The sequence below is a fragment of the Podarcis raffonei genome, chromosome Z (genome assembly GCF_027172205.1).
Source record: "Podarcis raffonei isolate rPodRaf1 chromosome Z, rPodRaf1.pri, whole genome shotgun sequence".
Lineage (NCBI taxonomy): Eukaryota > Metazoa > Chordata > Lepidosauria > Squamata > Lacertidae > Podarcis > Podarcis raffonei.
In genome coordinates this window covers 22,720,022-22,979,188 of record NC_070621.1, presented here as the reverse complement: position 1 = coordinate 22,979,188, position 259,167 = coordinate 22,720,022, and the positions used below count along the sequence as shown (strand labels likewise).

General features: G+C 42.6%; 1 protein-coding gene and 1 non-coding gene across 5 annotated transcripts; one reads left to right on the top strand and one right to left on the bottom strand.

Moving 5' to 3' along the window:
* The first annotated feature begins 668 nt into the window (after positions 1-668).
* Positions 669-746, top strand: TRNAK-CUU (transfer RNA lysine (anticodon CUU)). The gene has a single exon. It is a non-coding gene; the product is annotated as a tRNA-Lys (tRNA).
* Positions 747-30,836: 30,090 nt separating this feature from the next.
* NEXMIF (neurite extension and migration factor) lies at positions 30,837-237,066 on the bottom strand. 4 transcript variants are annotated; one of them, XM_053373902.1, is made up of 7 exons: positions 236,239-237,066; positions 122,895-123,003; positions 105,772-105,830; positions 81,107-81,263; positions 58,549-58,740; positions 37,173-37,297; positions 30,837-35,820 (listed from the first exon to the last, which is right to left on the bottom strand). In XM_053373902.1, exons 5-7 carry the CDS (start codon positions 58,563-58,565, stop codon positions 31,535-31,537), a joined length of 4,428 nt encoding a protein of 1,475 aa, XP_053229877.1. In that variant the 5' UTR covers positions 58,566-58,740; positions 81,107-81,263; positions 105,772-105,830; positions 122,895-123,003; positions 236,239-237,066; the 3' UTR covers positions 30,837-31,534. The 4 variants fall into 4 exon arrangements, with proteins under 4 accessions (XP_053229877.1, XP_053229878.1, XP_053229879.1 ...); XM_053373903.1 differs by lacking the exon at positions 236,239-237,066 and adding an exon at positions 124,535-124,554; XM_053373904.1 differs by lacking the exon at positions 58,549-58,740 and having other exon boundaries at positions 236,239-237,065.
* Positions 237,067-259,167: the final 22,101 nt, after the last annotated feature.

Sequence of the window (259,167 nt, the reverse complement as noted above, 5' to 3'; positions counted from 1 at the left end):
GTCTTCTCCAGGGAGTCTTCTCTTCTCATGAGGTGGCCAAAGTATTGGAGCCTCAGCTTCAGGATCTGTCCTTCCAGTGAGCACTCAGGGCTGATTTCCTTCAGAATGGAGAGGTTTGATCTTCTTGCAGTCACTACTTCATTTCTAATCAGTGCATGTGCTGTAACTCCTTGGATGAAATCTTATACAGTTGTACCTTGTTTTGCGACTGGGATCCGTTCTGGAGCCCCGGCCGCTAGCTGAAAAGGATGCAAGACAAAGTGCTGTGCCCACGGAACGGTTTGCACTTCTGCGCATACGCGAGCGGCAAACCTGGAAGTAACCCATTCCAGTACTTCCGGGTTTGCTGCGGATGTTCACCGGAATGGACGCTAGATGAGGCGGACGTTCGTGGAGGTATTACTGTACAGTATAATTTTATGCGATAAATGGGTGAGGAAAGAATGTTGCCCTGTTTTTGTGGTGCTATAGTGTAGGAGTGCCCCTCCAGGCAGCAAATTTGTGGTAACATTGTAGAACTAATAATGGAGAATGATGTATGGATGGTCTGGTATAAATCCACCACTAATGTGCTAGTCAATGACTTGTTACTGAATGAATCAGTCTGGAGAGGACCGTGGTGATAATAATTCCTAAAATAAAGGGGAGGAGAAAGGGGATGGACTCAGGCCATACTGGGATAGCTCAGTTGGTAGAGCATGAGATTCTTAATCTCAAGGCTGTGGGTTCAAGTCCCATGTTGGGCAAAATATTCCAAGCATTCCAAGCTGTACAGCACTATGATTCTATGGTTCTCTTGTGAGCTACAGAGGCATTTTTTTTTTAAAAAAATAAACTCTCAAAAAGTCAGAAGCAAGCTACCATACCATAAAAGGAACTTCCAGTGATCCATTTGATGCCTCTCAGAAGCCCTCAAGGAAGGCTGAAAGGCAACAGACTTCTCCTATTTTTTTTATCCTCTGCACCCAACGTGGTATGTATGACTGCTGAAGATAAGTTCCATGAATACAGCTGTGTTAGCTGGGTCTGATGGAAGTTGGAGTCCAAAATCCCTGGAAGACACCAGGCTAGCAAAATCAGCCACAGAAGGAGAAAGTGTTTGAATGGGGAGGTGGTGGGGAGGGACTCATTCAGGGCATTTTTGCCAGGGCCACACAAATTGTAGTGCAGGCATGACCTCAAGAGTTCATGTACGATTATAATTGCGTGCTCTTGGATGTTTGTTTTTTTAATGCAATTTTGTGACTGCCTGTACCCACCCTGATGGCCTAATTCAAACACTGTTGCTGCATGAGGTGTGTTTTGATCTGCTAACACCAGGTTGTATCTTTTGCCAAGCTAACAAAAACTACTTAGCTTTAAAACCAATGGAGCACAGACTCCTACAGTAGTGGAGAAGAGTCTTTGACCATGTGGGGAGGTAGGCACCAATCCTTGGGGTAGCCAGCATGCCTTTATTTCTAGCTGTAAAATGCTGGGTGAGTCTGACAGGGTGGCCAGTTGTATCTCACACAAAAAACCCAAAAAAACCCCAAAATCATAGAGGCCAAGAGGTCATATAACTGGCACATTAATTAATTAATAAGATTTGCATGAAATTGGTTTGTGCTAATTTTATAGGTATATAGATAATTAATTGGAAACAATGGCTCTAATTCAAGTAGAAATACTGTACATCTCACCCTAGAGGGGAAGACACTGACAAGGTGACTCATGTGTCTGATCAGTCTGTTCTCCAATTGCTGCTAACTGTTGATGGGCAACTTTAAAGCCCACTGCCCCCCACCCTCCTCCATTCTTGGACTGTGCAGTTCTTCTGCTACAGAGCTGCCCTTTGCAAATTAAGGTGCATATTGGCCAACTTTGGGCATGGTTATATCGTTCTAACTTTCTACTGTATTTTTATTGGTCTTCTGCTAAGAGCCTTGAATTGAAGTGTATCTTAGGGCAGTCCTCCCCATTGTGGTACTTTCCAGATGTTTTGGGGCTCCAACTCCTGTCAGCCCCAGCATGTATAAGCATTAACCGGGCATTTGGAGAGCACCAGTCTAGGGAAGGCTGGCCTAAATATTTACAACATAAATGCAATGGCTACTTCTTTTTAAAAAACACACATACACTTCCAGGACTGAGAATTCCCTATGCATTCCCCTTGTCTCAAGGATGCTATTATACACGACTCATTTTTAGTGCAGGGTTTGGTGCTTCTGCAAAAATCAGGACTGGATTTTTAGATGGAAGCATTATGGTGGTTATTATATTAATATACATTATGAGCAATAACACTGAAAGATGTGCTGCTATTACAAGTGTGATTCACAAACAACCTGTTAAGCCTGTGATCTTAGCCATAAAGTGATTTAGCCTCAGGGACATAACAACTCTGGCTCAGCTGGTTCAGCTTTAATGCTCTCTAGCAATTCTTCTGCTCAAACCAACAGTCCAAAGCTTTTCAGGCAGTGTCATATTTTGAGCTGGCAGCTTTGGGGGGAGAGAGGGGCGCTGAGGGTGGTCTGTAGAGGAACAGATTATAATTGAAATGTGACTAGATATCTGGGTAAGTACACTAATACCAGGCTGCAAAGTGCTGAGAAGAGAGCCTGCCTCTGCTGTCATCTGCAGCTGTTCCATCAGAAGCTAATGATCTCTCTCTCCATTTTGTTCTTCCTGGGAGCATAAAAATAAGCAGCCTAATGAAGCAGCACCAAGTGTCTAAAGACATAGGAGTGAGATGCTTCTACTCAGCATGCATAGGCATTTTGGGTTGGGTGGCAGCTATCCAAATTAATGCCGAAAGGCATAGCAGCCCAAAAGGAATGGATGCTTAAGAGCTCATGGTTGCTGGAGGAAGCACAAGAACGAGCTCTATTAATTAACTTTGATATTAATGAGTCCCTGTTAAGGAAAACACTCAGCAAACAATCTGTTAATATGTTTAAGTGCACCCCCCTTGTGATTTCTTTAATACATGGAAAGGGTAACTGGATCATCTAGGTCCTTGCAGATTGTCCACTTTTTCACAAACTCTATAGGAATACAAGATACTGTTAATCCCTACCAATCACATGCTCTCACTGAAGCTGAAAGTTTGACCAAACGATGGCTCCAAGGATGGAAGTGTGAGTACAGGTCATGCAAGTCTTTCTGGAACACATTGAGTTTCAATATCATGACAAACTCTGCTTTCTCAGAATAGAAACATACTTCCTTTCTTGTGGATGCAGACAGGAGATTAGAAGCTTCTGCTTCCTATTTCGGTTAACCGCAATTTAGCATTATGCCCAAATCCTATGCTGTAGTTAATTATGCATTGTTGAAACTAACCAGCTTCATAAACCATTGGCTTCCTTCGTGATTCAAACAAATGCAGGATTGCCACCTTGAGCTGTGCATCAGTTGAGGACGCTCCAGCAAGGAGCCCACTGACAGAAGCCACCTGGATCTGCACCTCTTTACCATTGCTGCATGGTTGCTTCTTCACCCGTCTCTTCTTACTCTGGTGCCACTATCTGATTGCCCACTGGCTCTCTGCCAGGCAAGCAAGCAGGTGAGGAAGAGGAGCATTGGCAGCTGGTGATCATGGCAGGGAGGAAGCAGACTCAGGCCACATTCTCACCACACATTTAAAGCACAGTGATACTATTTTAAACAGTCACGGCTTCCCCCAAAGAATTTTGGGAGCTGTGGTTTGTTAGGGGAGCTGTGAATTGTCAGGAGGCTTCTGTTCCCCTCCCAGAGCTATAGCTTCTAGAGCAGGGGTGGCCAACTCCCAAGAGACTGTGATCTACTCATAGAGTTAAAAACTGACAGTGATCTACCCCCTTTTGGGGGGTAAGTTGTTAAACCTTGTTAAGGGAGGCAGAAGGCCCCCTTTTTAGGGATTCACCAGGGCAAAGTTGTTGAGCTTCTTTGGGGTGAGCCAGTGATCTACCGGTGATCTACCACAGACGTCCAGTGATCTACCAGTAGATCATGATCTATCTGTTGGACATGCCTGTTCTAGAGTGTCTAGGAAGATGGAATGATTGTCAAACCACTGTGAGAACTGTAACTCTTTGGGGGAAATAATACAGGGCTCATAACAACTCACAGCACCATTAACAAAACACAGCTACAAGAATTATGGGGGAAGCCATGATTTTTATAAAACTCTGAAGCAATTTAACAATAAAACATCAATACTAAAAATATATATTTTAAAAACAATGCCAAGTCCAATAAAAAATATAGATTTGTTTTCACTATGGAGCAGGATAGCAAGTCAGGCATAGTATAGTTTTCAATTATGAGTGTACTAAATCCAGCTAAGCAAACACACACCCTCACCTGGGAGATTAGTCAAACAGCTGCCTATGAATTTCATATAAATTCCTACATTTTATCTGTTCATTCTTCTAAATAGCCAATATCTAAAATACAAGATTGTACAGATATTACAAGCTTAATACACAATGAATAAAATATATAGTAAATAGGATATAAAAATATATACAAGAACATTTAATATCCTTTTAAAATATTTGCTTGTGTTATAACAGCATCATGTCCACTAGAATCCCTCTTTTTATATATAGCACAGCTGGACTCCAATCACCCAACCTTTCTTTAAAATTTCGGTGTTCCTTTAGCACCATTATCAGTTTAACTATGCCCATCTGCTCCCATAAACATCAAACCAGTTCCATTCATCTCTGCATGTCTCTCCAAATAGAATCCTATCTAATGTTAGTATGTATAGGACCTGAATGCAAAAAGTATTTAGTATCATTTGGTCATTTACATGATTCAGTGAACTTGTAGCAGGTTAGTAATCAAACACAGCTGAAATATTTCATTAATAACTGAAAATACAACCACTTTCAGCATTTCCACCAGATGTGTATAAACATTGGGAAACCAGTGTTTTCAGTTACTATTGTCCCCCTGCCATTTTGCTTTTCCATGGTGAGCAGTGCTACTCTAATGCCGTCTTAATATAATTTTCTCAGTCATTTGTGGCTGAGGTAAAATTTGAGCAGAAAATGAAAGCAAAAAAAGAAACTCCATACTTCTTTTGGAATTTCCATTTGTAAGCCATTTTCCCACATACCTATATTTTTGTGTTCTTGGGTCACATACGATATAATTTGGAGACCCTTTCAACTTGCTTATACCTATGATACTTACAGCAAAGCTTTCCAAACTGTTTTGTAACACATTAGTGCGTCAGCTGCAGTGTGTAGATGTGTCACGCGAACGCTCTCTGCGCTCCTTCCGGGGCTGGAAAGGGGTTAGGTTAACCTCTGGTTTGCTCGTAAAACTGAATTACTGTTTCGTGAAATGATGCATGTCCAGAAAGTGTATCACCAACATGAAAAGTTTAGAAAGCTCTGACTTACAGGGTCTGGTTTAAGCCACAGATGATCGATGCCAACTCCACCCAGTAGAGGGCAGTGTGTGAATGCATAGTAGCAAATATATTACCCCCATATATTGTTTGCCTAATTGCATGGGTCTTTAAAATAGAACACCTCCTTGTGTTGGCCACCACATTAACACTTCATTTGATTCCATTTTTCAGAGCATCTAGCAAGACAATTGGGACTCGTTTTCCATCCAGTTAGGATGGCATTGGATTAGCAACGCCAAATCTTGCACCAGGATAAAGAGCTGGAAATTAACAGCATTTATTTGTGCTGGGCTGATTTGCCCTTTCTTGGGTGCCGTTAAAAATGCTGTCCTCAAGGAATCTGCCATTAATGGTTCAGAAATGGAGGAGATCAAGGAGTTGGTTTTCAATACTTGGCAACTCCAGGTAGGTCTGGAATAGAACCCTCCCTGAAACCCTGTTGCTGCCCGCCAGTGTAGAGAATATTGAGCTAGGTGGACCAATGGTCTAACTTAGTATAAGGCAGTGTTTTATGTCCCTGTGTGTGCCCCTATTGTGCCTAAAACAACATTTCAAAAACAGCTGGCAACATTGTTGAGGGCCCCTATTGTGCCTAAAACAACATTTCAAAAACAGCTGGCAACATTGTTGAGGGCCCCTATTGTGCCTAAAACAACATTTCAAAAACAGCTGGCAACATTGTTGAGGGGGAGATGAGACAAGAATGAACTAGCAGCTAGTTTAAAGCAGGGTTGGGTCAATCTGTGGTCCTGCAGACATTGTTGAACTCCCAGCTCCCTGTCAAACAACATTAATAGGGCCACAGGTTTCATATCACACGGAATGTTCTAGTGCAGATTAAGGCCACAGCTCAGTGGTAAAGCATCTGCTTCGCATACAGAACGTCCCGTGTTCAGCATCTCCAGGTAGAGCTGAGGATGTCTTCTGTCTGAAACTGTGGGGTTTCTGCCAATTATTGTAGGCAACAGTGAGCTAGCTGGACCAATGCTCTGACTCCGTTTAAGGCAGCTTCTCCTGTTCTCATGGCTTTGGAAGGACTGACACCCTGTGGATAAAAGCTGGAACTACATTAAGCATCGGTAAAAACGTGCTGCTTAGACACTCCTGCCTGTGATGTTGTTCCTTCAGTGCCACCCCTCCCCTGTCCTCCTCTCTCATATGATTTCATCCTTTCTCCTTTGCTGCTCTGTGCACTTGGAGCTGTGCCTAAGCCTTAAGACGTGTAGCTGAAACAAATGCATATCCTACAGCCTTTTAAATGTGTCTGTGGGAAGAGGGGCTTATCGTTTTGTTGTTTTGGTTTAATTATTTACTTGCATTTACTTTATTCTGTATTTTATTCTGTGAACCACCCTGAGATCTTTTGATGAAGGGTGTGTATATTATTATTATTATTATTATTATTATTATTATTATTATTATTACTATTACTATTATTATTACTATTATTATTATTATTTCTTTCCAAATTGTCTATGCATCTATTCTCTCTTTGCCTTTGCTGTATCAAAGTTTATATTCTAAGCCCCCTTGATGCATGGACCTGCCCTCTTGTACACTTTATAAAGCATCTTGCACATTCATGGTATTATCTAAATAAACAATATCCCCCCTAATTAAGCAAATGGAAAAAAGTCAGCCTGGGGTAGGAATATCCAATGCGTTGCCTTCCAGGTGTTGCTGGAGTTCCAACTCCCAGAAGTGTGACTGCAGACTGCAGGCTGGGGGAACTTCTAAAGCTATTCTTATAATTCTCACAATTCACTGTGTCTTGCAGAATACAGAAGGATGGGCCTCCTGCCCAAAGGCACTCCCAGGCCAACGTTTGACACAGGGGAACACAGCAGAGGGAAAGGCAAGGAGACCGAGACCTCCTCACTCTGGCTTCACAACACATCTCACCTTCAGAGCTGCTGCAAGTCATCACTTTGGTAGCTGAAAGCATGTGGGTGGGGAACCTCCAGTCTATGGCTGAATCCACTCTGCAAGACACCCCTCTCTCACCAGGCCCTGCCCTTCACCAGCCCCCCTCTGCACCCTCACTGAATGCTTTTGCCTTAGTGGAGTGTGTGCTCTTGAACTGAGATGCTTCTTGCCAGTAGGATGGGAAAATGTGGGAGGGTATGTATGTGTTGTAGGAACCCAAAGTGTGTGGTACTGCCCCCGGGGGGGGGGGGGTTAATCTAGGGAGTACTAAGAGGCAAGGGGGCGCTGGATGTATAAATGTATATCAGCCCTTGAATAGCTGGCATCACTGCATCAATGCCATCTGCTTTGTTGAATTAATTAAATTAAATAGAGCTAATTCGATTTTGAATAAATATGCAGTTGTTGCTCTTTTGAACTCCATTGTGTTATTATCTTCCTTAGTGGGTCATGCTGACAGCTATTCTGAATACAGTGGTACCTCGGGTTAAGAACTTAATTCGTTCTGGAGGTCCGTTCTTAACCTGAGGTACCACTTTAGGTAATGGGGCCTCCTGCTGCTGCCGTGCCGCTGCCACACGATTTCTGTTCTCATCCTGAAACAAAGTTCTTAACCCGAGGGAATATCTCTGGGTTAGTGGAGTCTGTAACCTGAAGCGTCTGTAACCTGAGGTACCACTGTAATGTTTTTTATAAGGTAGAGTAGGGGGCCCTTATGGAACCAAGGGGGCAGTGGCCTGAAAAAGTTTGGGAGTCACTGCTCCAGCATTGGCGTGGCTGCAATGTAGTGCCCTTTATGAAAGAGTTGCAGCTAGTGCTCTGTCCAGTTTTTCTCCTGGCTCTACCCATTCGAGGCCCGGCTCTGGCCCTGTTGGGATGTTCCATTCCACTGTAAGGAACAGACGTGGGACTGTAACTCATACCAGCATTGCACGCTGGGGACTTCCGTTTGTGTTTCTGTTTTGCTTTCTGTTTTGCTTTGGACACGACGGAGATCAGACATGTTTCCTTTTGTCATGATCTACGCTGAATAAAACCTGCTTGTCAATATGCTCACACAGCCTCTTGTCCCACTTCTGTTTGCACAGCGTTTACTCCGCTGAGTAGCGTGCTCAGTCTTCTAAAGCCTGGGTTGCAGATTTATGCTGCACCAAGGACCGGAGTTTGCTTAGCACACCGGCCGGTGGGCTGGAGCCAGCTGGGGACCTGCCAATTGCCCCCGTTTCCTTGGGTGCAGTCTGTCCCCATAAGGTTCCTCAGCCTTGCTTCATTGGATGGTGTATTTTTTTTTTAATCAGTTCATTCTGTAAGCAGCCATGAAATGTCATCAGCAGCATTTCCATAAAACAAAAAAGCCTTATTCTCCTGCTAACACTGCCAGCATGAATGCCCACTGAGGTGTAGTCATGCCCTCTTGCTCAACACCCTTCTTCCTCATATCAAGGTCTGCCAGGCTCTAGCTAGAAACCTGCCTCTCCTCTCCTCTACTGGCTCACATTTTTGCATCTTGCAGATCTGTTCACTTGAGTCCCCACCCCCCCTCAAGCAACTAATACATTACATTACATTAAACCACTGAGTGAAATAAGTGGTGGTGGGAATCTGTCCTTTCCGTAGACAGCTCACAACACAGAACTCCTCAAGGGCAATGACACGGCATGTTAGATTCATTAAAATATGTGGAGAAAGAGGCAGGCACTGATGCACTCACAGGAACCTCAGCTTACTTATTAAGAATGGCATGTGATTTATTGCGACATCTTTTCCAAGCCCACGGCTTAAAGTCTCTGCTCATAAACCCCCAAGGGAAGAATGCAGTGCAAGGAAAGGAAACACATTATGGGCCTTGCTCAGAGGTGCTGCAGCAGACTTCTCCAACCTGGTGCCCTTCTTTATTTATTTATTTATTTATTTATTTATTTATACCCCGCCCATCTGGCTGGGTTTCCCCAGCCACTCTGGGCAGCTTCCAACTGAATATTAAAAACAATACAGCATCAGTCATTAAAAACTTCCCTAAACAGAGCCACCTTCAGTTGTCTTTTAAAGGTAAAATAGTTGTTTATTGCCTTGACATCTGCTGGGAGGGCGTTCCACAGGGCAGGCTCCACTACCGAGAAGGCCCTCTGCCTGGTTCCTGTAACTTCACTTATTGCAGCAAGGTAACTGCCAGAATGCCCTTGGCGCTGGACCTTAGTGTACGGGCTAGATGGTGGGGGTGAAGATTCTCCTTCAGGTATACAGGACAGAGGCCGTTTAGGGCTTTAAAGGTCAGCACCAACACTTGGAATTGTGTTCAGAAACGTACTAGGAGCCAAAGAAGATCTTTCAGGACCGGTGTTATATGGTCTCGGCGGCCACTCCCAGTCACCAGTCTAGCTGCTGCATTCTGGGTTAATTGCAGTTTCTGAGTCACCTTCAAAGGTAGCCCCACGTAGAGCACATTGCAGTAGTCCAAGCGGGAGATAACTAGAGCATGCACCACTCTGGGAAGACAGTCTGCGGGCAGGTAGGGTCTTAGCCTGCGTACCAGGTGGAGCTGGTAGACAGCCGCCCTGGACACAGAATTAACCTGCGCCTCCATGGACAGCTGTGAGTCCAAAATGACTCCCAGGCTGTGCACCTGGTCCTTCAGGGGCAGCTACCCCATTCAGGATCAGGGAGTTCTCCACACCAGCCCGTCCCCTGTTCCCCCAAGAACAGTACTTCTGTCTTGTCAGGATTCAACTTCAATCCATTAGCTGCCATCCGTCCTCCAACCGTCTCCAGACACTTCAGCTCCTTTGGACTGCAGCTCTCATCGTTCTCAGTTCAAAACATCTGGAGGGTGCTAGGCTGGGGGAGGCTGTGCTGGAGAGGCACTGTCCCCACTCTAGGTTTTTGAACCCACGGAATGTGCATGCAGCAAAGAGGATCACATAGAATCACAGAATTTTAGAGTTGGAAGGGACCTCAAGGATCATCTAGTCCAACCCCCTGCTGTACATGAATCACAGTTAAAATTTTGAAAAAACACTGGCTGTCACTATTTAATTACAGTCGTACCTTGGATCTCAAATGTCTTGGCTCCTGAACAAATCAGCTCTCGAACGATTGAAACCTGGAAGTGAGTGTTCTGGTTTTCTAATGATTTTCGGAAGCTGAACATCTGGCGTGGCTTCCACGGCTTCTCATTGGCTGCCGGACATTCCTCCCGCCAATCAGAAGCCACACCTTGGTTTTCAAACAGTTCCCGGAGTCGAAATGACTCCTAGAACACATTCTGTTTGAGAACCAAGGTATGACTGTACCAGGCATATAGCCAATGATTTTATGACACTTGTTCTTCTATTCTGACTTTTGTGGACTTATGTTTGTGGATTTATGTTTTAAAAACATAGATGTGGACACACCCAAAATCTTCTGGCATATTTGTTATCCTTCTGTCCTGAATCACTAAATCTTAGAATATCTCACTTCTAATGTGCATTCTTGTAAATGAATAATAAAATGTCCCCCAACCATCCAGAGAGGCAATGTTGCTAATGGATCAAGCCTATTATGATGGTGGCGAGGAGCGTCTGTGGCAGAGCTGCCATAGTTCCCTAAGCTTGGTGGGACTGCTTTCTCTTACATCCTCAATTTTTCTTCTCAATGGGAGAAGTCAATGGGAGGGAAATGGGGAAATGGTTTCAAAGGAACAATGGGGTTTAGGGACCCACTTGTCCTCTGCCATCCCCGAATGTCCTGTTACCTTGACCAACTATATCACAGGGTGCGTACAAACAATGATCACAGCCACAGATAAGGTGACTAGAGGGCATGGTGGCCTGGAGGGAGCAGGCTATGCAGGGCCACCTCAGTCTGGTTTCAGACCTAGTTTTAGTTCAAAAATAGTTCAAAAATAGTCTTGGTCCTCCTGCTTAATGACCTTTATTCGGGAGGAGACATGGGGCACAATCTTATTAGTTCTATTTGTTCTCTCAACAGTTTTCAACAAAATTTAGCACAATGTCCTTCTGGAATGACTCAAGTGCGCTGGGAGTTGACGAGTCATTTGGTCCCTCCCAGAAGCCACTAATGGACCATTAGACTGCCTGAATATCCTTGGAATATATTAAGAGTTGCACCTTCTAGGAAGCAGTTTCTTCAGAATACAAGACTGAAGTTGGTTACTAGTCACCAGTTACTCATTTGGAGCAACCTTTAAACACATTCAGTAAATAAGAGACAGCGTGGTGTAGTAGTTAGAGTGTTGGACTAGGAACTGGAAGAGACCAGGGTTTGAATCCCCACTCAACCATGAAGCTCACGGGGTGTGACCTTCGAGGCCAGTCACTGCCTTTCATCCCAAACTACTACACAAGGGGGATTGTTGTGGGGATTAAATGAGGACGCGGGGAGAACCAGGAGTGCCACCTTGAAGAAAAGGTGGAATATAAATGCAAATAATCATAATAACAACTTTATAACAAGTTCATTTCATGTATCTTAATGTCTGGGGAACTAGCCTCTTCAGGACGGAGAGCAATTCTCTCCAGTCAAAGCTGTCATTTTTGTGCAATGCTCATTAATGTGCCATACCTACCCTTGAGAACCCCCGGGGGAAAGCATTGCTTGTGCAGGTTCTCTGCTATTCACTTGTGTTTCTTTGGTGGTGAGAGAGGTTGAGGTTGGCCTAGGGTATGGTTGTTTGTTTGTGGTTGGCTGTGGTGGTCTTGTTTACATATGTGACTGGGGAGGGTGGGTGTTTTGAATCAGGTTAGCCATATTGATTTGTATGTTGTTGGTGGATTTTTGTCATTGTCATGTTGGGCTGTGTATGTGATAAAGGGGAGCCATACTGGGGTGAAGACGTCTTCTTCTATTTGTCCCCGTGTCAGTTTCAGTTTATCGGTTAATTTTTCTAGTAAGGTTGTTTCCCATACTATTTGGTACCATTGGTACCATTGGTCCATGCTTACTCCTGACAGGTCTCTCCAGTGTCTGGTTATGATGTTTCTGGCTGCTGAAAGTAGGTGGGTTATGAGTTCTTTGTGGTGTAAATGGGCATTATTGTCTTGGAAGATGTTTAGTAGAGCCAATTCTGGGGTGATTTCTAATATTTGCTTAGTTATTTTACATATTTCTTGTATGGCTGTTGTCCAGAATAGTTGGATTTTGGGACACTCCCACTGCATGTGGAGGTATGTGCCTGTGGAGGTGCACCCTCTCCAGCATTTTGGTGAAGTTCCTGGGCGTATTAGCGCTAGTTTTCTTGGTGTTAGGTACCACTTGTAGGTGAGTTTCAGAGTGAGTTCTTTTCTTTTCGTTGATATGGATTTAAAGGGGGGTTTAGACCACATTCTGGTCCATTGAGTGGGGTTAATCTCATAGCCTATGTCATCCTCCCATTGTTTTTTGATTGCATCTAGGGCGTTCGTGGGATTTTGGAGTAGTATTTTGTATATTGCGGATACCATCCCTTTACTGTGTCCTTTTGTTGTTAGGAGGATGTTTCCGAAGGTGGTCAGGGGCCTAGTTGCTGCTTTTACTGCTGGATTGTTTAAGAGGGCATGTAATTGGTGTTGTGCTAACCAGGGCATTTGGGTATCTTTTAGTTTGTCCTGTATTTCCTGTGTTGACAAAGGTTTGTTATTTTTATAGAAGTCTATTAGGTGATATAAGCCTTTGGTTTGCCAGGTTTTTATCTGGAGGTTTTGTGCTGCATGGTGGAATAATGGGTGATACGCCAGGGGAATTAGTGGGGATGGGGTTGGGGATAGTTTGCCTAGTTCTGTTTTCCATGCTTTGAGCTTGGTCTGTGTGTACCTATTAAGTGTTGTGGGAGTTTTCCTTTGTTTGGGAGGAGTGGGTATGCTGTGGTGCAGGTATTTTCAATTGTATCCCTCTCTAGGTGTATCCATTGTTTTGCCTCATCTTCTAGTATATATGGCGTATTTGGTTGGCAATGTATTATGCTTCTATGTTGGGGATTCCCCATCCTCCCTCTGAGGTGGGGAGGTGCAGGTATTTGGGGCTTATTCTTGTTTTTTTCTGTGAGAAGATAAAAGAGTGTAGTTTTCTCTGCTATCTGCCGTGTTGGGTTGGGGAATCCAGATTGGGAGGGTTTGGAATAGGTAGGTTAGTTTTGGGAGGGTGATCATTTTGATCATGGCTATTTTGTCTGAGAGAGTGAAATTCATGTTGTTCCATCTCTTTAGGTCTTTGTTAATTTGTCACCACAGGGGCTTGTCGTTGTGGAGGTACAATTTCTTGAGGTTTCTGGTTATTAGTACCCCTAGGTATCTGAACTTGGTGTGGCAAAGTTTTATCTTGGTGACATTAGTGAGTTCTTTTTGGGTGTTGAAGCACATAGCTTCTGACTTTGCAAAATTTACCTGTAGGCCCGACACCATTGCAAATGTGTTGAGTTCTCTGATTAGGGAGGTTGCTGTGCTTATGGGGTCTGGTGTTGTGACCATTAGGTCATCTGCAAAGAGCCCAGATTTATAGCTTCTGCCTTTTATTTCCACTCCCTTGATGTCTGTGGCTGCTTGGATTCGGATTGCTAGGGGTTCCAGAGCCAAGATAAATAAGAAGGGAGACAGTGGGCATCCTTGTTTCATGCCTCTTTGGATTGCTATAGTATTAGAGTCCATATTGTTAGTTCTGCATTTTGCTGAGGCTTGGGAGTATATTTGTTTGAGGATTTGTAGGAAGGTGAGTGTATGATTTTGAGTGGCCCAAAGCTTAGTTTGGGGACCATACCTCCAGCTCCTTATTTGTAATTTTCACTTGGAGCCATGCGTTAAAAGAGTTTTGTACAGAAACAATCCTTTCATAAAACTGGAGATAGCAAGGATTGAGTCAGGGGTCTTCTGCATGCAAGGCAGGAAACTTACTTTCTGGGGACATGCTGTGGAGAAGACGGCAGGACGCCAGTGTTTGGGGTTTGGATAAGGACACCCTAGGCATATGTCCCTGCTTAGCCATGAAGGTAACTGGAGGTTACTGAACCAGACCTTCTATGTTCAACCTACCTCACAGAGTTTTTGTAAAGAGAAAATTAGGTAACCCTCTCATCTGTCCACTTTGTCGCACTGGATACAAATTGAACTAAGAAGAACAGCTGGGGCAAAAGAAGGCATACAAATCATCATTTGTACATTCAAAGATATTGCTTCCTTTTTGAATGAGAGTAATCTTAAGAAAGAATGTGAAACTATTTCATTTTGCTGGGGTATGGCAAATATTCATAGTAGATGGGCTCGCTGGGAGATGAAGTGCTCCATTTGAATGCAGAATGGCCTGTTGTCTGTATGGTTCATGAAATTAAAATACCAAGAGAGAAATTGTTCAGTTGTTCTGCATTATATTTGAAGAAGTTGTCCAGAGCCCAAGTGAATTGGAAGAATAAATTTTAATAGGAAATATTGAGAGGCAGAAATTAAGAAATGAACTATTTTAATAGAAACAGAGAAAGCATTTTATTCATTCCCCTCCCCAGCCCCTGCTCCCCCCGCAACCCAATACATTTAAAGTACACTGATTGAACTGTGTTTGCAAGAAAAATAGAACCTCTCCTCTTCCCAAGCAGAGAACTCGCATATGACACAGAGTCTAGCAGCTGCTCCACAAACCTTCCCTAGCTGGGCAATATTGACAGAGACACGAGCTGCAGGAATACATTTGTAGGTGCTTTTGTGGCACTGCCTGAGGGGGTTTACATATAGGAAAATAAACGGTGGAAGATAAGGAAGGGGATATAATTCAATAGCAGGGACCTATTGCCATTACCTGGAGCACAGGCTTCCAAACACCTTGTAGGTTTAGGTGCGTTCTGTGCACCTGTTCATATTCACCATTAAGCATCTGCCATTTCCTTTGATCTAATATTCAGATCACAGGGTCTTATGCCAGTGAGACTGCACATCTTGCTTGCTTCTTTCTTCCTTTTTCCTTGTTCTGAGGACAAGAATATTTCAGCCCTGGTCAGAGAGCAAGAGAAGGAGATTTCACACATCCCATTTGCTAAGCATTTAAATACGTAGATGCATTCTCTTTGGTAGGCAGAGCATGGAAGAAAACCATTTCTCATCTTACAGAGGCTAGGATTATTAGAAAAGGAATTAAGATAGCTTTGAGTAAAGGTACAGCAGAGTAGCCTTTAAGCAGAGGTAATCTCATAATGGGAAAACAGTATGGGGAATAGATGTGAAATTTAATCCTTCCTGGGATATAATGGTGCCAAGATTTAACCTGGAACCATTCAATATTCAGCCACTTGACCTAAGGGAAAAAACTAAATACTGACTAGGAGACGTTGTGTATTTGTTACTTATTAAAAATCTCTCCCCCTCCCCACCCCCCCCACCCCGGTTGCTTACCGCAATAAAGCAAAGCAAACAGGTTTTTTTAAAGATGGAAGCAGAGCATTTAAAAAGAAGCAACAATTAATTATCTAAGGGACCAGCAAAATAACAACAGCTTGGAAGGCCAGGATCATCTTATTATTATATATTGCACTTGTTAGTCACTTTTTAAAAAGATGAAAAGGGACTTAAAGGGACTTACCCCCCAAAAAAGCCTGCCAAAAAAGCAAGGTATTTTCAAGAAAAATGAAACATCTTTATGAAAATAAATCTAATCTTAGTCATTTAGCTGACTGTGAAAACCAACAATTCTGGCACAAGTTCCACCTGTTTTGCTATCTAAGAAAACGTTTTTTAGTTTAGATGTTTTTAAAAAAATAAGATGAAAAATGCGTGTTCTTTGTAATTTTGCAAAATATGCTCATTAACCACATGAAAGGTACTCCCTGATGTTATTTTTTAATTTAACTTCCTAGTTTTCAAATGACTGAAGATTTTGACGGATATTTCTGAGCACTTGGGGTCAAAATTATTATTATTATTTATTAAATTTGTATACTTCCCTATACCGTCAGATCTCAGGGCAGTTCAAAAGATAAAATCTCAATATAAAAACACAAAACACATAATCAAAATAAAAACCAAAACAACCCAATAACACCCCCCCACCCATTTTAAAAGGCCATTGGATGTCAATCAGCTAAAGGCCTGGTTAAAGAAGAACATTTTTGCCTGGCGCCTAAAGGTGTGTAATGAATGCACCAGGCCAACCTCCCTGGGGAGAGCATTCCACAAACGGGGAGCCACTGCAGAGAAGGCCCTGTTCTCGTGTTGCCACCCTCCGGACATCTCGTGGAAGAGGCACATGAAGAAGGGCCTCAGAGGATGATCTCAGGGTCCAGGTAGGTTCATATGGAAAGAAAGCGAAAGAAAGCAATTTAAAACAACCGTTGTCGAGACATTTCATTCCGAATCTGCTAGATAGAGCCAGACAGAGGATAATAACAGGTGGGTGCTTTGCCCTCCCCCCAAACATAAATCCTGGCTATGTTCATGGGCCCAGATAAGCAACAAGCAAACACAGCTGGCACTGGAGCACCAGCCCTGGAGAATGGGAATGGGCAAAGGTGGGAGGGCTTCCTCCTGTCCCCTCAGCAGTTGCTTCTCCACTCCACCTAAAGGGAGGACCAGCTCTGTGGGATTGTTAAATCTGACGTAGCTGATTTTACCAAACACACATTGTTTTGCCTTTCAGTTTATATTTTTATTCAGTTTTATGAAGCAAACACACATATTTTAGCAGGAAATTAATAAAAGGAAAATTGGAAATATCATAGTTTTTAAAAATATCATCTCAAATAAATATTTTGGATCTTAAGATGGTGGGGCTTTTTACACTAATACTCAATAAACATTGCCCAACTTGGCTTAAATGTGTTAAATTTCTGCCTTCCTTTCCCACTTTTGAATAGCTTGTAAACATTGCCATAACGGTGTACTAATATAGTTCTGCTTTATATTTTGTTGGATTTGAGCCTTTATGCCATTATTAACCACTATACAATACAATCTTACTGCCAGTTAGACTGGATATCCGTTCTCTAACAGAACCTGATGTTAAAAGGATTGTTTCCTTTTTGTTAGCAGTTAATAAAAATAAAACAGGCTCTAGGTCAAATTGCACACTCCTTATTCTCTCTAGTCTGTTTCACTGTGGAGATCAACATCCCTTGGCTACTGTAACTTGGCCACTATATGTGGATTTAGCTTGCAGTACTTTTTCTCAGTTAAGTTCCAGTTAGATTAGGAAGTCTTTCAGAGGGCAGATACAATTTGGTCATCATCTTGGTCATCATTTTATTATAATAACATTTGAATATATTTTCCAAATATACTATTGTGTATTAAACACTATTAGAACTCCTAAACGTGACTGCATTGCAACATTTCACTCTTTACTGGTTCTTCCACACAATAAAATGTAAGGAAGGTTTTATAAAGATTTTACATAAGAGGCTTTCTGCAGCTAGAAAGATGTTTTAAAAACTTGTACTGCTTCTTAGATCGAATTATTTACATCTCAGTTGTCTATGACATTATCTCAGCTGCAGATATTCATACCGGAGAGGGAATAATCAGTATTGAGTAATCATGTTATTTATTCAAGTGACTGAAAATACATGTCTGAATAAATCCATATACCCCCCCTCTCTCTCAACAGATAGCAGTTTCCTAACTGAATCTTTACTGAAATCTATGGGTTCAGCTATACAGCTGCAAATAAAACGTTTTACCGGTGTGTTTTAAGTGCAAGATACAATGTGACACTAGATGGCGATGGTGAGCCTTATGTAAAATTCAATGTATTTTTTAAAAACGCTTTAAAAAAACACATGTTCAGAATGGTTTTTATATGTGTATAGATTCCACCTATATCATACATAACTACCGCTACTGGAAATTCAGCAAGGCTAATTCTTCCAGAATTGTCCCAGACCCTGAAAAATTTGCTAAGTACAAAATGCTGTTCTATATATTTTAATTTCTTTACTTTCTACCAAGTTTGCCATATTACAGCAAGGTTCCACAGGTATTCTTTATTTTTGCTCCTCCTCCACCGAATCTGTTATCATCTCCCTTTGTAATGCATTGGCTGACTATGGGTTATCCAGCTTAAAATCTTCCTGTTAAGTGTACTCCACTACGACAGCCAATGGGTTAGTGGGGATGAAGGCTTTTAAGAACACCTGTCTTCTCAGATAGCCCTACCTATCCTTCTAGGGGCAGAACTGCAGAGGAGGTGAGTAGAACCAAGTGTAGCTGTGCATGTGTGGGTGGAATGCCTCCTGTGAATGTAGGAGCCAACTCCCAGGGGCTGGGGTCCCTTTGCCCCCTCCTCCAATAAAATAATTGAAGGGGCCAGCCCACTAAGTTGATGGGCATTGCTATTCAAATGGTGTTCGTGCACAGGATCATGTGATCAATTATGTGGAACGGGGCTTCCCCCCAATCTTTTATTCAAGTTGGCACCCCTGCTTGCAGAGGTGGGAATCTCAGAGGGCACTCCTTGGTGAGAGGAAGGAGGAACAGGGAGAGGGTGCAATTCCACCCATCTCTGAGTGGGCATTGCAACCTGGGTGGAAGTCAAATTGCTGCAAGCAACAATGAATGCTTTCATTCTCTCCTGGTATTGCAGTATCTTTTCAGTAGAGTGATTGATAGTTTGGCAACTGTGAGGGAGATAATGGATTAGGTGGATGGTATGTGAAGTGAAGGAGTAAAACGGAATGAGTTTGCATTGGATGAGTGGCAGCATTGTATGAATTGTGCAGTGTGATGGGGTAGGAGTCAGCAGGCTGAGTGCTGCATATTCCAAGTCTGGATGTGACTAGGCAAGAGGGAGGCTGAAGAGGGAAGAGTTCCCTGACTCTTGAGATGTCTTCAAATGGGCTGCTATGAGCTGGGGGAATCTCCAGATTTAATTACTGAATGGCTAAATTATTCAAACTAAAAATGTAATGGGGTCACTGCTGACAGAGAAAGCCAGCTCTGAAGCTGTACAGGCAGCACAGAATTATCTGATGAGTGTAGTGAAAGACAATTAAAAGAAAAACGCGTTGGCTGCATTTGGGCATGACACCACACCAAGCAAAGCCACTGTGGTACTTTCCAGACACGATTGGACTCTTGACTCCTGACAATGGCTGGACCCAGACCCAGCCAGCATAGCCACTTGTCAAGGAAGATGGGAGCTGTGGTCCAACAATATCTGTAGCATACCATGCTGGCTATATCTGTACTAAAACATAGCTGAATACAACTTGAATGAGCCACAGTGAGGCTTGTGCACTCCTCACTGCCCCAACAGCTACAGGGAATGTGGAAGCTTTGGCTTCCATTTTGGCTTGTTGTGAAGTTCAAAGTTTCAAACTCTGGCTAATATTAACTATGGTTTATTTGAAGCAAGTCAACTTCAAACCACAGTTTGGATGACACTGCAAACTGTGGTTAGGCAGAAATGGAAGGAGAAGCTTCTAAACTCTTCCTTGTGGCTATGCAGGAAGAAGAAGCCAGTCCAAGGCTCACCATAGCCTGCTCTGTTCATGCTGAAGTTTGGTTTTCTAAGGGGACTACATACAACCAAATGTGAGCGATTTTTGTTCTCTCCCCGCCTCCTGCCATGAAAAGGCATTGCTGTTGCTGTTTTAAATTTAGAATTGGGAACATTTCGAACATGACCCCAAGCAAAAGTCTATGAAAAGAATGGATAACTTGAGCCAGAGACCACACCATGGTACCACTCACTTTGCCTTCTGATACTTAATAAATGAGAGTTTGATTTCTTCACATACATCATCTTAAAATGAGATTTTTATTTGTATTTATTCCATAAACAATATAACAAAACTCAGCAAGTTAACAGTATGACGTTTCCACCGTACAGAGTCAGTCACAAATATTTAAAACCTTTGCAACAAGAACAACGAAACCAAAAAAAATCTTACAAGAATAATTTACAAGAGGATCTATAAAACAGCAAAGCGCTCACAATTTTTTTCCAGTTTCCTTTACACAATATCACTACACTCTTTCACGACAATTTCTTTTTTATTACAAAATTCCCAACAAAAAGTTTTAAATTTTTTTTTCTTTGTATTTTGGTTTTTAAAACCAGAAACCTTTTAAGTGTACATCCTTTTATTAGCACCCGGAGGGGGTGCCAAAAAGGGGAAACCTCACACATACAATCACTTCACAGCACTTTTCTAAGAAAAATATACACTTACAAAATATTTTACAAATTGGCACACTTAAAAATATACAAGATTTTGTAGGCGTCTTAGAGTGATCCTTAAGAATTATACTTCAATTGACTCTACAGAATATTTATAAAGCTCATTCTAAAAGAAGAAGAAGAAGAAGAAGAAGAAGAAGAAGAAGAAGAAGAAGAAGAAAGGCAAATTATCCCCAAAACATGTTAAATTTGCAGTGTGTACACTGTTAAAAACAGAAATGGATATGTTACATTCATTTCAAGGGCCATATAGGGCTTCCATAATACTCAAGGGGAATAAAAGTTTTCTTTAGCACCATAAAACAGTAAGCAACTGAATAAAGAGGTGCCTCTGGTTCTATGGAAGTTAAACTTAAGGAGCAGTACATTCAAATCTCTGTAGGCAGCAATTAAAAGTGCCCACAGCCAGGGCTGCGGGTTACGAAACAGAGCATCTCCTTAGATTTCTACCCTGCTTCCTACTGGGAGTAAAAGACAAAAGGGAGTTTTAACTGGGTCTTCCCTTACCTATCTCACAGTTTCTAAATACACCCCCTTTGTGCTTCTGATTCTGTCTCTACAAGGGTAGTGGTAACTAAAAAAAGGCTATTTCTTTCTTCCCTTTCCCCGCACCGTGTTCAACGTCTCAGTAAACTCACCTGCTAACTCTGCTCTCTCTCTCTCTCTCTCTCAAACATCCTTCTGCTTTGCTTCAGCTCCAGTTTATCCCCACCCCCCACCCCCCAATGGCTCTTACTCCATTGTCATTAGTGTCACTTAATTACCTGAGAAACAGATTTTTTTTGTTTTTTTAAGAAAAAGCCTTTGTTCAGCCAAAGATATACATACTTTATTTTAATTCCACCCCCCTTTTTTGCATCTTTTTATTTTAAAAAATGGTTAGCTCATTGAAAAGAAGAGAGGGGCTCATTCTCAAACTGATATTGTGGAGGCTCAAGCCACAGTTCCTCAGAGGTGCTTGGGGGAATTGCATCATGCAGAGCTGAGAATGCAAAGCTTTAAATGCTATAATCTAATGCAACCTATAGTTCATAGACTTGCCTCTTTCTTAAACACTGATCTCAGTAGCCTTGGTTCAGGCATAATGCAAAATGATTTTCCGTAGTTCCACTGGTGCAAGTAATGCTCAGAGGGGCGGGGGCCAAGAAAAGAGAATGGGTGGGTTATATGACCTTTATTCATTTATTTATTTAAATATTATATAAGAAAGTAGTTTTGCCATATGGGTGTGGACCCAAGCTTCTGGTGTGGATACTACTTCCATGTTCCCTTCTGGTAAACAGCTTGGAGTGTGTTTCACTGTTTGACCACAGGTAAATCTGGGTCAAAAGTAATGTGTGCAAGCCACCAGCAGCAAAGTCTCTCTCAAGCCACTCCTATCTCCTAAAACTACCCTCTCTAGCTTTGTTGAGCATTTCACATTTGGCAACCTGCTTCAAAGCTTCCTGGGGATTTGGAGTGTGTGCTAAAATGCCTTGTGGTAGCCACAATAATGACAGTTGTCACATTATAATGTTAAATGTGTCAGAATGCCAAAGTCCCTGCTCTTTAAACAATTCTGCACTCTGGCTCTCTGACATCTGCATTGAAAAAACATGCCACAGGGCAGCAGCTTTGAAGGGTCCACATGTCTACATTTCAGCTTTCCCTTCAAAACACTCACAATGGGTGGCCAGGAGTAGGTTGGGCTCTTATCTGCAAGTATGTAGATGGGAAAGGGCATGGTTTTATATGTATGCTGCAACAGTCAAAATGGAGATGAACCTTGCATTTTTGCACTTGGATCCTAATACCAAAATCTTAAAAAGTGGCTCTAATCTTCACATTTGGAGGTTGAAAACACATGGTAGTTTTGGCACAGAGCTGAAAAAGGGACCACTGTTGGTGGTTTGTACACTTATACCACTTCTGCCTCTGGGAAATAAGTTCAGTAGGTTTTTGTATTCCTTGAAAAAATCTGTTTGAGCAGAGGGAACAGTGGGGAAAAAAGAAATATGTGTACATATCATGGGGAATTCTATTTCTTTTCCAGCCCCTTTGAACCCTTTTGAAAAATACCTGTCCAGCTTCAGTATAAAATTAGGTGGCCTCTCCTGTTTAGAGGCAAACCTCTCCCCAAAAAAGCATGGGAATAAATTCAGATGCTCTGGACTAGGGGGGCTAGGGGCAGCTTGCTTGAAAACAGCATCAATTTGGACTTCCAACAGACAAAAACATTGCATTCTCACCCTCTACCTCATATACTTGTTGGCTTTTAACTCTGTTTAGAACCCTGCTTGACATTTGGTTTGCAAACAGTTTTCAGAAGGGTTGCTGGCCTGATAATCTTTGTATAGACATGCCAGGATTTGCTCTCACTTCATGTATAAATGCCACAGGAGTTTTAAGAGCAAGAACGAAACAAGAGCCAGTGGAAACCCAGGCACCACTTAAGAAGAGTTGTGAAGGAGAGCAAGTTAACCAGTTTATACCAAGAGGTGGGGCAGCCGATACAAAAGGAAAAAAGAAAAGGAGAGGACGTCAAGAAGCAGGAAAGGATGTGTCATCGCAGGAATAAGCCAGAGGGTGGGCATGAGGGCTTCATGGCAAAGCAACAGGGAAGGAAAGGGAGATGTACAATGGCAGCAGACACCATAGCTGCAATGTTCCAGATCTCTAGCTTGGGGGTGGACAATGCAATGAAACAGAAAACACCAAATTGAGCCAAGTGATGGTAGAGATGGGGATGAGGTTTTTGGCAAATGCAGGAATGAGAAAAAAGGTGCTTATGACAATGCTAAATTGAGGTAGCAGTAAGGAAGGTGCACAGCACACAGGTTGGCTGTGCACAAATATGTTTGTTTGTTTGTTTGTTTGTTTGTTTGTTTTTCTAGGGGGGGTTCCAAGGGAAGGGGTGGAGAGTGAGTCTGAGAACTCAAGCAGTGCAAATGAACGTGGGGGTGTGAGAATTGAGTACAAACAACTTTTAACAGGGTGAGTGGTAAGACGACAAAAGGCTGAGAGAAATAGAGTGTGCATGGGAAGGCGGATACACAAGGAGCTAAGCGAGCAGAGGAGGCAGCACCTGTCTGAACTAAAAACAGGGAATGGGAAGAAGTTGCCAAGTGCGGAGGGCGACACCTGTATTAAGAGTGCAGGTTTGTCAATATGCTGCAAAAGAGAGAGCCACTGTGTCCTTACATCCTGTATGCATGTCCTATTGCACATTTAGGAAACACAGTAAATATTGCTGCATGTTTCAGTACAACATACCTTATTATGTGTTGAATATATGGATCATGATACAGGTTTATGTAGGAACATGGGGTGCAATAAACATCGGTTCAGGGTCAGAGTGGAGGGAATCTGCTTTTGGCAAAAGACCTCAGCCATAGCAAGCCAAGCTTTCCACCATGAGGGAATCCTCCCCCCCTCTTTCATCTCAAGATGCCCAACTGGAAGCAGAGCTGAAAAAGCACAGCTGTGTCACATTCACAGGACTGGGCATTTACTTCTCAGAAGGCTCCGCAGGTACATAATGCCAACCTTCCTCAAATCTAGTGCCAGGTTTGTGCAGGCTGGAGAACAACAGTAACCACCTCATATCCCAGGGTTGTCTCTGCAAAAGGTGTAGGGTGGCACCTCTGCTCACCTACACCTGCCTGCCCTGTGCAGGGAGTGGAAGCCAGCATTACTTCCACGCACAGCATACAGGGTCAGTTTACATGTTAAGGCTCAGCTCCCCTGTGAGGTGACCACTTTAAATTAGGCAGAATCCACATATGCAGTGGAATGAGGTGGTAGAACAGATTTACCACTTCAGATTGCCAGCTGGAAATACTGTTTTGGATTGTGGGGGTTAGAGGTGGGTAGGAAGTGCTTCTTTTAATTTAAAAAACAAACCCTAGTGCATGATGTTTAAATTTCTACTATTTCTTATTGTGCTAGTTTTCTACTTGCAGGGAGCTTTTCACATTGGGGAGCGTTAAAAAAAATGTAATCCCTTCCCCACCTGTGGCCTGTAATGGTACCATCCATCCTACCACCTTGTTCCAGGCTTTTATACCTCACTAGCTTCATGTTCACCAGCTCCCCATGCAGTTTGGGCCACACAGTGTTCTTCAGACCAGTGTAAACTTTTAAACTATTTTTAAAAATGAAGCCTGTGCAGAAGCCCCCACCCTGCCCCCTGGTGCCAGCCATGAATGGCAGTGACACAAAGCAGTGTCCACATGCTTACTATATGTGAAGCAGCATCGCAGAGGTGCACTGTGACATGTTAATGGGCATGGGGAGCAGTAAGTATTTCAGGCAAGGGGTTGGACTAGAGGGGCCCTTTGGGTCCCTTCCAACTCTATAATTCTATGATTCTAAGTAGTTTTTTTTTATTTTGCAGATTTGATTTTGTAGAAATCAAACCACAGGGTCTCTCACAGGTACTTGGAATAAAGAGGAGCACCTAGCATGAAAGTCAAGACAGGGTATTGGGTGGGTGTGGGTTTGTGCAAGCTATTTGATCATGCAGCAGCTGCAACAACACATCACAAGCACATCCCAAGACAGGGATTCAACATGGTCTGGCTCAATGGTTTGTTTCAAGTACATAACAAGTCTTGAACTTGCTATGGGCCAATGGTGTGTTTGGAGCATCCACATCACCAGCAGCTATTGGCCCTAAAGAAATCCACTCTGCGATGGCATCAACATTATCTAAATCCCCCCACAGTGGGAGATTGTGCTGTGGAGTAAGACATGGGGCCAAGTATGTGGGCTGTGGTGGCATCTCCTGTCTACCCTGCAGTTAGCAGAGGAAGGAGCCTGATGAGAAAGAATACTCTTTGAGTTTGCTTGTTAACTCTGTATTTTACAGCTGGGAGGAAGGTAATAAACATCAGTGGGGTTAGGCAAAGGGAGAAAGAGATGCGCCTGCAAAATGCAAATTGAGATAGAGGATGTTCTTAAAACAAATAAATTTGCTGGTGGGGGGCACTTCGTATATGCACCAGTGAGATCCTACCAGTGGGAAGGAGGTGAAGGTGGTGGAGGCTTTTAAACAGGTGGGGTGGCCATCTGTCAGGGATTCTTTAGTTGTGATTCCTGCATTGCATGGGGTTAGTTTAGCTCAGGGTTTCCCAAACTTGTGTCTCCAGATGTTTTTGGACTACAATTCCCATTCTTCATGCCTAGCTAGCAGGACCAGTGGTCAGGGATGATGGAAATTGTAGTCCAACAACAGCTGGAGATCCAAGTTAGGGAAACCCTGGTTTAGCTGAAACTTGGGAGTCCCTTCCAACTGTACAGTATCATGATCATAGCATCCTACCAGAGCCAGCCCACCCATTAGGCCATATGAGACGTCCACCTCAGACATCAGGATCTGCCCAATAAACAGGGGCAGCAGATCTACCCCGCCCAACACATAGGTGCCACTTCTGCTTAAAACTACCTTCAGCTGCTGCCTCTCTCCTTCCTTGACCTTGTCTTCTGGCTTGGCTCATGCTTCCTTTTCACCCAGAAGCCCCCCGTGAGGCAACAACTCTGCTGACTTTTCACCAAGGCCAGAGAGGGGCAGTAGTTGAGAGGACCAGGAAGGGGAGGAGGAGGAGAAGAAGAAGTCTAAGCCACTACTTTACCAGTGTTGATCTTCAGCCCTGCTTCTCCCCTGTGTGGATCTCCACTCCCTCCTCAGATCATTAAATGTATAAAAACCAGGTATGATGACCTAACAGCTTGCCCTTGCTACCGGTTGTGCTCGTTTTGGGAGAATCTTTGTATATTTCACCTAGTTTCCATTTGGCTCCAGTGACTTCCCTTCCCCTGATTCCTGAGTCAGTTCAGTTCTGCGGTGGCTGAAAGCAGAGAGAGATTGCCTCTGATACTTGGGCTGCAATTCTGGCCAGGGCTTTGATTCTTATTGAACATCCATGGGGTTTCCTCTTCCTACCCTGCGTGTAATTTGACGGGCCATTTGGATCTCGCCTGTTCAAAAATGGATTGGGCAGATTCCCTCTCCAAATACAGCCAGGCTGGTACAAGACATTTTGACACCTGAGGAGGACTCCCTCTCCTCGCCAGGGAAGAAAGGAGTCAGGGAAGATCTACAGCAGGAACAAGGGAAGGGTCGGGGGATAAAGATCAACCTTGGGAGCTGCTGTCCTAGGTGGATCCTGCCACCTGAGGTCACCTCACCTCACCTTTGCTCATGGACGGCTTGGTCCCACATGCAGCTGCCAAGCAAAGTTGTTTCTCCTGTTAAACTTAACTCTTTGCCCTCTTCCTAAAAAGATTGGTAGTAATGGGCTTCTTTTTCTTTTCTAAACACATATACTAGGGAAAGTGTGGGACTTACAAGTAAACATGCACAAAAGTGGGTTGCACATGCAATCAAAACATTGCCTTTAATGACACTAACACCTTCATGCTTAATTAAGAGTATCATCTCATGTAATTTGATGGGATTTACTTCTGGGCAAGCATGCATAGATTTGAGTAAACCCCATTGATTTCCACAGAATTTATGTTTTTGTTTGTTTGTTTTGTTTATTGCACTTATATCCCATCTTTTTCTCCAAGGAGCTCAAGGTGGTGTACATGGTCCTTATTTAATCTCCTTATTTAATCTCCACAACCACCCTGTGAAGTAGGTTAGGCTGAGAGGCATTGGCTGGCCCAAGGTCACCTAGGGAGCTTCATGGCCGAGCAGGAATTTGAACCCTGGTCTCCCAAGGTTCCAGTCTGGCACTCTAACCACACCACCTTGCTGGCTCTCTACTTCCAAGTATTAATTGTGGGTTAGGCTGTGAATTTAATTTAATTTAATTTAGAGGGGAAATCATAACCATGGCAGAGGCAAATTGGTTTCATTTTTTAAAAAATGTTTTTTGGTTGCTTGATGCTTATTTTAATTTTTCCTTTCTATGGTTGCTCTGCTTAGCAGGCATGTTTTTTTGTTTTTTTAAAAAGAAAACCTCTCATTACTGGGTCACCCTTAAAACCCTTGATTTCTAAACTTGTTGACAGTTCTGCAGACTGTATTCCACAGCTGGAGCTAGCTTGGAGTGGGGAAAGATATCCATTTCCCTTTCAGTTCTTGATAATCATGCAAAAGGTGGAGGCATGTGGATGTAGGAAACATATAGAAAACCATGTCTTGTTCAAATATTAGCATCCATTATAAAATTTACTACATGCTAGCCAGTCTTCAGTACTCACAGCAAAAACCTATTAATCTCAGGATGCATTTGATATCTGTGTGCACATATGTTGATGGGTGTGCACAGCAAGGCACCATGCAATGCAAAGGTGGCCATTTTGGATACTACGGGAAGATTATCTTGTTTTGAACTGTATATTGTATAACAATACCCCCCAACTATACCTATTTTAAATCTATTTCATCCCATTTATCTCTTGAGGGTGTTGTACACAATCCCTTCCCTCACAAATTTCTTATCTCACAACAATCCTGTGAGGTAGGCTAGGCTGAGAGCTGAAGGTGACCATGTCAGCTTTATGAGAAGGTTGGGATTTGAAGTGGATATTTGAGTGTTTTACTGTATGCATTGAGCAGGCAGGGCGGGAGAAATGCAGGGCTCACACAATGATTCTTGGCATCGGAACTGAATGTTAAAAGCAGGTAACGGCTTCAAAGTTCCAGAGAGCACAAAACAACTTGATGTTTGTGTGCATCAGTGGGTGGTGGCTACAGTCATGTGCATTGGAGTTGTGCTTAGAAGTCTGGTTTTGTACTCTACCCCCCCCCCCCATAAAGTAAAATTTATTCCACAGCTAAACTGGCAGGAGAGGCACCATTCTGTGGTTTGCCTCAGGTGCCAAAATGTGCTGGGCCAGCTCACCCATGAGGCAAGATGAGGCATTGTGTAAGGTTGTTTTGATTCTCCCCCTTGTTCCTGATACTGATCTCTATTCCCCTCTTATTCCTAATGTAAATCTTTATTCTCCTCTTGCTCCCAGTGTAGATATTTATCCTTGCCTGCCCCTGTTCCTGATGTAGATATTCACTCACTCCTTCTTCCCTGGTGTGGAAGCACCATTTTGGGGTTCACCTCAAGTGCCAAAATGTATTGGGGCAGCCCTATCAGGCTCCTATGTGATCTTAGAACGAAACCACCAAGTAGCACTAAGACTGACCCAGAGTCAGCAATCTGACACTTCCTTCTTCAGAATGTAAATCAGTTAGGGCTGACATCTCCAACCTGGTGCCCTCCAGATGTTTTGGACCAACACAGCTGGCTGCGGTGATGGGAGTTGTCATCTGGAGGGCACCAGGTTGCAGAAAGCTGTGCCAAGTGTATTGCTTTCAGGGCTGCAGCAAAGCAGTCTAATGGTTAAGGTATCCTTTATCTTCCAATTTACAGGAAGAGGAACTTGGCTAAATATTCAGACAGCCCCAATGAATGTGAAAGAAAGGTCAGGTGCCAACCAGGCCAAAACAAACCTCTGATTACCCATAACTTTCCTGTATAGAACTATTAAATCACCAGGTTTTGTCTTTAATGCCCCTTTCCACCTTTGCTATTAGTTGATCAGATACAATATCTGCCTGAAGGAGAAAGATATTAAAATAGGCACCACTATAGGTGCTTACACATGGCAGCTTGTTGTGCTCATGCATGCAGGCTTTTTTTTGGGGGGGGGCAGAGTCCACATGATGGGACTCAAAAAGCAACCACCACCTTGCCCTTGGAATTTAATTCAGATTTCAATTTCCATGAGGTTTTTATTTTTGTTTTACTTGCTAGATTTGCTGTGGAAATGGTAAATCCCGATTGAAATGTGAAGCAGTATGGGATGGCATCTTGATGAAAACGGTACTGTATAGATCCCATGCAAAATGTGAGCAGCAGCATATCCACAATCAACTGCTGCATGGAAGCATCCTATGAGCCCCAAGGATATAATCTGGAGGAGTGGGAGTCATGGCTGTGCCACACTGAAAGGAACAAAACAGGACTTTGTGGTAAGTAGCTGAAGACCCTTGGTCACTTCAATGCTTTCCTTCCCTCTTTGGAAATGCCCTTAAATCCCTAGTCACTTTATCATTTCCCAGTGCAGCAGGTCCTAATCTTAGCTACATCTGCTTCCGAAAGGCTACCCAGCTGAGAGGCCTTTTCCATTATCAAGTTTTCATAAAAATCAGTAGCAAAATGTACAGGCTCAGGTTCACAAATGTATTTTTTCACCCCTTCGAGGAGACTTGGGGTGGGGGGTAAGATTTGAAATAAGGCCTTTTGATAAAGTACATTGCCATTAAGCAGCCAGCACTTATTACTGTCCCCAGAATGCACTTACCCCCCTATATCTAGTCCCCAACTTGACGGGATCATAAAGAGTTCCACTTCCATATTTGTATGATATGACTTCAACATACAAATTCGTAATTGCATTAGAAATTGTTTTTTTAAAAAACAAAACAACCCTTCAAACAATAATTTCTTTTAATCGTTTAGAAAACACCAAAGCTTGGAGCAGAGAGCTCTTCTAACAGGAGAAGCGTAGAAATGGCTACGAAACAGCTCAAAACAAAATACCAAAACAGTGTATATGAAATGCATTGGTTCCCATTCTCCCCCCATCACTATTTTTTTTTTTTTTAGAATCTATCCCAAGTCGTATTATAAAATATAGAAAACTGAGTTACAAATATGAACAATACAACTTTGCTTTTGAAATAACCTTCAGCTACAGGTTTTGCTTGAAAGAAAACAGGCGACGGTTTAACTGTTGCTCTTCATTTCACTGACTAATGTACACACTTGAGTTTCCAGTAAATTTACCTAGAGTGATTTTGTTTGATGTCTAAAACCCTCCAATCAAACACTCACAGAATGAGGTTTAAGTATTTCATCAATACTTTCCAGAGGGCACTGCAATTTCCCAGTTTCCATTTTAAAGTCCTCCTGGCCTCCCTACTAGAGGGCAAAAATTCATGAAATGAGGTAAGTTAATTTGGCACACACATGTTTAGTCATGCCCATAAAACTTTTGGTACATTACAGTAAAAGTGAACATCATTTTCATAGTGGTTGCTTTTGAAGGGGGTAGCTAATCGTATCAGTGGAATGTTTACAGTAAATCAGAAGGCAAAAGAAAAATCCAAGAAAGAAAGAAAATAGCTCCAGTAAACACTCACAACCCATTGTTGATAAAGAGTTGTAAAAATATGTACAGTACATCAATTCTTCAGAGTTTGGCACAATTTGTGTGGTTGTTGTCAGTAATAGTGCATCAACAACTGTACAACAGTATGACTTCTGAAACACAGGGAATACTATGTTAGATTTGCTGTTAAAGATGAAAAGTCCCACAATTTCAAAGTTTTGATTTCAGCACTTAAACACTTGAACATATTACAAGGCATTGTTATATATATATATATCTTTCTTGAGCAAGGAAGTGGGGGGGGGGACAAAAAAGAAAAAAGGGAGGAACCCAAGCAAGCATCAAATGTCTTTCTAGAAAAAGGTGTCTCTTCTCCAAATACAGGTTTTAAAAAAATGCTCTCTGCTTTAAGAAGAATGTAGTCTGTTTCCCTGCAGAAAAACCAAACGTTTTATGCCATCTTAGTTAGGTCAGGTGGTGTCATGTATGCTCTAACTTGGATAGATGAAGCTTTATGGTGCCAGTTAGGATATAAACAGCAGGGGGCTGGAATGCAAACCCAGAAGCCACATGGTGCACAACTAGGAATGAGTTGTCATTTTGCAAACTAAATGCTGTGTTTGTTTGGCTTTTTTAGGGGGAGGGGGGTGCACCACCTCTCTCTTCTCTTTATTTTTCAAACTGAAAAGTTAAAAAAGTCTTTTCCTTTTTTGAAAGCGTAAGAAAAAGGGAGAGCACAAAACAAGCCCTTAAAAATAAAACAAATGAATACAAACTGAAGAAGCCAAACAGCAAGAAAAAAAGGAGTAGCCTTGTTAATTTGTTTTTAACCCCAGCCAAGCCAGAGGAAAAAAAAGTTTGGTCATTCTTTTAGGTAGCTTGCAAGAAATAAGTATTTTCATGCACTTTCGAGAACATAAAGGAGAACAACCACCAAAAAATATTAGCAGGTAGTAGGGGGAGGGGCATTCCAGCGAGTTTGGTGCAGCATTACCTCAGTTTCTCAAATGAAGCCGTCGCAGACGGGTCCTTACGGACCTGCTCACGCTCCGCTTGCTTTGCTTTACAGTTGTCATCCCTCAGTGACTTAGAAGTGGATTTATGCCGATACAGCTTTTTATGGGTGGGCTCGTTTTTGGCTAAAGTGCTCAGGTTACTATAGCTTTTATCAAAAAAGGGAGAGTGAACGTCTGGGGAGTACCCAGCTGAACAGTTGGGACGTCCAGGATCACAGGAGGCAGCTCGGCCGCTGGCTTTGTTCAAACCCTTGTTCCCTGGCTTGTGACTCTTTGCCGTTGCAGAAGAACCACCATTCACCTTTTTCTTGGACTCTTGTGATGTGCCAGCCAGGATCTTAAGAGTTTTCAATTTCAGGCTGTTTGATTCAGGGGGCTGGAATACATCAGAGGCATTGTTATGAGAAACGGGCCCCCACAGTGGCTCAATGGAGACCTTCATGAATCTCTGAACATCTGCCATTCCAGATGCTATGTTTGACAAAATGTTGGACGGCTCCTCAAATTCCCTTTGATCGTCATTGAGGAGGCTGTTAGCATTACCTAGGCTTACTTCAGACCAGCCTCCGCTGTTGTCCTTCCCCAGGGCCCATTCCCCAGGGAGCCCGTTAGGCTTCCCTATCTGGATGGAGGTCGGGCCACCACGGTGGATGGATTCCACCAACGCTTTTGTTGCTGAGGCTGAGTTGTTCAGTGGAGCTGCTGCTCTCCCACCAACGCACAAAGCCTTTTCGTCATGAGCTCCAGCCACATTCTTCCCTTTCCTTGTTGATTTGGGAGGCTGTCTAGAATTTCTGCTTTGCCCCTTCTCTGTCCCTTTGCTGGCTTTGGGTGCTTTCTTCCGTACGGTTTTCTGTTGAGGGTTTGGGGTTGCACCCATATTTTTATTGGATGAACCTTTCCTCTTCGGCTTTGACACTTTACCGTTGCTGTTAATTTGGCCAGATGGCTCATCAAATGTTGACAGGCACGGGCCCTTTTCAAGAAGGCCGACAGAATCTTCGTCATTAAACATATGGAACTGGAATTGGTGATTATTTAAAGTAAATCCATTATCAGCCTGATCTTGGTGCGTCTGGAGGACCCCACATCCCCACTTGACTTTCTCAGGGTTATTCAGCACAGCCTGCGAGCTCTCGGGAAAACATTTCATTGTTCCCAGTGGTTTGACTTCTGACCCAGTTATCTGTGGGGAAAGGTTAGGGGTATCTGGGGGAGACATTTCTGAAAGAGATGATTGGCGGAACTTGTCAGGAGTGAAGTTGGAGATATCCAAAAGGTCTGTAGACTCCTTCAAAGGTGTTATTTCATCTATGCTTTGCTGAATCACTAGTTTGGGGCTGCAGTGGGCCAAGAAATCATCTGCAATGTCATCTTCACCATCCTTTTCACAGGACTTTAAACTTAGGGAACTGAAGTTGCTGGAACTAACCGACAAAGAGCCCACTGAATCAAAGCTAATCAGCCTCCCGTCGTCTGTGCTTAGCGCACCTTGCTGGAACTGAAAATGTCCCTCTCTATTATTGAAATGACACGACTGGAAAGATTCCTCTGACTGTGACTGCTGGCTATCTGACATGTACTTTTTTTGGTATGGCAGTTTGCTACTATTCAGGTTAACTTGACTGTATCCAGAGGCTGGAGGGCCATCAGCACCTGCACAGCTCCCGAACTCTGCAGCCGACTGTGCAGGAGCCTCCCGCAAATCACTCGGAAATTCCTGGCTGCTGCCACCGGATGCTTTGCTTACCGGCCAGAGGCCTCCGAAGCTGCTGGGCTCCATCTCCAAGTGGCTTGGTGACTGCTGCAGCTCTGACTCTGGCGGGGACAGGACACAGCTCTGGGCGGGTTGCAGAGTGCAGAATGCCTTCTCTGCTTGAAGAAGGCCAGGGAGGGGCTCCTCCTGCTGCTGCTTTGACTGCTGATGACTGAAGTAAGAGATCCCAGTGTTGCTTGACAAATCAGAGGCATCTAACAGTGTCTGCAGATACCCTCCAGGGATGAGGGGCACACTGGCAGCAAGATTAGCAGACGTAAGGGCCTTGTCTGAAGAGCAGGCGGTAGCTAGGTAAGCCGGAGGATTTTTAGCAACCTTATCCTCCTTGTGCTCGGTAAGGCGAGAGCCATCTGCAGGGCAAGGACCACTTTCATCCATTGCAAGAGGCTCCTGGTTCTCCAAGGCTGGAGAGGCCTCTGCCAGGCTGGCCTTAATCTGCTTGCACTTCAGCCTGGCTTCGCTTTTGAACTTGATCCTGCGCAACACTTTCCTCTCGGGCCCTTTGAATTCCTTTGGTGAGGCAAGGCTCGCAATGTCATTCAGCTGCAAGCCGTTTGCACAGCTGGGTGTTGCAACAGCCAGGGTCTGCATCCCTCTCGGGCCTGCATCGCTATCTCCAATTCTGCGGCAAACCTGCCTTGGGTCTGAAGAACAAGAGCCGGGCTTGGCCATGGGTTGCTCAATGGCTTTGATTCTCTGAATCCTGTGCCTATTGGCCAATTTGCCTTTTCGCTTCCGTGGGTGAGGCAAGGAGGAGACCTCAGAGCCATTGAGATATAAACCATGTTTGCTCTGAAGTTCTGATTTCAGTAGGTTCTGCCACTTCTCTTGCCAAAAGCTCTTCAGGGGGGCCATCTTGGCATATTTTTTCAAACGTTCTTCATTCAGGGTCACTGTCATTTCGCTGGGATCCACTTTGGAAAGCTTGACAAGCATTTGTTTCTGCCCTTTAAAACGGTTGGTAATGATGTATTTTATGATGACTGGGGGCTCCTTGCGAGAAACTTTTCTCCTTTTCTTTGGGCACCATTCATCATCATCCTCCTCCTTGGGTCCATCTGGGTGCCCCTCCTTCTTATCCACAATCTTCTCGCTCTCAATGGAATCCACATCATATAGGTAATCATCGCTGTATCTCACTTTCCTCTTTGCTCGCAGGCCATAGTTCTGTTGTATGAAGGAACTGGAGTGGTCTCTGGGCAGGTACTTATTGCAGTCCTTAAGATTTTGGAGAACATCAAAAGAAGATTCAGTACAGGTGCTGTCATCACTGAAGTCCCCGGGATCCTCTGTGGAATTAACAAGTTCCAAGAAGTGGTTTCTTTTGGGAGAAATGTACTGTACCACTTCTGTACTGGTGCAAGATTTGTTTAAGGCAACTTTCTCACTCTCCTCGTCGTCATCCTCCCTTCCTCCATCTGCCTCCTCTTCCCCCCAAATGATGCTCTCCTCAGATTTGAACTGGGAAGTATCAGTGGCCCCTCGAGGCCCCCTCTTCAAGGCCATTCGGCCTTCCTTCTTAGGGCATCCACTGAGCACGTTTGGGAAGAAATTAAGTTGGGCATCGTCCTGCAGAGAACCTGCCTTCTCCTTCACACTGTCTTGGAAGGACTCATACCGAATTTTTAAGGAGCAGACGTCACTTCCCAAGTTTGAGTCATCATCAAACATGTAATTATCCACATCTTCCTCAGAAAACAGGTTCACAGAAAGCTCATTTTTGGAGCAAAGGTCAAGCAGCTCGATTTTGCTTTCACTGATGAAAGATTCAAAATAACCCCACTCCTGGCTGGGATTTGTTAGTAAAGGTTCCTCCCCATTGCACTTGTCTAAGAGTAATCCCTCATAGTAATTTTTCTGAGTGGGGTCCTCTGAATCGCTGTCAGATTTCTCTGCATCTCTCTTGTCTGCTGCCCTTGATTTATGCGCAGGGAAGCTTAAGAGTTGGTCTGAAAGCAGTTGATCCCCATATCTCATGGTTTCCCCTGTGCTCATGCAATGAATCCCTATATCAGAGACTGAACAGGTGTCATAATCCCTATTTATATCACCCACTTTCAGGCTTATTCCTGGCTCTGAATCAATGCCATCCTTTGATTCGATAAAGTAGCCCAGGCAGGTCCGGCTCGGCTGCATCAAGCAGTCACCGGTGAGGGCTGAGATGCTCCCAGGTTCCATAATGTTGAATGGAGCCTTCTCACAGTCTCCGGGCAGGGACCAGGTGCTCATGCCCTTGGAGACGCATGATGTGAGTGAAATGGCGTGTACAGAGGAGGAGTCATCAGAAATGTGGTCAGTTACATCAGCCAGCCTCAGGGGAGAGGGAGGGTTCAGCCAACAGGACTTCTTTGAAGCCGGGGCCTGCTGGGCACGGCTGCCCCCTTGGCTTTCTTTCAGAGCACCTGGGAATGACAGCGGTGGAGATGGAACTGCGGCCTCTGCATCCTGCGAAGCCTTCTCTTCCCCATCCAGGTCTTGTGACTCTGAAAGAATGAGAGGGAAAAGAAGGGGTGGAGAGAAAAGGGAGCAGGAAAAATAAGACCCTCGGAATTTTCAATCTGAATCTTCATCCCTCCATGGAGGGTGGAGCAAATGGTTCCTACGAACCAAATGATGTGAAAAATAGCATTATTATTATTATTATTATTATTATTATTGCTGTCAGTATACCGATGTTTATTCACTTAATTTATTTGATGTTACATTTAAAACACACACGCATATACACTCTCACTCACAAATTAAAAACAACCCTTAAACTAGCATATCGTGGCCATGTACCAATGAAGAACAGCACAGTTAATCCCTGTTTGGTGTTTAAATTTAAAACATGCTCTAAATTAATATTCTCACATCAAGCTGGCCACAGACTAGGTCACTGTACAGAGAAATTTTAATAACAACAACCCAGCTATTAGTTTGAAATTTAATTTCCATGTAGACAGACTCATGAACAATATTAATTATTTAACCTTCCCCTATAATGCTTGTTGATCATGCTCTGCAGCAAAATTTCACTGTGGAGGAGGCTTTTTAATATATATATCTAAAACACCACTTTCAAACTCTCTTTTTTAACTCACTAAGCTTTGATGCATAATATGCAGCTCAGATCATTTCAAAGCAGACAGCTCCATACACAAACACATTGGGGGGGAAAACCCCTTTTCCATCCCATTCTCCAGGGCTCTGGTGCTTTGGCCTATGTTTACCTGATGGTCAGGCTAATTACTAACCAATTGTCAAATGAAATGGAATGGAGTGAAAAAAGTCATAAATAAAATATTATGCATGAGAATTCTGGTATTCCTGTGAGCATCATGGTAAAAAAAAAATATTCGGAGCAAAGAGTACAATGTACTCTTCACAAAAGCTTTTTCACAAGCTGCCTGTTAACCCCAACCACTCTGTTTTTAAATCCTGCCAATTATGAAAATTAAAAATCGAAACATAAGAAAGAAGCCCAAACTTCCAAGCTTCCTAGAGAGTCTAGCATAGCAAAGTGACCGAGAGACATAGTTACAAATGAAAAGGGCTCTGGTTCAAATCTCACCCCTGACAGGAACTCATGAGGGATCCTTAGGAAAACCTCCATATGGTGATACTGATAATAATATTCACCCACCTTACAGGGTTATTATAAGGAATGCAACTGATAATAAATGACTCGTAGATAATGTGTGCACTCAAAAGCATTGCATGAACGTGAAATATTTAATCTTATTAAGAAAATGTTACAAGGAAAGCAGGCTGACGTTCAGGGACAGATCTTGGAGTAAATCAGTTTCCATTAGGAGTTGGCAGTGGGTCCCTTGCTACAAATAGATTTCCTTACCATCCTCTTTCACCCCATTAATTGGGATTGGTTCTGGGTCTTCTGAGGCACGCTTATTATCTTCTTGGTCACCCATCAATTCAGTCATGAGTTCATGAATCCATTCTGAATTGAAGTCGGCCAGCCTACACATGTACAAAAAGAAAATTACAGGACATTAGAACCCCCAAACCAATTTGCAGCCCTGTGAGTGGAAAAAAAGCTCAGTTAAGAAGACTGAAATGTGGAAGCACAATAACTGGCCTATCTTGATGTCTACTGTATTTTTCAATCAGGTCAGAAGCAAACAATGTCTACCACAACCGCACAACACTTCTACAGCCCCAATTGTGTGCAAAGCACTGCCCAGAACCCAGAGGCATATGGGTCACATCCAGGGCAATTATATTCTACACTGGGGATGCCTCCAGACTGGCTTTTATTGCAGGATGTATGTATGCTCATTTTCCATAGCATCCACACAATGCTGTTGGCATCAGAATTTCAGCCTGTATCCTCACCAAACATTTAATCTGGCTTTACCCTTTCCAGAAAAAAAATATTCTAGATTAAACAAATCAGTTGCCTAAGACACATTTGTTATATCTGAACGATGCTTTTACAGTATTCAGCCTCCACCTGGAAGAATACTAGGTGGACGAGACTGAGATGATCAGCATAGACTGGGAACTGACAATGGTTTGGTTTAGATGTCACAGCGAAACCATAGTTTGGCCCTTGAGGTAGGGATAGGCCAATCTGGCAATTTTGGTTTCTCTCAGTTTCTCAATCTCAAGTTCAGCCCTCCAGATTGGTTCACAATTTTCTTTTATGAATAACCACCAGCATTTTTTTGTGTACAATTTCCTCTAATACACAGATTTGTTGCTTATTGTTTCAGAATGTACAAATCACCAGAATTTTAGTGCAAATTATTCATTACATACAAATTTTTGTGTACAATTTCCTCTAATACACAGATTTTTTGCAAAATGGTTTCCCCTAATATAATGCATTTTTTGTATGTTATCGTCACTTAACATATGGATTTTTATGCACACTTTAGCCTAGTATATACATTTTAGTACACATTACTTGGCTGGAGAACCACATTACAAAATTTGGAGACATCCAAATTTTGTGGGATGGCTGAGTTTAGATTTGCTTATTGTTTCAGAATGTATGAGTCAGCTAGGTTTGCCTTTAAACTGAATTGAATTTCTCTTCCATCCCTCCCTTGGGACTGTTCCTTAGACTCCCCCATCCCATCTCTCTTTACAAACTCCAATTCATTTTCTCAGTTATTGGTTCAAGTTGCATATTATTTGCTTCCGCTGTTATCCAAAGTTTGTCTCCAAGCCAGAATCAGAAACCATAGTTTGGACTGGGTTCACGTTCTGGTCTGGAGGGAAGCTGCAGTTTATTTTAAAAATGCTTTATTGCTTCAGTTGTAGCAAACAACAACTACTGCAAACCAGGAAGGAACTGAATCAAAGTATGGTGAAAGAAGCATCAAATGGCAACAACAGCAGGCAGGGTGGTTTTGATTTAAATCAAATCAATTTAAATCATGATTTAAATCACTAGTCAGTAAGACCTGATTTAAATCACTAGTCGGTAAGACTTGATTTAAATCACTAGTCAGTAAGATTTGATTTAAATCATTTTTACAGAAAGGTTCAACCTTGCTGGCATCCTCTTAATATTTACAACCAGAGGAAGGTTTCATTTTCGGAATAATAAATTTTCAGAGTAGTTTTTACAGTTTTATCAAAAATTACTGATTTGGTTATACTATCAGAAATATATAGGCAGATAATTATGAAATTATTGTTTATATTTGGACAACTTTTCTGCTGTAATTTATTGGAAGAATAATCATTTCCTTAGCAACAATTTAAACAATTTATTAAACTAAAACAATAACATTATAGCATATGTATCCATGTTTGTTAACCGATGTGGTTAAATGACTTTCTTTAAAAAAAAAAAAAACTTAGACTGAGCACCCATGAAAAAGTTTAAACAAATCCTTATTTCCCGATGAATAGCCTTTGGACTATAATGTAAATTAAATAGAAAACTATCTTTAGAAAGTTTTTTTTTCTCCAAAAGCATTTTATTTTAAAAATCTGATTTAAATTAAAAAAAACTGATTTTAACAAAAAAAATCCAACTTTTTTGATTTTTTTAAAAAATCATTTATTTTTGTCCACCCCAACAACAGGTGGGGTGAGGCTAAGGTGAGCCAGGGATGCAAGAAGGCATCATATTCCATTCTGCTTCGTATTTTTTTGCATGTAGTACTGTTTGCATTCTGCTAGTTAGTCTTTCACCTATGTTATTCATCTTGCTGTCAGCTTTGGCAAAATTATGTAACTTATTTAACCAAGTTACATGTATTACATTGTCACTACGTTGTTCCACCCCATTCATTTCAATGCAAAGGAAAGAATGCAAATGGAGGCGAGGGGAAGCAATCCATCATGAATTGTTTGTGGTCCCAATCCCTTGCATTGTGCCCAGAAAGCAGTTGCACTGAATTCTACTAGCACAACTTTACAGGGTTCAAATGCTTGGCTACATGTTAATCACTTCATAGCAATTCAATAATAATGAAATTTCAGTTCATAGATACTATACACAAAGCATAAAAGTGCAGGTTATAGTAGCTGAGACATAGCTAGAAACCCAAAAGCAGCTGGAGGAGGAAGAGGAGAGGGCAGAGGATGAAGAAAGAGCTACACATGGAACTGGGTGTGGAGAGTGCAGTTGAATGGGACACAGCTATGGGCAGCCTAAGGAAGTACCATCTACCATAAAAAGCAAGTCTAGCACGAGAAACTAATGTGATGTCTGCTGCTTCCAGAAACTCTTCTTATTGTGAGACTTTTGTGGGTGAGCTGAGAGTTTGTCTGGACCCTGGGTGAGAACCCAGAAGCTGAGAGGGAGGGTGTGTGCCAGATGGAATATGAAGTGACATATATATGTATGTGTATGGCTTTGTATTAATGTAACCTTTTATATGCTACTGTGTATTTTTGTAATATTTTGTTTAAGTTGTCATTGCTTCAGTTTTCTATACACCGCTTAGAGATATTTTAAAAGTTTTAATAATCAATCAATCAATCAATCAATGTATGCGTGGAAAGTATGGAAGAAAGTGATCCTATTTAAAACTATTTTGTGCAATGCCCACTAAGCAGAGTAAAAAGGCAATCATGTCATGAACAAGCAATTCCTCACTAACCACCAGGGAGTGCCAAAGACCTCTTGGAAAAACAACAACTGTCTTATGCAGCCATCTAAAGACACGGAGTGAGGCTGCGTTAAGGAGCTTCTTCTGAGTGAGAGGTCCATAGTCTTGGTGTCACTACAGAGGAGAGCCTGTCGTGGATACAGAAGTCCCCCAGAACTAATGTCCTAGGATTCTCCAACACCATGGCAAAGACCTCCTTTGCCAGCTCAGTCAGGAAGGTGGTTGGGCCACAGGGTAGATAGTCCACCAACGAGATCCCTGTCCTGTCTCTGCCTCCCAGCACCGAGTACAAACCACCAAATCCATCGCCCAAATGGACTGGCCTCCTGGTGAGGAGGACGGAGTTTTTATGAGTTACTGCCATGCCCTCTCCTCATCCATATGCCCTCAGACTTGTGCTCCATGGGATACCCAGTTGGGAAGGCTGGGTAAGAACACACACACACACACACACACACGCCCAAGTCTCTGCAATGCACACCAGATAAACACCTCATCCACAAGCAATTTTTGCTCAGTTTTGATGCAGCATGTTGACAACATCTGAAACCAAATATATCCTCCATTCCCTTTCAGGCATACTGTAAATAATACATCATGCAATTAAGAGTCAGGGACTCTTCTGATTGGCACCAGGTAGCTGCCCCTGTAATCTGTGCTGGATTTTCACCCGTTTTCAATTTCCCACAATGTTCTGGAGCAAAAACTACATTGAGGCTCTGATGCATTCTGGAAAATTTAAGATGGTGGCTCTTCATATCCCACCACATGGTCATGCACCCCCAGGGACAGGTGGGGCCCTGTCAAGTCCTGGAACCCTGGCAGCTAGCCAGGGAATCCAAATGCTAGCACCAGCTGTGCTGGACACAACCGAAGCTGTGTGATGGTACTCAGATCTGACTTCTCTAGGAAGGTTCACAGTGGACGCACCAACTGCAATTGAATACACACAGTCCTGCCCACAGTCACAACCTGCCTCTCTAGGAACTGGGCTGGGTCCAGACACATTGCCACATTGTGAACCTGGTATTTCAGAGTGAGTGCATCATCAACCCAAACAAGGTGAATTTCCAGATGGGCTTTTCCAATGGCCAGAATCACCTCTGTTTTGTCTGCCAACATCCAACCCATCACTGCTTCCAAACCATAGTAATTTCCTAGAATCTGTGACGCAGCGGATTAGCTTGGCATAGGTGGGTTCCATACTCTTATCCCATGCTGGGCAGGTAATATTGAGTGTAAATGGGGACTAGATGTGCAGTTTTCCAGCCTGAACCAACAGCCAGAACTCTATGCATACTAGCCCTTGCAAACAAACAAACAAAAAGCTAGACTCCTGCAGGCCAGCTGCTCAGGAGGCAAATAGCTGAATGTTTGAATTACAGCCTTTTGCTATACACAGGCAGTCTTGGCTGCATCTTTGTATGCAAGCACTTTGTTGGATCAGAGCCACTACCTCCCTTCCATTATTTCCTTGCATGCACAGCCAACCTGCCAAATTTGGCTTGGAGGGCTGATTTAAAAAGAAATAAAATAATTCCCACTCAGCTGTGTGCACAAATTTGCACATTAGCAATTCACCCAATTAGCTGAAGGTGTCATCATTAGACATAAAGATGTATCGTTTAATTGCCTATTTAAAATAAATCAAGTTCAGTCATACTTTAAACTCTGATTTGTAAGGCGCAAAGTTCTGTGCTTGGAAGAGTCACTTGTAAGGCATATTCGGATTTCTTTTTAAACCTGTATCCTGGTAACAATGTTAATGACAAAAGTATTTAAGGAGACCAAAGGCAAAAAGAAAAGAAGACACTATCTGGACATCTTTCCTAACTCCCAGGGAAAGCCATGTTTGCTTAAATCTTGGATAATCACTGACGGGAGATGTCACACTGCGGCTGAAGCATTTTTCTGAGGGCTAAATTATTCACCCATGAAATTCAGCTGTATAAGCCAAGAGCTCCCATTTATCTCTGGCTTCAGAAGTGTCTGACTACATTGTATGGCTCCTGGTCCACCTCCATCCTCTCCAGGAATATCAGTGAATGTTGGTACTGAATCCAAGAGAAATCAGAAACAAGTCATTATATCATAATGAAGGTAACTGCAAAACGCACAGCTGGGCAATAACATTAATGGGACCAACTAAAATGTCCCAAATAATTGACTTGCCAGGGAGTCCTCTGGACAATTTACTCCTTGGAAGGAAAAAGTAAACTGACTGCAGCAAAATGCTTCCAAAATCAGCCCCACTACCTTGCAAAATGTTGTCTTTGCCTTCAACCTTGTTATCAAACACACATACCTGTTTTCCTCTGAAAAGAATGGAGTGAATGTCTCAAACGAAGGTGCCCGTCTGACTATCCTGCCTAGCTTCACTCGGTCAGAAAGCTCCAACACCTCTGCCTCCAATGAATTAAGAAAGGTGTGTAGAGCCTTTTTCTGGATCAAAACTCTGCTGTGCTTAACCTTGTTATCTTCCATAAGCCGGAGGTAAAGGGCTGTGTGTGCTGTCAACACAGAGCTGGGGAGAAGGCTATCAGCTTTCTCAGATGCATCCTTGGCCAGCACAGCATCTGCACTTTTGTGTTGGTGGTGAGTGAGAGGCTACCAGATGATCTAGCAAGCAGCCTCAGAGTCCCCTTCTAATTATACCACCAGTAGGTTGCAAGAGGCTTCAGGAATATTGACAGCTAACACCGATATATCATTGGCCTTGAAACCACTCTCTCTCCTTGTTGTATTTGCACGCTAAAGACTTAAATCTATTCAAATAATAGATTTTAGGCAGAGGCAGATTTAGGGGAGTACGACCAATTCGCCTGCACTGGGGCCCAAGCCAAGAGGGTATTGCAGGGGGTACCACAACAACAATAAGCTACGGAAGGCAAGAGGGGGCACCAAATTTTTGTGTCACTAAAATTTTAAGGCCCAACGCCCACCACTGTTTTAGGGGGGTTGTGAATTTCTTTTCCTATCTAAATAAGGATGAAAGCAGCGGCATCTCACCACTCTTTTTACCTAGAAAAGATTCTGGCGTGGGTAAGGGGAACACCTATGTACAAAGGCATTAATCACATTGTGCTGGAGGTACTCGCTTTTGCATATTGAGCGGCTCAGCTCTAATTGTTTCATTAGAACGATTCTGGTTCTGCCCAAGGCTCCAGCAAACACAGAAGGGAGGCGGGTAGAAAACAACAGAGGAAACCCTAATGGGCAATACTACAGCAAAGATAATAAATTGATCAACGCTCCACATCTGACATTAGTTAATTCATCACAGTTTTGCTCACTTAAGGGCAACTACAGAACCAATTTCTCAGTAAAAATGAGCACAAAACACAAAGCAATAGAAATTTGTGCAACGCTGTTTTCACAGTATAATGATAATAAAAGTGAAAGCTTCAGTTATTTAGAATTTCTTATAATCTTTGTTTGGTTTTAGGCAGAGCTGGAGCCACAGAAAAGCCTGGTTCACTCATAATGCAAAGCCAAACTGTGGCTTAGCAAGTAAGCTTTGTAGGCACACAAAGAAAAATATGTCTTTTATACCTCCCCTGGTTCTGCTGCCAACATCTTACCCAGAGCTAAGCCATAGTTAGGCTTACTGTTACATGGGAACCCAAGGTCATGGTTTATCTCACTCCCAAACAAGTTTCTGGCTGAAACAAGGTGTGTTCTGGATTTAGCACTCATGATTTGGGGAAGACAAACAACAAGCCTGGGTTTGGACATAACACTAAGCCAAACCATCGTTTAGCTCTGGTTAGTGTGGCAGCAGCAGAAGTGGGGGATGATTCAGGCAGCCTTGATTTTGCCTCTGGGTTCCTACATGCTTGCTCATTCTCACAAAGCCATGCTTCTGCTTTAGTATTATATGCTAACAGGGTGAAAGAATGACACCATCAAGAAGGGCATAAGTTTTGCTAGTTTTCCTTAAGTGCTCTTTGACCTAAGCATGGAAGCGCTGAGTCAATAACTTACGTCACTGTTTATTCATGCCCTCTGATGAGAGCAGGCTGTGCTTAGCTTTCTTGTCAGGTACCATGACAGACCCTCCAAGTGCCCCTATTTTCTGGGATTTACAGAGGTTGTCCTGGTTTCTGATTTGATCGTGGAACGTCCTGCTTTTCCTTAGGATGTCCCTATTTTCATCAGAGAAATGGTGGAGGGTATGCCATGAAAAATAAATATTGAAATGCCAATACCCATTAAACTGGGGAACACCCAGAAAAGACTATTTAATATCTACCGTTGTCTCTGTAGACAAGACGAAAGAGAGAGGGAGAGGCTGTCTTTAATATGATAGTTGCTGGAAAAGGATCCTGTGAAGAGTCAGCTATGATGGCAAAATGAACAATACGATATCCTTAATTACAGTTTCTCACCAGGTGAGGGGGCTGGGTGTTTTCTCCTTCCCTTTCTCTTTATTTTCTCTTTCACTGTGGCAGAATTCACTCACTCACCCAGAATCAATGTACTTCAAGGGATTTAACAAAGTCCACCTAGGACTTTGATCTCTTCAAACTGCCTTTTAGACATACAGTCTTGTTCCCCTCTCCTCGATTAAAAGGCCTGTGAGACTTACTGGAGGGCAGGGTGAAAATATGACAGTCGGTGTTCCACTTCGTATAAATACTGCACCAATAGTTGAAGCTATGAACCAGATTTCTTTTACAGCCCACTCTCACAAATGTTTTTGGACAGGAGAAGCAGGGTTTATTGGGGGAGGGTATTCCGCCTCACACATCTAGAGCAAGGTGATTGGCAAGCATTATTATTATTATTATTATTTGCAGTGGAAATCTAAAGATGAAAACAAGTCATGAAAATTGTGCAATTACACTGAAGCTGGTAAGATTCCTGCTGCTGTTACAGACAGATGTGCATTAAAAAACCACCTTTATACGGTCTATACAGGCACATTATGCTTACTGGACAGGGTGAAATGGGGGCACATTAAGTCAGGAGAAAAGGACACAGTTGGGCAATCAACAACTAACCTTTCCTATGGTTCTTTTAAAAAAGTTTAAATTTTATTTTTTATTATGCTTTTATTTTCTTGTAAGCTGCCCTGTGGACCTGATTTAGGGCAAAATTCAGAACCATCTCAAATAAACAAAGCAAATGTGATTACTTAAAGCCAACCCTCCCTTAAAGATATAAGGCACAAAGCAACCAAAGTTAAGCACTCTGTTGCTTTCAGTTTATGGAACAGGTAACACACATGTTAATCACTCCCAGTGAAAGTAATAAAACATAAAAGTGCTTAGCTTTGGCTCAAACATTCCCTTTGTTAATTAATTTACTAACTAAGCCCCCTAACCCTAATTTTCCTGCTATCTAAATCTTTTAGATTTATTGTTATTCAGTAATACGTAACAGGTATGCACTAACAGATATTATGACTGGCAGCAGTTACTGCCTGGAAATTCCGCCCACATTGATTGTGGCTTCAAGCCACACCTCTTGCCTGGGGTTCATTATGTGGTCTTGGGAAAGTCTCAGTTTGTCACCTGTAAAATGGGAATGGCAACAACCTCCCTTACAGGATTGTTGCGACGGCAAAGGCAATAAGTAGTGCTTACCTTTGCAAACTGAACATCTCAATTAGTCAAACAAATTAAATAAAAATCAATTATACAAACATTATTATTAGTGTTAGCAATGTCACATATATAATATACCCTCCCAGAGGGCCCATAATGTGGAATGAAACAACATATTATGAATGTTTACATGTCTTTGAGTTGTATATATCAAGCTGAAAGGAAAACAAATCCTAATGCAATAGTGAAGCCCATTCTCAGTCTAAAACACATGTGTGGACAGTCACCCACAATGTGTCTGAAAATGTAATAAAAGAAGCAGGATGAAGAATTATGGAGATATTTACCTGAGTTGCTAAGCTGCAAATTCACTTCAGGTGTTTCAGTGCTTTTCAGGAGCGTGTATGCTTTTGTATTTTAAAGGACAACCTTGTTCTTTGTGGGGGTTTGTAATAAAAATTGCAAAAGGACTCTACAAAATTCACTCTAAGCCTCTGTGTTACCTTATGGCTTGACCTTCTGACATCCATCTTTTATTTGCCATGAAACAGGCTGGCAGGAAAGAAAAGCCTCCGCAAGAGCTGCTACTTTCAGCCAGATATAAATGCTACCGGTTCAGAATTACTATCCAGCTCTAGCCAAAAAAAGAAGCACTTGTGAAAAAATAGGGCAGCTCACCAAAAGAGGGCATATCTCAAGAACAGACTTCAGCAGTCATCTAATGGAACTGAAGAGCCCCATCAAACAATAGATCTGGCAGTTGTAGTCTCTCCTCTCCATACGGAAGGGTTGGCCTGACATTAAAGCCCTTACCGGATGCATCCTGACTGGAGTCAAAGCTTGCTGTGAGGCCAAAGTTGGTCCCTGATTCCCAGTTCTTTACTTAAGGGTAGCCAGAATAAGAAGCTGACATTTACACACCATTACATCCCTAAATAAATAAGCTTTCCACCTGAAAATTAGAAAACCATGAACTGGAGACAGTACACACCAGCATCACCTCCATCTTAAAACTTGGTTCTTGCACAGTGAGCTTTAACACATGGTGCCCTGAGGCCAAGATTTAGGAATAAGAAAGAGAAGGTATGCATTGCCTGAACTGGAGTAGCCCAGCACTCATTTTAGTGCTCAAAGTTAGGTAAATTTCTGTTTCTTGTTCAGACATTTCCCTTAGTTGAGTGTTCAGTAAGGAACTGGGTATCAGGAACTACTTCCAGTTGCATATTTTAGCTCAGTGGTTCCCAAATCTTTCGGGGGCATGTTCCTTTGGTTTTATTCCCAGTGCTCCCTTCCCAACCTACCCTATAAAAATCATTCAGAATGGTGGTTTGCAAATCCAACTAAGCAGTGCTATTTTGCTAGAGAAAGAGGTGCTGGAACTCACCATGAACACCTCCTTTGTTCTCTTATAATGGCAATCGTGCCCATCTGAGAGGTTCCATAACCGAGTTCTGGTGAGTTCCAGCTGAAAAAAGCCCTGCAACTAACTGGGGGGAACTGAAATTGACACATTTCTTCATCCCTAGCTGTTTCCAAGGGCTTGAATATTAGATAATTTTGAAATTTGGAGGCTAAACACAATTAAGGGTATAGCCAGTGCTGAAGAAGATAGCTTTACAGCTCTCTTGAACAGCAGAAGCAACCCCCTATAACAAATTGATGTCATACTTTTTTCTGAAGTCACAGCATTTCCCTGTGTTTTGGAGTGCCAGTGGACTTCAACAAACGGAAAACAAATAACCTCTATGCCTTCTTCAAACCACAAGATAAAGGAAAACACAACAGAGGCCTACCGCAAGATCAACTGCAAGTTGTGCCTAATATGGGATACACTTTATAAAATGAGGGAGACTCTGCATGAAATGGCAATCCTAATCTTAGGGATGAGTTTGCCACCCAGCTGCCCTTCATGAGAAACATAGTCCGAGAGACATGGAAACAACTTATGTCTGTAATGGAGGACAGCTGGGTGACTAAGTGCAAGACTTAACATGCTCACTGAGACGGCAAACTCTACAAAGGAAACGGGCCTCAGGCACAAGAAGCAAGTACAATGCATCTTGAGATACAAGCTGAAGGAAGTTGAGGACATAGTCTGAAGGGCAAACCTGGAGGGTGCAGAGCTTAAAGATTTAGCCTCCTTTGTTATTGATTGGTTCAAGCTGCTGATACCTGACCTAGTTATGGAGACTAATGATTTGGAATGTATCCACAGGGTCTCCGTGTAATTATTGGTTGGTTGATATTCTTGTTATTTATTAAAGAAATATATACTGAATTCAGATGGAAAGGATCATGATTTCTAGCCAATCAATGTCAGGAGCAAAAAATAATAATACAGTATAATCTATCAGGGGGAACGATGGAAGGGAAAAATACACCCTTAGAGGTATTTCCACAGAATTTGCTTCCTTCTACAACTCCAGAAACCCAGATACTGCTCAGATTAAGAACTTTTTACAATAACTGAGGAAGATGCATCCTTTTTGGACAGAAAAATGTCCTCCATAGAAATAACTCAAGTGCTAAAAAGATTACATTCAAGTAAAGCTCCTGGGTCGGATGCCTCTACAAATTGTTCTATAAACAATTCAAAGAATTTTCTTTGATTGTCCAATGATATCTGGGAGGTGGCACCTTTACCCACAACATGGCTTGAGTCGAAAATAGTAACTATACCCAAATCATACAAGGACCCCCTGTTGGTGAAATCATACAATCCAATATCATTGACAAATCATGAATATTAAGCTGTTTGGGTGGATAGATTTAAAAGGTATTTGCATAAATTAATTAGTTCAGATCTAGCTGGTTTAGTCCCACTTCAGAACATTGCTGAGCCATTTAGGAAATTATTGAATACTGTTTTTTCACTCCAGGTAGTTAGGCTCCCCTCTTACAATACAGTGGTACCTCAGGTTACATACGCTTCAGGTTACATACGCTTCAGGTTACAGACTCTGCTAACCCAGAAATAGTGCTTCAGGTTAAGAACTTTGCTTCAGGATGAGAACAGAAATCGTGCACCTGCGGCGCAGCAGCAGCAGGAGGCCCCATTAGCTAAACTGGTGCTTCAGGTTAAGAACAGTTTCAGGTTAAGAACGGACCTCCGGAATGAATTAAGTACTTAACCCGAGGTACCACTGTAATTATTTAAGGCCTCTGACTGCCTGGAGTAGAAATTTTTGTTTGAAGCTTTGGAAAGGATGCAATTTGGCCCCAAATTTATTAAAACAATTCAGCATATCTATTATATTTCCAAAGTAACAATTCAGGCTAATAATAAATCAGAACTGATGGATATCCGATAGGGGACAAAACAAGTCTGTCCTCTCTCTCCCTTTCTTTTTATTTGAGCAATGGAACTGCTTATATGCATCACCTGGGTATTCATATTAACCTTCCTATGTTCTGGGTCTTTACGCAGACTATATAATGGTTACCACCTTCCACTCCTGTGGAAAGTTTTTAAAATGAGAGATGGATTGACATGCACATTTAAGGGAGTCCGTGGGTCAACTTTCCAAAATCTGAAGTAATGTGCTTTAATGTCCCTCCTTCAATCCAGAATAAGGTATCAGTATTCCTCCAAATTAAATTGTGTCATCTACATTTGAGATATTTGGGTGCATATATCACAATGAATTTTAATAAGATTTTTTAATGATAATTTTTATAAAACATGGTCTTTATTAAATAAAGATATTAAAAGATGGGAAATGGGAACCTATTTTGTACTTGATAGATTGTATTGTTCTTCCTAAAATTACCTATCTTTTCCAAACTCTCCCTGTATGGCTCTCTCCAGAACAGCTGCAAAGGTAGCAGAAAAAATTAATTCTTTTATTTTTGCACAAAAGAGACCAAGGGTTGGTAATAAATTGCTTTATTTTTCTATTAAAGAAAGAGGATGGGGGTTTGCCTAATTTAGAATTATGTTATTTGGCCGCTCAATTGAGACATATACTTAAATTGATATGATAAACAATAGACTCATATAGAGGCTGAGAAAATAGAGATTGGGTTCCCTTTAGCGTATTCTAATTTTCCAAAAGGGGATCTAGAGAGAATGGTATATGGTTCAAAAACAGGCCTTTTACAAACAATGTTTCAATGCTGGAACAGAAAATGTACATTAATAGCTCCAGTACATTCTCAATTGCCTTCCACCCCCTTCTTTATACTAAGAACCACACATAATATTATAATAGGGGAGGGTCAGGGAACTTTAATAAATATGCAAATTTTATTTTGAGAATGCTTCTAGTATGGAGATGGAAAGGAAGCACAAATTAAGAAACATTAATGTTCCATGGTTGTTATGGTGCTAAATTTCCACCTTTTAAAATAAAAAAAACACCAGCCAAACTGCTGCCACCTATAAATTAACTGAATTTGAGAATCTAATTACCATCACCTTTAAAGGTGGTGATAAAATATACAAATTCTAAATACATAAACTTTTAAAATAAATACATTTTTACTTTTAAGATGAACCTAATGGCCAGACAGGTCTAAGACTGTCATGGAGCTACTGTAAAATCTGGACTGGAACGTAGAATCATAGAGTTGTAGAGTTGGAAGGGACCCTTGAGGGTCATCTAGTCCAACCCCTGAAATGTAGGAATCTTTTGCCCAACGTGGGGATCAAACCCACAACTCTGAGATTAAGAGCCTGATGCTCTACATACTTGAAAAATACTTACGGCAAAAAAAAGTGGCTTAAACATCATTTTCATATCATTTAGGCAAGATACAAAGAAATCACTCTACAGTATATAAATGGTAAATGATCTCCAGATGAACGCCATGTTTTGATGCATCCACCATCCCAAAACATTAACATGGATGTTTTGATATTGGAGTGCATTACCATTTGTGGCGGGAGTTGCGTGAAGGTTCAAAACTTTTGGTCCACTGTTTTTTTTCGAGAAATTAATGCAATTATGGGTTGCCATACTGTCCCCTCCCAATCTGCATTATTGTCCATTTATGAAGAGGCTGCCTTAAATATGCACATTAGTTAATTCTTCATTTATTAATTGCTGCCAGGGTTAATATAACCCATTTTCGGAAAGCCCAAGCTGGAGCCAAACATACTTATTGGTACGTCCCATACCATACTTATTGGTATGGGACGTAGCTTAGAAAAAGTAGTAGTCTTAGAAAAATTGACACATAAATTACAAGTTGCAATAATACATTGTTTTATTACATATGAAAGTAAGAAGGGACATAGACAAGCCCCACCTACTGCTTATAAGTGAATTTGGTTAAGTCATTAATATATATCCTAATATTTCTTTTAGGGTTAAACACCCCCCCTTGACATAAAAGGGACCTGTATTATGTTTAGTTACCAGTTTACAAAATATCTGCTATATAGATTTTGTAGTTCTTTGTTATATCAGCCTTCTGTTTCTCTGTTATTACTATTTCGCCACAACAGACTTTTATTTAAACGGAGCTATAGAAACCCCAAGGATTATATCTTGAGTATTTTAGAAGAGGGTGTTTGTTTGTTTGTTTTTAAAAAGTGAGCCTTTTAAAATATAATGGCCCAGCGGACTGAGACCATTTTGGCACCACTGTATTTCAGCTGCACAAGGACTGACAGCTTGAACCAAGTAGCAGTCCAACGAGAAGTGCCAGATCAAGATTAACTGTAGTGTTGCCACTAGTTACTATGATGATTTTAATCAAAGACTATTGTGAGAAAAAGGAACTCTGGTTTGGCTGCTGCGGGTTTGTCCTAGTTATCACAATGTCCAGATTTCTCATTAGGCATTAACAACGATAAACACTTTTGACCAGAAAATTCCATATTGAATCTTCAGGTCTTGTGTCTGAGAGTAAAGAGCCCATATGCATAAAGTGCATTCTTCTCTGCACCACTGAAAATATTCTTTAACACTTGTAATGGGGGGTGGGGTAGAGGAGAAATAAATGAATGCTACTAGGAATTGTCAATCCACATTAAATTTCATAGGGAGCACTGCAAACAAAGATGGCTTTGTGTTCATTATCTGCGCTGAAAATATACCTTCACATTATCTTCTTTGCATTGGATACTCAATTGGAAAAAATATGAGGGGTGGGAGAAAGAAATATCCTTTATGTGAGAAAGTGAGATTAAATATTTATTCATGTAGCCAGGATTTCACCTTTTTGCTGTGGCTACTGAAATTACAAGATTAGAGGAGAGAGCAAAGGCAGAAAAAAACAGTACAACTGAGCTGTTTTGGGTATTTAGTACATCCATATTCTCTGTCATAATTTGGTGTCTCCCCCTCCCTGTGCTGCACCAAGACTTTGAATATAGTTAAAATGTAATTTCACATGGCAGTGGAAAAACCACTCCTCAAAAAACCTTTCCTGGACTTGGAAAAGTTAAGTAACTACCGGCCAGTTGCTAATCTCCCCTCCTTGGGCAAGGTTGTTGAGCAGGTGGTCGCAGACCACATCCAGGTGCACTTGGAGGAAATTGGTTTTCTAGATCCATTTCAACTGGGGTTTAGACCTTGTTTTGGCACAGAAACTGCTTTGGTAGCCTTGTATGATGACCTCTGTTGGGAGAGAGGCAGGGGAAATGTGATGGGTTGTGAAGGGCACCGTTTAAGGATCAGGGACTACTTGGCCACCTCCACAGCCCATACTGGAGACCCCCAAAGCACGCATGCACCCATACATGGGCTACAAGTTGCCAGCATGTGCTGCAGAGTACAATGTCTACACACACTAAAAGGCAATGGTTGTTACAAAGATCTGATTTATGAGAAGGCACAACAGATGGTACAACAAACAGATCCAAATGAATGTGGGTGTTTGAAAAGGAGTATCACTGATCATAACGTGTTTTTACATAGACTAGCTATGTGTATTGATTGATGGCCTTGAGTCATTTAAATATATTGGTGCAATATATAAATAAGTCAATATTTAATAATACCAAAAGCCCTCTAATGATGCTATAAAGGGAAGCAAAGGGGGGAGGGGGAGATATCGAATGTATTGTTTTTTAAAAATAGAAGTTAATTTAATATGGAATTCCTGAAACTGTCTCTATTATGCAGCATAGTAGCACAATAAAAATGTTTATCATTTTACAAGTGTCCTATCAACTATTGACATTCTTGCATCGAGGTTTCTTGATTCCCCTCCCCCTGTGAAAAAACAACAAAAGCTCTGATTTTCGTGATTATAATGTTTGAAAAAAAACATGCAGAATCACATAAACTGCATGTTATCACAAGGAACTGACACTCAGCTGCGCATACACCCACACTCAAACACCTGTTTTTGGAATAATCATCATAGCATGGGGAAATCACTAACTGATCACTTCACATTCTACACCCTACATGCCCACTCAGATCTAGATCACAGACACAGGCTATGGCCTGCTTGACCAGACCAACAACCCATCTCGTCCACCATCTTCCCACAGTGGTCCACCAGCACAAGAACCCTCTCCCTTCCTGTGGTTCCCTGCAACTTTTATTCAGAAGCATGACTGCTTCTGACCATGGAGGCAGAGCAGAGCTACTGTGGCTACCAGCAGGTAGAGAGAAGCCCAAACAGATCCAGCCCAAGCCACATCCATCCATCCATCTATTATGGAGCATGGCCGAGGGGAGAGATCTGCCATCCATCAAGTCAGGCCATAAGTCCAACTAGCTCACTATGGTCTGCTCTCCAGGTGTTGTTGGACTTCAGCTCCCACCATCTCTGACCATTGGCATTTCTGGCTATGGCTGATGGGACGTTGGAATCCAACAGTAGACCATATAGTTTTCCCCGTGCTACTGACATCTATACAGAAATTATATTTCCCCCAAATCCTGGGAGACAACTCTATTCCTGCAGCTGTACTTTGTATCAATTGTTTTCAATTCTGAATTTTAGATTGCCATAACCTACCATGGGACCTGCTGGTGAAGGATGTTGCGGAAAATAAATATATTATTATTAATAACAGGGGTTTAATCTGGGGCTTCTTGTACACAGAGCATGTGCTCTACCACCAAGCTACAGAACTCAGAATAGCACAAATCAGCACTTTGGGATGCGGACCAGGAAGCCAGATTTAATCTCCTCTCTTGCATAGCCTTTTTTGTACTATTCAGAATAACTACCTGATCTTATATGCATGCAGTTCAGGCAGCTGCACACACTTGGGTTTCGACTAAAGCCATTATGTGTAAACTAGGAGTAGGGAAACTTCTGTTCCTCTAAATGTTGCTGAACTATGATGCCTGTTCTCTCTGGCCATTGGCCATGCTTGTTGAGGCTGGCATGAGTTTCACTTCAGCAATATCTAGAGGGCCAAAAGTTCCCCATCCCTGATGTGAATGGAATCTGAAGCAGCCCTGAGGTATTTCAGAGCAGACGTTTTCACAACACATTTACTGCCAAGAACCTGTCCCAGCCTTCCCTAACAGGGGAAGATATTTTGGACCACAACTTCTATCAGTCCTAGCCAACACGGTTGCAGATAGTTGTAGCACAAAACATCTGGAGGGCACCAGGCTGGAGAAGGCTGGACAAGACAGTCCTCTCCTTGTTCTAAATGCAGAAGTTGACTGAACACACATTTGAATCTTGCTTCAGGACTGAGGATGGGACAGCACCCCCACCATACCTTAGGGCAGGGTTTCCCAAACTTGGCTCTCCAGCTGTTTTTGGACTACAATTCCTATCCTCCCTGACCACTGGTTCTGCTAGCTAGGGATTATGGGAGTTGTAGTCCAAAAATAGCTGGAGACCCAAGTTTGAGAAACTCTGCCTTAGGGCATCAGGTGCAGGGCAGGTGACCTGGCACAGCCAGTTCTGTGATCTTGAACACCAGGCCACTGCTTATTCTCCACTCCACCTGGTGCCAGCTTGCCACCCACTCAAACTAAATGACTAGGTTGAGGAAGGTTAATTGCACATCCCCCCCCACCAAAGAAGTTCAGAGTTATATGAAGAAGGTTCCCAGAGTCCCCCCATCCAAACTCAGGTGACATATGGCATTAGTCAGGTACGTTTCCTTGATTGTTGTTGTTATTATTTTATGAGAAGAACATGTAAGAGGCAGCAAACTTCAGCAGAGCTGGAGGGAGGTTCTTAACCCATTTATTCTCTGACTGATTTTTCCATTTAAAAATCACCTAACCAACTAAAGATGAGGGGAAAGATTCAGGATGTGTGTTAGCAGCTTCGAAGGTTTTGAACCATTACCTGTAGGGAATGGACACAGCACATTGCACTGCTTCCAGAAGGTCCCAGGTTTGACCTTTGGCATCTCCAGATAGGTCTGGGATTGTCCCACCCCCTGATGGACCAATGTTCTGACTTGGTTTAAGACAGGTTTCTATTCTGTTACTTTTCATGTTAAAAGCGATGCCTTGCAACATATATTGTGGCCTGAGACAGGAGGACAGCTTTGCTTTGCAGAAACTAAGCAGCACTCAGCATCCACAACCAGCTTTTACAGACTGCAGCTGTGTATTGAGCTGCTCATCAGCTTCAAAATATATACAATACACACACACACCATCAAAATCTGTCTCAGTCCCCACCCCTAAAAAAAATAAAAATTCTCTGCAATACTTTCAGTTTCAAAGCCCAAATTACAGCCTAGTGCTTCGAAGTGATTCTGGATAGAAACTGACAAGCATCAAAAGAAGAATAATCAGCCCAATATTCATTCTCCCAACCCAATGAAGTGGAAATATAATCTATTAGCATCAGTGGTGAAAAGTAAATTAGATTTTTAACCTGTTCCAGTTGTTATTGGGTTTTTTTCTTTTAAAGTATTTTGATCTTTAAATCAACAGCTGCCTTTTAAAAGCTTGATTAGATGAATAGAAGCACATAGCCCTATGGAAGGCAGGAATTAAACCACAAGGAAATAAAATCCTAATAAGCTTTAACAAGCATGATTCATATATGACTAAATTGTGCACCTTTCCCCCTTAATGCCTTTTCTAAACAAGTTTGCCCATTTTCTTTAAATTTAAATATGTCTACTACATATTATAGCATTATTTAGTGCCAACAAGAGGAATGGCACAGAACACAGTGTGCCACACTGGTCTGCTTCTTGCGGGTTTTTGACCCCATTTGAAACAAGCCAGGCTAGGATGGATGGAGGATTCAGATAAACCACAAGGGGAGGCTAGGAGGCAGTGAAGCAGCTAAAGAGGAGGTAAAGATAAAGCAATGCAGAAATGGCTAGCCTTGAGGACAGCAAAACAGCTTCTTTTTCCTACCTGGCGAAATCCAAGGAGCAGAGAGGAGGGAGGGCCTGATGAATATATTTAGCTTACACAACTTCCTTCAGGGTAATGGAAGGACCAGTCAGACCCAAGAGATCTACAAAGGCTCATGTGGAGCTAGGACATTTGCTTGTGCTCTGTCCAGGGTCCTGAATGACACCTCTAGTTGCATTTGTTCTCCAAAACAGAGTTCTCAACCCATGACTGTAGAAATCCATTCCTGCTCTTTCTATTTATTTCCTGCTCTCGTTGTCTGCATCCAACCCCTGTTGGCAAGCTTCTTCCAAACCCTGCCAGGGCTCAGTCTCCCTTTTAATTTTCTCATATTTTTCTTACGCCAGCCTTTGCATAAGAACATAAAAAACTCCCTCATGCCAAGTCAAATCACAGAACCTTCTAGCTCTGCATTATGATTCTCCAAGTCTCACTCAAGAGGACTTTCCTAGCTCTACCTGGGGGTGCTGGGGATTTTCTGCATGCAAAGTGTGTGTTGCAGCAGATGTGCTGAGCTACAGCTCTTGGCTTTACACCTTCAGCAAGTAAGGAACATGCTAAAACAGGGGTGGGGTAACCTATGTCGACCTCCTTTAATATACCTACACAAAGAGCTCTCTTAGGTGGAAACAGAGCAGTGGCTTCTTTCTGGGACTACATGTAAGTGGCTAAAGCTTTGCTAGTCTGAAAGGAAGGAAGTGGGGTACAATAGGGCACATGAGATCAAGTGTCGTCATAATTGAAGAGCACCAGCTCATTTATGGTACCCAGAGTGGGCAATGGAGAAGAGAACCAAAGATGCTTAAGTGGCATGATAAAGAGCCTCTTTGATGGGTCACCTTTTAGCACAACTCTACTGCTATGTGGATCTGCTGCACAGGGTGAAGTTGCGCCCTCTAATTAGGAATCATATTTATAAACTATCTACATGGCAGAATTGTGGAAGGATGCTGGGCACTGCCTCCTTTCATTTATTACTCTGCCATAAATCAACAAGACCACCATAAAAATGAGATTACTATAAAAATCTACGCCTGCACTTAAAAAGCCCTTCTTACAGAATTCAAAAGCTCAAACTGAGAAATGGAGGGAAATGGCTTGTAGCACCTCATATATCAGCAGGGCAGCTCTTCAATGACACAAGGACACAGCAAATTCCATTAAACCAAAGCCTATAGCCACACACTTTTACTATTATGCACATAGGTGTTACTTGTATGGCTCAGACATGCTTCCCAAAAGCAAAACGTGGGCATTTACAACACTCCTCATTCTATACTATGCTTATTATGGTCCTTAGAGGAAGGAGAGGTTAAAATCTTATATGAACAAGGGTTCCACAAAGATTCACCTGGTTTGAATCAAGCTGTCTCAATGGGACACCTGGAGACAAGTGTTGAGTATACAAGATGTATGTGTTTAGCCTGGGGAAGAAGGCTCCACGTGTTGGGACAATGGTGAGTAGTCAGAAGGAGAAGAGGGAGCAGACTAGGAAAAGGAGGTGTTGGAAGCTGAAGAGGTAACAGAGTTTAGTGAGTAAGAAGAGGCTGTAGCAGAGAGCAGAATTAGGCAGAAGTGGAGGCTGCAGAGGAGGGAGGATGGGAGGCAGAGTGGAGGCAGGCTGTGGAAGAAGACAGGGAGTCTCTCCCTCCTCCTGCTCCCCTCCTCCCTAGTCACCCAGAACATGAAGAGGAATAAAGAGGGTGGAGCAAAGAAAGAGACGAAGGCGCCTCAGATTGCTGGGGGAGGAGTCTTAGAGAGCAGTGGGAAGGAGGGGGCCTTCGGTCCTTGCAACAGCCTCAACAGGGCAAGACCTACTGGGTCTTCCTACTGGGAAGAGTTGCTGTGATCACTAGTCCTGAGCTGTTTTTGTTTCTTTCAATGAAGTTTAATTTTATTATGTTTACATCCTGCCTTTCCTCCAAGGAACCAAAAGCATCCTACATATGGTTCCTAAGCAGCCTCTCATGTAGGCACTGGGTAAATCTAGACCTGCTTGGTTACAGCAAGGTGGTTGCATCAGGAGCATTTGGATCAGGTCCCCGGACTTTTGCTTGATAAGTGGCTCAGCTCCATCAGGTTTTGTTAGACAGCAGACGATAATATGCACAAAAGAGGCATCTTCTCTCCTCTTCCCACCATAACATCTTAGGCAGCTTACAAAAGGGGTGGGTCAAAAGCAAAAGTTGGGAACTACTCGAAGACCTTTGCATGGTCTGCAGCAGAACGCCAAAGATTTCCACTCCCCGCCCCCATTTCTTAACAATTACAAGAACTGTTCTTCCAAAATAAGGCTGGCGAAATGAAAAAAAAAAAAGGCAGGGATTACTCACAGCTCTGTCCACCACATTACTGCTTGCTCAAGTGTCTGTCTGCTTATTGCTCACTGCCTGTTTAAAGAAGTGCTGCAAGACAGCAATGGTATCACCAACACGTGTCACACGAGAAGAGCAGTGCCTCCAATCACAGGCTGGGTGTCTGCCGTTCCATCAGGCGCTTTTCTCAAGTGTGCTCTTCATGAAATACTGGGAGAAAGTGAGGAGGTGAGATATCCAGCTCGCCCAATAACAAGTAAGCTTTAGTTCCTGCTTGCAGGCTTCCCATAAAGGGCATCTAGTTGGCTGCTGTGAGAGCAGAATGCCGGACTAGATGGGCCACTAGCCTGACCCAGCAAGCTTTTTTGTTCTAAAGTAGTTATTGTTGCAGGGGCACCAACTCAAGAGGAGTGGAGTGGGATGACCAATGATAAGTCTTAGGTGGAAAACACAGGGGTTGGGCTATCATTGCTACCACAGCCTACAGCATCTGTTACCAGAGGTGGCCATGTCACTGCCTAATGGTAGGGTTGGTCTTGCACTTTGAGGAAGATCAAAAGAAACAGGCACACTAAAATGGGAGCAGGCAATTTTTGCTATATGATCTTGTCAACAACTGTTTATGTTGCTTGTGCAGATGAACAGGCCCTGATGCAAGACTGGAAGTAAGTTTCACACTGAATGACCACAGCATCAACAGACCTGTAGGCTTGTGTTATTTACTAAGCAAATCCCATTGATTTTCATTTGACAGTATGCCATTTTGAATGGCATTTGTTTATCATAAATAATGTGCATGGGATTACATCCTTAATTGCACAGATGCCATTAGCCAATCGATTTTAGCATTCTCCTTCCAGTAAGTGCTTATCATGTTTAAACCCCTGAATGACACAGCCCCCAAATATGTGAATGACCACGTCCTTCCCTGCAGATATACTGGGTGCTGAGATTGGTAGAGAAGGACCTCTTGGTGGTTCCTCCACCCTCAGAGGCTCAGTGGGTTGCAGTCCAGGAAAGGGCTATGGAACTTCATTCCCACAGAGGTGTATCTGGCAACATCATCATACAGATTTGGAGAATGCTGAAGACACACCTCTTTGTCCTGGATTTTTATACTTAGCATGTATATTTTAAGGACACGCCTTATTTTTGTGGTTGTAAATTGTTTTTAATTGTTTTTAATATTGTGTTGTAATTCTTGTAATTGTGTTGTAATTCATCATCATCATCATCACCACCACCATCATCTTCAACTTAAAAAAACTGTGCAGTCTGATCACTTAGCAAATGCAGGAACTGTATCTGAAGTATGCAATGCAATAACTTTTATGCAGGATTATTTATTACAACAGCAGTCATAAAGAAGAAACATGAAACACAGAGAAAAAAATGAGATATACAGGTTAAATTGCCGTGTTGGCACTTTGCGATAAATAAGTGGGTTTGGAGTTGCAGTTTGGGCACTTGGTCTCTAAAAGGTTCGCCATCACTGCACTAGGCTGCTCCACTTGTGAGGCCCTCCCCACCCTCATAACTAGAAGAAAATGGAAGAGTGTCATAAACAAAATTGAGTGAAGCCAAAGATGTGGCTGGTATTTAAAATTCTGCAATTCACAATTTCTCCTCTAAAGGACATAAGATGTTATTGTTAAAAATCATGGTGATTTTTAAAAATGCATAAAATTAACACTGAAAAACATTTGCAATAACTGAACTTTGTAAACCTTTTGTGGAATAAGCATTAATTTTTAGGAAAATAAAGTTGTAATGTTATTCTTAAAAAAACAAAAGCACCTTGAGTTTACAAAATATATTGCCTGGGAAGTGTAAATAATATGACCATGATTACCTGACAGTGCGGCACTTTTAGAATCTACTTTATGTTGCCATTAAAAAGTCAGTTTTAAAATACATATTAAGAAGTAAACTACAACCCTCAAATACAGTAAGGCTAAGAATTTTTTTCTAGCCTTCCTCATAGCAAAATCACCCAAAACTTCATCAAAGTTTGTTTGTCTAAGTTTGTCACTTTCAGTGTACATAACGCTCAGTGCGGACAACCTCTCTTGAGACATTGTGGCCCTTAATTCATTTTTAATTCTTTTGAGTCTTGAAAATCTCCTCTCTCCTGAGCAGTTAGTGACCATAAAGCTAAGAAATAGCCGCAATATTGTTTCCACATTAGGAAAGGCCATCTGAATTTTTTCCTTGTATATAACTTGATAAAGGCAGAGAGTGATCTGCTGTAATCCTATGTCTTTGTCTCACATACAGGTGAAAGTGCAAAAGTTCATCAAGACGTTTCAGGCCAGTATCTTCTGAGTATGCTTCCATCAACAGTTCAACACCTTGCTTAATTTCTTGCTTAGATGCTGTCAAATTAGCAAGGATGGCAAACAATTGTGCAACATCACTGTACACAGTACTTCTTTTTAAATTGGCTTCAAGTGCATCTAATATAGGAATAAATGATTTTTTCCTAAACCTGTATCTTGAAGAAAGTGCATCTAAGGCATCAGGTGCACTTCTGCCATTTCCTTGCCATTCCCCCACTCTTTGTCTCCTTGTTTTGTAGTTGACATTTGGCAAGGTGGCTTTTGCTTGTTTCTCAAGCTCATCAAAATCATCTCTAATCTTCCTTTAAAAATCCAGAAGTGAACTGTACAAACTTGCACAAGAACAGGTCTGATTTCTGAAGGGCTTTGTTGACCTTGTGAAAATGACCTAGCACATGGGTCCAAAAAGGCAGCATAAACACAGATTCCAGTTCTTCCATTTTCTGCAAAAGATTGTTGGCTTGGAGCCTGGTCTCCCCCTTCCCATTAACATCAGAGTACAAATGACTGAGGGCACTGTAACTTTCCAAAACAGCTTCTGTGGCTTTTGCGTGTGTGTCCCACCTGGTGTCTGACAAATATTTAGGCACTTTAGACTGAGGAGGCAAAAATGATTTTAGAACTGCCCATCTCTTTGTGGAGGATGAAAAGAAGGTATACATTTCATTGATAATGTCAAAACAGTTCACTGCATCAAGGCAGCAATTCACAGCCGAACAGCCCACCAGATTTAAAGAGTGATCTGCGCATGGAATAAATTTTGCAAATTGGTTTTTTCCCGATCATTTTTTGCTGCATACCATTGTACTTTCCAGCCATGTTGGCAGTGTTGTCATAAGACTGCCCATGGCATTTTCTAAAGTCTGTTTCAAGCTCAGTAGTGAAATATTTGAACACAAAATCAGCCATGCTTTCTCCTGAGTGGTCTTTTGGCTCAAGGAAAGTTAAAAATCTCTCAGTTGGCAAACCATCCTCAGGTGATACATATCTGATAATTAAAGTCAACTGATCAGTATGTGAAATGTCAGGAGTGGAATCTACTGAAAAGCTGAAATATCCAGCCTTTCTCACATCAGCCAGAATTGCATCCTTAACTTTTTTTGAGGAACAATTTCCTCACATATAGTTTTTGACAAAGAAGAGGGATTGCCTGATCCAGAATGTCCATATTGATATGAGCAAGTAAAAATGGATCAAATTTTGCCACTAGTTCTAAAAGACCAAGATAATTGCCATTATTTGGAGATCCAAAGTGTTCATTGTCTCCTCTGAATGGTAAGCCTTGTTCTACAAGAATGCATATTACAGCAATAATACTTTCCATGACATGCCACCAGTATAGTTGCGCTTCTTTTATTTGTTCCTCTAGCTTGGAAGTTAACGTTTGTCCTCACTTCCTTGTTAGGTAGGCCAACATGGCATTCCTATGCTTCTCTGAGTTTTCATGACTTTGGGTAAGACGGGTATTTTTCCCCCCAGTCATCAAATCCACAGCTAAAGCTGTGGAAGAAGATGCAAGGCCTGGAAAAGAGCTCTTGTACAAAAACTGGACTGCTTTTTGTACACTTGTTTGGAATCTGAAAATGGTCCACAATGATGCAGAACTTGAGAGGGACCCCTCTCTACCCAATAGGATACTTCCTCATGTGATAATTCTGACCACAAACCAACATCTGGTATAGTAGGTCTATATTTGGCACCATCTTTATCTGCATCCGGAACACCTTGGACTTGGCCTAACCTACCAGGTGTGAACTGCAAAATCTGACTATTCACATTCTTTTCTTGTGGCTCTTTAGCCTCTCCCTGCCTAGTAAGTGACTCTTGAATTAGTTCTATATTTTCAGTTTGAGCTAGCATCATGGCTGCCTCCTCATAATCAGCTTGCTGTTCCACATCCTGCTTCACTGTTTCTCTTTCAGGGAGGTTTTTGTCTGGTTGAATGCTAGTAGTTGGTTCAGACCGAATAGCTTCAATGAGTGGTTTATGCACGAAAGCAGTGATTGGTCTTAATTTCATTGTCATAGCATTTTCGAGTCTCTGTCTCTTGCATTTGCTAGCACCACTTTCAAATCTTTTACTCATGCTTAGATTAGAATCTAAAAATAAAAATAAAAATTAGTCTTCAACTGGATAAACTTGGGCTTCTGTCACTCTTCAGTAGCTGCCACCACTCACTGACTTCACTAAGCCTTTCTTGAGGGGCAGTGAGACTCCTCTGGCTGACTCCTGGGGTTTGGAGATGAAAATCCCTAAATTTGGGTTTCTCCTGGAGGGTTGGCGCCTGCACATTTTGGGGCTTTTTTCCTCCCAGGACCCTTCTTAAGGTACTGGTAGTGGGCAGGGTGGGAGAGACTCTGGTCACAGCACCAGACTGGGCTTTAAACAAAGAGCAAATATGTTCTTGACTATCTACAAGTAACAGGATTTTAAACACAAAAGGCAGTTTAAATTAAACACAGAAAAGGAAAACACCACTGAGCACAAATAAAATAAGACAAAACGCGTTTCCTCTGACCCTGAACTGACCCCTATACAGTGGCACCTCAGTTTAAGAACAGTCCGGTTTAAGAACGATTTGGTTTACAAACTTCGCAAAACTGGAAATAGTGTCTTGGTTTGAGAACTTTAACTTGGTCTAAGAACGGAATCCAAACGGTGGAAGGGCACCGGCGGCAGAAGGCCTCATTAGGGAAAGCGCAGCTCAGTTTAAGAATGGTTTTGGTTTAAGAATTGACTTCCAGAATGGATTAAGTTCGTAAACCGAGGTAGCACTGTACTTATTTTCCCTTGGGAAGAGGTCCAGTTACCAACCTGCAGCCTGGCCTCCTCCCTTCTACAGGTAGTCCTGGATCCCTCTGAGGACCCCATCCTACCACTGGTGGAGAAAGGGGGGTGCGGTGGGGGCGGTCCACCTCAGGTGTCATCCCTGAGGGGCAACTCTGCGGGCAGCACCCCCCTGGGCAGCTTGCCACCACTTGCTAGTCTCAAGGACAGTGTTTCCGGAAATGATACTACTGTTTTGTGATAGTCTTCATCAGCTGAAAACACTGTCCTTGAGACTTTTGGGATGCCTTCTGTTGGATCTTTTGAAAAAACATTTGAGAAAACCTTACTTTTTAGTCTTTAGAGACGTATTTTGTTGAAACCTTTGAATAACCATTGTGAGACTGACCTTTGATGCCTATCTTGAACACATGGCTTGACGTTCTGTGCCACTAGTCTATTACATTGTATATATGATTTATTTCTACCTTTTGATTTATATCATTATTCTATTACATATGATTTAACAGTTATTAGCCTATGTGTTGTGTCTATATTTCTGTGATTGGTTACCTGCTTTCAGCAATACGGGTCGCTGTTTGGTAGTACCCGATTGGTTAACTGTCAGATTCTAGAGCTCCCTATCGGTGGCTTTTTGGTACTTCACAAAAAGCACAGTGTTCATTCATAAAGCAGTATCATAAATCTCCATTGGTGCATATTGGGTGTATATTTCAGCAGCTGAACATACAGTGGTACCTTGGGTTACAGACGCTTCAGGTTACAGGCTCTGCTAACCCAGAAATAGTACCTCTGGTTAAGAACTTTGCTTCAGGATGAGAACAGAAATCATGCAGTGGCAGGGGGAGGCCCCATTAGCTAAAGTGGTACCTCAGGTTAAGAACAGTTTCAGGTTAAGAACGGACCTCCGGAACAAATTAAGTTCTTAACCCAAGGTCTCAACTGTACAGGTTTATGGCCATGCTGTAGTGTAATGCTTATGCGACTATGAATAAAAGGTGGCTGGGTTCATCGTCCCGGGATTTTTAGGAAAACTGATTTCCAATAAGTGCCCCCCCCATTTCCATAACAAGTCCTTCAGTCTGTACTCTGAATAGTGGCACCAGGGACCTAAAGGGGCAGGACTTGTCAGTCCAACCCCTGCACAGTCTCATCTGGGCTGGCCTTAAGGCAATTGGGCCAAACTGGGCCCCATGGGCTGCTCCTAAGGGGCCCTCCGCACCGGGACAATCTAGATGGATTTTATTTATATCTCTAAGATTCTGCAGACTTCAGCTGTGAACTGGGCCCTACAAAAAAAAAAAATCAAGTTGGGCCCCATAGTTGTTGGCCCGAGCTGCCCTGCCCTCACATGAAGTCTTGGGTTTGCAATTTTGGGAGAGGGGAGACTGCCTTTGGGGAGCGGGTGGGCTGGTGAAGCCCCCTAGATTTAGAGGCCCTGGGCCCTTAGCCTATACATATAAATCCGGCACTGCTGGTGGCAACCTAGTCTGGAACCAACCCACAGTGGCTGAAAGTTTTCTACCCAACAGCACTAGTTCTTGGACTGCAAATGAAAAACAGCAGGCCTAGAGAGAAATAGCAAGAATTTTATGATAACATGTGGCTTTGGGATTGCATGTAATGATCTTTCTTGAGGTAAAGAGAATTCAAGAAAGGAAAACAAGGAATCATTAACACACACAACCTGCCGCCCCGAAAAAAATCCTGCCTGTTTTGAAGCTAAACATCTCTGCAATCATCAGCTGATATATTAAACAAACTGCAAATAATCATTTTGCCATTTGCCTCATTAAATCTCTCTGCCCACAGAAAATGCCAACACACACACACACACACACATTTACATGTAAGAGAGAAAAGAAGACACAAAAAGGATGTTTAGAGGGAAATTAGGTATTTGGATTCAAACTGATTCTGTAGGTGTCCTAAAATCTTCCCCCATCAACTGAACTGCTAGGGGTTGAAACCAATTTCATTACACACCATGAGAATGAGCCTGCTTTCTTCTTCTTCTTCTTTTTCCACCACTAGAATCTGAGCCTAGAATCTGAGTCTGAAGGCAACTTCCAGTAATGCAATGCATTTTTGTACATTGTTTTCACTGATATATGCATTTCTGTGCTCACTTTCCCTGAATAAATGATTTTTTTCCTGTACAAATTATTTGATTGTTTTGTAAAGTGTAAATTAAGTGCTTTTGCACTGAAACATCAACCAAATTTCTCCCTCCTACCAAAACAGACAGTGTGACCTGGCATAAGGCAGTCTTTCCATCTGCTGCCTGCATTCCAACTCCAGGTTTTCTTGATATGCACTTTAAAACACACACACCAAAAACTACCCTGTATTTCAGTCAGGTATTTTTATGGTCTCATACAATGTTGTTAAAAACAAACCCCCCCATCAAAGAAATGAGTTACAGAAGCACAATAAGAAAACAGCAGAGAGCAGCCATCAAAGCAATGCCACCTGCAGGGCAACAAAGCAGCGCAGCCCAAAAGGCATGAGAAAGGATGAATAGATTTGCCACTTTCTGCCCCTTTACTCTCCTCATCAGTTCACTCTGTTCCACTCCAGTTTAATGAGGATAATTTCTAAAATTTATTCTGGAACTGGAGTCTGCACTCCAATTCAGGGTTTTTGGGGTGAGGGTTGGGGGGGGAGAGGGTATGTGTACCCTGGCTCTGCTCCCAGTTACCCTCTAGGAGCTGGGAGGGTGCCTGCCTGTCTGCAGCAGGTAAACTTCCTGTGCTTTTGGGGGGGATGTTCCCACACAATGCAGAACCCCAATTCTACCTTGCATGGGAAGCAGAGGGGGCTTCTTTCTGCAGACAACCATCCTCCATCTCATGGAGGATGGGACAGCTTGTGCACACGTTTGTTCTCCCTTTCGCTGAAATACAAAATCTAAACAGGGCTTACAAGAGCACATGTGTGAATTGATAAAACTGTGAAAAAGGCAGTCTTGTTGCAATTGTTTGTATGGTTGTAGCAAGATTCCTTTTGTATGTAGTTTTATCAATGCACACAAAAAGATGGACCAAAAGAATGGATCAAAAGAATCTCTGCACACCCATTAATACAATTGCTGAAAGGTTGGTGGGTTGGGGTTGGGTTTTTTTATAGCAGTGCACATACATTTTGGCAATGTTGGGATGAGGCTAGGTGTTCACATTAACAGAAAGCTGTGGCCAGATGGACACATCTTGTGCTCTGTAGAAAATTTAAGAACAATGACAATAGAAGAATTACAAAAATTCTATCACATGAATTCAATTTTGAGAAAAAAGTATCCGTTAACATGAAGCTCCTTATTCCTACTGCTCTTTAGCTTTCAGTGCATCGTGGAAGCATCCCTAGTCTTGAGCAGATAAACACCTATTTACCTTGCAGCCATGACTCTTATGTGCCAGGCGAAGAACCCCACTGAGAAAGAGCCTGACCTAAAGGCAGCACATGCCTAACTTTCCCCAGCAAGAGTACCCAAAGAAAGGGGACTCTAGATGATCTCAGAGTGTTTAAGAAGATTTATGTGGAAGCAAGTGCTTCATGGTAGGATTTTTCATATCATCACTACTAAACCAAAGCATTTTTACAGCTCTTGGATGCACTTAATATATACACTGCATCCAAGCAAGGGTGAATTGCTGCATCAAAGCTAATGGGGCCCAGAAGCCATGCTTTCCCATTGTGCAAACAAAACTTGGGTTTGCATATTCTCTTCTCTTCTCTTCCTCTTCTGTGCATCAGAGGAAGATATCAGAAGCTTCCATTTCTGATTTTAATCAAGCTGCAGTTCCCCACTACACCTGAACTCAGGAAGCTGTGGTTTGTTTAAACTCTGGTTTGTAATCAAGCCAGGATCTGAAACTCCCACCAGCCCTAGGCAACCCAGCAGCCTAAAAGATCTGTACAGCATCATGTTGTAAAGGACATTCAAAGAGGCAGAGGGCACACTCATGGGTATAGTCAGGAGAGGCAGCTGCCCCCCAAGTCAAGTAAATAAATAAAAATACTTAACTAACTGACAAATTGCATTGCCAATAACTTGGTTCTGCCCCCCCTGACAAAAAGCCTGCCCCCCAAAAAAATAAATCCTGGCTATGCCCATGCACACATTTTCCCTGATGCAGATAAGCATAGGATTTTCTTACATGAAGCTACATACATGGAGCTAAAAGTGCGAGCAGGATGCAAGCTTGACTGGCTTCCTGTCAAGGTAGTGAATTTCATCACACCTGGACTCTAGATTTGAAGTTAAAGCCCACTTTGCTTTCTCTCTTTTTAAGTGTCACTTAATGGCTTTGGCTGGATTGATTGTGTTTAAATATTACTAAACTGTCTTGAAAATGTATTTGTAGGTTTAAAAGTGAGGGAGTCGTTTTTTGGGAGGTGAATTCCATTATGTAGTATGACACAACTTAATGCACTAAGGGCAGCATTTTATGTATCGTGCAATTATAATTTCATGTGACAATGGGGCCTCTATTTGGTGATATGCCCTGCAAGAAAGGGGCTTAATTGCATTTACCATAGTCTAAGTTGTGTGTGGTTTTTTGAAAAGCTTACATCTTATAGATGGCATGGTCATGATTCCTATCTGCAGTGTTATATTTCATGCAGATGATGTTTCCATGCCAATTAGCAGGCTCTGGGCTTTTTCCCCTCCCCCTTCTGGTCATCATGGATTTTAATGAAATCAGTTCAGAGGGAAATCAAAGCTTCTTCTGCACCCTTGCCTTACTAACTCGAAAACCACCACTACCCTCTATTATTACTTCTTCTTCTTCTTCTTCTTCTTCTTCTTCTTCTTCTTCTTTTAAAAGTGTTAGAAATACCCGATTTTTGCTGCCTTAAGAACCGTCTATATAGCCGGGCACATGCAAATTGCACTGTGAAATGTACCTGCATATTCAAGTTTGTGCTAACAGAACCAGTTTTATTTCCACCCATGGAAACCTCTCCCCTCCCTTTGATTCTAAAAGCAATGGTACAGTCCACCACCTCAACTCCCCTCCCCAAGAGAATTCTGCAGTTGGGAAAACTGGTTGAATTTGATTAAACTTTTGGATTTCCTCCAATATTTTCAGCCATTCCATCTGCAGAAAAACACTCTACCGGCACTTGGCACATTGATAGCATTAACCGCCTCCTAAATCAGCAGCAAGTCTTGCCTAATAATTTGGCATTTGCACGCTGCTTTGTAAATTGTAAAATCCTCGCGTCCTCTGGTGGAAGGAGGGATTCTTCCCTCAACAAAAATAAAAATGGAGGCATAATCTGCAAACGTTTTGGAGAAAGAAAACATCTTCCTGTAAAAATGCCTCTCTGCCATGTTTAATGAAATGGAGGTGGGGAGAGAAGTGTAAGGCAGAAATGAGATACAAAGTTAATTTTCCACCTCATTCAGGGAAGGAGTATATTGCACAATGAGACCCTCTGGCTGCAGAAGCTGCACTAAGCAAATAGGAGCTCTTCTGATGTTGATGCCTGTTGGAACAGCCTAAGAGAGGCCAGAGCACAGCACGCAACCCACCAAAGCACCCACCAAACAAAAACAAATGGTGCCATTTTGTGCATGTATTTCTTTACTGCACAGCAAAGTCAGCAGGTGGAGTCCAAAAGCAGCTCCAGCATCTGCTATCAGGGGGAAGTTTACTTCACATGTTATAAAATTCTTTCCAGGAAGGCATTTCCATGTCAGAATGCACATTCAACCTGCATGTTAAGTCATCTCCATGTATGAATACTGTGTATGAAGGGTTGTTGTTGTTGTTTTACTCTAAGTGGTGTGTGTGTGTTTGTGCACGTGTGTGCGGCAGTCATTTCGGCAAAGGGAGAGGCAGGTTTGTGACCAACCACCAGAGGGCATACAGTGGTGCCTTGAGTTACAATCGCCTCAGATTACAAACGCTTCAGGTTACAAACTCAGCTAACCTGGAAGAGTTACCTCGAGTTGAGAACTTTGCCCCAGGATGAGAACGGAAATCGTGTGCTGGCAGCACAGCGGCAGCAGCAAGAGGCCCCAGCAAGAGATCTCTAGTTAAGAACAGTTTCAGGTTAAGAACAGACCTCCGGAACGAATTAAGTTCATAACTAGAGGTACCACTGTATTAATTCCTGCAGCAGAGTGCCCTTCACATAGGTTTTCTGCAACGCGATGGAAAAAGCAGCGGAAACAGCTCCAAAAGCTTAAAATCACTATTTTGGGAGAGGTTTCCCCCAAAAAGATCAACAATGTTGGGGTCAGGAATTTTACTTTTTGAAATATGACAACCCTACTGTTAAAGTGGCCTTTGAGGATAATTTATGTTATAATTCTAGCGGTATCCTCAGACCACATAGACATTAACAGATTAAAACATAGCTAAATTGCTCATTTTCCCAATTCAGATCCAAGCTTCTATGGGAGAAACAATATAAAAACACAGTATTTCATAAGAAACAACATGACACAAGACCTTGTGCACACTGGTTCTAAACTAGGAATGAGAGCACACTGGATGCAGAGTGTGTACAGAGCGTGTACTGTGGTATATGCTTTGATAGACAAGCTACATGTGCAAATATGTAGAAACTGTAAAAGAAAGTATGAAAGGATATTGTTGGGAGGATCAGAGTGTATTAAGAATGTGTCGAGAATGTTTGTGCAGGAAAAGCTCAGTCTTGAGCTAGGCTGAGAGAGAGGAGGCATCCAGCTCACATAATGCAGGCATGCTTTTCCTCTGCAAATATGACTTAATTCAGACGCTCAAAGTGTCCCTATTTTCTAGGGATGTCCCTGATTTAGAGAAGCCATCCCAATTTCTGATTTGATCCTGGAATGTCCCGCTTTTCCTTAGGACGTCCCTATTTTCATTGGAAAAATGTTGGAGGGTAAGGAGTAATGTGACACCCCCCCCCCAGGTTTTTTTAAATTAATGTTTCATTACATTTTTATATATGTTGGAAGCTGCCCAGAGTGGCTGGAGCAACCCAGTAAGGTGCATGGGGTATAAATAGTAAAATTATCATTATGGAATGGGACGTCCCTATTTTCATCAGAGAAATATTGGAGGATATGCTTATTTTGATGCATTTATATAAAGATAAAGGGACCCCTGACCATTAGGTCCAGTCGTGACCGACTCTGGGGTTGCGGTGCTCAAGCTACTTGGCGATTCATGAGTCGCCAAGCTACTGCAACCTCTTCTTCCTTTGCAATTCTCAGTGGGTGGGGAAAAGGGACAGATCTACAAGGCAAACTACTTTACACAAAACTTTTCACGAAGCAGCCATAGCTTGGCTGGAGAACAAACATTTTGCACCTAGTAAGGTAAAGGTAAAGGGACCCCTGACCATTAGGTCCAGTTGTGGCCGACTCTGGGGTTGAGGCGCTCATCTCGCTTTATTGGCCAAGAGAGCCGGCGTACAGCTTCCAAGTCATGTGGCCAGCGTGACTAAGCCGCTTCTGGCGAACCAGAGCAGCACACGGAAATGCCCTTTACCTTCCCGCCGGAGCCTTACCTATTTATCTACTTGCACTCTGATGTGCTTTTGAACTGCTAGGTTGGCAGGAGCAGGGACCGAGCAACGGGAGCTCACCCCATCATGGTGATTCGAACTGCCGAGATTCCGATCGGCAAGTCCTAGGCTCTGTGGTTTAACCCACAGTGCCACCCACGTCCCATGCATTTATATAAGGCTGTGTAATTTATAGGCTTGTGAACTCTACTTCTGTAGGTTCCCCAGTAGCCAGTTTTATGACCAAGTAAAGTTGTGTTAAATATCACTATGATGTGGTTATTGAAGAAATCCACCACATTGCACAGCCTAACATCAGCTGATTTACATACAACAGCAAGTTTTAAGTGAAAACTCCTAATTGCCTCTTCCCATATTTCCACTACTACCATTAGTCCAAGCATCAGTTTATATCACAAAGAAACTATACAGGAACAAAATGACATTCTAGAGCGGGGGGCTGGGGGCTGGATTGAGTGGGGAGGACAGACCAATTCTGTACTCCTTACAGATTTTGCATTTATTCATACCCTCTCTGACTTCATATTGAATGAAGTCACACTAAGCATGAAATTAATCAAATAAAGAGTAGGCTGCAGGCTCTCCTGTAGAAGCCTCTACAGAGTCATCTCCCCTGTTGTGATCTCAGATTATATTTGCTCCTTGCGCATTAGGCAATGCAGTCTTTTCATCCTTATGCTGCTGCTGCTGTCCTGCTTTACCTCTATGCAAACCCTTTTCACCCATCAGCCCATTCTGCAGCCATTATTGATTTTGATGCACCCTCAATGGTTTTCAGGCAGCAACAGAGCCTCATGGCAAATGCAGGTTTATTAAGAGCTTTATGGGGAGAATTTGATGGGAATGCTGAAGAAAAGGAGTCAGGTCTTTGAGCTGCTAAAGCACAATTCTTACCAAAGCTAAGTGAAGAGGATGTCTATTATGCAACAGAAGATTTGTGGTGCACAGGAAAAATGAACTCCAGAAGAATCATCATAATCTGTATCAATAAATTAATGGCACAAGCACATTTGCAAGTTTTATCTGTTTTTAGCTTATTACTATTTTAACTTTCTGAAAGTCTTAAGTTCTTCTTGTTAATTCTTCTTATTGATAATTCTACTGATCTTTTTTTTTAGTAAAACTGCTTTGAGGTTATGGGTTGTTGTTTTTTGTTTTTTTACAATACAATGAAGCAGTGCATACGTTTTATTAAATAAAACTCCCTGTCTATATTTTAATACTGCAAGAACAGCAGAGCTGCCTTATAAATGTTGCCTCTGACTCAGGATGCAGCTTCTGACTATGGGGTAAGGTGAAGTGCTACCCCCTCACTGCCCGTCTCCCTGTCCTGCCAGGGTACTTGAACTCGGGTTTCTTTTTCTGCCAAACTCTTTAATGCACAAATCTGAGTGATCCATAAGCAAGTCAAGGGTTAAAGGCACAGCAGGGAACTGCATGGCTAAGCACGAGCCTAGGCGCTGATCCAAGAACCTAATGCCTCCTGCCTCTTTCTTTTGAAGGAACAGTTGGACGGAAGCCTTAACGTGGCAAATGACAGGCATTTGTGCTCTGGGTAAGTAAACAGGAGTTTCTACTAGCGAGCAGGGTCTGCTGATATTGAATGTACATGAATCTTTTTGATAAAAGCTGCATAGATCTTGAGAACAGGGTGTAATTCCACAGTCGGCAATGAAGCTCACTGGGTAACTTTGGACCAGTGACTCACTCTCAGACTAACACACCTCACAAGGTGGTTGTGAGGATAAAACGGGGAGAAGAACTATGTGTGTCACCTTGAGCTCTGGGGGACACTAATGCACTAAGCAAGTAAACCAAAAGAAGATGGCCACTCATTGCCACTCTCTTCCCCCTAAGATTCTGAACTTCAGTTTTGTGAGTAGTGTCAGGGATCACTTACATGCTAAGCAACACAATATCTGGAGAGCTATAGGTTTTCCTCATCACACTTGGGTTGATGCTGCTTTCTAATATATATACAGAAGCATACATAGCTCATTGAGGAGGGAGTCACACAGATATTAGCTAATTGCTACTTATACCTGTCAGGCAACATGAGAGCAATGCCTATTGTTATAAAACGATAAAACTCTAAATTACGAAACTACATCAAGAATCTGAAAGCAACATTAAGAAATGCATGCCGTCATGAGTGAGTGTGTACAGGTCAAAAACAGAGAACATAGACGTATTTTCTCTGGCTCCTTCAACCTTGCTGAACAGTGGCACTGGATGTTTATCAGCAAAAGACAATAGACAATAGTTTCCACCAGGGTGGAATTTTCTGAATGATTTTCAAATGCAACTGTTGAATCACCAAGTACTTCTCTGCATTGCCCCCCCCCCCCCGGTCACCATTGCATTCAGCACAAAGACACAACTTACAATATGAGGGTGTTCATTCTGAATCCTCAGATGCAGCATCCTTACACAGAAAGAGTCCTTGGGCAGCAAACTTCTCAGGAGAACATGAGGAACCTTCTCCAAAGAAGCTTAAACCCTGCTGCCTAGAAGTAGCCTAAGGCTACTGGAAAAGGTGCTGGTTTCTAAGTGCTCAGGTGCCACACTAAGTGGGTCTGGCAAACAGACATCACTAATCCTGCTAATTTAGAGCTCTGCTAGTTGTTCCATGACCCTGCTTGGGGCAATCTGTTCTTCCTACCCACTGGTAGAGGAAGAGGGGGACGGGGGGAGCACATCGCCCCTGGCAGTGCGATCCCGGTAGGGTGCCATTGTGGCTGGCCCCCGCAGGCGGCACGCCATGCCCCCAGGATGCGCACCACACCCCTGTGAGCAGTCTGCCACACCCCCAGGACATGCGCCAGCCACGCCCCCGCCTGCTCTCCGCCCCCGGTGCCGGAGCATGAAGCTCCACCACTGTTCCTACCCCCATTGAATGACACTTGTCCAAGGTCTTGCCCATCCTTGAGATTAATTTTCCATTTGCTGCAACATCATCTCACCTTAGTGGAAAATGTCACCATGGATCAGGGCAGTCTGACACTATATTTATTTGACGCAACACGAATGCATGTTGATGAACGTATATACCCCAAAAACTGCTTAGAGAGGTTTTGCTTTGTTTACAATCCAGTGGCATATAAAATTCAATATATATATGCAAACATTTCCTTTCTCTGGTTATAAGATTATGGGGGGGGGGCATAACTGGAATGGGAGAGTCCCTGCCCTCATTAAGAAACACCAGTCTGGCTTCATATCACATGCAGACATATCCAGGACTGAACTCAGTGGGACCCCACTATAGCATTAATGCAAATTGGGGTGAGCTGCATTCTGAGTAATGTTCCCAGCTGGCAAGTGAGCTGGTAGCCCTTACTATCTGATGCTCAATTTGGTACATGCATACACACACACACACACACACACACACACACACACACACAGTGGTACCCCGCGTTACAAACCCTCCACGTTACAAACTCCGCTAACCCGGAAGTAGTTACCTTGGGTTGCGAACTTTGCCCCAGAATCAGAATGGAAATTGTGCGCTGGCGACACAGCAGCAGCAGGAGGCCCCATTAGTGAAAGCGCACCTCAGGTTCAGAACGGTTTCGGGTTAAGAACAGATCTCTGGAGCGAATTAAGTTCATAACCTGAGGTACCACTGTGTGCATGTGTGTGTCTCCCTGGAGGTAATGCGGGGCTATTGGGTCTTTGCTCCCTGCTTTCTGGGCTGCAGTTTTTAGGTAAATAGGCACTGTTATTCGTAACTTAGTCCAGCCAGATCTGGCTCTGTGCCCTGCTCCCTACATTTAAAATCAATGACGCCTCAATAACCTTTGTCCTTTACCTTGTGGTGGCAGCCTGACCTGATAGAGCCCAAGGATAGAAAGATGGTTCAAATTTCCAAATAAATAATGAGCTTTAAAAGGTTGTGAAGGTGGTTGTTATGGAAAAGCTTACACATCCTGTGGGGTACTGCAGAGCCTGGGGATTAGGCAGGTGTTTGGGTGGTATCTCTATGACCTATCTCAATAATTGTCCGCATCTCAATATAGTCTCAGAATAAGCACTGATTCATCTGGTATAAGCTTCAACCAGAATTTTCCGGATTTGTTTTCCTCATCCATGGTTTGCCTAGTTTGTCTATATTTCCCCCTTACAATTAGATCTTAGTGCACTTTCATTAAAAAATAAATAAATGTGCCTTATATTCAGTACTTCAATGTCTATATCTATGCTATTTTTTCAACGTATACTTAACAAGTCTATGATGTGCATTTTTTGTTTCGCTTAACCCCCCCCCCTTTCCTTTCTTTTTTAAACAAAAAAAATCTCAGCATTTGAAATGCAAGTGCCTAGGCTTGCTGGGATCTCCAAGTTGTTTTGATTTTAGAACATAGAGCATATCAAAATATGAAATAAACTCTCAGATGCAAAATATCCTTCATTTGTGGCTGTGGGATAAATCAGCCTAATATAACCAAGATGTTGAAGACTAATTAATGCATGAGGGGGTTAAGACCATAGAGTGAGCTGTCCAGCCAGCTTAGCTTGGTCATTCCCCCTCACCTTGGAAGGAAGGGCTACCAAACTATTTGTTCTCTCACTTCCACCATGTGAATGCTACTACTAAGTAAATCATTTTTAACCTACCTAACGTGTGGTCTCTTCCTATGCTAAGGGAAGTGGGGAGTTTTGAAAGCAATTAAAGAGAGGATATTTTAAAGTCTTACAGCTGTTATTGCCACACTTTACTTAGCTGCATGTTTGGTGATTTTAAATCACTGCTGGGTTCTCACCCAAACTTGTCCCAAACTTGGATCTTGGCATCTAGGGGATTCCTTTTATTTCGCCATATCTATTTTTCCTTTTAGTAAATTAACCAACAGTAACATGGGAACAATAAAAGTAGCTGACCTGCCATGCAGGGTGATTGCAGGGGTTGCTGAAATAATATTTATATGAAACATTTCTAGCACTTGAAATTTGCTACATAAGCCATAAATACTGTATTATCCATATTGTATTTTTCCCAGGGGCACAAAGGGTTCCACAGACATTATCTTAGGCATTGTTGCAAGAACCTTAGGCTGCAAATGCAAAATATGAACCAATCTATATCGGTATTTCATTATTAATTTGATTTCTTATCTGTTCTCCACCATAAGGTCCCAGGGCAGGTTACAGCAATTTAAAAATACAATATTAAAATAAGTTTTTAATATGAGAACAAAAGTGCGCTCATTCTGCCAATCAGCTGCCATTTTATGTCCCCTGGTATGGCAGTGCTTTAAGAACTTGTCACGCCTTCCATCTGCAACAGATTGTATGAGAGGCTGAAGAAAATTAACATTACAACAATCAAATCTCTTTGCTAATCTTGAGAGCCTTTCAAAAGAAACAGAGCGCAAGTCTTAGACCGGTGGATGCTCCTGCACCACACTCCAATGGAGGAAGAGGCTTTCTACTGAGTCAGACCACTACTCCATTCAGTTTGGTGTTGTCTGCACTAACTGGCAGGATTTCATGCAGGAGACAAACCCAGCCCTACCTGCCGATGCAAGTTGTGGACCAAACTTGTGGCCTTCAGCATGTGAAGCAGATGCTTTACTGCTAAGCTTGCCCCTCAGATGTCCAAAATGACTTTATTTGCCAAGCCCTTAACAAAGCATCAGGTGTCATTAGAGGCAAACCACAGGGGTTGCCACAATCAGATTGGCCAACCTTGAAACTACACACCCTGCCTGATCATGTGGCCTCAAATTATTTAAGCTGCTGATGTGATTGTTGTTCCTCTCTTTCTGTGCTTGGCAAAGAAAGGTTTCCACCCTTTTGCCCTCATTTCCAAGCATCATAATCTGTTTAAGAATACACTTTTGTATGGCAGAGACAGAACAGTTTCCAAACGAGGAGGGAGGGAAGGGAGAGGGCTCTCACAGCAGGGATTTGGGCAAGAAAAAGATGTGGTGATCAGAAGCCAAATTGCTGTGATTCACCCAAACAAGTAAGAGAGAGGGGGGGAGGGAAGGAGTGAAGCTCAGGATGACCAGAATTGGAATAAACCTGCAATATGTCCGCTTCTGTGCCAGGTTCCTGGGTAACTTCTATCCATCAGCATTACAACAGTCTTATAGCTCACTGGAGCTATAGCCACTGTACATTAGTGGCATCCTCAATGAAGAGAAAGTGCAAAACACATACTCTTTTCAGTCCACAGTGGAGAATGCATCATAAGGCAGGGAGGGAGGGAGGGATCAAAGGAGAAAATAAGGGCCGTTACGATCTAGTATATCGGATCCTCCCTTAAAAAGGGCACGTATTGTGGTGAGACCCGCCCACCTCTCCCTACTTTTAGGGTTTTGCGCTTGACCTTGCTATGCCGTTGTGTGTTGTCTGTTGTTGGGACAGGGGCACAGCAGGAATCTTCCCCACTTGGCTGACTGGCTGTTGCCATTTGGGTTTCGCCTGCCGCATAGCAAATCATCACAACTTGTAAGGTTGCGGATAGGCTCTCATTCAGGTGATAGGGATGGGAGAATGCTCTCGCCATCCCTATGTGAAGGGTATTCTGTTAAAGGAATCCAGGGACTTGATGGTTTGGTCAACCCCTGAGAGGGGGTTGTGCCTGTGCCTGAGTCCAGGGGGACATTTGGGTGGTGGAGTTAGCCCATGTCCGACTTTCCGCTTATCCAGGTGTTCAGCCTTGGCTGACCTATGCTGGAACCCTGGGTCAGTGTTACCTGCAAGGCAGGGAGCTAGTCAAACCAGAGCCTATGAAACCAGTCACTTTCTGTAATCAATAAAGTTGTGGCCTAAATTCTGCCAAAAACCAAACCAAAAATTTGAGACAAGTGTGGATTTATTTAGGGGGGAGATTTCTGGGTCTGAACACGCAACTAGAGTTTTTCTCAAGTATCTCTTATACAACTATCCGAGCAAAAGTGGAAGAGAAAAACTACCCAAGCCTTCACCAGGGAAACAGGGTTAAAGTAGGTCACTATGCAGTCCCCATTCAATGAGAAGACCCTGCTTTGGCAAAACAACTTAACTACAGGGAAAAGGCATCTCAGCCATGTACTTGAGTGCTTTTATTGAAGAAACAGGTTTAATTGGATCCAGAGTTCATTGGGACACAATTCTGGGTGAGTGCATCTAGGGTTACAGCCTCTGCTGGAAAAACAAGGAAGAAAACATGATTAGGGCTGGCCCTGCCACATACAAGGGTGCAATCACACAGAAGATTTTGGGATGGCATTACAGGGCAGGAAACGACCCACTATTTATATTTTTAAACCCCATTTGGCTTCCCCGTCTCAGGATGCCTCTTATTTATAAAGTTTACATACAAATATTTGCATTCCAACTGTAAACCTCTGCACCAAAAGCGGCATATACCGGTAAGTAGATTTCACTAACTGCCATTACCCCGCTAATTCAAGTGGCATTTGCAAAAGCACCCTATGATCAAATGTTGGGATTAAGCAGTGTGCAACTATCATGGAGAACGGGGGCAGGGGAGAGATTACACTACCCTACCCCAAAAATGCGTTTTCCTCAAAAATTCAGCTGGCTACCACCAGCAATGAGGTTCCTACCAGGTACCAGGCAAGCCTGTCTTTCTCACGTTCCCCAAACTTATCCCTATAGCTCATGAATCTTCAAAATTTCTGATAGCTGAGGCACACCCTTTTGTCTGAACCAAAATAAGAGACATAGTTCACTCCCAAAAGTGTGTAAGAGAGTAAGAATGAGCATAGCAGGAGTCTACCAAGCAGCCTAATCTGATTGTGTGATCTGATCTCACAAACACAGACATCCCCCCCCCCCGAAGGAAAGCAGAGCAGAAACAGTTATGCAGACAGGTATAAAACAGGCAGCCTGCTCTGAAGATGGGGACCTTGGACTTAAGAACATAACAGCTGGATGGATCGTTCTGGTGACCCATCTATTTTAGCATCTTGTTCTCACTGTTGTTGACCAAATGCCTGTGGGAAACCCTCAAGCAATACCAAGCAGAAGAGCCCGCTCCCTTTCTGTGGGTTTACAGCAACTAATATTCAGAAGCCTTGCTGCTTTCAACTGTGGAGGCAGAACATAGCCATTATGGCTAGTAGCCATCAATAGTCTCTGCCCCATGAATCTGTATAGTGTTCTTTTAAAGCCATCTAGGTTGGTGGCCATCACTGCCTCCTGTGGGACTGAGTTCCACAGATTAACTACAAACTGTGTAAAGATGTATTTCCTTTTATGTTTTCCTGAATCTTCCAACATTCAACAATTCCCTTTCGTTTCTCACAGCTCAGTTTGGGAATAGTCTATCTTGTGGAAAATATGTCTGGCAAACTAACATGAAATAACAGAAAATTGTTTCCTCCCTCCCAGGAATCAAAACAAGCTCAGACAATCAGTAAGAACACGATGCCACAAAAAGATACATAAATGATATTTTAGTATTGAAATGCATGTTGCAGATGGCACACCAGATGAGGGTAGATTCATTATTCACTCTTCTTGCAATGATGGCATCTCTCATTTTAGCTCCGCTATTTCCTCTCATTTTACTCACAAGCAAAGTTCTATGTTGTCTCCTGACTATGAACCCTGCATGAGCGAACTTTGCTAAAGTGACACTTAATGAATGATGCAGCCATGACTTGGTGTGCACTCTGCAGCATTAGCCAGGATCAGCAATCCTTGCAGTAAACAAGTAAGGGGCCAGTGGCAGAGCAACATCTTGCAGCCAAACAGGGCTAAATGAATACTGGCCGAGGAAAAAAACAACAATATATGTAGTATATCATTAAAATTAATCAGGACAGAAATGATCAAAACAGGCCACACTCATTATAATCCAAAGTATGAATAAGATGTAAAAGTCAGCATTTGTCTAACTTTCCATCTGATTTCATAAGATTATCATCATTATTGCTATTAAAAGCATGTATTAGCTGCTTCTCCAATGCTTTCAAAAATGAATTCATTGAATGCAAACACATTTCAACAGCAGGTCAAAAGAAGGAAAGACAGACAGACAGACAGACAGACAGACAGACAGACAGAAGAACAGCAACAGCAGTAGCAAAGAACACAAACCATTCGAAACAGAAGGCCAAGAAATGCACTTTGCACACGTGCACTCACATGCACATGCACACACCCCTCTGGAGAGCCAGAAAAGGGGAAATATGCTCTGCTTAATATTCTCTCTCTCTCTCTCTCTCTCTCTCTCTCTCTCTCTCTCTCTCACTCTCTCTCGCTCTCTCCTTATATACAGATAATTTTGATATTGCAGGACAGATATAGCTTAGCCACCGTCATAATTTCCCTTCCCATTTTTGAAACAACTCTTGTCATAATGTGAAAGACAGTTGATTTGGAGAAATGAGTTGGCTGGATGAAATTAATATGAAGTCCACCAGTGCAAAGACAAATTAAATTTTGAGAATCCAAGTAAAGTTGCCTGTGTCATTAAAAAAAAAAAGTTTGTACAAGGCCTGGAAATTTTCATGAATGGTGTTGGTGGTTGGTGGTTGGTGGTTGGTGGTGATGATGGTGGTGGTGATGACGACGACAATGGCAATAAATGAAATGGGCTTGCTATAGTATTGAACCTAAAGACTGCTTCCAAACCTGCCATTTAAGAACCAGCCCATTCCCTTCAATTACAACTTCCTTATTTATATAGGTAGGTGTCACAGGTACAGCACGTAACTGAGCAGTGAATCCTGACCACAAGGGTAGACGTTTTCAACACACTGCTGCAGCAATCATGGAGGCAATGGCAATCAGGCCACTCAGAGAGCATATTGTCCACAAAAATGATGTGGATGGGTGGGGAAAATGGATGTTCTGTGCTGCCCTTGGGGTTCCCAGAAACTCTCAGGATATGACCTTCTTCATATGCAAGGCCTCGCAGAGCTATTTCAGTTGGGTATACATGCTCTCCTTCCTCTTACCTTTTGAAATAATTTCAGCACATTTTTTCTTTCTCTACACAGTTGAGTCTGCAGACCTCTCTCCTCCCAAGGTTCACTCTCCTGGCGCCCGTCTTTGGGCAGGCAAAGAGAAGAGTGGAAGGATTTTCAGCAACTGACGTAAGAAGGCTGAAGATGACTGTAAAATAAAGGCAAGCAGGTTAGCGCAAAAATGCCCGTGCTCTGCTTACATATCAAGCTAAATTAAATTAGTGGCATCTACATAAGTGCCTCCTACTGTTTTTATTCCTACATACAAATACCGGATCTGTCAACTCAAGTGCAGTTATCATGGAAGCAGCACCAGGGGGGCTGGGGAAGAGGAGAAAAGCCAAAGTAATTTGTAAAATTAAAAAATCCATTAAATAGCAAAAGGATTCCAGAATGCTATCTTGGTTTCATTCAGGAGGGAAGGTGATCTACCCACAGCATCTGGTGGTCAGAAGCAGCACTGGCTCTGACTGTGGAGGTAGAATATAGCCAACATGGCTAGCAGCCATTGATGTCCAACCCTCTTTTAAAGCCTTCACTGCCACCTGTGAGTATGAGTTCCATAGTTTAACTATGCACTGTAAGAAGGGTCCATGGAAGAATTCTGTAAGAATTTGAACCCCTCTGTCATTCCTTGGGGTGGAATGTCTCTTGATTGGGCCAGTAACTTTTGCCCATTATTCCGTTGACTCCCAGTTTTATGCCTGTTCAGTGATGAAGTCATCTATTTTCTTATTGAAAGTTATTTCACAGCAAGTGCTGCTCAACAGTGGAATGGACGCTTTCAGAAGGTGACGGGCTCTCCTTCCTTGGGGGTTTTTTAAACAGAGGTTGGCTGTCCATCTGTCAGGGATGTTTTAGCTGTGATGCCTGCATTGGAGGGGGGTGGATTACATGACACCTGGGGTCCCAACTCTACAGTTTGGCGTAGCTGTCAACATTTCCCTTTTTTTAAGGGAAATTCCCTTATTCCGAATAGGATTCCTCGCAAGAAAAGGGAAAAGTTGACAGCTATGCAGTTCGGTGATTTCATTTTGCTCCTGGTCCACCTTCTTCTGATCTCTCCCTCTTTTGTCATTATATTTGGGGATGCAGATTATAGCAAAGTTTGAAGAAACATGTCACTGACAGGAGCAGCAGAAACAAGTATTTACGAAGCTCACTAGGTGATCCTGGGCTGTTCACTGTCCCTTAGTCTTCACCTTCCTCACAGGGTTGTTATGAAGATAAAAAGGGAAGGGGTAAGCCATGTACACCACCTTGAGCTCCTCAGAGCAAAAGGTGAGATATAAATGTAATAAATATTCAAAATGAGCTAAAATTTCAAAGTGAATTTTCACAATGAAATTCAAATATAATTATTTATTCAAGTACTTTTCACAATGAAATTCAAATATAACCCCAAGGCCACATGTGGCCTGCAAGGCCTTTTTTGTGGCCCCCAGCAACATTTGACACACACCCACACACCCTGCAGCCGTCATGCTGCCTCCCCAAAGCTGGGTAAGCAAAGCGCTCAGTTGTGGGAAGGAAGCATGAGGGCTCTGACAGTGCCCTAGAGTTCTCCAGCTTACTTCCCAAAGCTTAATTAGCATTTTTTTTTTTTTGCTTGAGGTAAAGGACAAAATGTTACCCGCCCAATACATGTTCCTAAACTGACCTGACACATTTCCCCAAGTGGTGGACAAGGCACATTCACACCATACATTTGATACCACTGTACATCTATGATACCACTTTAAACAATCATGGCTTTCCCCAAAGAATTCTGGGATCTATCAACTGTTACAGGTGCTGAGAGTTACTAAGAGACCCCCTGTTCCTGTCCCAGAGCTACAGACTCCAGTGTGGTTTAACAGTCAATGCTTCTCTCAAGGAACTCTGGGAATAGATTTCCCTTGATCTGGAAACTATACCTCTGTTGAAGCAGCCTAGATTACTGCAATCTAATTTTTGTAGATGTTTCCACAACACAATTAGGGTCTCTTATTTGCTCCTATAATTTGGAATGGACACTATTTTTGATTGCAGTTATGTATATTTTTTAAAATAAAACAAAAAAATCCTCACCAAAGCTTCAGTGTTCAAAGACTCCAAACCAAAATTTCCTACCTTTCTGACATCTCTTGCTAATGGTTTGCTCCCTTTGTTTTTGTAGGGCACTGCAAACATACGTAATCAGGTTCTCTGTGCAGGACCCTGTGATATCCCTGTTGAATTATGCAGAACTGGAGACTCATAAATAATGGTTCGCTGCAGCACAAACAGTGGCGATCTGTAACGTGCCTACATAGTTCTCTGAAAGAGCTCTTGAAATTCTCCGCAAAGCTTGGAGCTTCAAGCAGCTGCTTGGCATAAGCAAAACCAAACCTGAATGAAGACAGCTCTGGTTGATTTGCTCAAGACCACTCAGAAAAGTAATGGGCAGAGCTAGGAAAAGAGCCCAAGATGCTTTGAGAACACAGCTAAGGTGCTGTGCAGATGCACCCTGGCATATTGCTGGTTGCCTTTAAGCAGAAGTGTTATTATTAGCAACATCATCACTTTCTACTCTTGCTGCAATAAATGGTGTGTATTTGGCTTTGCATCTACCCCGAGGTAAAGACAATGCTTGATGGTATCTTTAGAACAGCTTCCCCCAACTTTTTTTAGTTTAGAGAAAAGGCGAATAAAAGGTGACAATGACAGAAGCTGAAAAACTGATGCGTAGGATGGAGAACGGGGATAGAGAAGGGTTTCTTTCTCCCTGCCCCCCTTCTTTTGTAACACTATAATTCATGGTCATCCAATGAATATGACTTTTGGAAGATTCAGGACAGAGAAAAGCAAGTACTTCTTAACACATCACATAGTTAAACTATGGAACTCACTCTCATAAGGCCACCAACCTAGATGGTGTAAAAAAAAGGATTAAACAAGTTCATGGAAGGTAAGGCTCCATCAGTGGTTAGTAACCAGGGTGGCTATGTTCTGCCTCCATGGTTGGAGGCAGAAACGCTTCTGAACACCACTTGCTAAAAACTACAAGGGGGAGAGTGCTCTTGTTCTCGGATCCTGCTTGCAGGTTTCCTCTTGAGGTATCTGGTTGGCTACTGTGAGAACAGGATGCTGGACTAATGGGTCATTGGCCTAATCCAGCAGGCTCTTCTTGTATGTGTTTTTTGTGTTTTTTTGGTAAAGTTTATTATTATTATTTCATGTTATAAAGCCACTTCCGACATCAGGAGGAGGTGGGATTGCAGGCTCATGCCCCCAATGCGCGTGCAGGGGCTGGTTTCCAGCCATGCGCGATCAGGGGAATCCTCCTGTAACCAATAAAGTTGTGGCCAATTTTAGCCCATTAACCTTAAATAATTGCGTCTTGTGTCTTTATTCCTACCGGGGGAGGTGGGAACTCGCCACGCAATATATATGAAATAGAGAACAATTATAACAAATGAAAATTAAAAGATGAAAAACAGGCATTTAGAATGAGTAGCTGCATATGAATTACAATAATGAAGCCCAAATAAGGACTATCATTATCCGATTATTAAGTATAGTTCCAGGTTTGCCAGTCTTCTTATGTTCTTAACCTCATTGCCCTGCAAATGCGTTGGACTACAGCTTGCATCAGGCCCAGCCAGCATGGAGAGGAAGACAAACTTCACTAGCAAAGAATCCCTCCTTGCCAACGGTTGCCATGTTGTGCTGCCAGCCAAGTCCAGATGCTGTGAGTGTTATCAGAAGCCTCTGGACCTCATGGTGGAGCAAGAACAGGTTCCTCATGTTCCAAAGGGATTTTCTGTAAGTGGAAGTAGCTCAGGGAAGGTCAACCTTTTGCCAGGTAAGGCCGAGTGCTTCTAATAAAAGAAGGAAGAAAGGACCCAGCTCCACCTTGAGCTGAGCCGCCAACTCACTAGCAATGCCCACATGCTCAGTTCCCTCCTTTGTAAGATCACAGAGCTGTAGAGTTGGATGGGGCCCGAAATAGAAGGGGAAGCTCAGCTCTTGTCCAATTCACCAATTCATAGTCCTCTTCCTAATTGCCTGGGGCAGATTCTTTAGTCTCTGTGGGTGATCAGGACAATATCTGTTTAGGAGCCTGAGTTAGACAAGCAGATGGGCAGCCATTCTGTCTTTATACAGCACCAGAGCTGAAAAAATAGGTGCCCCAGCACATTTTAGATACATTAGTTTTATTTTACTGGTGCACAAAAATGGCTCCAATTTTTTTCTAAACTGGGGCCAAAATTAGCCTCCCAAGCAAAAGCTAGAAAGAGCTGTTGTCATGAAGAAGGAGGACCTCCAGAAGATAGAGACAACTCAAAAACATCCTGAGGTTTAAGCATTCTGTGTCAGCTCAACACACAAGGGAAATAACCCTTTAATCCTGTGCACTGTGTTTCGTTTACTGCAGTGTTATCCTGCATGAAGACGTTATGAAGGATATCCCTAGAGAAATTTAAGGCACAAAAAACATCCTGAGTTTGAACTTAATTCTACCATTCCAAAAAGGCTGTAAGCAATGGCAGATGACCTTTAACATCACTCAGTTGTCAAGAGCTGCTCTGCTTCATAATGCCACACCAAATTATAAATTGCTCCCTTCTCACTCTTGCAGGCTTTGCTTTTGGTTGGGACTTTAAAATATTTATTTTCATTCATCAGGAGTGCCTGCCATTGCTGTTATTGACAATGCACCCCCCCCCTTTTTAAAAAGTCCCCTCAAGTCCCCACAAAGCGGGGATTAGATCTTTTAAAAAGATAACAGAAAGAATTTAGCAAGTCACTAAATTTATTTCCAAAAGTGGCTCAACCTGTCTTTTGCTTCTGCATGCTAATGTGAATAGCCAACGCAGTTAAAAATTGTGAGCTGTACACTGAGTTGAAGAGAGAAAGTGAACCTTTCGGGTTTGCAGGAAATGGGATCTTGATTCAAGTGAGATTTGCATTTTGATCCTAAATGGGATTGCAAATATGCTTAGTAAAAATAAATTAAAATACACTGTAATTATCCTATGACAAGTGCTTGATTGTGCTTATTCCATCATCTAAGCATGATTTTTGCTAACCTTCTTGTAATTGTTGATGCCAGTGCAAAACCCTGAATGATTACTCCCCAGCCTTTTTTCTTTTTGTAGGGCTCTTATGCTCATAGTTCAAGATTAAAAGGTCCTAATATTTAAATGTGTTGAGCATCTGGGGGCTGGGGCTGAGCACCCTCAGCTCTCTGCTACCCCAAATTCTGTCATCATTGAGAAAAGAAGGGCACTCAACGTCTCAGAGCAGCAACACCACCTAAATGCAAATTAAGGACAGGTGGAAAATTTATCCCCTTTGAATGGAAGATGATATCAAGCCATATTTCCTAGTGCCAAAAACCCCTCACCTGTGGCTGAGGATTCAAAAAGGCACGGGTTAGCAATAAGCCAAGAGCAAAGGAGATGACAGATGAAACAAACAGAGAGGAGATTGCAGCTAAAATGTCATAGGGCCATGACTACCAGTGGCATAACAAATTAATATTTGCTGGGATTGAGGCCAAACCCTATGCTAAGGGTAATTAATATAGAATTACAGGACAACAAAAGAAATTTAAAACAGGTCTACCATCTACTTCAAACTGGCCTAAAGACCATGAAGCCTCCAGCTGCCCTATTTCTGCATCCTGCCAAAAACAAGAGAAGAGGATGCAGTTCAAAAGCACGTCAAAGTGCAAGTAGATAAATAGGCGGGAAGGTAAATGGCGTTTCTGTGCGCTGCTCTGGTTTTGCCAAAAGTGGCTTAGTCATGCTGGCCACATGACCCAGAAAAACTGTCTGCAGACAAACGTTGGCTCCCTCGGCCAGTAAAGTGAGATGAGTGCCACAACCCCAGAGTCGTTCGCAACTGGACTTAACTGTCAGGGGTCCTTTACCTGTACCTTTTAATTTCAATATGAGTAGGAAAATGAGAGTACCCCTAAACATTTTTTAAAGGAATGAAGCACTATCCAAACCTAAATAGGTTTTCCCACATCCCTCAATACCCTCCTGGATTCTAGGGGCAGGTCTAGATGTTATATTCACTATGCAGATCGAAATGCCTGAGGTGAGCTTCCCGCTCTCTGGATTTGTAGGATTTCATTAGAATTCACCCTCTCAATCCTGCCCATCAGCTAGCAAAGATGAGTTCAGCAATACGAACTGGCAGCAACTCAGCTCTTTAGCAATAATAATAATAATAATAATAATAATAATAATAATAATAATAATAATATTTATACCCCGCCCATCTGGCTGGGTTTCCCCAGCCACTCTGGGCAGCTCCCAACAGAACATCAATAGCAATAAGAAAAAAGGAACAACATCAAACATTAAAAACTACCCTAAACTTAAAGCATATGAAGATGGTTGACTAATTTGTGTGTTTACAGAAGGGTCTCCACAAGTTAAATTGGGACCTCTAAGGAGCCTCATATGGTCCCACATCCCTTACATTTTAACACCTCAGAGGTGTTAAAATGTAAGGGATGTGGGACCATATGAGGCTCCTTAGAGGTCCCAATTTAACAGCATCAGTGTGCAGAGCACAGAATGTGTTCAGGGTCAGTTACGCTGACAATTAAAACAGCAAATTCAACTACAAATCAGTGACAGGTAAATTCAACAACAATGAATAATCTTAAAACACAATGTGACACTCATTAGGTATGAGGCTAAGAAATACCAAAAGCTGGAATAAACAAACAGGTTTAAATTAGAAGCCAGCATGAGTACATAGTGACAGGGCAGATCTCAGTGGATTTTGTTTCGTTTTTTTGCATACTATTGAGTATACTTGTTACCCAAATTCTAAGAAAATCCAAGTCAGTAGCGATACCAACTAAGCATGAGGTAATTTCTTTATATTGAATAAAATGTACCCCTAGACTCAGGGGAAGAGCAGGAATAATCCGCAGCCACATTCTTCAGTTTTCATTGCTGCCATTCTGGAATTTTTTTTTGCACCAAGGACAGCACGCAATTTTTGTGAGACACTAAACTGAAAGTTAAAATTAAATGCCTCCAAATATGAAAAAGAGCAGACGATTTCTTCACAAACTGCCTAATAACAACAACGCCTCCCCACTGTAAAAAAAACATCCTTCCACTGTCCAAAAATGCAAGTAGATATATAATGGCTATTCACTGCATCTCCATGTTGCACATCAACATCAAACTGTGTATGTTTTTGCACATTTATAATCAAGTTTTATTGATGATTCCATAAATTTTATCTAGTTGTTCACTGCAGCTATTTGTTTCCAAGGTAACAAATGCACTTCGCTCAAGAGACACAGTAAATCATGATCGTTCTAAATTTGGGGGTCCTTGGCCCTTTGCACTGTGGAATAAATGTATCTCTCACTGCACAAAATGATGCCAACATCACTTAAGACTGCAACAATTAGCTTCAGTTTTGTTCAGATTTTTATAATTAAAAACACACATAGGCATGAAGCTGTGTCATTGGAAAACAAATGCTGCAAAAACCACAGTTCCTGGATTTCTGGTGCCTTCATGAATGTTTTCATTCGTTCCCCCAACAAATGGCTGGTCAGCCATTGCATTTGTTAGGAGGCCCACTGGGTGCCAAAACCAATCATTTCAAGTCCAACCCTCCAAAATTGTTAGCTAGTAAGTTTGGCACTGTGGGTTAAACCACAGAGCCTAGAACTTGCTGATCAGAAGGTCGGCTGTTCAAATCCCCGTGATGGGGTGAGCTCTCGTTGCTCGGTCCCTGCTCCTGCCAACCTAGCAGTTCAAAATCACATCAAAGTGCAGGTAGATAAATAGGTACCGCTCCGGTGGGAAGGTAAACAGCGTTTCCATGTGCTGCTCTGGTTCGCCGGAAGAGGCTTAGTCATGCTGGCCACATGACCTGCAAGCTGTACGCCAGCTCCCTCAGCCAATAAAGCGAGATGAGCGCCGCAACCCCAGAGTCGGTCACGACTGGACCTAATGATCAGGGGTCCCTTTACCTTTTTAAGTTTCATAGCCACAGGAGCACCTCCACACCACTTTTGTCTCCAAGTTGGTGAACCAGGAGCCAGGAACCTCCTTTCAGGGGCCTAGATTTGGAGCAAAGTTCTTTAGCTGCTGACCATTTATATGCACATGTCTGTGCTATTGATGCCTTTTTTAAAAGTTCTCAAAGTCAGGTAGGCAATTGGGTTCACCAGTAAATCCAGTTTTGGGTATGTCTCCATCCATATTATCATATGAGAGAATTTAGCATGACTGTATTGTGCCATTTATGACAGTTACGGACTGTGCAACTGCAATCTATGTGACCCCCTATATTTACAATGAAGCCTATGCAAGATCAGTTCAAAGCACCAGAACCTGAATTCAGGATCAGGAAACACATACTGGACTAAAACATGAGATTCTGACAGAGCGATAGAGTTATGCCTGTCAAAGAGGTTCAACACTAAATGTTATAGTGGGATGAACACAAAACTTTTATAAGGCTTTGTTTCCATGGTATATACACTGGAAGGAAAGAAGTAAGGGTGGGTTTCTGGGAGATGTCATGAGATTGACATTGGATTTTTGCACGTCTGATGTGGTGCTAAATAATACAGTGGTATCTCGGGTTACATATGCTTCAGGTTACATACGCTTCAGGTTACAGATTCCGCTAACCCAGAAATAGTGCTTCAAGTTAAGAACTTTGCTTCAGGAAAAGAACAGAAATTGTGCTCCGGCGGCACGGCGGCAGCAGGAGGCCCCATTAGCTAAAGTGGTGTTTCAGGTTAAGAACAGTTTCAGGTTAAGTACAGACCTCCAGAATGAATTAAGTACTTAACCCGAGGTACCACTGTACAGAATTTGGGGGTATATATATGCAGGTAATTGGTGGTGTGACTGGAGATATGTTGAATTGCACTCCACATGCTGCCCTTCCCAATGATTTAAGGCAGGATAGTTGGGGCTGAAACTGAAAAGTGAGCAGGCCAGAGTTATTCCCTCCCCCCCAACTCACCCCAGTTACACAGAATACAGAAAACCCCACAGTCACATTTCCACACAAATAACCCCCACAAGAGGGAAAGAGGCAAGTTTCCAAATGTTTATGTTAAAATTGCTAATATTTAAACAAAAAAAAAAGGATCACAAAACGCCAACCCTAAATTGTATGCCTGCTGAAAAGGATAAAGGTAAAGGGACCCCTGACCACGAGGTCCAGTCGTGACCGACTCTGGGATTGCGGCGCTCATCTCGCTTTATGGGCTGAGGGAGCCGGCGTACAGCTTCCGGGTCATGTGGCCAGCATGACTAAGCCGCTTCTGGCGAACCAGAGCAGTGCACAGAAACGCCACTTACTTTCCCGCTGGAGCGGTACCTATTTATCTACTTGCACTTTGATGTGCTTTTGAACTGCTAGGTTGGCAGGAGCTGAAAAAGATATTAGTTCACAAAAATGTATGTATAATAAATATGTTAAGTCTGTAAAGCACCACAAGACTCCTTGCTGTTCTTGCTCTAATTAAAAGTGCTGATTTTGTCCTATAAAGCCTTAAATGGCCCAGGGACTGCCTCTCCCCATATGAACTAACCCAAATCCTGAGATCATCATCTGAGGCACTTTTGTGTGTGCCTCCTACATGAGAGTTCCAAAGAGTGGCAACATGAGAACGGGCCTTTTCTGTGGTGGCTCCCTGCTTGTGGAATGCTCTCCCCAGGGAGGCTTACCTGGCACCAACCTTCCTTTTCAACCAGGCTTTTAACCTTTGCTTTTAACTATCTATGGCCTTTTAGAGTGGGTGGGATGTTTTAATGTATTTTTTTCCTGGTTTTAATATGCTTATGTGTTTTCTTTTCGTAAGCCATTTCGTAAGTCATGGTAAAAAAGTGACTAATTGCCATGAGTTTCCACGGCAAAAAGTGACTAACAATAATAATAATGGCACTAGGGTGAGGAGGAAGAGCGTACGATCATATTCAAAATCCAGGTGCAAGGCATACGTGCTGAGTTTGCATTAAGGATATGAACTTTGGTTTCTGGGATTAGAATTTCTGTATCCTTTCAGATGCTCAGATGATGCCATGCCTTGTTTTCCAGCCAGACCCCAGGAAGAGTCAGGTTCAGGCCCTCACACAGACTCCTCAGATGCAAAGCTGTGCAAGTGCCCTGCCAAAATTGCAATGTGACATCAAAGCTACAAATGATAAACACCCATATGTTTTAGGCATATGGTCTTAATCATTAATGATACACCCTAACCTTGATCTCCTAGGTAACTTGGATTTTAAAGTGCAAGGTTACAGGAAGAGGAGGGGAGTGCTCCAGCTTTGGGTAAGAGAAGCAATTAAAAGAGAAGAAATGTAGCAACTGTATACACCGATAGTAATCAGAGATGACAGTCAACATTTCCGAAGGCTTCCTGACCTGCAATTTCAGATATTAAACTGCTAATCCTATGAGAAAATAATTACTTATGAACAGGCGTAGGTTTCTGGTGTGTTTTGGTTGTTTTTTTATATGTAGCAAGAAACTTTTCAGCCCATGGAGGCGGAGCATGGGCTTGGCATTCACGGGTGGATGCACAAGGTCTTTCGCCCACTATATGAATACAGCTCTGTGACTTCTCTTTCACACATGCAAACACCTGAAGGGCTGCACCATGGAAGACAGAGAAAAGTTGATCCTTACTGTTCCAAAGCCTAGGACCCAGAGCAATGGATCCAAATCGCAAGAAAAGAGATCACAACTCAACCTTGCGGACAACCTTTTGACGGTAAGAGCTGTTTGACAGTGGAACAGGCTACTCCCATTCCTTGGAGGGTTTTAAACAGAGGTTGGATGGTTATATGCCAGGGACTCTTTAGTTGTGATCCCTCCGTTGTAGGAGGCTGATCGAAATGGCCCTTGGGGTCCCTTCCAACTCTACAGATGTATGTTTCTATATGTACTGGATCAGTCCATTGGTGTTGCCTCTCCCTTCATGCCACAAGTGAACTTGTCACCATATATGCAGCGTTTATGGCTTTATCCACATTTATGCTTATATTTCACCTGAGCAAAAGAAATTGGTCTTAAGTTGCAAAATTGATTTGTGGATCGGGGCAAGGTAGGTGGGTGGGTGCTGTTACAGCAACGTTTCAATAAAAAGTAGAGGTAACAAGTAAAGCCTTGCAACTAAATTGCTGGCGCACGGAGTGCTTCTGCATGTATTCCCCCTGTTAATTTGGGTGGTTTGGGGGGTGTGGCATATTTGGGTCCAGTCCCTGTTCTATTTGATTTCTTCATTGGTTTTCAGCTGTGCCCCTGGAGATAGTTAAAAATCGCTTCTCAGTGTGAACTAGGAAGTGGCAGCCCATGCTGTTTGTGCACAAGCTCTGCATCAAAACTGCAAAGCAAAACCAAATCCATCCAGTGCACCTTTTTACTGTACAATATGCTTCATTGTAACAGTTTGGAAAAGGTAAAACAACAAATGGCACTAGGGGATTGTTGTGCCATCTCCTGAGCCACCCTGAACAAGTAAGAGCCAGGCTGGCTCACTCTGACCACAGTGCCACTGGTTGTGGGGTACTCTCCTGTTTGGTGGGGAGAAGACTGATTGCTGTAGACTGCAGCTGCAACCATGTCTACAAAAGTTGAACTATTCCAACACCACTGCAGTTACTGTTACATAAAGCAGCAAAAACATAGGCTTATCTTTCATGGCTGAAATCATTCTTTGATGGGGAATTTTGTGACCTACACAAGAAGGAGCTGGGGCAGGGGCAGGTCTTAATTGCACTTCTTTTCGGCTGAAGCTGCAGAAACCAGAAGCGGGTAATGCCATCTGCTGGCTGCAATGCTTTTCTTCTAGAAGAAGAAGAAAAAGAAGCTGGTACTCACCATGAAGTTGGCACAGTACATGCCACACTTTTAACCAGTGCTTTTCTTTTAGAAAAAAAAAGGTCTTATCGAGTAATATGGGAAGTCACAGAAAAATATGAATGGTAACGTATGATGTTCTTAAGATGTATTATGTGAAAACCTAATAAAAATTTGATTTAAAAAAAAATAGAAAAAAGGTCCTGATACTGCGTACCCATGGTAAACCTGATACAGGGTACCCTGATACTGAGTACCCCCAGGAAAAAAGCACTGGCTGGTTGATATGCACCCAGACTTACAGCTGTCACCTGCTGGAGAGGTTTTTGTATCTCCATGGAACATCTCCTTGGCCACATCCTGGAACTACATATTTTATTTCATACAATTTATACACCGATTGTAAAAACAACAACCAACAACAACCCCCAAAGCAGTTTACATAAAAAGCTAAAATAAAATTATCTGTAGGAGGAACTAATAACAATTTAAGGCTTACAAAAAGTTTGTTTAAACAAACAATAGACTAACAGAAGATTAAATCTCGCATCAACGTTGTGAACAACTTTTTAATTTGAGGATTCCGTATTTCACTGGCACAGCTAAATCGTGAGAGGAGGTGAACTGTTTCAACTTTAGGGGTTTGCCGTATGTTATCAGTCAGTAGGTGCTACTGCAATTGTTTGTTGACTTGACTTGATTTATGGGCGGGGTGTGGGGTGTGGAACTGCCTGCAACTGGAAATAAGTTTTCTGTTTGTTAGGTTCGTTGGCAAAGGAAGTGTAGGTGTAAACAATGCATGAATTCAAAAACTTGTGTCAGGTTTTATGGCTTAATTTCTAAATAAGAGATATGGAGTCAATCTTGTCTGAAAATTGTGCTTGGACCCACTTACATGGAAGCTCTTTCCCAGTTCACAGATGTGCAGAGAATAATTAATTTTTCTCTCTCTTTTCAGGGAGAGGAGAAGAAAACGACCCTCTGCACAACAGTAACAGGACACATTACTATGTAAGTGCTGTACAAGCTCTATTGTGATGAAAACAGGTTAAAAATTGCAGCAATGTTAGGTTAGACTTTGCCTCATCTTACCATTGGTGAAGGGTCCTATTTTTGAATGTTCCTCACCAGACATTAAACTCCCCCACATTTAGTAAAGCAGCACACCAAGAACAGAATATACACTAAGACTCTCTCTTCTATGTGCTAGTTTGTTACAAGCAATGTGTTTAGGGGTTACAGATGGGGTGCAGAATTAAAAAAAAATAAAAAAGCACATAGTAGAAAATTATGCCATTTCATTCTGCACAATTATTTTACTTATTTAAAAAGCTTATACCTTGGCCTGTCCTAAAAACAGTCTTAACACCAGCTCTTATTCTGGTGCCAAGATTGATCCGGAATCTCATCTACTGCATTTAATCACTTACTTTCTGCTGCCTGGTCTAGTTTTTATTTTATTTTCCTGCTGCAGACATTATTCCCCAAATAATTAACAGAGACAATATTCCCAAAGTCAATACCCACTTTTTTATAATTTGCAAATGCACACAAGAAAACGAAGCTTTCTGCTTTGATTAGGGGTGCAGGTGCACATATATTAAATGTTTTGCAACAAATAATTTGCAATGCTCAACTAGTGCGATGAAGTCAAGCACCTCACCCAGTACTCGGCTGTTATGCCCATTGATTTGAAAATGTTTCCCTAATGCACTTATGCAGTTCATAAATGCAAGGACGCTTCTTTAACCCCTGTAGCTATTGATCAGGTTCCTTAAGCTTGCAGTCTGATCATGCGTGTGAATAAACCTTATGGTGAACAGCAAGAAATAGGAAAAATTAGAAGCAAAACAAATAATAAAAAGATAACCAAGCAATAAGCTTTTTGTAAATCATGGTTATTTTTTTAAAAGGCCATATTCCTTATTTTTAATTCATCAAACTTTTTGAGAGTTCTGAATATCTGATGCTTGAAATCATTACCTGCAGTAGGAAATTTGGGTGGCTGGTTATCCAGCCATTTAGAAACACTTTGGGCCACCCAGAAAAGGGGAGTTGTTTCTACATATTCCGGGGGGTTTATATATGTACAGTGGGATGGAAGTGCATAAATTGCAATATCATCCCATCAAAATTGGTCTGACAAGGGCCCATGAATCCCCAGGGCTTACAGAAGGTTGAGGGAACAGAGCCAGTGGGAGGGGGTACACCTCCAACTTACTGACCAAATCTGGTCTGCAAAGCTGTTTTCCCCAAGCCATGGTCACCTGTCGGGTGTGGAACAAGTACAGGAATGGCTGGATTTGCTGGGGAACACAGCTGTGCAACCAGAAAGCAGGCTTGAAGTCTCTTCCTGTCAGCTGATAAGTGATACTTCAGAGCTGCTGATCAGCGACACTCTTATCAATGCATCATAGATCTCTTTGGAGGCTGTGTGAGGTGCTTTGAAGTCCTGACAATCACCACCTGATATCATTGTAATGTTAGGGGATTGATGGGAGGATATGAACCCCCCCCCCAATTATTCACCTATTCTACCGCCCATCCTTGCCATTTTCAATGTTATTGTACCAGAAGGAGCAGGAGGAGGAGAAAGAAGAGAAGGAGAAGGAAGAAGAAGAAGAGGAGGAGGAGGAGGAGGAGGAGGAGCCACAGGAGGAGGAGGAGGAGGAAGAAGAAGAAAATGAAGAGGAAAGGGAGGAAGAAGAGAAAGGAAATTGTTATGGTGGTGATACTTTAAGATGGGTATTGCCAAGCAACAAGTAAACATAACTTCAGGTCTTAGATGAATCTGAAGACACACAGGAACACAATTACGACAATCCTCTTTTCCTTTAGGATTACATTTCCCCCTTACCCAGCTTCTGCCTTGTGCAAAGAGAAATAATGCAAAAACATAACATGATGGCACTTATGGCTCCTTGTGAATGAATCCCGTGGCATATAATTACTTTGAACTAGTTCTCAGGCAGTAGGTCATCATGGTATCAGGGCTAGGGTGCCAGTACAATCTGCTACGGTTTATTGTCCATAAGGGTGGGGTGCGGGAAAGACTCTCCCGTGGTGCATTTTAAGCACTCAGAAATCTTTAGACCAAGGCACCAGTAGTCTTCTAGGCTGCTGTTTGATTTTTGGAGACAAAAGAATTTCCTGAACAAGATCAAAAAGAAACACAGATAGGTCTTTGAAGTGTCAGGAAATGATTGCTTCTAATCATGGTTCTGTCACCAAGCTTTTCCTTGTAATGATCCTTGACTATGATCCCTAACCTTTGGAGCCAAGCCCTCCCATCTATAAAACATGACCCAATAATTCGAAACCAGCCACAGTTAAATGTTTACAATGATTACTGCAGGAGGGAGCTCCCTCCCCCCTTTAAGGCCACTGCTTAACATTTCCTGCTCTATTTATTTAGTCTGAATCCTATCTTGCAAGTTGGAACTCAAGTTGGTGTACTTGAAGTTCCCAGGTGACATACAACCCAGAATGAGGCCCACTTAACTTCAGCAAGGTGGCTGCAACATGCCCACTTGGAGGGACCATTAGAAAGTCTTGGAATCCCAGGACAGAAGTGGGGTTGCAGGTGAAAGCAGCACTGCCACAACCACATAATCAGCATTCCTCTTCTTCCAAGGCAGTGGTAGCCAATGTGTGCTCTCCATATGTTGTAGATTGCAACTTCCAACAGCCCCAGGGATGGTGAGACTGCAATCCACAACATAGAGAAGGCACCATAATAGTTACCCCTGCTCTAAGGAGATTAATTTGGGTATTGTAAGGTTGTCAAGGGCTACTAATCATGATGGCAGTATGCTACATCCAGGATGGACACTATGTCTATGAATACAGCAGTGGGAGAGGGCTTGTGCTGTGTTCATGCCATTCTCCTGGGCTTTCCAGAGGTGTATGGTTGGCCACTGTGGGAAACAGGAAATGCCAGGCTAGATATCATTCATTACATTTACTAAGGGCTGTGTCCCTGCTCGCTCTACTCATGAACCCCCTGGCCAGTCGCTCCATATTAACCACCTAGAGCTTTCTGCTTCCCCACAACATGCAACTTTTAAGCTTGCTTTTCACCTCCCCAACCCCATTTTGGAAGTCACTTCCCTTTTCTGCTCTGCAGTCCTACTTTGCACCCATTTTTACCTTCATCCCCATGTCCATGCCTGCTCCTTTTGTGCAACTCACCCCTGTGCACAGACCACCCTCCTGGTGACCTCCTTCGTGTTCCTCCTGCTATGAGCTGCAACTACTAAGCAAACTTTTCACTTCTGCCGAAGTATGTAGCCACCACCCCTTCCTATCCTGCAGTCCCTCCTTTCAATCCCATGCTTCCTATTCCCTCCTTTTTTTTAATTAAAATTTTTCCTGTTTTACAGAAGTATGTGTAATGTCTCTCGTATTTTTTCCATGTAACATTTTTACAAATCAGTTTCATTTGTTGAGACATTGGGGGGGGGAGATGGGGGGGTTGGGTGGTGATGTTTCTATTTTGCTTAATGTATGTAGGGTTTGGTGTCAGCGTTGCTCGTGCTGTTCACTTGTGTTCCTTTGGTGGTGAGAGAGGTTGGGGTTGGCCTAGGGTGTGGTTGTTTGTTTGTGATTGGCTGTGGTGATCTTTGTTTTCGTGTGTTAGTGGGGTGGGTGGGTGTTTTGGATCAGGTTAGCCATAATGATTTGTATGCTGTTGGTGGATTTTTGTCATTGTCATTGTCTACTTTTTCAAAACTCCATGCCTCCTCCTCTCTCCTATTATGCAACACCCCTTTGCACACACACCTGGGAGGATATATGTTACATTATATATGTTACTGTATCCTTGAAACGAACAGAATGTTAAGAGCTAAGCTGCCAGTTACCTTGTTCAGTTAAGAGAAGGTTGAGTTCAGCTGATGTGTGTCGTGCATATATGGGTGTTTGCTTTCAAATAAAATACCTGTGCTAACTTACTGCATTGGATCTGGTACTTCATGTTGAAGACAACCCTTGATTCCAGGAGTAAAACACACTATGTGAAGGATCTCTCCCACAATTTTAAACCCCCCTCTCAGTGTCCCTCCCTTAGGCCATAGCCACTGATGTTGTGCAACCTGCCTTGTCTTTTGTTACTTGCACCCCACTCCACCCCAAATTTGTGCAGATACAGGACTATGATGAGCCACTGCAAATCCTCTGATGGGGATTATGTAACGACACAATTATTTTATATTCTTGACTAAAATGAGACCACTCTTGCTTTACTCTGTATCAAATGCCTGCTTAGGGGAGAAGATCTTACATCACTTATGTGAGTCATTTAATAAAGCATTAGCACATCACCTTTGCCCTGTGGCTTATAAATCTACTCAGCATCCCTTCAGGTGTCACTGGGGACCTTGCTGCCTTGGAGGCGAAAGGAATTTCACCTCCATATCATGGGTGGGAACTGACAGGCATCTCATCACAATGGGCACAGAATGATCCTTTTTGTTAACTTATTATAATTATATATTAGATGCCTTTCCAGCACTGAAGACATAGTACAATGATAAATCAAAACAAAACAAAACCCTAACTCAACAACCAAAAGATGAACAGCAGCAATCAGAACCAACAAAATCAGCTGCCTGAATCCAATGCCAATGGTTGGTGGGCCCTGTAGGAAATGCTTGGGAACCATTATCCTGACAAATGTAGCTGACACTTTCCTAACAAAATGCAGTCACCTGTGTTATGTTGCAAGAACATAGCATTACACTAGGAGACAAGGGACAGAGGATCAGGTGGGTGGGGAGGGGAGGCAGCAATAGTTATCAGAAAAGCAGAGAAGTTAAGAGGAGGAGAAAATAAGACCCCTGCGCTTTGCATAAGAACATAGGAAGCCTTGCTGGTTCAGGAAGCAGGTCCATCTAGTCCAGTGGCCTCTGGCTAAGAACAGACAACCAGCTGTTTCTCAGAAGTTTACAAGCAGGGCTTGGTGGCAACAGCTCTCATCAACCACTAGGACTGATAAATATATTACTAGTTATTAATTTATATTTTGCCTTCTATATGTGACTTCCCTCCCATTGCTTTGTTTACCATGATGCCTGATGAAGGAGTCCGGACAGCTTGAAATCATGCAAATAATCAATGTGGCATTTAGGTAGGCCAAATGAAGAGGTTGCCTTTAATAACCTTTAATTATTATTATTTATTTATTTTTAATTGTGGGCTGACTTTGCCTTTCATTTATCACACATTTCTCAGGGTTTAGTCATAGATCATTTATACGTCGCATTTCCCACAGAAGCATTTGTTCTCAAAGCAGCTTACAGGAAATTATTGGTCAAATAGTGCAGTAGACATAATACATTTTTTAAAAATAGTATCACTCAACACTAACAATTCAAAGTTAGCAATTCATACAAATGACATTAAAAGGAAACTGGGAGCATTAAAAAAAGATTTCCTGAAAGGTCTGTTGGCAATACTCCAAAGAGACCCTGAAGCTGATGGAAAACCTAGCAACCCCTTTGCTACTTTTATACATAAACTCAGAAAGCTGGAACTACTGTGTGCAGCCTTCTTGTGAAGAAAGTAAGCAGCTGTGCCTTGAGGGCAAGCACAGTGTTTCTCCCCCTACCCACCAGAAGATGTCCCCTCAGGCCCAGGAGACAAATGGCCCACTATCTGGCTCCCAGAACTCTCTACACGCCACACCACTGTGTGGCTGGGATGTGCCTCTCGCTTTCCTGAATGGCTCAATTGCTCTACCCATACGATGCGTCTGAATACTAGCTGCTGGAAATTTCAGGAGAGGACAGCGCTCTTGTGCTAGAATCCTGAACTTGAATGTGGTTCAGCATCTAGCAGGCAGTCAATGTCAGTATTTTAACACTGATGTAATATGCAATGATGTAGTGATGTATGGAAGTGAGAGCTGGACCATAAAGAAGGCTGCTCACCAAAGAATTGATGCTTTTGAATTATGGTGCTAGAGGAGACTCTTGAGAGTCCCATGGACTGCAAGAAGATCAAACCTATCCATTCTTAAGGAAATCAGCCCTGAGTGCTCCCTGGAAGGACAAATCCTGAAGCTGAGACTCCAATACTTTGGCCACCTCATGAGAAGAGAAGACTCCCTGGAAAAGACCCTGATGTTGGGAAAGATTGAGGGCACAAGGAGAAGGGGACGGCAGAGGACAAGATGGTTGGATAGTGTTCTCGAAGCTACCAGCATGAATTTGACCAAACTGTGGGAGGCAGTGGAAGACAGGAGTGCCTGGCGTGCTCTGGTCCATGGGGTCACGAAGAGTCGGACACGACTAAACGACTAAACAACAATAACAATATGCATAAAGCTGGGTGTCCCACTAATCACCATAGCATATATGTGCCCTGTGTACATAGAAAGCAAGGGGGACACAGGCTCAGGTAGGAAGGTGGCTTATACTGTGTCATACTAGCTCAGTTTTGCCTAAACTAACTGGCAGCAGCTCTCCAAGGTTTCAGACAGGGAACATTTCTAGCACTACCTAGAGATGCCAGGGATTGGCCTGGGAATCTTCTACGCACAAAGCAGATGCTCTACCACTGAGCTATAGGTTCTAAGGCATGGGAAAGGCTTCCCTCACCTGCACACCCCTTTTGATATACCCTTGTTTCAAAAGGATTTCTATAATAAATGGACTGGATCAGCCACTCATTCACAGGGCCTTCACAATGTTCCCAGTCACTGTCTGTATAATTGCTCCCCCCTTTCTCAGGGGTTCTGCAATATTAATGTCTCAAGTGGCAAGAAAACAGAGATAATAATCCTGGGTTGGCCTTCCTTCTGTTGGGCGGGGAGTGGCTTTGGGACTGTGCATGTCTTTCTGTAATTGGGACTTCTCCCATTTATCTGTGTGAGAGAATGCAGAAACTAATGCAGGGCTTTGGTAAGATGAAAGGGGAAACTTAATTAAAACAAGTTTTGAAGTCCATCAAGATGATTTTTTTTATCTTGTTCAGATTAGCAGCCATCTGAAATTACACTCTGAATATAAATGGGGTGCCTAACACTGGACTAGATGTTTGGCTTTGCACACGAAGCCCTTACTTTAAATGTCAAATCTCACACCAACTTCCTCTATTTTTTTTTTTTTATAAATTTTTTTATTGCTTTTTTCCAGAATCTAAATCCATCATCAATAACACAACAAAAGCGGTTTTACAGAAAGAAAAAGAAATTAAACAAGAAAAAATTCATTTTTCGAAGTCTTTTTTTTTTTTCATCATCCACTGGACTTCCCCATCTCCTCCATCCCTGCATTCTTTATAATAAATATAAACAGCAAATTAATACCTTGTTTCCTGTGTTTTTGTATTTTCATCTAATTATTCACTCTGAAATTAAAACTTTTCTCAATCATTAACTTTGTTTCTATCAACTCCGAATTTCAATACTGAAGCATATTTACCTCAAACCTTAGCAAATTTTTAACATTCATATATCTTATAATGTTTTTGTAAATAGTCCTTAAATTTTTTCCAATCCTCTTCCGCAGCCTCTTCTCCCAGGTCTCGGATTCTGCCAGTCATTTCGGCTAGTTGCATATAGTCCATCAGTTGTGTGTGCCATTCTTCCAGTGTGGGTAGCTCCTGTGCCTTCCAGTATTTAGCTATGAGAATTCTTGCTGCAGTCCTCTATTTTTGACGGTGTTAAAAAGTCTTAAATGATTGTGATTTTAATGCAATGCCTAAAAATTATGCATACCAGATGAAAATAAGCATCAATTTTAAGTGTCATGTTGATTCCTTGTAAAGTCAATTAGTTGCAGGACAAAACTTTCAACATGAGAAATAGGTAGAGCCAGCATGGTGCAGTACTGTAGTTCCATATACCTACCTCCATTGCCCCCTACCCTAATATATATACATCTCTTGGCATACATCTCTAAATAAACAATTAAGTCTGAATTTCAGCCATTTAAATGCAATGGCTACATGAAAGCCCTTAAATATGCTGGGGCACCTGCTCTCCACAGGCTGGACCCACCATTGTTGCTGCCTTGTAAGTTTGAGGGTTGGGGGACGACAGTGGGAAGCAACGAGAATGCATGGGAGTGTGGGAGAATGGGGGGGCTTTACCAGTAATAGTGTCTCTTTATCTCCACCCCCTCTGCAAGAAACCTGGGGACAGTACAGTGGATGCTCAAGTTGTGAACGTGATCCGTACGGGAAGCACATTCACAACCCACAGCGTTCGCACCCTGCAGCGCCGCTTGTGCGCACGCGCGGGTTGCGATTTGGCGCTTCTGTGCATGCGTGACTGCCGAAACCCAGAAGTAACCCGTTCTGGTACTTCCAGGTTTTGGCACGTCCGTAGCCCAAAAAAAACACAAGCTGAAACGTCTGTAACCCGAGGTATGACTGTGGTTTGTTAAGGGTACTGAGAGTTGCTAGCGGTCCCCTCATAGTGCTACCATTCCTTGCACTCTTAACATGGGAAGCTGTTCAAGTGGTATAAAAGTGCTTTAAACATATGTTATGCATGTGATGTGTGAGAGAGTGGCGGGGCATAGTGAGAGAGAGATAATGTGTATGTTTTCGGACTGAGTGACAAAAGGTGTGTGTGTGTGTTCATGTTGAAATAATAGGTATGTGCAGGTGGTGGTGATTTCTAGGAGGAAAAGAGAGAGTGTGTTTGGTTTGTGGTTTGGAGAGAAGGGGGAGATTGGAATAGGTGGAAGTTGGCTTGAAGGAGAAATGAGTAGACTGAAAATTAAACAGGAATTGACTTGGTTATGAATTCATGGGAAATAGATTTGAGGATGGTTTTCCTATTAACCTGAGGCAAACAAATACATTTTTGAAGATTTTATTCAGAAGTGTTTTAGCGGAATTACTTAGCATGTTTCTGTGAAATGGGTTCACTGATGGAGCAGATAGGTTCCATGTGGCTTTGTGTTTTGCAGTTCACACCCACCTTGCCTTGCACTTAGGCTATTAGGCAAACTACTTGTCTTTTATTCTCACCAATTTGCCTGATGTTTTTGTGAGTTGCCTCTCCTACCGCAGTGGCCATTTTGTGAACATACACACATTCACAGCAATCATTTTGTGGCTGTGTCCACAAACACACACTCAGAATTCCAAATATGCTGCCAAATGTTGGGAAGCCCTGTGCTAGTGCGATTGAATATTGGGAATGAGAACAGACAACTGGCACAACAAAACTGACGTTGATCTTTCCTAACAGTGAAATTACTTGTGAATACTTCCATTTGAGATGGTCATATTGCTGCACTGAAATTCCACAGTATTAAGGCTTTTGTGCCCTGTGGCCCAAGTTCAGTTCTGTATCAGCGAGCAAACGAGTTTTGCTGCCAGCTGAACCCTTAAGTCCAAGCTGACACTAACACCTGCCTGCATGTTAGATCAAGGCCCTTTCCAAGAATAAATTTTTATATGCTGCTGCTTTTTTAAAACTGGGCTACTGCACAAACAATTCATTCTACTGAGTGGTAAGTTCCACACCAATGCCATTTCTTAAGACGTAGCTCTGGATCCATAAACCAGCATGTCAAAGTGTTAACGGACAGCACTGACAGGAGGCACTTCCGAAAGCCTCACGTCGCAGCGCTTGCTCCAGCTTTCTGACAATGCTGGCATTTAGACCTAGTCCATTATCTGTGCCTTGCACCATGTACTATTAGTTTCATATTGAGCTTTCTTTAGGAAACAGAAGAACTGAATCAATTTCTTGGGAGGATAAACTTGCAGCTACAAGGAGGTGGTGTTGGGGAGGAGCTACAATTATACTTTTCATCCATGAAAGGCAAATCAGATGGTACTGAAATCCCAGCAGAAAACACAGATTAATTAAAGTCTGCATTTTCTAAATCTGTTATTCAACTCAATGCAGCTGTTTGGTGTGTGTGTTTCGTAATTATTCCTTTGCTGTGATTCTCATTGTATGTTCTTACTACTGATGTGCTGTTAGAAAAGGACCTTGCACTAAAGGGTCTTGTTGGTTGCTGAGAACATACATGCGAGAGGATGCACAAGAAGGCATTACAATTAAATTTGTTTTCCTATGTCACCTCAAGCTACATGACAGCAAGGTTTACCATATTAGTGGGTGCTTGAATGCTGCAATTCCCTTTTGCAAACTCATGGCAGCAAGAATGTCTCATTAATATATTTACCCTGATGCAGTTGTGTTAAACTAGCATTGTAATTTTGGAAATGGCTGTTATGCGAAGCTTTCCATATGTCTGCAATTTCCCAGACATAGCTGGAATACTGCAGTCAGAAACCGATGTTTAGATGTTGGCATTTCCTTTGCCAAAAAAAAAGCTCAACAACTTTTGTGTTGTTATGCAATTGTGTCAAAATGAACCTAACCAGGGGTCAGCAAACTGTCTAGGCTTGGTAACCAATAAGCATTTCTTCTAGACAGTGAGAATAGAGTAAAAGTGCCTGACTGAGCATGCACAGAGTGCCTTCCCTTTCCTGCATCCTTCCCTCTCTAAGGCATGGACAGAAACTTGTAGGACAAAAAAAGCATGTCTCTTTTTAGAGATTAAACATTGTGTCTTCCTCCTTAGCAAGTATACTATTCTAATTAAATTAGCAGTGTCAATGTGCACATCACCAAATATGTTTAACTTACTGATGTTTTGTTGACCATCATGGTCATATCAACCACAGAAAAAATATATACACTAACACAATATTAAAGAACAGCACCAACCAAAATATAATTTTACATTACTCTATACTACTACTGGGAGGGACGTGGGTGGTGCTGTGGGTTAAACCACAGAGCCTAGGGCTTGCCGATCAGAAGGTCAGCGGTTCGAATCCCCGCGACAGAGTTAGCTCCCATTGCTCTGTCCCAGCTCCTGCCAACCTAGCAGTTTAAAAGCACGCAGTGCAAGTAAATAAATAGGTACCACTCCGATGGAAAGGTAAAGGGTGTTTCCGTGTGCTGCTCTGGTTCGCCAGAAGCGGCTTAGTCATGCTGGCCCATGACCTGGAATCTGTATGCCGACTCCCTCGGCCAGTAAAGCAAGATGAGCGCCGCAACCCCAGAGTCGTCCATGAATGGACCTAATGGTCAGGGGTCCCTTTACCTTTTATACTACTACTACTACTACTACTACTACTACTAATAATAATAATAATAATCCATATTTTTTCCTGGAGGGAAGGATGGGCATGCATACCCCTAAACATTTTGTGAATCAAGAAACTGAATCTTTTTTTAAAAAAATAGTTTCTTCTCTAGAATGGTGAACCATCAGTTCTGTTGCTACTCCTGATGGTGGCCTCATTTCCTGTCACGGTGTTTCTTGAGTTTCAGACGGAAGCGAGTGTTTAATGAGCGTACCCCTAAAACATTTTTTTTTAGGAAAAAAAGCACTGATGATGATGATGATGATAACAACAAAGGTTAAAAAATGAGAAAATATCTAAATATGAAAGGTGAAAGGAACCAACACATTAAAATAACACACATTGCAATTCACAATATTAACCTTACTAAAATTTCTCCTCAGTTTTTGGGCAGCCGTTGCAAATCTCATGACTGTGTCACCAAATTGTCAGAATCAAACAACAAATATGTGATTTCCCCTGGATCACCACCACTATGAGATCATAATACTTAAAGTCAGAATAAACCAATTAGAAAGCAGACAACTACTCTCAAAAGCCCATTTCTAGTTTTTCCCTAAATCCCAACTAGCTCCATTTGGGGCTCCTTCCACCTGGGAATGGGTGAGAAATTTCATTCAGTTCACATTTCTAATTAACACTTTCCCAAACATTGTGCAAACACAGAGATGTGGCAAGATGAACTCCACACTTACCTAGAATGTTAAGCCTGTCCGGATTGTATCCTGGGACTATGATGATGCTTCTTGATTACCTAAATTAGGAGAGAGGGAGAGAGAAAGAAAGATGTATGTGTTTAGAAATCTTTTGAGTTTTGTGTGGCTAAAATGCAGCCTACTGTCAAAGGTGAGAGACACACCTGTGCTCCTCCCACTTTTCCTTCTAGCTCCACTCACTTTTGCCTTTGGCCCCGCCCACCACTGGCATGTGTCCCTCTGGAAAGTTCCCCTTAAGGAAGTGTGGTGCTCAGGATGAAAAAGGTTCCCCATCTATGCCAGTGGTTCCTATACTTTCTGGGGCCACTGTCCCCTTGGTTCCATAAGCTCATCCCCAGTGGCTCCTACCCGACCATATGAAAGCCATATTGAGTTCCAATTGCAAAAAAGGTGTGTTATGTATGTATGTATGTATGTGTGTATGTATGAATGAATGAATGAATAAATAAATAAATAAATGCATTATTTAGAATAGCAGTTTGCTTGACCAACTAAAACTCAGAACTGTAACAATTAATTGCACATTTATTCAAAACCCAGTTAAAACTATTAGGTTTAATTAATTCAACTAAACTTATGAACTTGATCCAGCGATGCCAGCTCTTCAAAGTCTGATAGTCAATTACGCCTTCAGCGGCCCCCTGCTGCCTCCATGCCTCCTAGCAGCCTCCCCAAGCAATCTCACCTCCTGCCTTCGGAACCACTGTTCTACATTATCAACCTTGCTCAAACAGGAATCTTCCAACTCATTGTTTAAAAGCAGCAGAATGCTGTTCATAGAAAAATATCATCATCACCAGGCATTCATTAAACACACACACACACTTTGAACCAAAGCTCTGTCTTCTTTCCTTCCTCTTTAAAATAAAATAAAATATACATCCATGATCAAAGTAGAAGACGGCCTGTTCTGTTACTGAAGGAGGTGAAATTGCCACAATGTGAACATTGCCTCAGATGCACCCAGTAATTCAATGCTATCACTCTCAATGTATTTCATAGCCCTGACACAGCTGTTCTCCCCCTATGGAATGGAAGACTATACTCTAGCACACATCTCTTTCTCTCTCTTTCTTTCTTTCTTTCTTTCTTTCTTTCTCTCTCTCTCTCTCTCTCTCTCTCTCTCTCTCTCTCTCTCTCTTTCTTTCTAGAACAGGCAAGAAAGAAGAGCACTCGCCTCATCTCATCTTGCCATCCCCTTTTCAATCCTCTTACTGCAAAATATAATCAGCATTATCTAATAGCAATGTTAATATTAGCAATAAAATTACTTTTCGGTGTAATATGTAACACCTGTTAATTATCCATGTACTGAGTAATTGCATAACCCATAAAGGATGCATCTCCAAAAAAACCCCCAACTTCTTCCCAGTGGGACAAAGTGGCAACTGGGATGGGGGTGGAGGTCTGCACCTTGAGCCAAAAGCTATCAGCTCGGTAATGTTATGAGTTGTGGGTGTATGGGTTTGTAGGTGCCAGATCCTCTTAAATTCCTGGGTCCAATGTGAGTTATTTTATTATTTATTAAATTTATATACCGCCCTATACCCAGAGGTCTCAAGGCGGTTCAGTGTTTGGAGTGTTAAAATTGGCTGCCAGACACTGGATTTTGCAAAGTGTTAAAATACAGGTGAAACCAGGTTCTTGTGTTCAGGAAATCACCTGGGGAAATCAGCCAAAGACAAAGCCACAGGGAAGGTAATGGGCCATTAGGAAAGCCAGAGAGAGGAAACTTTGCCAAGGGCTCCTGGGAGGCGCCCCTCCTCCAGCTTTGAGTTTGTTAGCAATAGCTTAGAATTGCAGATGGCAGGATGAGCTTGAGGTGGGGAGGTGACAGTCTGTTAAACACAGCAAGATGGAAGCAGAGAAAGAGAGCCATGGCTGGTGTCTGTTTGAATCCAGGGCTGCAGCTATGGGAGAAGCAGGGACCTCTTGAAGTGTAATGCTATAAACCCCTTCATCTTAGGCTCAGGTTGTATATAAAACCAGGTTGTAAATAAACCAATAAAGACACAACAGTCTCAGCTATGCCTCATTTTCCAAAAGGAAACCCTGGGTAAAGCACGCCTGGAACCCCTGGAATCTCACACCGCTCAGAGATTGGGGTGGCATGTAACAATATGTTGGACTGAAGTCTGCAGTCTCTACGGCAATGGCTAATCCACACAGAGGCAAATGGCAAAAAGAGCACAGCACCCCATTGATGGCAGCAGGACCTAAACCCCAAACAACAGTGGTAGCCAATCTGGGCAGCAAATCTGGACTGGGAGGAACAGGCAAGAACAACAGAGGGAGAGAGGACTGTCATCCAGAGAAAGGGGAAGGAAAAGATCCAGGAGTTGCAGAATGGAGCCTTGGATCCAAAATAAGATATGTCTAGGGGGCTACACATAGGGAGGGCATACTACTCTACTGACCAGGAAATAAGATTCAACCTGAAGAAATCATGCAACAGGGACTATGCTCATATAAATTGCTGGTTGGGTCATTTGACTGACAAGATGTTTGGTATCTTATATATTTGTAAATCGCTTATAAGTCCTGTGAAGATGACATGGAGGGGATAGGTGGGTCCCAAGAAGGAGGGGGAAGATGTGGAACTAGACGACCAAGCAGGGTGGTGCATGAAGGCTTGAACGGGGTGTCTGTTCTAGAGCAGCATGAGTTTAGAGTGTTGGACTAGGGCCTGGGAGACCAAGGTTCAAATATTGACTGTACCATGAAGCACACTGGGTGACCTTGGGCCAGTCACTGCCTCTCAGCCTAACCTACCTCACTGGGATGATGTGAGAATTAAAGGCAACCAAGAGCTCCTTGGAAAAAAGGCTGGGATAGAAGTTCAATAAACAACAAATAGAAAACAACATTCTGAAAGAGGCAGGCCAAAGCAAAGGAACAGAATAAAAAAGCAATGAGGGAGTTATGACTGTAAGGATAGAGTACTTTCCATGCAGAGAACCTTCCATAATATTCTATTAATGCATGGTGAAGTTTTAATAAAACGAGTCATCAAGCACTACCATTCTGATCTCTTTCCTCCAGCCAGAGCTAGTTTAATTAGCTCAAGATCATTATACAAAATGGGGAAGGTGGGTGGATTACTAATACAGCCATTCCCCACCCCGTTTACTGATAAATGACATAGGCTTGTCACCTAAATTAATCTCTTACAAAAACTGAACTGGGCATGATTTTTAATTTTTTCTCCCCTCTCCCCTTTAAAAAAATATTTCATAGTTCTATCTCACCTACCAGGTTGGTAAATCAGAAAACTTACAATCCTCATCTTCATTATCATTACACGCTTCTGAAAGAACCTAAAATGCATTGTATAAGAATTACAAACCACTTCACATATGGCCCGTGTACAGCTGTTTGCCACAATTGGGGGACCTGCATTTCCTCTCTCTCCCTCTTTCCGTGACATTCAGTGACACAAAACATGTGAAGCCATCTCCACCTGCAGGAGCAGAAACCAATTAAAGGTCTCAAAATGCATGATGAGACATCCTCAGATCACACCACTAACCTTGATGGGTGTCATGTACCCAGAGGCTGGCAGTGACCAGAGAACAGTGTTAGAGGCTACGGTGTCACCAGTTAAGAAGCCAGGCTGGGTACTTTGATCTGAGCCTGGTGCTGCTGAGCAAGGGACCACTGAACCCAAGGCTAGTAGGCAACAGTCTACCAAGCCTTATTCCACAGAGTATCAAGGTCTGTGTAGGACCGACGTCAGAGCCCTCACAAATGCCTTCCATTCATTGTGAGGAACTGAATGCCTTCTACAGGACACCACCGATCTAGGGGAACAGGTAGCATACCAGAGATGCAGAAGACATGCTCATCTTCAGGCCAAAGGGTCAACCCTTTAAGGCAGTGGCCCCCAATTGGGTGATAATGCCCCTTGAGAGCAGTGGGATTACCAAGGGGTACTAAAAGGAAAGGTGGGCAGGGGGCACTGGAGGTATAAATGTCTATTGGATCAAGTTCACCAGTTTAGTTGAATTAATTAAACTAAATACTTTTAGCTGGATTTTGACTAAATGTGTAATTAATTGTTACTGCTTTGAATTCTATTGTGTTATTGCCTTCCTTAGTGGGTTGTGCAACTCACTGTTCTGAATAATGCTTTCTATAGGGTAGGCTGGAGGGCGTGGGGGCATGGGGATTGAGTTCATGGAACCAAAAGGGTTCTCTGAAAAAAAATTTAGGAGTCACTGCTCCAAGTTCCCCATAAGGGGGCACAGTCTAGGCGAAGAGGTGGGAGAGGCTCACAAGTGCTCAAGTCACTTCCAGCGCTAGCTGCTGTCCATGGTGCTGCAACAATGGATCTGCCTTGCTCTGTGGGCTCCTCCACAAGACCAGACCAGGGCAATGCAGGAGAAAAGAGCAAGTGAACCAAACACACTGGCTATCATATAATTCTGTCCTAAAGAAGCCATGAGAAAGACGTAAGGAGGAGAAAGGAGACAGAGAAGAGAAGCTAACTAGACAGCAAGGGGACCACAAAATTAGAAGAGGGATGAGAAGAAAATCTAGAGTATGCAAAATTACTAAACTGGGAGGGAGAGATAAAATGAGTTGTAATAGCAGGATTCTCAGGAATCTATGTTTGTTTGCTTTCACCTTCGGGGGAAAGAAAACAATTATTTGATTAAGTTTAGCTATTACAATCTGATCTCTGTCTGTACATTTATGTGCGCACACAGTGCAGTATTGTATTTGAGCAGCCTGGTAGGCATGTATAATATGCATGCAATGTGGGTACGAGTCAGGGATAAAGGCTAACTGAGGAGGGGGGCAGAGAGAGAAAGAGACTGTGAATCAGACGACAATTAAGGTTCAGCTAATGTTTGCATCCAAATGCCAGGACTATGGAATGAAAAATCACATAATGCAGCAGTGCCTGGTGGGGCAGGGGGAAGAGACCACCTGGGAATTTCACTTACTTGGCCCTTGAGTTTCATGATGGAAGAAGGGTGTGTGTGGTGTGTGTGTGTGTGTATATATATATATATATAAGAGAGAGAGAAAGGAAAAAATGAATTAATGCATGTTCTGGGAGAACTCTTATTTAAATAACCAGGAATTCAGCAGCATGAAAGCTCAGGTTGCAAAAGCCCTATCCTGGCCTTTCAATCCCTAACGTAATGTGGGAAAGTGGACTCAAGCACAATAGCTCCCCCCCCCCCACATCTTCCATTACCATCTCCATCACCCTCCAAGAATTGGAGGAATTGCTCCTGAAGTAGGGCACCCTTTCTACATGCATAAGATCCTTACACAACTCCTGCAACACCTTTGCCTCCAACAAAGGGTTAACCCCTAGGGTTGGGGGGAGTAACCAAACTTGGATTCAGCTGAGAGGGATGGATTTATGAGAATGGTGGCGCTCCGAACACTCATTCCTGGTCGCTCATTCTCAGATAGCAGGCAGATTTACAGCACCTGCTTATCTGGTTGGCAACCCTTCAAAGCCATTCTAAGACTTCAGCAATTAAAGCAATCATCCAGCTGTGCCATAGAGAGAGAGACACACCTCCCTTTTTATCATTTCCTGCTCTGGGTCATGGGAAGTTACAGCTAAGGAGTCTCAGAGTTGGCTGACTTGGACAAAGATGTCCAGCTGTATAAAACCCATTTGCATCAATCAATCAAGGTCCCCGGCTAAATCCTAACTAGCATTCTGCTTCCCTTGTTCGATACTTACAGCTGGACTTGGACTCTGCAGCCATTTCTCATGGGGCAGTGGTGAGAGAATGATGGTGAAGTATTAGGGTTAGTTAAAATAGATTGTTTTATTGTACCTGCTCTTCCCCATCAAGATGTCTAGAGCTTGCAATCTTTTATGTAACTCTTTTATTCTATTGAGCAACAAGATCTTTCTGTAGCTGCTATTTTTGTTCTTTAAAAAAATTATTTGGGTTTATAGAGAAAAATACAAAACTTAATATCAAATATCTTTTCCTCCTTTTTTTGGTCCAAACTAAGCCTATTTCAAATCTTTAAATAAATATGTATTCTTTACCTGCTGGTTTGGTCATGGTTTGACTTGCCGTGATCTGAATCTAGTGTCTGGGCCTAAACTTGGGCTATTGCACAACAAGTTAGTGTTGAAGAGTGTTGAAGAGTGAACTTCTGGCTCATGCCCAAGAATCTCCTAATAATTGGATCTATTGATTGGGCTTCCCTCAGACTTAAACTGGAGAAGATGGGCAGCAGCTTTCAAACAGGGAAAACTGGAAAGGGATGTCACCAGCATCCTAGTCTGACAACCATGGATCTAAAGATCTGCAGAGGATGGGTGGGCCAGAATGTTGAAACAAAGCTATTATACTTGCAAGGAATGAAAGAAAGCACAGCAGAGGTAACTAACATGGTGCCCTCCGATTCCCACCATCTTTGGCCATTGCCCATGCTGGCTGGGGCTGATGGGAGTTGGAGTCCACATTGGCTACCTCTGCTAGAGAGCAAGTTCCAGTAAAACTGTGGCAGCTTTAGGTCAAGATCCTGGAAACCTTAGTAGTTGAAGTTCTGGATATATATAACAATCTGTGAAATTCAGGAACAAATTATAAGCCTTAGTGTAACTTCATTAAGCAAGATAAACTTGCTTTGGTGATCATGTGTTAAAGGAGTTTCTGCCTCTGAATGCCTTAACGAGAACATAAAAGGCATCTGCAATTTCCACTGCATTCTATCTCAAAGTCAACTCGGCAAATGTCACTATGCTAACACTGTTCCTCTTTATTGGGTGTGTTATTTAATAATGACAGCAAAACGCTTCTTCGTTCCAACTCTACAGAATATAAGAGCACACAGTTGCAGAGCTACAATGGATTAATTTGCACAACTATTGCTTTTTTGTTGTTATCTGACACATATTCAGAGTTGATTTTACTAACTGATTTAACTGACTTAAAGGGGACTTGCTTGTCAGATGTATAAAAGGGACTTAAAAACACAAAGAGTTGCTTTCTAAAAGACCTACACACAGAGAAAGCTTGGTGCTGTTAAATGAGTACATTCCAGACCTGCAAGCACCTGGTGCAGACACCTGCTGCTGCACAGACCAAAACAAGTGCAGGTGGGTTGACCAAAACAATGGAACGCCACACAAAGAACCCATACAGTTCAGTATCTCTTTTCTAGTGGGTACTGATTAATCGAGTTTACTACTGGTGTGAAGGCTGGGAGGGGCTTGCAGTTAGGGAAAGCCCAAATTGTATATACACTATATGCATCAACCATTTGGTCTTAAGGCTGCAATTTACCAAATTCAATGGAAAAAAATCTCGATGAACAGTAATGAAGGCTTAGAAAATGGGTGCACATGAACAGAAGATTCTGCTCACTGAAGCAAACATTCAGATCCTCCAAATGATGGAGAATGCATATAAGTAGGCAATATCAAATGGGTAATGTGCACACTGACCAGCAAATGAACCTATTTTCCCCTTGGGGACTATCCACATTTCCTGGTCAATGTGTGAAACTGATGCTGAGGCTATGCAGATGAGTCAGGCACCATCCAAGGCATCAAGTCACATCCTTCATCATCCACAATGACTAGGCAATATTCAGAATCCTTTGTCAATGGTGCCATTTTGTACTTATTAGGTATTAGGGCATGTCATTTTAGGGGGTAACTTAATTTCTGTCATTTTAGGGGGTAACTTAATTTCTGCAATTTTTTTCAGGGATGGGTCTTAAAAATAAGTTTTTGGGGTGTGAGGAATTCAAATCTGCTATCATGTGCTATTTTGTGATTGGACAACGTTTAGCTTGGTAAGTCTATGTTTGATGAAGAAGCACATAAACTGCTTTTGGAAAATCAAACAATTTTAATTTCTGAAAATGTCAGGTAATGCTTAATAATAATGATGATGATTATGATGATGATAAAAAAACTGCAAGTACTTGGCAATAGTTTTTAACAATTTACTGTACTTTTCCGTGTATAACACGCTCCTTTGTGTAAGACGCCTACTTGGCGGGACTCCAATTTCAGAAAATGGCCCAAAGGATAGGAGTTGTTGAGCTTTTGGGGGGAGAATTGCCCAGAGTTATTGAGCTTTGGGGGGGGGGGATGCAGCAAATCACTAACCTGATGGTTGCAATTGCTCATCCCGCTCGTTAACGATTGCTCGCGTTTGCTACAAGCGTCTACCTGATCGCCAACAGTGGAAGTCTACAGCAAGCACAATTGCCGCAGCGGCAGCCAATCCTCAGCAGCCCTTGACACACTATTTCCCACAGCCAATGCAAAGAAATCCTTGCTGCAGTCACCAATCACACTACAAATCGCCAATGACAGTCTGCCGCTCACGGCTGCAACCAATTGCCCATCACCCATACCCACTACCTGTGTATAAGATACCCCAGGTTTTTAAACCTTCTTTTTCAGTAAAAAAAAAACACCTAGTCTTATACACAGAAAAGTATGGTATATGCAATTTCACATACATTTTACTTACCAAGCAAAACTAAATTAATTTAACCATTTTTTTCAATTGCCAAGTCATACTACAACTTTTTAGCAGCCTTCACACCCTAATTAGACATGCCTTCATGAAAACCTGCACAATCATTAGCAATCATACACATTTCACCAGGCAACCTACATGCATTAGGGCACTGGGGATCTAGATTCTCAAAATAATAGCTTTATTCTTAGCTACTAAGAGTGTGACAGGGCAGTGGTCTTCTACTTCCTCTGCTCAAAACTGCCAGCACTATTAAAATTCAACACCACACCACTGAACACAGCATGGCATGTGAGGCTGTGGAGTGAGGAATGATGTATGGCCATGGACTACTGGAATAAAACACTGGGTAATTGCATGAATCCATAAATGGTTTGAAAGTTCTCTAATACAACTCAGCCCAACTAACCCTTTAGATCATTTCACACAGACCACTGGCTTTGACCCTAGAAGTCTTTGGTGACCGTTATGAATGCATGAGCTGCATGAACAACTAGATAGTATAAGACAGCTTTCTGTGCTCCTGAGTCAGATACCGTAATTCATCCATCTTGCTCAACAGTGTTGACACCAACAGGAGCAGTTCTTCAGGATTTCTGGCAGGAGCCAACCCTATCCTTACCAGGAGATGTTGGGAATTAAACCTGAAGCTTTCTGCACATGAAGCAAGTGTTCTACCACTGAGCTACAGCCCTTCCCCACCAAAAGAAACTCTCTGCTAAGTGGCAAAGGGAACTTTTGTTGTTTGAGACAGAGGGTATCTCCTGCCAGTCACCCAAGGTTGTTGTGGGGATTAAATGAGAAGGGAAATAACAATGTATACTACCATGAGCTCCTTGGAGAAAAAGGTGGCATATAAATGCAATCAAATATATAATAAATGTTGTTGTTGCTGTGTTCTTGTTTTAAAAAAACAGGCTGCACCTTTTGCAATTATTGTGACAGAGCCTGAAATAATTTTCTCAGGTGATTAGTATATACAGAGTTAAATTTTCCCATCAAACCTGATTTAATTCAAGTTTAAAAAGGAGTTAGCAGGCAGCTTGTGTGTGTGAATAATTTGAAAAATGCTTAGATTCTTTGTAACCCAAAATTAAGCAGGTGGTGCCATACTCCTTAATGGAGAGGGGAGGAGAAGATGTAAAAAAGAAAGGGTTGCACTATGCCTGGTATTATGTCTGGAGAAGGGGCAAATGTGAAGGAAGAACACAGAGACCTACAGAACAGAAGAAACTATTGGATTTGGAATGTTATTGCAGTGGCCGAATTCCCCCCCCCCTTAGATTATGCAACTCTAACAAGAGTGACATTGCTCCAGCTGAACTCACAAAATGTACCCTGCATGGGTCTTGGGTGCACTATGCTTTCAAACCAAAAGGCCTTTTTAATGTCTACATTTCTGTTTCTTTCGTCCCCCATTCTCCACCTTCATTTTTAGTATAAATATTTTTTCCCACCCCCTCGAATTAGGAAATTAATGAATGGTAGAATTTAATATTTGGAGTATTGGAGAGAAGGTGCCAGCCAGGTATAGAAGTTGGTAAGAATGACCAAAGGTCCTGGAAGCAAGTCATTAATACATCAATGGAAACCATAATAGTGGCAAGAGGTACTCTACTGGTGAGAGGGAGGTTACAGGAAGCAAGATGTCACACAGGAAAAATGTGCCCTTTTGAAAAACAGGCATCTGCATAAGGGGAGCAAGCAGACAGAGGGGGGGGATTGCTTGGGAAAAGGGTTCTTGGGAAACAGAAAGGAAGTAGGAAGAACACCATGCACTGCTGTGAAGGCAGAACCAGAGGTGTAAGAAGGGGGGCAGGCCGCCCCAGGTTCCATGATGGAGGGGGTGGCAAATTATCAAGAAGCAATTACTGCCCTACTAGGGCAGTTCATAAATTTTTTTTTTAAAAAAATGCCTCCTCCAAAGGTCTCCAACCAGGGCCGAAATTAGGCTTTATTTCACCCGGGTAACAGACCCCCCTCCCCATGCACATTTGCGTACACACACAGAGACTAGAAGCCTCAATAGTACCCCTCTGGAGGCTTCACCTAGGGCAAGAATCCTGGCTAGCCACCCCCCCCAAGCTTAAGTGTGAACCATTCACAGTGGAATCAGGTGTTAAACAGGGTTGTATTATTGCCCCAACTCTATTATTTTCTCTATTTATTATGATTCTACACTTTGTCGAATGGAAACTCCCCCCACCCAGTAGAAATCATATATCGAACAGATGGAAAGCTCCTTAATCTGAACAGGCTGAAAGCAAAGAGTAAGGTTACCTTAACTTCCGTCATAGAACTTCAGTATGCTGATGACAACATAGTGTGTGCACGCTCAGAGGATGACCTCCAAACCATCCTAAATAGCTTCGCAGAAGCTTACAAAAAGCTTGGTCTATCACTCAACATCCAAAAAAACCAAAGTGCTGCACCAACAAGCATAAAACAATTGCTCTGCAGTGACACAAATCCAACTCAATGGTGTAACGTTGGAAAGTGCTAATCACTTCTCCTACCTGGGTAGCTATCTTTCCACAAGGGCTGACATTGCTGCTGAAATCCAGCATTGCCTGAGCTCTGAGAGTGCAACTTTCTCCTGATTGAAGTGTTTGAGGACCGGGACATTCGCAGGGAAACCAAAATGCTTGTTTACAAAGCTATTGTACTACCAACCTTACTGTATGCTTGTGGAACATGGACCATTTATAAACACCATCTCTAACTCCTTAAAAGATTCCATCAATGGTGTCTCCAAATTTTTTTACATATCACTTGGGAAGACAGGCAAACTAATGCCAGTGTACTGGAAGAAGCAAAGATCATTTTGTTGCGGGTCCCTGCTATTCTTAAATTCCCAAATATATATATAATAAAATTTCCAAAAAAATAATAATAAACATGTACCAAATACTTTCAGAGTTCCCCAGCTATTAAGGTTGTCCTTAAAGAATACTATAAAACTTCAACTGGTTCATAATGCAGCAGCCAGGTTGCTGATTGGGGTTCCATTATGGGTGCCCTGGCGCCACCAAATTCTGTTACCCCATATCTGTAACATTATGGCAAAAAGAGGAAGGAGCAATATTGTGCTGTTGGGCCAAAGCTGGAATGATCCTGCATTTATTTCCCTCTGCCATGATGAAATCATTACATGTAGAGTGTTAATTGCAACATCTAATAAGGTAGATTAGGACTGTCAGTCAACACAGTTTTGTTTGGTTGTTGGTTGCAATCTTCGTTAGTTTTCTTCTTTGTTGTAAAATAATCAATTCAGTTCTGCTTTTAAGATATATTTAGAACAGGTATTTTGAGAGAACTTAAAAGATTTCTGTAAAATATGAAGATGCATTTCTTTGTGCAAATGAGAATAATTTGCTACATAGACTTTCTCCCATTGTCTATTTGCCTGCAATTTCCACCTCATTTACTCTCTTTTTTCCTGTGTCTCTACCCTTTTGTTTAGTCTTACATTTGGCATTCCTTTAATTTATATTTAGAGTTACCCGACACCTTTACATTAAAATCCACAATTCACATAATGTATGTTTCTCTGAGAGAAAGGATGCCTTAACGCTAATAGCTGCAGATAGGATAGAAGGAGACAATAATCCTTGCTTTCCCCACCACCACCACATAGGTTCTGGAAAAGGGATTTCTAAACTATTGACAAGAGAGTCTTTTGAGGCATAGTGATACTGGTAGTCCCCAATTCTTACCATTCTAGGATGTGGGAGTGGATTTTTTTACAAAGCCTCCTTAGATGACTTGGTCAGTATGGGAACGTCCACTTCTACGCCCCAGCTATCCCCAGGCTTTTGATATTGTAGATACCACATCAAGAGGGAGGCTGTTCTGTATGACAGGCCTTTAGTTTGGTGGCATCTGTCCTCTAGAACTTCTTCCCACTGCATATCAGACAGGTGCCATCTCCATTATCTCGTTGGTGCCTGCTGGAGGTCTTAGTTTTCCAATAAGCCTTTCCAAGTGCATATCTGTCTGTCTGTCTGTCTGTCTGTCTATCATCTCATCTATCATCTATCTATCTATCATCTATCTATCATCTATCTATCTATCTATCTATCTATCTATCTATCTATCTATCATCCATCCCAGTCTGGATTTAAACTTGTTTTTAAATCTGCTTTTGTTATTGGTGTTTTTCTTGTTAAATCATTTTGGAAATTACTCATAAATTAAGTGAAATATATACATAAAGGGCAAAGCCATTTAAAGGAAGAGGAAACTTTTGGGCATCTGACAAGAGTGGCACAGGCATGCCAGAAGTGGGGGTAGGGCAAGGGGGGAGGGGCTGAGCAAAATCAACATTCTGCTTCACTGTCAGAGCAAGATTGGTTTCTCTTTTTTCATATTTGGCTCCCTCTACAAAAGAAAAGAGGGGGTGCTTCATGCAACCTTCCATTTATTCCACCCTGTTCTCCTTAGAACTGCACCAGCTGTTCTGTTTTATTCCCCAGGCAGGCCAATCTGCCCATTTTACTTAGCTTTTTAACAAAGCAGGGCGGGGGGATGGGGGACACAAAACAGAAACAATAATATGGTCAAAGACAGCATCCCACATTCACACACTTCCTTTATAAATCTTATTTTTTGGCCACAGTAAGGCACTGAGAAATCCCATCTGTTTTGGTGTGTTGTACCTGTTAGGCGGTTCTACCTAAGTCCACACCTGGCCCAAATATATATTCCTGGAGAACCAAACCCATATCTCTCTGTAGAATGCTCCCCACCCTTTCCTTTGTATCCCTCATAATTCCTGCCCAGAATGCAACACATGGATTGCCTCAGCCAAGAGTCTGCCAATTCTGAGGGAAGGGAGACTTGGTTTTCAATCTACTTTGCTAAATTTTCAACTAATTGCTTTTTAGCACATTTCCTCCGCCAGTATCTTCACAGCTTAACATGGTCATTCCTCTGGGAGTCCCCCCCCCCCAGAAAGAAAGTAAAATCTAAATACATTCCTGTGATGTAATTGCTATTGGCCTTTGTAACAGATACTTCCTCCCCCACCAACAACTGCTTTAATCAAAGTTTTAAGATTAATGAAAATCAGGAGGATAAACTGAGATTCTATAAACAGTTTAAGAAGCCAGAGAACTGAGCATGGTATAAACCATAAATAGCTAGAAACCCCATTGTTCTAGGACAGTTCCCACTGTATTTTTCTCTATGAACATCAGATCTGGAAGGCACCCAAATGGTGCTCTGTGGTGGGTGGGCAAATCCATATGGAAGTATGGTGGACATACAAATGAACCACAATGGAAAGCAACTGGGTGTGACTGAAACACAATGTTTCACCCTCAAAAAGAGCAGGTATGCTGGTGGCAATGGGTGCAGTTTACTAGCTTTAGCTGGCACAGCAATGATGTGATGTCTTTCTTCCTGACAAAGGGCAGACCTTTCCATGATCATTCCAAACCCTAAAAAGGCAGTGGTGTTGCCCATCCCAAGTTCTCACATCCAGGAGATGGGAAAGTGGCCTGCCCTGGATGGATGCAGTGCTTCATCCTTCCTACACCAACCTATTCACTCACCTCCATGCAATTCAAGTTTGCCTATGGTTACCAGGCTACTAAAGAAAAACAAGTTAGGCTTAAACAGAGAATAATGCACCACTTCTCAATATGCATATTCTGAGCAAAGCAAAACAAAAAACAACACAGTTGTGTCACACTCCACAAGCGACAGGACACGTAAACTTTATATTTTCCCTTGAGAACATTCAGCAAGCTTCATGGTTCCTTTCTTGAATCACCTGGGATCTTCAGAAGCACACATTTCAGACATCAGCTATCCTTGTTTAACTCCCAAGTCAATTGGATATCATAAAAGGGATTCCAAGTTCTCCAGAAGCTTTCTGCACAAACATCTTTTCATTTTGGCAAATCCAGCCTTGGCCCCAGCATCTCAATCTCATGACTCACCCAGAAATTTCAATCAAGTAGAACTGGTAAAGTCAACAACCAAAATTTCAGTGTTGTGTGACGTGTCCCATGTGTTATCCATTAAAGGCACTTTATAGAGTGTTTCTCTGCAAACCCCAGTTCACTCTTCTCTGGAGGAAACTAAGGCCTCCAGAGAAAAACCTTGATGCAGAGCTTGCAACAGTGTGGAGATGAATTGCAATTGTGGAACACTTTGGAGATTTTGTGAAGAGTTGCAGGTCTTTGCAAGCCACTGAACTCAGGACTTGGCATGTGGAGCCAAGCACAGACAGGACTTTGTATAAGCTCAGAGATGACTACTTGCAACATCTGTAAATAGTGTAAGTATAAAGAGTATATGTTAGTGTTGGCCTAGTAAAGATAACTGCTACACACCTGTTTCCTGAGGTGAGCTTAACCACTTTACTCAGCTTCTGTGGTGCGCACACACAACTCAAAACAAGAAATATAATATTGAGTACCGTAACTGGTCTGGGGAACTGAGGCAAATACAGCAACAGTTAAAAAATTAAGTGCCCATTTCTGAGCAGGCCCTATGTTCCCTTGCACATCATCTCTACCCCCATCCCATTTCCTTTAACCCCAACTTCAGCAGAGGGTCACCCCAGAACAGGGGGAGAGATTAGTGCTGTCCTCTTAAACTTGCTCTCATAAGTGAAGTTTTAGAAACGGTTTTATGAGCCAAACTACCTATGGATAGTCTTCTTGCATGCTTGAAAAGCCACTTCAGGAGGACAGGACTGAGAACATTGGGTGGGAAATGGGTAACTCTGGCCACATTTCTACCATCTAAAGTCACCCCTATCTAAAGTACATAAGAACACAGGAAGGTGCCTTATATTAAGTCAGAGCACTGGTCCATTTAGCTGAGTATCACCTGTAATGACTGGCAGTGGCTCTCCAGGGTTTCAGGACAGGAGCATTTCCATCTCTACCTGGATATGATGGGGATTGAACCTGGGACTTTCTGCGTGTGAAACAGATGCTCTGAGCTACAATGCTTCTAGGGCCAAAATAGTGGCTTTTTGAAGATGAAAAGGTATGTCAAGCAACAGTCACAGGTGCTTCGTCGTTTGCTTTCTATTACACTTCTATCCCACCCTTTCCTCCAAGGACACCTTGGAGTACATGTTTCTCCTCTCCATGTTATCCCCACAAGAACCCTGTGAGGTAGTTGAGACTGAGAGGTGGTGACCAGCCCAAAGACACCCAGTGAGCTTCATGGCTAAGTGGGGATTTGAACCCCAGTCTCCCAGTACTCTAACCCAGCACTCCCACCACAATGGCTCACATGCAGTGTTCACATGTAATGTGTAGTTTGACCCAATGCCAGCATAACTGTCAGCTCGACACAGATAGAAAAAGACCCAGACAACCAGTCACAGATCTAATTTCCTTAGATCTACTGGAGACCTATTCCAAAAATACACATTTTTAACTGAATCATAAAACACTGCTTGCAGGAGCAGAGCAAAGTGACTGTGATTCTCCCAAAACAATTGTAATCTTCAGATTTAACTGTCAAGGCACAGGAGCTGCAGGTATCAATGCTTGAGAGAGACAGCGCAAAGAGTGCAATTATTATTCCCTGCTCTCCTATTTGAGTGCACTGGCTCCCAAGTACGCCAAGGTCAGGAGAGAGATGTGGCAAAAAGGTTTTCCTTTTCATTAGGGAGAGGCAGGAATACCTCACATTGTAACAGCAAAAGGTCGTCACAGTAAAAAGACTGGCAAAGCAAAGATGAATGCAGCAGCTGAAGATCAGAAAAGAGCTGAATGAAATTACAAGAAGTGAAATCATCATGCATCTCTCTTAACCAAATTATCTTTTCATTCCTAGAGTCCCACTGAGCATCTCATAGATATTTCAATTCACATCCTCTCTTCATTAGCAAATATTAACTGCCTGAGGGTGTCAAGAGTTAAAAGAGTATATACTGCATTTCTATTTCCTCCTTTCTTCTAAAGGGCTTAGGGCAGTGTGACCGCAGCTCTGTTCACCACTTCTTTTATCCTCACAAAAACCCTTGTAAGATAGGATAGTCCAGTGGTTCCCAAACTGGGTGGTACTGCCCCCAAGGGATGAAGGGGTGGTGGGAATATTGGGGGCTGCTAATAAGTAAGAGGGACGCGGGTGGCGCTGTGGTCTAAACCACCGAGCCTCTTGGGCTTGCCAATCACAAGGTTGGCAGTTCGAATCCCCACAATGAAGTGAGCTCTCGTTGCTCGGTCCCTGCTCCTGCCAACCTGGCAGTTCGAAAGCACGTCAAAGTGCAAGTAGATACATAGGTACCGCTCTGCCGGGAAGGTAAACGGCGTTTCCGTGCGCTGCTCTGGTTTCACCAGAAGCGGCTTAGTCATGCTGGCCACATGACCCGGAAAAACTGTCTGAGGACAAACGTTGGCTCCCTCAGCCAGTAAAGTGAGATGAGCGCCGCAACCCCAGAGTCGTCAGGAACTGGACTTAACTGTCAGGGGTCCTTTACCCTTTTAATAAGTAAGAGGGGCAGCAGGGAGAGCTGGAGGTGCACATTACTATCAGGCTCTGCAAAGCTGGCATTCCCAGAGCAGAGTTTGTACTCCCAGCAGCAAATCCAACTGGAAGATACTATGCAAATGTGAAATGTATGCACCATCTTTGCCGACTTACCATGGAAGCAGTCCTCAGTAAGAAATACCCATAGGCTTGTTTAGAAGCATTCCCTTCTCCCCAGCTGGTCTCTAACACTCCTAGGAACAGTGCTAGGAACACAGGAGATCTGCAAACAACATCAAGAGAAGGAATGGATTAAGAACAAATAATGCAAAGGCTTGGGTGGGTGAAGCAACATGAGAGAGATCAGCACAGTGGAACAAAAGCAGTTTGCAATTAGTGACTGCTTCAAGCAAAGAGGCAAAGCCCCAGCTCCATGATAACAGAATCTGTGATCTTCTCATTCTAACTTCTAAAACACTCACTTGGTGTGTTGATTTGTTTAGGTTAGAAAGCAGACAAAGAGAATCAAACATAAAAGCCTCAGTAGTGAGCCTTATTTGGGCAGAAATGGGCATGATGTGTTCAGTATGCCACTGAAAATGGCAGCCCTGTGTTGGGTTCTCCCTCTCTTCATGTAGAATAGGTGCCATGGACTGGAAAGACATGCACGCAGGCACAGTCTCCAATTGCTTGGAACAAGCCCTGGAAAGGAGGGGACTTGGCTAAGGGGAGGTGGGGACTTTCAGTTTTGGAGTCAGACCCATTTAATGGAGTCAGACCCACAGGGAATGAGCTGCTGTGCTCATTAGACCTGATGCTCAGCCAAGTCTGTGGAGATTGTGTTTTTGTTGCTGAGGAGTAAATTCCAACTTTGAACTGTGCGTGATTTACTGACTGGCACACTGTGACAGTAGACTGATCCAGGTTGTGAAATCAAGACATGGTGCCTTTTTTAACACTCCACATTACTGGTGTTGTGACCTGCCACCTGTGTTACTTGCTCACCTGCCTGCTCTGTCATCACCCTGGAGTTGCTGTGGCCACCTATTGGCAGACACGCGAACTACAGCATGGCAGCCTTACAACAGCAGGATAAGGTGGTATAGAAATACTTTTATAAATAAACAATGCACTTAAGGTTGTGAACTGAGGCCTGATGTCACAGCATGGGAAGCTGGCATGTACAGACACTGTGGGCTAAAGACACAATTCTGTCATATACACAAGATCTGCTCTCAGGAATCTACATATCCTGCATTTCATACCCTCCCAAAATTCTGAATTCTATCATACGCAAATTAAACACATGCTCACTTTGCAGTTCCCATTAGCATGAAGAGAGAAAGCAGAGGACTGCATATGATGCATTATACAAATGTGACACTAGATGGTGATGGTGAGCTTATGGCAAATTTTCATAGCTTTTTTGTGTGTCTAGATTCCACCATAATCAGCCATCATTGCAGGGGTTGGACTAGATGACCCTTCTGGGTCCCTTCCAGCTCTACAATTCTATGAGTCTATGAAAGGGGGAGTACCATTGTACTCAGGTCCTTGTTGGGGGATTCCCATGGACCTTTGCTTGACCACTGTGGGAACTAACTAGATAGGGTTTAGTCTGACTCAACAGGGCTCTCCTGGTGTCTTTACATGGGAGCATGAAGCAAGTAAGGGTCTCAGGGGTCAGTGCTAAGGCAGCTAAGGCAGAGAACAGACAGAGGGCTTCTCAGAAAGGCCACTGTTGCCTAGGCAAAGTTCCAGTCTGAGCAGGAGGCCCTTGTAGTCCTTTCTGTTAAGGAGAGCCAGTGGCTGACCTGGATGGACGTAGTCACTCCAACACCTGGAAACCCTTCCACTACCCAGGGAGATGTTCCAGCTTGCAGGCAGGTATAATGCCTCACCACACAGGGCAGTCAATGAGGGAGATTCAGACTTCCCAGTTCTTCCAGCAGCTTTGGACAGCTGCTATCTTTGGAAATAAATCAGAATTTGCAAAGCTGAATTTCTCACAGCGCCATTTAACGAGCCAGGCACTAAATTCTGTGTGCGGTGTGAGAATGGCCACAAGAAATACATGCAACCCTCTCTGCAGCCCATGAAAACACTTCTTAGTTCTGAATGTATTTTATTTCCTCAATAACCCGGGGAGTTCAAGGCATCACTTTTGTTTTACGGAGGAGTAGTTCAAGTATAGATGTAATGTTTGAGAGATCTATTCAGATAGTGGGATACAAAGCTGAGCTCCAGTTTAAATGCAGCCCTCTTAGCTTAAAAATGGAAAGGAAGAAAAAAGAAACCTAGCACCTTACCTAGGGTTGCTATATTTAAAAGGGGTGTGAGAGAGAAAGATTTGGGGATGTTTTGTTCCTGTAAAGAGGGGGTCCTGCATTCCTGATTCTCCCATTGTGGAAACCAATATATGAAAAGGCAGCCCTTGAAATCCCAATTATTTAGCCCATTGGACTTATTGGTGGGAGAAACAGAAGAAACATAAATGGCAATTGTGCATTATAAAGCAGCAAGTGCTTGTTTATTGTTAGAAGGGGGGGTGCTACCTCCTCAAAGTAAAATGCATTTGCCAATTTTTACTGTGTATGGAAATGTAAAACAGGTTTAAAGGAGGGAGACAGAGCAAGAGAGAAAGAGAGCAATAAACCAAAAGTGCCTAATTATTTATACAAGCATCTTAATCAAAATGAGGAAACCTGCAGAGTAACTTTCTATGTCGATTGATAAAGCTGGCTCCCACCCTCCAAAAAAAAGGAACTACACCAGGTGCCCTAATTAACAATCCCGGAGAGGATTTCTGCGCACAAACACAGACAGACACGGCTTTATGAACACCTTTTGCACTCCTATGCTGTGTACTCCCATTAACTCTCTGCGCTGCTCTATTTACAAGTCATTTCCACTGTGCATATTTCCCAATGCCTCGGAGAGCAGGCGCAGCTGTAATGCAGCACTCAGAGGCAAAATAACTGCTAACTGAATGCAGGGCTGGGTGGATAAATTCTTCTTTGGGGAACTTCCTCCCGTCCCACTATGTCTTCCAGTGAGAGAAGGAGGGTGCAGAAGGGTGTGGAAAGCAGGCTGCTTCTACTCAAGCATGCTACATGTCACTGCATGAGGACATCATTGGCATTAATAGATGTTTGCATTAGATTTCAGGGAGTCTTTTCGCTGCTCCACACTAAGAAAGCAAGCTTTACCAATGTATTTTGTCTTGTGTTACAACATGGGCTTCAACTGATCAAACTGCTGCCCGACATAACATATGTGACCAAACTGCCTAATGATGAGCTATCATCTTTTCTGACAAATCAGTGCACATACCTTTTGAAAGCCTTTCAGTGCAGCATCAATGGCTTGCAGCAGGCACTGCATGCATGTGTGAGAGGGAGAGAGGGAGACCCTGTAGGATTTTTATTGCAGCTTCTTTCTCAAAAGGATTGGGGTAGGAGAGAGAGGTTTTCAGTCTTTCCTCTCTGCAGACAAACACTCTATTAAAATACATTAAAAGCTACTGCCTACTAATTTGCTTCTGCCTTTAAAGCATTCTTAAAAAAAAGTCAACACAGAGAAATTTCAACAGCTGGCACAGAAGTGCTAAAGTAACAGTTATTTGTCTAGCAGCAACACTGGGGAAAGGGCATGGTAATAACATAATGCACAATTGCAGGGGGGGAGGGGAACCTCTATAAATTTCATTATGGACCAAAAATATCTACTTCCAGCTTAGCACATCAAGGATGTCACAAACACCTTGTATAATCTCTTCCATCAGCAGCACTAAACCTCTCCAAACCTCTCATTTGGCAAGCCATTATATCTCTGCTGCTCCCCAAACCCCACCCAACCCAAAAATCAATTTGTTCATTATAATTACTTTATTAGTGCAGATGCTTTGATGACTTGATTCCTTTACCAACTGGCATTCAATGTTAGTCCTACTTAGAGTAGACACAATGAAGTTGATTCATTATTTTCATTGGGTCTTCACTGAGTAGAATTTAATTTAATTGTATAAGCTATAAATTGTATAGGCTATAAATTGTATAGAGGAAACAGCAGAATATCTTTATCCTCTGTTTCCAACCTTTCTTGAGGACCATTGCTTTTCTCCCAAGAAACAGGCGTCTTTTAATTTTGTGGCTGCTGTCACCATCTGCAGTGATCATGGGGCCCAAGAAAGTAAAATCTCTCACTGCCTCTATTTCTTCCCCTTCTATTTGCCAGGAGGTGATGGGACCAGTGGCCATGATCTTCGTTTTTTTGATGGTGAATATGGTCTGAAGCTCAACATCAAAAAAACAAAGATAATGGCCACTGGTCCCATCACCTCCTGGCAAATAGAAGGGGAAGAAATGGAGGCAGTGAGAGATTTTACTTTCTTGGGCTCCATGATCACTGCAGATGGTGACAGTAGCCACGAAATTAAAAGACGCCTGCTTCTTGGGAGAAAAGCAATGACAGCATCTTAAAAAGTAGAGACATCACCTTGCCAACAAAGGTCCGTATAGTAAAAGCTATGGTTTTCCCAGTAGTGATGTATGGAAGTGAGAGCTAGACCATAAAGAAGGCTGATCGCCAAAGAATTGATGCTTTTGAATTATGGTGCTGGAGGAGACTCTTGAGAGTCCCATGGACTGCAAGAAGACCAAACCTATCCATTCTTAAGGAAATCAGCCCTGAGTGCTCACTGGAAGGACAGATCCTGAAGCTGAGACTACAATACTTTGGCCACCTCATGAAAAGAGAAGACTCCCTGGAAAAGACCCTGGTGTTGGGAAAGATGGGAGGACACAAGGAGAAGCGGATGACAGAGGACGAGATGGTTGGATGGTGTTCTCAAAGCTACCATCATGAGTTTGACCAAACTGTGGGAGGCAGTGGAGGACAGAAGTGCCTGGCATGCTCTGGTCCATGGGGTCACGAAGAGTCGGACACGACTAAGCGACTAAACAACACAATGCAATACAGTAAAAACTTTAATATTTGTAATTTCCAAACTACTTATTTAAAATGCCTTTCTGGGTTAACACACATACCACATGAGTATCCTCTCTTTTTTAAAGTCAGTGTTTAGCTGCTAACCTAAAATGTGATTTTTCAGGAGGAATAATTCACACACAAGGTGAATTCCTTCATTAACAGCATACCTTCTATGAAATTTAGAAACATTTAAAACAAGTAGGTTAATGAAGCAATAATATGCGAACTAGCTGATTAATACAAACTTCCAAAGCTCAGTGAGACAACAGCTATTTGGAACTCATTTTTAAGGTAGAGAAATTGTGCGCACAAATTTACAGGAAGACAGGAGGCTGCTACGGCCCTTGCGTATTGATTTAGAACAGAGTCATTGTTTAAAATGAAAACACAGAAAACCCCATACACTTCCAAACTTATTGATAATTGCTTTGGAGAAACAGAGGTCACATTTTCCACAAGCTAGTGTAAAGGACAATATCTGGATGCACAATATATGGAGTTGCCTTGCAGTGGACATTATTCTCACATTGATCTCATTTCCCATTTCCCTTTTAAAACTCTCTTCCAAAGTCCAACAATTCAAAGGGGGGGTGAAAAAAAGGAAGGAAGGAAAACAACTGAGCATGGCCAGGTATAAAGTAAAGAGATGAAAGTGTGTGTGTTTTTGTTCTCTTAAAAAAAGCTCTCTTCCAAGCCAAGCTGCCTATACAGTATCAGGTAAAGGGCAGAAAGAGACACAAAAGGCTAACAGAAAGAGTGAAATGGTGACCATTTACCCCGTGCCAACATACAGCCGTTACAGATGACCTCGAGAGAATGCAGCCTAAACAACAATTTTAAACCCCCATTTTAAATTCAAACGCAATGCTTCTTCCCCAGGACTGATGGTGGCAGGCTTCTCAAGGTTTAACACACACACACTCCCACGGAAAGTTTGCATTAACTATTTTGAAATCTGGAAGAAAAGGTGCCACCAATTACGGTACATTTTAGAAGGTATGAAAAATGTGAGTTGGGGGGTGGCAAGGAAACAACGGATAGTATTTTGCAACAAGCGCTTGCTTTATTTTTATTTTATTTCTAAAAGCAATGTTAACTCCATAAGAACCTGCTTGTTTTAGAAACTGGAGCTGCAGAGGGTAAATGGGGACAGTGCTTTTAGCGAAGCTACAAAGCCCTGCAATTTGAAGTTGTTTTCTCAGAAAGGACACAATAAAAGCTGCAGCTGGAGCTAGGAAGAGTAAACCCTGATCATAATGGCAGAGGTTCAGTTGCTTCTTCATGGTTGCTGCATTAAATCTAACAAATTGCGCTCCTGAGATTACCCGACATCAAGGTCTCTATTCCCAGCGTCCAGTTTCAAGACTGTTTCTCACTGACTTACATACACAAGAAATGCCACACACCTTCTACTTCATAACTTGCAATGCTAGCAAGTTGCAAAAAGGAAAATGTGTTTTGCGGACACAGCCCAGCAAAATTCAGTATGTTCAAGAATAGAGGTCTTATGAACCAGGAGCAGGTAATGATAGCAAGGCTCAATGCATACCAATGAAGAAATGGGGAGAAACAGTACACACTAACTGCTCCCAGACTGCAAGGCAGCAAAAGCAATTATTATCTATCGGAATAGAAATTAGGCTCATTTTCTCCTAAGGCTTAAGCAAAGTTCCAGTTCAGAAAAGTCTACCAACACTGACTCAAGACAACTCAGACAATCTTCCAAAGCAACACCTGCCAACCTGGTGCCCTTCAAACATTTTAGACAAAAACTACCCAAATAACCACACCAACTTGTAGAACATACATTTATAAATAACAATTAGATTATATATATAATAATTAGATAATTAGATTAAATAATTTAGCAGTATAGCATGAGCCTGTTACCAAATATGAATAAAATAAGAAACTTAAACAGCATAACTTCTTACCAGCATACCTTGGCCCCTCAGAGAGATGTTGCTCAAGGAGATGATCAGGACAGAAAGTAAGAAAAATGCGGCAAAAGCGGGCGCAGCTGTGGTGTTAGCTGTACCATGTAACTGGTAGCTAATCAGAAGGCGCTGCTAACTTTTAAAAACTCCCAGCTGGTGACGCCCACTTGACTTTCGAATTGAGGAATGCATTACCAATTAGCACACTGGTCAGGGTTGGCCTTGAGACCCTGATAAGGCAAGTGCTGATGCTAAGGTCTGCAAATTGTTTTCTTGTGATCTTCCCAGTAAGGCTAAGCTTCTGACTGAACAGAAGTTTGATATGCAGACTTGGTACAATAGGGAGTTGTAGTTCAAAACATTTGGAGAGCAGGAAGCTGCCCAAAGCTTCTCAAAACCGTATCTCACATGTTCCCACTTCCCCTCTTGCAGGTGGCTTCCCTCTTACAAAACAAGCTCTGCTGGATCAGAACCAATGCTCTTCTAGTCTAGTGTACTATTCTCATAGTGGCCAGCCAGAGGATTCTGGAAAGGACACTAGCTGGACATAAGCACAACAGTCCTTTCCCACTCACGTTTCTCAACAGGTGGCATTCAGAGGCATAGTGTCTCTATGTTGGGGGCTATCATGAAATCTTCTGGTTAGCAAAGTTAATAGTTGTAGCTATGCCATATGTGAAGAACTACTTCCTTTTGTCTGATCCCCAGACAGTTTCACTGAATGAGCACAAGTTCTAGAATTATGAGAGAGCTCTAAACCATATTCTGCCATGGGGTCCAAATCAGTGAACTATGTTTAGCACTTGCCTTCCAAAAAACCACCATCTGAAGTGGGACTGGAGAAAAAGAGCAATAAAACGAATGAATGAATGGAATGAATGAATTATGAAAGAAATAGTTCTAAGACCAAGAGCTTAGCAGGTGGATGTGATTAGTTGTTAATGAGAAGCATATGGAGCATGCCCCATGCAACAAGGTTGGAAGAAGCACCTTTGCAATTTGGCTTTAACAAGCATAGGAAAGGGTGTTGCATGCAGCCATTTGTGGCTAATGGGCCTGGGAAAGTGGCTATAGGGATGCATAACTCACAGGTGAATGTGCCTAGTGTTGCAGATTTGGCTGCCTTCTCTGAGTTTCTGTAAAATTAACCAATTGGGCCAGGCATAGGCAAACTCAGCCCTCCTGATGTTTTTTGGCCTACAACTCCCATGATCCCTAGCTAACAGGACCAGTGGTGAGGGATGATTGGAATTGTAGTCCCGAAACCTCTGGAGGGCCGAGTTTGCCTATGCCTGAATTGGGCATTGGAGGCAACTTTCCTCTGTGTGTTGATGGGCATGCAATGCGAGTCACAATGAAAGGCTTGTTTTGAACTATATATTGTAAGATAATAATGTGTTTTTTAAAAACTGTATCTATTTAAAAGTTCAAAATTGGGAAAGGATTACGACAAGGCTGTATATTGTCTACCTGCTTATTTAACTTATATGCAGAATTCATCATGCGAAAGGCTGGGCTGGATGAATCCCAAGCTGGAATTAAGATCGCCGGAAGAAATATCAACAGCCTCAGATATGCAGATGACACAACCTTGATGGCAGAAAGTGAGGAGGAATTAAAGAACCTTTTATTGAGGATGAAAGAGGAGAGCGCAAAATATGGTTTGAAGCTCAACATCAAAAAAACGAAGATCATGGCCACTGGTCCCATCACCTCCTGGCAAATAGAAGGGGAAGAAATGGAGGCAGTGAGAGATTTTACTTTCTTGGACTCCATGATCACTGCAGATGGTGACAGCAGCTACGAAATTAAAAGACGCCTGCTTCTTGGGAGAAAAGCAATGACAAACCTAGACAGCATCTTAAAAAGTAGAGACATCACCTTGCCAACAAAGGTCCGTATAATAAAAGCTATGGTTTTCCCAGTAGTAATGTATGGAAGTGAGAGCTGGACCATAAAGAAGGCTGATCGCCGAAGAATTGATGCTTTTGAATTATGGTGCTGGAGGAGACTCTTGAGAGTCCCATGGACTGCAAGAAGACCAAACCTATCCATTCTTAAGGAAATCAGCCCTGAGTGCTCACTGGAAGGACAGATCGTGAAGCTGAGACTCCAATACTTTGGCCACCTCATGAAAAGAGAAGACTCCCTGGAAAAGACCCTGATGCTGGGAAAGATGGAGGGCACAAGGAGAAGGGGGTGACAGAGGACGAGATGGTTGGATAGTGTTCTCGAAGCTACCAGCATGAGTTTGACTAAACTGCAGGAGGCAGTGGAAGACAGAAGTGCCTGGCGTGTTCTGGTTCATGGGGTCACGAAGAGTCGGACACGACTAAACGACTAAATAACAACAAATTTAAGAGATATATTTAGGCCTATTTTAATTATCTATTTTAAAATTTATTTCACTTCGTTTATCTGTTGGAGATCTGTACATGATCCCTTCACACATTTTTTTCCTCACAACAATCCTGTAATGTAGGTTAGACTGAGAGGCTGTAAAAGGCTCAAGGTGACAGTGTGAGCTTTATGGGAATGCTGGGATTTGAGTCTGAAATCTTAGTGCAGAGGTTTTCAACCTTTTTGGGTCCGCGGCTCCCTTGATCAGCTACATTCTTTCTGTGGCACTCCTGTGGGATTCAGGAGCCCAGTTAAGTCACCCCTTGCCTGCAGAGCAGACAGCCTCTCACACTTTTTTCGAACATCCTGCCTTGTGGAGTATTCCCTCAGCCTCCTCTCCTCTCTTCTTGGGAGTCATCAGGGCAGCCATTGCTACCTACCAATGCCACTTCCCTCTTCCCTAACTCAAACATAGCTGGGGGCCAGGAAAGCAACAGGGGCAGAAGTGGCAGTGAGTGCTTCAGAAAGTGTTTCTGTGCCACTGTGGGAACATGCCTCCCCAGGGCCTGTGTCTATGGTGCTTATCTATGATACTAGGATTGTTTTCAGCACTGGTTCCCTGGCTGTGGAATGCCCTCCCTAGTGACATGCACCTGCCTCTATCATGATTAACTTTAAAGAGGAAATTGAAAACATCCCTCTTTACCCAAAATATTTGGTGACTGAAAAATATTGTTTAGGGCACCCTGAAAGAATTGGATGGAGGAATGTTTTTAATTGTCAATTGTTTTTAGAATGTTTTTAACAGTAGCTGCTTTCTGAGGTTTTATAATTACAGTTGTTTTTAGCAGTGCTTTTCCCCCAGGGAATGCAGGGGGACCCATACCCCTAAACATTTTGTGAATCTAAGTTTGGTCACATTAAGGGGCAGTATTTCAATGAGTAGGAAAATGAAAGTACCCCTAAACTTTTTTTTACTTTTTTTAGAATGTTAAATCTGATTTAGAATGTCCTTTGCTTTGATTTTTTTTCAAATTGTATATCTGTTTGCCACCCTGGGCTTCACTAGGAGGAAGGATGGGATACAAATTCCTATGATGATATAGTGTGTGCTGCTATAACAGGTCACTGGGTCTTTGAAGAAGAAGAAGAGGGAGGCAGAAGCAGCAGTGCCAGGCACTTGCAAGACTGAGAAATGCAGGCTCCTCCTCATTTAGAGCATTTTTGCAGGCATCTGATGCTCATTTTTGGAGTGCCCCTATTCAAACGCTTGTGATGCTATTTGTTTTGCCTGCAGTAGTAAATAGCTACACAAGTGACACATATTTGGGGGGCATACTGTTAGCAGGATTTATTCCCCCAGCTTCCATATTTGCTTTTGTAAGGGCAAATATTAATCAGACACACCCCTACAGCTAAAGGGGGCGGGGCAGGAGGGATTTGAAAAGTCTGCTGTCTTACTGCATCATTTCATAGATCTGTCTGCACTAAAGGAACCAGGCTCAAATCCTCAGGTCAGCCCTGAACTGTCGTTTTCCTTCCTAGTGCTTTGAGGAGTAAAAAACAGCGAGTTTTCCAACTGTCAGGCGGCTTTCCTGTGGAAGTGCAAGCAGTTGCCAGGGGAACTACGAGGTTCCCCCAGGTCACGTTATAACAACCAGTTCTAAACAGGCAGCATCACAAATGCTACCACTGCTGTAGCAATCTTGGGATTACCGGAAGCTGGACCTGGACTACAGAACCTGCAGCCTAAGCAAGCGCTTCCTTTGAATGTTACAAGACTTAAAAGTATTGCACATAGTTGACAAAAGTCTGAGGGCTGACTGATAAGTACAAATAAGTAGAAACAGGTAGCAATGCTTTTCCTGGAGTGTATGGGGCAGCAGCAATAGAGGAAGCTGCTCCGGTGCCTGGGACGGTGCACCCAGGGGCAGGGTGCACCATGCGGCCTCCGGAGTCTGCCTGCCTCCTCCCACTCAGCCGCCCTACAGCTGGGGGGAGGCAGCGGGCAGACCGTTTGGGCAGCGCAGAGCCTGCGCATGCCCAAGCCACCGCGTATCTCCCAGGAGTGACGTGTGGCTCGGGCGTGCTGCAGGCCCCAAGGTGAGCACCACCCAGCATTTTGTTACCCCCTTCTGTGGTGGCACCCGGGGTGGCCAGCCCCCAACCGCACCCCCTTTCCTCTGCCCCTGCGGTGCAGGTGAGGGGTTGCATGTCTGAATGCTTCCAGGATGGGGAAACAACAGCTCATTGTACACAAATAGCTGGCCCTAAAGAAACAAGGTTCTCCCTCACAATGCTATTTTCTGTGTATCATTTTTACATGGCGTATAAATGAATATATAATAACAGTTATAATGGGCCTGCCCTCTGTATAGAAATGAAGAGAGAAAAATCTGATCATTTCTGATCACATGGAGAAGAAAGGTTTTATATTTGTTGGAAACTACTTTCAGTGGTTGGGGCAACCCAGACAAATGAGTGGAGTACAAATAATGATGGTGGTGGTGATCCCAAACCCAGATATTTCCAACAGTAATTCTGTGTCAGACAAGGCCTACATAGCTATAGGGCAGTGGGACTCTGCCTCAGAGATCTTAGGGACCCAAGTGGGTCTAAGGTCCATCCTGAGGACCCACCTATAAACAGACAAAATACTGGGGAAACAGGGCTCTGCAAATCACCTTGGATTCCACTCCTGGGTGGTCCATGAATGTTTTGAACCCCTCAAAAAAGTTCTTTACTCCATCACATCTACAGCTGGACAAAAGTCCCTTTCTCCCATGGCACTTCCTGGCAGTGAGGGAAAGAGTGATTCTTCTAGAGGCCATACAACCCAGAATGCTGCAGTAATTCAAGGCTGTGAGCAGCACTAATATGACAGAGAGCAGATGGAACGAGGCCTTAGGACAGATCCAAAGAGACATATAATCATAACCTCCCCCTCCCCCATGTAGATAATCTCTCTCTCTCTCTCTCTCTCTCTCTCTCTCTCTCTCTCTCTCTCTCGGCAGAGTGTGAGATAAAACACAGTAACAGGAAAAAAACCAACTTTACACCAAATCAGACTATTGGTCCATCTAGACTGCCTACATTGGCTGGCAGTGGTTCTCCAAGTTCCAGGCCTGTATCTCTCCCATCTCTGCCTGGACATGCCCAAAACAAGGGACCTTCTGCATGCAAGGCAGATGCCCTACTGCCAAGTTATTGCTCTTCCCAGGGATGAGGCAGAAATTCAATTTAGTTCACATTTAAAGGCTAAACTACAGTTCTCACACTTTCCAAAACAATATGTGAACCATGACTATGTGAACAATATGTGAACATAGAACCGTCCTTCAAAAGTCACCCTGATCTGAATTTTGCAATGCAGTTCTCCTGCCAAGTGGCATGCACACAAAAATGTATTACTGGAGTAAAAGTGCACACTAAATTCATATACTGGTGAGAATAACATACCAAAGTGCAATATAAGGGAGAACTGCTTTGCAAAAATGTGTATATTAGGTAAAATTGATTTTTAAAAAGTTTATTAGACAGAATTCATACAGGCAAGGATACGCAATTGTGTAACTAAATCAGTAGCAAAGTTTGTATCCCAAGCTATTTGCAATACCTACACATCCAAACTCACACCCACAAAGGGTTTTCAAAGCAGCTTACAAAAAAAATATGCACAATGCAATCCCATCCAAGTGTAGTATCAATAACAGAAATAGCAGGATGTCACAAAGGTGCCAGGTTGATTCAGGCTCAATAAACACACGAGACGTATCTGGCTGTGTTCTTAGATAAATAAGGTATACTATTCATTGTATCAAATTTCAACAGAAGTAATTCATAAAGTTCAACAAACGAACAAAGCAGAAGACCCAGTGGATCAGATCATTCTCTAGTCAGTTCATGCATAAGGTCCATCTGGGTAATGGTGTCTATTCCACCTGTTTGTTCATAAAGTCCAAACAATCCACATGAGAGGTTGTTACAGTTCCACAAAATCCTTTCTGGAATATTTGCCTTGTTTCGCCGTCCTGGGCTTCATCAGTAGTTATAGCACATATGTGATATTACAGGACAGTGGATCTTATGGCATGGTAGTAGCTGTATATTACATATACAGTATGTAATATCACATATGTGCTTTAACTACTAATGAAGCCCAGGACGGCGAAACAACGCCAATATTCCGGAAATCCTTGTCTAGACTCTGTGAAAGGACCATTGATACAATGAATAGTATACCTTATTTATCTAAGAACACAGCCAGTTACATCTTGTGTGTTTATTGAAGATGCTTTATGTGACCATAGGTTGGTTTGTTGTTGTTTTGTTAAGGTTGATTCAGGCAGCATTTCCTGCCTTGGTCCCCTCATAGTACTCAGGCAGCAGGCCCAACAAGGACCTGGAGTAAAGGAACCCAGTCAGTCCATGATAGAGGCAAGCTATAAAGATTCACAAAGAACACTTGCTGAGGAGTACTGGTTTTAATTTTGTCTCAGTGCTGTTTAGATTTTTAATAAAGAAGGATGCACTGTTGGTATTTTTATGTATTTTTTCATTTGTTTTCCTCTTGCTGCATGGAATCATTTTAAAAAATAAATAAATTTGAAAGTCAAGATTGAGATGAACAAACTTGAATATCTGAATCAATCATTTGTGCAGCAAGATTTGGGTATAATTCATTGTGTTTTGGTGGTGAGTATTCTGATAATGGGACCTGTGTGTACTGCTTTCCCCCCATGCTAGGGAGGCACAATGATTTCATTCAGTCTGATTTTCAAACAAACAAACCCGATTTCAATGGAATATGGGCATCCTGTTTTCACACCTGCAAATTTTCTAGTACAGTTCTAACCTCAACAAAATATACCAAGGAGCGAGCATTTTAGGAAGAACTGCATGCAAAAATGTGAATTTCTATGCAGTTAAAAAGAATTGCAGATTGATGCCAGAAGCAGGACGAAATTGACTTATGAATGAATAAAGACATGTGAAACTGACACAATCTAGAAGACTGAATCCCCCGCTGCTGATGTTTGAATTATCCTCTCACCTGCTAGAATTTCCTAGAAGCCTACAAATGAGGTCATGATTCAGTTAAATTTAGGAGTCAGGAACAGGTGTTGTAGATTTCAATAAGGCCCACCATACTTTTCTCACCCCATTCACTGGAAGAGGATTCAAACACTAAAAGCTCTGCATTTTGGGTGCAGATGAAATGTAAAGTTTTAAGAGCAAACATAGTGGATTTTTCATCCACAGTTTTGTAATTGGCACAAAGGTACATTCCACAGTGTTGAGTACTAGATCAGCCATCAGGCTTGCTTGTTCACACATTATCATGGGAGCTGTTGACTTTTTAATTTGCATGTCTATCCCCATGCCCCACCCAAGAGTAAAAAATTAAGCGCATTGCTGAAAACGTGCCCCAAGGAATTGGAGTCAGGAGACGTGGGCAAGATATATTGGTAACTCCCACCAAGGCAACAATCAAAATTGCACCCCTGGATTTATTGTAAAACACACTTTGGGTGCTTGTGCCTTGTTTCTTAGTATCCTGAAAGGTTTCTGATCACTGGCTTTTTTTGCTTGCTGAACCAGGGCTTAAAATGCAACCTTTGACTTCTTTCTGCCTCTCTCCATCTGCAACATGGCAAAAGCTTCCAGTCTCAAAGAGTTTTGTAGAAGAGGCTAAATTCATTCACATTTTAGAGCGATTTGAAATTCTTAGTGAAAACTGCTATGAAACTGCTAAACATTCTTAGTTCTCTTCTTCCACTCAAAAGATCTGTAATATCTGCACTCTCAGAGTGACTGATGTTCGTCTCTCACTGTGTCTTAACAGCCATTGATTTGTTGCTCAGTGGACATGCGGGGGTGTGTGTGAGAGAACAATGTTAGGGGAACACACACTCACATGCACATACACACACACACACACACACGAAGGCTGAACCAAGAGGCAAAACTGAAAATCATCAGGAGTCCATAGCATTCTGTTCCTAGAGAACTGGACACCATCCAACTTTGAAAACAAGAAAATTTTGGGGTGGGAAAGACACAAGGCTGTGGCCCCAGCAGTGCTAACTTCAAGTTTTGTGATGTCCTTAAGCAAAATGCCCTGAATATTTCCCTTCTTCCTGACCTGTCTCCTTCTGGGCCAATCTGCTCCACTGCCCAGAAGGAGATGCTAAGGCAAGTAGAACCTGCTGCTCCATTTCCCTTGCTCTTGCCACTTATGGAGAGCATAAGAAGAAGCCTGCTGGATCATGCCAGTGGCCCATCTTAGTTGGCAACCTTTTGATGATAAGAACTGTTCAACAGTGGAAGGTACTACCTTGGAAAGTGTGGACTTCACAGGAGGTTTTTAAACACAGGTTTGGGTCCCTTCCAGTGTTGTAGTTCTATGATCCTATGATTTTTTATTACTATAATTCAAGATTTGGACAGTATTGTATTCATTTGTTGTGGTCCTTTATTGATAGTCCTAATGAAACTATGGGGGACACGGGTGGCGCTGTGGTTTAAACCACTGTGCTGCTTGGACTTGCTGATTGGAAGGTCAGTGGTTTGAGGCCCCGCAATGGGGTGAGCCCCCGTTGCTCAGTCTCAGGTCCTGCCAACCTAGCAGTTCGAAAGCACGAAGTGCAAGTAGATCAATAGGTACCACACCAGCGGAAAGGTAATGACCACTCCCTGCTTAAAACGGGGGGCGCCCTTTGCGTGGACGCGTGCAGCCCCTAGATCTGGAGCGGCTCCAACAGCATAGGCTTGGCTTTGCCTTCCCTCAGGTGGGATACCTGGAGGTCACCGCCTACCTCAGTCAGTTGTCCAATCCCACCTGGGGGAAGCGTTGCCAAGGAGACCAGGCCAGGTAGGGGAGGGATTACCTGCCCACACAATAGAGGGAGGATCTTACCTGGGAATCCTCACTTGGCTCCAGAGCTTCTCCCACCCTACCCACCCTCAGTTAATGTCTTATTTTGCAGGTTAACTTTTCTTCACAGGTTTTGCAGGTTAACTTTTCTTCACAGGTATGCGGGCGCTGCTACGTTAAGGTCGCTGTTAAAGGGCCGGAAAGGAATTTCCCTGCATTGGCAGGTTTCGCCTTTCCCGTAGCAAAACGTCACAACTTTGGCGGTATCAGGCCTTGGGCGGAATCCTTTAGTCCATCTTCCTCTTTGCGGCGGTGATACCAGGGTTCCCCGTTAAAGGGGTTTCTGAAGGGAGGCTTTGACCGTACGCCGAAAGGTCGTCATTGCTCTTCCCTGCGGCGGCGGCGTAACGGGGGCGGCTATCTCTGCTTGAACATATGTTCTCCAGAGCCGGCCCATCCCCCCCACACACACTGGATAACGCTGATGCTCCCTAGGTCCCCGGCTGGGGACTGGGGAGGGAGAATGCCCAATGCCTGAGCCAAGGTCTACCCACATTTGAAATTTAATAAAGTTGTGGCCAATTTAATCCCATAGCATGTTGTCTTGAGTCGTTATTCCACACGACGGGGGAACTGCGCGGGATCTGGGGACTCCGCCTGTCCACGCAAACAGCATTTCCGTGCACTGCTCTGCACTGCTCACCAGAAGCAGCTTAGTCATGCTGGCCACATGTCCTGGGAAAACTGTCTGTGGACAAATGCTGGCTCCCTCGGCCTGTAAAGCAAGATGAGCACCGCAACCCAAGAGTCGTTCGCAACTGGAATTAACTGTCAGGGGTCCCTTTACCTTTGCCTTAATGAAACTATAGTGATTTTTCTTTCTTTCTAATTGCGGAGCAGAAAAGGATTTGAAATCTCCACGAAGCTGTGGTGTCTACAGTGCCCTCAGACAATCACTATGTCTTAGCCTAAGACACAACAACCTTGCTGCGAGAATAAAATGTACAAAGAGAGAAAATTGCTACCAAAAAATGACCAAACCCCTTTATCTGTTTATATCAGGAGCACCAATCCGCCCCAGCAACCCCCATGGGGGGGACAGCAACCAATTATTCCTCCCTATAATACAGCAAGAGATGGGGAAAATAAACATCTGTAACTGCACAGTTTGTAATATAGCACAGACAAAAAAGAGGTGACAGGACACTAGGAATAAAAACATACACCAACAGCCAAGAAAGCAGGCATCTCTACACCTCCATGCTCTGATTGCTACGTGGTTTATCCATGGAGGGGGGCAGTGCTACCTCTCCCCAGAATCCTAAATGCATTTATTCATGTTTAGGTTCACGGAAACCAAGAGGTTCAGAGTGATCTCTGAGTCTGTTCCTAATTGAGTGTGGCTGCCAAACTCATTTTTCTGAAGAACAGTCTTACTGGGCCAGTCAGCAGCTCAGCTGAATGCTGCCAATGATGCCTATTTCACAAGGCTTGGAAACCCTAGAAATACAATGATAACATAAACCAGTGGTTCCAAAACTTTTTCAGGCCACCCTTTCCCCCTCAAACTCATCCCTGTGCCCCTTGCCCTATCCTGTAAAAAGCATTAATCAGAATAGTGGTTTGCATGATCCACTAAGGAAGATAATAACACAATAAAATCTAGATGCAGGTAGGTAGCCGTGTTGGTCTCCTGTAGTCGAAACAAAATTTTTAAAAATCCTTCCAGTAGCACCTTAGAGACCAACTAAGTTTATTCTTGGTATAAGCTTTTGTGTGCATGCACACCTCTTCAGATACATGCACACGTGTGCATGAACATGAAAGCTCATACCTATAACAAATTTAGTTGGTCTCTAAGGTGCTACTGGAAGGATTTTTTTAAATTTTGTTTCGACAATAAAATCTAAAACAGTAGCAATTCAGCCTGGACATTGAGATCCGCTTCTGAGGGCCTTCTGGTGGTTCCCTCACAGCGAGAAGTGAAATTACAGGGAACCAGGCAGAGGGCCTTTTCAGTGGCCTGCCCTGTGGAACGCCCTCCCACCAGATTTCAAGGAAAAATCAACTACCTGACTTTTAGAAGACATCTGAAAGCAGCCCTGTACTGGGAGGCTTTTAATGTTTATGGGGTTTTTTTGGATTTAATATGTTATTGTAAGCCATCCAGAGTGGCTGGGGCAACCCAGTCAGATGGGCAGCATATAAACAATAAAGTTATTGTTATTATTTATTTATTTATTTATTTATTGCACATTTATTCAAAATCCAATTAAAACTCTTTGGTTTAATGAAAACTGTTGAATTTGATCCAGTTGTGCCAGCTTTTCAAAGCCATATCACCATTTGCACATCCAGCACCCCCTTGCCATCCCAACGCACCCTAAGTAATCTCCCCTCCAGGGGGGGGGCGTGTTACCACACATTTGGGAACCACCACTATAAACAAAGGAGTTGTGGTGCATTTTTGTGATCAGATGAAGAACTTGAAGGTGCTGCTGGACCCAGCCCTGCTTTTTCAGGAGCAGGTGTGTGTGTGTGTGTGTGATCAGCAACAGAAACCAAATGCAACCTAGCGGAGTAGGAGCCACAAGTGCTAACAAGGTTTTCATGTACTGTAATAGGTTGCGAAAATCCTTTTACTGGGAAACAGAAACTTAGTTTCTGAAATAAAGGCATCAGAGTTTGCTAGATGTAATGAAAGTGAAAGAAAGGCACTGAGGATTGTCTGAGAGAGAAAGCAAAGAAGCACCACTGTTTATATTTGTTTAGCTATGCATATCTTCAAAAAGCAGAAGACAAGGACATGTACCAAAGGTAAAGCTTCATCAGACCAGTGCTTCCCCCCCCCAAAAAAAATTATGTTTAGGGGTACTCTCATTTTCCTATTCATATTGAAATACTGCCCCTCAATGACGCCAAACTTAGATTCACATAATGTTTAGGGGTATGCGTACCCCCAGGAAAAAAACACTGCATCAGACATTGTGCAAGTTACACCCACCGTGCCTGCCTTAAAAAGAGATGGAAAATATCCAGCTACAGGTCATTAGAACATCCCAACAGTCAGTAATCAAGCTGACCTGCAAAACCTGATGTTGTTGGTGTAATTCAAGTTTGCAATCCAATTCCGAATCTGTTTCCACCAAAAAAAATACTGAGGCAGGCTACCAGTACAGTACAACTTGAATGACTGTGCCATGTGTAACATGGTGGACTCAAAAATATAATAGAATTGGTGTGTTTGTGAAAATTAGACAAGTATTGTCTCACAACTCAAGCTATCAGCAGGATCAAGCAAAGCCAAGGAAAGCAACTTATGTAACACTTGTGTGTAACACGGACATCAGCTGTGATCATGAGCAATGATTCTTCAGTGCTAGAGCCACTCAGCCCACCTCTGTGTTTTGTGAAGTTTTGCCAAGTTAGATATAATGGCAATAAAAGCAATATTCTCTGGGAATATTGGAACAATAAAGAAAATTATTGTTTATATATATTTTTAGGCTGTTTCACCACATAAAGCCATCAAAGCAGGGAAAAACAGAATAAAAACACAGAGGCACAACCTCTAAGAACAGGAAAACCAAGCCTGTGAGGTAGGTTAGGGCCAAGTTCTTTCTGTTTTTACTGAAAGAACAATCCCCTTTGGTTATATTTTTTCTTTAACAAAAAAGTCTGACTAGGTTCATACCTTGTTGTTGTTTAGTCATTTAGTCGTGTCCGACTCTTCGTGACCCCATGGACCAGAGCATGCCAGGCACTCCTGTCTTCCACTGCCTCCCGCAGTTTGGTTTCATACCTTATGCCCGCCTTAAAAATAGTTCCTGTTTTTTGCTTTGAAAGAAGCACATGGATGTGAATAGCTAAAACATCTTGCTACTCCATCTCATTTTAATTGGGTCTGCCTAGGCATCTCAGCAGCTCCCACAGTTGGGAAATGCAAGGGAGGGCAGGAGAGCCTTGCCTCCCCCACCCTTAGCTAAGCCCAGCTGCACATCAACCTCCCAGCAAATGAAGCTGGGAAGAGGAGTTCAGCAGGGGAGGGGGATTCTTTAAATCATTTTCTCAGTTATGTCACATTGTTGCTCAATTCCATCTTTTTACATTTTTTTCCATGTATTGTGGTATCATATGTATTGTAATTTTGCTGTTATTTTTATAGATCATAATTTAGTAACGATTCACCATAATAGCTGAGAGTGTATTTCTGTTTAATTGTGCACAATTATATTTTAATGAATTTATGAATATTGCTTTTTTGATGTAAGTTGTTTATTTTAAGTCATATTTTTTTTTATCATGACTTATTTGCCTTGGGTCTGATTGTTGTAAGGTGTGTGATCTTGTATATCTTGTTGTTTCTTCAGCTTCTAAACCGCCTTGTGTATAACAATGTAAAAGTGAAATGAAAATAAGAAGATTGTTTTTTAACACAAAAATGTAACTGTAAGCTGACTCCAGAAAAAGAGGCGCCAGAACACATCATGAACACCTCCCTTGTTCTCCAACAATGGCAATGGAGCCCACCTGAGAGGTGTTGGAACTGAGTTCCTGAGAGCTCCAGTTGAAAAGAGCTCTGCCTTTAGATATTAATAGCTTTTACTGGAGAGAGAGTGTTACAAAATTTCACATCCCCCCCCCCTTTATATATATCTTCCAATATACATGAAAATGTAAAATGTCATCAACTCTGCACCATCAGATACTTGGGAGTAGCTCTGCCTGCCCAGAGGGGATGTTTCACTGGTCCTGGCCACCTCTCAGGGGGCAGAGACACCTGCGTGTCATGTGTAGGTCATGTGACTTTGTCCTGCACTCAGCCCTCCATGATCAACCAGTCTCTCACCCTGACAAAGACATTTTCCACCATTCTTTCCTCTAAAATGTGTGAATCTGCAGCCCCCACTGTTAACACTTACTTTTTAATGGGGAACCCAATTATTTTTACACATATGCAAACACTGTATCTGGCAGAGTATACAAGCATTTCACACACTTGGAATATCAACATTTAAATAGCAACGAGCATGTAGGAAACAGCCCTACGAGACATGGCAAAGGGAAAAAAAAATAAGACGAGAGCTAAGCCCCATGAGGAGAGATTTCGCAAAATGCAGTGGAAAGAAAACCAATTATTGTTTCCGCAAAGTATTTGTAAATCCATTTCAGAAAAGCAAGAGGGAACATATAATACTGCATTACCAAGCTGTTCTGAGTTTTGCTTATGTACATTTTAAGATCTTTTAGATATCTTTTCCCTATAATCCCCCCCAAATACCGGCAGGCAGATATTAATTGTTCAGAATGTAAAATGAACAAATTTAATGCTTCTGTCAGCTTTATTTTTTTGTACACCCCTGAGTTTAATGCACGGATTTATTGTATTATACAATCATAGTTTAACAAACTGTAATCCACAGCAAAGTGGTATTAGTACAGAAAAGTGTTGATGCCTCTAAACTGGGACTAATTAGCCTCTCTCACGTGGGAATAACTAGCTTTTGCTGGACTAGTAAAATTAGGTTTTTACTCTGGGAAGAAGCACTCCAGCAAATGTAATGCCAATGCGACTGCAGGAAGAATGTGAGGTGGAAGCCTCTCTCTCCTTACCTCCTAATTCCCCACCCCCTTTACTCACCCCCCCCAACATTTAGCAGCAGTGCAAGTTTCCAGGTCTAGAGTTACTGCCATATCTGTAGTCTGGATGTTATGGAGATTTATTTATCTTTGAAAAATAGTTATATATTCATTAAAAATATCAGAATGGTTTGCAACAATTAGATAGATGATAGATAGCTAGATAGATAGATAGATAGATAGATAGATTATATAGATATATAGATATAAATATATCTATATATAGCTATATAGATAGATTTAAAAAATTAAGAAGACATTAGCTAACTATTATGGATATATTCTTAATTGCCTGCATAGCCCTGGCAAAATAGGAAAGTTTTCAGCAGGGTTTTAAAAATTGCTTCAGAAGGCTCCTGCTGAATCTCTGTTGGCAGAGAACTGGGCCAATGACTCTACCCTGACCTAAGTTGCTGAGGGCTTTGCATATTAATACAAGGACCTTGATCTGAGCCCACCATGAGTTCCCAAGTTATTGCCTGTGTTTTGATTTATTGATTTCTCTCACACCTTAATGCAGTAAAGCTTATGATGAAACCCGGCCCTCTCTCCACCACCCACACTTTGTTGTTTCCCCAGTTTTTAATTTTAGAAAATATACTCCTCTGGGCATCTTGTACGCTGCAAGGGGAGAGACTGCTGGACCCATCAAGGAGCTCCAGCTTTTCCACCTGTCTTGATCCACCCTCTGCCTGGGACCCTTTATAAGGTGAAGATGCCGCTTACGGTAAGTATTCTTGTCTTCTCTTAACATTTTTGTAAGCAATGCTCCTGGCCTTTTTGGCAGGAACACAGATGAGTTTGATTTTTAATGCTGTTGGTGTGTTTTGAATTGCTTTGTATCATTTGCATTGTATGTGTTTGCATGATTGTATTTGTATGTATCTGTTTATTTGGGGGGGTGAGTCATCTTTTGAGCCTGTTTGGCTGAAGCTGGTGGGGCATAACATAACATAAGTCATTGATGGTGTGTTAGGTCCTGTGCAAAGCAAACACAATTTAACTGGGGGAGTGGGGCAGAGGGAGGCACCAGAGTCGTTCAGCTAAACCTGAGAATATGAGGTAGGGCAGAGTTAGGTCAGCAGAGAGAGAATAACCACCACCTATGAAAAACGGGCCCTAAGCCAAGTTTTAAAGGAGGAGATAAGGGATTGGAAGAACCCTGGGCTCCTTTGGGAGGAAAGGCAGGATATAAATTGTATAAATAAGCAGTCGTTTTGATGGACTGATGGAGGGAGATGTTTCATGCACAAGAGAGAAACATGGCTGAAGAAACGGAGGGCGGAGAGACAGAAAGAAGACAAACAGGGAGCAGAGAGAAGATGATTTGCTACGAAGCAGAAAGAAATAAAAGAAGGGGTAGGGAGACGAGAACAGAAGTTGATATGGAAGACAGGAGCACCTTATTAAAGCACTCATGTGCAAGGAGGGGGGGCGGGAATCCTGGTGTGTAACGCACGTACACACGCAGGTATGTGCTCAGAATAGAAATGGCTTCCCCGTTAGGCGAATGCTACAAAAATGCCAAGGATTTCAGGATTTTGAATGGCATTTGTTTTGCACCGAGCATTATGTTTTACAGATTTCCACCATGGTATGACTTTCAGCGGCCCCTCCTCACAGCTCCGACTCATCTAGTGGCAGAAGATTGAAGCAGACAAGTGTGAAAGAATCATATCGGGCTCAGCATCATTAGTCTCGTTTTAAAAGCACAGGAGTTGACAGCTTTGAGGAAGCCCAACTTCCTATTTGCCCCCCAGGGCCCAGTTTTAGGGTCAGCAAGGTTATGGAGGAGATTGTCTGCTCAAGAACGTATCAAAAATTAAACAAGAGGGAAGGTTTGGTTATTCTTTTTTTTTCTTTCTTGCAGAATTAAAGAAGCTGGTTATACAGTAAGATGGAAAGGATGAGAAAAGCTTAAATGCTCATGTTGAATATAGAGCAAAAGAGCAATTCAAGTTTACCTTGATAGAAGGAGTGTATTATATTTATTTTATTATATGTATAATTACTTTATTATTATAATATTATTATTACAACGTTTAAAAACATAATTATAAAATACACTAAAATATAAAATACACACAAAAACAAACTAGTTAATATGATAGTAAAAAATGCATTGAAACACATTTAAAAACAGAATTATAGTGTGCTTAAAGTAAAATACTGATTATAGAACTGCATCATTACACACACAGTTCTAAAATTGGGAGAGTGAGAGAGATAGAAATCTAACAATATTCAAAATTGAACTACAATCGGTAAATTTATTCTTCATATATCCTATCATTAGCAGGAAAGAAGAAGACTCCATCCTGGCAACTGTGTCCCAGATCTAAGAAGCAATAGCCAGGCAGAGTAATGAATAGGAGGCTCGCAGAGGCATTCAGGAAAATGTGATGAAACAGCAAAGCAGCCATACTGGGGAAATGGTGAAACATCCAAAGATGTTCCATTGCCTCCAAAGTACACTACATCAGGGGTTTCCAAACTGTGGTCCATGGAACACCAGTGGTCCATGAGTTTCATTCAGATGGTCCACAACATGCCCACACGAAATATTCATATTGATTTTTAATTGTACTTTATTGCTTCCTTTATTTAGTATATTATATTATATTGTATTATGATATGAATGCTAGGGAATGCAGATTGTAAAAAAAAATGCAATATAAGAAATAAAATAAGCAATGAAAATTAAATTAAAAATCATACAGCACCTAGCACAGCACATTACAATTGCTAAAACAGGCAGAAATATCATTAAGTGGTCTGCCAAGACTACCAGCAATTTTCAAGTGGTCTGTGAAAGGGCAGGGTTGTTTGGGAACCACTTTGCCACTGTAAATTTATTTATGGGCTCAATATCTTCCCAGAAATAAGCAACAAAAATTTAAAACAAAACAAAGCATATGAGCATATCTTAAGCCAAGCATCTACTTCCTGTGTATTATCCTGCACTGTGGTGGTATTAAGCTTCTGTGATGGTATTGGCTGCTTTTGAACACATTATATGGTTTAGCATTATGTGAGTCTTAGGTTCTCCAGCTCCACTTCCTCCTTTAAACCTCTGGTCACAATAAGATTTGAGGCTTTTGTTAACTAACCATGATGTTATGTCCAAACCCAGATAATTGTGATTAATCTTAACTATAGTTTATGGAAACAAGCCTAATTAAAGATACTGTGTATGTAGCTGTCTTCTTTCAACAAACCACTGCTAAGGTTAACCATAGTTTAGGGTTCGGGACCAATACAGTAGATTCAAAAAGCATGCAAACACTCCTGATCTTTTTGCAGCCACACCAATGGAAGGGGGGGGGGATGACGACACCAAACCACAACTGAGCTTAACATCCAGAACAAACCATGATGGTGCCAACTTTACAAAACATTGTTTAGTTAATCTTAAGAACTTGCATCATATCTATGACCTTCCCCACACTTTGATCACAGATCATTCAAAACACAGTTTCCTGCTACTCAAAAGACTAGCTGGGAAATGTTGTTGCCTCTGACCATTCACTTGCCTCTGGACACACACATGAATAAAATCATGTTTCCTGGCAAGATGCCATTGATTGGTTGCATTCTCTGGGGAGCAGGCTATGTGGTGGTTCAACCACAGCACCACTTCCTAAAAGGCGAGAACAAGGCATGCAGCAGATATCCCTCCTTTCTCTTTGCCTGTCTCACAGCTTGCTTGCTCAGAGGGGGCAAAAAGGATATGCAATAATACTACAGAAACTTCAGGGGTTGGTAGTCAATCCCTTATTGTGAAACTGATTTTTCATGGGGATCTGCTGTGGAACCAGGACTCACCTTAGCAGACTAAACCCGACCACACGAAAAGGCAGCAGTTTTCCATAAAGCTTATGCCCTCCCTAAGAAGCTCCATGCCAATTGCTGTCATTCCTCTCGGGTTTTTACACAACTGCACAAGCACAGTTAAGTTACATGGCTGGCGCTGTTTCTCACTGCAGCTACGACACTGATTTTTGCTCTCACTTGCGGCTACAATGCTGGGGCAATCCAGTCAGGAGGACAGGTTACAAATAATTTATTATTATTATTAATTGTTCATTGTGAAATAACAGGGCAGTCAGGTGCTCTGTGTTTTTAAGATTGTTATTTGTTTATTTCATCTGTTCTTGTTTCATTACTGTAACGACTCTTGAAATGTATTCTTATAACCCACATTGAGATCAATTTCTTTGTTATTTATTTATATGTAAAAAAATTTACATGTCACCATGTCATAAAAAGAAATCAAAGCAGTTTACAGCAGTAAAACATTTAAAAAAACAACAATTCCATAAAAACCATAAAAAAATCAAAGAGTTTAAAACAGAGACCAATTAACTATTGTGGAAGGATATATTCTTAATTGTGTACACAGCCTTGGAGGAACAGAAAAGTTTTCAGCAGGCATTTAGAGGTTGACACAGAGGGTGTCTGTTGACTGAGCAAATGACACCAAAGGCTCTATTTTGCATTGATGTCAAATGAGCCTCATGAACAACAACGAAAACAATGCTCCTGCAGGTTATCTCGGTGAATTGGGATATAAGGGGGTTAAGGCGATCCCTTTGATGTAAGGTGGAATCAAAAATATGTTAATAAACAAATAAATTATAACAAGCAACAATACAGGAGAGAAAAATAAAGGATTTGTAAGAAGGCAAAATGCATAATGCTGGATACAAAGACTTGTATACAGTCCAGAAGGTCTTCCTTTCCACCTAGGAAATACTTTCTGCACGGCAAAGAAAGTTATTTGATGGCTCTCAGTTAGACACCAATTTCCTCCTTCCTACCACTAACCTCTCACATGTTTAGTTTACCTAGAAAACTATCATTAAAGGATATGCTGGTGTTAGTTTCGTTGAAGATCATCGTGCATCCCCTGGACTTGTAATATGTTTTCTGTTTATTATGCACTAATTCCAAGCCACGGAATCCAACGCTGCTCATGAGCTGAAGATTTAGTCTGTCTTTAGAATATGCAACATAGCAAAAACGAACTGCAGATGAGGGGCTCCGAACTGCAAACGAATGTCAACTTCATTGATTAGTGGTACTGCCAGTGTGAGGAGGCGCAGTGCCCAGACTAGTGTAAATTAGATTTAAATTGCCAGCTCTGTGTAAAAAGCAGGCCTCACATAAAGGATTATGTGAAGGCCAAGGTTTCACAAAGAGTCCACTGGCACATTCACAATCCAGCTTTGTGTACTCATTAGAACACGGAGCTAATCACTGCTGTTTGCAATGGCTTCAGGACTACAAATTTTTCAAGGCTGAAACTCCCCTCCCAGAACTCAAAGGGGCTTGAGGAATGGGGAGGGGGAGGGACACACACAACATATATTCCTTTTCTGCAGCTTCTGGCATGCATAGATTTGGTTTCACCTCCCACCACCAACTCCCTTCAATCCAGTGATCTGAATGAAATGCAGTCTTAAAAAGAGGAGGGGGAGCCCTCACTAAAGCAAAAGGAAGAAAACACTATTTCATTACTTTTGTAGAAAATTAGGCATTTTTTTTTTTTTTGCTGGGAAGTGTCTCCACAGTGACCTACTTCTTTTCCACAGTGAGTGGCTCATTTATAAGGACACTGCAAGGCATGTGCACTGCAACAACAACAAAGAATTCCAAATCCATCTCTACTGGTAATAAAAACGAAGGAAGACCTTCTCTATTATAAGAGTAATGAAGACAGACAGACACAAGCATATGTTTACAAGCTGGAACGTTAAAGAATACTCACACCAGCAGAGAGAGAGAGAGAGAGAGAGAGAGAGAGAGAGAGAGAGAGAGCGTGTGTGTGTGTGTGTAATCGTGTAAGCTGGATTTTCTCTTCTTTTTACTGCACAATGGGCTACATGAGGAAGAAGACATTAACCTAAAAAATTTACCTAACCCCCTTCATCAATAAACAGCTAGTGTGGGCTCCTAAAAGTTGGCAAGGAAATAAAGGCACATATAATCCACTTATGGATTTTTATTTTTATATAGAAAAATAAATTATAAATGAACCAACAAATCTTCTGCCGCTGCCTCATCCTCCAATTAAGAGCATCCTAATTAGGGTTGCCAGGTCAACAACAGCCCAGACCTTAAGATTTCAAGGCCCAAACATGAGATTTAGGGGCAGCCCCTTGTGATGTCATGGGGAGGGTCCCCGTGATGGAGACCAAGGTTAACTGGGAATAGGGAGCAGAGGGCAGACCCTTCAGAGTGTCTGTGGTATAATTTGCAGCCAGCTCCTGGGCTGAATTGAAGCCTGCAAGCTGCACACAAAAGCACGTGTGTGCGTGTGCGTGTGCGTGTGTGTGTGTGCACGCGCGCAAACGTGCCCCCTTCTTAAAACCCTCCAAGGAAGGAGAGTCCCTCACCGTCATGGAAGCCTGTTCCACTGTCAAACAGCTCTTACTGTCAGAAATTTCTTCCTGTTTAGTTGGAATTTCATTTCTGGTCTTGCCCTCCAGAGCAGGAGAAAACAAGCTTGCTCCATCTTCCATGTGACAGCCCTTTAGATATTTGAAGTTAGCTATTATATCTCCTTTCTCCTCTTTTCTATGCTAAACATACCCAACTTCCTCAACCGTTCTTCATAAGGCTAGGTCTACAGATCCTTGATCATTTTGGTCAACTTCTTCTGCACTCATTCCAGCTTGTTAATATCCAGATGTGGTCTAACCAAGGCAAAACAGTGTGGCACTATTACTGCTCTTGATCTGGATACAAACTTCTGTTGATGTAGCCTAGAATAGCATTAGCTTTTTTGCTGCTGCATCACACTGTTCATTCATGTTAAACTACTACTAAGACCCCTAGATCCTTTTATCATGTATTGCTGTCAGTCTTCTCTAGTCATCAGTCGTCTTTTAGTATTTGTGCACCCTATTCCAACTATCTCTCGGTTGTGGAAGTACTTTAATTTTCATATCCTTCCACTTAGTGAATCAGAGAAACCAAAGTCTCTCTGTTTAAGTAGAGAATTTCAGGGATACAATATGCAAGAGATGTCTGCAGCTGTGTGTATTGTATCTGCTCTGCTTTCTTGTCCTGCACTGAGCACACTTGGTGCTAAAATAAATTGTTTAGGAGTAGGAGTAGAAGCAGTAATACAGAAAACAATGCAGAAGTTGGCATAACTGATTATGAGAAGAAGAAAAGAAGAAAGTACTCTAAATACGGAGCAAGGCATTTGTGTTTGTCCTTGCTTTATTATTGTTCTTTAAGAATCAGCAAGAATCACAATGCTAAAGAGACGTTAAATAACATGATGTCTGCATGGTGCAACACCCACAAACTGCTACTGAAACTTTAAAAAAGACAATGAAATGCCAATCATTCCCCCCAGCCTTTGTGGTCAGAAACCAACACTTTCCAATGTATTTTCCAAGAAACAGAGAAAAGAGGAAGATACTTTATTGAGAGCCAGACCATTGATCCATTGGAGAACAATCAGGTCCAGTTTTGCAGCACAACTACCAGCTTCATCACAAACCCAGAGTCTAACCCAAGCTTCCTCAAGGTTCTCGCTTCCTAAGTTCAAATGCGAAATATCACTTGGTTTTTTACCCCTCCCCAAGCAAATGTTATTAATGAAAGGAAATACCTAACTAGTACATCTTTAGCACAAGAACCACTGCAAAATGATTGCAAAATAGCTGGAACAGGACCAGAGTGGTCAATAGGTTTTTTTTTATATTATTATTATTATTATTATTATTATTATTATTATTATTATTATTATATCCTGCCTTTCCCCCAGACTGGGACTCAAGGCAGCTTAACCAAATGAAAACAACACAGATATTATAAAAAAGCTAAAAACATATAAAAGGCCATCACTAAAAAGTAACCAAATGCTAGATGGGTATTTGGCCTCATCCAGCAGGATCTTCTTAATTTCATATTCCTACAATGTATATAGCAGGCTTCCTGGTAAGATGTCACCTGCAGGCTGACCTCTCCTGCAGAGTGCAGTGATCAATTGGGTGTATTGGGTCCTCCCTTAAAGAGGGCACATGCTGCGGTAAGACCTGGCAACCAAACCCTATGTTGTGGGTGGGGATGATTGGTTAACCACAACACCCAATTGGAAGTTCCCTTGATGCTGGGTTTAATCAGGCCAATGGGATGCAGGCTAAACGGATCAAGGGACCTATATATAACTATGCAGGTAACCCAGAGATTCCTCTTTTGGTGTGTGCATCGGAACACCAGCAACATGTCCACTGTGATGTGAGCCGAGAGAGAGAGCGATCTTCCTTCGACGATTCTGCTTGGTGATCTGTTTCCATTATTCCACTTTTCTTTTTCCCTGCTTTTTCCTTTAGTCATTATTCCCTCCCATTAATCCCCATCCTTGCCTTCCCTTTCCCTTCCCCTTCCCTTTCCCTTCCCCCCTTGAGGGGCTCCCGCTGCTTGCGGAGACTTGCCTGCATGCTGAAGCCTGCGCACGCTGAGCTCAGCGCGTCCAGGCTTTGCGGACCTCTCCGCAAGCAGCGGGAGCGCTCCCGCTGCTTGCGGAGAGTTGCCTGCATGCTGAAGCCTGCGCGCGCTGAGCTCAGCGTGTCCAGGCTTTGCGGACCTCTCCGCAGGCAGCGGGAGCACTCCCGCTGCTTGCGAAGACTTGCCTGCATGCTGAAGCCTGTGCACGCTGAGCTCAGCGCATCCAGGCTTCGTGGACCTCTCCGCAAGCAGCAGGAGTGCTCCCGCTGCTTGCACAGACTTGCCTGCATGCTGAAGCCTGTGCGCGCTGAGCTCAGCGCGTCCAGGCTTCGCAGACCTCTCAGCAAGCAGTGGGAGCGCTCCCACGGCTTGCAGAGAGCTGCCTGTTTGGGGGCTGGGGTCGGGGGAAGCTCGAGCTTCCCCTGCCCCAGCCCCACGCCTGGGGGGGAAATAATTTTTTCCCCTTTATTTCCCCCCCAAAAAACTGGGTGCGCCCTATGGTCTGGTGCGCCCTATGGTGCGAAAAATACGGTAATTTGCTGGTCTACTTATGAGGCGAGACTCTTTTCAGCAGCATTTTCAATTGCCTTTTTTGGTGCACTGCGTGTGGGTGAAGTGGTGGTGGAGTCAGCACAGGGAAGGGCTCCCAGGGGCTTGCTTTTGCAGGATGTTCAGCTGTCTGATGCTGAGCTGGTCTCACTATTCACAATTCAAAAACTGACCAGTTGGGCAGAGGTGCCTTGATGAGACTGCCTGCCGCTGGTAAGCCTGGCCCTTGTCTGGTTAAGGATGCCAAGAAATATCTCTCACTTCACCACCTGGGGATGGTCCCTTCCTGGTTCATGAGGATGGGTCCTTGCTAAGGGGGCATCAGTTTGCTGCAGTAATGTGCAAGGCGCTGGCAGCGTGCGGCTTGTCAGCTAGTGAGTTTGCACCTCACTCCTCTCGCATTGGGGCAGCTACTACCGCTGCGCATTGGGGCCTGTCCGTCGACAGGATTAAGTATCTGGGTCACTGGAAATCTGAAGCATATAAGAGTTATGTTCAGAAGTGGCGCTGAGGTGCAGTTCCTAATGTTGTTTTGTTCATTCCTAGGTCCGCCCACCTTGTACATCTGGATAGTCAGGCACAGCATTGTCCACTGGGCCAGCAAGAGGGTGGAGGAGTCTGGATTCGGACGCAGGCCACGTGAGTGTCTCTTGGGTGTCCAGATGAGGAATGCGTTGGGAGGAGCTTCTCCTGACAGTGCGGGTGAAGATGTCTGGGGAAGACACGCCTGCGGTGACGGTGGTGCAGCTGGGTGAGAACGATTTGCCAGAAGCTCCCGACTTAAGCCTGCAGACCCATGTGCGGGAGGACTTGGAGGAGTTGAAAGCAGCTCTTCCTGGGCTCAAACTTTTCTGGTCGCAACTCCTGCAGTGTTGTGAATGGAGAGGAAGTCGTTGCCCAGCTGCCACTGAGAGGGCCAGGAGGCGCGTGCAGAGCGCAGTGGCCAAGAAGGTTCTGGCCTTTACAGGCTTGATGGGGTTCATCTGTCTGTGGTTGGGAATGATTTATGGCTGACCTCTGTGTCAGCGGGGTTAAGGGATTGTTTACAGGTGTGAGTGGTTGGTGGCGAGCGCGGGTGCTCGTGTGGTGGATAGGCTGTGGTTCAGGTGATACCCTTCCCTATGTGAAGGGTATTCCGTTAAAGGAATCCAGGGACTCGATGGTTTGGTCAACCCCTGAGAGGGGGTTGTGCCTGTGCCTGAGTCCAGGGGGACATTCAGGTGGCGGAGATAGCCTGTTCCCGGCTTTCCACTTATCCAGGTGTTCAGCCTTGGCTGGCCTATGCTGGAACCCTGGGTCAGCACTACCTGCATGGCAGGGAGCTAGTCAAACCAGAGCCTATGCAACCACTCACTTGCTGTAATCAATGAAGTTGTAGCCTAAAAACCAAACCAAAATTTGAGTCTTATCTGAATTTATTTAAAGGGGAGGTTTAAAGGTCTGAACAGACAAATGAGAAAGTATGAGTGAGACTGAGATCATTTATGTATGTTATAAAATGACATCCTTAAGGTCTTGCAAGGATAGCTACAACTAGTGGACATCTCATCCTATTTACATAATGTATGACCTAATTCGTATTCTGTGAGTATTTAATTACAGCTAACTGAAAGCAAAAATTACTCAAAATATAGTTCAAGCCCTAATTAATGTTTTGTCATCATCTCCCCCTTCCTCACTGCTATGAGCCAGATTTGGCTTTGTTCCTCCTCATCACCATCGCCTCCCCCCCACCCCCAGAATTACCTTTTTCACTTAAAACATAACAAAACACATTACTTTCAAATATTTAATTGAAAGGCACTTTCTCAATTAGTTGCTACCTTTCCCACCCTCCTCTTCATCCATTAGGAAGCCTCAGCTTCTACGCAGGATTCACTGAATTATTGTAATTAGCCAGTTTTTGCAGAAGCTGCATCTCCTGTCAACATGGCTTATAAAGGTTCTGTCCCTCCGTTAGGAAGCCTTGTCAACCACACAAGCGCCATCCACTTTCACCTTTGGGCACAAGAGGAGAAACAACTGCGTTGAAAAGGATTTGAGCACAGCTGTTCAACAGTTCCCCTCTCAGAACATGGGGAAATGTCTGTATGAGCAGCAAAAACTATTCATCAGTGTTGATAAGGCATATAATGGGTATCTTCTTAGCAAAGAATGTTATTTTGAAGCCACTGTTGAAGCATGAGAAAATGACAAGGAGGAAGAGTGACTTAACAAGAACTACACAGACACACAGACAGACAGACAGACAGACAGACACACACACACACACACACACACACACACATGGACGGGGTAGCAATAAAGTTTACAGTGTATCCATGTCCCCGGATATGAGGGCCCATATTCACAGTTCCAGTTAGAGTAGAACTGCGGCCTTGGGGTATTCAGGGCTTGGCAGGGGTGGGGGAAGAGGAAGATTGCCACCACACACTCCTGAAACCTTTGTTTTCTGTGCTGTATAGAGCTAATGTGGTGTAGTGTTGTGAGGCATTGTTTCTCAAACTTCGGTCCCCAGCTGTTGCTGGACCACAACTCCCATCATCCTGACCACTGTTCATGCTAGCTAGGGGTGATGGGAGTTGTAGTCCAACAAGAGCTGCAGACCCAAGTTTGAGAAACACTGGGCTAAGGCATAGAGGACCAGAGTTCACACACTCCCTAGGCAATGAAGCTTGGGACAGTCCCTCTACCTCTCAACCTAATCTGCTGCAAAGGGTTGTTCTGGGGATAAGAGGAAGAGAGCAGAATCATCATCTGTCATGGGCTGGCTAGATACAGAGGAGTGAGGGGAAGCACCAGGTAGGGAACTGCTAGGGAACCCCCAGGGGAAGAAGGCTCAGAGCCAGTAGATTGGTGGTGGGACAACGATGAGTGGTCAGAGAGAAGAGAGAGAGAGCAGACCAGAATAAAGAGTTAACTTCACTGACATTGGGTGATTTGTTGTTTTATTGCTGACCTCCCCCTGATTCCAGCTCCTGACATCATCCAGTCCACCATTGCACATAAGAACATAAGAATCTGCTGGATCAAACCTAGATGACCCTTTGGGATCCACATGAGCAGTACCTGAGTGCAACAGCATTGTCCCCTCCTTTGGCTACATCCTTATCTGCAATGAATTTGCTAAAGCTTCTTTTAAAGCCATTGAATTTGGGTGACCATCACTGCCTCCGGTGGCAGCAAGTTCCCCAGTTTAACTGCTTCATGAAGAAGTACTTTCTTTTTTTCTGTCCTGAATCTTTTCCAACACTTAGCTTCATTTGATGTCCAAAAGTTCCGGTGTTTCAATGGAAGGAGAAAAACTTTTCTCTAACCATCTTCTCCAGTCCATGCATAATTTTATAAACTTCTATCATGTCACAAATCTCTAATTTCAGAATGCCACAACACAAAGGCTATGACCCAAAACAACTGTGCAACTAATTCTGAATGCCCATGGTGGTTCTGGAATTGTGTTTCTCAAAATACAGCTCAGCCCTATGCTCCACACAGCAAACTAGTTCCAAGATTCAAGGAAGTTTTAAAAGCAGTTTATGATCTTGGGGTAGTAGTGGAAGGCATCACAGTTCAAAGCAGTCAAGAAAGAGATTGGGTGTGTTTCTGGTAGCAAAATGAATCCTAGCCAGAGTGCATCTTCGCATAAGAAACCCTATTATGGCATCTCCTCTAATGCAACCTGCTACACAACACCCCCCTCCTCACCTTTCAAAGTCATCATTCTTTGCCTTCAAAGTATTCAGCATTTTAATGAAATACTTACTGATTTGCATTTTAGGGCGTAATTATCACTGCAGTCACTGTTTAGATTGTTGTTATTACTCTGACAAGTGATTCCAAAAAACAGTATCTTGGAGTTCCATGCTGTTTCAATGACTTTCCAACCATATATACTTTCTCTGCAAGCATTGAATGTTGTTGGTTTTTCATGACCCTAACAGCAAAATGTTTCGCCAACCATGACAGAGTTGAGAGAATCTCCTTTCTGCGAGCTATTTCAATGAAGTTGCCAGTTTCTGCTTCAGCATTATACCAAGCCAGTTTGCTGGGTACGCAGTATGGTCTTCATCAAGTGTGAAATGATGTGTTACAGTAAACATTTTCAACGAAAAATTGATAGGAAGATAAGAAGAGCCTGCAGCTAGATCAGGCCAAAGCTCCATCTAATATAGCATCCTGTTCTCAAAGTGGCCAATCAGGTGCCAGTGGGAAGCCCAAAAGAAGAACCTGAGCTGAACAGCACTGTGGCTTCCGGAAACCATGGGAGGGAAAAGTGCTCTTGTGCTTGGAACCTGCTAATGAGTTTCGCACAGGCTTCCAACTGGCCATTGTGAGAACAGGATGCTGGGCTAGGTGGGCCACTGGCCTGATCCAGCAGGCCCTTCTTAAGTTCTCAAAATGTCTTCCTATATTCCTATACCTCTATCTGCTGTTATGCAGGTGATCATTTGGAGACCTCCTGGGCTGTGGGGCCCTGGACTCTAAGGCCCATCCCAAGCTTTGCCACTGCGTAAAGAGAGAGCCTGGGACGCAGGTGGCACTGTGGGTTAAACCACAGAGCCTAGGACTTGCTGATCAGAAGGTCGGTGGTTCAAATCTCCGCGACGGAGTGACCTCCCGTTGCTTGGTCCCTGCTCCTGCCAACCTAGCAGTTCAAAAGTACGTCAAAGTGCAAGTAGATAAATAGGTACCGCTCCGGCGGGAAGGTAAACAGCGTTTCCGTGTGCTACTCTGGTTCGCCAAAAGCGGCTTAGTCATGCTGACCACATGACCCGGAAGCTGTACACTGGCTCCCTCGACCAATAAAGCAAGATGAGCGCCGCAACCCCAGAGTCGGGCACGACTGGATCTAATGGTCAGGGGTCCCTTTACCTTTTATAGAGAGAGCCTAGGATCCCTTTGGTGGAGAACATCTTTTTTCAAGGATGTTGGGCTCTCTTGCCAGCTTGTTGCTGCCTGCACCAGCCTCCCCTGTTTATAATTTAAACAGGCCTTTGTGCTTACAGCTACAAGTCACCTACAGAACCAGCCCTTCAGCTACTGAACATCTTATTTGTCCTTTCTTCTGCAATAAGCACTCACATCGTTTAAAACTGCAAAGATGAAACTCCCTCCAACAGGTGGTCTATGCATACAGATTAGTCTATATTTGCCTTTTCACAGAAAGACACCCTGCAGGTTTCAAGCTCCTTGCACTGCAAGAGATATTCTCAAGCAACAATGCTGCCTCACATAAGCCGATCTGTATCACTGAATTCCACCTTTGTCTCCAGCTTTATTCTTATAAGGTGACTAAATTAAAGCAAGAAAAAAGTAATTTTGAGCAACTTGATCAGGGGAGCAGCTTCCCTCCAGAACTATGAAAGCTAAATAAGATTAAGATCACCACCCAGCTAAATAATTGGCTTTATTTATTTTTATTATTTAAAAAAAACCTGCCCAGGGAGGTATGTGTTAATTGTTTTGCTGTTTCTGTTTTAACTATTGATTTGAACTTTTATCTTGTGTTCCTATATTGTGAACCACCCTGAGATATTTTGGTGAAAGGTGGTATATAAATCTAAATAATAAGAAGAAGAATCAAAGCCAACACAGACACCAAGATCTGCACAGCAACAGGAGTTTCAAAAGCTGAGCAAGTGAGTTGATTACCTACCTCATGACCATTTATTGTTCAAAATACTGGGTGTGAGCTTAAGTGCTTGAAGCAACAACAACAAATTCATGTAAAAATGAAATGATGTTATTTCTGAGGAATGGTGTTGACAATGGCAAGCTGTGCTCCACTTCATATGCTCCTTGGTAAAGGTAAAGGGACCCCTGACCATTAGGTCCAGTCGTGGCTGACTCTGGGGTTGCAGTGCTCATCTCGCTTTATTGGCTGAGGGAGCCGGTCTACAGCTTCTGGGTCATGTGGCCAGCATGACTAAGCTGCTTCTGGTGAATCAGAGCAGCGCACAGAAACGCCGTTTACCTTCCCGCCGGAACGGTACCTATTTTGAAGTGCTTTTGAACAGCTAGATTGGCAGGAGCAGGGACCGAGCAATGGGCAGGGGTTCGAACCGCTGACCTTCAGATCAGCAAGCCCTAGGCTCTGTGGTTTAACCCACAGCGCCACCCGTGTCCCTATGCTCCTTGGAGTCTGTGGCAATTATGATGTTGGAATGTGAATGGAGAATTGCTGTTATCAGTGGTGTGCGGTGATTTTTTTTGTAGGGGTACAATTAGGGCCAGAAGCAATTGCTTGCAAGGGTGATGGGGGGGTGACATCGCGTGTGTGACGCCTTGATGCCGTGCACATGAGCATCGCGTCCTGGGATTTCAGAAGGAGGTGTCAGGGGAACATTTAGGAGACTAGCCTGGCCCCCCATGTCCACTGATTGCACGCCACTGGCTGTTATGAATACTGACCTAGCCCACAGCAATGCCTTAAAATCTAGTTTCTAACCATATTTACTACTTATAATCCCCATACATACATGTTCCAAATTACTAGCTTTACTATTTTGTCATTGTTGTGTGCATGTGGGTGGGAGAGAGAGAGAGAGAGAGAGAGAGAGAGAGAGAGATCATTTGGGTTTTAATTCACAAGACACAGAGGCTTTTTTAATGCTTCCTCACAGGCAATGTTTCACTGTTGGACTATTAGGAAATATTTGTGAAGATATATTGAGATCACACAATAATAAAGTGCAATGCAATATATGTTTATTATGATGGTGTTTTATATAAGGATAAGTGGCCAGCTGAGGTTAAAATGAATGTAAGAACCCTTCTGGATCAGACCAATGGCCCATCTTGTCTAGCATCCTGTTCTCACAGCGGCCAATCAGATGCCTGTGCAAAATATGCAAGCAGGATCCAAGCACAAGAGCACCCTGCCCTCTTGTGGTTCCCAGTAATTGGTACTCAGAAGCATTTCTGACTCATGGAGTATTCAGGCAGAGCACAGCCACCATGGCTAGCAGCTATTGACAGCTTTATCCTCCATGAGGATGCCAGCCAGGCCCAGTCAACTGCAAAAAGGAAGCCAATGCTGTGAAAAGCACAAATAAAGCCCACATATTCAAGATTAGGTGAGAGATAAACAATTCATTCTGCCTGTATATGAAAGCCAAAATCACTGGCACATTTAGAGCTCAATATTCTCCTAGTCCTACCTTTATTTTTTTAGTGGATAAATAATGCTTAGTACAAACAATTTTCTTCAGAAATCTTCTAGCATTCCAAAGCAATTCATGATGATGATTTAATTGTTTTTGTCTGTATATCCTTGACACTCAACATAAACACCGAAATGGGGGGGGGGCCCTCAGCAAATCATATTGTATTCTCGTTCTTCAACAAAAACTGTTCTAGCATAGCTAAAAGGTTCTTCAGGTTGATTGCTTTTAATATATATGCAAGTTCAAACACACGTGTAGCTGCAACTGACGTGTATGTGCATGCATGTAACACACCCGTATACAAAAACCAAAACAAAAATACATAAAATGTTTTTCACAATTTTAATTAAGTACAAGTCAAAGTTAGCTATCTGAACATGCAAGTGGCACACAACAGATCAAATGATAAAATGCATTATTAATATTAACCTGAGTGCACTTCATTTGTATCAATATGAAATAATGCTTGGCTATTTTTAAGGGACCAGAGTGTCTACTACACAGAACCAGCTCTTGTTCCATCTCTGTTCCTTTGATCTGCTTGAACCGAATACCAGCGGATGCATCTACAACAGAACCATGTTGCAGATTCTCACAATCATGTTATCTGGTTGATCACTGCAATTTTCCCATAACTGCCTGGTCAAGTTAAAGGTTTCATCAGATCAAGATGCAACACAGGATGGCCTTTTACCAACATAAAAGGAGTAGTCCTCAATGGGACTGAAGCTCCCTGGTGAGAACATGATTGCCATATGAACAGGCTTTCAAAAGGTCATTTTGACCCTTCCCTGGGGAGGCTTGAACAGGCATTGACTAAATATAGTGCAGAAAAGTTTGAGAACATCGGCCTTCAAGAATGTTCCCCAGTAGGGAGACTGTGCAAGTGATAGACGCATGCAGGAGCCATCTGGATAGCAGAAGATCTAACTGTAATGTTCTGCATGGTGCTATTTGCTATTACAATAAGCTATTTGTGTGGGTGGGGGTGGGACACCAACATTCCCCTGCTTTATAATGTAGTCTATCTTACAAATGATGCAAAGGTCCAGCACGCATACCAGAGAAGCAACTGGGCTTGTGACTTTAGGGCTATCTTAGAATAAGCTGTCTAAGCACTACCTTTCCTTTGTGTGCTGAACAAACTTTGGGTTTTGAATCAATGTTCCAGATTAAATTTGTTATAAAAAGAAAGAACACAATTCATTTGTAGTTTTTAGATCTCATGGTTTTTGCCAATAGTTGTAAACAATCAAAAGATTTAATATTGTCTACAAAAGACAATCTCTACTTTGCACCTTCATTTTTACCTTCCTTCTATATATTTTTGAAAGCTGCCCAGAGTGGCTGGGGCAACCTAGTCAGATGGGCGGGGGTGCAAGGAATAGGTATTATGAATTATTATTATTATTATTATCCTTTTATTTTTCGTGAAGCTTTGCAAAAAGAACCAGTGCATCTTGCAAATAAGTATGCTAATAAATGTGGCCTGGGGAAAAGATTAGATATATATATATTAACACCCAGGAGATGTATGAAAAAAGAGACATCCCCCCCCCTCTATTTTTATGTTTCTTTGGGGAAAACTGGGGGTGGGGGGAAACACTTGTGTTTTCTCCTTCAGAATGATAAATATTTTTTAAAGTAATCTTTGTAAACAATAGCTACACACTACCAATTAACACTGCTGCAAATTGCTTTGACCAAATATTCAAATGTAGCAATGTTAGCAATAAAAGTATTACAATTGAGTAGGACTAGACTATTAGACCAACCTAGCAGTTCGAAAGCACGTCAAAGTGCAAATAGATAAATAGGCACTGCTCCGGCGGGTAGGTAAACGGCGTTTCCGTGTGTTACTCTGGTTCACCGGAAGCGACTTAGTCATGCTGGCCACATGACCGGGAAGCTGTACGCTGGCTCCCTCGGGCAATAAAGCGAGATGAGCGCTGCAACCCCAGAGTCGGCCACGACTGGACCTAATGGTCAGGGGTCCCTTTACCTTTACCTTTAGACTATTAGACAAGCACCACCCTTAGGACTCAATATCGGCAAAAAATACTTTGAAACCCATTGAAGAATACAGGAGTACATTCTGGGAGTCTAAATCTGATTCCTATTAATGGAGTTAATTTTAGTTATGCTATTATTTTCAAGCATATTTTCTTTCCTAGGACTTAGCCAGATATAAATGTAACTAAGGAGGCTTGTTAATTTCAATATCATTTCTTCCCATGGATGCTAGGAGAAAAGACAGCATTCTGAATGACAAAGCAATTGGTTGCCTGCCTCCAACAATGAAAAGTGAAAAATGGGGGCTAGGAACCAACCCTCTAAAAACAAGCCAGGGCAGGTACACAGTGATTTCTAAACCATTTGTTCCCATAATTTCTAACATATTCCTTTCAGACTTTCCAGCTGTCCATCTTTCCTGCTAAACAAGCACAGAGCTGGCTGCAATTTGGGGAGTCCATTTGTTTTACCACAATATATCACAAGACACTTGCCAACAAGTATGAAGACACCTAAAAACCTTTGAAATTCTTGGCTTTGGAAATGAAGGGTTTTGTGTTGTTGTTTTTCAAGGCTGCTAATTTACTTTGGCTTAAATCCTAGATTACTGGTTGCACTTGTGGGAGGTGTGGCAGTGAAAACAGCCCTTGCAAGTAATTAAACATGTAGTGGACAAGTAACAGGAGGGTGGGGGAAGAGAGAGAGAGAGTGAGAGTGGAGTAGAAAAGTGTGCACTGTCTTGTCACGTCTTACTGAAGTTTCCTCTGCTGCATCCCTGATGAGAAAGTTGTGCAATAGGGGTGCAATTTGAGTTCTAATTGGATAATTAGGGAAGGAGGATTGGTGAGCTTTTGCTAGACACGGTTTCATATTGTGTTTTAAAATTAGCAGAAGCTGCGCCAACTGCATATAATGTTCTGCAGGCAATTAGCAAAATTTACTGCTTACTAGAATTCAAGGCAAATCATTATGAATTTACAAGCAACAGCCGAATTTCTTCTCGTGGCAACTCCTACCCTTTAGGACTGTAAAAATGACTCACCATCACAACACACCTGCACAGGCAATTCTCCTTGACATAAAGGGGGGGGGGGGGACTCATTTCCACTAGGGCTGTAATCCTATGCATGCTGACCTGAAGTAAGTTCTATTGATCTCAGTGCAACTTACATCAGGGTGGAGAGATAGGACTGCAGTACAGTATTGAAAATAAAACGGTCAGTATTATAATGCTATTATCCAAATCTATGTTGTGACTTCACTTGGAATATGGCATACAGTTCTGTTTGCCTCACCTCAGAAAGGATAAAAGTTTCAGAAGAGGACAACCAAAACAATCAAGGGAATGGAGCTACTCACCTATGGAGAAAAGTTGAGAAAGGTTGTAGCATTCGGGACTTGTTAATTTAGATAAAAGAGAAGTAATAAATGACATATAGAAGTTTATAAAATTATGCATGGCACAGAGAAAATTAATAGAAAAATGTTTTTCCCCCTCTCTCATAACACTAGAACTTGTGGACATCCAATGAAGCTAAATGTTGGAAGATTCAGGACACATAAAAGGAAGAATTTCTTTCTGTAACACGGAAAGAGCGACCAATCTGGATGGCTTTAAAAGAAGTTTAGACCAATTCAAGGAGGAGAGGTCTATCTATGGCTCCTAGCCAAGGAAGTTTATGCTCTACCTCCATAGGGACACAAGTAGCACTGTGGTCTAAACCACAGAGCCTAGGGCTTGCTGATCAGAAGGTCAGCGGTTCGAATCCCCGCGATGGGGTGAGCTCCCGTTGCTCAGTCCCTGCTCCTGCCCGCCTAGCAGAAAACATACCAGTGTGAGTAGATAAGTAGGTACTGCTTGCTTTTCATCAGTTGTTTGATGGAGATGTACAGCAAAACTGAAGCACACTGCTGCATATGTAGCATGCTCAGTCTTGATCATTTTCTTTTTTATTTAAAAGCAGCATCCTTTTCATATCAGTAGCTATTTTAATGTTTTCTCTGTCTTTGTGAATGTCAGTATCAGCATCAATATTCATATTTTTGTTTTTAATATTTTAATCTTACTGTTTACTTACTTAGCTGTTATTCCACCAAAGGCCCATTCACTGGGACGGAGGGAATGCAACACTTCGTTACAGCCAGAAGCTCTAGGGATCCCAGTCCAGGCTACAAATGAGGCTAAATGCTTGGGACTTGTATTCATAGAATTATAGAGTTGGAAGGGACCCCAATGGTCATCTGCAGGATTCTCAACTATAGCACCATTGACAGATGGCCATCCAGCCTCTATTTAGAAACCTCCAGTGAAGGAGACTCCACCAGCTTCCGAGGGTGTCTGTTCTACTGTCGAGCAGCTCATACTACCAGAAAGCTCTTTCTGATGTTTAATTGGAATCTCTTAAACTTATTTTCTTATATTTACATACTGTTCCCCATAATGAGATTTGCTGGAGCCAGTCATCTCAAGCTATATATGAGAAAGGCAAGAGCAGCGTGGGCCAGGAGGGCTTTTCAAAACACAGAAAATGTAATATCAGAATTAACTGAAACTTTTCATTCACAGTCCATAAGGTTGTATGGGATGGGATTGTATGTGTATGGGAGGGGGCCCTTGTGAAGTGTTTGCCTCATGCCATGATTCCTGTGGGTATGGTGCAGGGCTCACCAGGGGTGGGTCTTCTATGCAACTAATGTAGTTTAAGCTTCAGGGTTCCCAATCCTGGAGATGCCCCAGAAGTGACTTTATTCATGCATGTATATAACACTCCCCTAATTTTAATCCCATCAATAACTCAAAAAACTGTAAGGCATAGGAAATTTTTATTCACCCCAACAACTTGGACATGTACAGTATCCAGTACAGTGGTTACCCATACCTCATTACTGGTTGCAAAAGGGCCCCACAATAGTTCAAGATTCAGGGCCCCCAAAATGTAGGTCCGCTACTGGGGGCCACATCTGGAACCAGCTGCCATTTGGCTACTCTTCTTCCAGAACAGCTAAGGTGATACCTTAAGCCCTATTCTATCCTTTCAGCTAGGACCAAAGGGGGTCATTTTGCTCCTCCTCTATTGGAACTGCTTTTCTTGGTGAATGTTCCACCTGGTCATTAAACATCTATGTAGTAACTCAGGCATCCTCAAACTCGGCCCTCCAGATGTTTTGGGACTACAATTCCCATCACCCCTGACCACTGGTCCTGTTAGCTAGGGGTGATGGGAGTTGTAGTCCCAAAACATCTGGAGGGCCGAATCTGGGGGTGCCTGTAGTAACTCATATGAGAAAAGATTGCTTGTTTTCCTGTTCCCTCCACTTTCCTTTTTAAATGTTCCCTTATTATTTTGAGCCTGCGGGCAGGGACAGTATTTTAAACCTTGACAGAGTCTCTAGAAAACTTTAGGCACTTTAAAACTAAGCACATTATTACTCATTTCTTTGGTACTTGTAATGTACAGCCTTTCTCACATTGATCATAAAAACAAATATGTTGACAAGGAAACCAAGGCTCAGATATGGTGATCAGTCTGAGGCCACTTCCTGTGTCATTATGCAGGAAGATTAATTGGAACCCCCATCTTTAAAAAGCTGCTTCATATATCTTTCCCCAAGAGTGGGATTCTGTGAGGGTGCAACCAAGGTTTCTAAGGCAAACTAGCCATTTCATGCAGTACCTCTGGAGCTACAAAACTGATTCCATGCCCTCATCTCTGACACCGATTCTCAGGCAGAAAAGTAAGTACAGCAGTTGCAGACCTCTGAACACACCAAGGGGGAAGTGGAAGGAACAGTGTACAGAATGATCCCTGCCGCTCCCCAGAAAAGAAAGAGATGTGTGGTGGTGGCAGGTGACTCCCTACAAATGGGAAACAGAGGCAGTAGTGTGCAGAGGAATGACTCGTGGTTTCTCTTGTTGCTACATGAATGCACAATGTATGGGAAACAAGCAAGAAGAAGTTGAGCTCTTAATAAAGAATGACAAATAACTGGAATGTAGAAATTGAGGGGTACAACCTGCTCAAAAGGAACAGATCAAACAGGGAGGGAGGGGTAGCATTATATGTAAAGGATGCGAACACTAGTGAAGAGATCCATGAGTTGGGAGCATTGAAGGCAGACTGAGAGCATATGGGTAAAAACTGTAAGAGAGAGAAACAACAGTGACCTTACTGTTGGTGTCTCCCAGGCAATGCATTCCTTGGAGACCAGATCTGTCGCCTCTGTGGAATGTGCTACCTGAAGCTGGTTGCTTCACTCTGATTCACCCCCACTCCCACCCCCCAAAAATCAGTCTTCTTGGCCGAGCTAGTCTCAACTGTAGTGATGGAGCCTTCTGGGCTAAATGTCCTGGGGGCTTTTATATTCACACTGATGTTGACTTGGTAGGATTGCCTCAGGACATTCCGGCTGCCATGACAGCTGTGGGGGGCTGTCTCGTTTAAATCATAGAGCGATTCAAAGCTTAGCATCATTTTCAATGGTGTGACTGTGGCATGGCTGCTAATCAATGATATGCTATAGCATGAGTGGGGAACCTTAGACCTGGGGCCAATGCAGCCCCTCCAGGACTGTCCCCAGGCCACAAACCCCCCTCAGCCACACCCCTCAGCATCCCTACTTCCACATCCTCGAGTGGAATGTGTCCTTGAACTCTAATAATGCCTCTTACTATCCTGGGACATAGAGAGGTGTGTGTGAATGACTGTGTGTGTGTGTGTGTGTGTGTGTGAATGCAGAAACTAGTCTACTTTATAAAGGAAACATGGGCCACCACTGCCTCTGGCCCCACCCACCACTAGCAAGCGGCCGCTGGAAAGCTTCCCAGAAGAGAATGTGGTCCTATGCCCGAAAGGTTCCCAACATCTGTGCTAGTCACTTGGCCAGCTGTGCCATACCTGCCTTCTTTGCTCAGGGAGTGAAGAGGTCTGCAGTCATTCGTCCGAGATGGAAGAGGGCCACAGCTGTGGGGCACTTTTTTTTGCACAAGAATGGCAAGCAAGTCAGCCCTATCCTCACACAATTCCTCTTCCCCCCTCTTCTCACACACAGGGAACTTATTTGCAGCAGCCAGTGCCACCTGCTGATGAAAAATGAAGAGCTATTTTCCATCTGAGGAGGAGATGGCCCCAGCAACAACACAGGAGCCAGCTAAGTGATTGCAGCACAGCAGCTGAGGATTCACTGCTATACTACTGTCCCGCATACATTGAAAAGTGGTCTCAAAGGCCACCTGCAGTGCTTTGAGCTGTTTCTATATATGCATACATAGAGAGTGGGAAGAAATTCAATTATGTTTGCATTTATAGGTGAAGTTACATACTTTGCACTTTATGAAAGAGAGCCATCCTTCAAAATCCACACTTCTCAGAATTCTGAAAACAATCCTTCACCCAAGTAATGTGTGTTGGGGGGGAATACATGTACTGGGACAAACTGTACATAAAAAAGGCACGTATTAGTGAAAATGGCATACAAAAGTGCGTTATATTACAGAAAGTTGCTTTGCAGAAATGTGCATATTGGGCAATATTGTAATACAAATGTGCAGATTTGGAGAAATGCACATTAATATGCTGGTGAATTTTCATAAGGGCTCTTTTTAAAAAAAGAAAAAAGAAAAATTGCAAACTGGTGAGGAAATGCTGAAAAATGAATTTAATGCAGGAAAAATGAGAAGCTGAGAGAAACCCAAAGTGACAGATTTGCCCCTCCCTATCAGTCACTGTAGTTTTTACTCCCTTTAGCAGGTGGTCAAAAGTCAGCAAGGGACAAATTCTGAGAATCCCAATGGTCAGGAAATGCCTTCAAATGATGACCATCTAAAACTGAAATAGGTAAATAAAACGTATACATGTTAATTTTCTACACCAGGGATATTAAAGTTCTACATGATTACTCAAGCACTGGTCTCAAAACAGAAGTCAGCATAAACCTGAAATTTTCCCCTCCCTCTTTTTAGCAGGGGTGAGTGCACAATCCAAAAATAAAAACACTGCTTAGTATTACTCTTGCTACTATGCACCTGAAGTTAGAAAGGCCCATCATTTAACATGCACCTGCAGATACAAAGATTACTATTGTGGGGGACATTTTTTTAAATGATGCCAAATAAAAGTGTTTCACCACTTGTTTATTCTATGCTGGCATGTACAAGAACAGCCACATCTGATGTTGCACACATCCCATTCCCGCCCCCCAACCTGAAGAATACCTGATGGGAGCTAAACATTAATTACTACGCAACTGGCACAGATGGGATAATTATATTTCCCATTTCCAGATTTCACTGAATCCAGCTGTACTGCCACTCCACAGGAAGAACAATAAGCCCAGCCTGTAATCCCCCTCCTCACAATATTACACAGTACTACTACCCTAGCAGACCTCTGTGTTACAATCTGCAGAATCTATAATAGCAATTCATCTGCAAGGCCATTTGATGGAATATGTGAAATAAAAGGAAACGGTAATAAAATTGTAAAACATTAGAAGGGATGGGCTACAAGTGAGGCTAAGGAATTTTGTTTTAGCTATCAAATGGCTCAGCGCTGTGAAAAGCAGCATGCTTTCAAACATATTCTCACAGCCAGTGCTAGGATACCATGTTGGTGTACGGTACAATGGGGGATGGGGGTTCAGTTCCAAAGGTTCTGCATACACACACAAAAGTGTACAAGCAGGCCCTGCTATCCAAACACTTGTTATATGAAAATTCACTAATCCAAACATGTGGAATTAGTCCCCAAACCTTACTATGGAAAACCAACAGATTCAAATATCCAGGCAGCCAAATCTGTACATAGTACTGAGATCAAATAAGCAACCTTAAGGAAACCTTATTTTTTTGTGTTTTGCTGCTCTGCAGCAGTTGTTTTGCTAGATACCATGGTGGAAGGTAGAGGAAGGGGAAGAGAGAGAGATCGGAAAACAAGGGAGCATTCTTTTCCTCCCTTGTTCTCCTTTTGCAAGGTTTCAGAGGGTTTTCCTGGGGAGGGAGGTTTCTGTCATTCTGGGGTTAACATTCCTTGGTCAGGAACAGATTAGAAATTTCCCCATAAGAATCTATAGGAATCATCAACTTGTTATGAGTATGCTCATCTAATCTGAGAACGCACTGTGTTCAGACAGTAAGACCTGTATGTATACCCAAACTCTTGGAACCACCTTGAAGCTAACAGGTGATTGGGAGCAGGGAGTATCCCCAGCACTCCCAGAACCTGCTTGCTTGCTGAGTGGGCCTTGCCCAGCAAGTAAGGCAGAGCTTAAAATCACCTTATATGTCAGGAAACCCCAAGCAGACCCAGGGCAAAAATATTATTTAAGCTCCCTATTTTGCACAAGTTAAATGCATACAATCATACTGTACTTCTGGCAAGTATTTTAAAAAATAATAACTGTAATTTGGATCCTAGTGCATAGAACTTGCTGATTGTCTCTCATCTAAGGGAGCCCCTGCCTTCAGGCTTACAATCTAAATAGACATGACACACAAGGAAAAAGGAATAGGAGGGAGGAGGGAAAAGCAAGCTGAATCACAAATTCTTTCTATAAATGATAGTGGCAGTTCTGCTGGCCTTGTCCTTGTTGAACAGCAGTCCTTCCCCTGTTCAATTCTTCTCCATCAGTCCATATCAGATCCAACAGCAGAGCTGATGACAGACATCCAACCAAGGAAGAGAAGGCAGTTCCTAACCCATAATTCTTTGATCAGAAAGCTACCTTCTTTGTTTTTAATAGTAGTTATGAGAGGACATGGCAGGAGGGAGGACTCACACAGATGGAGGAAAGGGTTAACTTCCCCTGCTTGTTCACTACAGGAAAGCATGTTGGGGAAAGGGGCACACCAGTGACTGTTAACAATTATTTTACAAAACCTTAAAGTGTTGTGGCCTAGAGGCAGAGTTCATGAGCTAGCAGACACAGCTTTTGCTGCAATGTCACCCTTAGGCACAGAATTCCTTCTCCAAATATATTAATCAAGTGCTAACATTATTAATTATTATTATTACTAATCTTTTAAGGCATGAAAATTGCAGTTTTAGCAGCATGTGTTTGGATTTTAGCACCTTTTTCATCTTTTGCACTTCATTTAAAATGAATAAATGGTTTATTATGGCTTCCACGCCACAGGGGCCTCAACAGATGCCCAATAATACCGCCCCCTGGCACAGTACAACTTTGGAGCCCTTTTCTACTTATCATCTCTTTGACACTCTGGAGCTGAACGCTCTGTGTGCACATTAATGTATGGGAAGAATTGAAAATAGATATAGACACATGTCAAGTTGAAATGCTGTCAAGAAAAAAATAACTCAGAGCAGGAGTAGCCAATGTCGTGCTCTCCACATGAAGGCCAATGGTATAGGATGATGGGAGTTGTAGTCCATCAACATGTGGAGGGCACTAAGTTGCCTACCCCCGGACTCAGAACAAGTGTTTCAGCTTTGCTGCTTCTACAACTGCCTTCTCTAATCTGCTACTCTATCAGATGCTTCAGACTACAAGTCCCATCAGTCGTGGTCAGCACACCCCTGACCCCATAAGACTCACCAACATAAAGCCATGCTAGCTATGGCTGATGGGAATTGTAGTCCAAAACATCTGGTGGGCATCAGTTTGGGGGAAGGCTGTTCATAGAATCATAGAATTGTAGAGTTGGAAGGGACCCAAGGATCATCTACTCCAACCCTCTGCACTGCATGGAACCTCAACTAAAGCATTAATGACAGGTGGCTGTCCAACCTTTGCTTAAAAGCCTCCAGGGAAGGAGAGTCCACCATCTTCTGATGGAATCCATTCCACTGTCTAACAGCTAATACCTACCAGATGTTTAGCTGGAATAGCCTTTTTTATACCTTGAATCCATTGGCTCAGGTCCTATCCTCCAGAGCCAGAGAAAACAAGTTTGCTTCATCTTCCATGTGACAGCCCTTTAGATATTTGAAGATGGCTGTTATATCTCCTCTCTGTCTCCTCTTCCCCAGGCTAAACATACCCAACTTCCTCAACGATTCCTCATAAGGCTTGGATTCCAGACCCTTGATCATCTTGGTTGCCCTCCTCTGCACATCTTCCAGCTTGTCAATATTCTTCTTAAATTGTAGCTCCCAGAACTGGACACAGAACTCTGGGTGTAGTCTGTCCAGGGCAGAATAGAGCAGTACCATTACTTCCCTTGATCTGAACACTTTTGAAAATACTTTCATAGGACAACCACCTTGAGAAGGAGATGAAGAGCACTAAACTGGCTTGGGGTGGGAAATAGCAGGGGTAACACCCTTAAAAGCTACTGCCATTCCTTCAGTGCTCCTTTCTTGGCTTGTGTGTCACACAGCTAATATTCATGATATGGCACTGGTGCCTCAAGTTGCTAATCCTATTCTAGAATGAGAGCTGCTCAGTTCAAAACAAACACACACATTATTTCCATGTGGTTTATGAAGACAATAAAACACAACTTTGACACAAACCTGTGATGCAGCAAGGAAAGCTGTGAAACTATCAATATACAACAAAGTGATGGCGGTGGGAATCAGGTTTACCTTTTGCTAATCTCGTCCAGTCAAAGCTAAGGTGTGTATTACTTATAACAATAGAAAATGAACATCACCAAAGTTGGGAGTTTTAACTTGACTAGTGTTTGTCTAGTTACTTTTCTTTTTTACAAGTGCTATAACTGTGGTGGCAAAAGATTGATAGCTGAAATGGAGGGAGGGTTTTGAATGGTATCCTATCATTTATTTTCATGAGATAAATCAGAAGCCAAAAGAAAAAAAGTGAGACATTATAGGATATCCAAAACAAATGCCACCTCTCTCTGATGGCTTTTTGCAGAATGAAGTGGGGGTGGCTGGTTCTGCAAAAATAACAAGCGAGCTTTAAATGCACTCACCACAAAATAGCAAGACTGCAGTCAGAATTATAACCAAGCATCTACATTTTATGGCTAGCATTGTTGGTCTAACTAAAAATAAAATGGTCAGTGTGTGCGCACCCATCACAGCATCTCCAACCAACTCCTCTGACTGGAAGCTCCCTGAAAGTGCTTTCGCAGGGCAGCATCTAGAACCCTCCACTTCTCCGCTGGGCTTGATGCCTCAAGGAAAGACTAGTGGGAGGTGTGCAGTCTAGCTTGGACATCCCTGGGAGAAAGTGTGATGTTCTAATGCATATGCAAAAGATATTGTGTAAATATTTGAGTATTTGCTGAAAACTAAGGTGATAATAAGGGACATGGGTGGCGCTGTGGGCTAAACCACAGAGCCTAGGACTTGCCGATCAGAAGATCAGCAGTTCAAATCCCCATGACGGGGTGGGCTCCCATTGCTCAGTCCCTGCTCCTGCCAACCTAGCAGTTCGAAAGCACATCAAAGTGCAAGTAGATAAATGGGTACTCCGGCGGGAAGGTAAACGGCGTTTCCATGCGCTGCTCTGGTTCTCCAGAAGCAGCTTAGTCATGCTGGCCACATGACCCGGAAGCTGTACACCAGCTCCCTCGGCCAATAAAATGAGATGAGCGCCACAACCCCAGAGTCGGCCACGACTGGACCTAATGGTCAGGGGTCCCTTTACCTTTACCTTAATTGCAGTTGGGTGTGGAAGAAAGTCTTTGGGTGGTTGCAGCAGGGTCAGTGAGACAAAGTAAGGTCAGTGTGTTTATTGGTCATGGCTTTTGGCTAAATGGAGAGGGAGGATTTAACTCAGGTACATCTAGAAGGGTAGAGTAGATGGGAGTGTTTCTATGAAGCAAAGTAAAGGCTTAGACACAGCCAAAACCTTATGTTTCTCTACACTGAGCTAGAGTAAAACCTTTTAGTATAGTACTTCCGTTATCAATAACATTGTTTCACAAACACATGACTTTTGGCTGACCACACAGTGTGTAGGACTCATTCAGATACTTGGTATCTGTGGAGGTTGCAAAAATAAAGAGAGTTTAAATTTGCAGAAAGCTGGTTCAGGCCTTTGCACCTTAGAGGAAGAGAAGATGGCACCAGAGATCTGAGGGTGGTGCCTGAGAACAACACAGCTGAGAAGAAAACTGGGTGAGACAGAAGGCGCACTGGATGTCTTTAGCTAGTAGCATCCAAACAAGCCTTTCCTGCTCTGAAAAACGGCTAATCCCAGTGTGGCCACACTCCAGGCTATGCATTTTCTAAAGCCTTCCCATCAACTTTGGAACTAGCAGGGATCACTGCACAGCTGCTGGGACAACCTGTCTCCACTTCTACAGTTTCATAGTTGGGCACTTGCAGTGCTGAGTAGGAGACTCTGTTGAGGACAGTCCTTTGCAGTACTTCTTCCTCCCCAACCTCAACAAAGACTGCAAAATATAGCAAAGGCCTTTTAAGCTTCAGCCAGTTCTCAAGGCAGAGCTTAATACACTCCAGGTCTTTGTCAGCCTGCGTAAGGCTTCAGGTGGCTCAAGCTCCCTGCAGAGAGATCTTCTGTAACTGCCTCTAGAGGAGTATGCTTCAGTCAGCAGAGTCTTAAAACCCAGGGGTGCCAACTTGAATAAAATATTGTGAGGGCCAAGGTAAACCCTGCCCAACATAATAGATCACATGACACAGGGCGCACACACCATTTGAATGGGAATGCCCATCAATTTTGTGGAAGGCAGGCCCCCTCAAATATTTTATTATGGGTGCTGAAGCCTCAAGGTCCCTAGGAGGTGGCTCTTATGCTAAGATCTATCTCTTTTTTTATTCACCTGAGGCCTTACTCAGTCTATCCATTTTCCCTGCAAACCTCAAGTTCCTACAAGTGATACTCACCAGCGGGTTGACATGACAAGCGTAACTGTTAAATCCTGAGTATAACAGAGACTGGGTGTTGGGCACAATTCCACTGGAGTGTAGGAAAAATGCACAATGTGGAGTTGGGAACAGACTTCAGCTTTCTGAGAATTTCACCTTTAACTATTTTTTTAAGAAAAAAACAAAATCTTCTACATGTTAACCTTGAAAAGGCGTGTTGTTGGTAATGCCTGCTTAAATTTCAGAAGTGAGAGGAGATTCAACAGTATTTCCTGAAGTGCCATGCACAGTTTATTGTCAATCTCAATGATTAGCAAAAGTGCAATAAAACATGCAAAATGGGAGGGGAGGTGCAGCATTAGGTAAATTAAGAGGCTCTATACAATTACATACTTAATGTAGGTCACAATATTCAGGTTTTGTAAGAACCTGGGCACAGTTAGTGTGGCATATACCCAGCCCTGGGCATGTTGCTGAAGACAAGATGTATGTGATGGCTCAGTTAACATGGAATGCTGAACCTTGGGCCTGAATGCTCCCTTTTCCCCATCCCCCCACATACCCCTGCAAACTCAGTTAAGCTTTTTATTTCAAAGAAGCTGTAGTTTAATTCTGCATCTGAACTAGCAAACTATGGTTTACTCTTACCCTCCAAACCAGCTTCAAACTGTGTTTTGCAATCCTGCATTAGAAGCAAATGCAAGCTACAGTTTGTCAGTTCAGATGAAGCATCATGTTACAGTTTCTGTAAAAGAGAGGCGGAAAAACACTAATTGATTGTGCACAGGAAGCAGGAAAGGAAAATGGGAACATCACCAAGCTCATTCCCACTGGACAAGAAAGTTTCCTGGTACATGTAAACTGGCCCACTGCCTTTTCAGGATGGAAGAAAGAAGTAGAAATATATTACATTTATGCCCCACTTTTGTATACCAGAGTATTCCCTGGACATCACTGCAGTGGTACCTCGAGTTACAAACGCCTCAGGTTACAAACGCCTCAGGTTACAAACTCCACTAACCTGAAAGAGTTACCTCGAGTTGAGAACTTTGTCCCAGGATGAGAACGGAAATTGTGTGCCGGCGGCGCAGCAGCAGCAAGAGGCCTCATTAGCGAAAGCACGCCTCTAGTTAAGAACAGTTTCAGGTTAAGAGTGGACCTCCAGAATGAATTAAGTTTGTAACTAGAGGTACCACTGTACATACCCTCCAACATTCTGAATGAAAAGTAGGGACATTCTAAACCATACACCACAGAGGTGTTTGTCAGCTGATGTTGACAGCTATAACTACATAGATTTTAAATCATTTATATACTCCACAGGCTTTAATATTAGTGGCAGATCAGTAATGTGTGAACACTTGACACATCTGGTTGTGTAAAGAAGGCCTAGGTATAGTGGTATCTCTGGTTATGAATTTAATTCATTCCAGAGGTCCTTTCTTAACCTGAAACCATTCTTAACCTGAGGTAACACTTTAGCTAATGGGGCTTCCCGCTGCTGCGCCGCCGCCACACGATTTCTGTTCTCATCCTGAAGTAAAGTTCTTAACCCGAGGTACTACTTCCAGGTTAGTGGAGTCTATACCCCGAAGTGTTTGTAACCCGAGGTACCACTGTATTCCTTTTGAGGTAGCTTTCTAAACACCTGCAGATCTAAAAATGACCTGAGATATTGACATTACTAACATTGTGGGTTAAATTTTAAGCCACCTACCGCCCTTTGCAGATATGATGATCTGAAAACTGGTTCATACTGGCTAATAGCCAAGCCAGCCAATCAGCTCAGCCTCCTGACTCTGGAGGGGAAATCGAGTTACTCCTTTCTCTTGCTTTCCCCATAGAAGTTGAAAGCAGCTATAGATTACAGGCCCTGGAGGTTTTTAAATGTTGTGGGTTATGCAGAACTATGCTTCATGAGAAATAGTTTGAGCCTGTTAAACAGTTAACTGAATCTCCAGGCAAGGCAATTAAAGGAAATTGCTATATATCATAGTTAAATAGTGCAGTGTACACTTACACTTCTGTATTTGGGAGGTAGCCGTGTTTGTCTGACACAGTCGAAATAAATTAATTAATTTAAAAGTTTAATTTTTTTTTAAAAAAAATTAAAAATCTGAAGAAGCGTGTGTGCACATGAAAGCTTATACCCATAACAAACTTAGTTGGTCTCTAAGATGCTACTGGACAATTTATTTATTTATTTATTTATTACATTTCTGTAGTAACTATCCAGGACCATCAAGTTACCAGTAGGTATTCAGCAGAGAAGTTGGCATTTTGAGGACCTCAACTGTTATTTAAGCCAGCTGAATTCTAAGCCACTTCAGTTTGCAGATTTCTGCTTTTATGAAGCACTCTTCTACTATAAACTCGTAAAACTATTTACAAAAACTGGATCCCAATTAATCCAGCAATTAAAAATTAATAATAGTAGGCATCAGATTTCTTGCTGCAGAAATCAAGCCACAGTAGCACTGAACTTTTAATTATTTTATTAATTAATGAAATAGATATGAGGAAGCTGGTCCATTGGTTTCCCCTACAGAAAATACAATGCACGTACTTGACACCAAACATGTATAAATACTAAGAATGTGCACTGAAAACAAGGTTTGGGTCAAAACTTGCTTTGGACAGTGATTTGCCCCACAACTGAAGTAGAACCTCAATTTAGAAGACCTGGTTTCATGTTTCCCTTCAATATTATGTAGAAATGGCAGGCTAACTGGTGACAACGGTGGCACTTTCCCAAGGACAATTCAGACAACAAGGTGCTTGTTGGTGGTTGGGTGGGATTTCCCAACCAGCCACCTGGTCAAAAAAAATTATTTCAGGAGGTTTTTGCACCCTGAATGGCTTTCAGACATTTTACATGTTTTGCAAATTTTAAATTTATAAGGCTTTAAGTTTTGGAGGTTTAGTTTATGTTTTACATTTTGTATACAGTGTACTTTATTACTGCACACCACTTTGAGTACATGATAAAAAGTGGAATATAAATCTTTTAAATAAATAAATAATCTTTGGGGCTGCAGGCTCCCCGCCCCCCTTCTCTATGCAAACCAAGGAGGCATCATTGTGTCCATTGGCCTGCCTAGTGGTGGTGGTGGTGGTGGTGGAGCCTGTACCTTCAAACAGCCTGATTCTGAAGCAAAGCCCAACTCCCACCAAGTCCATGCCAGCATGTATGGCTATGAAAGTGTGTGTATCATATCAGCTGCCCAAGTGCTGCTGCCTTCTTTGGAGCAGTCCCTGTAAACTGCTGAAGGAGCACACTGGGCTTTTATCAGTTCTCCTGATACCCTCTAAAAGCTTTGGGACCAGCCCACTTCGCTTTGAACCACTTTGAGAAAGACCGCCTTCATTTCAGAGGTGATCAAATAACCTCCAAAGTGTCTCAGTTTGGTTTTTGAATTTCAGCTGAGCTGAAGAAGATGCACACCCCTAATACATATGCATACATATGAATGTGAAATGGTTTTCTTAGAAGTATGATTTAAAACAAAAGAGAAAGTTTGTGGATTTGATGGCGAGCAGGTGGGGGAGAGAAGAGAAAAATAAGTCACACAAGTGTAAGTGAGAGACTGAGTGTCTTTGCCTCACATTTAATTAATACCTTGATGGAAAAGCCCCTAGAAATATTAAACAAAAAGCAGACGAAGAATGGACTTGACCTTTACTGCTTTCTTTATGAAGTATGAAAGACTACATCAGAGTTGTTCATTTTCACTCCATTAATTTTTTTTCTCCTTGCTTTCACATCACAACATCAGATTCAGGTTTCTCTTTCTTTTCTGGAGAATCTAAATGAGGAAATCAGCATAACAGCTTGTTCATAAAAGAGGCACTTACCCCATGATAACACAGCCCAAGTCCCTGAATCAATCAAGAGAGGATTTGGTTTAGTCCCACTGAAGTCAATTAACACCCTCATACTATAAATGTGCATTAGAAGGTCGAGCCAAGAAAATCCTACTTAAAACTTAAAACTACATTTTAGCTGCCAAACCCCATTACTAGTGCCAATGGCACTTGATTAGGTTTGCTTATTTATTCATTAAATTTGTACGCCGCCCTTCATCTGAAGATCTCAGGGCAGCTCACAGCATAAAAGCAACAAAATACATAATAAAAACAAGAACAAAAACAAAACAAAATCCAGAATCCCCCCACTTGCCACACAGATGGTTCCTCAAAGGTTTATGTAGCACAAACCAATCTCCAGCCACACCCTTGTTCCTTTTTCCTTTACTTAACTGGATTTTGTTTTCACATTTTATTTTCTGAGGCAGTGCAAATGTGCAGCTAACCAAATAAAAAGTCAGAAAAAGGTCTACTTTACACATTGACCACATTCACACATAACACTAAATCAAACCAAAGGGCTGTGCAAACATTCTGGCTCCCAGGGAGAGGAATGCAGCTGCTTGGCTCCTCCCTCATCCCGATAGCTCACTAAGCAATGTAAATCAGAATTGTTACAGTTAAAAACATTATTCCAGCCAGTGATCTCAGGTTGTCAGCCACCCCATTGCGTGGGTAAACAGGAATGTTTTCAACTTCCTCCTGGAAGTTAATCGTGATGGAGGCAGATGCACCCCACTAGCATACCATCCAACATGTTGCTGCAAAAAACTGGGAGGCGTGTCTTCCAGGATGTGCTTCCACTCAAGTCACATGACCTGCGCAAGATAGCGGCACTCCAAAATGGGATGTCCGAATTTAATCAGGGCAGTTAAGGGGTATGCACTAACGAGGACATTCCATAACCAGGAAAAGGCCCTCTCGTGGGTTAGTGCCAAGCTGGTAGCATCCAGTGGCAGCACCAAAAACAACTGGCATTTTTGCGGCAGTTCTACTGCCACACCTGTATACACAATCATCCAAGCTCCACTGTCATTAATTGTGGGTGGGGACGGGGACTAAGGAAGGGGGACTCAAAGGAATGCTACTTTACCAGCGAAACGTGGATGAGTGGAACATGAGTGTTCTCCAGAATGAGTCTAGCTAAAAAGTAATACATTTGTGCAACAACTTGAAACAATTAAGGCTACTGATCACACTGTCCCTAGAATATGTAGTATACTATGTTTTCATTTTCTCTAAAACATGAGCCATACATGCACACCAAAGGAAATAATACCGTGGTACCTCAGGTTACAAACACCTCGGGTTACAGACTCCGCTAACCCAGAAATAGTACCTCGGGTTAAGAACTTTGCCCCAGGATGAGAACAGAAATTGCACGGCAGCGGCAGCGGGAGGCCCCATTAGCTAAAGTGGTACCTCAGGTTAAGAATGGTTTCAGGTTAAGAACAGACCTCCGGAACAAATTAAGTTCGTAACCAGAGGTACCACTGTATACCAATACCTCCATTTATTGCATGCATGCACAGAAGGCACCATAGCAGCCACGTGCAGATAGATCCAAAATTAGGAAATATACAGGTTGGCTTCACTGCACTATAAAAAAGGGAGGATTAAAAGAAAGGTTGATGGACTTGCCTTCTAATTATCCTAACAGCTCACTTGAAAATAGCATGTTTCTTATTTTACATATGGCAAAATTAATGAATTTCATTTTCTCTTTAGAATAAAAGCTTTTCTCTGCACAGATTATCAATTGTACATGTTATACTTTGCGAAACATTTTTTTAATTGAAAAACTCTATTTGATGAGGAGGGGAATGAACCTAGTGTCTTCAAAAGGTTATGTTTCTTCTGTACTCTCTCCTCCTTTTTGGCTGAAGAGCAGCAGTTCATAAGCTTCTGCTTTTCCTTCCATATTAACTTTGGCTTCCCATCTGACCTAAACCAGAGATCATGGTTTAACCATGACTATAATTATTTTCAATAGAAATCAACATTATACTACAGATTAACATAATATTACACCATGAACTTGCTTGTTGAAGTTAACCACGGCTAAACCTTAAACTAAGGATGACAATGGAACCAAAGAGAAGAGAAAAGTAAAAGCTTGGAAATTCTTCTTGGCCACACAGAAAGAGGAAGTGGGAGTGAACAAGCCTGGAAGTAGGCCAAGCTCATCCACATAAAACAAAACCATGGTTTAGTGTCATGCTTCAATACAACTCATTGCTCATTTCAGATATCATGCCCAATACTGCCTTTTCTATATCATAAAAAAATGTTTTGGCTCTTGCTTAGATCAATATATAAACAAGAAACACAACTTACTGTGATGTCCAAACACAGCCAATATCTGAATTTATTTGAACACCTTTCACCACACAAAATATGCTACATAAACATGCTATGCAAAATCTAAGAGCAACAATTGTTTTATTGCATTTCATTCTCCAAATAAATTTGCTTCAATGAAACTTGCAAGGAAACTGTACAGGAGACTCATGATGTTGTCATTATTTTCATCACCATCATCATCATCATCATTTAATCAGGCACATAAAAATACAAAATTATAACAATGTTTGATCTTTTGCTACATTATACAAAAACAAAAGAAGAAAACATTACCTAGTCATGCAAACCTATTTTCTGTAAGAAGCATGTAATCAATTCCCATTTCTGAAATTCTGAGTTCCCTCTAAATATATATGGGCCAATGGGTTTCAACTACTTTAAACTTCTTTATAATACTCTTGATTTTTCATCATCACCATTGATTTGATAATTGCTAGTTGCTCCCATAACTTCCTGTTCAGCTTGAAATGATTTTGTCTACGACTTCCCTTCCAAAGTCTAACTTGTAAAATTTTGGCTAAAGCAAATAATACCTGTATCTAAAGGGTTAGTTGTTATTCCAATTTTGTTGTTGTTGTTTAGTTGTTTCGTCGTGTCCGACTCTTCGTGACCCCATGGACCAGAGCACGCCAGGCACTCCTGTCTTCCACTGCCTCCCGCAGTTTGGTCAGACTCATGTTTGTAGCTTCGAGAACACTGCCCAACCATCTCGTCCTCTGTCGTCCCCTTCTCCTTGTGCCCTCAATCTTTCCCAACATCAGGGACTTTTCCAGGGAGTCTTCTCTTCTCATGAGGTGGCCAAAGTATTGGAGCCTCAGCTTCAGGATCTGTCCTTCCAGTGAGCACTCAGGGCTAATTTCCTTAAGAATGGATGCGTTTGATCTTCTTGCAGTCTATGGGACTCTCAAGAGTCTCCTCCAGCACCATAATTCAAAAGCATCAATTCTTCGGCAATCAGCCTTCTTTATGGTCCAGCTCTCACTTCCATACATCACTACTGGGAAAACCATGGCTTTAACTATACGGACCTTTGTTGGCAAGGTGATGTCTCTGCTTTTTAAGATGCTGTCTAGGTTTGCCATTGCCTTTCTCCCAAGGAGCAGGCGTCTTTAAATTTCATGACTACTGTCACCATCTGCAGTGATCATGGAGCCCAAGAAAGTAAAATCTCTCACTGCCTCCATTTCTTCCCCTTCTATTTGCCAGGAGGTGATGGGACCAGTGGCCATGATCTTCGTTTTTTTGATGTTGAGCTTCAGACCATATTTTGCGCTCTCCTCTTTCACCCTCATTAAAAGGTTCTTTAATTCCAATTTAAAATATTTTAAATTGGGCCAAAATGTTCCTAAGGTAAAGGTAAAGGGGACCCCTGACCATTAGGTCCAGTCGTGACTGACTCTGGGGTTGCGGCGCTCATCTCGCTTTATTGGCCAAGGGAGCTGGCGTACAGCTTCCAGGTCATGTGGCCAGCATGACTAAGCTGCTTCTGGAGAAACAGAGCAGCGCACGGAAACGCTGTTTACTTTCCTGCCGGAGCGGTACCTATTTATCTACTTGCACTTTGACATGCTTTTGAACTGCTAGGTTGGCAGGAGCAGGGACCGAGCAACGGGAGCTCACCCCATTGCGGGGATTCGAACCACCAACCTTCTGATCGGCAAGTCCTAGGCTCTGTGGTTTAACCCACAGCGCCACCCGTGTTCCTACTTCAGGGCAAATACACCACATATATAGTAATACCCTTTTTGCCCACCTTATAATGTCCACTTTCCTTTCCATTTTATTTTTTAACAGTGTCTACACCCCTTTTAACAAAGTTCTGTTGATGACATTTGTGGCAGCTTGTGGTGTTACCTATTTACAAAAATAAATACTGAGCCTGGAGAAATAACAATGCCGGTCTTTAAAACAGAATTAGTTCATTTACACTTGAAGCACACTGTTGGAGTATCCTCCCAACCAAGGCTCCTTCCAGCTAGCCAGCTTCAAAATTTAGACTTATTTTTCTCCTTAGTTCCTAAGCTGTTTTTCTTCAGCCTCATCCCATCATGCTTGGAGGTGTGTGCCCAGGAAAGGATCAAGTTCCATTTATATAAGCATCTCCAGTGAGAAAGCCATACAGAAGCTTTGACAAACGTATTATTTTACATAACCAAAAAGAATGCTTGCTAGTTGCTACCACGGAAAGAAACTAAAATCATTGTTCCAAAGCCAGTGAGCAGATATTTAAAGGACAATGCTTTGACACATCATCTTCTATGTATAAGAACTGCAGAGAATTGCTTCCCTAGACACATGGAGAATTCATAAACTTCCATTCTTTCCTCCCACCAAAACATTTTTAACCACAGCTACTCTTAGGGCAAAATAAGTATTCAGAAAAAAGCAACACACAACTCTCTGTTTTCTTTCAAGTATAGTATTTAAGCGCCATGCTTGGCTCCTTATAAAACAAATGCCTTTACTGCATGCATAACCGCAGAGCATGTATGCTCTAAACAATTTAGCTAACAAATAGAAGCTGATTTAATGAAAGTGTTTTCAGAAACACACTGCAAGATGCCCCCCCCAAAAAACAGAAACAATTAAGCATTCACTGTAATTTGCATTTGCTTTCTCTCCCCTCCCCACATTTCTAAATCTATGTGTTCTGCCTTCATATGAGCCCCACATGCTCATCAAAATACCTTGCAGGGGAGAGGAGGAGAAGGATGTAGCCACACAACTCCCATTAGAGTCCTTGGGAGCAATTAAAATCTGCAGTGAAAAAATAAAACTGCATTGCAGGAAAATTTAAGAGTTCAAAGCCTTCTTTTCTTAAACTCATAGTCTTTCATGTTACTGTAGATTTACTTTAATACACTTCTTCCATGTGCTCTTTTTATAACTGTCTACAAGGCAAAGGAAGATAGTCAAATGTGACCACTGAACAATTAGCCTCCTGCCTCCTACCCACATTAGAAAAAGGTCTTAAGTAGCTTATTATCCAGAATTCTCAGGTGCTGTTAGATTATTATTATTATTATTATTATTATTATTATTATTATTATTTGCTTGTCTGAAATACCAATACTGATACAAATAGGACCTGCATATGTGCAGTGAATTGTAGTTTTATACAATTTACAAGCACCCAGCTGTATAGGATATAGTTTTAATGCAAGAAAGAGGGCACTTGTCCAAAACCATAGGCTTTATCTCATGAGCTAGCAAGTAGAATTTTTTTTAGCATACTTCCATATAATTAGCAGATTGCTTTTTACATGTGCAAAAATCTGCTGGTGTTAATATTAACGTGGATGGGCACTTGCTCACTCTACATCAGGCATGTCCAACGATCTACTGGTAGATCACTGGACGTCTGTGGTAGATCACTGGCTCCCCCTAAAGAAGCTCAACAACTTTGACATGAACTCCCCAAAAGGGGGTAGATCCACTGCCAGTTTTTAATTCTGTGAATAGATCACATTCTCTTGGGAGTTGGCCACCCCTGCTCTACATAAATACCTTTTGCCCAAAAAAGCTACCCAATGACCAGCTTTATACTGACTGCCTGTCATCGTTCTTCTATGTTTCCCAAATATTTTAAAACATTATCTGGAAACTAATATGTGTCCAGCAAGGTTACAACTATTCTTCCACTGGCTATTTGCCAATAACTACCGGAATCTCCAAATGAGGTGCTCATGTGGACACTCTGGATTCATTTGAATTGGAGTTTCAACCCAGTTTTGGCACCAGTTTTGGGTTGCCTTGTATGAAATGTGTTCCTGTTGATATCCTGAACATCTCAGTGGTCTTTGAGATAATCACTCATGATATAATTCTGCAGTGGCTGTCTGAGTTGGGAATAGAGGACAGTGAAGGCAGTGGTTCTGCTCCTACTTGAGTGGTCTCTTTCAGAAGGTGGTGCTTGAGTGTTGGCATTTTTCAGCACTAGGGAGCCTCTAGTGTGGGGCTCTGTAGGCATCAAGCTTATCTCCCATGCTGTTTAACATCTCCATGAAAAAACACTGAGTGGTCATTTGGAATTTTAGATTGTGGTGCTATCAGTATGCTGAGGACACAAAGCTCCATCTCTCCTTTACTTCATAAGCGTGGTGGACTTCTGAACTGGTGCCTCACCTTGGTAATGAAGGTTGCCTTTGAGTTCCATGGTCTGTTTTAATTTGTTTTTATTCTGAATAGTTTAAAGTCAGTTGGCTCAGCTGTTAATGTTAATTGCAGCATACAGGTAAGGAGCATATCTGCTTTATCTATTGTACTTTTAAGTGGGCTTAAAAGCCATGTATTTTAATTGAAGGACAGGCACTGGGACAGCAGCTGTTTTAGCTCATCTGATAAGGAAATATTAGAAGCTCATCTAAACTGAAGAAGACTCTGCAGTTTTCATAGTCTTAATATGCTTAACACATGAGCATGGACCCACAATGCTTCTGATAAATCGTCCAGAATTCCATTGCCAAATTTAGGGCAGAAATCTACGCTGAACTATTATGAATTAGCAGCTGGTACAAGGGAGGCAGAGGTAACTGCAAAGCATTTGCAGTAAGATGCAATTAATTTATCTTATATGAACAGCCCTCGTTCTTTACATGGGAAGTGTGCGAGAAATGGGGCTGGAAGTGCCTTCTCCCAAATAAGAAGTTTTGCTACATTTTTCTCTAAAGAAAGCTTAGCTAACTGGTCAATTGATCTGGGCTTGTTTGGAGCTGATACATATGATCCGAGGCAACCTCAGTTTGCTTCATATAACAAAACTTCAACAATGCACAATAATTTTGGCATAATAGACTCATCCACAACAGAGAGTGGAATTCCCTCAATGGAAACAAACAGTAGACGGGATCTTTAGCAGAATGGGCACACTGGAAAAAGCAGTTCAGTGCTATAATTGGTCCACTGGCTGGGTTAGTGGAGAAAGGAATTCTCACTATAGCCCTACAGACAGGTCCTACCAGCAAAGACATTGAAGCTGATGACAGTTTGGGTGTACTTCAAGATCTCAAGATAGGTCTGAGCTTGCTAAGTCCCTATCAGATTCAGTGGCTAATCAATTAAATTGCATTCATCAAGATTTGAACTTGAACCCAGGGAATTGTTTTTACACCAGTATGAATGCTCAGGAGATGGATTTGAAGTTGTTTTCCATTATTGATCTAACCCCTTCAGATTCAATGCTATTGCTAGTGCAGGCATAGGCAAACTTGACCCTCCAGATGTTTTGGGACTACAACTCCCATCATCCCTAGCTAACAAGACCAGTGGTCAGGGATGATGGGAATTGTAGTCTCAAAACATCTGTATGCATAAGAATGTATAAGAAATTGGGGGGATTGCAAAGGAAGAATATACACAAATAGCCAACAGCTGCAAAGAGAAGATGAGTCAACGCTCAGAATGAACTAGGTTAAAAATAATTTAAAACCATTTTCTTTGGCTATGTCTGAAGCAAGAGTAAGAACAAGCAAGCAGTTGGTTCCTAGTAGGCATGGAGAAGAAAGAGAAATGATTTTGGGTGACAGAGAGAAGGCGGAACCCAAAAGGAAAGTAGTGCCCAACCTGGTGATAACAGAACAAACTATGCAAAGAAGGAATTGAACCCCAAGACAAGAAAAGAGTCTGATGACTTCAAAATGTTTTATATTATAACTACCATCATCCTTGACCATTGGCCATGCTGATTGAGGTTTATGGGAGTTATAGTTAACAATATATGGAGGGAATTGGAAGAAGCTTGACTTAGAGAGTTGTTGAAGCAGCTGATAAAAAAGACCCATTACTTCATACTTTTTTAGGGTTATTATTATCATTTATATAATATTTTGGCCAATATCTTTCACATTTTGCAGCACAGAGTGAAAGAACCAAGTCTGAAAAAAAGTAATGACTTAGTTGGGCCAGAGATAGTCAAGGTGGTACACTCCAGATATTGCTCAACTACAACTCTCATTTTCCCTGACCACTGGTCATCTTCTGCAGAGCACTTACCTGGCCTATAAGGGGTGTGAAAGTTAGCTTTCTGACCCATAGATTAATTGCTACATTTCTGTTCTATCACCACTAGTAAAGAAAGTCTGGACGCACCAGTATAAAGCTAGGGGTGTTTACTAGAGGCATATAAATGCATAGATATTGAAGGTTAGAATCATACATACAAAGAGCAAAGAACTCATACACAAAGAGTGAGTGTGCTGTGATAGTCCTTGTACTAAACACTGATCAAGAATATTCAGGTTAAAGATCCTGCTCAGTCACAAAACTTACTGGTTTTACCTGGGCTAGTCACACTCTCAGACTAACATGTTCTTTGCTCCATAGAGGCAGGATGGGACAATATCATTACATCAATATCATTATCACTAAGGGTAAGGTGAGACAAGCAAATCCCACAGCGCAATGAAAGATGCAACTGCAACATGGTGCAAAATACGGAAGCATAATTTGAACAACGGCAGCAAAACCATTGTTTCACAATTATTTTAACTCACGCATTGTTTGTTTTTGGTGTTTTACATTATTACAGATCAAACCCTAATTTTGCAAAATGTATCTTATACAGATGAATCCCCATGGATAAAATGCAAGCTGCCAAATATTACAACAGTGGCAAAGGGGGAAAATAAAGTCTTCAACAGCAAAAAAATAAAAAATAAAAATACTAAAACTGTCAGTGTTTTTTGATTGGTGAATTCATTTATTCTCTAGCAAAATTGTCATGCTGGGAAAATTATGTTGTATGTGTAAACCAACAGTGCTATCAAACATGTGCACCATAAAAGGAGTAGAAGGTTTAATGTCTCTTAATACACAACTCTGTTCCTTTATTGAGCATTACAGAGATAATCAGTAAGCTCTATTCTTTTGAATTGGAAGATCATCGTTCAGCTCCCTGATGCACCACAAAAACTCATTGAAAAGGCACATATGAGTTTACACAACGAATCAACCCACACTTTCCTTGGAAGTGGAAGTTCCCATGGTCAAAGTGCAATGACAGGTGAGACAGACCCTTTCCCAAGGCATGATTAATTTGCTGGCAAATCAGTGGGCACCTGCATTCTACACTGCAGCCTCTGGGAAACTCAAGAAAAAAATCCAAAAAGATAAACACGGTTGTGGGACAGAGTGGTTAGGATAATGCCTACACATAATACACTTTTCCTGCTGGGGTTATTCAATGGTATACTTTCTATACTGCCTTGATTTTCAACATGTGTAATATCCATATGCTTCTTAAAATATTTAAAGGATACCAAAGATGCCATAGGCATTCAAAGAAGGCACACTGAACATAACACATCAGAGGTACTAATATTTCTACAATGTGGTCAGTTGCCAGTGATCTTGGAGAGCGAGTTTGAGACAAGAAATGGCGAGTGGTGGGCTAGGAGCCCTGAAGTGGTTGAGCAGTAACTTCTATTGCCACAGGTGCCTCTCCTCACACCCTTCATGCGCTTCTAGGCTGGCAAATGGAAGGAAACAAGCAATACTTTTCAGGGGGACAGGAGGGGCTGGCCCAGGACCATTCCTTTGCTGAGCTCTACTTGTGCACCTAAATTGGTTTTAATATTGAGAGCCAGTATGGTGTAGTGGTTAGAGTGTTGGACTAGGACCTGGGAGCCCCGAGTTTGAATCCCCACTCAGCCTAATCAACCTCACTGGTTTCTTGTGATGGAAAAATGGGGAGAACCATGTACGCCACCTTGAGCTCATTGGAGGAAAAGCAGGTACAGTGGTACCTCGGGTTAAGTACTTAATTCGTTCTGGAGGTCTGTTCTTAACCTGAAGCTGTTCTTAACCTGAAGCACCACTTTAGCTAATAGGGCCTCCTGCTGCTGCTGCACTGCTGGAGCACGATTTCTGTTCTCATCCTGAAGCAAAGTTCTTAACCTGAGGTACTATTTCTGGGTTAGCGGAGTCTGTAACCTGAAGCGTATGTAACCTGAAGCGTATGTAACCTGAGGTACCACTTTATATAAATGTAAGAAATAAATAAAATAAAAATGTAGTGTTATGCCCCTCTTCCCCCCCACAAAAAAAGTTTCAACTCAGAGCAACTTGACAATAACCACTACATTAAATGGCATTCTAGTTAAAATAACAAAGCAATATAATAAAAAACACATCAAAATCTGTAAAGAAAATAATGACAAAGCAATTCTCTAAAATAAAATACGGAGTTAAGAAAGTCAACAGCAGTGGAAAGAAACAGACAGTTGACCTCCTCCCTGTGCCCCCAACTCCTCTCCACCAGAATCTGAATCAACACACTTTCACCCATATATATCCCTGGTAGTGATTGAGAAGACAACAGTTTATGGGTGATAAAATGAGAACAGACATGACAGGAAGGTAAAGAAGACATGTACACAGACATAAAAACAACACACACACCTTTTACAATAGTAAGGTGCAAACAACTTCTCCATCACAGCATTTTCTTTTTAAAAGAAGTCATCACATATTCATAATCCTAACTGATTTTCATAAGAGATTAGAGTGGATGAGGTCTCTTTGGGAACTGCCTGCTACTTTTCTGCTCGAAAGGAGATCACTGCTGGTGTGCCTCAGCTCCTCCATAAAAAATTAATTAACAATATTTCCAGGAACATAAACCACTGTTAAGGTTCTGCAGCTATTGCATGGCTTAGCAGCACTCCAATACAGAGTGACAAATTGTAACCTGAAGCAAATGACACCTGGCATGCACCCTGCACCAAGATCCATCAGCATCCCTGCAACTTCAGAGGACAAGCCATGGCAAGCAAGGACCACACACAAAATACATTGGGAAGACATCGAGAGACAGGTGTCAGTTGCACAAGCCCTGCAGTGATGATTCCATCTCTCCTACCTGCCACTTCACATGGCTAAGTATTTCTGTTTGGGATCAAGTCATTATGGTAGATCAGCAAAGTTTTGGCAAGCCATTATCTGAGTTTACTGCAGATTAGAAACCAGAAGAATGTGTTGGAAGTCTTTTGCTCTTAGATATGCAATGAGTGATTTCAGAATCTAGAACTTGCATACCCCCTGGAGGAGAATAGTGCTAGCCTCTACAAATGGTAATACTGGCAATAGAAAGGTACCACTGAACTCTCGAAACACTGTCCAAAAAGTGTAATATGGGCTGGAGAAAGGTTGATACTATGCTTGCCTCTATCATAGATCTCCCTTGTCCCTTAGTAACCTCAAAGTTTCTACCCCAAAAGGTTGGGGGAGGAGATAGAAATGGAACCACCATGGGGGGCATTAAGCTCAGAATGCAACATCAAGAGCAGCAGGTTCTATCACAAAACTGAAAATGATGTTTATAATGTTTCTTTGTATTAGCTGCATAAACTACACATAATCAACATGAGGAAGTTTATAGCACCAGTTCTGAAAAATTAATCTGAATTTCACAGTCATTACCACTGATTTGCGTTATGTTCTAGGGCTTCCATTGAATATCATCTGAGGACTGTATTTTTAGCCTTTGTTATGATGATTCCCCCCCCCCAAAGCTTGCATCACTACACAAAGAATACCAACCAAAAGACTTGATTTATTATCGATAATGTCAAACTTGAAAAGGTTAACCACCATATTAGCTGTCAGCGAAAATTAAGGGAGTCTTGAGTTTATCACTTGAATACCCAAGACAGCGCAAGGACCCAGATTCACAAAAGATGGGTGGGGGAGGGAGAGAGAAAAGAGTGAGGCGTTTGGGTGTAATCATTTACATTCACCAGATGGCAGAGTGAATTCCTTCCAAGGCACTGCATCCCTAAGCAGCAATCCTCACATCATAACTGAATGCAGCTGAAAACACAATCAGAGTAGTGTAGAAAGATTAGAAAATATCAGATGCCCTTATGAGGTGAGGAATGCACAAAAAAAGCACAGAATATGTTTACAGGGGCAAAAAAGTTAGTGCTAACATGAGTCAGGATTGGGGCAAAGCCAATGCATGGTGCTAAAAAAGGAAACCTGGCATACACCATCTTTCTTTCAGAAGATGCAAAGCAGATGTCCTGACAACTAGTGATGATTAAATATCTCTAATGTATTTGCCAAATAATTTTTTAAAGATTTTTAAATTTATTTTTAAAAGATGCTGATGATGACAGCAACAACAATACATACAATGGAAAGCATCTGTCAGGAACTCAGGTCATAGCAGGTCTTGAACACACCTTTACACCATCCATAAAAAACTTGGTACCCTGTGTTTTCAGTTACAATTTTCATCAGCCCAAGCCAGGTGGAAATTGTAGTCCACAGCATATGGAGGGCATTAGGTTGGCAAAGGTTACTCTGCTTCATCCTGCCTGAGTATCACACTCTCTTCCTCTTGCAGTGAGGAAATTGCAGTGAGACAAGCCAGTCAAAGCTCCATACTCATTTTTTATTTTACTTATTTATTAAATATATATACACCGCAGGGCAGTTCACAAGATAAAAATACAGTATATAGCACAAATAGTTAAAACAAAAATAAAACAACAGCCAGGGCTTTTTTTCAGCTGGACTTCAGTTCCGGCACCTCTCAGGTAGGCACCATTGCCATTCTAAGAGAACGAGGGAGGTGTTCATGGTGAGTTCTGGCAACTGTTCTAGAAAAATAACACTGACAGTAACACTCCCTCTCACAAATACATTTTAAAGCCATAGAATATTAATCAGCCAAAGGCCTGGTCAAAGAGGACCATTTTTGCCTGGCCAGATGAACCTCTCAGGGGATAACATTTCACAAATGGGGAGCCACTGCAGAAAAGGCCCATTCTCATGTAGTCACCCTCTGGACATCTTGTGGAAGAGGCACAGGAAGAAGGGCCTCAGAGGATAATCTCAAGGTTTGAGCAGGTTCCTATGGAGAGAGGTGGTCCTTGAGGTATTGGGATCCTAAGCCATTTAAGGCTTTGTAAGTCAAAACCAGCACATTGAATTGAGCTCAGAAGCTAATTGGCTAATTGGCAGCCAATACAGTCAAGCCAGGATCAGTAGTAATAGGCTCAAACTGTCTTGAGGGGGAGAACCAGGTAACCCAGCCTGACCAAGCTTTAAAGTATAGGCCTGTACCTGGAAAGAGTGGGGCAAAAAGGTAATTGTGGATAAGCCCTAAGGTAAAATTGTAAACCCATCATGTACATTTGGTGGGAATCAGTGTTTCTTCCAGTATTCAATAAATTTAATTCAATTAGCCATAAAATCATCCTGCTTTTGCCTTTGTTCTTTTAGTCTAATGTTATATCTTGCTCACTACGGCAAACTCCCACACTTTCTCAATATATTATTTAATAAATGGTACAGTTATCAATCACCATTTTCTTCCGTATAAAATTCTGGCTGCTGCCAGCTTATAGAAAAATCTGTTCTTTATGTTCTTCCTTCAGGAGACCTTTCATATAATTCAGTAAGAAAGCACTGGATCTAGAGGTAGTTCATATCCTAAAATCCTCCTTAATTGAATTACAGGTAACTTGCAACAGAGGTCTGCTTATTTCAGATGTTTGCTTTTTACAAAAAGTCCAACATCTACCTACTGGAGTAAAAGCAGGCCAGGATTCATGAGGGGCATAATGTTAAGAGTTATTCTTAATGAAATTTGTCTAATCAATGACTATTTGTGTTTAAAAGGTATGCATTAAAAGAACATATTACCTCTGAGCAGCTGTTGAGTGAGCACAGGAACTAGTTCTAAGCACAATCTCGCTGAACAAATTCCCCCTAGGAACTAACTTGTGGGCTTGTTCATTCATGAGCTTTACTACCTAGCTACATCCTTTCCAAATCTGGCAAATTTTGTGTGAAGAAACTACAGCTAGAAGAAGATGCTCCCTGCATCCACAGTGGGGAACAATCTAAGCTATTTAGTGATCCATTTTGCCACATCACCTGAGGATGTTCGCCTGCCACTTCATATCACGAAAAACATCATCTTTGGCCTTGCAGAATGCTTATTTCAGCCAAGGCCCAGGCACCGGCTACATTCATGCAAATTTTATACAAATTGCATATGAATAAAATATGTAAATGAGTTGTTGCCCTACAGCTCCTGATATATTTCAAATGCAGCCTTCGGTGCTAAGCTAAACACACTGCTCGCTGCTGCTGTGGTGGAATGCTGCAGTATATTCCACAGCAATATTCATCTATTCAAACTGGTTAAAGCCATGCCATGGAACCAACAGAGAAGGCCTGGGATTTGGACCTGAAAAACCAATTGCTCAATTGCAATTAGTTCCCTTCCATTCCTCAGCTTCTGTGAGCTGTCTTGTACTGTGTGAAGCTGTTAGTTTATCTAGCTCAGTGCTGCCCATATTGATTGGCAGCAGCAATCTAGAATTTCAGATAGGAGGAACTCTCGGTTCTACTGGGAGTTGCCAAGGACCTGGGACCTTCGGCGTGCAAAGCAGATGCTCCACCACTGAGCTACAGCCTTTCCCCACAAAGCCAGAGGATGCAATTCCTGTACGTGCACAGGCTTTCACATGCAGAACTACTATACTCAATGGCCAGTTCACAACTCCATGCAAGTCTGTGCATGAACCTCCATATGTGAACCTGTGCATGAACCTGTGTCCTTTGCTAGGTGCCTCCTGCCAAAGAAGGTAAGGAAGGTAGATTGCTACTAAGGAGAGGGCTTTTTTCAGGAGTGGATAAACCCTCCCCAGAAAGGTCTTTTCATTGCCAGATGAAAATCTCCTTATCTTCCCAGGCCTTTCAGTTTCAAAAAAAGATATATGAGTGCTTTTTAGAACTTGTCAGTTACTGGTTCTGTAACTTGTATTAAAACCAATTTTTAAAATTTTTTGGGGTTTTAAAAGCTGTTCATACACTGCCCAGAGAATGTAATTGCTTTATGGGTGCCATAACAATGATGTAAATAAAAATAAAATAAGGTACACTAGCCTGTGGTTGCTCTCACCATTATCTAAAGCTGTGAGAGTCCTTAACTTTACAGTGGTACCTCGGGTTAAGTACTAAATTCGTTCTGGAGGTCTGTTCTTAACCTGAAACTGATCTTAATCTGAAGCACCACTTTAGCTCATGGGGCCTCCTGCTGCTGCCACGCCGCCGGAGCACAATTTCTGTTCTCATCCTGAAGCAAAGTTCTTAACCTGAAGTAATATTTCTGGGTTAGCAGAGTCTGTAACCTGAAGCGTATGTAACCTGAAGCGTATGTAACCTGAGGTACCACTGTATACTTGATGCAGCTAAAGGAGGGGGGGACTGGACTTTGGGAGATCATAGCTAGATGAAGGCTAAGGGGCCTCTCCAGGTGTCCTTTTTATTGTGCATTCATGGTAGCATCATATGTGATCCCTCATTCAATACTGTTTGTGTATGCAAATGTTTCTGGTCAGTATATGCCCCATAACTTCCTGTAGAAAACCTATAACTTCTTATACCACAGATGTTCAGGGTTGTGTGTGTGTGTGTGTTGTCCCGCACTATTTGCACAGGTGGCAATAGTGCAGTAACATTGGGAAAGCATCCCAAAACAACTAATACAGTGAAATCATATGTGGTTGTTGTAGTAAGGTAAAGGTAAGGTAAAGGAGCCCTGGACAGTTAAGTCCAGTCAAAGGCAATTATGGGGTTGTGGCGCTCATCTCGCTTTCAGGCCGAGGGAGCTGGTCTTTGTCCACAGACAGCTTTCCAGGTCATGTGGCCAGCATGACTAAACCTCTTCTGGCACAACAGGACACCGTGACAGAAAGCAAAGTGCACAGAAACGCTGTTTACCTTCCTGCCACAGCAGTACCTATTTATCTGCTTGCACTGGCATGCTTTTGAACTGCTAGGTGGGCAGGAGCTGGGACAGAGCAACGGGAGCTCACCCGATCACAGAGATTTGAAACGCCAACCTTCTGATCGGCAAGCCCAAGAGGCTCGGTGGTTTAGACCACAGTGCCACCCTCGTCCCATTGTGTCCGGGGTACCTCAGGGACCACCTGAACCCTTATATCCCACCTCAGTCACTGAGGTCATCTGTAGTAGCATTGCTAGTCATTCCCCAGGTTGGGAAGAAACTGATCCTTGAGTGCCATTGGTCCTATGGAAGTCTCTGCCAAGAGAGATTCAGCAGGCGCCTCCAATGCCAACTTTTAAACACCTTCTGAAAATGTTTCTATTCCATCAGGCTTATGCAGGCAGGCAAGAATAAATTGCCACACAATGTTTAGGGGATTACTGTTTCTAATATGGTTATTGTTACCTGTCTGATACAGAACCATAAAATTGCAGAGTTGGAAGGGACCCCATGCAATGCAAGAATATGCAGCTGTCCCATACGGGGATCGAACCTGCAACCTTGGCGTTATCAGCATCACACGCTAACCAATTGAGCCATTCGGGCTCTTATTGTGTTGTTTTATGTATAATTGTTGTAAACTGCTCTGGTTTTTTTAATGAATGGTGATAAAGTATACACTTTTTATAAATAAACCATAATAATTTTCATAATAGAGCCACACACACAAACCTACCAGCCGTGGGGCGGGGCTAAGAAACCAAGGATGGAGGAATTCCCCTGCTCCTGTGCCCAGCACAGAAGCCAAACGGGATGGTAAAGAAAGAACAGGGAACTCTGGCCTTCTCCAGCAGCCTGCTACATTTCCATTCAAAAATAGGTTTGTTTGTTTGTTTTTAACTAGACTGCCTTTTAGTTCTTTCCCTCCCTCCTCCTTCAGCAAGCTAGCCTTTCTTTTTTTCTTTTTACTGGCTAGTACCTTTCAAAGCTTCCATAAATGCACTGTCACCTTTATTCCTGCAGCTTTGCAAGCAAGAACAAGAGAGACTTATTTCCCAGTCGTACTGCAAGGTTACATTTGGGGGTGGGGGGGTGGAGAGAGAGAGAGAGAGAGAGAGAGAGAGAGAGCGCGCAGGGAAAGAGTGGAAATATTATGTACATGAGCAAGTAATATGGGTAGCTGCTCAGCAGATTGCATTGAGAAGGATAGATGTACATGACACACAAGCTTTTAAATATTCAGTACTAAAAATAACATAAGATCCAGTGCTGACTTAATATGTTTTGTCAGTAACATTCTATTTTCTAAAACACACACACACACACACACACACACACACACACAAACAAACAAAACCCCCCCAAAAAACCAGTATAAACTGGATTAACCTTTTCAAACTGGGGTGGGGAACATCTGCAGCCTTCTAGGTGGTGTTAAGAGACTCTGACTCCTATCAGTCCCAACTGGCATGGTCAAATGTCAGGGATGATGGGAGTGCATGGACCAGCAACATGCAGGGGCCACAGTTTCCCCACCCTCATTTTAAAGCCTTAATCCACTCAGGTTAGCCAGTTCATCCAAATGCCTCCAGGTTCTCAAAATCCCACGATCCTTTAAGAAAGGGCCAAAGTTTAGTGGTAGAGCATCTGCTTTGACTGAAGTAAGTTCCAGGTTCAATCCCCAGGCAGAGAATGCCCCCTGAAGAGCTGCTACCAGTCAGTGTAGCAATAATACTGATCTGTATAGACCAGTGGTATGATTCAATGTAAGACAGTCACCTAAGTTGCTATGATGTTTCGGAGAAAGCCAGTTAAATCAAGTTCTGCACACCATTGCTAAGCAACAGATCCTGCCTATAAGTCACATGGCAATGTTTATCAAATATCAAAGGGCCTTGATTTCCCACAAGGAAGTGCAAAATTCTTCACCTCTAGCCTTCCATCCTATTCCAGCATGCACCATGACCACCAGAGATTCTCAGCCAGAGCAAACAGCCGGTTTCACAGCTGGCCAGGAGAGCTTTGCAGTTAGGCCATTGGCCTTTCCACCTTATTACTGGAAGCCACTAGTACATGTAGAGACTGTAGAAGTGGAATGAGAAAAGAGGCAAAGTAATGCATCTGCAAATATCACTCTCTCACGTGCTCTGCAGAAGATTGGTAAACATTCTGTTTTCCGGGGATACAGTTCAGCTTGCTACTCATTATTATAGCCACCAAGGCTTCCTTAAAATATGCCTTCTGGAGACAAACAGCAGCTAGTTAAGTAGCATTTTATCTGATATACAACATCTATTTGCCCCTTGCAGGGGACACATTTAAGCCTTGAGTGCCAGTGGTGTAATTTCAGCTCTATGTAAACCTATGCGTCATATGGAATTCTGGCCGTTTCCCTTGATTTAGCTCAGGTAATCTGCAATCTTAAAATTAGCATGACAACTCCATGAAATAAAAACTGCATCATGACTTCCTAAGAATTAAGGATGAAAACATGTAATGCAAAATATTCCTAAAATGTACTTTGGATAAAAAGGCTATATATGTCTTTCAACCTTACTCTAGTAATTTAGAGAGAAATTGGGGAAACTAACTGTATGTCGTGTGTGTTTGTTTAATATTATGTGACTGAAATTAGGGCAATAAAGAGTTAAGTCAATCCCCCACCATAACTTACCTTGTTATACCGAGATTTTGCTGGGATCTCAATGAAGAGGGAGTTATTCTTACATACCATATGTTCCGTAAATCCTCATAACACCAAGCAGAGGGTGAGATGAGGATGAAATTCCACCCTCAGATTCCTGCTTTTGTATATTTAGGGTGTGCTTTGAAGTTATAAAATTAAATCCAACACAGAGCCAACAGCTGTCTTGCATGGCAGCAGCTCCCAAGTTCCGCATCTGCTTGGGGGCACTAATCCGCCTCAGTTATTTTCAATACAGGCCCACCTCAGCTTCTACACCTGCATACAGACTTCCTTTCTTAGTGCAACTGGACTCAGGCTCCACTATACTAATTCCAGTCTGAAAATTAGGGTGCACAGCTGGTACTGAAAAGGACGTCCCCTCTCCATCTACTCCACTTCCCTCTTTCTCTCCTAGTTAACAACAACATTCTGAATATGCATTAGGAAGAACTTTCTGTCTATGAGAGTTGTGTGGTACAGGTGCCCCCTCCCACCGACGATGGGAGATCCAATGAGGAACTGCACAAGGAGGTGGAAGCTGGTCCAATTTAAATACCAAGGGGCAGACTGGAGTGAAGCCTACAGGCTCAGTCTGGCCTAACCCCAGTGTGGAGCCAGCCAAGCAGCCTGTCCACGATTGGCTAATTTGTGGGCAGGCTGCAATCCACTTTCCTGGCCTGCGCAAGGACCATTTAGAGGTTGTGCCAGCCAGGAAAACCCCTCTGAGTCACAGCTCCCCATCAGATTATGGTGGGGTGGAGGGTGCTGTCCTGCAATGCCGCCAGTTAGGATAAGGGGACTTGTGGGACAGGCTCCCTTGGGTGGTGGTGGACTCTCCTTCATTGGATGCTTTGAAACAAAGGTTGGCTGTCCATCTGTCAGGTATTCTTTAGCTGCAATTCCTGCATTGCTGGGAGCTGGACTAGATGACTGTTGGGTCTCCTTCCAATTCTGTTATTCCTTTCCATTGCATTCTCATGACAGGTAGGCACTGAAGCACAGCTGGGTGAGGAAACCACATAGGATAGGAATGCAGGAAGTTGTCTTGTCCTGAGTCAGGGCACTGGGTCCACTTAACCCACTAGCATCTACACTCACTGACAAAAGCTCTCAAGGGTTTCTTAATGTAGCCTTTTCTGAGCCCTACCTGGTGGTGCTGGGGATTATTATTACAGTGGTACCTCGGGTTAAATACTTAATTCATTCCGTAGGCCCATTCTTAACCTGAAACTGTTCTTAACCTGAAGCACCACTTTAGCTAATGGAGCCTCCTGCTGCTGCCGCACCACCAGAGCACGATTTCTGTTCTCATCCTGAAGCAAAGTTCTTAACCTGAGGTACTATTTCTGGGTTAGCAGAGTCTGTAACCTGAAGTGTATGTGACCTGAGGTACTACTGTACAACTATTGTTATTTACAGTATTTAAAATGCTTTTTAGGCGGACCTCACAAAGCAGTTTACATAAGGTTACAAAAACAAGCATCAATTATTTTATTTTATTTTTTAAGTTACAGTAGAATGGAAAAGACAAGTTGTTTCTTTAGAAAAAGCTGTTACTGCTTCTTCTTCTTTCTACTCAGGGCAAGATGGTCCTTCAGATGCTCCTGTGGTGGCAATTGTGGGGGAGGGGGGAGGGAGATGCCACTATGGGAGTTGGAGCGTGACCGTCCCTTAAGCTTCATTCCTCTCCCTTTTGTAGGCAACATACATGCTCTGTCACTGAGCTAGGACCCTTCCCTGGTGTTTGAAAAGAACAGTCTGGGGCAGAGGCAACTTACAACCCATGCTTCCCTCTCCTCCTGTCGCCCATCCAGAGAACTTCTGTTATGAAGTTGGCATATAAATAATGCAACTAACTAAACAAAAACAAGTATACCTCTGACTAGCACAGCAAGCTCTGGGCTCTCCCCCTCACTGGCCCCACCTTCCCACTGTCATCCGACCCACTTTTCCTGCCTGAGCCAACAAGCTTGCACCAGGATTCTGATCCACCTTCTTGGTCCAGGTGCCTCTCATTGGCAAGGATGCCTTGGCACATGCACTGGGCAGGGTGTCCCAAGAATTTGCTATCCCCCAAGCAATGAATGAAGCAGAAATTCTCACCCTCACCCATTCTCCCCACCCACCTGTCCCATATACACATTGTACCGCCACTTTTGCAAGACTCTTGTTGCATGTTTTGTGTGTGTTTTTCATCCTTTGGAGACCTTAAAAAAAAATAGGGGGAAGGCAAGAACACAGCTTTCCCCTCCCCCAATACTGCAGTATTGTCGTTGGATTGGGTTCAGACCTGCTTCTGCCTAATTATATGGAAGGCCCTTACTGCTGACACATTTCTGTTTATGTTAACAGTGCACATAAAAAAAATGATGCAGGAAGCTGTGTTTGGGGAGGGGAGTCATCTGAACTGTCCCTTACTACCCAGCACAGAGCACCATTACCTTAAAAATCTTGTTCAGGAAAGCCAAATTTTGCCTTTGATCTGCCCTCTTTGCCATTCCCCCACCCAAATACCCAGGCCCCCAAAAAATATAAGAATAAAAACCCCAGTAATCACTGCAATCAGAATGAAGTAGTTTGGGAGTTCTAGGGTGCTACGAATAAAAAACCTAAGCTGCTTGAAATCAGTGATGGTCCATTTCTGTAGGAGTTTAAAAAATGCTACCTGACCTTTTCCAGAGTATGTGCAGATTAGAGAGGGTTTACACCCTGCAATTAAAAAATAATAATACAAAATCAAAATCGAGAAAGGATAATGGGCTGGATGCTGGAACAGAGAGTGTGACAAAGGGAGGATAACGCACATTCTCCACTTGCACATGCTAGGCTCAAACACTGTTTATCAGACAGTAGCAGCACTGCGGCATCCAGTCGCGCAGATCATGAGCTGCTGTTTTGTTCACATTTTTAATGTGCCATCTTGCAGTAGATGCCTGTACAGCAAAGTAAGTGTAATCTCTATATATACCCTGTGTGGGTGTAAGGGGTTATTTCTAACAGTTCCCATTGCCAATTTAAAAATGCACGGGGGGGTGGAATTAGAGAGAGATCTAACTGCCTTCAAAAATAATAATAATTCCATATTGATTTCCCTCACTAATTCTTCCCAGAACCTTTTCATTATGCAATTTCTACTGCTCTCCAAAAAGCTCCTTCCTTTCAAAGAGCCATCCTTGATGCTAGCCAAGGGAACCAGACGAAGCTAAGCTTTCTCCCTCCCCTCCTTTCTTATAAACACAGACGGAAACATCATTCAGAATGTTTAGCCCCAAGTATCGTTTCAACAATGCCACAGCTCGCTTTTATAGGATGGGAGTGATGGAAAAGAAGCTAAAACAGCTTAATATGTACAAACATAGAGCTTCGCTTGAAATAAATAATGCTGAAAAGGAGAAATTTAGCAAAACCAACCCTTCTGAATGAAGAAGCTTCTGGTAACCCCTCAAGCTAAACTGAGATTACTTTCCACTACCCAAGTCCCTTTATGTATTTCTGCAATGCTGTGCTATGTCCACTTTCAGGTATATGCACAGCTTTTATTATTTAATAGCTTGTTTTAAGGCTAACCCAATATATAAAGGGCCAGTGGCCTCTTTGTGCATGTTCTTTAGCTATTATGCCTAAGAGTTTGGACACTAGTGTATCACGCAGGTACACTACTCAGGGAGCTGGGATTCAGCTGAGGTTCCCTGGTGGCAAACCTAAGCAAGAAGTTTGTTGTTGCATAACACGCAAAACAACCCTTGCAATTCCACTAAGGTTGCCTATGAATAAAGAGAGGGGAGTCTTTCGAATACACGTGGCATAAAACCAATCCAGAAAATTGAGAGTAACCTGGATGTAGGCTGGGAAGAGTAGGCCAATTTGCACACCTAAGCGAGACAGCATCCCTTTGCTCTATAAAAGTATTTCACAAACTTTACCCCCTTGGTTCCATGAACTCATCCCCATTGTCCCTTACCTTACCCTATAAAAAACATGGTTCAGAACTGTCATTTGCACCAGCCACTAAGGAAGATAATGGCAATAAAATTCATTGCATGAAAAATATTTTTACGCAGTCTTACCAACTAAAACATAAGGTTGAAGGAAATGTATAGCATAACTTGTTTATACGTATATATAACTACTTACCAAACATGCACAAACATTCAGCTTCAACAAATGTACAATACTGTAAATAATTTATAATCAATAGCTATTACCAATAACTGGTTGTCTTGTTGCTCGTGACGACTCAGAATCGTTAATACAAACAAATGAAATAGCTTTGAAAGGGATAGGAGCGGTGAAACTTTAAATATGAAGTGAGGAAGGTGTTTCACTCCAGGCTCTAGCCTAGTCAATTGCAAATCAGCAATTAACGTGCTTGGAGGGGCCCAGCTCCAGCACACCCCTGCCACCCCTTGCCTCTTAGCACACCCCTGGTAAACCCCTTTGCTACCCAGGAGGCTATACCACACACTTTGGGGACAGAGGAGAACTGCTCAGGTGAACGAGAGAGCCGTTGGTTCTTCATTGACTGCTGTTTTTAAAGGATGCCTTGCTGTTTTTAACCACTCAGGCTTCTATTTATTGCTCTTTTAAACTGTGGGGAGTTTGGGGGTTGCTTTGTATTTGGGCATAAGCACCTAGTTCAGGTGTAGTTCATGCTTATGGTGGACTCGTGAAAAGTCATGCTGAGTTCCTATAGCCTGACACTCTTTCCAGCTTGGCCAATTGCTTTAAAAACAGTTTCACACAACTGCAGATAGGGCTGGATGATTGTTTGATTGTGTGCACAACTGAACACAAATAAAGCGGCATCCAAAGGCAGTTTTGAGAGTTTTGAAAGAATGCAGCAGAATCAAGGAACCAAAGGCTGAATACGTAAGAACTTTGCAAGCTGAAAACATCTCCTCCCCAGGGAAATCTTTAAAGTACATAAAGGTAAACTACAGCCAAAATCTAAATGTGTGCGGGGGAATTAGTTAAACCTGGCTCAAGGCCATAGGCCATAATTGCTTGTGTGGAATTATTTAAGTATGTAGGTAACAAATGGAAACCAGAGACTTCAGCACCATGCATGGGAGGTAATCTAATTTCAGTGCAAAAGGCAACTGAAAACAGGTCTCAAAGGAATAACAGCATATTTTTTCAGAAGCCAAAAAGAATCATGAAAAACATGAACAAAACTTTGTCTACTAAACGCAATGGGAGTAAGTGCCATTAAACGCAAATGAGGCTTAATTGTTCATTTATAGAAGTATTAATACACCACCCTGTGGCAAAAGGTTGTTGTTGTTATAATATTTTTATTTACATCCCACCTTTTCCCCAGACCACAACTCAAGGCGGCTTACACAAATTAAAGCAACACCGATAATAAAAGGCTGAAAACATATACAGTGGTACCTCGGGTTAAGAACTTAATTCATTCTGGAGGTCCGTTCTTAACCTGAAACTGTTCTTAACCTGAGGTACCACTTTAGCTAATGGGGCCTCCCGCTGCCACCGCACCTCCACAGCACGATTTCTGTTCTAATCCTGAAGCAAAGTTCTTAACCCGAGGTACTATTCATAGCTGTCAACGTTTCCCTTTTTTTAAAAGGGAAATTCCTTTATTCTGAATAGGATTCCTCGCAAGAAAAGGGAAAACTTGACAGCTATGGTACAATTTCTGGGTTAGCGGAGTCTGTAACCTGAAGCGTCCGTAACCTGAAGTGTCTGTAACCTGAGGTACCACTGTAAAAGATCATCGTTAAAAAGTAACCGATCTCTAGTTCAATTAAAACAACACAGAAAACAAATGTATTTAAATACAGATAATAAAAACAGCACAGCACTATTAGAGCACTTTCCCTAAAAGCAGTCAGTTCTCAAAGGCCTGCCAGAATCAAACAGTCTTCACCTGCCAGCGGAAGGACAAGAAGGAAGGAGCAAGTCTGGCCTCTCTAGGAAGGTAGTTCCAGAGTCTGGGAGCAACAATTGAGAAGGCCTTCAGGTGGGCACATCAGGGCCCAACATTTAAATGACTGGCTACTCAAGGAACATTTCAGAGAACTGTGTAGACCTGCCAAGAGAGCCTGAAAGTCAAAAGTGAGGGTGCCGGCTGAATTTCTGTCTGCTGCAAGATTGCTTAACAGCATGGTACTGGTAATGCTAAATGCCTGACGCCTACTGGAGGCCAATCAGGCTCCTGTAATATGAGGGACAAGTAACATCTCAGTGATCGGGATGGGGTATGAGGGCTCAGACAGTTGTTTAGGGCATCCTAAGCCCATGTTGTTCAGGGCTTTGTATAACACAAGAACCTTGAACCTGGCCCAGTAGGATATCAGCAACCAGTGCAGATGTTTTAGCAGAGCTATCATATGCTATCAGCTGCCTGCCCCCATTAGCCACTGCATTGTGCATGGCTGGAGCTTCTAGATCAGGCCCAAGGGCAGCCCCATGTACAGCACATTGCAGCAATCCAATCTTGAGGTTCCTGCTGTATGGACTATAGTGGTCAAGTTATCTAGATACACCCATTGGTGGCATACCAGCTAGACAGTCCTAGGCACTGAGATCACTTGGGCCTTTAATGACAAAGTTGTGTGCAGGAGTATCCCCAAGAAACAAATCTGCTCCTTTAGAGTAAGTCCAACCCTATTCAGAGCAGGCAGCTTGCCTACTCCTGGGCACACTTCACCCACCTAAAGAGCCTCCATCTTCCCAGGATTCAAACTCACGTACTGTGAACTGTGCAAATAGGAATGGAACCTCTATCTTACCATGCCTCCAGCACCCACCCCACACAGTTGATCCTGGAGGATTCCATAGTTGATGGTATCAGAACCTGATGAGAGACTGAGTAATAGTAACAGGGTTATACTCCCCATGTCCCTCTCCTGACACAGGTCATCCATCAAGGCAGCCAAGGCAAATTGAAGCAGATCCAGATATCGTCATCCAGCAACACCTGCAGTTGCTTCACCACCACCACTCCACCACCTTTCCCATCATAATAATTTTCCTGTCCTTCACTCTAAGGTCCCAGGGTGGGTTACACCATGACACCACAACATTAAAAAATGGTTTAAAAGTCTTGCTGCCACGGGAAAAAAGTGTGTTCTAAAAAAATACACCTCAGCTGTCAAAAGCTAGGGTAAAGATTTGTGTCTTCAGCATTCACTGGAAACAGTATTATGAAAATGCCAAATGTACCTCTGTGCAGAGGAAGTTCAACAACTTAGGGGCTGCCACAGAGAAGGCCCTTTCCTGGGCCGCACACACCCTGAGCCTCTGAGGGTGAAGTAACTACCAAGAGGGTTCCTTTTGCTGATCTCAGCGCTAGAGAGGGTGTAGGGATTGGCATGTTTTTTTAGGTTTTCGCAATAGGCTGGGAGCTGTTGCACACGACTGGATCTTAGGTGGGCTTTTAAAGGAGTGGTTGTATCACTGCCTCTTTAAGAGTGACGCATCTCTCCATCACACTATAATGCATTCACAACACCCTGGACCTACCAAGCCATCCCACTCAGCCTAGCTTAACTAGGGCAGGAAGGGCAGGGGTCAGATGTATTACTGCAAGTATTCTGTCCACATCATCAGGTCACCTCAACTGGAAATGGTCCCAAAACACTGGGCCAGACATTGCACTGGACACCTCAACTGCAATTGTTGCAAATTATTGTTGGAATTATTATAGAAAGGTGCGGTATAAACATCTCAATGCAATAAAAAGAAACATAGCAGAAAATAAATGTCTGCATATTCCTACCAAAGTCAGGAAAGTAGCTCCAATTCTTCAGAAATATTTCTAGTAAACTGATCATTAACTGTAAATGAGACCCTGTCATTAAAATCCATAGATTCACAGTGGTAAATGACACATCACATTTACCACTTCACCTAATACACTATTCTTTTTTTCCAAGAGTATCTGGAGGGTTTGTTTCTGCTCTCCGCAGTGCCTCAGATATTACCTGTAGTTCTAGCTGTGAGAGACCTGCCACCCATGAGCATCTCCGGCAAAACAGTTTGTCACGGTCTGCTAAAGTCTCCTTTTTTTGCAAAGGAATGGAACAGAGGAGCACAGGAGGTTGCCTTGTGCTGAGTCAGGCCATTGGTCTGCCAAGCAGTGTAGCCTACTGTCTACATTGACTGGCAGCAGCTCTTTGGGTTTTCAGGCTGAGGTCCCTCCCAGCCCTTCCTGAAGATGCCATTGGGGACTGAACCTTGAGTTTTCTGAATGCAAAACAGAGGCTCTACCACTGAGCCCTTCCCCAATAATTATTCTTTGCTTCAGAGTGGGGCATCAAATGTCTATTAGAGTTCAGTTTGCTTTGCCTCCACCAAAAACAAAGCACTTGTTTTTGGGACAATGAGGAGAAACTCAGAAATGGAACACAGATCTTGAGCAGATTCATACGAGAAGGAAGGCCTGATTCCTAAGATCTGATAGTCCTGGGTGTTCCCAAAGGCCATAGCCAGCATCCCTAACATTTGACTAATTGAGCACACATATTGAGAAATATATCATTTATTTGACATTATTTTATTGGATTTTTTTTTTACATTTAATAACAAATATATAACATAAAACGTTCCATATTCCATCCCCAGGTATCAGATTGTACATTAACATAATTTAATCTTTTTAATCCATACACGTTATGCAAATGCCTGTCATATAATGTCCCAGGGATAGCACAAAAGTTGTTTTATTCATGACAGAAGAATATACACCCAGGTTCCACTATCAGAATGCTTGTAATCTGAAATCTCAGTTACTCAAACACAAAGGATTATACCCAAACCTTGCTACACAAACGGCTGATTCAGATATCTGAACAGCCAGAGTTTGCCCACTTGCTTACTTGTTTGTGTTTTGCTGGTCGGCGGCAGCTGTTTGGGGCATAAACCATGGAGAGATTTTCCTTCGTTTGGCTGTTGCTGGTTGGCTGCAGCAGTTTGGGGCAGAAAGAGTGGTGGGTGGGAGACAGAATGGACAAATCACATATTAGAAATGTTTCCATAGGAAATAATGGAAATCACCAGCTTGTTAAGTGAACAAACCATTTCCTGGGAACACATTGTGTTCGGAAACCAGGACCCACGTGTGTGGTTCAAGCTGTTTCCTCTCCCTCCCCTCCCTATGGTAGCCATATCTGTAAAGATGCTTTGGGGAGTTTATCTTTAAGAGCAGTTTCATTTGCATATTGAATCAATAGCCAAAATACTGCAAAACAATTGCCCATTTTTTTCTGTACCTTTCATCATTTATAAGTTGTGAGTTTATTTTCTCAGCAACAGCCAGTCACCAGACACTTTTATTCCATGTACAGTGGTACCTCTGGTTATTAACTTAATTCGTTCTGGAGGTCTGTTCTTAACCTGAAACTGTTCTTAACCTGAGGTACCACTTTAGCTAATGGGCCTCCCGCTGCCGCCACACCGCCGTTGCACGATTTCTGTTCTCATCCTGAGGTAAAGTTCTTAACCCAGGGTACTACTTCCAGGTTAGTGGAGTCTGTAACCTAAAGTGTTTGTAACCCGAGGTACCACTGTACATTATTGGGCCTCTCCATTTTCTCTTGTAATGTGGTGGGGGGAGGGGGGAGAATGGCAGGAGAAAGTGAGGCTGCTGCACCTTTTTGTCTTCCTAGTCAGCAAGGGAGGTCGGAAAGTACAGGTGAATCAAGTGCTGGAAATAGAATGATCCCAAGAAGCAAACAGGAAGTGGAAGGTAGGAAGTGAGATTACACACACACACACAAACACCCCTGTTATCTGGGATGACTGACTAGCAAATGTTTCCATAGTACACACCTTGGATTCACCATCCAATGAATAAGCAAAGTGATTTTAAGACACTTGAGGGGAAACCACATCAAAATGAATGTAAAGAAATCAGTGTGGCAGCACCTACACAGACATCAGGCAGGCGCCTTCACTGCATTCTTTCCGGCTCCTGCTAAAAGCATTTTTGTTTTAACAAACCCACCCAGACATGTAGAATGTATGTGTGTTTATTTGCTTTTAGTTTATTTCTCATTTTCTGTTTTGAATGCTTTAGATTTCTTTTAAACTGTTTTTACTGATAATTTTATTCTCTTTTTAAGTTTTGTTTGTTTTTTACAATAAAGCAGTGTATAAATTTTATGAAATAATAGAAAAGCAATAAAACACAGTTTCGAAGAGAAACTCCTGCAGATGCTGGCAAGTGTTAGATGTGCTCAGGTTTTTCTTTAAAAAGCAGAGGTGGGAAAACACTGGAGCCAGATTAACTGCTGCACAGCCTTAAACTCAAAAGCATTTCAAACGAACTTAGAATCCACAGAAATGCGTCTAATGTCCATTTTATTTATTTAATAAATTTATATCCTGACCCAACCCCCCCAATTTGGGATTCAGAGCAGCTTACAACACTTTAAAGGATCATTATAAAATGCACAGTGATAAAAACCTCATTAAAAGCCATAGTTAAAACACCTTAAAACACATTTAAAACCAGCATTATAGTTTGCTTAAAGTAAAATTGCTTATAGAACTTCAGCATTCTAAATTGAAGTACAACCAGCAAATTTATACTCCAAATCGCCTATCATTAGCAGGAAAGAAGAACACCTCACCCCTGCAACTAGGCAAATGTATCAGACATCTAGGATGGTAGCAGCCAGGCAGAGGAATAAATGTGAGGCTCTCAGAGGTGTTCAGGAAATTGTGTAAGACTGAGTGTAGGATCAGGAGGTCAATGGAGGCTGTGACTCCAGCAATTTTTCAAGTCACCACCTGTCACTGTCATGCTGAAAACACAAGATAAAAGACTTGGGATTCTCTACAGTTATGAGGCATGCAGGCCACTCACCTCGCATCATGCTGAGGAGATTCAACTGGATACTCCAGACTACACACACACACACACACACACACACACACACACACAAAACCTCTGCAACTAGGAAAGCTGGTGTACCTATAAAGCTGTGTTTCTTTTTGGAAACTACTTTCATTGCCTATCAAGACCTTGGCCCAAGTAGAGTGACAGCAATACTACAATGTAGAGACTGTGTGTCTGGGTGGGACCGTCAGAAATGTTGGGTAGTTCCAATGAGTTATTTCATTTATTTACAGGATTTAACATCATTTATATGCCACTTGATTGTAAACAGAACCTCTAAGCCAGGTATTTCCCACATTTTCAGACTCGGGACCTACTTTTAACCAAAACATGCATTCCTAACCTCTTGTTTGCACAATGGTAGTGTTCCTGTTGTAGACTCACCTTGGATCAGACCACATGCCAGTGAATGTGGCACAAATACCTATCCTCTCCTCTTCTCCCCTATATCCCTCCATGGGTGCCAAAGGATACCCCTTCTTTCTGAAGCAGATTTTGGGGTTGCATGGGAGCATTCGGAGAGAGGGGAGGAAGGGTAAATCATGTTTATGCAAGAAGTAGTCCACTGCATAAATGGGACATCATAACTTAGTGCCACCTAGTAAGTACCACAATCTTCATTTCAAATCCAACTTAACTATAAAAATATATATACCGCTATGTCATAAAAGGGACGTGGGTGGCGCTGTGGATTAAACCACAGAGCCTAGGGCTTGCTGATCAGAAGGTCGGTGGTTCGAATCCCCACAACGGGGTGAGCTCCCGTTGCTCGGTCCCTGCTCCTGCCAACCTAGCAGTTCAAAAGCACGTCAAAGTGCAAGTAGATAAATAGGTACCGCTCCGGCGGGAAGGTAAACGGCGTTTCCGTGCACTGCTCTGGTTCGCCAGAAATGGCTTAGTCATGCTGGCCACATGACCCAGAAGCTGTCTGCGGACAAACGCCGGCTCCCTCGGCCAGTAAAGCGAGTTGAGCACCGCAACCCCAGAGTCGGTCACGACTGGACCTAATGGTCAGGGGTCCCTTTACCTTTACCTTTATGTCATAAAAATATATCAAAGCAGTTTACAGGAACTAAACATAAAAAGTACAATAAAAACCATATTAAAAAGTTAAAAACAGACATCAGTCAGTCAGTGTGGAAGAGTGTATTCTTAATTGCCTGCACAGGCCTGATAGAATAGAAAAGTTTTCAGCAGGCATTTAAAAGCTGGCACAGAAGGAGCATGCTAAATCTCTGGTGGCAGAGTGTTCCACAGGACTGGGCCAATGACATTAAAGGTTCAGCTTCTTGTGGTTGCCAAATGAGCCTTGCCAACTTGGGGAACAATCAATGATGCTCCTACAGGTGATTTCAGTGATCTTAATGACATGAGCCAGCTGACAGACGCACAACTGTTTTTGTACAGAGGGGCCTCCAGTAGGTCTATTCTGCTGCCCAAATTAACTATTACAAGTTAGAAAAGAAACAGTAGATAAGGCTTCAATGCTATGAATTCATGTTCCCCAACAGGTGAACCTTAATGACTGAATGTCTCCTCTAAACTAGGGCTGCAATCAAATAAAGTTTACTTGATTAATGTGAGGGGGCTGATTTTAATCTACAGGGGTCAATTATAATCAGCACGGTTAAGGGCAAATTTGGCTCATTGTTTTTAAAGACAATTTCATACTGGTACTTTATGGTAATATTCTCTCTTGTTCCCTTCTGAAGACTGTCTCTCCTGAGGAGGAGCAGAAGCATTGGTTCATTAAGCTGAAAGTTGATTAAACAAATGAAAGCTATCCTCAGTAGGAACGCTTAAGGAATTTGTTATGGGGAAACTCACTCCTGGGCAAACTCACTTGAGTCACACCTCTTGGAACTAATGTTCAGATCAAAACACAGGTCTGAAGAATCTGCACAACAAATTGTACAAGGAGGTTTGAGGGCTGGAGGAGGAGAAGAAGAAAAAGGAGGGAAAGCAGGAGGAAGAAAGAGAGATACTTTTTAAAAGTAGCAGTTGCCAGTTGGAGCAGCCAGAATGCACAGATCCATGGTGATTTTCCAAGGGCAAAATGTAAATGTTTGGGATGGCATGTTATGGCATCCCCTCACACCCAGGGGCACCTAAAGCCTAAGTCCTCACATTTTCTAGCTAGTTATTGCTTGCTTTTAAAATAGTTTCTTTAATAGAAGAAGAAGAAGAAGAAGAAGAAGAAGAAGAAGAAGAAGAAGAAGAAGAAGAAGCAGCGCTCTGACCACGTTGTAAAATTTATTTCTTTTGGAGTTTGAGGGGGCAGGGGGGGGTTCTGATTTTGGTGAACGTTTCATTTCTTTAACACAAATCTGCACACTGCTGCAGAAACAGGATAGAACAGACTCCAAATGGCACAAACTGGAATGGCACTAATTTGTGAATTCATGCATCCACCTAAAGCGGATAAAAGTAAGTACCTGTATTTTTTAAGGTAAATAAATAAATAAAAATTAAATTGGTTTTTAAAGAAGATGCCTAGCTATAATACAATTGTCTTTTTGGGGGAAAAAACCTGGTTCAAAGAGAAACCTGAACTTCCTCCTAGGATATGATTCTTCAAACTGAACTCATGGTCCTCTCACAAAAGCCTCCTCTCCTCTGTAAAGAACTGCTGGAGAAACATCTTTATTACTCATCATACAGCACAAGTATTAATGTACTTGTCTGATAGTTCAATACTAGGGGGCCAAGGTCTAGGAAGTCATCACAGGCACTAGAATCCAGGCGATGATGCACTTATCTTACCAAGGGTCATCCAACTTCACCATATGACTGTACTCTGTTTTATGCCCATCTACCAGATCTCTGATATGTGTTCAGTTCTGAAGCCATTAATATTTATAACAAGCTGGGACTTCAGAGTATCTCAACCAGGTCACTATGTGAGTGGAGTGACTTCCACTTACGCAATGGAACTATCTTCACCTTCCTCTCTTTCTCCTGCATCTCTCCCAGATCTACTCTGCAGGGTTTGGAGGAGCCCCAGAGCATACTGAAGGAGGTACTGCAAGGTGGCACAGATAATAAACATATAATATGCCCCCAAGTACATATGGAAATATAGGGTGTTGGACTTTTAAAATATGCCCTTCCAAGTTTCTTCCAAAGTTCTCCTCTTCCCCTGACATAGAAAAAGATCACGTTTGATAAGTTTAAAATGTTTTACTTACGAATGCTCCAAAAGACAGATTCATGCACTTTTCCATATAGTAGTAGTTAGAAAGAGTTGCACAACCATAAGACCTGGCTTAATTAGTAAGGGAATGCAAGAGTGGCTTGTGAGAGTTAAGCAGTCTGAGCTTGGAGCAACCCGCTCAGACCTCCTCACATGTTGAGCTTCTCAGGTAGACTAGGGGAACAAAGACTTGATAGTCGTTCCCAAGTTGAACTAAGCTTGGCCAGACAGCTTACTCTATGGTCTTAATCCCTTCATTAGACTTAAGTATGTTGGTTATATGAAACTGGTTATCACATACAAACAACATTATTAAAATGGATGTGATCACCCACCAGCTATGATTGCAGTCTTCTTGTGTCCAAAGCCAACATCCTCTAGTTTTTAAGAACTAGAATAGTCAGCCATAATTTCTGCCGGAATATCTCCTACATTTATGATAATGGAAAAACGCACACATACAATTTTCTTTTCTTTCTATATACATAAAAATGTAAAGCTGTCATCACACAGTCCCCATTGAGTGTAGTGCCTCATCACAATCCTGTTAGTATGGGGCAACAGATTTCAGCTCAGCTGCCTAGTGGGTGAAGCATAGACTTTTTGAGGTGCTGGGTCCTAGTGTGAGTCCATGTGTCTGGTTTCAAAGTAGGTAGCCACAGCAAAGTAAGGAGACGCCACATAATACATCTATTGTCTTCCATTATGACCAGCAGCGGCTCTCCAGGGTCTCAGGCAGGAACCCTTCTGAGTTCCACCTGGAGATGCCTAGGGCTGACTGTAGGACCTTCTACATGCAAAACAGATGTTTTGCTTTGCAGGGAGCTGCTTTAAGAAAAAATCAGTATGGCAACTGGTTAGTATTGCCACACTGGCTCTCCAGAGCTTCAGGCTGAAGCTTTTCCTAGCTCTACCTACAGATGTCAGGGATCAAATTTCAGGACATTTTGTATGCCTATCATGTGCTCTGCTGCTTCCTTCCCAGCCACATTCCACAGTCTTCAATACACCAGTATAAACACATTGAAAGAGATCTTAAGTACCTGTAGAGATATTTTGGTAAAATCAAAGTTTGAGTAATTTCGAACGTTGCTTACACAAGACTATATTAATATAGGATGGCAAATATCTAAGGAAGGTCAAAAAGCTTCATACCATGATTCACCACATCAAAAGTACTGAAGGGGAGGAGAAATCTAAACATATTAATCTCATCCATGATTCTCTTCACTTACAGAACGGCCTTAGTGACCTCTGCCAACTCATATTGCACAGGTAACAACTTTTAAAAAGCAATTTTGAAAAGCACTATTTGTAGAAATGGTGATCTGACAGCATCCCTGATTCAAAAAGTCCCGAGGACTTTATTTTAATAAACAGCTTTTTGAAAAGGTAAACACAGCTTCTGCATGACTCTGAGCCTCACACTTTCAACAAATATTTTCAGCTATTTCATTTCGGCCAGGGTAGGGATGGGACTGTTCCTATCTTTTAGCACCCTCTTTACATTTATTTCCTCAGGATCAGTGACTGAACCCAAATGGAGGCAATTTTTAATGGCTATTTGTGCTGAACATGTTTGAACATGGTATTGTATGTGCAGTAGCTCATCATGAAGACTGCGGTCAGGAGGCTAAGCCATACTCACCAACCCACATAGCAAAATGACTGCATACGTGCAGCCTGCTGCATGGACAGAATTGGCATGCGGAAATGATGCAAAGTCTTCTCCATGCAGTAGCCATTTTGCATACATTAGACCTCAGTACAAGAGTGAACATATTTGTGAGAAGTCAGAGTAAGTTCATAGCTTATGTTATTCACATGGTGAATGTCCAATGACCTGGTAAGTTCAGTGCATGGGAATTATTAACATTTACATTCCACTGAATACCACAGAGGGCTATCATGGCAGTTTATTTAAAAAAAACCTAGTATGATAAAAAATAATGTTTTCTGGATCATGCCTAATGCATCTTTCCCAATGCAAGCTCTTAAATTCTGTTGCATTCAGATCAATAATGTTGCAGCAGCAGTAATCAATGACTGTGTGAATAGTTATAACAAATCAGGAATTAGCCCAAAGTGTGGGTCATTTCACACATTTACAATGCTTGCTTCCTAACAGAACCATGATTATTGTTGTCTTTGGAATTATTGTCTTCCAAAGCAACTACTCTATTCCAAACTTTAAAATGGAAAGTGTAATGCTGGTGGTCAACAAAAGAGGTTTAAAGACTGTCTTAAGTCAATTTTTTAAAAAAATGTAGCATAAACACCAACAATTGAGGAACACTGGCCTGCAAGTGCTCCAATTGGAGAACAGCCTTTACCAAAGGTGTCATGGGATTTGAAGACACTTGAACTCAGGACGAAAGGGAGAAAATATGCTTCAGGTAAAAGTGTAATGCTGGTGGTCAACAAAACAGGTTTAAAGACTCTCTCAAGGCAAATCTAAATAAATGCAGTATAAAAACCAACAACCGGGAAACACTGGCCTGTGAGCGCTCCAGTCGGAGAACAGCTTTTGCCAAAGGTGTCATGGGCTTTGAAGACACTCGAACTCAGGATGAAAGGGAGAAACACGCTAAGAGGAAGGCACACTTGGCAAACCCTCACCATGATCAACTCCCACTCAGAAACCTATGTCCCCACTGTGGAAGGACATATAGATCCAGAATTAGCCTTCACAAGCCACTCATGGACTCACTGTTAAAACTGTGTTCATGGAAGACAATCTTACTCAGCTACAAGTGATCACCAAAGAAGAAGAAGAAAAGAACAACTGTGTTTAATAACTGGTACCTATGTTTGATTTCTATTTTCCTCTTCCCTCCCTGTCCCCTTTCCCTTGTGTGTCATGTGTTTTTAGGTTGTGGGGCAGGAACTGTCTTATCTTAATTGACTGGCTGAAGAGAGCAGTTCAAATTTGCTAAATAAATAATAAATACCATTAATATATCACTGTCATGGATGAAACAGCAGAGACCCAGGTCCAATTAAATGCAGGCATTAAGAACAGTCTTGCAATCTCCCACTTTCCTTAAATTAAAATTAAGACATCTGCTGTATCCTAAATAACTGCAGGTTGTTTGGGGTTTTTTTTTCCTTTCTGCATTTGGAAGGCTGCCCCTCAGGTGCTGAAACTGACTGACTCTAGCAAGTAACTTCCCCAGGATGCTCAAAGAGAGAGTAGAGTGGAAGAACAGGAGAAAAGGGAGAGGCAATACAAGAAGGGGTTCTTTGAAATGATTTTGGAAGAGGGGGAAACAGCTCTGGTTCTCTCTGGTGTATTATCCTTCTTGGAAACAAATTACAAAGCCCAACAGATTCAGAGCCTGATCACATCAGATACTGGTTGAGCAAAATGACCTGACAAGAGAAGAGTGAGGGAATGTAGAAAGCTGCCTTGTACAAAGGCAAGCCTAATGGTCCGCCCAGCTCAGTACTGCCTGCACTGACTGGTAGCAACTCTCCAGAATTTCAGACAGGGAGTCTTTCCCAAGCCCTTCTTGGAGATGCTGGGGATTGAACCTGGGACTTTCTGCATGCAAGACAGATGCTTAAGCTATATGTCTTCCCAGGGTCTTGTTCCTGGCACAAAGGAACAGCTGCCACACTCTAGGACTCTGTTGCAGTACTGGTGAAGTAGCAAATACTTGTGTGACTGTACACATGCTCTCCCAACTGCTACTCAAGCGGCTTAAATGTGTGTGTGGGGGGGTCATTTTCAACCTCCAAACTGCAAAACCCGCAGTGGGAAGAAATCACAGAATTGTAGAGTTGGAAGGAATTCATAGGGTCATCTAGTGCAGCCCACTGAAATGCAGAAATCTTAGCTCAAAAATCCCTGACAGATGGACTCCCAACCTCTGTTTAAAGTCCTCCAATGAAAGAGAGTCCACAATCTTCCAAGGGAATTGTTTCCACTGTCAAATAGCTCTTACGGTCAGAAAGTACCGTATTTTTTGCCCCATAGGACGGACTTTTTCCCCTCCAAAAATGAAGGGGAAATGTGTGTGCATCCTATGGGGCGAACGCAGGCTTTCGCTGAAGCCTGGAGAGTGAGAGGGGTCAGTGCGCACCGATGCCTCTAGCTCTCCAGGCTTCAGGAAGCTATCCGCAAGCCTTGCAAGCCCGGCGGGAGTTCCCGCGGGCTCACAAGGCTTGCGGGCAGCAGCCTGCAGCCCGAAGCACGGGGAGGCCTCCGGAGGGCGCCCCATGCTTCGGGCAGGTGTGTGCAAGGCTTGGGGCTGCAGCCGTGGGTGGGGGGTGGAAATAAAATTTTTTTATTCATTTCCCCCCCAAAAAACGAGGTGTGTCCTATGGGCCGGTGCGCCCTATTGGACGAAAAATACGGTACTTTCTAATGTTTAGTCAGAATCTGGTCCTGATCCTACCCTCTGAAGTAGAAGAAAACAAGATTGCTCCATCTTCTATATGGCAGTCCTTCAGAAGATGGCTTTGAAGATGGCTATAGTGTCACCTCTTGGTCTCTTCTCCTCCATGCTAAACATACCCAGCTCCCTCAACTGTTCCTCATAAGGCTTGGTTTCCAGACTCTTTATCATCTTGGTTTCCCTCCTCTGCATACGTTCCAGCAGGTTCAAACAAGGATCACTATGTAGAGATGGAAATCAACAGGGTGGAGGCAAATGCTTATTCTGGTTTTTGGGCACTACAAAAGCTATTTAGGGATGGAGAACTTATATCTACAACTCCCACCATTCTTGACCATTGGCCATGCTGACTATGGCTGGTGGGAATTGGAGTTAAACAACAGCTAGAGGGCCGCCTTACTTTTTTAGGACTACCAATCTTACGAATGAAAGCACAATCTTATGAATGAATGTTGGGGGTTTTGGTAACACGTGTGTGTGTGTGTGTGCGTGTGCACACACGCACACAGTGCCTTTTCAGCTAAAGAGTTTTATTACACATTGTCACACTTGACTGGGCTGACTATACAGGGTGCTTTTCATTCCTTTCAACACACTTAAAGCATTTGACATTTCAGGAGTATTAATAGTCACAAGAGTTGATATGATGGCTTACCCAGTTCTTGGTTACGTACAAAGTTACTGTTTCTGAGCACCCATTAAAGCTCTTCAAAACACCCTAGAAGCCTGCAGCCAAAATGATTAGTTGATGTAGCTTGAATCAGTACGTGAAATGTAGCCCAACTGGGGCTTGACCCTCATTGGGTTTTCAGACCATGATGCTGCATTACAGTAGAATGCAGAGCTGACGAAATTCACCTTCAGTGCATTATGTAAAGGAACAGTGCTCTTGCCAAATTTTAAGTTCAGAAATCCCATGTCTTTCTTGCTCAGTATCTCAACACCTCCCTCTCCTGTCCACTTCATAGGAGTGCATTTAAAAGAGAAAAAACCCTAGGCAAACTGACAACTTTGCTGTCAGTCACAGAAGCTGTAATGCAGATTTCCTCCAGCTTATTCCTCGAGCTGTTGAAATATTCATTAACATTCTGTGCCATTACACCAGCTCAGCCACTGTCAGAGGCTTCACCTAATTATACAGCTAAGAAGCTGGTAAGGTGGCAAGAGTTCACCTCGAACCAGAGTCAGACACCAAAAGCTGTGAAGTGTGTGCAAGTCCCTCAAAAACACTGTCTGAGCATGTACAGAACAGATTTTCACCACAAGCCAATAACTGAAACCTGCTTCTCCATATCAAAGTTCAGGAAAGAAGACTTTCAGGAAAGGTATTTCCTTAAACACTCTTGCCTTTCCCTCCAGAACAAAAATTTCACAAGAGCTTGCAATTAGCAATACACCAATTAACAACTGCTGTTAATGTAGCACTCTAGAAAAGCTCCCCCACAGTAGGGCTGACATATGTCCAGACGTTACCGGGATTTCAAAGGTGGAATTGACGGGGGGGGGGTTCCAAAAGGCGGCACCAAGTCCTGGATCTTAGGCAAGTCAATCAAAAACTCACTTTTTTTGTTTTGGAGTTTGTGTTTTGTTTTGGTGGTTGTTGTTTTTTTTACTTTGGGGGTTGTTTTTAAAAAGTTCAACAACTTTTGGGGTGTACTGATTTTTACTTTTTGAAATATGGCACCTCTACCCCACAGGATCCCACCAATTCTGCTTAGGTTGGAAGTGGGACCATTTCAAGTGCTGCTTATGTATCGCAAGAACCTGAAGTCCAAAACACACACACACAATGTGTGTACCTATTTCAGGCCCAATTAAAATACTTTAAAATCTGGATGGGAGACGGATACAGTCACAGTTAATGCAAGACAGAATTTTGGTGGCTGTGCGCTAGACTCTCACCTTGACCTGTTCCACCCATGCATGGGGGTATTATTGTTAGTTTGTTTCTATGATAAGCATTTTTATATATATTTTTACTGTAAACCAGCTTGTTATCCTCAGATAAAGAATGATATAGAAATTTAATAAATAAACACATCAAAAAATGTCTCATTGCTTTGGGTTACTCAACAATTAGGCTCTGTTGAAAGAGTGATGCAGCTGAAATGGATCTGACTGTTGAGAGTAAAAGAAGAAGCCTGCTGGATCAGGCCAATGGCTCATCTAGTTCAATGTCCTGTTCTCACAGTGGCCAACCAGATGCCTGTGGGAAACCCACAAGCAGGATTTAAGTGTAAGAGCCCTCTTCCCTCCTCACACACTAAACACCAAGCCAGAGGAAATGTGTTCTTGCAATATCAGCAGCAGCAGCAGCAGCAGCAGCAGCCCCTTCCTTAAACAAAACAAAACAGTCAGTTCCCAAAGGTGTGTCAGAATAAAGCAGTCTTCATCTGCCAGCAGAAGTACAAGGAGGAAGCCAGTCTGGTGTCTCTAGGCAGGTAGTTCCAAATATTATAACATGGGGGGGGGGGAATGACTGTCCAAGCCAAAGGCCAAAACGTTCATTTAGGCTGCTATCCTATACATATTTACCTGGGAGTATGTCCCATTTAACTCAGCTTGGCTTACTTCTGAGTGAATACATATACGACTCAACTGCTAATGATACAGCAGAGAGAAGCCTTGCTGATTTATGGAACTAAGCACAGCTAAAATACTAAAAGCTAACCCCAGTTTTGGGAGGGTTTTTTAAGCCTCAGTAGCACTTCTGAAGACATTTAAAAGGCTTTGGGAGCTTTAGATTTCAACTCTCACAAGTTACTTATGAAAAATGCAATCTCTGGAAGGATGTGGGGGGAGGGAGAGAACTTCTGAAGATTTAATATTCTTTCTCTGGGCTCTTCCACGGCTGCTAGTGGATACTGAAGTGACTAAAATATTTTTTAATGCCAACAAATAAGCTTCTCGCAAAGTTATTACTGCATCAAAGACTTGTCCTTCCTTAGTAAACTGTACCAGGCACAAAACTCTGCTTAGTTTTCCAAGGTCTGTAGTTGCCATGAAGGCACTCAAAATGCCTAGTGCAACTTCTGAGGGATTGTCCAGAAGTATGAAAAACGTTTGTTTCATTTCTCAGATGTACTCAGGACAGCAAATTTTACTTTATTTTTTTTGGGGGGGGGTTAAAAAAAATTACATTTATAACTTTCTGGCAGTAAGAGCTGTTCAACAGTGGGATGGACTCCCTCGGAAGGTGGTGGAGTCTCCCTCATTGGAGGCTTTTAAGCAGAGGTTGGGTGGCTATCTATTGGGGATTCGTCAGGTGTGGTTCCTGCATTGCAGGACTAGATGACCCTTGGGGTCCCTTTCAACTCTATCTCATCTTTCCTCCAAGGAACTCAAAGCCTGTGAGGTAGGCTAGGGTGAGAGGCAGTGAGCTTTGTGGCTGACTGGGAATCTGAACCCTGGTCTGCCCAGGTACTAGTCTTACTCTCTGAGCACTATGCCACGCTGGCTCTCACTGGCGCAAATACATCTCAAACTTCACACAAACCTAATGAGGACAGATTATGCTCAACAGAAGCCAAGGTATGGTGATGGTTGTGAACTTAGATAGCTTTAATATGGACATATTTATGGAGGAGAACAGGCCTATCAATGGGTATCAGCCATGAGAATTAAATCGGACCTCCATGTACAGAACACCTTTGAATGCCAGTTGAAGAGGGGAAGTGCATAGGGTTGTGGAAATGAAGCCTGCACAGAAACATCTCAGAAGACCACTATCGGAAATGGCTAGATAGGACTTATCTAAGCCAAGTTCTTCGATTATTTATATGTTTTGGGAGGGCTGGCCTTATTTGAGTACTCAAAAAAGATTAGTACAGGGATGGCCTGCCAGCAACAAACAGGCTACATATAACTTCCCAAGGCAATTCAATTGTTGTGGAACTCTACTACTTTGGAGTTATTATTTAATTGTTATTATTTATTTATTACATTTATATCCCACCTTTCCTCCAAGGACCTCAAGGCAGCGTACATCGTTCTCTTCCTCCTCATATGACTCTCACAACAGTCTTGTGAGGTATGTGTGGCTGAGAGTGAGTGACTGGCCCAGGGTCACCCAGTGAGAGCTTCATGGCCAAGTGGGTATTTGAACCCTGGTTCCCCAGGTCTGGTCCAACACTCTAACCACTACACCTTGCCGCCTTTCAGGTAATACAGGTCCAGGAATCAATGTCTGGTAGAAGATTAGTCCACAGTTGCATTCTGAAAGCAAGGAACAGTATTTCTTAAAAGTTGTGAGGACTTCTAATGTTTAATTCCCCTCTTCGGGTTTTGTTGTTAATTAATAAAGCATCCATGACCCAAAATGCCTGAAGAGCATGTGAGGCTGCCTTATATCAGACTGTGCTAGCTAGGGCTGGTAGGAGTTGTCATTCAAAACATCTGGCAAAGGCTGCCTTCCTTATACTGAGACAGGGAAGGGCTGTAGCTAAAAGGTAGAACATGCTGGGCTAGGAGAGACCCATCCACCCCCCAATTTGGAGAGACATTTCTAGTCATGTAGACATAGAATCATAGAACTGTAGAGTTGGAAGGGTCATCTAGTACAATCCTGTACAATGCTGGAATCTCATCTAAAACATTCATTGCAGATGGCCATCCAACCTCTGCTTAAAAACCTCCAGGAAAGGACAGTTCACCACCTCTCATGGGAATCAGTTGCACTGTCAAACAGCTCTTACTGTCAGAAAGTTCTTCCTGATGTTTAGTCGGAATCACCATTCTTGTAACTTGAAGCCATTGGTTTGGGTCCTACCCTCTGCAAAAGAAGAAAATAAGCTTGTTCCCTCATCCATGTGACAGCCCTTGAGATATCTGATGGTGGACATAATATCTCCTCTCAGTCTCCTCTTTTCCAGAGTCAGTTTTTTTGGGGGGTGTTGTTTGTTTGTTTGTTTCCTGCTGCTGCTGCATCACACTATTGACTCATGTTCAGCTTGTGGTCCACCAAGACCCCTAGATCCTTTCCATATGTACTACTGGCAAGCCAGGTGTCCCCCATGTTATATTTGTGAAGCTGGATCCTTCCTGAGTGGGTGGACCAAGGTTCTGACTCAGTATAAAGCAGCTTCCTATGTTCCTAACTGGGGCACCTAGTGCAGTGCTGCCTGCTCCAACTGGCAGCTGCGTTTCAGAAACCCCCTCCACCCAAGATCCCAATGACACAGACCTTCTACATGCAATGCATGGGCTCTGCATGAGCTCTGCTAATGAACGACAACCTTTGTGTTCTATAATTGCAAAATCTTTATTGCCAAGTGGCACCAGTTTAATTACTAGAGAGTAGCTCTGCATAAAGAGAGAGAGAGAGAAGCAGGAAAAGCACACCTGGGAAAGTGCCAGGATCGTACTGGCACACAGTTATACACATATTGTAATGCATCTGCTGCCCCTGTCCCAAAGTGCTGCCCTGTTTACTCCCATTCAACAGCACATTTGTGACCTGCACATACAGAAGGCCAATGACTGGGAATGTCCTTTCCCACTTGCAGAGCAAAAATCTAGCACAGGTTTTCAGGCATGAAACAAATGTTTTGCACATTAAAAAAACATAATGTACTCAGAAAGCAACCACTAGTCTGGGGCAACTCTGTAAACTGCAGTTTACCAGCTGCAGTTCTTTGGTTTGCAACTTTTATCGTATTAGTAAATAAGATTCCTGTCCCTTACTTAAATCTACACAAACATACAGATGGGGGAAAATATTATACAGGTAACTCGCAAGTTGCGCATGTTTTAACTTGTGCACATTCAGCTTTATGCACTTGGGAAAATAAAATTAAAGGGAGGGGCAGAAAGGGGGCAAGCATCTAGGAAAAAAGACTTTGGCAATCCCACCTGTCATTGAACCCTGTGTGTTTTGACTATATGCTGCTATTTGACTTCACACACTATCCAAAGAACATAACCCCTGTGTAAGTTGAGAGTCACCTGTACACTAATAGGAAACCCATTCTCCAGGTGTAGATCATTACAAAGTTGAAAAACAACAACAGTTGTGCACAAGAAAGAAGTATCAGGGGTTCAGGGAAACACCCAAATTTACAGATGTTTAGAACGGGGGACATAAAGAGGGAGGGCTCCCAAAATAGCCTAGTGAGGAATGTGCATGCTCAGGGGGTACAGAATACTATGAGGAAAACAGAAAATGAGGTGGGGTGAGAACGGAATGAAATATCATGAGGAAGGGAAAGACTGGCAGCCCACACAGCAGTATTCAGCGCTGCAACATTTAGTTGCTGTCCCTACCCCCCTCTCTCTTTCAGAGAGAAAGAATGAAATGTATGTCATATCAAACCAAAAAATTATTGCTTAGCCAAGAGCCATCATCAGAATGAGATGTACGAAGTATCAAATTCAGAACTATCACAAGGAAATTTGACACACGAGCAGCTTTTAGAAATTCCTACCAAACAACACAGTAATGGCTCTTTGCTGCTCAGAAGTGCCCTTAAAAAAAAACACACTTTCACAGAATATTCTTTAAGAAATGGGATCACAGACAAAACCTTGAGTGAAATACATGCAGGGGTACAGAAGTTCTCATCAGAATGTCCTGGAAACTCTTTGAGAGGGTCGGCAGGCTACTGTTCCGAAGGACAGAGACAAAGGGGCAAGAAAGGAGAATAAAGAGACACAAAAATGAAGGCTTAAAATGGAGAGATGAGGTCCAGTCAGGGAGTGGGAGTAGGACGTGGTTCACACTGAAGACCCGGCCTCTCAACTTGCCAGAATGAAGCAATTCCATACTGTTTGATTTATTTGCAATTCTTTCATCTTTTTGAGCCCTGATCTGGGGGAAAGACAGGTTATAAATAAATAAATGATTTACTTCATAAAAATTATACACCAATTAGTTTTTTTTAAAAAAAATTAATCTAGCAGTTTACAAAAAAGATAAAGCAATAAAATGACCAATAAGAGGGGGGAAAACAATAATTTAAGATTTTTTTAACAGCTAAATTAAAAAAATAGACAGTACAGATTTAAACTTGCAGCAACTTTCTAGGCTTCTGGGTAGGCTTGTCTAAACAAGATTGTTTTTAGCAGGCACCAAAAAGAGTACAATGAAGGTGTCTTCCTGATATCAGTAGGCAGGTAGTTCCAAGGTATAGGGCTGCCATAAGTTCTTACAAGTGTGGCATGAGTATTGTTACACATCACCCCAATCTCTGAAAGGTGAGATATTCCAGGGCTCTGGGCACTCACTCACTCACTCACTCACTCACTCACTCACTCAAAGTTCATTTTTCCTTTGGAAAATGAGGCACAGTGGGGACTGTGATGTCTTTGGGATATATGGTATTTACACATATATACAACTGGAGCCTACAATGGAGGGCTTCACAGCATTAACAACCCAAGAGGGTCTTGCTTCCCCCAGAGCTACGGCCCTGGATCCAAACAGAAATCCAACATGGCTCTCTGACCCTCTGCTCCAGTTTGCTGCATATTACAGAGTGCAACTGTTTTCCTCCAGCCGGCATCATCTCCAGCTGCAATATGAAACTCTCCACTCTGCTTTGTCTCTGCTAACTATCTAACAAGCTCAGAGTGGGACTCCACCCATTTGCTGGCTGGCACAGATATTTTGCTTTGCCATCCATGTTTGTGGCCATCACTCCCTGCTGTAGGAGTCAATCCCATAATTTAAATAGACACTGTGAAGAAGTCTTTCATGAATCTTCCAATATTCAACTTCTTCAGATGCCCATGAGTTTGTGCTTTGGGAGGGAGCTCTTCTCCATGCCATGCATAATTTTTGAACTTCTAGCGCGTCCCCTCTTTCTCACCTTTTCTTTAAGCCAAAAGGTCCTGAATGCTGCCACCTTTCTTCATGGGGGAGTTGTTCCATTCCCTTAATCATTTTGGTTGCCCCTTTCTGAATCTTTTCCAACTCTACCATAAGCTTTTACAGGTGAGGTGACCAGACCTGTATTCCAAGTGCCACAGATTTGTATAACAGCACCATGAGACTGGCAGTTTTATTTTCAGTTCTTCCTGGTAATCCCCGATCACCTGCTCAGATCAGGGCCAGGCAGAGCACTGGAAGGGGATGGAGCCTCCCACTCCTATATAAACACTCAATGTGAGCTGTTTCATTGCTGAAGCAACAGATCTCTTCCAACTCCTAGATCTGGTGAGGCCGACATGCTTATAATAACCCCATACTGCACTAATGAAAACATAACTGGGACTAGCAGAAGCCACAGTGCTTTGCAATGCAAGTAAACTAAAGCAATTGGTTTCTGAGGAAGCCCTATTATATATTATTTCTGGGCCAAAGATCCCACCTCCTCAAAAAATAAAGCATAGAACAAATGAAATAGTATCCAGTTGTGTCTTAGGTTATCAGCAAAGACAGATATGCTAGCAGGCATGAAATTGAAGTTAGCAACACAATTTCTGCAAAAGCTCTTAAGTAGTAGATACGATATGCAAAGCTCCATTTCTGACACCCTGAAACGTGAAATCATCAGTTTCTTCAAGACTGTTATATTTACACTGTCCAAAGATAGCTCATCTTGCTATTCAGCTGAACTGCAAAATAACTTTAGCAAATATCCTTAAGAATGTGGTTTTCACAACTATGCTGTGGAGAAACCTGGGATTCCTTGGCTACTTACTGGGGGTTCCTCAGGCCGCTCTGAAAGGCTACGCTCAATTTGAATGTAACTCCTAACCAGAGACTGGAGAAAACTGTGACCCTCCCTTTGTTGTTAGGACTCCAACTCCCATTAGCCAGCATGTCTAATGTCAGGGATAAAGGGAGTTGTAGTCCAGCAACATCTGGAGGTCCCCCACAGATTGTATCCCTGCTGTTGCATAGCTTAACTATGATTTAACGTTACTTTATCCAGCCCTCAAACTCTCCCCAGACCAGTGCCCCCGCTTCACCCACAAGTGTTTCCCTGCCATTTTGGAACTGTAATCATGCCTTTACTTGTGTAGATGGAAGACAGAGAGAGGGTGTATATGTAGAAACTAGCCTCCTGCCCAAAGTTGAAAATTACACTTGTTGCTCCAGACATATCTGCTGTCACTGGCATGTGGCCCTTGGAAGGTCAGCCAGAAGGGTATGTGGCCCTTAGTCTTGCAAATGTTATCCACCCCTGTTTAGAGTCATGTCCAAGCCAGTCCCACATCCCTGCCATAATCAGTCGGGATTGGATGAGAACCATCAAACTGAAGCTCAACCCAAACACAATTAATAGGTTGTTCCTCTGTCCAGATGAGTAGTGTTTAACTGGGGTGGGGTGGGGCTAACTCCCCCTAAAGCTGGGTGGGCAATCTTTTTGGACTTCCTTTCTTTTTACTACAACCTCAAGATTTACCGGGACGTGGATGGCGCTGTGGGTTAAACCACAGAGCCTAGGACTTGCCAATCAGAAGGTCGGTGGTTCGAATCCCCACGACGGGGTGAGCTCCCGTTGCTCGGTCCTTGCTCCTGCCAACCTAGCAGATCGAAAGCACATCAAAGTGCAAGTAGATAAATAGGTACCACTCCGGCGGGAAGGTAAACGGCGTTTCCGTGTGCTGCTCTGGTTCGCCAGAAGCGGCTTAGTCATGCTGGCCACATGACCCGGAAGCTGTACGCTGGTTCCCTCGGCCAATAAAGCGAGATGAGCGCTGCAACCCCAGAGTCGGTCACGACTGGACCTAATGGTCAGGGGTCCCTTTATCTTTACCAAGATTTACCAACCAGAGCCAGGGCAAGGAAACACAGGTCATACCAGACCATACACTTAAAGCATGGCTTCCTCCTCTCTCACAAACATGATTTCCAGCACCCTTAACAAACTACAGTTCCAAAGATTATTTAGGGGAATGCCATGCACATTAAATTATGTGACCACAACTAAAATTAAATAGCAGGGTGCCCCTAAGCACATTCTGAGCAGAGGAATCTGTTTTCAGAACCAAAACTGAATGGAGCTCATAGTTTCTCACACAAAAAACCCCACTCCTAGGAAAAATCATTTTGTTGCTGCTGTTGTTAAAAAACCCTAAGAAACCCTGACCAGTCCTGCAAGCCACCTACCATAGATAGAGATCTACCAGCAGATCCTGAGCTATAAGTTCATAGCTTCAGAGTACTCTTGAATCCAAGACAGACACTCAAGGTGCAAGTGGTCTCAGTGTCACAGAGTGCCTTTGACCTGTGTAGCCCAGCTATGCCCCTTTATAACCAAATAACCTGGTTTCTGTGGCCCATGCTCAGGTAAACATCCTGCTTAGATTACTACAGTGCTGCCTTGGAAAACAGGGCAGAAACCTCAGGTGTGCAAAATGTGGCAACAAGGCTACTAACTGAAAGCATCCATCATGCACATATCACATTGGTCCTTCACTGGCATTCAGTTTGCTTCCAGGCTCAGTTAAAGTACTGACTTTAAGCTCTACAGCTTGGTACACCCCTGTACCTAATGAAACGCCTCTTCCTATGAGTTCCTAATGGAGCCCCAAGATAATCTACACAGGACCTCCTCAGGGTGCGTTGGTGAAGGCTAGCCTACCCATAGATCAACAGCAATTGAATATTCATACATTTTACTGTGCACACTGTATTCTGGGCAGCTTTCAACAGTTTTAAAAAAGATATAACCCAACAAAAATTAAGAAGCAAAATTATGGCATTTCTCTCAGTTCCCTTGAAAAAATTATGACCTGCACTCAGCTAAGCTCTCATACAGTCTGCAGAAAATCCTTTGTTTTCTGGTCTTTTGTCATCTCATCTTGGCCTTCTGATCTCTGTCCAGTACCCTGATGCCAAAACCAGTCACCTCTCACCTCCCTGCACCGTGCTGCAGCCTTCAATAACCTCCAGAGGAGTTTACAATCTAGGTTTTGACACAAGAGAAACAGGAGCAAGGACCTATTCTATTGCATTAAGAACAAAAACGCCTGCTGGATCAGGCCAATGGCCCATCTAGGCCAGCATCCTGATCTCAGTGGCCAACTAGATGCCTGTGGGAAACCTGCAAGCACAAGACTACTCTGCCCTCCTGTGGCTTCCAACAACTGGAAGGTAAAGCACCATGTGCACAGATGGTGCTGGATAAAAGAATAATGCCTTTTTAAAGAAGAAGAAGAGAAGGCAGCAGATTAAGCCAACCTAAAAACACAGGAGTTCACCACAGGTTCCGCAGCCGTAATTCCAAATGAAAAGGAGCACATGGACACTGCTGACTTGCTCCCTCCTATAGGTTAGTCATGGCTCCCTGCACTGTTCTCCTCCAACAGGTTAGCCACCAAACAGCTAACTTGGTGAAAGGCACCGGGAATTAAAACAGTGTGGGGTATTGTTAGGGAGTGTTGAACTAGGAGCAAGGAATTCCAAATTCCTACTCAGCCATGAAAGCCCACTGGCGTTACTTGAGCCAGTCACTTCATCTCAGCCTAACCTACCATACAGGGCTGTTTGGGAGGATAAAACAGAGAGCGCAAGAACCATGTCAGGAACATTACATCAACCCTAGACCACGACCAATCTCATTCATATATATATATATATGGTTGCCATATTTCAAAAAGTGAACATCAGGACATAAAAGTTGTTGAGCATTTTTTGCAAAATTGCAAAAAAATGAAGTTGCCATACATCCCAGACATTTTTGCAATTTCCAACTCCAGTATTCCAGTTATGTCTGGGAAGTTCAGTGCATTCTAAAAAGCACTGTTAAAAAGTATGATCCATACTTAGTGTATAAAATCAAAGGGCAACTCACTGCAACTCGGGTATACTGTGCTGTCTTGATCTTCTTGGAGGAAGGGGTGGGATGTAATATAAATGTAGTAAATAAATAAAGCACTAATGGAGGAGCTGAACAGGACCTTACAGAGTGAAGATAACACATGCAACAAGCCCTCCATCACAGGTACTGTCCAAGCCAACTACAAAAAACGTTTTTGCAAATTAATCCTCATCTTCCACACAAACAAGCATCCATCAAACATCATCAGCAATCCATCTATTGATATCCAGACAGTGTCACACCTAGTCCTGGCCAGGCATCAGATACTGGCTGACCTTTGGGTCTCTTCCAACTCTACAATTCTATGGAGTTCACAGAGGTCAAAGATATTGCTGAACTACAACTCCCATCAACCCTAGCCACTGATGATGTTGCTGGGGTAGGTGGTAGTTGTACTAGTTGTAGTGTACTAGTTTACTCATAGTTTGCAGCACAGTCTAATTGTTCTTGACACAAAATGCCTTTTACTTATGGTCACCGATCTAAGCAATAGACGTTACTATACATCATTTCATATATGTAACAAATTGTAATAACTTTGAGACAACTTAGTTGATATATTTAGGAACATTTATCTGTTTATTGTTGTTTTATTTTCAGTTTTATGTAGCTGCTGCGTGTCATATGCTTTAATGTAAACAAAGATATATCTAAATGCAACCACGTTAAATAACTTAGAGATGAAAATGAATAAAAATGATGTTACCCAATAAAAAACACAGCACCTTAAACTGGGGCCAGAAACAAACAGGCAGCCAATACAACTGATGCAGACCACGTGCAGTATGGTTTGAGCCCCTGGCTCCTACAAGTATTCTGGCTACCTACATTCTGCACCAAGTTTCTGAACTGTCTTTAAAGGCAGCCTCATGTAAAGCACGTTATGTAAAGCAACATAAAAACTGCCCTGTTGGATCAGGCCAATGGCCTATCTAATCCAGCATCCTGTTCTCATAACTGACTGAACAGAGGTCCTAATGGGAAGTCTGGAAGCAGGATTAGAGCACAAGAGCACTTTCCCTTCTGTAACTTCCATTCAGAAACATTTACTGCCTCCAACTGTGAAGACAGAGCATAGCTATCATGCCTTGCAGTGACTGACTGCCTTATCCTCCTCCGTGAATTTATACGATCCTATTTTAAAGCCCTCCAAGTTGGTGGCCATCACTACAAGGCAGAAAAAAATAGCTCTTTTTCTCTGTCCTGAGTCTTACCACATTCAGTTTCACCAGATGAACCAGGTTCTAACACTGAGGAGGAGAAAAACCTCTCTGCTGTCTCCACGCTATACATAACTTTATGAAGCTGTACCATGCTCTCCCCACCACCTTTTACACATCTTTTCCCCCAAACACACCCAAATGTTGTAACATTTTCTCATTGGGATATTTACTAAAACCACCAAATGCACGCACGAACAGCTTGTTATCTCTACATCCACTGAATGAAGATCAACTGCAAGTAACCTCACAATGATTAGTCTTTCTGAACTCCTGCAACAGCCTATAAATTATTGTGATAAAACCTTGTCAAGAAACCCCAAAACAGTGCTTTGTTCTCAAAACCTTGCATTGCACTGCAATAAAGTGTTCCAAAAAACACACAATGGGCAGTATATGCCTTTCATGTGGAAGGTCCCAGGTTCAATCCCTCTAGTGAACTGGGAAGGGGAGTTAACCAAATAAGTTGCTCTAGTCTGAAGGTCATCAGCTTGATGCCCATGGGTGCACATGCACTCACAGAGCCTTGTCTGGTGCCCACATGTTCCCCTCCCTGCTCTGAAACTAAGCTGCATTCTATAGGAGTCAATAGGAAATGTGCTGGGCATTTATTTGTTTTATTTCACCAAATTTATATACCTATTGATTGTAAAAACAACACAAAAGCACCCTCAAAGCAGTTCACAAAAAGAATAAAACAATGATAGTATCAGGAGAGAGAGAAAAATCAGTTTAAAATGACCTACAACATTCAAATCATTAAAAACCAATAGATGAAGACACATATCAACACTCTATGTACCTGGGTTGGCTTGCCTGAACAAAATGTTTAAAGAAAGAGCTTGAAATAAGACAGCGAAGGTGCCTTCCCTTTGGAAGAGAGTTCCAAAGTCTGAGGGCTGCTAAAAGATTGATTTATTACAAATGCAGAGTGATCACTGTATGGCACCTGTAACAATGCCAGTTCCACAGATGGAAATAGTTGAGTGGGCACATGTGGGGTAGAGTGTTCTTGCAGGTATGTACTTGGTTACAGTGTGTGTGGTGCCCACAGCATTTTCTCTGGCTTGTAGATGTGCCCATGGGCAAAAGAAGTCTGGCAAACTCTAGTCTCTTGATCATTTTGATTGCCCTTTTCCTACACATTTTCCAGCTATACATGGTTTTCTTTGAAGTATGGAGACCGAAACTGTACACAGTACTCCAAGAGCGGCCACAACATAGATTTGTTCAACAGCATTATGATAGAGGCAGATCTACATTTTCATCAAGCTATTCACCATGATCTTGATGAATAGTCATGACAACCAAGATTCCTGGTCAGTCACCTCAAATTCAGACCTCATTAGCAAAATATGTTAAGTTAGGATTCTTTGCCGCAGTGTGCAGCATTTTACACCTGCTTACACTGAATTGCATGTGCCTTTACAATGTCCCATTACAATAATGGACATAACCAACTGAAGTGTCATTGAGTCAAGACTGGAATTCTTGAGATACAGTGGCAATTGACAAACTAGCTAAGGCTGGGGAGGAAATCACATCTATCCACCAATAAAACCTGCATCTATGTAATAACATTAGAAGCAGCCTTATACAGAGTCAGGCCAATGGTCCATGCAGCTCAGTACTGCCTAAACTGCCTGGCAGCCACTCTACAAAATTTCAGATAGAAGGAAATCTCAGCCATACCTGGAGATGCTGGGGACTGAACCTGGATCCTTCTGCATGCAAGGCACGTGCTCTGCCACTGAGTTACAGCTCTTCAGGGAGGAAGCACATGTCCAGATGCATCCCCAAAGCGCATAGCTAGCCCTTAAGGGACAGTGCAATGCCATCCAGAAACATTTGTACACCTCCATGCATATCAGTGACCTGCAACACTTCCTCCACTTTGTATTGGTTTAATTGCAGCTTGTTTGCCCTCACCCACACCAAAATGCCTCCGTACACCTGCTCAGGGTTTCTGCCACCCGCTTGGGATCGGAAGATGGAAAGCACAACCAGACACTTCTCACTAAACAGAGGTACAAAGTACGGCCCAAGAGAAGTTAGTATATGTGGCTTTAATTATGCAAACTCGTACTCCCAAGAGCTCTTGTTCTTCTCATCTCCCAAATGCTGCAGCTACAGTTCTGCCTCCTATCCCCCCCTTTTCCCCCCCAATGGTTCTCTTCTCTATCCTTTCGTAACTGTGTGCAGTGAAGGAGGACTAAATGGTGTAGCCCTTGCAGTGAAAGAGGGCTAGAAAAAGGACCAGTGAAGAAAATGGTTCGCTCAGTGTTCTGTAGTGCCCAAAGGTGTTCAGGGCTTCCATGCAATGAGATACCTGAAAATGTTTGTTTGTTTTTGGCGAGACTTTCATATACGGCATGGAGAAGATGCACAAAAGATTGAACAAGCTTGTTTCCTGCTGCTCCAGAGGGTAGGACCCAAACAAATGGATTCACGCTACAAGAAAGGACAATTCGATTAAACATTAGTAAGGACTTTGTGACAGTGAGAGCAGTTCAGTAGTGGGATGGAGCCTCCATCACTGGGGTTTTAAAAGAGAGGTTTATCAGGGATTCTTTAGTTGTGATTCCTGCATTGCAGGGGTTTAGATGTCACTTGGGGTCTCTTCCAACTCTACAATCCTAATAAGTCTACAGAGAATGACTTTTTGATATTTTGCATACATAAATGGGATTAGATTTTTTAAAAAAAATAATCTTCAAGGTTTAGAGACAGCTCCCACTGCAGCATCTATCCCCAAAACTTCACCTTCAGTAAACAAGAACTGATTATCACCTTTTGAAAATTTGACTATATTGTGAATGCTAAACCCCTTTTGAAATGCCTGGCACCACATACATGGTTACCTTCCAGATGAAAATAGGTACCACGTTAGATTGAGCTGCTTCCCAGTACTCCTTTAGTCGTATTGTCTAAAGCCATGAATGGGCTGTAAATTGCAATTGCTAATCAGCAATGGCATTCTGATTGCTTCACACACCAATTTTAAGGTCTTTAAACTGCTGCCACCAACTCACCTGAAGTGCAGACCCAAAAACGATAGGCAATATGAGGGGGAGTTAGTTTTGTGGAGCCTCCAAGTCTTCTGCCTCTTCATATTTACAGAAATTTTCCTTGAGGCATTGATAGATTTTGGATCAGATTATGCCCAACAAGTCTTCAGGAAGGAATACAAAAAGGCACTTGGGAGTAAAGGAAGCAGATCAAAATTTAACAAATATGGAACAATGGATATTGTATTTCCAAGAAAGTAGGATCAGCTACATTCTGCAAAGATTTGAAAATCTGAGCCTGCAACCCTAACTGAAATTACCTGGGAGTAAGCCCCATTGAATCCAATAGGACTTACTGCTTAATAGCCATGGTCTTCATTACCTTCTCTTAGATACAAATGAATTTCAAGAAAGGGCAATGGACATTTGCAGCTTGCCCGAATAAGAGGATGAAAAATTTAAATCCTCTGGTTAAAAGAAATCCTTCTACTGAATGCTCTCATTCCAGTAAAATTCTACGTATGAAACATGCACCATGGCAATTAAAGCAGAATATAGTTCAAGATCCTATTGGCATGGACAATATCGTGAATAAAACGTTCTGAGCAGCATCAATAATGAAAAGTCACACAACAGCCTTTTAAACATAATAAACACTTTGTAAGGAGAGTCCCAAACAAATGAAGAAACAGGCAAACCTCTCTGGTACTATCTCATTTTGGCTAGAAAAAGTACAGTTGGACCGTCTTTGTTGTAAGCCAGATGTATGAAAAGATAATGTACAACTGACTTGCTCAATGACCATCCTTTGGCTATCGCTTTGAGGATAATTATTCACTGGAACTGCCCCTGCAAGCCAAGGGCCCCAAATATATGTAGCCTTGCACGGCCCATTGCCATTTTCAATGTCAATAATCAAGACACAGACCAATGGAGAATGACTGTCAACATGAATTCTAAAGCACGTGTGTGTGTGTGTGTGTGTGTGTGTGTGTGTGTGTGTAGGATAGGCACTCCTTTCTCCAAAGTTAGGATTTGGGGGTAGAAGATTCTAATACAGGTAAGAGAGATTCAGAGTGTGCAAGTTAAGTTTATTCTCTCCTAGAAATGAAACAAAAGCAGTGGTGCATAGCAGATTTATTCACTGAACAGGTTGATTCAACAGAGACGCAGCACGTCAGACCCTACTCATGTGCTTACATAATTGTTGACTATTTAACCAGTCTGTTCTTTTGTCAAATATTTGTTTTTAAAAAGCAGTGTGCTGATGATTGCCATTTTCTGCATTGGCCCATATATTCAGTCCCACTATATTCCAGTCAGCTCAAAGTCAAAACTGGATCTTCTCTGGATTTTGTTACTGATAAATAACGTAAGATGAGCCCTGCTGGATCTGGCCAGGGGCCCATCTGATCCAGCATCCTGTTCTTATAGTGGCCAACCAGATACCTGTGGGAAGTCCACAAGATCCCCCCCTTCCCAAACTCCAATACATATATTGTGTGAAGAAAATGCCAATTCCACGCCATACATTTAAAGCATTATGATACCACTTTATAGAGTCATGGCTTCCTACAGAGAATCCTGGGAGCTGTAGCTAAAGGTTGAGCATGGCATAGCTCCCATGCAGCTACCCCCCCATCAAGTAAATATATAATAAATACTTAACTAACTGACCAATCACGTCACAGATAGCTCAATTCTCCCCCCCCCCCCACCAACATAAATCCTGGCTATGCCCGTGGTGCTGAGAGACATTAGGAGACCCATACAAGGCAACACTGGAGTTCTGTCAATAGGTGCCTAAATAACATAGGAAGTTGCCTTTTACCAAGTCATCCCCTTGGTCCATCTTGCTCAGTACTGTCCACCCTGACTGGCAGCAGCTATCCGTGGTTTCAGGCAGAAGCCATTCTCAACTCAAAAAGGTACATTTCCCACAATCCCTGTGAAGAGGGGTTGATTGTTAAAGCACTCTGAAAACTGTAGCTCTAGGAACCTAAGAACAAGTTTCTTCTAATAAAGCATTACCTGGACACCACAGTCAGGCCTTTGCCAACCAGGGGCCCTCCAAATGTTTTGGACTCTCATCAGCACCTGCCAGCACAGTGGCTTGTACTGTTTGTAGTCCAAACCACATGGGGAAAACACCAGGTTCAGAAAGGCTACCTTTTAGGCAATGATAACTCGTCGGAATGCAATCCATTGAATGGTTTCAGAACCTTTTGATGGAAAACAAACAGAAGTCACTCCCTCGATAGGATAGGTATTTTACATGCATCACATACTCCAAGCCCATTGAAAAGAGTAAGCTACAAAACATAAAATACCACCTGCCCCCCACCAAATATGTATAGTTCACTTACTAGCAATCAGGCTGGCACACACAAACACACACACAGTTGGCTAGGTGACTACTACAAGGCAACACTGGAGTTCTGTCAATAGGTGCCTAAATAACATAGGAAGTTGCCTTTTACCAAGTCATCCCCTTGGTCCATCTTGCTCAGTACTGTCCACCCTGACTGGCAGCAGCTATCCGTGGTTTCAGGCAGAAGCCATTCTCAACTGTGCCTAGAGATGCCAGGGCTTCAACATGGCACCTTCTGCAGGCAGAGCGGATGCTCTGCCACCAAAGCAAGGGTTTTTGTAGTTAGGAAGGGAACGTGGCTATGGTGAAAAGCTAGCAGGGCACTGGGGAAAGGGGTAGAAAAAGCTATAAAAAGAAAAGTGAAACATGACCACAGGACGAGTCCCCCCCCCAAAAAAAATATCACACACATATCTTCTGGCTCTCCGCACAGTTCTTCAATTAATGTGAACATACAGAATTCGCTGGGAGCAGAAAGAAATATCTTCAGTAGGAACTACATTTATCTAGGTGGCACTTAAGACAATGTCTGTGAACCCTTTACTGCATCATTAAGCTTCTGCAGAGCTGCTCTGACATGTTGTTATCATATCACCTGCAATTAGTAGTGTATAGTTAATAAAACAACCACCACCAAAAGTCCATGATCAATATTCACACAGGTGAGATGCACTATGCAAGCCAAAGCCCTCTTCTTGTGTGGCACATGTGCACAAGCAGTCAATAAATTTAGGCATCAAACTAAAGAACGTGAAGGATAAAAGCCCAATTTCCAATTTCTCACTGGACAGATGGTTAATTATATTCATAGCTGCGTTTCTCACTTGGGAAGAGTTTCAGATAGTCAACCAGCATTGTCCAATTACCCCGTTTAATATGGGAAGTGACAATAAACTTTAATGTTTTTAGGGTCTTCTGGCCATTCCTTGGTCACTACACCCCCCCCCATGAAGTAATTCTCTCCCTCATTAAAACCTTATCTGCAGTAAACAAGAAGCACAGAGTCATGTGCTGGCCAGTGTGTAAAAAGAATAAGATGGCAAGGAAGGATCACTTAGTGACCTCTTTCCTTTTCATAATGTGGAGCAGTTCTCAGTTGCTACCTAATGCAAATTGCTGACCAACAGAGGAGCAACCCCTGCAATAGGGAAATCCACTTCCAGCCCCCTCCCTGCACTGGACACACACAGTGCTTTAATTCAAAAAATTAGCAGAACACTAAATTCCTAAGCATGAACCATGAAATAAATAATCACACCCCTGGCAAAGAACCATCTGATAAACATTTTTCTCTGCACACAAATAAAGTGGGCATTATCCTTCTCAGGAAATGGCTTAAAATGCTGCTGCATTTAACTTTTGAAAGCCTACAGGATGTCAAGAAGGAGGCATCTTGAAATCTTTAATTCAGGGGCCTATAATTTCATCCCCAAATCAGCAGATTCCATGCATCCACACACAGAGAAACATCCAATTTGGAGCACTCATTCACTTTTTAGCAAGCCAACATTTTCAATGCCATGCATACACACACACACACATGCACACACAGTCTCTCTTTTTTTCTACCCTCTCCCCACCCAGGGGACCATACATTAAAATAGCTGCTAATTAATTATGGTAACCTCTGGCCCCTGCATTCCACAGAAAACCAGCAAGGAGGATTCAGGTTTTAAAGCAGCCCGCATTTAACAAAGGGGGGGGGAGGAGATGTGATTTTGATTCTATTCTCTTCCCCCCTTCTTTTTTGACAGATTTTCTAAAAAGAGATGTATGAACTTAAAACACCAAGCGCTCCCCCACCATCTTCGCACGCTCCCCCCTCCTTTCCTTTCAACCCTTTACAATCCCCCTCGCGCTCACCTCCCTGGATCGGAGGTATTTTGATTGGCACAATTTATGCTTCAGTTCTGGCGGACACCCCCCACCCAGCAACCCAGACCTGCAGGCTCTCTCCTAAGAGAGAGCGAGCGAGAGAAAGCAAAGCCATTCCTAGCCATCATCTGCCCCCACAAACACGCGCGCGCGCGCGCATCCCTGCAGCTTATTTGGCCTCCTCTCCGTATTAAAAAAAAGAGAGCCGAGGTGGGGGGCCCTCCCTCGAAGGATTGCAGTGCTCGGGCTGCCCGCATCAGCGCTCCCCTCCTTCCTGGTCTGATGCAGCTGCAGCGCCAAGCAAGCCTTAGAGAAGAGCCGCCGCTGTCCCCGCCGGATTCGCACAAAAGGGTCTACCCACCCTGAGTAGGCGACGCCTTGATACGAGAATGGGGAAGGGAGGAAAAAAAGCTTACCTTGGAGCGAAGGAGGCGGAGAGGCCTGCCCGGGCAGGGGCTGCTCCACAGCAGGCGTGAGAGCGAGTCTGTGGTGGCGGCGGCGGCGGCTGCTGCTGCTGCGGCACTCAGGACTGCCGCCGCTTCTCCATGAGCCCGGCGCTCCAGCGCGTGCAGGTGGACGCGCCTTCCTCTCCTGCTGCCTCTGCTGGTGCCTCTGCTGCTGCTGCTGCCGCCGCCGCCGCCACCTACTCCTCCTCTGGGAGGAGAAAAGGATGGAGATGGAGATGATGGAGCCGCCGGCGCGGCTCGTGCGGCACGAGGGTCCCCGCAGTTGTGCCAGCCGGCGCCCGCAAGCTTCGGCCCCGCGCAGCTCCCGCCGGCCGGGCAGGAAGGGGGGCGCGCCTGCTCCTCCTGCCGCTACTACTACTGCCGCCGCCGCCGCCGCTGCCTCCTCCTCCTCCTCGCCGCCGCCGCCTTCCTCCTCCTCCGCGGCTGCTGGGGCTTCCTCGCCTCCTCCGCCTCCCCCACCCGGGTTGCTTTTGCCCATTCAGAAGGTGCCTAATGCGCCGCCGCCGCCGCCGCCGCTGCCATTGTTGCCTCAGCCGCGCCGCTCTCCGTCTCGCTCTCACGGGCAGATGAGGCTTCCCTTCGCCCGCTAGGCAGGCAGAACCGGCGCTCGCTTTTCTGCCTCTCTTTCTCTCCCCACACCCCCTTAATACTATGAAGTCTCTCTCCTCTCTTCACTCGCAGTCTTTCCTCCTCCTCCTCCTCCACCCCACTGAAAAGCGGCGCGCGCAACGACGCGCGGCCACCTGGCATATAAAGGGCGCGCAACCCCCGGCGCTCTGGAGGCGCGCTTGGAGGAGGCTGCGGCGCAGGCAGCGGTAGCTGCACAACCGAGCGCGCGCCAGCGGCGACCCTGCGCTACCTGCTCTCCGCCGCCGCTCCCGTTTCCCGCGAGCTGCATCGCCGCCGCCACAGGGTATTGATTACAGAGGAGAGCAGAAAGTTCTGAAATTGGAGGGGCCGCTCCTAGGAATGGCCCTTTTCCTCAAAGCCGCTCGAAGCAACGGCAGCGTAAGGCGACGGCAGCAACTACGGCGGCTCTTTCGTCTCTAAGCGCTTCTCCTGCCTTACCTCGTATTTATATTAAAATGGGTTTAGGAAGCTGCCTCGCTGGTGCCAAGTTAGAACACTCGTTCATCTAGATCAGCGTTACCTGCGCTAACTGCAGAGCCTGTGTGGTGCAGTGGTTAGAGTGCTGGACTATGATCTGAGGGGCCGGGGTTCAATCCCCACACGGACATGAAGGTCACTGGGTGACCTTGGGCCAGTCACTCGCTCCCAGTCTGACTCTAACCTACCTCGCAGGGTTCTTGTGAGGATAAAATTTGGGGAGAGGAGGACCAAGTACATCTCCACCAGCAAAGTGGTATTTCTATAAATAAGGTAAATAAATAAGTGGAAGAAGCTCTCCAGGGAGATGGGGCAGGGAAATGAAACTAGGACCTTCTGCTTGCAAAGCAAATGATATACTCTTTGCCACATACATTAGAGCCAGTTTTATGTATCTTTTCTGTCTTTAGACTACAAAAAAAAAACACGTACTTCATGCTCAGGTGCCACAAGACTCAACACTAGCATGACTACCCTTTGGAACTTTTGCAATACCTAACCTATCCTTATGACAAGCCTATAAAGGAGATCAGTGCAGTCTCCATGTTGCTCCTAAAGTTGGAGGTATGAGAGAGGAGCCAAGCATTTTAAAGCTCCGCTTACTGACATTTGAATAAGGGACTTTTCTGATTTACAGGCTAAAGGAAGATACTATCCATTAAGTCAGACCAGTGACCCTTCTAGCCCAGCACTGTCTTTACAACCTTCCCCAAGCTGGTGCCCTTCAAATGTTTTGGGCCACAACTCTCATCAGCTCCACCCAGAGCATCACAGGACACCAGGTTGGGAATGATCCACATTCATGTGTGTATGTATTTTATGTATTTTATTGTGGCTATATCCCACCTTTTCCTCCAAGAAGCTCAAGGTGGCATACACGGTCTCCCCTTCCTCATTTAATTCTCATAACAACCCTGTGAAGTAGGTTAAGCAGAGAGGCAGTGACTGTCACAAGGTCACCCAGTGGGTTTTATGGCCAAGTGGAGATTTGAACCCTGGTCTCTCAGGTCTTGACCAGCACACTAACTACTACACCACATTCTTCTCCAGACATACCAGGAGAGGTCAGGGATTGAACCTGGGGGCTCTTCTGCATGCCAGACTGCTGTAAAGTAGAGGTAGCTACCATGCAGATGTTGTGACCAAAACTCCCATTCCCCGACCCCCCATCCATTGGTTGGGGCTGATAGTTTTAGTCCACAACATCTGGAGGGCACCAAGTTGTTATCTTTGTCCCCCTAGACTTGTATACCATTTTGATCTGGTAACAGTATTTGAACTTTACCTGTGTGGCAAAAGGCAATTTACCATTTTAAAAACCTACATATCAAAAAAATTAATTTTAAAAATCACTAAAATCTGGTAAAGTCATAATAAAAAAAGAACACTTCCATTTGAAAGGAGGAAATAAAATAGATTGGGTTGATCTGCTCTATAGTACATATGAAGCTGTGTCCACCCAATGTATAATTAAGCAAAAGGCTTGTTCCTTTACCTGATACAGCACTAATATCTTCTTAACGCATATTGCTGTGGCAGCATAATAATGGCAGTATGTGCAGAATCCACACCTCTTATTCAAAACAGGGATTGTAGTCCCATACCTGCTTTCCACTGCCAAATTGCAGATTTTAGAATCTCAAAATAAAGAGAACGCTACAAACATGCACAGAGTGCCCCTTGTATCCGGGCCCTTTCTAAATAATGAGGAAAGGGAGAAACTGCTGGATAGGATGGCAGAATTTAATCTGTGTAACTGATACTTCAGTCAGCTAAACCTCTGAGTAATTAATGAATGGAGGCAAATTTAAATCATGGCAGGGAACTCTACAAACTAAAGGCATGCTTCACAAGTAACAACCCGTGTTATAAGATACATATATGATATACCTATTGCGTAATATTGATAAATTCTAGTGGAAGCAGAATTTTAGGTGGTTTGTCTCATTATTCTTCATCTGATATGTTGGGACTCACTACCAGGCCACTACTGTCTCATCCAAGTTGGATCACAATAACAGCATAAAGCTTAGAATTAGGCAGCACAAAATAACTTCCCCCAAGACAGCCATAGAAACATGATAGGAGCAGAATAAAATAGCACCACCACTTAGAGCCAGCAGCCCATTAAAGCAGCAGGACGCGTGTGCACTCAGAGTCCACTTGAACATTTATGGGCAAAGGCTTTCCTAATCTTGCTTCGAAGTATTACCCTGGTGGCGGGACACTAGCATCTTCTCCCTGAAGGCCTCTTCCAAAGATGCTTTTGCCTCCCTCAGCTTCTCAGGTTCAGCTGCCTTGGACTCAAGGGACTGAATTTGTTCCATGGTATCCACCAAACAACAATTGTCCAGCAGTCATAAGGTGTGATAGGCCCCACAACCCTTTGTTTTTGTAACTTCATTGGGTTTAGGATATAACTCAGTAACACGTAATATAAATAAAATAATTAAATAGGTTCCTTTAGATATTAATAGATGGGAGTCAGTACACCTTGCCCTTTGGGGAAGGGTGAAATCTCCCAAAATGAATATTATTCCCAAATTAATCTATATTCTGTGGGGAATTCCAGTTCAAATATCTGGACAATTTTTCCAAAAAATACATTATTTGACTCCAAAAATATCTTTACAAAAAATGCAACTACAAATTAATGAAGGAGGATTCAGTATTATGAATCTGGAGCTTTTAGAATGTGTGTGTGTGTATGTGTATGTGTATATGTATATGTCCTCTGGTTGGATGGACAGTATTAGGATCAAAAATTAGAACTTGGGAGCCTCTCAAAACATTTTTTTTCAGAAAGATATGGAATATAATGTCCAATAAAGAATAATTTCAATCAAATTCTCTATGCTAAATTTACTTCATGAAGAAACCCAACTTCAGAAATTGGAAAAATATGGTAACATGGAAAAATTGGATGGAAACTGGCATACTGACTTTGAATCAACTGATAGATGAGGATGAGGATAGATTAATTTTACACGTATGCTGTTTTAAGCAATAAATACCATCTATCAGATGTAGCCCAATGGCAATATTTGCAGCTGTGACACTTGTTAACAACTTTGTTTGGACTGACAGCTTTTACAGCTTCTGGAATACCAGAGATATTAGAACAATTGATCAGATCCTTTGAAACAAAAAGGCTATTTATTTTTTTAGCTATTTGTTATCAATAAATCAATCCAATATGAAGATTTTAAGAAATGGGTGGAACAAAAAATTGGAGGTTCATATATTACCTAAACTGTGGAAAGTGTTTTAGCTTCCATAGTAAATGTGACTATGGATCTTAAAGTATGACTTATACAACAGAAAATAATATTTAGAATTTACTGGCTATCATTACATTTATATAGATAAGGACTGTCTAAGACAGCATTCTGTTGGAGATGTTAAAAGGATAATGCTTCTTTGAAGCACATGTTTTTTACAATGTCCAATGCTTACTAAGTTTTGGGAGAAAGTATTGGATTGTATAAGCATGACTGCAGAAAACAGTTTAAATTTTCAGAGGAAAATATTCTCTTGAATTATGTGCCTACTATACAGAATTTGACAACTAGACAACATAGATGGATTTTTTGTGCCCTTACTGTGTCCAAAAGACTGATATTGATGCACTGGAAAGATAATTTTAAAGGGGGATTTGACTTAGCTGACCCCACCCAACCTGGAGACAGCAACTTTTATTGTGTGAGTCAATAATGAATACTGAGTAAGAAGAGGGTCTGTGCAAACTGAATTCCTTTGATAATGCAAAGGTCCAACCCCCTGTGCACCTCCCTTCATATGCACTTTTCAGTGTGCAACATATTTAAAACTCAACTAAAAAAACTAAGTTTTAAAATAGAACTGAGTCTATATCTAAGCTTAAAAATTGCATATTAAGCCTAAAGCTTTTGGCTTATAAGCTGGTTTCTCCCACTGGTTAGGTCTACGTTGTTGTCCTTGTCACATTAAAATGGAGTCATAGGATGAAAGTACATCTTCTACCCATTTTCCAAAACTCAGTTCCTGGTTGAAGTAAATTTAGAAAAGCCACTCAAACAGCATAAACAGAGCTGAAAACACTCAAGTTTTTTCAAGTAAGGAAAATAAATTAAATGCATAGGGCTTACTTTCTTTTCAAAAGGTGCTGAACTCACCTGTTTGCTGAACTGTTTGCCATGAGAAATACTTCATGAATTTGGACTCCTCTCATGCTGGTAGAACTGTCTGGAAATCTAGGGGTGGGCACACCTGCCAATTTAGGTTTATCTCAGTATCTCATTTTTCCAATCTTAAATTGCAGTTTGCTGCAATTCCACCACTGCCCTGAAGGCATGAAAATTTGTAGCGTATTTGTGTGTAGTTTGTCTATGACACAGATTTTTGCAAGCAATTCCACCCAATATATTTGATTTTTCTGTTATTCTTACTAATTCATGGCACTTTTATGCTCTTTTTTTTTTTCTGGAGAACTGCATCACAAAATTCAGAGAAATGTGAATTTTAAAGGATACCAACTTTTCCGTTTGTGTATTGTTTGCATATGTTAGGGGAAAGTGTTCATTTAAAAAGCATGTATTAGTGAAAATGATATATGCAGAAATGCATTATATTAGTGAATATTACATACAAAAATTAGGAGAAATAAACACCAAGGGCTCATCGAGACTTGCGTTTTGCCCCACACTTTGCAGGCACAGGTCCTCACTTTAAAGTGTCGTGTCTGAGTGCTCTTTTTTTCCCCTCCCAGTGTTGTACTGCCCTATCAAAACAAATGACAATTTGATTTTTCATTGGATCGTTGTTTTTTAAAAAAAGAAAAATAATAGACTGGTGTGGAAACATGACAGAAATGGAAACTCAGATATAACATTAGAGTAGTGATGGGGTAAACAAGCTGTGGGAGTTAACTCTGATGTAAAAATAACAATGTATTATGTAAGATGAAATGAAATATGAACAAAACAGTCCTTCTAGAGGTATGGTCTCCATTTGTCTTATGACATCTCGAAAGTTCAGTATGGTTTTGATATGTTGCTAAATTTTGATAAGTTTTTTCTTTCTTTCTATTAATATGATCATAGTTGTTTCCTTTAAAAGTAACCCTCTGTTCTGAGACAAAGATGTATATTGTATCCATCTTTATTGTAATTGTTTGTAAATGGCTATAGCTAAAAGTATTGTAGAATTTAAAAGAATACCACAATTCACTATGGCCTGCACCACATTAAGAACACATCCCTTTAAGGCACCTTCAGAAGCCAAAATAGTGTGTGTGTGTGTGTGTGTGTGTGTGTGTGTCCACATCATTGAGTGATTTAGTGATGACCTCTTAGAAAGAAAAAATGTGGCTCAAATCTTTAGAACAACCTGTTAGGATCATTTCTAAATTAACTCTTAAGAGTCCTTCTATCATCTTACTATTCCTTCCTTTAGAGGCACATGTACACTGCAAGCTAGTCTCTATTTTATACCAATTTAACTGTCATGGCTTCCACCAAGGAATCCTGGAAATCGTGTCAAATGGCTGAGGATTCTCCCTTAAAGGTAAAGGGACCCCTACTCATTAGGTCCAGTCATGGACGACTCTGGGGTTGCAGAGTTTACTGGCCGAGGGAGCTGGCGTACAGCTTCCGGGTCATGTGGCCAGCATGACTAAGCCGCTTCTGGCGAAACAGAGCAGCACATGGAAACACGGTTTACCTTCCCGCTGGAGCGGTACCTATTTATCTACTTGCACTTTGACGTGCTTTTGAACTGCTATGTTGGCAGGAGCAGGGACTGAGCAATGGGAGCTCACCCCGTGGCGGGGATTTGAACCGCCGGCCTTCTGATTGGCAAGCCCTAGGCTCTGTGGTTTAGACCACATCGCCACCCACGTCCCATTAGAAATCCTTAATCCTGTAACATAGAGATGGGGAACCAACAACACCCCAGATGTTGTTGGCCTCCAACTCACATCAGCCCCAGCAGCATGGCCAGTGGCCAGGGATGATGGGAGTTGTAGTCCAATGACCTCTTGAGGTCTACAGATTCCAACACCCTGCCTGGAGATCCCAGGAATTGAAACAGGAGCCTTTTGCCCGCAAAGCATGGGCTCTACCACTGAGCCATGGAGACTTCCCTTAAAGAAGTGGGAACTCCCTGACAGGACACCAAACCCTCAGTGTCCTACATGAGAGATGGAGATACTGTCCACAACACCTGTCTGTCACACAAGCAGGGCATGGATGCAACAGTCTTCCCTAAAGGAGGAATCTAATGCAATTCTAACGATTCAACGGACACTTGTACCATTTTGCTTGGGTTCTCACTTCACTATTTTTAACTGTTCCTGATCTGATCCTTTATCTTTTCGAAAATAACAGTTATTGATTTCTGAGCTGGCTGAAAACTCAATGAGCCAATAATTGCACATTGATGTATGCATCTTGCTATCAGGATTGCTATCTGTCTGCTTATGTGAGGATGAGGAGGTGATGGACTCATCAATCCTCAGTGCCTGTTCCTTGTCAGCTAACTAGCCTATTAACAGCTTATCTTGTCAAGCAAATGAGTGGCCTATGTCATTGACCCTTGGTTTGCATTTTGTGAAAACAACCACCACCAACTCCTCTTTGAGAAAAACGCCTAAAGTATTCTGAGCTGAGCTCATGGTAGTTCTTGCTTGCAAATGGCAGTGCCTCCCAAAAGTTTGCAAGGCTTGGACTTGACACTGAAGTTAAAAGGAGGAGTTTGTGCAGACAGGTCAGTTCATGGGCTACCTCACTGAAGCCTACACATTTTTTCCATGCCCCTTACCCCATCACCTCCAGAGCAACACAAACTTCCCTTTTATAAAGTGACCTGTAGAAATACTCTGCAAATGGCAGGGGAAATTGTAATAGCCAGAAGCAAAATCCAAAAGTGATAAATATAATGACCTGTGGACATGCTGGTGTCCATCAGGGAAGTTTGCAAATAGCATTACATTTGCAAATGCAATTATCTCTGTGTGGGGTTTTGATTGATTGGCTGTATAAATTACTGCCCTCAGTGCTTTGTAAAGCACAGCAGGTTGGTCACCTGCCTCCCTCCAAGCCTAGGTGGAGAGGAGACATTGCTCTGGCACTACTCATCCTCCTATCAAACCCACCCTGCCCTCCCCACCACAACATGAACTGAAGTGGTGCAGACTGCACTGTATTTCTGCAAAATAACACTATGCATGGGCCAGAATTAAAGGTGGTATAAAAAATGTACAGTGGTACCTCGGGTACCTGAAACTGTTCTTAACCTGAAGCACCACTTTAGCTAATGGGGCCTCCTGTTGCTGCCGCGCCGCCGGAGCACAATTTCTGTTCTCATCCTGAAGCAAAGTTCTTAACCTGAAGCACTATTTCTGGGTTAGCGGAGTCTGTAACCTGAAGTGTACGTAACCCGAGGTACCACTGTAGTTCAATGCTGCCAGTAATTCTCCCTCCCCCAGTCACACATGCTAAGCATGGGCACAGTGGATGCTTTGTGAATTTATCGCAGCCGGTTACTTTGTTGTGCTGAGCAGAAAGAGTGACTGCCACTGAAGGTGGAGGCTCCACTGGGTGCAATTATTTTTAGTGGTACTGTTGAAATTGTAATGAATTGCAGAAGGAGTGGCTTAAGCTAAAAGGGTTGTTTGTAATAATTAATATCCGCTGAATTTATACATAAAAATTATTGTACATGGAGCACAGTCCCCCAGAAATGGAAACTCTATTTTTTTTTAGGATGAACTGGTGGGAAATGGGTGGTGGTGGTGGTGGTGGTAAAATTAATTTTATTTGGGTTTCGACAGGGCAGGGGTAGAACAGTGATGGGATTAGGGTGATGCTATGTTTTCCCCAAACCATTAAATGCACCACTTAGTTCTAGAATGGGACAGATGTCAGGGCACTGTGTATTTATGATTCTGCAACACACAACCCCCAGCATCCCAAAGAAACCCAGTTCACATTATTCAAGGCATAGCTTGCAGTGTGTGCTTATGATTTCTCCCCAAACCCAGTCACACACTTTCCCCCAGAGAAAAAATAACAAAAACGATTTATAATGAAAAGTTGTAAGCATAAACAGGGTGAGTAGAAAGTTAACAGTTATAATGATATCATGTAATGATATTATTAGAAAAAAAAATAAACGCATCAGACTTACATTTTAACACTCACAAAATACAAGCAAAGCGCATTTTTTTGTTTCATTAATAAATATCAGGTTCACATTAAGGTGTAAGAGAATGGCTGCACTTTCTATGTGTGTGTTTGGCTAAGTCACAGTGAGCAAAAGAAAAAGAGGGAGGTCAACAACAAAAAATTGAATGCTAATGGTAGTTAATAGCTAGCCTAATCAACTCAACAGTGAATCAATGAGGCAGAAGTTACAGTGAATACACATTTCAGCAGTTCCCAGTTAGCAGACACTTAAGATCAATTGTTGATTATGAGGGTAACTGACTAAATTTTATTGTAACAAATGTCATGTTTGGAAAAATCTACATCTACTTGCTGCAGAGTGGACAAGCAGACTCCTGGCCAGTTCATTAGCGAATTCCACTACTATCCCTAACTAATCCGAAGATATACAGTCTCTGCCTTCCTTTAGCTATCATGGCTAAATATTTTATTTGCTATTTATATCATAAAATGGATACACTGCTTGATTGTTTAAAAAAACAAACAAACCACCACTCCCCAAACTCATAAAAAGATAAAACAATAAAACTGTAAATAAGGATTGGTAACAATAATATTCAACCTTTAAAAAGTTTAAAAAAACAAAAACAAATTAAAACTCACATCAACTTTGTAAATATTTGGATTGACTTGTCTGTTTTTAGCAGGCACCGAAAAGAGTACAGTGAATGATCCTGTCCAATATCAATAGGCAGGGAGTTCCAGAGTGCAGGTGCTTCCACACTAAAATACCAAGTTCCTACAAATGTGGAATTGGCATTATATGGCACCTGAAACAATGCTAGTCCTGCAGATCTAAGTGGTCAAGTGGGTATATGTGGAGTAAGGCCACTAATACACCACCAAATCCTTCATGAATTTGTCTAATGGTTTTGAAAGCCATCTAAGTTTGTGGCCATTGTCGTTCTGCAGGAAACTGCAAAGAGCTCAGCAGCATCACACGTTTCCAGAATTAAATCTAGATTTATTTATTTTTTAATAGTTTAAAAAATGATTTTAGAATGTACTTTAACAATTACAGTAGAGAGAACTCTTGCAGTAAATTCAGCTGTGGGGGTCTCTTGATACATTTAATTTGGACAAATGGGGTTCTGCAAATGAAAAGTCATTAGCCTACCTGCCCAAATCAGGAGGGACACCACATTCATGAGGATAGATTTGAAACTAAATTAGAGACCTCTTGAAAATCAGGAGCAGCAAATTGATGATACAATTATTATGATATTACTCGAAAGGAGTAGGTGGGAGGGAAGAGAAAAATCACTCACTGAAGAAATGAAAGACAGGCTTTACATCAACATAGGTAGCAAGGTCAACGCTTCATTTGTAGAAGTCAGCTAGTCTACTGCGCAAGTGAAATTAAAGGGCATGTTGTCAGATAGTTTACACTGGAAAATGTAAGGTTCACGGATAATTTTAAATGCAATAGTGGAGAGTTGCCTGCCATAATTTGAAAACATGTCCATTTTTCACAAAGAGAGCTAAAGACATTCACGTAAACCTGCAAATCCAAAAATATTATGCTACGTTAGCACTGTGAAGTGACTGAAGCTACATAGAAAAAGCTAAGCTGGCCTTCCTCACTGCACATTTACAGCTTCATGAAAAGGTAAATAAACTTTATAACTCATGGCAGGAAAGGATTTTCAGTTACAAAGAGTTAAGATAAGATTCTAGGGAATATACACACTGCAGAAACACTTTGCGATTTATTTACACATGAGATTTGTTTAGAAATCGTGTGTTATATATGACTAAACCATACTCAGAATAGACTCACTGAAATCAATGCGCTTAGTTTAGACTAACTTGTTACCGTATTTTTTGCTCTATAAGATGCACCAGACCACAAGATGCACCTAGTTTTTGGAGGAGGAAAACAAGAAAAAATATATTCTGAATCTCAGAAGCCAGAACAGCAAGAGGGATCGCTGCGCAGTGAAAGCAGCAATCCCTCTTGCTGTTCTGGCTTCTGGGATAGCTGCGCAGCCTGCATTCGCTCCATAAGACGCACACACATTTCCCCTTACTTTTTAGGAGGGGAAAAGTGAGTCTTATAGAGCAAAAAATACGGTAATGGATTTTAACGGGTCTTCTCTCAGTATGACTTACGGTCAAATACAACTCACATTCTTAAAAATCAGGAAAAGAAAGGCAACAATTTGCAAACAATTCATCTATTTAACAATAGTTATCTTTTATCCATTTTAATACTAACAATTTTATTTTTTTGTTCTTAGCGGAATATACATTTTCTTCCAAAAAAGACATAAAGAATTATAACAGTTTTCCAATTCTGCATAATTCTTTATCTTAGAATCATAGAATTGTAGAGTTAAAAGGGATCCAAAGAGTTATCTAGTCCAACCCCCTGCAATGTAAGAATCTCAACTAAAACATCCATGACAGATCACCATCCAACTTATGTTTAAAAACCTCCAAGGAAGGAGAGTCCACCACCTCCTGAGACCATTCTGTTGTTGAACAGCTCTTACCATCAGAAAGTACTTCCTGATATTTAGTTGAAATCTCCTTTTTTGCAAAATGATCTTAACAGTTGAGAAACCTGGGCCCAAACTAACAAAATGAAATCCAATAGGAACAAATGGAAGGTTCTGCACCTAGGCAGGAAGAACCAGGCACACAAATATAAGATGGGGGGGCACTAGTCTTACTAGCACTACATGAGAAAAGCATCTAGGAGTCATGGTGGAGCACAAGCTTAACATGAGTCAACAGTGTGATGCAGCAGCAAAAAAAGCCAATGCTATTCTAGGCTGCATCAACAGAAGTATAGTTCCCAGAACAAGGGAAGTAATAGTACCACTCTGTTCTGCCTTGTTCAGACCACACCTGGAATACTGTGTGTGGTTCTGTGTGCTACAGTTTAAGAAGGATCTTGACAAGCTGGAATGTGTACAGAGGGAGGCAACCAAGATGTTCAAGGGTCTGGAAACCACACGTTATGAGGAACGGTTGAAGGAGCTGGGTATGTTTAGCCTGGAAAGGAGAAGACTGAGAGGAGATATGATGATGAGGATGATGACAACAATAATTTATTGATTATATGCTGCCCATCTGGCTAGGTTGGCCCAGCCACTCTGAGCAGCTCTCAGCAAAAAATAGTAAAAACACAAGGCAGCATCAAAACTGAAAACTTCCCTGAAACTAAAACCTCCCTGAAAAGGGCTGCCTTCAGATGTCTTTTAAAAATAACATAGCAGATAGTTTGACATCTGCTGGGAGGGCATTCCACAGGGTGAGCACCACTACTGAAAAGGCCTTCTGCCTTCTTCAAACATCTCAAGTTCTGCCACATGCTAGATGGAGAGCCAGCATCCTGTTCTCACAGAGGCCCACCAGATGCCTGTGAGGAACCATCAAGAAGGACCTGAGCTTTAAAGTAAATCTGCTGGTTTTTCAAATCCCTGGACAGTATTTTCCACATAAGAGGCCCAAATCATGTATTGGTATAAAATGTTGGGAGTTTTCTTAATTAAATTTTTTGATACAGCAGCATTTTATGAGCATGGCTTGGAATTATTTCAAAATAACAGTGTGCTTTTGTTTTGTTGTCGTTTATAAGCTGCCTTGAGTGGAGTATGACAACAGTTGGGAGAGACCACATAAAATAAAAAGATTCTGCATTCTAGAGGGCTGGAACATAGCCAGCCTAACACCAGTCTTTACTACTATGGAACCAAAGTAATATGTGGTGCTCTACAGAGATGAAGGTGGCTGGTGTAAATGTGGATAGATGTGGAGACACTGGGTTTTTCGGGGAGGGGTTATTGATTTTATTTATACTTTCTAATGTGCAAAAAAGCAAGAATAGCAGCAATAAAGAAAAAGATCAAAGCAAGGAAGGAAAAGAATAGAACAGAAGGATATGGAGATAAGGACCAGTGGCCCATCTCGTCTAGCATCCTGTTCCAGCATGACCAACCAGATGCCTGTGAGAAACCTGCAAGCAGGACTCAGGCACAAGAGCACCCTCCCCTCCTCTGCTTTCTGGAAACTGGTTTTCAGAGGCATTGCTGCCTCCCGCTGTGGAGGGCAGAGGAAAACCATCTTGACTCAGAGGATAACCATCTTGACTAGTACCCATTGCTAGTTTCCTCCTCCATATATTTAACTAATCCTCTGTTAAAGCCATCCAAGATGGTGTCCATTACTGCCTCCTAAGTAAGTTCCATGGTTTAACTCTGCGCTGTATGAAGAAGTATTTGCTTTTATCTGTCTTGAATCTCAGCATTCAGCGTCACTGCATTCCCACAAGTTCTAGTTGTCATGACAGAGGAAGGGAAAAGTTTTTCTATCCACTTTCTCCATTCAGTGCACAATTTTATAAACTCCTGCCATGTCACCTCTTGCCTTTTCTCTAAACTGAGTGGTAGTATTCCAAAACAGCATTATACTTCCTAACAATTGCCCTTCATAAACATAAAACCCAAGGATGTTTTTTCCAAAGGAATTCAGGAGAAGAGGGCAGCTGGCAATCATATATCTTTACTTTATTGTTTTCAATAAATGAATGCCAAGCTTTAGAAGAAGAAGAAAATGTCCTTCATTTTTGAATGCCGTAGGGTTTTGGTACATTTTGCTAACTTTACATTTAAAACAATGGTACCAGATCTGGAGATACTGATAATATTGCAAGTCTCCTGTAGCTAACTTCCAGTGTTTGACCACTGTGAGCCTGGCCACAGTGAAAGGAATAAAAGTAGCTCTTTATTGGAAACCTCCAAACAAGCATGAAAGGGCCATCCTTGGTTCCATGGGTAAAGATTGAGATCTAATCTGGCCTATTGACTTCTCCTTGTCAGTCCCCTCATCTCTTTCTCTCTCTCTCTATAAAAAAGTAATCAAGAAAGAGAGAAAGGTTAACCATGGATGGTGGCACAGTGAGGTTCCATCACAAGCCAGTGCCAATTAAAATTCTCATGAATTATAGGGAGCCAGGGGTGAGTAATGAGGGAGCCACATCTGGACAGGTGATAAGGCTGGCTTTGAAGATAAGTTGGAAAATGCAGCTAGTCCAGAGCACAGTAGTCGCATTGCTGATAGGGATCAGGGAGAGGCACCATGTCTTGCCTGTGCTGAAAAAACTCCGCTGTCTCCCAGTAGGTTTCTGAGATCAATTCAAAGTGTTTGTCTCTGAAGCCCTGCATCTATTTGTTGAACTGCCTTGTCCCATACCTGTCCACTGAGATATTTTATTCTCAGCTCCCCCCCCCATCCTCACCTTCTGAAGGGCAGCAGGTGGCAACAGGAATGAGCAACACAGGTCCAAAGTCCATTTAGCTCAGTATTACCATCACAGTCTGGTTCCAGACAGGATCTTTCCCATCCCTACCTGGAGATGCTGGGGATTGAACCTGGGACCTTTGACATGCAAAGCAGATGCTCCACCACTGAGCTGCAGTTCTTTCCCCTATATCCCTTTTTGTGTGTTTCCCTGTCTTTGGGACATCCTCCTGGAAACCTTAAAGAACTGCTGATATATGCTTTCCAAAAATTCTTTCCAGCTTAGTTCAATTTAATTTAATTGTTTGAATGAGCTGCTGCCTTAAGTCGCTGTTTTTAATTCTGTATTGCTGTATTTCTGCATTGCTTTGTATGTTTACATCCACTTAGCACCTATTGCTGCAAACTCCTTTTCCCGTAAAAGATGCACCACACCCCTCTTGTGGCAGCTGAAGTTGTGTGTGTTATGATTCTTTAGCTGGGGGTGAGTGGGTGGAAGCAGTTCTATACCCTCTAGGTTAGAGCCTGCTCTGGTTTAGATCCGGTGAGTAGTGGTGGACTTTGGGGTCTCAAATTTCAGCGGCGCCCTGTGCGATGTCAAAAATTCAGCATTCCCTGCCTCTTGCGCTCCTTCTAAACAATAATTGTAGTGTCCCCTGCAGTGCCCCTGAGGCTCCAAACCCACTGTGACCCAACTGGTCAAGGTTAAATGAGGTCCTTGGGCCAAAATAGGTCAGCCACACCTGTCTTCACAGTATCTGTTCTGAATTCAGCCATCACATCAAACCATGGATTGTACTAACCCAAACCATAACTGAGGTTTTTTGATCCAGGCTTCACACCATGCCATACCATTGATTTCACAGCTTAATTAGCACTAACCCACTTCAAAACATGGTTTCCATTGCTGATTGCTTGGCAACATATCACACTTTGTCAATTCAGATACAGAAAACTGTAGTTAAGCTTGTGTCATCTAACATTAAAAATATCGCTCAGCTTTGGCACACGCATTGGTGCATTGTGGAGATTTAAGAAATCAAACACTTCACTTGGTATCATTTCAAGATTCCTAGTGAGAGCAAATGTTCTTCCTTATTCAGAACCATTATTTTGCTTTTCAATTTTCAAGTGAAAGAAGGCACATAAAACTTCAAAATGCATTAGATAGTGGCGGGGGGGGGGAGGGAATTGTAGGTGGGGTTTTTTTTGCTTTTTTTGGCAGATTGCTATTGGTACCAGAGCCTTTTTGAACATATATTTATAAACAGCTTGAGTCCTAAAGCTTGACCAGATGGAAACGTGCCTACAAAGAATTGGACTTTGTTCAGGACGGGCCGACTGCCAATGGATGAGCAACTTGCACCAACATATGCCAAAAATGGTCAATCGTGTAATCTTTAAGTGTGACTCTTACACAGCAGATGCCAAATCTATGCAAACAATTTTAAGTGTCTTTTCAGAAGACAGGGGAACATTGTACAAATCCATGGAGATGAGTAGCAATGCCTTACTGAAACAGCCCACTGAGTTTCAGCCCTTCCACAGTTGGCTTAAAAAATAAAGGATGGTCCAATTTAATAAACATTTTTCAGTCCATCATAGCTTAGTTGTTGTTTTCATCTTGCCAGTAGTACAGTGATAAACCCCAATTTCCTTGGGACCTTGAGTAAGAGAAAAGCTCTTCATGCACAAATAATTTTGTAGTATCTACTTGAAAAAAGAGCCTGTAAAAAAAAAGAAGAAGAAATAACAGAGGGATTACAACAAATAGAGATTTAATGGGTTTGCTGCTGCCTTCTCTTCCCCACTGAAAGAGACTGGCAAAAATCCTAAGGACAGAACCTTTGCACTAACAATCCAGACAAGAAAAATGATTTGTACACAATAAGAGCATTCAGGTGCCATCTAATGACTCAGGAACAATACCAGATTACCTCCCTGCAGGTACTAAGCTAAATTGGCAGAGATGCACACTTGGCTCAAGCAACCTCAGAGGATCTCCCCCTCCACACTTCATTGGTGATAACTATACTCCCTCTAGTGAACACAGAACTAACAGGATCGCTTTGTCTTTTCTCTGGTGGCATTTAAGGCTTACTACGGCCATCAAATGGATAAAAAAGATCTTATAGTTAGGCTGCTTTGCAGCTCCCTAAGCAACAGGGATTTCGGAGCAACCTTCACAGGTTGCTTTTTCTCTGGAGGAGAGCACCATGACTTCTAGTACCTTGGCAATTATTTTCCAATAACCATAGGAATCTTGTTGCCGGCTCTGGCCTTGTTGATGCCTGCCACTGGGGGTAGAATTCCAGGATCAATCTAGCATTTGCTTCCTACAGTGACCTGCTGCATGCCTCTGGAAGCAGCATTAAATACATCTAGGTTCAGGGTTGTCTGATCAGAAGCAACTAGGAGTGGCCCTTGGCGATGTCACAGGAGTGGGCCCTGGAAGCAGAGGGGAGCAGAGGCATGCAGATTCCTTCCCACCAAGTGTCTGTGCTGTAATTGGCAACCAGCTCCTGCTGGGCAGAAGCTTGCAAGCTGCATGCAAAGTCTTCTTCTTTTTAAAAAAAATTAATGCACTCTAGCCCACCTGGAGACTCAAGCCCTCCACCTGCCACTTGGAGGTGGGGGGTGGTGAAAATCTGGAGAACTCAGGTCAGACCTGAAGACTGGCATCACAAGCTAGACTCTAGAGGGTCCTCCTGTCTTTGGAAACTGAGGCTCCATTTGGGTGTTATGGCCAACATCCATTGAGATACTTCTCTTTGTCTAACAGGGCTAGGGAAACCCAATACCCTCCAGACCTTGCTGGACTTCAACTTCCATCAGTCCTAGTCAGTATTGCTAGGGCTGCCACCTTTGTATGGCAAAATACAGGACCATGGGGCAGGGCAGGGTGAAATATGTATATGTATATTACCGTAAGTGAAATACAAATTACAAATAACATACAAAAATTGTGTATAGGAGGAGAAATGAGCACTATTGATAATTTTTCCTGAGAGCATCTTTTTTTGAAAATAAACAACAATTGCAGACTGGTGTGAAAATGTGGAGAACTGAACTTAAAACTGGGAAAAATGGGAACCCAACAAGGACATGTCCGCTCCTACCTCCTTGCTTCAGCATAATTGATAAATATTTGAAGGGCTGAAAAAGTTTCCCTATACAAAGCAAGAATACAAAGGTGCCTTATAGCCAATCTGCATATTGGGGGCGGGGGGAGCAAACAAAAGGAAGTTCACCTATAAGACAAAATTCATACGAATGAAGAAAACCTTGACCTTTTAATTAACCCAGAATTGGAAATGATAATAAGTATATTGCTAACATTTTATTTTGGTAAAGTTTGCTTTATATGTTTTATTTTGCTTTGACTTCAACTCTTGATTATCATGAAATGATGATGATGATGATGATGATGATGATGATGATGCAGTGCGGAGTGCTGTACTCATTGACTGTACCACCTCAGAATGTGGAGTTAGGGGGAGACCTTTAATACTTAATACCATATAACACACTTGCTGTCTCAGAACACAGAAAACCAAGCATATGGAGAAGGTGAGGCATGCTGTCTTTTCAAGTTTGGTTTTTTTAAGTAGAGAATAATTTAATAATGTGGTCTATCACTGCACAGACCTAACTTGTTTGGACTCTGAATGGATAGATTGGCCTTTGGTCTTGTGTCATATCAATAATCAGAACATTCACATTGTTTGAAGCTTTACATACACTCTAAGTTGGCCCAAATATAAGTTGGCCCAATGGCTAAAAATGCATAGCCACAGATTAACTTTTCCTTACAGTGTGCGCAGAGCACTTTGATGCAGTCCTCCACCAGCTCTTAACAAAAAAAAGTAGCAGCCAGTAGCAGAATTTAAGCATTAGAACTATTGCCAATTTCTGCTAGTGTGCCTTAAGGTTCTCAGATTCCAGAGGGATGACTCTGATAATATGTTGCAGGAAACTCAGCCTTGTGGAGGGCCACAGATAAATTCATGGGGTGGGGTGGGGTGGGGTGGGGGGAGAAGTACGGTATCAAAACAGGTCAAACACACACACACACAATTTTAAAAGAACAATTTGCTGTGCCTTTACTTTCATGGACTAAAGTTCACTTCATCATACGTGCAAAGAGCTATCCTCAAAAGGAAGGCACAGATAAAAATTGCAAACAGTGAACCCAAAAGGCAATGAACCACAAGAGATCCAGTTGGTCTGTGACACTTTACATGCAAAGCTCAAAAGCATACAAGATAAGAACAATTCTCATCCTAGTGGCTTTTGTATGCATTTCAGCTTTGCATAAAATTTCACAAACCAACTGGCTCTCCTCCACTTCTTGGTGTCTCATAATTTCCCCTTTCCTCTGTATGTGTGCTTAGATATACAGTACGATCACATCTTACACTCAGGTTCAGTTTCAAGGGTTCCACGTAGACAGGAAAATCACATATACGCAAACCCTTGGAGCTGCCCCATGACTAGGGAATGAGGGGGGAGATAGAATGAATCCCCTGTACTCAGAGAGCCAGCATGCCGGGTGGGCAGAGAGCTTAAAAGCTTTTTTCATGCAAGGTAATCCCAAGCAGACCTGGTGTAAAAAGAGCTTTTTAGCTCTCCATCTTGCTTGAATTTAATTTGCACAATTTTGACAAGCTGGAACGTCGGCAGAGGAGGCTGACCAAGACTCTGGAAACCAAGCATTATGAAGAATGGTTGAGAGAGTTGGGGATGCTTAGCCTGGAGAAGATTGAGGAGGCATGATAAAAAGGTAAAGGGACCCCTGACCATTAGGTCCAGTCGTGGACTCTGGGGTTGCGGCACTCATCTCGCTTTATTGGCCGAGGGAGCTGGTGTACAGCTTCCGGGTCATGTGGCCAGCATGACTAAGCTGCTTCTAGCAAACCAGAGCAGCACACAGAAACGCCCTTTACCTTCCTGCCAGAGCGGTACCTATTTATCTACTTGCACTTTGACATGCTTTCGAACTGCTAGGTTGGCAGGAGCTGGGACCGAGTAACGGGAGCTCACCCCATCGCGGGGATTCGAACTGCCGATCTTCTGATCAGCAAGCCCTAGGCTCTGTGGTTGAACCCACAGCACCACCTGCGTCCTAGGAGACATGATAACCTTCTTCATATATCTGAAGGGCTGCCGCATGGAAGATGAACCAAGCATGTTTTCTTCTGCTCCAGAGGAAAGGATCCAATCAATGAATTCAAATGACAAGAAGGGAGATTCTGAATAATCACTGACGAAGAACCTTCTAATTGTAAGAGATGTTGGACAGTGGAATGGACTCTCTCAGAATGTGGTGGACTCTCCTTCATTGGAGGTCTTTAAACAGAGGTTAGATGGCCATCTGTCAGGGATTATTTAGCTGATTCCTACATCGCAGGGTGTTGTAAGAAAAAACTGCTCCTTTTCCCTTATGGGGTACTCAAGAGCTGTATAGATTCCTTATGAAGGTTCTCTATTGGTAGGAGAAAATAACAGAGGCCAACCAGAGAATATTGAGAAGCAGGGCAGCTAGTAAGCACCATATTTTATTAAACTGTTGCAACAGGGTCCCCTACTCACCCCACGCAGCATGGGAGGAGAGGAACCCCGAACAATGGTGTGCAAGCCCTTATATAGACTTTTGAAATTGCCCACCCTGTAGCTCAATATCACCCCCTAAAACATCACACATACATCACTGAAGGGGGTGGTGTACAACAGAAATCCTGTCTGGTAGGATACTGATAATGGTCACTGATGACTTTACCTGGGCAGCCTGGCCATTCCTTTTGAGATGCTAAATACTTAGTTCCTGAATCCAAGTCACAGGCTCACCCTATTCATACACAAATATACCCTTAAGACAGGATTTATGAGCAGAGAGTCAATGGGGAGGTTTTCCCATTTCCTTCCTCACTGCAGAGAATTTTTGAGGTGGCTGGAAGAGTCAAAATGGCTTCAGGATGGTTCTCTTGTACTATTTCAGACATGTGGTTTATATACTTATGTATGTGTTTGCCTTGTACATTTATGAATGTTTATTTTATATATATAAGAATTCCTATAACAGGGGGTTGAACTAAATGACCCCTTGGACCACGTCCAACTCTACAGTTCTATGATTTCACTCCAACTTGAATCCTTGGAGAGTCACTACTACTCAATATAGAAGGGAACATGTGGCTCTCCAGAGATGGCTGGACTACAATTCCCATCAGCCCAAGCTGGCATGGAAAAGAGAGACCCTCCTTCCCGATTTCTGGCAGATTTTGAGTGCCCACTTGCATTTGGTATAAGTATTCAGTATTCAATCCATTTCCAGCTCCAAAAGCTTAAATCTAAAGGCTTATCCCTGTCAAGCCATTTTACGGTCAACAATGTTTTTCTCCTTCTTTTCCTTTTCAATTTCCTTATGGAGTTGTTATCCAGGCCTTCCTATTGTTCTCCTTTCTTTCAACTTACCATCCATTATGTTTTCAATTAGTCCTGTATTTCTTAGAGCTTGCCCTACCATACTTGATCGCCTCGTCTGCGCTCTGCATTAAGCCCTTGTACCTCTCCAATATCTCTTTATTAGTTTTTCCTCTCTAACTCTACACTTGCTGTTCCAAGACTGCATTTCAAAAGCTTCAAGTTCTCTTTCTTCCATTTTTAATCCAGTAATATACTACTAGTTTCAACTAGTGCTAGTAGAAGCAGCTGACCTTCACATTGCATTCTTTCTCTATATTCATGTTTATTTTCTGTTTCTCAGAATTTCCCTGGGACAAGGCCTATAAATCTGAGCTCAAGGCATGTTGCTTGAATGGAGATTCAAAAGGATGCTGTATGCACAAACCAGAGTCCAGAGTTCTTACTACATTTTACTTCTTCATACTGTAGGTGACACCCTTCCAAAAACAAACAAACAAAAACCCTCACACACAAACCTGAAAACTTTAAAGGGCATGTTTTAAGGCTGGAGTAATGTGTTCTCCTTGACCATTTCACTGATGGCGACAAAGCATGGAAGAACAGTAGTGAACGTGCCAGGCTGCTAGGATGGCAAATTCATATGTCATTTCTTGAGATTCAGCCTTACGTAGGGTTGTGCCTGATGGATAAAAGGCAGAATGCAATGATGGTGGCTGTATATATCGAAGAAAACTTAGGTGGAGTTGGAGCTACATGCTAAAAGGATGCAGAGCACCATCTCTTCCTAAACCTACCAGAAACAGTGATTCAGGGGAAAGTGTTCACAGATCAGCACTGGTTGATTTGCTCCTGGGCCAAGTTCAAGGTATTCATATATAAAACCCTTAACAACTTGGGACCAGTTCACCTGTGATATTGCCTTACCCCATATACACCCACTTGACCACTTCAATCAGCAGAACTGGCACTGTTACAGGAGTCACATAATACCCGTTCTGCATTTGTAAGAACTTGAGCTTTCAGTGTGGCAGCGCCTACCTTGGAAGTCCCTGCCTATTGATAGCAGGCACCTTCACAAAAACATTTTTGTTTAGACAAGCCCACACAGGTGTTTGGAAAGTCGGTGTGAATTTTAATTTGTGTTAGTCTATTGTCATTTCAACTTTTTGAAAGTCTTAGCAATATTGTTGTTGACTTTTCTTTTTTGTTAACATTACTGGTGTTGTTACTTTTTTGTAAACTACTTGCAAGCCTTAAAAAAAACAAAGAAGACCCCCAACCACTTGATTTCCGTTTTTTTCAAAAAATGCAAAAAACACCCCTATATATATGTTTTATTCATTGTTGTATGTAGCTTTGTATTACTTTTCTCAAAAAGCAACGAAGACATTTGAGAAATCAAGAATAATAAAAACCCAAGTTAAGCTAGCAAGGCAGCAGAAGGCTACTACGTGAGCTTCTGTGGAGTGTTTCACAAATGCTGAAGACCTCCTGATAAAAACTAGTCAAGAGATTGGTCCCCGCCCCCCAATAATTTACTAGGTGAATAAAAAATTACCTACATGCAGATCAACCTGCCCTTGCAAATTTTTCATCAGAAAACGTAATTTATATGCCTCCAGTCTTATTATTTGGAACTCATGTGTGCTCGACTAGCTCCTTGAATATTCCTATAGAAAGGCAGGATACAAATTTTGAAAACTGATTAATAACAGTTTCCAATCTGGGTCACCGCCGGCCAGTAAACTCCCTATTAATTTTAATCTGAGAAAGAACTAAGAGGTGGGTCCAGAAAGCCTAGGGCTTGCCGATCAGGTCAGCGGTTCGAACCCCACGATGGGGTGAGCTCCCATTGATCAGTCCCAGTTCCTGTCCCCCTAGCAGTTTGAAAGCA

What these genes read in the sequence shown, in the direction of transcription:
- NEXMIF (XM_053373902.1), bottom strand. An exon ending in TAATGGGGTGAAAGAGGATG is followed by an intron (nt 35,821 to 37,172) that starts GTAAGGAAATCT and finishes TCATTCTTTCAG; the next exon opens with AGTCACAAGACCTGGATGGG.